Here is a 242,656-nt window from a genome sequence, read left to right as displayed (position 1 = left end):
CGCGGACCCCCAGCCCGTTCCATTCTTCTTGCTCTGCAGTCTGAGATCATCACCTAAGCTGTGGCTGGGCCGCCATGACAGGCCCCACGGTGCCAGGAGGCCAGGGGGCCTTGGGGCAAGGTTGGCCCCAGTCTTCCCTCCTGCCACCCCGCAGCCCAAGGCTGGGGTGGAGGGGTGGGGGGGCCGGGGTGGGAGGAGGGGAGGCAGTAAATACTATCAGTAGAGAAAACTACTGAAGTGTTTGAGAATTCTTAAGAAGGCACAAGTAAACCTGAAGATATCTTAGGAATTAGAAAAATGATTCGTTTTCTTTTAATAAGAACAGCTCTTGTTTAACAAGTTTCCACTCTGCCTTGCCCGATCCCCCCTCACCACCGCCTCATGTTAGGTTTTACAGATAAGGAAACTGGGGCCGAAAGCCATGGAGGAGGACCTTGAGCAACATCGCCCATATAATCGGTGCAGGCAAGCTTCCACGCCAGAAGATTCCGTATCAAAATCCAGACCGTTTGAAACGGCAATTATGTTCACTTTCTGAGCTGCGGCAATTCTACCAGGAAGATCTGGGTGATGCTGTTTCTGCTCCTCCATACGTGCCCCCATCCCCGTGCACCATTGAGGGTTTCCAAATGTTTTACACTATGTTCCTTGACCATATTAGATAACATCTGCCCCTGGCATCTGTTTCCCCGGGTTTTCTTAACCTCTATACCCTCTGTCCCGGGAAAGGCAGATGACACACTGCCTCCTGGGGAAACGGGCCAAACATCCGTGCATTCTGGCCGCCCCCCGCCCCCCCACCACACACACCATCGCACCAACCACTGCTGACACCCAGGGGTCGCTAACTCCCAGCCTTTGAGGAGACTAGGAGAAACTCCATGGAGGCAGAAATCCTTTGAGTGAAAGAGCTTAATAAATCCAAGTTCTTTATTTTCCTGATGTCAAAATGAACACCCGGTAAAGAGCAGTACTGGCCTGGGTCACATGGTGGGTGTGTTCTCTGGGACGCTTTATACAGTGCCATGGCCAAGACAGGACAAAAGGGTAGTTCTCCTGAGGGATAACATTACTACTACTAATAATGAGAGGTCACATGTATAGATGCTGTGTTCCCGGCAAAACCCTCACTCACATCCAATTCCCTAAATTATGGTGTGGATTCTCTGTGGGGTTTTTTAAAGAGTTTAATGTAAAAGCGTACAGACATATTGAGGTCACTCCAGCAAAATGAAAGTTTTTGTATTAGCAGAAAACTTGAACGAAAGTCATAAAGAAAGAAAACTTTCATCGTCATCATCATCATTGCCATCATCCCTATTTTCATCCAAAAGTCTTTCAGGCAGCCGTTTCTCCTCCCCCCAACTCCCTCCCCGCCCCCACCCCCTCACCCCCCCCACCCCCCCACACACACACAGAGGGTAGGCTGGTCTTTTTTGTTAGAGAAAAGGATGGGTGAAAACTGTCTATATCTTTGGAATCCCTGGAAATAGTGATTCCAAATAGTATATTCTGCTCCAATAAGCTGCATAAATTTTTAACCTCAAGAAAGTATTCATTGGTGGAATGAGATTTCAATTGTGTCTCTCCTCTCTGGACATTTTCTTATTTAGTAAAAGTCCAGGGAGTATCCACTTACAAGCTTTATGCTCCACCTCTAACCCCCATGGGTAAACATCGTATTTGTAGTCATCAGGGGCCAAAAAGAAAAGAACCAGTCTCAGAGGAATGAGAACCTAAATAGTTTTGTTTTGTAGATTAGCGTTAAATATGTAATTTATTCCCAGATATCTTGAGGACCTGTACCAAGCATTATTAGTATTAGCTCATTCATATTTCTGAGACAAGCCAACAAAAGAACTAGTTTTTGAGGTTTTACAAAAAATCATTCTCACCCAGCCAGTGTGTCTCACTGGTTGAGCATTGACCTATAAACCAGGAGGTCATGGTTCAATTCCTGGTCAGGGCACATGCCTGAGTTGTGGGCTCCATCCCCAGTGGGGGGCATGCAGAAGGCAGCTGATCAATGCTTCTCTCTCATCATTGATGGTTCTCTCTCTCTCTCTCTCTCCCTCTCCCTTCCTCTCTGAAATAAAAAATAAAAATAAAATTCATTCTTGTTAGTCCTCCAACAGCCCCTCCCACTAACCCAGATTTTCATAATAACCAACTCACAAGTATCCATCCCAAAGAACAATAGAATCTGTTTGTCTGGTATTGACCTGTATATAAATGGAATCATAAGGTATGAATCTTTTGTGCTTGATTTGGCTCCTTTACCATATTATTTTATACTAGAGGCCCAGTGCACAAAATTCTTGCAAGGGTAGGGTCTCTAGGCCTGGCTGGCAATCAGGGCCATCTGTGGGGCGACTGGTGGGGCGATCAGGGGAGCCCCTGCTGGCACCCACCTTGTCCGGCCTGGGGCCTGCAGACTGGGGGCAGCTCCTGCGCTGAGTGTCTGGCCCTGGTGGTCAGTGCACATCATAGCGACCGGTTGTTCCATCCATCCTTCCACCTTTTGGTCAATTTGCATATTAAGCTTTTATTATATAGGACTAGAGGCCCGATGCACGAAATTCGTGCAAGAGTAGGCCTTCCTTCCCCCGCTGCCAGCACCTGCTTCCCTTTGGCACCCGGGACCCAGGCTTCCCTTGCAGCCCTGGCTTTCATCCAGAAGGTCATCCGGAAGGACGTCTGGAAGGAGGTCTGGTCTAATTAGCATATTATGCTTTTATTATTATAGATTCTTCCATGCTTTTACAAGTAGCTGTAGTTTTTTTTCTATTATATGTAAATACCACAATTTATTTATCCATTCTACTACTAATAAACATCAGGAACATTTCCAGCTTTTGGCTATTAATACTGCTACCATGTGTGGGAAACTGTTTATTGCCTTCACTATCTGATAAGCGTAGACAGAGAACCCCCAGAAGGCTGGGTGCTTTTGAAGCCCTAGCAAAGGTCAGAGCTAGGCGTCACCTCTGTTTGTCCAGACAGTGGTAGCTGAAACTACTCCCCCATTTATTATTATGTAAATCCTTGCTGATGGGCTAGTCTGTCTGTTGCCAGGGATCACCTGCCTAAGGGCTATGCTATGGGTGCATCCCAGATTAATAAAAGCTTGGTGAGGCCTGAGCACGAGAGGAAGTCCTTCCCCTTGAGTTGGACTTGCCCGCCTGGTCCCCCAATATTTCAAATTATCTCTTGTCTTTTCATTTTCATTTGTGTGCAGCTCTGCTTCCAGGTCCTGAACCCTGACCCACACGGGGCGTGGGAAGGAAACACTCAATAACCATGAACATTTTGTACAGTTCTCTTGGTACACAAATGCATGCATTTCCATATGGTATATGTGCAGGATTGGCATTGTGAGCTCATGATATGAGTATATTCAGCTTTAGTAGATACTGCCAGTTTCTTAAATTACTTGTACCAATTTTTACCATCACCAGAAATGCATAAGTTTCCCAGGTTCTTTACATCCTTGACAATTGGAGTATTACTAGGATTTTCACAATAGACATTCTGGTGAGTGTATAGCATTATCTCATGGTGAAATTTGACTTTTCTTTATGACTAACTAGAGGCCCGGTGCACAAAAATTTGTGCACTCGGGGGGGAAGAGGGGGTCCCTCAGCCCATCCTGTGCCTCTTGCAGTCTGGGACCCCTCAGGAGATAATGACCTGCTGGCTTAGGCCTGCTCCTAGGTGGCAGAGGGCAGGACCAATCCCTAGGTGCAGACCCTGGTCGGGCTCAGAGCAGGGCCGGTTGGGGAGTTGGGGCGCTTCCCCCTGTCATGCACAGAGCAGGACGGATCAGGAGGTTGCAATGCCACCCCTAGTCACACTCAGGGTACAGCCAATTGGGGGGTTGGGGCACTGCCCCTGTCACACTCAAGGCAGGGTCGATAGGGAAGTTGCAGTGCCACCCCCTGTCACTCACAGAGTAGGGCCAATAGGGGAGTTGGGGCACCTCCCCCTGTCACACACAGAGCAGGGCGGATCAGGGGGTTGGGGCACTGCCCCCTGTCATGCACAGAGCAGGGCCCATCAGGGGTGTTGGGGCGCCGCCCTCTATCACCCACAGAGCAGGGCCGATCAGGGGGTTGGGGCGCTCCACTGTCACACTCAGGGCAGGGCCGATGGGGAGGTTATGGCTCTACCCCGTCACACACAGAGCAGGGCCCTTTGGGGGGGGGAGTTGGGGCGCCGCACCCTGTCACACACAGAGCAGGGCCGATCAGGGGGTTGGGGTGCCACCACTGTCACACTCAGGGCAGGGCCGATGGGGAGGTTATGGCTCTATCCCGTCACACACAGAGCAGGGCCTGTGGGGGGGGGGAGGGCAGGGAGGTTGGGGCACCGCCCTCTATCACCCACAGAACAGGGCCAGTCAGGGGGTTGGGGAGCTCCCCCCTATCAGGCACAGAGCAGGGCTGATCAAGGGGTTGGGGCGCCTTCCCCTGTCATGAACAGAGCAGGGTGGATAGGGAGGTTGTGGCCCCGCCCCCTGTCACACACAGAGCCGCAGGGCGATCAGGGGGTTTGGGCACTGCCCCCTGACACACTGATTCCCAGTGCCGGGAGGCATATTACCCTTTTACTATATAAGATAGAGGTCTGGTGCATGGGTGGGGGCTGGCTGGTTTGCCCTGAAGGGTGTCCTGGATCAGGATGGGGCTCCCCACTGGGGTGCCTGGCATGCCTGGATGAGGGGATGATGGCTGTTTGCAGCTGGTCACACACTCTTCAGGGTGGGGGTCCCCACTGGGGTGCCTGGCCAGTCTGGGTGAGGGGCTAAGGGCTGTTTTCAGGCTGACAGGTGACTGAAGCTCCCAACCGCTCCTTTTTTTCTTTTTTTTCTTTTTTATTCTGGGCCAGCTTTAGCTCTGAGGTCTCGTCTGCTGAAAGCAGGTTTCTGGCCTTTGTTTACTTTCTGTTTTTGATACAATGTTTCGGTCTGGCTGGCTGAAGCCTGGCTGACTAAAGCAGGTTCTGGGGTTTTGTTTAGCTTCTATATTTGCAACATAGTTGCTTAGAGTTGCAGCTGAGAGGCCGGCAAGGCAGGCGGGGAAGCTTGGCTTCCTCTGTCACTGGAGCAAGCAAGCCTCCCTGTTCGCTTCAGTGCATGGCTGCTGGCCGCCATCTTGGCTGGCAGTTAATTTGCATATCGGCCTGATTAGCCAATGGGAAGGGTAGCGGATGTACAGCTAATTACCATGTTTCTCTTTTATTAGATAGGATGAGGTTAAGCACTTTTTCACACGATTATCTGTCATTTGGACAACCTCTTTTGATAAGCACCAGTTCTCCTGCCCATTTTTATGATGAGTTGTTTGTCTTTTTCTTGTTTTTTAATAGTTATTTTTATTTTCTAGTCACCAGCTCTTTGTTAATTATATTTTGTAAGTATATACTCGCATTCTGTGTCTTACATCTTAGAGCTCTTAAAGGTATCTTTTATAAACAGAAGTTCTTAAATATAAGCAAAATTATCTTTTTATAATTGTATTTTTACTAGAGGCCTGGTTATGAATTCATGCACGAGTGGGGTCCTTCAGCCTGGTGGGCAATCAGGGCCAATGGGGCCAGCTGGCCAGGGGGAGGGACTGTGGGAGGTTGGCTGGCCGACCCCAATTGGCCCGGGGAGGTTGGCTGTGGGAGCGCACTGACCACCAGGGGGCAGCTCCTGTGTTGAGTGTATGCCCCCAGTAGTCAGTGTGCATCATAGCAACCAGTTGACCAGTTGTTCAGTTGCCTAGCTTTTGTATATATAGATGTCCTGCTTAGGAATTTGTCCTAAGTATTTATTGTTTTGCCTTTCACATTTAAATCTGCAATTCACCTAAAGACTGATTTGTTTTTCTTATGGTATGAGGGTGGGAAGATGTATGCAGTGACTTTTTTGTCATAATTCAATAGTCCATCTATCCAGGGGTCTTTTCTGGGCTCTCTCTTCTATTGCATTGTTTTATTTGTTAATATTTATACCAATATTACATTGCCTTAATTACTATGACTTATAAAAAGTCATAATATGCCCTAACCGGTTTGGCTCAGTGGATAAAGCATTAGCCTGCGGACTGAAGGGTCCCAGGTTCAATTCCGGCCAAGGGCATGTACCTTGGTTACGGGCACATCCCCAGTAGGGGGTGTGCAGGAGGCAGCTGATCAATGTTTCTCTCTCTCATCGATGTTTCTAACTTTCTATCTCTCTCCCTTCCTCTCTGTAAAAATTCAATAAAACATATTTTTAAAAAGTCATGGTATTCAGTAGAACAATGCTTTTTAATTTTATTCTTCTTCAATTTATTAACTATAGAATTAGTTTTGTAAAGATCTGCTGGGATTTGATTGGATTGCATTAGATCAGTTTTGGGAAAAATAATATTTGGCTTTAGTTTGTTTTGCTACCCTTATTCTTAGCATTGACTTTGACTTCCTTCTGTACATTTATTTTAGTTGTTATTATTTTTATTGTTATATTAGAGGCCCGGTGCACAAAATCCATGCATACGTGGGGTCCCTAGGCCTGGCCAGCAATCAGGGCCGATCGGGGCCAGGCAGATCGGGGCCCAGGCCGGCGGGTTCAGGAGAGAAGGTGACGGTCTCTGGGCCGGGCACAAAAGGAACAGACGCCAGACGCTGATGCCATCATCGTCGGTGCCCCGCCACCACGCAGTTCCCCACCTCACCTTCTCCTTGCCACTGCAGCAGGTGGGCAGCAGGCCTATCAGGGCCTGCCGGCCTCAGGGAGGGACGGGGCATGGGAGGTTGGCCACCAGCCCTGAGGAGGTAGCTGGCCCTTTGTCCCCCTGGGAAAGGGCCATGGCTGCGCCACCCACCCCCAGTTCCTCATCCCAGCCAGGGGCCCTGGCCTTGATCGGGTGATCAGGGCCTGTCTGCTGGGGGGAGGGACTGCAGGAGGTTGGCCAGCTGGGGGGAGAGACCGTGGGAGGTTGGTCGGCCTGGGGAGGTTGGCTGTGGGAGTGCACTGACCACCAGGGGACAGCTCCTGGTGGTCTTTCCAGTCATTCAGTTGGAACGGTTGCTTAGGCTTTTATATATAGATTGCAGCATATTTGCAAACCACCTCAAACAATGACTGAAAAATAAGCCACACATGAGGACCAGATGTCCTTTATAAGGTGGAACTAATGCACCACTACATATGTGTTTTCTCCAAATAATTTTTCAAAGGCATTGTCTTCCTGTTTGTAAGATGGTGGATTCCTCAGAACAGCAACCAGGACAAAAGAAAGAAGAACACATGGACCTGAAGCTACCACCTAGGAACAGGTGAAAAACAAAGGCAGAATGTGTGCAGATATTACTAGAATTGAAAAAAAAAAAAAGGTCCTAACCGCTTTGGCTCAGTAGGTAAAGGGTCAGCCTGCAGACTGCAGGGTCCTGGGTTCAATTCTGGTCAAAGGCATGTACTTCGATTTCAGGCTCAATCCCTACAGGACCACATGCAGGAGGCAACCAATCGACGTGTCTCTCTCACATCGATGTCTCCCTCCCTCTCCCCACCCGACTATATCAAAAAATCTACAGAAAAATATCCTCAAGTGAGGATTAACCAAAAAAAAAAAAAAAAAAGTAATGAAGAGTCCATCCTAAATTAAATTAAAACCCAAATTTCTTCCCATGGCCTCCAGGTCTGAGCCATCCCCTGCTGTCTCGTCTCCTCCCCTCACATCCCTCAGGTCACACCAGCCTTCCTAACAGTTCCTCGCTCTCACTCTATTCTAAGGGCTTTGCTGAGGCGCTCTTTCCAGCATCAGAGTAAAGCTGCTTTCTCCTGTGTCATTTAGGCCTCTGCTTACGTTACCTCCCCAGTCTTTCTTAGTCATCCCTTCCCTCACTACTCTGTTAAACACCCTATTTTATTTTCTTCATAGCGTTTATCACTGTCTGAGCCTGTCTTGATTATTTATTCTTTTATTTACTGTCTCTCACCCCAAATGGAATATAAGCTCCATGGTTACAGAGGGAATGTCTGTCTTCTTCACCTGTAGCTCCTCAGTGCCTAGAACAGTGCCTGGCATTCAAGAAATACTTACTGAATGAGTAAGCTGAGCTAAAGATAACAACTACTTCAGTCCCTCCCTACTTTACTTCCACTCAAGCAGCTCAGTTTATGGCTTTGTCTACCAGGCAACTTCTGTGTTTAGAAATGTCAAATCTAACTCAACACCTAGTTTAATAGAATATATCCAAAGATCACAATCATAATAGGTTACAGGACAGTGTAGTACAATCAGGCAGCTGAGAAAAACCTACTCAATGTCTTAAATATTTGTATTTAATTAAATACAAATTAATTGAATTTAATTAAATACCGGTGGTAATATACTTCACATTAGTATGTACCACAACACTATTAACAAACTAAAACACCTTTGGGCTGTATCTGTAACTTAGGTGACAGTTTGAGTGAAATGACATAATACATACAATGCACTCGTAATCACGTATCTGCTTCTCAAAAGTGAAGGCAATAGCAGAGAATGCAGTGCCTAGTTTTTAAAATGTAAACAGTAGCATTATTAGGCTCCTTTCCCCAGCCATCTGGTGCTGCTCCCAAGCAGGAAAGTGTTTGAAATGCCTCCTTGCCTATTCTCATTCTCTATGGGGCAGTCGGGGGAAGCCTGTGGTCAAATGGACACTAACTGGCAATATTCAGCTTTAAAAAGAATGCGGAAGATGTTTTCAAGTCCCCTCCCCCAGACACTGATTTTTTTACTTCAGTCACAAGTCTGCTGGAACCTCTTCAATTTTCCGTTCTCCCTGATCAAACTGCATTACCCACCCCCACATGCACTCACAAACCAATGAACCATGAAGATTTATGTACTGCTGACGTGCTCACTACAGTGCCAGAGCTTTGAGAATACAGAGTTGAAGTGTAAAAAATTATTCCTGTTCTTGGAGAACTAGTCCAGATAAAAGACAAAATTACCAGGCATAAAAAAGCACTGATATATGTTAACTAGACTTATGATGGTAATCACTGCTCAATGTATACATATATTGAATTATTACGTTATATACCTTAAACTAATATGTTACTAGAGGCCCGGTGAACGACATTTGTGCACTGGGGGGCGGGGTCCCTCAGCCCCGCCTGTACCCTCTCACAGTCCAGGACACTCAGGGGATGTCCGCCAAAGGGTCCGTAGTGCTGCTGTGGAGGCGGGAGAGGCTCCGGCCACCACCACTGCACTAGCCAACCGTGAACCCTGCTTCTGGCTGAGCAGCAGTCCCCCTGTGGGAGTGCACTGACTACCAGGGGGCAGCTCCTACATTGAGCATCTGCCCCTGGTGGTCAGTGCACGTCATAACGACTGGTCATTCTGCTGTTCAGTCGCTTTACATATTAGGGTTTTATTATATAGGATATGTCAATTACATCACTTTTCTTTTAAAGCAAGGGTAAAATCAACAAATTTAAAAAAATATATAAACATTGAATCTTAGAGGACAAAATACAACTATAGGAAGCAGTCTATATATATATATTGACTGCAGAGAGGAAGGGAGAGGGAGAGAGAGATAGAAACATCAATGATGAGCGAGAATCAACCTAGGCACGTGCCCTGACCTGGAATCGAACCGTGACTTCCCAGTTCATAAGTTGATGCTCAACCACTGAGCCACACCAGCTGGGCTACAGGAAGGAGTCGTAAAGCTTATTCCCCAAGTAAGAGAGTGGCATTTCAAGCAAATGGATGAAGACATAAAGAAAGGATGAATATGGCTTATTTATAGACTTTGAGGAGACTTAATTAAAATGGAGTCCACGTCGGACAAAAAAAAAAAAGTAGGAAATGTGGTTAGTTAGCAAATGAGAACATATCATCAAGATGTTTAATGATGCCCTAGCTGATTTGGCTCTGTGGATAGAGTGTTGGCCTGTGGACTAAAGGGTTCCAGGTTCGATTTCAGCCAAGAACATATGCCTGGGTTGTGGGCTCAATCCCACCCCCCAGTAGGGGGCGGGCAGAAGGCAGCCAATCAATGGTTCTCTCTCATCATTGATGTTTCTATCTCTCTATCCCTCTCCCTTCCTCTCTGAAACCAATAAAAATATATTTTTAAAAAGATGTTGAATATTAGGCAGAAGCATTTAGATTTGTTTGAATGGAAAACTTGAAATTAAATTTACTCTCATCTTCTTCCCCATGTCCTGTATTGAAATAAAATATTTCTTTTTGTAAATAATTCTTTCCTGGACGTCTTCTATTTGTAGGAATGGCAGTTAAAATCTTCTAAAGGTATGCTAAGAACAGTGGCTGAAACCTCAAGCTGGGATTTTTAGCATTTATGCTTTTTGGTAAGGTCTTTTTGCTATTTTTAAACTTAAATGATTTGGTTTGGAGGAATGAGAAAAATGATCTTTAATGAGAGATGACATTTTTATGAAAGCAAATAGATATTTTACTTAAGCTGGTCTAGGACATAGTTACTTTCTTAACTCTCATAGTCTGTTCTTGGTTTATCTCAGGATCTGCAGTATAAATATATTCTATGTAGCTGGGTAATACTTGCCCTACATTTTATTTTTTTTTATTTAAAACTTATTTCTATCACCCTGTGACCTAAATTATTGCCAAAGGAATGAAGAAAAATTGTGGAGCATGTATTATGGACCATTGCATTAGTCAGGGTAGACTAAGATAAAATAGGTGTAAAAACTTACTCTCAAATCCCAGTAGTTTAACAAAACATAGATTTATTTCCATCATAGGTTGGCAGGGGTCCTGTTCTGACAGTGGCTCAGAGACCCCAGCTGACAGAAGCTTCGTCATCCACAGCTCCACCATCTAGAACACGTGGTCCTTGCATCAGGAAGCAAGAGCATGGGAATTCACATACTGCCTCTTATGTGCTTTGACACAAAGGCCAGAACCAGTCACATGGCTGCACTGAACTGCTAAGGAGTCTGGGAAAAAGAGTCTTCAAAGGATCCAGGAAGGTAAGAGAACCAGATTCTAGTAGGCACTAGTAAAGTGTGCCATAACCAGGCACTGGACCCATATGCTTCATATGTTTTATTGATTCTTCACAAAAGCTTTAAAGAGGAATATTATCCTCATTTTTGTAGATTAAAAAAATTGCTTGGTGAGGTAAATAAGATTTGGGTCAGGGGTCTGTGTTGGGAATCTCAGTTCATTGATATACTAGTTGTAAGACAAATCAGCTGGTGTGTCACTCCTTCTGTACAATTGAATAGTGTACATCACATTTGGACGTTATTTCTGACCTCCAGCTGGTATTAGGCACCCCTTTTCTCTCTTCCCATACCAATCTCTGCTACTCTCCTGTCATCATGTAATTGCATTATAACTACTGTTATAGTGGTAAATTTCTTGGGGAAAAGAGTTGTTCTTTCATAATTTCATCCCTTGTGCCTAGTCTACTATCTAGCAGCTGCTAAGTGCTTAATATTTATTGAGGGAATACATTCATATACTTAACTTTCTGGCCATTTATTGAGTTAAATCCTCAGATGAAAAGGGAGATGCTGATAGTGACACATAGTAACGTTCCATATTCCAGAAAAGCATAGCCAAAAAGGTGCATTTTTACAAATTCCTGGGTTTTTTCATTTGTGACTAAATTACTTAATATTACTTTTTAGCAAACTATATATAAAACACACAGGCATGTTAATGTCTATTGTATTCCTCTCCTAATGCTGCCGTAACAAAGTGCGACAAGCTGTGTGGTTAAAACATCAGAAATGCACTGCCTCACAGGCTGAAGGCAAGAGGTCAACAAAATTGAGTTCTTCGCAGTGGTTCTCAACCTTCCTAATGCCGTGACCCTTTAATACAGTTCCTCATGTTGTGGTAACCCCCAATTTCATTGTTACAAATTGAACATAATTAAAGCATAGTGATTAATCACAAAAACAATATGTAATTATATATATGTTTTCTGATGGTCTTAGGCAAGCCCCGTGAAAGGGTCGTTCGACACCCAAAGGGGTTGCGACCCACAGGTTGAGAACCGCTGTAAGGGCTGCAAGAAAGAACTTGACCTATGCCCCTCTTCCCAGCTTCTGGTGATGACATAATCCTTGGTTTTCAGATGCATCATTACAGTCTCTGCCTCCTTCACATGGTCTTTCCCTGTGTTTTTCTCTCTTTTCTTATAATGACACCAGCCATATTGTATTAGGGCCCACCTTATTGACCCCATCTTAACTTGATTACATCTGCAAAGACCCTATTTTGAAATAAGGTCACATCCACAGGTACTGGGGGTTAGAACCTCAACATGTCTTTTAGGGACACAGTTTAACCCATAACAACTATGAATAGTCTTTTTTAAATATTTGAGCCAACATTGATAGATCAATAGACTTCAAATAAAAATCTAGGGTCCTACTTCCCTTGAAAAAGTCAGGAGATCTTGAGAGGCTCTGTCTTCCCCCACATGGCACCGATCCCCTGGAACCAATGGCTATTTTCCCCTTTATATGAGGCCTGTGCCTTCCAGGTTGTGCCACTCCCCACTAATCTCTAATGTCTCCTGGTCTCAACTTCAGAACTGAACATTAATTATGACAGCATCAAAATGACAGAATTCTGAAACTCAGCCCACTTCATTCACTACATTACTTCTCTGGCCCTGATGATTTATGATTTTGCAACTCTTATTATTAAAAAAAAATCAGCTCTACAGATAGAGAACAAGTTTACTAAATTCAATTTATTATATGGTCTTTTTCTTTCATATTAACAATATTATTTACTACCCCAAAATGTATTTGTGGCAAATCATTTCAGAATGACTTATTTAGAGTTTAAAATATGATCAGATACAGCCATGAGAAATGAAAAGGTGGTGTTTTCAAAGGAGAAAATGAGGCCAATAATCACTTTTCAACAAAAGTAGCTGAAATGATGCTGGCATTAATTAAGAGGAAGCAACACAGAAAATGAAATGTATTATATGACCCACCCATGAGCAAGACAAAAAGATGCTGTATTCAGAAAAAAAAATTAATACTATTAAAAGGCATAATAGTCAACTTCTAAGGAGTATACAAAGTGAATTTATAAGTAAGAAAAGGAAATCCCTGAAGGGACCCATGAAATGAGGGTAAAATGTGAATTCTTCTCCAAGTTGTTGTCTTATTTATTGCTAATTAGAGAAGTGGTGACTTGATACAGCATTCAAGGACAGTGGATTTAACAAAGGGGAGAAACAACAGAACTTTAGACTTGAGTGGACACGAAGGGGTCCTAACGGAAAAACAACAAAAAACGAAAGAAAGAAATTACAAGTCTAAATGTAATTATCCAATTTGCCAATTTGATGTTTTCTATCTGGCACCATAATTTGTAGTTTGTAGCATTAAGTGTATTTTTCAAAATATGTTCTTATTTATTTGAGAGAGATATATAGAAAGGGAGAGGAAGAGGGAGAGGGAGAGGAAGAGGGAGAGGGAGAGGAAGAGGGAGAGGGAGAGGAAGAGGGAGAGGGAGAGGAAGAGGGAAGAGGGAGAGGAAGAGGGAGAGGGAAAGGGAGAGAGAGAGAGAGAGAGAGAGAGAGAGAGAGAGAGAGCAATCATTGACTCCCATACAGGGCATGTGCCCTGACTGGGAATCGAACCAGTGACTTTTGGGTGCATGGGACAATGCTCAACCAACTGAGCCACACCAGCTAGGGCATTAAGTGTATTTTTTGGTACAGTTAAAAACATGATATATAATGGTTACAAACATTGATTTTGAATAAGACATATTATACTCCAAATGCCACATTTATTGGTGTATTCCCAGATGTTCTTGAATATTTAGGGAAGGAAATAAATAGGATGTTTATATAATTGCTACCAATATGTTTTGCTCCACTTTTGAAATAACAACAGTATTATGCCATAAGCAAACTGTTCATTCAGGAAGGCAACAAGTATTTATTACATGTACACTATGTACTAGGCACTGTCACTGGCTCTGCCCTCAAAAATTCTGCCTTCAGGAATGTTATGGACCAATGGAGGCTAGAGCCCAAGAAGCAAGCTGTTACACTGAGGTTTATGAAGGCAGGTGCACACACAGTACTACAGGGCATCCAGGCAGAAAGAATACCTGGTCCAAGCTTGGGCAACCAGAAAAGTCTTTGCAAAGACGACAACCATGAAGCTAAGTCCCAAAGAATAGAATTTAATCAGGCAAATTATGTGGGGCGGGACTTTTCAGATAGAAGAACAACTGTGTGTGCAAAGGCCCTAATCCAAGACAATTAAAAGTTCCAAATAGCTGCAAATAGCTCAGCGTGGCTACAGCACGGCGCTACTGGGAGGGAATGGCATGTAAAATGATGAAGGTTAATGACAGCAGGAAAGCCAGGGCAAGATCATGAGGGGATGCAGAATGTCCTACAGAGGGATTGGGGTGTCACTTTAAATACTAAAATGTGATACGTTTCCAGTGCTTACTACAGGCTCCACATTGTTCTGAAATTATCTCATTTAGTCTTTATAACTGGTGTAAATTCTAAGTACAGTTATTATTCCTGATTTTATAGTTAATGAAACTGAGGCACACAGACTACAAGTACTTTGCCAGAGATCCCAAGTATGAGGCATGCAGGAGACAGCCAATCAGTGATTCTCTCTCACCATTGATGTTTCTCTCTCTCTCTCCTCTCTTCCTCTCTGAAATCAATAAAACTATATTTTAAAAAATTATTTGCACATATACATGTGTGTGTGTTGTTTTTTCTGGGCTTTCAATTCGGTTCATTGGTCTGTGTGTCTGTTTTCTTCCAATACCAGGCTGTTTTGATTATTATTGCTCTCTAGTATAATTTAAAATTGGATAGTGTGATATCTCTGGCTTCATTCATTTTTTTTTTCTTTAATTTCAGGATTGTTTTGGCTATTCAGGGTCTTCTGTGGTTCCATACAAATCTGATGATTTTTTTTTGTTCTGTTTCTTTAAAAAATGACATTGGGAGATTTTTGTTATTTTTAACCTCCATCTGATTTCACAGTTAATTGCAGGGGTCAGCAAACGATAGCCACAGGCCCACAAAGTAAGAATGTTTTTCACGTTTTTAAATGGTTGGAAAAAATAATAATAATATTTCATGACACAAAAATTAAATGAAATTCAAAATTTAGTGCCCATAAAGTTTAATTGAACATAGCCACACTGTTTCCCTGTTGTCTATGGCTGCTATGTGCTATCATGGCAAGAGACCACATGGCCAGGATAGCCTGAAATAATGAATATCTGGCCCTTTATGGAAAACATTTGCCAACCTCTGATTTTGCGACTAAAATAAGTTTCATCTTATTTGACAAAGACCTTTGAACCACAGTAGTATGGAACTGAAGAAAATAACCCATTTCCTATACATATTATCATGTTGCTTCATTACCAATCTACACAGAATCAGTGATTATTGTAGTTTATGTAACAGTTGAACAATATAGAAAAATTATCTAAAATATTTTACAACTTGTTTATTGACTCCTGTATTCTTCCTTGGATAGTTCTTTTTAAGGGACATCATGAGGTTGGTTTAGGCATGCAATGGAAAATAAAAATCCTAAAAAAATCCTAAAAAGAAACAGAGAATTATGACAAATAAATAAAGAGGTCTACATAAAATGACTGTCATTTTTACAGCACATAAGAATGTCCCTTCACCAGTAGATGAGACCCTTAACAATGACATGTATTTTTGGAGCAAGTTTACCAAGCTATATTGAACTTGGCTCCAGTATGTAAGGACGCTGAAACAGTTCCTTCGGCAAATCTATTGTATTTACATAGGTCATCAATATGCTCTATCTTCATTTAACCTTTTAAGAATGCAAAAATCTTTGTTTTTGTTTACATATTCATAAAACATGGAAATTAAGACAATAAATGGCACAGTGTATACATTTTAGGTAAACACGTGTATAAAAAGTTAACGCAAGGAAGGCCATGTCTATATTAACCAATAGATTTTATTAAAGTGAATCTTAGACACTAATAAAATAACTTAATAAAATTATATAAGAATTAAGAAGAGGTTTAAAAACTGGTATTCCAAGAAGGAGTTATGTGTTCTATCATTTATGTCTTTAATGTACTTATTTTGTTAAAAATATTTATTCAGCCCAGCCTGCATCTATCACAGGCAGTGGTGTGGCCAAGCACATGGGCTTTGGTTGGAAAAGACCTGGGTTCAAACCTCAGTCTCATCTCTAACTGTCAGGGTGTACTTAGGCAATATAACTATCTTAAAAAAATTTTTTTCCTGTATTGATTTTTTTTTTTTTTAAGAGAGAGGAGGGAGAGGGATAGAGAGAGAGAAACAATAATGAAAGAGAAACATCATTGATTGGCTGCCTTCTGCACGCCCCTTCTGGGGACCAAGCCCACAACCTGGACACATGCCCTGATAGGGAAACGAACCAGTGATTGGTTCCTAGGTCAACACTCAACCTCTGAGCCACACCATCTGGGCAACCCTTTTTTTTTTCTGTACCTTAGTTTCTCCCTCCAGAAAATAGATGTGATAATACATATGCCCATGTTATAAAGTTAGCTAACATAAATATTCATTTTGTTATGACCATTTTATGCCAGAATTTTAACACAGTGTGAATATTTCCTATCTTCTTAAATTTTCCCTCCATCAGATCATTAAGCTGATCATTAGTACTGGTCTCTAAATTGTGATTTTTTTTTTGTAATTTTGGTGCAGTATGAGACAACTAAAATGTTGTCACTTATGAAAACTACCCACCATCTGTCTGTATTAAATCTTCAACCTGTAATCTTTAGTTCTGTCTGTTTGATAAACCATTGCCTGCCATGACATAGGGATTTAGTGCAGCTGGTTAAAAGTGACTTGTGGATGCATATTCCTGCTGTGTGAAAATCCCTGTAACCATGGAGTCAGCTCCACAGCAAGACTGTGGGACAGTCTGCTGTAAGCTTCACTGAATGGAACAAGCGCACCCAATGTTCACATCCAAGGCCTCACTGAGAATTTCCCTTTGACACAGGCATAACTCAGGTGCATAAAGAAAACCCCAGATCCTCAGGACTGGGAAGTTCATGTTGCTAGATGAGCAGCCACATCTGAATGTCTTTTCCAATTGCCTGGTTTCTCTGTCATACCCTTGTTTGGGATTTTGGATTCATTGTATACTGAACTGCATAGCAAAATGTGAACATTTTGACAAATAGTCTTTTTGTCCAAAAGGCAAATGTGTTGCTCTGAATTTATAAGACTTTGCTCCATTTTAAAGTTTCATGCCATTCACATAGGAGGACTGTGGGAGCCATTACAAATGAAATCTCTGGAGATTTAGTCTTGATTCGATATTGACTGCCAAAGGATGGATTCAGGGGAATTCCCAGTAAGCTTAAGAAATTCCCCAATTGCCGAAACCAGTTTGGCTTAGTAGATAGAGCGTCGGCCTGCGGACTGGAGGGTCCTGGGTTCGATTCTGGTCAAGGGCATGTACCTGGGCACATCCCCAGTAGGAGATGTGCAGGAGGCAGCTGATCGATGTTTCTCTCTCATCGATGTTTCTAACTCTATCTCTCTCCCTTCCTCTCTGTAAAAAATCAATAAAATATATTTAAAAAAAAAAAGAAATTCCCCAATAAATACACTGTGAGAGGAGAAGCCAGACAACTCTGGAGTGCCATCATCTTTTCTTCTAAAGAATATGTGTTATCTTTCCCAAAGGGGAGAGACAAGATTCTGGGTTATCCTCAAATTGTTGGATCATCCTCAGAGGTGACATTTAGGCCACTGAAAAGATGACTCATGAAATAAATTAAATGGAAAGTCCCAAAGTTTTCTCATGGAGGACTTCGGAACAAAGTCTCTCATGAAGGTTTCTGTACCAAGAACCCACACTCTCTTGATTCCTGAGTTTCCTATTCTCCAGACTATAGGCTATTTTCAGACAATCAAGCTGTGTTGGAGTTCAGAAAATAAAATAAGACTATGCCAAAAAAATCCCCAAATTTCTGCACACACAATGGAAAATTAGATGCATAATCATTACTAGTAAATTTAATCAACTTTGTTCACGAATCTTTTGTTATACCCCGTATAATAAAAGGCTAATAGGCAAATTGTCCCCTTGGGAGTTTGACCCCTCGCTATGACATGCACTGACCACCAGAGGGCGGCGCGGAATGAAGGAAGGCCCCACCCATCAGCCGGCAGCTGGGAAAGGAAGGTCCCAATCGGCCCTGATCACTGGCCAGGCCTAGGGACCCTACATGTGCACGAATTGCATGCACTGGGCCTCTAGTATTAATATACAAACATAAAAGCAATCTGTTGTGAATTTTTAAAACATACTTGGTTTACCACTGTTGGTAGGTATGTAGACTGGTGCAGGCATTGTGGAAAACGGTATGGAGTTTCCCCCAAAAATTAAAAAAGGAACTGCCTTTTGACCCAATGATCCCACTTCTGGGACTATATCCTAAGAATTCCAAAATATCAATCAGAAAGGATATCTGCATCCCTATGTTTAGCAGCATTATTTACAACATCTGGAAACAGCCCAAATGCCCATAAGCAGATGAGTAGATAAAAATAGCTATAGTACATTTATGCAATGGAATACTACACAACTGTAAAAAAGAAGCAACTCTGACCTTTTGAGACAACACAGAAAGACCTGGGGAGTATTATACTAAGTGAAATAAGCCAGTCAGAGAAAGACAATACCATATGAGCACACTAATATGTGGCATCTAATGAAGAAAATAAACTGATGAACAAAATGGAACTACAAACATGAACACATGGAACAGACTGGCCGGAGCTTGAGGGGATGGGGATAGAGTGGGAGTGACTGGATAAAGAAGGTGAAAGGATTCACTAAAGAAGATATATGCATACCTCATGGACACAGACAATAGCGGGGTGAAGGCCAAGGGAGGGGGTGAGTGGATGTGGACAAAGGGAGGAAAAAGAGGGACACCTACAATAATGTCATCCTTAAAAATTTTTAATTAAAAAAACAAAAACCTCTGTTTTTTACCTTTTTTTTGTTTGCTATTTTTTTGTTTGTTTGTTTTGTTTTGTTTCTTAACTAGTACACCCAGCTGGCATGGCTCAGTGGTTGAGCATCGACCTATGAACCAGGAGGTCATGGTTCGATGCCAGGTCATGGCACATGCTCGGGTTGCTGACTTGATCCCCAGTGTGGGGCATGCAGGAGGCAGCCGTTCAATGATCCTCTCTCATTATTGATGTTTCTATCTCTCTTGCCCTCTCCCTTCCTCTCTGAAATCAATAAAAATATATTTATAAATAAATAAACTAGTACAGTGGGGACTGCCAAGTCCTAGGCATATAGCTCCACCATGTGGATGAGCCTCTGCAAATAACACTGAAAATTGTAAAGATAATTATAATGAAACTTGGAGATCAGAGGTCAAACCCTCATTTTATATATGAGAAAATAGAACTAGAAAGGTTAAATGATTTACCCTGACCCATTACAACACCTAGGCTAGATTTTAGGGGACTCTTTTATTAAAATAGTTCCTTGAACTAATTAAATCTTCTTGTCAATTCAACCATTCATTCAGTTTAATTATTAATAATCGGATTAAACATGTTCAGTGGGTATTTGCTTTACTTTTGTCCATGCATCATCTAAGCCCCCTTTCTATTTGGAAGGGATTCTGTTGAGTAAATGTGGTGAGGCAAAGCCCCATTTCCTTCTAGGGAACTAGAAGGAGCATTCATCCCCTCTTCTCACCCAGAGAGCTAAGACGCTGGCATGTCACTTAGGTTTAGCCAGCAGGAAGCTTTATGCAGAAATGTTGGATCTGTAGGAAGTGACAGAATCAGGGGTAGTTAGGGTTTGTTCTGGAGGCCACAGAGTAGTTAAGTCAACTCACAGCGGTGGTAGGTCTTCATGCTAGCAGCAGCAACCTCAAGGATCCAGTGGTGGCACTGCTACTGACAATGTCCTATCCAGGCTGATCCTGAGATATGAGATTATCTACATCCTCTGCTTCCCAGTCTCTAGTTCAGGCCCGTTTCCTGAGTTTGGTTCTTTAGTCCTTCTATGGACTATCTGAGCCAACTCGTATTCTTCCAATGTGGTCCTTTTCTGCTTAGTAGAAACCAGAGTCAGTTTCTGTTGTGCAAGTAAGACCCTGATATAAATGGAAATTAATGCCAGTTGAGAGTTGCAGCACAGAATCTCATTGAAATTGGCAGGATTTGGGGCTTTTATTCGGCCTAGTTGAAGATAAAGGAATTTAAAATCCTACTTAGTCATTTCAGGGATTCTAGTATGCAAAAATAAAACAGCTAATTAAATTAGGTCCTGTGGTCACCCGGAATACAATCCTATTACCTTGTGGTAATCATGCTACGTGGTCATGCTCCAGTCAATAGTCCTGGTCACCGAGGAAACCCAGTCTAGGTACAAGATATGTGAGTGAATTAACCTTCAGATGGTGCCAGCCCATAGTCATTCCCAAGCTTTAAGACTTCTTAGCAAGGCCGACATCATAAACAGACACAAGCCATCCCCACTATGTTCCACTTGATTTTTTTTTTACCTACAGTCTGTGATCATATTAAATTAAAGCTTTAAGCTGCTGAGTTGCGGATTGATTTTTTTAAGCAGCAAAGATAACCAGAACAGGAGCTTACACCAAGTCAGCTGACAGAAAGGCAGTTGGAAAGAGCAGGATTGGAGGATTGTGGAAGATGTTTGGGGAAAAGTTATGTTGGGAATATGACCTCTCAAAATGAGCTCAAAATGTGAGTACATTTCTCAGGAAGTTACATGTTCACCACAAGGCCTCTAGTATTCACCCACTCAGTGGATATAGTCAACTTCCCTTCTCAGCAATACCAGTGGATTCATGAAACCAGTATTTATCATGGAGGGATTAAAGATTATCTATGGTTTCAAAACCATGGAGTCCTCATCACAGCTGTGATGGATGCTACATTTTCTGTTAGCAGAGATGGATCATGAGCTCTTGAAAAGTCAAGGGGGGGAAAAAGAAGGAGACATATGTAATACTCTTTGTAATACTTTAAGCAATAAAAAAAAAGTAAATAAAAAAAATAAAACTACTGAATTTAAAAAGTAAAAAGAAAAAAAAAAAAGAAAGGCATTATATCTAGAGGAACCAAAAAACCATTTGGTGTCAATTTGTCTATGCATGACACCTATCATCTTTTGGGGAATTAGGAGTAAGAAGCAGAATTTTTTCCTTATCACAATAGATATTTATTCTGGTTATTTTTCTTTGTCATTACACTATCTGAAAGATTAATTGGTTCCCTTATGCAAGGCCATGATATCTCATGCAAAATTGATTCAGTTAAAATAACTCATTTAAAAAAAAAAAAAAAAACAAGGCAATGGGCTGGTGTTCAAGGGATTCACTGGTATTATTGCATACCCCATTACTCAGAATGAACTAGTCATTGAAGATTCAGATGAGCTTAACCAAGGCCAGCAACCTGGGATCTGTGGTACTGTGCTTTAGAATACAGTTTATGCTTAAAAAAAAAAAAAAAATGACTACCACATGGAATTAGGATTTTATTTGGCCAGAATCTACAAGTCTGGAGTCCTAGGTTCAAAACTGGGAGGAATTATACTTACCAGCTCACTTTCCAATTGTTTGCTTTCTGGGTTTTTGGTTGTTTTGGACTCTGTATCCTGATAGAATAAGTACCATAAGAATAGGAATTCCAGCTAAAGCTGCACCTAATCAACTTGGGTTCCTTGTGTCCCTTATAAGCAGGCAAAAACAAAAAGACAAAAGACTGTTACTATTGTTATTGTGTTACTATGTTTGCTTGTTCCTATTAAGGGGAACTTGGGATTACTGCCACACTTGTGGGTCAGAAGAAAAGGTCAGTACAGTGCATTTGAAGCAAGGCCACCAGCGGCTCAGATCCCTCACCACAGTGGGTAAAGAATCAGGAACCACTGAGGTTCAAGATGAAGGCAAAGGAAAGTGTAATGGATGAGGGGAGTCACCAAATCCATTTAAGGACTCAGCTGAAGAGCAAGCCCAGTAGCACCCACATTCCCTTCTTGCTGTATTAAGTTGCTTTGTTATTGTTGCTGTTTATCTTGCTTCTTTGCAAACAAGAACTCTGAAACAGTTTTGTAATTTGTTTTTTACTCATTTTTCTGGAAATTGTAATAGTCTAATTTTAGTTTATAACTATTGGAATAATATAAATTTGCATCAATTTTAATTAAATTGCGTTACTTAAAGGAATTATAGCTTTAGAAAGAAGTATTATATTTCAAGTAAATGGGCACATAAGGATTTTTCAAATTAAGAGTTTGATTTAGACATTTCATCAGGTATTGATTTAAGTTTTAGCGGGATTCTCATTCCTAGATTTTACAGTTGTAAAGACTATGGAAAAAGTTTCTTATTTTTAGAGAGTACTTTTATGATTAAAAATATTTATTTCTCATCTTCACATAAACTCTTTCCTGTACTAACCATAAGCATAAATTTTAACTAGTCTCCACTATGAAATTGAACTCCTTTCCTAAATTTATTTTTAATTTTTAATGATTTCAGAGAGGGAGGGAGGGAGAGAGAGAGAGAGAGAGAGAGAGAGAGAGAGAGAGAAACATCAATGATGAGAGAAAATCATCGATTAACTGCTTCCCGCAAGCCCCACATTGGGGATCGAGTCCACAACCTAGGCATGTGCCCTGACCGGGAAACAAACCATGAGCTCCAGTTCATAGGTTGACCCTCAACCATCAAGCCATGCCAGCCAGGCTTAAATATTCTTGCTAATGATTTGAATCTGGAAATAAAGCACTACTACTCTAGTATGTTAAATTAAGTAGCTTATGCCCGGCTGGTGTGGCCCAATGGTTGAATGTTGACCTATGAACCAGGAGGTCAAGATTGGATTCCTGGTCAGGGCACATGCCTGGGTTGCAGGCTCGATCACCCACGTGAGGCATGAGGGAGGCAGCCAATCAATGATGTTTTTCTCTCATCGATGTTTCTATCTCTCCATCCCTCTCCCTTCCTCTCTCTCTAAAAAAAGAAAAATAAAATAAATTAAGTAGCTTATTATTGTGGGGAAAAAACTCAAATTTTAATTCTAAGCATTTTTCATTATTGGAGCGATGATAGCTCACCATGATATGTAATATTTTAATACAACATATACATATTTTGAGTTTTAAAAAATGCCACCCAGCTATGGGATGGAAATAAGAATTATTTGCTACAGACTAGAAAAATAAATTCCAGAAGGATACAAAGAAAATAATATAATAATTTGGGGTCGTTGGAGTCTTTCAAAATAAACTGGTAGTTATGTAAGAATATTATTTCAGTGTTTACAAAGAAATTAATCACAGAAAAATGTTCAATTGAGATTCCCAAATGATTTACCACAGGCATTTAAAGCATATCCAAACATTTCCACATGAATTGAGCATGATGTAATAGTGTTACATTAAGCAACCTACCACTATTGATTCATGTGGAAATCACAGAAGTTTCACTGATTACTATCCTTTCACTGTGTGTGAATGTAGATATCTTTGGTATTTTCATGAGGGTCATGCTGTAAATCAATTTTAATGTAACATTTTAAGGATTAAAGTAGAATTTTCAAATGTCTCAGTCTATGTAGACTCGTATACTCTTTTAGAATTTAATTGAAAAATAAGTACTATAGGATTACTTCAAGGAAAACCATGTATTTAAATAGGTCAGTTTCCCATAATGGCTGTTTGTGTTTGTCAACATATGAGTTATTGTTTGTTAAAAAGTGATGCTTTTTATGGTTATTCATTTCCTATTTTATCATAAACTTAATAGAAGCAATGGTTATTTCAGAATTCTGATCTTTTTGGTTTCCTACTAATCACACAAATTAATTAGCCCTTATCTATTTATTTACTAGTGGCCTGGTGACAAATTCGTGCATATTGAAAGGAAATTAATTAGAAGAAAAATTTTAATATTGCTATATGCCCTTTCTCTATAATAGAAGTGTCAACCAAATTCACAACTGACAATGACAGATCAAACATACACATGCGATTGGCGCCAGCAAGTGCTTTATATGTGTTGTGCATGTGTGAGTCAACTTAGCCTTTTACACATATAGAATAAACTTGCTTAATTAGACCTGCTTTCTGATGTAGTTAAACTTTTTCCAGGGAAGCACCCCAACTTCTCTTCCAGGTAATTGTTAGCAACACAGCAGTAAATATCAATACCAAGCAGATTATTATTGTAGATCACACAGGGAGAACAAAGGGTAAAATATTTAACTGCAGCAGTGTTTGACTATATTCTGCGCAGTGAGAAAACCTGAAGTCATTTTCAAGGTCCACCATTTCTTACTTCTGTTCAGTAAGTTCAAGTTTCTAAGCTTTCTAACTTTTCATTTTCCGGCTAATGAAAAGAAAATAGGATTTCACCGTCTCCTATCTACCTACTCCAGAACTTCTGTGAGGATCAAATGAGATGAGGCATGAGAAAACACTTCACAGACATTTGGTTAAAGTGTGAAATGTTTTCACCTGGCTATAAAGCAAGTTGTGTTCCTGGGCTGAAGAAACTGCAAGAAGGCTAGTCATTGCTAGGGAGAGGAAGCCAGGCATTGCTAAGTGACATCATTACCTGGATGGGCACTTAGCATATTAGCCTTTTATATATAGAGATAGATATCCACATATGCACCAACAACAATTTAAGGAAGATTACTGAAAGTTTGTTTTTGGGGTTTTTTTATAGAGTAATTTTTAAAATTTATTTTAAATTAATAAGTATTTTAAAACAAGGTAAAGGAAAATAAGAGTGGAAAGTTAAATGGAGCCAGAAGTGAAGTTAACATCTAAGAAACATACACTTCCTAGTGAAGCGCCATAAATTTGGCTCCAAGCTCTCTAGCAGCCAGATATTCCTTAAATAGCTTGGGACTGACTTCACACAGAAGCCAAAAGCCAGTCTGAATGACCTTGAGGCTACTCAGCCTTGCTTAGTACAGCACAAGAACATTGCAAGTAGACCATGCTTTACACAATAGATTTACTACTGAGAAATTGTACAGAAATGAAAATTTTGCACATGAAATCACATTATAAATGTACTAGTGGAGAGATCATAAATGGTTACTTTTAAAGAAAACCTACAGAAAAAAAAAAAAAAGAAAACCTACAAATGACTGGTGCAATATGAAACTAATACTTCTGTTATGTATTTAGAATTTTTAATATTGGGTTTTCTGAAGAGTCAGTGTACAATAATATGGGGCCATCCTTTCATCTCAGTATCATGGTAGTAGAAATAGTGTCTGCACTGAATTTTTCAGGGAATGGTTTAGTCTGTATGTAAAAACTTCTAACTCCTGTTGTGTTGTGTTTATCATGTTTCATTGCCTTTGCTCAATTTTCTGAGGGCAAAGGGCAACCAATATTTAAATTTCTCTATGCAATACACATAGTTTCAGAAATATAAATACACACATCTGTAGCCATATTCAAAGGTAACCCAAACATTCACCAGTTAATGTCTACCATGGTAAACTCTAAATATTGAGCCATGCACCATGTAATCTTAAAAACAAATAATAACCCACAGATTTTGTTTTTATTAAATTGTGTAAATTCCTATGATTCTTGAAATAAAAACAATCAGAATTATTTGAGACTTTATATTTAAAAGGGGCCTTAAAGATAAACTATCAGTTTCCCATTTTGCAAGTGAAGAGTGCAGGATATGGAGAGGGTAAAGTTCTGGAGCCTGTTGCACCCCAGGGTCCCAAATTTTGCCTAACACATGGTAGGTTCTCAGTGAGTACTGTTAAATGAAGGCTAAATATTTGCATGTTATTTCATGATGTCGCTGCTCAACTGTTTACCTGTACTGCTTAAATTAGGCCCCAAAAGTGCACTTACATATCAGTTATGAAAACAGAGAAATCTGCCCATGGTGCTACATTCCCATGTAGAGAAGCATGATTTTCTGTACTAATGTCTGGTACTTCCAAGTGCTAAAAGGCCTAATGCAAAGAATAGAGTCAACTTAGTGTCCTTGCCAAATAGCAAGACTTCATGAGAAAATGAAAAGCCCAATTTATACTTACATTTATTAAGTTCAAAGGTGCTTTAGGGCAATGGTCCACTTGGGAAAGAAAATGTTTAATTTGAATAACTCAGAAAGTAAATCACTAGCAACACAAAATGAGGTAGAATTATTGCAGACAGTCAGTAGACACCTACCTAGTTTGCTCCAACAGAAGTGAAAAAATAGAAATACTAATCAACTCTAAGACAAACTATAGAAACTAAGTAACACATTTTTTAAATAATAGATGAAAAAGAAAAGTTAATTTTCCTCATAAGGCATCTATTTATACTGAGTAAATGTAAAGAAATTTAAAGCATTTCCTCTGTTTGCAGTGTTGAATTTGATTCAAAGATAGGAATAATAAGAAGTTCTTAGTGACACAAAGCCATTATCACTTAGTTCTGAAAAATTATTTAACCAAATAAAGAGCGAGAGTTGAGTTAACCTTTGTTTCTACTACTAAAAATGAAATTATAGCCAGTCAGCCAGGGTATCTTTAAAAGTTACACAAAACAGAATGAGAATAGAGTATATTAGAGAATCAACTATAAATAACAAATAGAAATGAAAGGTAAAATAGTCATATTAAGATAGAAGGCAAAAGGGGGGAAAGTGACTGGAAAAGACCATTAAAGCTATATTAATGATCAGGGAAAGCAATACCTTAAGAGTTAGGAGGAGAGAAGCAATATTTCTCAATGCTGTAGTTTGAGGGGGAGGGAGGGAGGCAATAATCTAATTTTTAAAGTGAAATCTTACTGCAAACTGAAGACCCTAGTCCAAAAGTTTATTCAATCTCTTTCTCACTAGAATGGCTATTTCACATGTAAGCTCTAAACACACCAGCTTCCTGAAGGCAAATGTCAAGTTTAGTTTTTGATGTGTTCAGTTGGTTAGTTTCCCTCTCTTTGGGGTAGGAAGAGGAAGATTTACCTGCCTTTCTAATGACAAGGAAGCCTCTTCATCCATTTATTTACTTCCTATTTAAATTCTTTTGCATATTTCAAGCAACATTTAAAGAAATTTAAGAAGAAAAATTATATAGACCTTATTCCTATTTTAACACCGATGCTTCTATTATTTAATGTTACCTTCCAGTTTATCCACATCATCTATAATAATACAAGCATAATATGCAAATCAACCAAATGGCAGCACAGCAGAACAACAGTCCAGACGACCTTCCAGACAAAGCCAGGGCTGTGAGGCCCAAGGCAGCTGGGGCTGCGAAGGACCACTCCTGAATGAATTTTGTGCATCAGGCCTCTAGTATGATATAATTAAGTATACGAATCATTCACTGCTCTGCTTTTAAACTTTTTTCTATTTTATTATATAGTTCATGTTTGTAATTATTTGGGGGAACAAAATATTCCATGGATGTTTACTTATCTATTCTCTGTTATTGAATAATCAGTTGCTCCTTAGTTTTTATTTATAATTACCACCATATTTGAATTCTCTCTACATTCATTTTTTTTCTTTTTAATTATTGCCTTAGGATAAATTCCTGGGAATAAAGGGAACTGTGCCAAATGGTTTGAACATATATAGTACACTTTGTAAGTGTTGCCAAATTATTTTCTAAAAGAAATATACCAATTTACACTTTCATCAGCCATATCTGAATATACAATTTGACCCAAAAGTTAACAGTGATTTTGCTTTTCATGATACTCACCTGTGCTTTGGGGTGCTTTTTCTTTTCTTTTCTTTTTTTTTCCTTACAATCCAAAAGAGATGAGTAGGTAAGCTGGGAGAGCATAGAACTTTTAAGTTATTTTGGAATGACTGAAGAATCTTGTGTTTATTCAATAGCCATTGTTACATTTACTCAATAAATAGTATGCAGAAATAAATAAGGATGCTACCTAGTGACATTTAAAAAACACACATTCTGGAATTCAGTTCAAAGGAAAAGGAAGACTTAAAGGGTTTGGCTTGTCCACTTATGTTTCCAAACCCACACCAGCTGAGAGACAACTGTGTATACTCAGCCTTATTTTATGCCAAAGAATTTCTTGCAACACAGTCTGTTTCCAAGGGCAATACAAATCTCTATTTTTCCAAGAACACTGCTTGCTGTCTAACCATTTCTAGCCACCTACCAAGTTCAGAAGAAATGGATAGAATGTGAGGCCCTGTAACTTTGCTGAATGGACATAATGGGCCAATTGGGAATATTGCAAAAACGTTCTAGCTAAAAGAATAGGACATCCATTTAATTCTTTTCTTGGTATTTATCTATCTGGTTCTTTTCTAATTAATTGAAAATCATGTGCTTTGTAGAACATTTGACTTAAACTGTAATATTTGCAAAAATACCTGCTCAATGTTAAACTCTTCTATATCTGTTTATAAAAATGGACTCTGGAACTAGATTGATTGCATTCAAATGCTAGCTTTGCCCTTTAGCTGTGAGACTTTACTTGTTACTTAACCTGACCTTGACTCAGTTTACTCATGTGTAAAATGGGAATAATAATAATAATACCACTTTGTCTCATGATTGTTGTGAGGATTGAATGAGTCATGATAGCACAATGTCTGGAACCACATAGTAATGCATTCAATAAACTATCCATTATGCTGTTGTTGTTATGTGAGAAATCTCTCTGTACTGCACAGACCCCAAAACCCCAAGTCACAATAGCTTGCTAGTAACCTTTGTTTCCTTTCCTTGAATTATGTAATATTTTTTCATTTAAAATATATAACGAAAAGAATAATAACAATACTGACATAATTGAATGCATAGTATGTACCATATACAATATTGAGTGCTTTAGAGGCATTATTGCATGAATCACACAATAACTCTATGAAGTTGAAGTTGATACCAGTTTACAGCTGCAGTGATAGATGCTTAGAGCAACTGAATAACTTGCCCAAGTCCAACGAATAAGTGACAGAACATATTCTTGCTGTCAGAATATGTGCAGAGGGTGAGGGGTGTGGAGGGATTGAGGAGAGAGAGAGAGAGAATACATGGACAGGGACAACAGTCTGGTGATTTCAGGGTGGGGGGGGTGAAGGAGTGTATAGGAGGGATAAATAGTGATAAACAGAGACTTGACTTGGGGTGGTGAACACGCAATACAGTGTACAGATGATGTGTTGTAGAATTGTACACCTTAAACTTGTACAATTTTTTAAACTAGTGTTGCCCCAATAAATTCAATAAAAATAAAAAATACGTATGAGAAAAAATAAAATAGAACATTTTATTAGTTTAAAAAAATGAATGTATGCAGGAAAAGGTAGGGAGAAAATATACCCCAAATTATCATGGCTGTCTCTGGATCATAAAATTAGGAATGATGTTTTACAATGTCTCTACATTTATCTGTTGTTGTTTTTTTGTGATATGAACATATTTCTTTGAAAATAAGAAGTTGTCTCAATCTATTTCTAATCATGCAGATATTAGCATTCCTACTTCACAATAAATAATAGCTACTTTATTGCTCATTCCTGTGAACTAAAAAGCAGTCTATCTTTGAGTCAGTCTTTTTATCCTTTGCACAAAGCAATTCTATTACAGCTTTCTAAAAATGAATATTGTGTTTTCAAATCTGATTTCCATCTACTTGTTCTAAGTGCAAATGTAGCATCACAGATTTTTTAAAAACTCAAGTTAAAACCCAGCATCAGCTTTAACTTGGCATTAGAAGTTCTCCTTGCCCATGCCTTTAGTCCTCAGGGATATCTCCCATGAGTTTTTGTGGGGATTAGCAACAGAGAAACACAGCCTGGTGACACACTCAGAAGGGGCTGGTTTGTCTCACAATTACTTCTCAGATCTTATAAGGAACGAAGAAAAAGAAAGGCAGTGGGTGACAGATCAGAGTCATGGTCAACTAACATTTATTCTAGTGCCTGCTAGGCCCTAGATACTGTATTATCCCATTTTACCCTCCAAGATCAGTGTGAAATAGATGTTATTAGTGTCACCTGATAGGTGAAGGCAATAAAACTCAGAGACCAAGCAGCTTACTACAAACCATGCAGATGGTAAGTTGTAGACATGGAATTTGAACCTGGTCTCCAAAAATCTCCTACTCTTTTCTATATATAATGCTGCCAACACATTCACAATTTCTAGAAGTTGATACCAGTTTTCAGCGAAAGACAGGCAGTCATTTATTATTAGAAGTATTATATGTAAGAAAGAATCCATAAATTCAGATACTGTAACAAAAAAATAATTGGGAAATAAAGCAGTATGGGCCTGTTTGCATAGCAGTTCTGTACTTTCTTTGCTTTTTTATGTAAGGAACTACTTTTTGGTTCTATGTTTCAGGTCAAGATAGTGTTTGCTAAACCCATGGTCCTTGCTATAACGTGCAAAGCAAAGTTTCATTTAGTGACTCATGACAAACCGGAGATCTTATTTATAAAAACAAACAGTTGGATCCATAATATTACCATAACGGGAACCACAATCCACAGACTTGCTAATTCTTCTCTCCTCTGAGGTCTCCGGAAAGGTGGTGATAATCAATTCTGGGACCCTTGTCTAAGGCTCTCATCATCTTTGACGTTTCTGTCAATTTATTATTCTCTGTATCTGTCAACAGGGAGATTAAACAAAGGAGTGTGTGGACTTCTATTGCTTTCAGAACTTTATGAGGATGAGGACATTTAGACAATGGAATATGTTATAAAGATATTTTTCCCCCTGAGAGGCTGAGCTGTCATTTGCCTGGAATGGTTCAGGACAGTTCTGCCTGGAGGCAGGACTATGGACTCATTAACCTCCTAGCCCTGCAACTCTGTCAATCTCAATTCTCTCCACGGTTTCAATCAACTACAGCTGCCTCCAGTTTCATTCTGGTTGGTTTCGTGGGGCTGTGCACTCTCACAGTTTTCCGTATTGCAGGGCGGGAAAGCATCTTCAATATCTGTCTGTAGCTGTGCACCAGGCAGTGTGCACGGTGGATCGTCCCTCCCTCAAAGGCTCAGCATAAAATATACTGATAGATGAGCACATTGGTATATAGAAAAGTGCCATGTGCCAAATATAGATGATCCTTATCATTTCTCTTTGCATATAGATGAATACACAGCTGGGTGCTCTCGGGAGGCCTACAAGTCGACTTGATCCAAAGGAATGACTGTGCTATTTTTGCACTTTCCCTCACATTATTTCTCAAGGTTTGAGGGAATTTAAATGTGACTTACTTGGCAATGACAAGTCTCTGTCCCCTTGGTGCCTCCCGAATGAGATCATTTACACAAGTCCCTTCTCCATAGCTCATTCTATTTCTTCATAGAGAAACAGTATCACTTCAATAGAATCTAGATTTCCAGAAAGGACAGAGGTTTTTTGCCCTTCACAATGGTTACATTGAAACATGTTACTATTGAATTCACAGCATTGGTGTGATGACTGATTAAAATATGTATGTGTTTTCTGGAAGGACATGGATCATTTAACAGGAGGTTAGTATTACTAATGACAAATGGAAGTTCTGAGAAATTAAGAGACTTAGATAGGACCTCCGGGTAAATTGGTGGCATCTCCAGCCCCAGAGCCCAGCCCTCTGCAAACCCCACTGCCTTACTGGAGACCCTGTGCTCTCCTGAATGAAGCTGATTCTAGCTAAAGTGATATCTCTCCTTGGTTAAGTGTTACTTAACTTTGATCATAAAACAGAATTTTGGAACTAGCAAATGTATTTATTAGTATACATATCTATAACTCTTAGGGAACGTTATTATTTGTGAAATTTGTCTGTTCCTTTGTGGAAATCTATTAAAAATGGAGAAAAGTAATAAACAATCTACCCTCAAAATACACAAGTACAAATCCATAGAAGGAATAATAAAATGCCATGGGGAGAAGTGGGAAATCGGTTACAAGCCACAGTACTTTACAGAGTGGACTCTTAATGCATTTTTTTAAAAACTGATCAATGAATTCATCTGTAGGAATTTCTAAATTTGTGAGCCACCTTTACAAGTGTACTATGAAAGAGGTCTGTGCTTTCTAATGTATTTATATGTATTTATGACAGAATATGTTGACATAGAAGTCAAGACAACTTTGAGAAAATTTAATGTAAATGACCAAAATTCCTTTGATGTCTCTTTAGAAAGGAAATTTTGAATAGTTGTATCAAGATTGAAGCTTGACCACTGTCATATTACTATGCTATCAATACTATTGACTACCAGTGTTTTCTTACAGTCATAGGGAGGTTGATCGATATTTCTAATGAGGAGGTAGAAGAAAAATTTAAATGATCTACTTCTCACTGAGCCAAGCTAAGAAAGAAAGTAATTTGCTTAAATGGCTCATTCCTTTTTTCAACAAGTATTTCTATTGCACACCTAATCTGGCAGGTAATATGGGGAAATGAGGACTGACATCAGAGTACCTGGGTCTCTGTTCTGGTTTTCTATTTACTAGGTATTTCTAGTTACTAGACATGAGATCTTGGGTAATTTGCTCCCTTGTTTCTTTATTTGTAAGATGGAGATAACAACTATTGTTATAGATCAAGTGATTAATATCAATCAAACATTCAGAAGAGCATATGGTAAGGGCAAAATAGATATTAGGTGTTGTTATTATTTATGATGGACTATGAATGGAAAATAAACAAGATAGATATGGTTCTGATCTCATGAAGAATAAAGGTTAGTAGAGGAAAATAGTTGTTAAATAAATAACTGGACAAATAACTTTTAAACTACAATTATGTTAAGAGCTAAGGGAAGTATAGTGTGAACAATATAACAGGGATGTAACATCTCTCTAAATATTCATGTGTCATTTTCTTCTGCTATTGCAACCAAGTGAAACCATACTTCACTTTGTGATCCCACACCCTGGTGACCGAGTCTGGAAATCTTTGGTATTTCTAGGGTAAACCATAGCCTTTCAAGTGAATAGCAAGTGGAATTTCACAACAGGAACATTGTGTTGGGCAGACTCCCTTGGGATAATTTATTTTCACATTTTTTTAAATCTCATTTCTTTATGACCACTTAAAAGTTTCAAGAAAGCAATCCTAATTTTGTTTTGCTACATTCCTTAAAGCCAAAATCTCTGTGATGCTACAGAGACCTTTGTCCTGATAGAACAAGTATTTAGGGAAGAAATAAAAAGACCAACAGCCAGTGTTTGTTGAAGAGGAACTCAGTTGTTCCTCCCATTATGCAACAGATGGCATCAACAGGCTGATGGCTGAGAAGGAAACACACAGGCCCATTTACCCAGCCACTGTGCTCTCCTCCACATCACGTCATAATGATATAGTCGTTTCTTTCTCTTCTGATCCCACCTCTCAGCCTTCTAGAAAGGAGTGGATTTGGATAATCTGCAAATGTATGAACTAGATATCCATAAACACACTTGTTATTTTGGCCCCCACTCAAGTATCAAAGATCTTTAAAGCAGATTTTAAATTCATAGTTAAGTGACTGTCAGTTTGTTCCACAAACAGCTTCTCTAGACAAGGATTTTAAAAAGAAAGCTGTTAAAGAATCCTCAAGAAGTCAAGTATGTCTGATTTTTTTTTCTTTTTAAAAAGTATGTTTTTCATTGATTTCTGAGAGAGGAAGGAGGAAGGAGAGAGAGACAGAAACATCAACAAAGAGAATCAACGATCTGCTGCTTCCTGCCTGCCCGCAAGCTGGGCATGTGCCCTATCCGGCCCTCAACCACTGAGCAACACTGGCCGGTCTGATTTTTTTTTCCTTAAAAAATAAAACAAAACAATTTTCACATTAGAATTTTCAAAACCTTTTTGACAAAGAATCGGTCAAAAGTCTCAGGGTTACTAAAATGATTCACTTTGCCAAACCGGTTTGGCTCAGTGAATAGAGCATCGGCCTGCGGACTGAGGGGTCCCAGGTTCGATTCCGGTCGGGGGCATGTACCTTGGTTGCGGGCACATCCCCAGTGGGAGGTGTGCAGGAGGCGGCTGGTTGATGTTTCTCTCTCATCAATGTTTCTAGCTCTCTGTCCCTCTCCCTTTCTCTCTGTAAAAAAATCAATAAAATATATTTTAAAAAAAATGATTCACTTTATCTTTGGCAATTGTAATTAAATGTTGTATCCCATTTTCAGAAAAGATTTTTTAGGTCTCTTAAAATACAGGGCTAATAAAACTATTTTATGGTTCTTTTTTCTCCTTGCAATCACATGGATATTCTTCATGGTAGGTGAATCGGAAACTTTACACTCACCCGTAAGTGGGAAGACACAGATAGCAGCAGCACAAGCGCCGGCTAGAGGGAAGGTGTGGTCAGGACTGCCGTGGTTCTATAGTGCAGTGTGGAAGCATTTCCGACGTGTGGCACTTGAGTGCACTAAAAATAGGCAACCCTGAACTATATACTGCAGTTGAAGGACAAGTTAAAAATAGGAAATAAACTTGAAAAATAATTGTATAGAGTACTAGGACTAACAACTCAACCCACAGGATTAAATTCACTAATAAGATTTGTTATTTTTATTGAATGCAGAAAATAGGATACCTTTTAAATATTTCAGAGAAATGCTTGGTTATAAAAGTGTATTCAAATTTTAAGAATGATTGACATTCTAGCAGTGACAATTTATGATCTAATTTGAAATAGGGCTTCTTTAACCTTTTTAGCTGGATGATCCTTTATATAACATAACTAACAAAACAAACAAAAATACCAAAAAAAAAAAATAAAGACACAAAAACAGCAAATTTGGACAACAGATGTAGCTAAAACCCACTGTGATTTGGAGTGTCACAGCTCTGCTTTTGTATTCAATTCCCAGTAAATAGTAAGGCTGGGGAGATCCCAAGAAAGGAAGGTATTCAGTACCATTGAATATAAATTTAGTCACTATGAAGATGAAAGGGCGAGGGCTAGGCCCTCCATCTTGCCCCAGGGTAAGGGCTAGGCCCTCCATCTTGCCCCAGGGTAAGGGCTAGGCCCTCCATCTTGCCCCAGGGTAAGGGCTAGGTCCTCCATCTTGCCCCAGGGTAAGGGCTACGCCCTCCATCTTACCTTGGCCACGTGCTTGGCAAGGAGCTTCTTCCCGGAAGTCTAAGCCTCTGCTAGCCACACCCAGGAACAAGACACCGACTTGCTCCTGGCCAATCGGCAGAGCACAGTCCTTTCTCCTCCCCTTACTCCAACCCCCCCTATAAAACCCGTCTCCACACAGAGTTATCTCTCTGCTTCCTGTCGCTGCATCGGCAAGGTGGGGGAGCCGAGCTAGCTCGAATAAAGACTCTTAGGCTTTTGCATCGGACTGGCTGGCTCCCTGATGTGGTTTCTTGGGGATCCTGAAATCTGGGCATAACAGAAGACAGCATCAAATGGTTCAAAACTCTTCATATATCCTTTAAAACTTGTATTTAAATGATAGTTTCAAAAATTCTGTTATGAAAATCTGTCCCCGGTTATTAACTCTTGGCCTCATATTTCAATTCCCTTTTGTTTTTGCCTTTTGTATTTCTACCTGGAATACTGTCAGTTCTTAGCCTTGCTTCTCCTTCCTTCCAATTCTCTTCCGGTGCCACTGTCACGATTCCGGGGCCAGAACTCCATCAGATCACATTGGACTTTGCAAAGGATTTTCTGCTTTTGTCCACTTTGGGCAGATTAACTTAAAAGAATTCTTAGCCTGGAATTCTAAACCTTCTAAATCTGTATTTTATTTTTAACAGTAATCAATTATACATTTGTTTTTATTTAACCAATTTATTAATTTTAACCCTTGAACACACCCTGTAATTTACAACATAGAATAATAAAATATTACCAATAATCTATCCACGTGCTCTTTACCTACCATAATCCTATGCTTCTTCTTTGCTCTCAGAAGTAACCACTGTCCAAAAGTTGATATTTATCGCTCTTCACTTTTTGTAAAAGTTGTAACACATATAGGGGTATAAAAATAATAGATCTTTAATTGTTATAAAAAGGTTATTATGCCATATTTTGCCTTTGATGGGCTGCATCAAAATATTGTTTTTTAACATTTGGTTACTAAGATTCATTTATATTGTTGCATGTGGCTATAATTAATTTTTACTTTTGTACAATATTATGTTGGACAAATATATCACAATTGGCTTTTAGTTTGTTTCTTTGTGTGTGTGTTTTGTTTGTGGGTTGTTGTTTTTGCTATTACCAGAGTGTGCAAAATGTATTGCAAACATTCTTGAACATGTCTCCCGGAAAACATTCCTGCTTTGGTTTCTCTCGGGTATGTGCCTAAGGCTAAAATAGTTGAGTTTCAGGTTTTAGGTTGTACCAATAAGGGTCCTGGCAGAAACAAGGTCAAATTGTGTAATTGGGGAAAGCTTGATAAAGGAACAATGACAGGATAATGAAGCACATTAAGATAACAAGGGTAGGAGCCATCACCTTGCCTCTCCCTGAAGAGAAGGGAGCAAGTACTGGAACCTGCAGGGGGCGGCTGCAGCTGTAGGGGAGGATTACCCAACAGAGCTCAGCTCTCAGTCAAACTCAGTCAATAGCCTGGCGGAGAGAGAGCTCACCTCACTGAAAACCCTGATTTCAATCTTAACCATTCTCCCCAATGTTTTGTCAGGGCCTTTCTCATTGGCTGAGCCTAACCAGAAGCCAGAATGCAAGGGAGATGGTTGATGAAGCTATAGGCTCCCAAGAGCTCAGAGCAGGACAAAGAAGGTTGGAGACTGGATGTAGAGAGATAAAAGAATATATGCAAAAGTTAAACATTACATAATTCCAAACTGTACCAATTTATATACCCACCAGCAGTATATAAGAGATTCTGTTGGTCCACATTCTCTCCAAAACTTAGCATTATTAAACTTCTGAATTTTTGTCAGTGTGTTCAAATGGTATCTCCTTGTGGTCTTGATTCACAATCCCTTGATTGCTAATGAAGCTGAGCCATTCTTCACATTTATTATCCAGAAACATTAACTTGTCTGTAAAATTCCCACACATGTGTTGTGAAACCTTAAAATTTATATAGAAGAGCCAAAACATTTCAAAAGGAGAAGAAAAAAGGAATAACTTCACTTAAATATATAAAGGCTTATTATAAAGTTATAGTAAAGAAGACAGTATGATATTGATGCAGGAATGAATAAATATCTTAACTGATGGAACAGAAAGAAAAAAAAAAGAGCCCTCAAATACTAATTTAAGGAACTTCAAAAATGGTGGAGATGATGTGCCATGTCAGGTCACTGGGGAAAGGCATGGCTTGTACTGCAACCGTCTTGAGGGCAGGGGCCATCCTCTTCATAAGTACCTTGCACTTCATTCTTTTAGTGCCCGATTAATATTTACAGGGGACGAGTTACAACACCTAGTAGAAATTAACATCCATCCTTTATGTTTCAAAATGGTGGAATAACTGGTGTCAGAGAAGTATCAATCACTCATTTTGATTTTTCCCATGTTCATGCAATTGAGATCATGTTTAAAAAGGCTAGGATGTGCCCTATAAGAGATCCTCATTGAAAAAATTAAAAATAAACACCACCCATACCTTTTTTAAGGTTGACTTGTTAAAGTACAAATTTAAGACTGGAAAGCAGAAGCAGAGCATAGTGGAAAAGATGAGGGCCGTGGAATTACACACCTGTCTTCAACCTCAGCACCACTCTCGGTGAGTGCCTTAGGTGCTCGAGTCTCAGGTGTAAAATGGGACGATAAACTTTCCTCAGATGCCACCGCACAGAGTAAATAGTGCATAGGCAGTACTTAAATTTTAGTTTCCTTACTCCTCGCCACCCTCTTACAAATAACTCTGTTCAATTAGATTTTGGAGTTTATTACTTTTAGTTAAGACTGAACCATAAAACCTTTCAATAAACTGCTAACAGCATGTTGCTTTTGCAAATTAATACTTGTATCACACCATCTCCCCTGACTTGCATAGAATTCTTAATTGGTGGAAGGGAAATAAATAACCACAAATTAAGTATCTTTCTCTCCACAGGTTTTTATTCCCCCACTTTATTATAAATAATTTCAAATATGCAGAACAGCTAAAAAAAAACCCATATACTATAACCCATAATAATGTGGAGGTTAATAGGCCAATATCAGAATTTCTTTTTTAAAAAAATATATTTTTATTGATTTCAGAGAAGAAAGAAGAGAGAGAGAGAGAGAGAGAGAGAGAGAGAAACATCAATGATGAGAGAGAATCATTGATCGGCTGCCTCCTGCACGCCCCCCATTGGGGACCAAGCCCACAACCCGGGCATGTGCCCTTGACCGGAATCGAACCTGGGACCCTTCAGTCCGCAGGCTGACGCTCTATCCACCAAGCCAAACCAGCCAGGGCTCAGAATTTCTTAAGTATATTGTTTCCCAATGACTTGTAGGTATCTAAAACCCACAAAAAGAAGTCATCCAAAGGGTTCTTTACTGTGAGCTCTCTAATGAACCTTTTTCCATTCATTACACGAGGGTTTTCCTGTTGATGAACCATCAAAGGTTGAACTAGTCTTTTCCATAATGCCACTTGGTCTCTTGGCTTAGCTGGGCCTGGACCTGCTTTCTTTTTGGCACACATGGTAGGTGCTTCTTTTTCCTTCAATCTATTCCATCCAGATTTTCAATTAATAGTAGAATTGCTAGATTTAGCAAAGAAAAAAAATAAAGGACATGCAGTTAAATTTGAATTTCAGATGAATGATTAAGGTTTTAGCATAGCTATATCCAAATGTTACATGCGACATGCTTATACTAACAAGTAATCCATTGTTTACCTGAAATTCATATTTAAGTGAGAAATCCTATATTTTATCTGGCAACTCTATAAAACAGACAAGAGTCCAAAGAGCTTCTGAGGGGGTCGTGAAGCTCTGAAACCTGAGCTCTCATGCTCCCAAGTTTGAAAATAATGAGAAAGAAGGATAGAGAAAGAAGTATTTTTGCACCACAAATAATAAAGGAATTAATAAGTTAGAATATTTTTGAGCTACTTGGGAGCTAGACAGAGTGTCTGAGGTATATTTGTATTGGTTTTAAGAAGTAGTCTGTGGGACTCTGGGGGGAAGGGGGTAAATGAACCTGAACACATTGAATGAATTTGTGATTAGGGTAGAATCACATGTATACAAGTTTAAGAGGGTATATCACATGTATCGCCACACTAATGATATGTAACAATAGACTATGAAACCTTGGTGGCACAGCTAGGAGGTAAGCATTTATTGCTCACACTTTGGAGTCATCTAGGGGGTGGCTTTGTGGTTCTGCTGATCTTGGCTGAACTTGCTCATGTCTGAGGGTCTGACTATTAAATGCTCTAGGTCAGCTCTGCTCCATCCATTTCTCATCTTCTTCTAAGAACTATTCATTCAACTGGCCCAGAGATGTCTTTCTCACAACAGCATTTCAGGTACAGGGAGAGCAGCAAATGCATGCAGACCTTTGAGGCCTAGTCTAAGAATCGGCCTGGTGTCACTTTCACCTCATTCTATTAATCAAAAATCCTGCTTCTATGAGTGAGGAAATGTGTTCTGTCTCCTTAGTGAAAGAAGGGCAAAGTCACATGGCAAAAGGTGTGAATGCAGGTGAGGTCAAGAATCTGGGCCATCATTATAATCTAGCACAAGGAGTGGGTAAAATAAAAGAATAAATTGGAAATTTAAAAAGTTGCTTAAAAACTATACATTTGTTTGAAATTATAGTACTTTTTCTTCTCCAAGATAAGTAATTTTCGAGAGTTCCAAGTAAATTTCTTCAGTTTGTGAGGCAGAAATGCCAACAGTGCTACACAAATTACCAGAATGTTTCACAATTCTTCTCGAAATACCTGTCAGAAAAGTTCTTTTGAGGGAACACATGGTGGCATTTTTTCTTGCCATCAGCAAAATATATCTATCCATATGAAGAGTCTGAGGTGTTAAGGATGAAAACTTGCAGGAAAGCAGTAACATTTAAAAGATAAAGAAAACCAATTGAAGATTCAGAATAAGTAGGTTACTGTTTTGGTGTCTCGTGAAATCCAGCACCATCTTCATCGTTTGCAAAATCCGGCCATTGGAAAGAGAAGACTGGAAGTGAGGTTTGGGCTTCTGCCACTTACCTGGTTGTGTGACTTTGGCAAAATAGCAATCTCTTTGTGTACTTTTTTGTTCTATATGTGCATCAGATAAAAATTTTGTGTAAACTTTAAAGCACCAAATAAATATGATCTATGTGTACATCAAAAAAATATCTCATGTGCCTGACCAATTTTCCCAGCACCATTTATTGAAGAGACTGTCTTGACTCCATTGTATGCTCTTGTTTCCTTTGTCAAATATTAATTGAGCATAATGGCTTGGTTCTATTTCTGGGTTCTCTGTTCTGTTCCATTGGTCTATATGTTTGTTCTTGTGCCAGTGCCAGGCAGTTTTGAGAACTGTGGCTTTGTAATACAGCTTGATATCTGATATTGTGATCCCTCCAACTTTGTTCTTCTTTCTCAGGATTGCTGTGGCTATTTGAGGTCTTTTTTTATTCCAGATGAATTTTTGGAGAGTTTGTTCTAGGTCTGTGAAATATGCCGTTGGTATCCTAATGGGGATGGCATTGAATCTATAAATTGCTTTGGGTAGTATGGACATTTTAATGAAGTTGATTGTACCAATCCATGAACACGGTATGTTCTTCCATTTGTTTATGTCTTCCTCTATCTCTTTTTTCAATGTCCTGTAGTTTTCTGAGACAGGTCTTTTACCTCCTTGGTTAAGTTTATTCCTAGGTATCTTTTTTTTGTTGTTGTTGCAATGGTAAATGGGATTTTTTTTTATTTTCTGTGAGTTCATTATTGGTATATAAAAAAGCCATAGATTACTGGGTATTAATTTTGTATACTGCTACATTGCCGAGTTCTTTTATTAAGTCTAGTAGTTTTTTGATGGAGTCTTTGGGGTTTTCTATGTATAATATCATGTATTCTGCTAATAATGACAGTTTAACTTCTTTTCCAATTTGGATGCGTTTTATTTCTTCTTCTTGTCTGATCACTTTGACTAGCACTTCCAGGACTATGCCGAACAGGAGTGGTGAAAGTGGGCATTCCTGTCTTGTTCCTGTTCTTAGGTTTTAGTTTTTGCCCATTGAGTATGATGTTGGCTGTAGGTTTGTCATATAAGGCTTTTATTACGTTGAGGTATGATCCCTCTATTCCCACTTTGCTAAGAGTTTTTATCAAGAAACAGTGTTGGATTTTGTCAAATGCTTTTTCTGCATCGATTGATATGATTATGTAATTTTTGTCTTTCAATTTGTTTATGTGATGTATCATATTTATTGATTTGCGGATATTGTACCATCCTTGCATCCCCAGAATAAATCCCATTTGGTCATGGTGTATAATCTTTCTAATGTAAGACTGAATCCCATGCAAAAAAAAGAATGAAACTAGATTACCAACTTACACCAATACACAAAAATAAGCTCAAAATGGATAAAGGACTTAAATGTAAGATGGGAAACCATAAAAATCCTACAAGACTCCATAGGCAGCAAAATATTAGACACATGTCATAGCAATATCTTTACCGATACAGCTCCTAGAGCAATGGAAACTAAGGAGAAAATAAACAAATGGGACTACATCAAAATAAAAAGCTTCTGCACAGCAAAAGAAACCATCAACAAAACAGCAAGAAGGCCCACTACATGGGAGAACATATTTGCCAATGCTATCTCAGATAAGGGTTTAATCTCTAAAATTTACAGGGAACTCATTCAGCTTAATAAAAGGAAGATAAACAATCCAATCAAAAAATGGGCAAAGGACCTAAATAGACACTTTTCGAAAGAGGACATACCAAAGGCCAAGAGACATATGAAAACATGCTCAAAGTCACTAATCATCCGAGAGAGGCAAATCAAAACAACAATGCGGTACCATCTCACACCTGTCAGAATGGCTATCATCAACAAATGACAAGTGCTGGTGAGGATGTGGAGAAAAGGGAACCCTCCTGCACTGCAGGTGGACAGACAGACTGGTGCAGCCACTGTGGAGAACAGTGCATTTAAGTTATAAAGCCTGGGCTTCCATGTAGACCTGGGAACCCTAATAAATGGTAGTATTACTTTACTTGTTTGTTTACTGGCTAATAGAGATGTATGTGTTCATCAGGTGAAGTACACAAATAGGCTGGTTGACACAAACGGCATTAAAAAAAAAGCATCCCAAATATATAACTTGCTTTTATTAAACAGGGGGGGAAAATCAACACATTTTTCAAAGAGACAGGTATCTCAGTAGTTTAGGAAAAACTAACATAACATCAGCTTGTTTGACAAAGCTTTTAAAATAAGTGAGCAATTAAATTCTTAAAGTAGGAACAGAATATTAACAAGGTCTAGACTCCAGAACACTTGTAAGCAAACACATTAGGCACCGTATGGCTTAACAGTTTTAGCTTTAATGTAAATATATATTATTATTTAGAATATTTGCATCTGAACTACATAATTACTTTATTTTTTTCATTTTACTTTAATTAAAACTAAGATTTCTGGAACCCCCAAGTAGTCTTTAAAGTTTTCCAATATGGACATAAACTAACTCCTATTCCTTTCTACATATTAAATGTGAAGTAACTGTTACAATATATCATTCTCACAGGAAGATTTTTAAGGCTTCTGGCACATAAAATGTGTAATATCTGTGTGACAGTAACATAATTATATACAGAAAATATTTAAAATTTACCTTGTGCAATTTAAGTTCTAAAGATTAAAAAACCAAGTGTTTTATGGTAATAAAATATTAAAATATAACGTACTCCCCATAAATTTGACACTGATTTTGTAATTACACAAAGAACACAGAAGAGTTGCACACTAAATGATTTATCACTGAAATTAACCGTTGAACTGAATATACTTATTGAATATCATTCATTTTCTAGATCATACTTTCAGCACAAAATAGGCTTTAATATAACTTATAACATTTGCAATTAAACCATGACACTGAGGCAGCCAATGTCAGCTCTAGGTTTGTCTAGTTATTCACGTATCATACAAATATGTCTATGACTCTTAATTTATCCTTTTGTCTAAGTCACATTGCAGCTAATGTGTCAACAAGTAAGTGGAACAAAAACCAACAACAACATGACTATTTCTCATTTGAAAAAAAATGAAAGTCATTAACACCTCGTCTTAAAGTTCTAAAGTAGCATATTCAGCTCTTAAGGCAAAAAAGGTAAAAAATATTATTATAAATTATAAATTCTGATAATTCTTCTTTTGGCATTAAAAGCCACAGCATAAACTCTTACACTTTTGTAGATAATATATTAGTGTACATCTGAATATATATTTGCTAACATTCCCCATTACGAAGTTGCTCTGTGACGTGGAGGAGGTGAAGGGCAGTAGGTCAGGGCAACCTTTAATGGCCGTCCTGGGCATCAAGGGACATGGAATGACTGAGTCTTGACTTTCCATTCATAGATATTGTATTTGATGGAACAGTAACCTAAGAGAAAGAAACACAGTTTACACCCGTCAATTTAAAATGGGACAGCTATCTAATTTTCAACAATTACTACATTTAACGCCTGTTTAATTGTAAATGCTAACGTTTAGTATTTATTATGTAATAAATGACAAATAAGAATAAATGTTCACTCTACCATGAAATTAAAAATGAAAGGGTTGTTATTTCCACAACAAACAAGTTAAATAACCCAACTAACACATCTTATTCTCTATAAGATTGCCAAATCAACTCAAAAGGACAAGAGCTCAAACTGACTGCAGGCCAAGCTGTTAAAGAGCATTGTTAGCTAGATTAATTCTGGCTCTTCAAAAGTGCCCTGGAGAATGTACAAAAATAAAGGGAATTCCACAAAGCAAAGAATTTTACAATTTTTGTATAGATGGTATATATTAACTTGAAGTTCCCCTCACAAGTATCCCTTATTTATAAGGAAAAAAAAATAAGGGCTTTGGTTTTTAAAATGCTTTCTTAAAAAAGTCAAATTTATGACTGTTATACTAAAACAGTTGCCGGATAAAAAGATTTTGTTTTGCTTTGTTCTTTTTTTAATAAATAAACTCATAAGTTCCAAAATTGTATGCCAAAAGTTTTCTATTTGTAAAGTGTAAGTGAATGAAAAACACTATAACAAGAATTTACGAAATAGTCTGAAATTCCAATATTATTTAGAAAAATGTAAAAAAATCATCTGGATTTTAAATAGTAAATAGGTACACTATTTTGAAATACATCAAATATGGTAGTATTCTAAGAAACATAGTTTATCTCTAGAGTATAAGTTGACTAGTTTAGGTTTATAACCAAACATTATCACCTTCTCACAAGAAGAGATTTGAAGTACAAAAGGCCACCGATTCTGCTAAGTAACAAAATAAGTTAGTGAAAGGGAAAGTAAAATTAGCAAATTTAGTTTGAATTTGGTTTCCTTGTACTTCCTTTGTTGCTTTTCACTAAGTGAAAAAGGATCATCTGAACTAGTCAATTGTCTTGACTCTCTTATGAATCCAGGATGGAGTAGAATGGCTGACATTACCCACCTGAAATAAAAGAGCTAACAAGAAAAGTTGCCGCTAGGGAAGAAAAAATCGTCCGCACCCTGTTTAGTATTCATGTAGGATTTCTTTCCAAGTAGAGCCAACAACCAACACACAGGTAATGACTTGTCATTATGAAACCTTGGTCCAAAAAGTCTCTGTATGTAAAAGTTGTTCTTGTAATTCTTGTTCACATAATTCTTTGTAAAGTACAAGAGAGGAATTTGTCTTAAGCATTAAAACAACATACTGATGGCTCCAAATATCTACAAGTAAAAGGTGTCATTGTTGTACTATTGTTAGTGAAAAACTAGGATCCAGGTTAATGTCCATCAATAAAGAGCAATTAAGCTTATACTCATCCACAAATACTATGTAGTCTTAAAAGAATAACATATATAATATATATATATATATATTATATATATAAATTAAGGTGGAAAGCTTCAAAGAGATATATGTTTTTGAATGCTTTATAGAAGATTTTATTTTTATAAAAAAAATAAATATGTTTATATACTACAAATGTGGTATGACAGATTACACTGTAATCTATCTATCTAGAGCATTTACTTTGGGGAAAGAAACTGTATTCTGTTTATTATTTAAAAATTTGTTTACTGAACTGTCAAACATGAGAAGACATCATTAAAATTCTGTTTTATAAATTCTGTGGGGTCAGAGACCTTTTTTATTTTAATGCTACTTTATACTCATGTTTGTTTTAGTGCCTGGCACAGAATAAAACAATGAATATTTCTTGAATGGAATATGGTAACTTTTTACACGCATTTATAAAGTAAAAAATATTGCTTAATGTTTGAGCAATGAATTTACTGATGAGTATGTACTAGTTGACTGCCTACCCTTGAAGTTTAAAAAAAATTTCAGGAATATTCACATAGCTTTCTTATTCTCATAAAGAGAGTTAATTATGAAACTATCATTTATTTTTACTTGAAAAACATATGAAAAGAACTACCCACCTGAAACCCCTGATAGTTCAAATTCAAACTAAGGAAATATGAATCAAAAGCAAATCAATGAAATAAACAAAACAAGCCAGCATGATTCTGGATGAAGTTTCCATTCTTTTCTTCACTCCAGATTTCTTTCTAGTCAAAGATAAGTTTTACTTACATTCTGAGGAAATACTTAATATCAAGTAATAAGCCTCATTTGTCAGTTTATTTTCAGATTTTATTTTTACAACCCTATTTTCTACCTGGAATAGTAATTCAAGCACTATCAGGATCTGAAAGCTGCCAAAGAAGTTCTGGTGTCAGCTCAAGTCAACAATAATGAATTACCTAATCTGTTTTATTTTCTGAAAACAATCTGCTGATTAACATACAAATCTAAATATCAAACACATTTTATAAAATACTGAGCTAGATTTATTAATGCTGCATCTAAAGAGAAATTTCTGTGGCTGCATGGGGGTCAAGTGGGAGTAAGGCAAAAACCTTAAGAAACAGGAAAAAAAAAAACATGGCATGCTCATGACTACATTCTCACTAGAGCGATCAACGAACAATTGTTCTAATGTGAACCAACCATTATAATGAAGGTTAATTGCTCGGTATGAACCAGAGCCATAAGGCAGGTTGGCACCTGGAATTAAGCAACATTTGGGTGCCAAAAGGAAGGCAAACCCTGAGCCAACTTTCTGATGAACAATCTAAGCCTACTGTCAAAATCACTAGGGACTGTATTTGGCACTAGAACTGCTGCTCTATTTAAAAATGTTAGAATTTAAAACAAACCGGGAGAAACATCTCAGACAGGACAGAAATATGGGACTAAGCAAATATCACAAGAAATTAGAGCCTTCTTGTGCCCACATATACCAACTTTGGCAATTTTTTTGAAATAGAATACATTTACAGAAGAGCCCAATGGGAACAAGCACAAACATGTATCTAACCCACCACCCAGGTCAAGAGAGAGAACACCTCCACCTCCCTGCTAACCCTGTCTTTACTTAACATTCTGACATTTTATTCATCATGGATTTTGCATTAATTTGGACATTTAAAAAATACTGCTTTAAGATAATATTCATCTTGACTACTTAGTTATTTGGTTCCCTCTTAAATTGTGTGCCTGTGCTCCAATGAGCCCCTAACAGCCCCTTGGCTTTCCCTCTGAAATAACCACTATCAGGATTTTTATAATTATTTCCTTGACTTTAAAAATAATTGCCACCTACCATGTATCACTAAAGAACATAATTTAGTGTTGCGTGCTGTCAAACTACAAATTTCATAGGTATCTATACTGTCATATTTAGCTATATTTTGTCCAATTATTGCTATATGATAGTCCGCGCTTTGAATATACTACTATTCATTCTACTATTTCTGGATAGTAAGGCTATATTTCTTGGAAACTTTTACAAACAAAATTCCAAGCATATTCTTATATGAGAGTCCTGGTACACACATAGTTTTAGCATATATAACTAGAAGTGATCATGAAGTGGAAGCTGATTGTGAAGTGTGGATACTGTGAACTTTACTAGACCTGGTGTCCATTCTTAGTAGAATAAAATGGATTATGTAAGACATTTTCATTATACAAAATTTAAGAGCTGGCGTTACGTATGTAGACTCAGAGCTACCCATAATCTACTGAGACAGATAAAATTTAGGCTCAATAGAACTTAATGAGTTATATACAGGAGACAATTATAGATAGCATCATCATTTTGGGCCTGTTCTCTCTGTTGATTCACATCCAGCTCATTCTGGAAGCAATGAGAGTTTTATATGTGAAGAGATTGCCAAATCAGGGCTCATAACACACCAAGCAAACAGCTGCTTGCCTGTGCAATTCTGTTGAGCTAAAAGGCATCTCCACCTTAATGCACTGTTTTCTACACTTAGTTCATTGACACTGATTGATATATCCACTGGCTTAGTGGAAACACACTGCAATTATCTCCTGTGTAGTTACTTGGTTCTCCTGTGGGCCTGATGTATCACTGTTTCTCAGACCCAGGCAGTGAACACCCAGAAGGCAGAGGCTTCATTTGACTCATTTTTGTCTTCCAAGTATCCAGTACAATGTTTGACACCTATGTGCTTAAAACATGCTTGTCAAATTTATTGAATTGAGAAGGCTTTAGATTTGGAAAGGATATATCTGAAATACATTCTTAATTTACAAGATAAAAATGGAAATATTTTCATAAATGAGAATATGTGATTTAATAGGGGTATATGTCCCCACAAAAATTCAAATGTCACCTGGTGAACTACCAATTTTAATATGTAAAGCTCTACCAAATGTTTGCTGTCTGGCACCTAAATTCAGCCTACAAACACTCTAAAAAATTCCACCTTAATTCCCTGATTTACTCCTTCACGTTTCCTCCACTCCTGACAGCACACAACATTTTGCCTTATCTCCAAGTGTGCCCAGATGGGAGCACCAAGCCCTCCAGCCGAATGGCTGTCGCTCACAGCTCCTCTGAAACACACACACTGAGGAAATGGCCAGAGTAGGCAAGGCCTGCCAAGGAGGTGTGCCCAAGATTTCTTCCCTTTTCTCTCCATCTTTGCAGCATTCCTATTGCTTTGCAGATTTCATTTCTATCGAGCTCGGTGTTTTAATCAAGTCTCTTAATCTTCTCTAAATAGCTTCTAAAACGATTAGAGAAGGAATTTACAAAATAAAATGCCTACGGATTCAGTGGAATAATGATTTTTTTCTTGTTTGGGGTGTTGAGGAATTTGCAATCAAGACGATTAAAGAGAGAATAAGAAAGACATTTAGGGAGACTATAGCCTTTGGGAAGTCCAAGTGATGATGCCAGGCTTAGGCTCCTCCATGTCCTTTTTTAAAAATATATATATATATTTTATTGATTTTAGAGAAGAAGGGAGAGGGAGAGATAGAAACATCAAAGATGAAAGAGAATCATAGATTGGCTGCCTCCTGCATGCCCTCTACTCGGGGATAGAGCCCACAACCCAGGCAAGTGCCCTGACCAGGAATCTAACCGTGACCTTCTGGTTCATAGGTCTTCACTCAACCACTGAGCAACACCAGCCGGACATCCATGTCCTCCTTCAGTGGATGAGGGTGACAGAGGGAGTAAACTCACCTGCAGTGATTCCCTGTGACAGTTGTTTGGTATCTGCCCCATTCCCGAAGCTCTCCTACACCTCAGTACAGGGGAGCTGAACAATTCTAGCGGAGCATTATTAGGACTTGAATATCTACATTAGGTCTTATCTCAGTTCTCTAGGTTTTCTCTACATTTTTTGGTTTGACCTATAAAAACTCTCTCCCCCCTTCGGCACTTTCATCTAATCCAGCGGTTCTCAACCTGAGGGTCACGACCCCTTTGGGGGGGTCGAACGACCCTTTCACAGGGGTCGCCTAAGACCATCAGAAAACATATATATAATTACATATTGTTTTTGTGATTAATCACTATGCTTTAATTATGTTCAATTTGTAACAATGAAATTGGGGGTCGCCACAACATGAGGAACTGTATTAAAGGGTCGCAGCATTAGGAAGGTTGAGAACCACTAGATTCGAACCACTGATTAGAACCACTGATTCTAATCCCATATGTGGTACTAACTTGATTACCCTAGTAACCATAACTGAAACTAGTGCAGGTTACTATCACTAGTGCAGATTCTCTGGAATACAGGGGAATCATCTTTCCGAAATAATCTTTCCTGTTGAACTAACAATTTCTTTCTTTTTTAAAAAATATAATTTTATTTATTTCAGAGAGACAGGGAGAGGGAGAGAGAAAAAGAAATGTCAATGATGAGAGAGAATTATTGATCAGCTGCCTCCTGCACGCCCGCTACTGGGGATCGAGCCTGTAACCTGGGCATATGCCCCGACCGGGAATCAAACTGTGACCTCCGGGTTCATAGGTCCATGCTCAACCATTGAGCTGAGCTGGCCAGGCGGGCAAACAATTTCTTAAAATAAGAGTCCAGGTACTTTCTATATCTACTTACATAATAATGAGCAAAAGATATGTTGTGCACCTGGTCCATGTTATGGAAAACAGACTTGACATATTTTAAAGTATGTGTAAGACTCCGGACTCTCTCAGACTTTACTTCAAAAATGACCCCTGACACAAAAGAGTAACTTCTGACATCTTATGTATTCAAGTTTAAATGCAGGAAACAATTTCCCCTATTAGTCTGACAGTGTTGAAAAGAAATCCACTGTCACCCATCTGATAAAGAAAACTTACCCTTTTCAATTTGGCAGCAGCCTCTCCAGAACGGATTGCAGTCAGCAGACTCTGTCGGAACTCTTCGGGGTCAGAGCTTTGGAATGTTAGAGAACTTTGCCTCTTAAGAGTGAACGGTGGGCAGTCAGTTGGAGATGGTATTTGGGAATTCCGCTCACTATGTGCAGAGTTATTTTCCTAAAACAATAAATGCAAAAAATTTATATGAATACCAAGTGAAAAATGGGCAATTTTTCAACATTTTTTTTTTCTTCATCAATAGTGCTTTAGGATTCACCATTTGCCACATTGGTTTCCTAGACATAGCTCTATTTCCTCACCCACTGAATCTTCTCAGCTACCAGAGCTCAGCTGGAAAGAGGGCATTAATTTCCCTTCTCTTGAATAGGGAGGGTGCTAAGGCAGAAAAGTGGTACCTCTCTTTGTTTCACGAACAAAGGGTAATTTTACTGTCCTTGAGACAAATAAGGCTGATTTCTCCAACGAAGTTGCCTAAGAGAGCCAAATGAATTTTAAAAATAAATATTCCACAGACTAAAAAAGAACCCATTTTCACAGTTCCAACATATTAGGTTGTGAAATTATTATTTTTGATGGTTCAAAATAGACAAATATTGGCAAATTCACACTGGTTGAAACTAGCAACATATCATCTAATAATAAAATGTTAATGATTATGCTACCTGTAATGGCATGTTTTGTTTCTGGAAGTTAGAAGGACTAGAGATGGCCATGTTTTCTTTATTTTTCCCATGGGACTAAAACTAAATAATAGGAACTTCTAAGAATTAAAATTTTAATTCAACTTCTTAGAAATGAATATTTAGTAACTAATTCAACTGGCAACTATTATCAAAAAATTTTAAATATGTCTTTTTCAAACTGCCAAATAAATATCTTTACAAATGATGAGTTAAACAGAGCTCAGGCAGTGGCTCAAAGACTGTATTTTCCAAATCAAGCTTCTGTTGTTTAGGAAAGGTATTCCATTCTAAGAAAAAACACAGGCTTTATTCCCAAGTAAAGAATTAATCTCACATCATATATCTCTTCCTGAAATTATATCAAAGTAATAAACATAAATGTGAAATGAAGAAATATTCTTCAAGATAAATACTGCATTGAAATTATGGAAAAATCTTTACTGGGCAATATGGTTAAAGTTCTGTTACTCTCGGAATGTTTGAAAAATTTGTATAAAATACATCTGGAACTGTCACACAAATATGGAAGTATTCTTTAAACATGATCAGAGTAAAAGTACACAAAGTATTTTTTAAAAATTGTGTGGGGAATATCATAACTCATTCTGTGAATTTCATCCTCTCCTTTGACTATATGAATCTGGCAAATTGTAACAGTTGAACAAACACTAAAGTCAACAAATACTCCCTCTTTTTGTAAATTATTAAGGTTACATAGTAGTTGAATGATATTTTGATCAACATACACATAACTGGAAAAGCTGACACTGAATTAACAAGATAGGAAATTAAGAAAATGGCATATTTAAACTCTGGTTTTAAATTATTTATATGTAAAGATATCTAATAAGCTGAGGTTAAGTGTATATTATAGAAAATACATAGCTGAGAGATGCTTGGTTATTTTACCTAGGCTTTGATACTGTTTACTTAAATATATATATTAAATATATTTTTATTGATTTCAGAGAGGAAGGAAGAGGAAGAGAGACAGAAACATCTATGATGAGAGATAATCATGGATCAGCTGCCTCTTGCACGTCCCATACTGGGGATCAGGCTGCAACCTGGGCATGTGCCCTGACCAGGAATCCAACCGTGACTTCCTAGTTCATAGGTCCATGCTCAACCACTGAGCCATGCCCGCCAGGCTATATTTCTATATAATTAAAACTATTTTTGCAATTATGTAGAATTGGAGAAAAAAAATAAAGTAAACCAGAACATCCAGAAAGTTATAAACAAATTAAGATAAGCAAAACCCAGGGAAATAGAGTCAGAACTATAAACTAGCACACTATACAAATGTAGGAGCAAAGAAACTTTAAATTAAAATATTTGCTGAGAATATAATTATATGTTGGCCTTATACCCAATCAAATTATATGAATTACTAGAGGCCCGATGCACGAAATTCATGCAAGAGTAGGCCTTCCTTCCCCCGGCTGCAAGCACCAGCTTTCCTCTGGCACCCGGGACCCGGGCTTCCCTCATGGCCCGGCTTCGTCTGGAAGGTCATGCGGAAGGACAGGACGTCTGGTCTAATTAACATATTATGCTTTTATTATTATAGATAGTAATTCTGAGAGTAAATATCAGATTCTATGTATTAAACTTTTTTTTTTCTACAGCAGGTTGTTTGATAATAGATTAATATGAATTCAGACTTAATACACAAACATATCAACATGCTGTACAAGAACCCCTTCTTTTTAAAAAGGTAAAATTTACCTTATTACTCACAGCGAGTTGTGGGACGTCCACAGGTGTATCCACAGCAGGACTTTTCCCTTCCTCCGCGTCACTGGGAGCTGGCGCAGAGGCACCCTCACTGCAGGACTCGGTGCGTACTTTGCTGAAAGACTGAGACCGTTTCACTACAGCCAGGGCGAAGGGCGAAGGCGCCGAGCTCGAGTAAGGTCGAGGGGCACCGAACGTTGTCAGAGTCTTCAGGTTTAGTGCTGCCAACTGACTTGTGGGAAGAGAAACAGGTTTGGGAGCCACAGGGGGAGGAGGAGAGGTTACAGGAGGCTTCTGACTGCTGAGGCCACCATCAGCGTCTTTAACGTGGGGCTGCGGAGGCGAGCGAGCTGACTTACTGGAGGGAGAAGGAGTTTGCTCTGGAGGAGGCATCGGATCCCTTTCCGCCTCCTTCTTCGGGAGCTCCGGTGGAGCAGGGCTAGGGGCAGCGTGGACACTCTTGGCGGCTGCAGATGTCACGTACTGACCCGAAGCTCTTTTTTGCATTTGCAAAAAAAAGGAACTTGGTTTGGCCTGGGGATTTGAAACCCGAGATTTAAGTCTTGACTCTAATATATTGTTTATATCTTCCAAGTTTGGCGCAAAAGGAGCCGTGCCAGTGTCTCTCGTCATTCTGGGCGTGGGTTTCAGAGGATCTGCCGCGGGGCTGTGGGGCACGCCCGCCACACTGTGCCCCTTATGCTCTGATCTCAGGGCAGGCTTGGGTTTAAGGTCTAGCTGTGGCTCCTTTGGACTTTCAGAAATAACAAAATCTTCTGTCTGCATTGCAGTTTCTTTCACATTCTCATGCATGTGCTTTTTCCCTAAAGAATGTCTGTCTTGATCATCTTCATACCCTAAGGTTTCTGTTTCCCCATCTTTTACTATGTCCAGGGACTTGGGCGGCACTATTTTATAAGTAGTCATCCCAATTTTGGGTATATAGTCTCTTGTAATTTCATTGGAAGGTTTTGGCTTGGGATTGTAGTCTTGTCTGTAGAGTGGATAATTCTTCATATAAGAAGCCGTTGAGTTTTTATTAATCTCATCTACAGGAGCATCATTACCATGTGCATACAGTGGAGCTTTCATGGTGAGCTGATCTTCTGAATGTACAGTGAGAGGGCCCTGTCTCCTGAATTCTCTTGAGGTATCCACGGAACCTTGTGGACTTAAAGACGAATGTTGAGTTGATTTGTTGTTACTTGCAGTTTGCACACTTTCATCAACTTTGAAGTCGGACAAATGATGATGTCGGTGATTCCCATCAAAACTGTTGCAGGAAGGAGTTGCCTGAATTGCTGCATCTTGCATTTTTGTCTTTTCTGCACTGGGTTGATTCGGTGTTGGGCCTGGTTCTGATGAAGCAGCTGGATGATTTTCCTTGTCACGTCTAGCAGTTTCAGTTTTATGTGCCTGAAGTCTGTCAACTTCCATGTCCACATTGTTATTTTTGGCAACACCTCCTCCATTGATTTCTGTTCTCCTCACTCCGTCTTTCATATGATCTTCCGTATTCCTTGAAGTGACAGTTATTTCATTTTGATCTACTGAGAGAAAAAGAAAAAATCATCAAGTATTGGGAAGAAAAAGTAGAAAAACTTCCGTTTGCAATGCTTGCTTCCCCAAACTAAATTAGGTCGGTTTAAAATTGTCAGCTCACTCATTACACAAAATCAGGTAGTTGCATTTAATGAAAACAGCATGGGCTTTGGTGTCATGGAGACCCGAGTCTGGAACCCATCTGTAAGCGGGCTTGACTAATTATAACCTCTGTGATCACAACTTATTACTTAACCCTTTGAGCCTCAGTTTGCTCAGATGTAAAAACGTGAAAGTATGTATTACAGTTGACCCTTGAAGGATACAGGGGGTAGGGACACTGAGTTCTCTACACAATTAAAAATCCAGATATAACTTTTGACTCCCCAGAAACTTAATAGCCTTCTGCTGACTAGAAGCTTTACTGATACCCTAAACAATGGACTAATTCATATTTTGTATGTTATATGCATTATACATGGTATTCTTAAAATAAAGTAGGCTAGAGAAAAGAAAGTGTTATTAAGAAAATCATAAGGAAGGGAATATACTTTGATATATTATTGAAAAAAATATGTATATAAGTGGACCCATGGAGCTCAAACCCATGTTGTTTAGGAGTCAACTATATATTTTCTCTATCATTTATGTAACATGCTTATTAGGATAGGATATTGCCCAGAGCAAGCACTCCATAGGACATTGCTATGTTTCTTCTTATAAGTAAAGATTTCATATCACAGTCATTGTTAAGAATGACAAAAGAAATTGACAAATTCAAAATATATTTTTTATTCTTTATGTTTTTCCATTTCAATTCTCTTCTGTCATTTATTATTTTATACATAACATTAAGGGGAAGCAACCCCAGCAAATGTTATCAGTTTTAAATAAGGCAGACAGCAGAAACATTATCTTTCAGAGTTACAGTAAAAACACAATCAACATTGGCTGAGTTGTTAACTAAGTGTCCTCACTGAAAGGGACTGTATTTTGAGTCATAATACAAGTGATTTCACTACATAAAAATGATCATGTGGTTTTTTTCATTTGGGGGAAAAAACAACCTATTCTTCTCAGAGTTCAAATAGAAAAAACAGCCCCCCTCTCCCCTGTACTACTTTCCCTCTTAATTCTAATTCAGACTTCCTAAAAACAAAAATCATTTGCCAGTGTCTACATCAACAAAGCAACAGTTGTCAGCCAAATACATGATGGCAAAGAGATGGAATGAGACATCTGAAAAGAAACACGGGTTTATGAGTATGCACCATGTGTCTAGTACTGAGCAACATGCTTGAGTTATATACTGTGCTCCTCTATTCAAATGCCCAGAAGAATCACTTCTCCTGAATGACCAACTAGCCCCCATCTTCAAAATCCTCAGAGGCCTCCTCTTTCAGCACAAGTGAAATGTGAGCCTTGGGAGCCAAACTGTGAAAGGATATCAAGTATTTCTCTATAGTTTTATCATCACTCACTTTCATGTATATGGTAAACATCAATTTCACTGCCTAAGGTGTCATGAGATATTTAAACTAGTTCCTCCGTTAAAAAAGAAAAAAGGGAAGAAAAAAAAATGCAGGCAAAAAAATAATGTTGCCAGGTAAATTTGTATACTAACAATTTTTCAAAATATCATGCTTTTAAAGCCTGCCTAACTGTATAATTTGTTGGTCATCGTAGTTACATCTTATATTATGCTGCAAGGTTACCATATTAAATATATAATTTTCATTTTTATTCTCCCCAAATAAAATGCAACTAATTATAAGAATATGTATTTTCTACATGAATGACTTTTCTCAATGATAAATAATTATTAGCTTTTGTGATTTACAAAATTAAGCACATGTGATTAGGAACCATGGAAGAGGCACATATAGGCCTTTGCTCTCATTTATTTGGCTCATAAGTATATTTAATATCTGCATGAAAAGTACTCCTCTCAATGCTGCTATGAGCACCGAAGTATATAAGAAATGGTCCTTGGCACTAGCAAATCTATATAATAAAAGCCTAAGCGACCATTATGGTGGAACAATCAGAACTACCGGTCGCTATGATGCACACTGACTGCCAGGGGGCAGACGCTCAATACAGGAGCTGCCCCCTGGTGGTCAGTGCACTCCCACAGGGGGAGCACCACTCAGCCAGAAGCCAGACTCACGGCTGGTGAGCGCAGTGGCGGTGGCAGGAGCCTCTCCCACCTCCGTGGCAGGGCTAAGGAGCAAGGAGTCCCAGATTGCGAGAGGGATGTCTCACTGCTGGCAGACAGACATCCTCCGGGGGGTCCTGGACTGCAAGAGGGTGCAGGCTGGGCTGAGGGACCCCCCGCCCCTACCCCCAGTGCACAACTTTCATGCACCAGGCCTCTAGTGATATATAAGAAATATATAAGAAATGGTCCTTGGCCTAAATGTATTTCCTTCTCTTATTTCTCATTTTCCACTGAATAGAAATATATCCCAGTTACGCAATAGAAACACTTTCCAAAGGAAGGTACATCAACCTAAAAATATATTTTAAATGAAATCCCTATAACAAACTCTAATTTATTGACTTAGAAATCCAAATTTCTATTTTTCACTTTTTTCTTTTTTGGTGGGTTATACCTACTTTTCCATCGTCTAACTGAATTTCAAACAAAAATTTCATGATTATTCCAAATGATTGTCAGGCCTGGACACTTAGAATCATAACTGAATGTATTGCCCAGTCCATCATAAAAAAAATACCTGATTATGATGCTAACCAAGTGTCAATGAATGGACAGGCCACTTTTTTTCAAGAATAGTCAGTAGAAGGACAATGTTTATTTTGTATTATCCTCCCCTACTAAAAACTGACATCAATATCTATGACCTGATGAAAAGATGATTTATATAAGTATGCAGGATAGGGAAAAAAATAAAAGAGGAAAACAGAATAAAACTACTGTAAGGACAACAGAATTTATTTATTTGAAAAAGCACCTAGAGTAGACAAAGGTCATTGCAAAAAATCAAGTGCAAATACCAGTAAGTATTATTTCAGAAGTGTACCTGTGACCCTACCACTAACTTGATGCCAAAATTTAGCAAAACATATTTAATTTGATTATCATTTTAAGAATAAGGAAGGAGCTTTAAAATCATGATTTCTCAATAGAAATGCTACTACCACATCGCAAAAAACTGAATTGAGTAAAAAAAAAATGGGGACATTATTAAAAAAATACTCAGTATTGTATCTTGGGATGGTAGACCATGAGGAAAATGAATCGGAAACATATATATTTAAATTAACCAACATGTAGGAAAAAAGAGAAATAGATCACAAGTATGCATAGAGTATACATCTTTAAGCTCTAGATCAGGTAGCCTCTAACATTTAACCACAAGGACAAAAGGGGTACACATGGCAGTTAAAAGCAGACTCTGGAGTAATATCACCTGAGTTCAAATCTGAGGCCCACCACTAAATAATTGTGGTACTTCAAGTAAGTTACATAATATCTTTGTGGTTCAATCATCTATAAAATGGGACTAAAGATAATAATGCTCATAAATGAGTTAACATACAAGATTAAATGAGTTAATATATATAAAGAGTTAAGAATGGCCCTTGGCACATAATAAGTGCTATGAAAGTGTTGGCTATTAGTGTTTTTAGAACTCACCATTCCCTTGACTTGGGCCCAATGACTTCAAGTTTCTTACATTGTCAACTACCCTCTCTTCATTTCTTGGATTATATACCATCAAGTGTGGTTCTCTGCAAAAATGATATTGTATGTTATATATCGAAACTATTCAAACACACACACGCACGCACGCACGCACGCACAATGAGAAAACAGGCAATAATTTCCAAAGAAAGATGGACTAAAATAATCATCTTTTTAAGCCAAATACTGAAAATTTAATATCAAAGAAAAAAATGCAACTGAGGAGAAATGCTGCTATGTAAGCAGCATTTGGGGGGCCCTATTACAAAGAAAGATGTAAACACCTTGTAAAATGTATACTTTCCCCCAAAACAATGTCTTTTTGTCATTACTATTTGTTTTTTAAAGAAAAGGGATATAAATGAAACATTTTAATCTTGCATCTGGCATGGTCAAATTTTATTTGTCAATTACAGTTTATATTCAATATTATTTTGTATTATTACTTTCAGGTGTACAACATAGTGGTTAGACAATCCTATACTTTACAAAGTGTTTCCCCTCAATATTTCCAGTTCCCACCTGGCAGCATATGTAGTTACTGCAATCTTATTGACTACTAGAGGCCTGGTGCACAACATTCGTGCACTGGTGGGGGGTTGAGGAGTGACCCTCAGCCTGGTGTGAGTCCTCTTGCAGTCCGGGACCCCTCGACGGACATCCCCCGAGGGGTCCTTAGCATTGCGGAGGGGTCCTTGAGCCCAGCTTCTGGCTGAGCAGCGCTCCCCATGTGGGAATGCACTGACCACCAGGGGGCAGCTCCTGCCTTGAGTGTCTGCCCCCTGGTGGTCAGTATGCATCATAGCAACTGGTCATTCTGCCATTTGGTTGATTTGCATATTAGCCTTTTATTATATAGGATGTTTCCTATGCTATACTTTACATCCCTACAAATTATTTTTTAACTTCCAATCTATACTTCTCAATCCCTTCATCTTTTTTCATCCAGTCCCCCAACACCTTTCCCTCTGACAGCGGTCAGTCTGTCCTCTGTATCAATGAAGCTATTTCTGTTTTGCTTATTTATTTTGTTCTTTAGATTATACATATAAGTGAAATCATATGGCATTTTGTCTTTATCTGACTGACTTTTCACTGAGCATAATATGACATGGTTCACTTCTGGCAAGTCAGAATGTGGACTGACCTCACTGGAGTTTATTGGTGATAGAAGAGTTTTATTTGGAGGTAATCCCATGCAAATTATAGCAAAACTTTAACGAAGATGGTTTATTTTTGTCTAATCAACTTCATCTTTATTCATGGTATGGCATTTTTAACAAAATGAAAGTGAACTGTACTATAGTTTTCAATTCCTAGGATCAAGTGGCAAATGCAATCTTTGTATCATAAAGTTGACTATAAAAATAATATTGGTAATTGATTATCATACTCTAATACGTAGAATTGTTTTATATACCAGTCAGTAAAAATCTTTAAGGAGCATTTCACAAAACTGAAAATTAAATGTTTCATTTAGGTTAAATAGGTAATAGGTAAACTACATACAATACAAATAAATAAAACTTTTATTTTTGAGTCATATAAATTAACTACATGTCATGGGTTTATTTGACACAGAGATACTAGAACTTCTGAATTTGATTTAAGTTACAAACAGTTGCATGTAAGCGATACTTTGCATTTAAAATATCAGATCTATATTCCAGAAGATTAGTATTAATTAAACAAACCACCACCACCTTTCTGGCACATAGACTACTTACTGTCCAACTGTGTTTCTAGTTTCTTGTTTTTCTTCTTTGGAGTTTTGTGAGGACTCTCCAGTATCACTGCCAAGGGCTGAGTCAGGATCACTTTTCAGTGTATTTATTATATCAGTAGGTCCAAAAGGAATATCTTGTGACTTCCCAGAAATATTTTCAGCCTCATCTTTAGGCACTTCACTCAGTTCTTCTTTTTCTTCTATCTCCTCAAGACTGTAATCAGAGCATACTCCAGCTACAAAGAAATGAAGATAGAATCCTAAATATTAATTTGCCTCACTCATGCTATACAATCCTGGCAAAGAAGGAATTTTTAAAACAAAAATTAGCTAGACTCTTAAATTATGGTTCAAAACTAATAGTGGAATACTTTTCTAATGATGAATAATTATGTTAACATATAATCAGATTATCTCAAACATATAATTCTAAATAGTTACTTAGACTTACTTTTATTAAATGTCATAGAAAAGTCTGATTCCTTTTAAAAATTCTAATCCAAAATAGCTTTCACAGTTGGTTGATTAGCTAGTACAAATTTCCTCAAGCTTTAAAAAGTATTAAATCAAGTTTGTTTTTGTATGGGTTAATAGACTTATATGATGGCTATATTTGAGGACTACAAAAAAAATGGGTTAAGGGCTGTGAAAGATGAATAATTTTCACAAACGTTTCATCACAACTATCATATTTCAGCTCCAAAAGTTATAGAGGAAGAATATTCACGTGGAAACAACAGTGCTCAAATTCTTGGTGAAGATTTAAGATTTAACAACATCCAAAATATAAATGTTAAAATACTATAAAAACATAACCTAAAAGTGTGATTATTGACATTTCTTTTTTACTTACTTAGCTTTATATAGTTCAAATAGTTTTTTAAGTTTTCCAATCCTTCTCAATTAGATAACAAAATTGAAAAATAAAATATTTAAAATTATTTAAAACTCACAAAATATAGTACATTAAATGAAATGTAAGTATTAACTTTCAGAAGATGATTTTCTAAGTTTGTAGTATTTTACTTCTAAGTTACTAAAGCTTAAAATTTCTCTAATACTTTTAGGATCCTAGTATGTTTTTCCTGGAGATGATTAAAATGGCAAAGTTATCTGACAAATACCTCTTTTTGATAAAATCTACAATAATAAAAGCATAATATGATAATTAGACCAGCCATCCTTCCAAACATCCTTCTGGACGACCTTCTGGACAAAGCTGGGGCTGAGAGGGAAGCCTGGTCCTGGGTGCTGGAGGGAAGCCGGTGCCGGCAGCTGGGGGAAGGAAGGCCTACTCTTGCATGAATTTCATGCATCGGGCCTCTAGTAGAATTATATTACATTAAATCTAGCCTGGTGAGTTGCTGTTTTAAAATTTACTCATAAAAAAAAGTGCCAACTAGGCCAGACATTATTGTAGTTGTTGCCAGGCAGAGTTGTTTTCTTTTTCATTTTTAAAAACTGAGGTAAAATTTACATTCAGTAAAATTCATCACTTTTGGAGCCCTGGCTCAATGGATGGAGCGTTGGCCTGCAGACTCAAGGGTCCCAGGTGCGATTCCGGTCAAGGGCATGTACCTTGGTTGCGGGCACATACCCAGTACGGAGTGTGCAGGAGGCAGCTGATCGATGTTTCTCTCTCATCAATGTTTCTAACTCTCTATCCCTCACCCTTCCTCTCTGTAAAAAAAACAATAAAACATATTTTTAAAAAATTCACCACTTTTGGAATATATGTTGGAATATCCAGTTTTGATAGAGATATATAGTTGTATGACCACTGGCACAATCAAGATTTAGAACAATTCCATCAACCTCCAAAATCCCCCTGCCTTGAACTTGGTCTGGTGGCTCGGTTGGTTGGCACATCACCCCATACATCAGAAGGTTGCAGGTTCAATTCCTGGTCAGGCACATACCTAGGTTGTGGGTTCAATCCCTGGTTGGGGTGCATATGGGAGGCAACCAATCAATATTTCTCTCTCACATCAATGTTTCTTTCTCTCTTCTTTCCTCTCTCCCTAAAAACCAATAAAAACATATCCTTGGGTGAGGATTAAAAAACCCCACACAAAACAATCCATGTTCTTTGTGATCAACTGCACTCCCTAATCCCAATCCCTGGTAATCATTATTCCTATGTCCAGACAGTATGTCAATGAAACCATACAGCATCTAGCCATTTAATCTGGCTTCCGTCATTTAACATAATACATTTGAGATTCATCCATGTTGTTGCATGAATTAGTTATTAATTCCTATTTACAGATAGGTGTTAGTATTCCGATGTATGGACCAACCAGTTATTTTTATTCATCAGTTTAGGGACACTGAATTGTTTCCTGCTTTTGGCAATCATAAATAAAAATTCTATAATAGTTTACAAGGAAGTTTGTGTGTACACATAAGTTTTCATTTTTCTTGAGAAAATAGCTAGGAGTGCGATTGCTGGGTCATACAGAAAACAAATGCTTAAATTTTATTTAAAACAAACAAACAAAAACTTGCCAAACTATTTTCCAAACTGGCCACACGTCTGTACATTCCTATAAGCAGTGTATGATAATATACTAATTTTAAATAACCAGTTTGAGGTGATAAGGACTCTTTCCGAGTCACTGAAAAATTGAGAAAATATTTATAACATTCAAGTATTACCCAACTATAAAGTTTTGCCACTGGTCACAAAATAATTCCAACATTTTAAAAATAAAAATCCCAATCAAAAGCAATCCTATAGAAAATAAGCCATGCCTAGGTAACAAAAGAGAATTTCAAGAAAGAAAAACATGTATTTTTTATAGTTAAGTAATAAAGTTCAAATAGTTCACCACAGAAGAAGAAAGCCAAATAGAAGAGAAACTGAAATGCTGCAGAACCACTGATTTCATTCATCTTACATCTCAAGAAAGGCCCGGTCACCTACATGTCAGAGATGCTGCGGCTGCCTCGGGCGTTTCAGGGCACTCCAAGAGAGAGATGTCGTCTGCCCCTTTGGGCACAGTGCACTGTTCATGACTGGGGAGCCCAGGGCCAAGTGAGGCTTCTGCCAAAGAAGGAAAATCTGTGGAAATGGCACTTAGACAAGAGTTAAGGCAGGCAGAGACCAAGAAGTATTTCGGAAGGAATCAGATTTGTTAGCTCACAATTACCCATGCATTAAACAAGAAGAGGTAAAAGAAAAAAAAAAAAAAGGAAGAGAAATAGATATCAAGCAAAGTTTGAATAGCAATTATACCTTTTCTTCTAATACTTCCGAATTTTGTTATTTCACTTATATTATGTGATATAATGTAATAAATTTCCTTTTTGAAATAAATGATATCATTAACATCATTTTGGGTAAAAGTTAGGAAAAATCATTATTAGGTATCTAACGGTAATACTTTTAATTAGAGAGGAGAGGAGAATTTTTTTGTGTAAGATGTGTCAAAATTCCAACTCCTATATATCATCTAAATATAAAAGATTTAGGAATATTTGGGTGCTTCTGAGTTCTCCCTATATTTGTGACTATGAATTGTAAAAACTAGGTAAGGTTATATTAAGCAATTTTCATACCTATCAAATTATCCTACTGGCATAATAATATTCTATTTTTGATTATACATCATTAGCTCATCATATGCATTTGTATTTCACTTTAAATTAAGTCTAAGGATAAAGAAATTTTATCATACTCATTTTTATAATAGCTACTAATAAGTAGCTTTTATTAAAAAATATTAGGAAACAGAATCAGCTTGAATTATTTTATTTTTACCTGAATTTCATTTATTGGGAATCTGAAATGAGAACATATAATAAAAATATTTCATAATAACAAGTTTTTACCATTAGATTTGAACACTTTGCATGTTAAATTCATACTTAGGACAGTTGCATGAAGAATGGTGTTTTATCAACAATAAAGAGTAAAAAAATTTTTTTTAAAGAAAAGACTGAACTATGTTTTAACTGAAAATAGATGACCAATTGAATTACAAAAAGAATGGCGCTTTACATCTTCATGTAAGTTTTCTTCTGAACACACCAAGATACGTCATTATTTTTGGAAAGGAGATTGATAACTTATTACCTGACATTACATAGGAAAAATCAGGAGACCTTGTAGGGAACTGACTCAAGGAACCAGACCTAAAATTTTGAGTGTGCTTATTTCATGCCCTAACCCCAGGGAAAAATATTTTCATTTCATAATATAAAATCTGGGAAAAGGAGGCAAAGCATCTGTATCCCTTTCATATACAGAACATTATACCCAATTCATTCCTCAATTGTCATAAAAGATCCTTCACCTTAATTCCATGATATGGAGTAAAGGTGAATACCCACCTGGGCTGGGCAGCCCCTCAGGAGAGCTTGCTTCTGAAACACTGTCCGTAGGAACTGCAGGCACTGACCGCAGGGCTAGAACACAGAAGCAGCACAAATTGGAAACAAGTCACACTCACAAAAGAAACAATTCCTTAGTAGCTTACTTTTATATAATTCCGAAAGAGACAGCCATTTTACTAACCTACTTAGATTTCCATTCCTACATGTAGTCATTCCTGAATGGCTGCATCTTTCTGAACAGATTTACAAATCGTCACATACTCATTAGGATAATGGAGCTGCACAATCCTTTCATTTCATTTTGTCATGTTTCAGATTTTTAAAAGGTAGTTAAGTGAGAATAATCAGGGACTAAGTGTTATTATTAAACTTAACTAAAAGCCTAAGTTTAACTATTATTGTTAATAAAAAGACTTGATTTATAACATACCATTTCTACTGTCTATATTAAACAAAACACAATATAAATGTAATGTTAATGGGAAAAGTAACATTACCAGTCACGTGGCTTTCATCACTTTGATGCAGGGGTATTTGGGAGGGTGGGGAAGGTGCCTTTCGCTTTGTCCTTTTCAAAGATGAGTTCCCAATGGATGTGCTACTGAGCTTCAGAGAGCCCGTCCTCACTATGTCTGCTCCACAGGAACTCTATGGGAAACAAAATGACCAAGCACAATTTCTATTTGGAAATTAATAGCAAACTTTAGGAAGACACTGACTTGACCTCAAACACATCATATGACAATATGGGACATAAAAGTCACTCATTCATTCAAAAAACGTAAATGGAGTGTCCGCCATGTGCCAGGAACTGGGCTATGAGATGGATATGTAAAGAAAAATAGAATATGGGCCTTCTCAAGAAACTTAGGCCAGGACGGGAGACTGACGTGCAAACAAAGAATCATAGTGTAGGAGTCCTGAATGATACAGTTAAAAACTAACTTTCAAAGAAGAATCTGGAGAAAATGTTGGACATAAAATAAGAGCTCAAAAAGGGAAGAATATTTGTATATTAAGGGAGCTGGCTTCATTAATATTTCTCTTTTTAGCATGAATGTATCAATGACAAACATTTCAAAAATCTATATGTCTAGCCTATGCAAGGTCATTTGAGGTCACAACTCTATGCACAGCTAATGCTCATGCTCGTGTGATTGTCAGCAGACCCTACAACAATCCTGCCTCATCAGGCTGGCCAGAGCCATGTCCCCTTTCTTTCTCTTTCTACTTAAAAGAGTTATTAATAGTTTTTGTCTCCAATTTCTTACCTCCCGCTTGAATCTTTCCAATCAGATTACCCCAACCTTTGATCCATTAAAACTGTTTCTATCAAATTCCTTAATGACCTTCACTACAACTAAGTCAGTGGTTACTTTCTAGAACTAATTTGTTTGACCTGTTAGCAGCATTAAACAGAGTTGACCAGTCTCTTAGAATCCTTTCTCTTATACTTCCTGTTTACCACATTTCTCATTCTCACAGATCTGAATTTTTTTTTTTTTTTTGGTTGCTTTTCATCTCAATTCTTGGACACGCATATTCTCTTCAGTATCTGTGCTCACTCTCTTGGTAATCTTCTCTGTCCCCTCAGTATATATATAGATAAGTTCCAATTTTAGGCCTCCATCCTGGGCCTCTATCTCATCTCCACTTAATATCTAAGACCATTTCAAACTTGGCAGGTCTGAAAATGAGATTCTGATAACCCCTCCTCTACCCTCTTCTATCAAAACTAACCCTGCCCTCATAGTTTTCTCTGTTTCAATCAAGAGCAGGTCATTCTTCCATTTGTTCAGGCCAGTGACTTTGGAGTCACCCTCATCTCCTCTCTCTCACACTTCACATTCATAACATCCTATTGCCTCACCCAGCTCCATGGCTACACATAGCCCAAATGGTCATCAACAACCTGCTAATTGGACTCTGCTGCCACATTGCTTTCTTATAGTACTTTCTCAATATAGCAGCAAAAGGATCCTGTTAAAACATAAGCCAGATTAGGTCACTTTGTTCAAAACCTGCTAATAGTTTCCCAATTGACAAAAAATAGCCAAAGTCCTTGTAATGACTTCTAAGGCAATTGACCGCCTGGCCCCTAGCTCCCTCTAACCACCTCCTATTATGTAGTCTCACTCCAGGCAGCTCCTCAGATGTGCCAGAGTGCTCCTGCCTCAGGATGGTTGCATTTGCTGCTCTCTGTGCCTAGAATACTCTTCTAATAACGTAAAGTCTTACTCCCTCATTTTCTTCAGGTCATTTCTCAAATGCCACCTTTTCAATGAGTTCCTCATTGACCCTCCTTCACTTCCTGTCCCTCTTCCCAGATTGATCTTTATGAATAGCATTTAATAGTTTTCTAACATTCCATGTACTTGTCTTATTTACCTTGTTTATCGTCTGCTTCTGCTACGGTTGACCATAAGGGCCAAGATGTTTTTCCTTCCTATTTTGCTCATTGCTTTATCTCCAGAACATTGTCTGGCTCATAGAAGTTTCTCAATAAATATTTGTTGAATGAATGTCATCATGAATGAAATACTGCCCTCTTCACTTGTAAATAAAAGGACTTGATATACTTGGACTTGGAAAATACCTAAAGCTTGGGTCTTTTCGATATTTATGAGACAATGCAAATACTAGGCTACCTAAGAGGAGAAAACTAGTTCATAGGAATTTTTTTTTTCAGTTGTTATGCCTTGCTTCACACCGAGAAAAATGTAGCAAATTTTTGTATGTTGTAATATTGTAATATTTCTGCCAGAGAAGAAAAGGAAGCCTGACCCCAGAGAGAAAAATGTGAGTTAGTTGTCATCCCTGCCAACTGTGTTAGGTCATCTCACAGGAGAAGAAGCAGAGTTAGGTCCAGCAGCAGGCACTTGATGGAACACAACTCTTAGGAAGGTTAGCTCCTCTTAACAAAAGAGGTAGAACAGGGTGGCTCTGGGCTGACCTAGAGTCCAACCATTAAAATCCTTCCATACCAAGTGATAAACAGCTGGAGCCACCACTCTCCTCTCCCCTCATTACTCTGGTCCCTGCTCCAGAACTCTTCAGACCTCTCCATAATAAAACAAGAAAAGACTTGAAGCCTCCCACCCAGATTTTGATTCAGAGTCACTAAAGCTAATTCTGATTAAATCTGAGGTTCGCCTCCATTTCCAGTGGGCATGGAGTAGAGCCTCAAATACTACTTGGGCTTTTAAAACAATTAGGAGAACGACCCTTGGCAATATACTAGCTGAGAAAAAAGTGTAATGATGGATGGGCAGTATTTAAATATCATCTTAAGTAGAATATTACGTTTAAATAAAAACATAATATTCTTACTGATATGTCTCTGTGTCCCACAACTTTGACCTGCTATTTAAAAAAGTAACAAATTTAGCAATCATTTGAGAAAAGGACAAAAATACTCCAAAAACAATGTGCACGTCACTTTTTAAAATATGTGATCTAAACATCAAAGGCAGTAGATGTCATTTCTTTCTTGATGCATTTACTAATGTAAAACCCCATTAAGTCGTGCCATTCCTATCACAGAAGCTTATCAGAAACAGAGTAGGCGAGCCATAAATAATTGCTGAATGCATGCAGTAATGGCAGAATTTGATTTGCTTCCCAGCTCTTTGCTGAAAACTTGTTTTCCATGTTTTGACTGATTACTTTCATGAGTTCTATGCTGAAAACTGGTTTTCCCCTTTAGGTCAGATTCCCAATTACTGTCATTTATTGGTCTTTTCTATTACCTGATAAAAGCAGTCACAACATGAATTTCTCAGACAATTGTATCTGTTTGGAAATTAGAGTGCTTAAATTTGGGTTATAACATAATAAAGCAGACAGCATAGAAATAAAAAAAAAGACACTTACTGGGTGTACCGGTTAATAGTGCGTATTTTTTTTCAATAGATGGAGTTACACATATGTTGATATATATGCGATTTGATATGTATGCTGTTTTGTTGTATTGAAAACAAGCTTCAAAACTGTATATGTCAAATTTCCTGAAGGTGTTAACATCATAGATATTTTTATACTTAAAAATGTCAAATTTCATGCCAAAAAAAAAGAGCAAGAATTTATTTTAAAGAAAAGTGCTGCTGAAAGTTATCGTACACTTCAGGAAGCTTATGGTGAAAATGCTCCATCTCAAGATACTTGTAATCGCTGGATTAAATGCCTTAAAGGTGATGATATCGATGTGAAAGACAAAGAACATCCAGGTCAACCGAAAAAGTTTGAAGACCAACAATTACAAGCATTATTGGATGAAGATGTGTGTCAAACTCAAAAACAACTTGCAGAAAGATTAAACGTTGCTCAGCAAACAATTTCTGGTCATTTACAAGCAATGGGAAAGATTTTAAAGGAAGGAAAATGGGTGCCACATCAACTGAATGAAAGACAAATGGAAAAACAAAAAGTCATCAGTAAAATGTTGTTTCAACAGCACGAAAGAAAGTCTTTTTTTGCATCGAATTGTGACTGGTGATGAAAAGTGGATTTATTTTGAGAATCCCAAACGCACAAAATCATGGTTTGATCCAGGTCAACCATCAACATTGACTCTGTAAGGCCAAATTGTTTCGGAAAGAAGACAAAGTGTTTGGTGGGATCAGGAAGGTGATCTAAAACCAGGTGAAACCATAATACTGATCGCTACCAACAACAAATAATCAATTTGAACCATGCTTTGATCCTGAAATGACCAGAATGGGCCAGAAGACACGGCAAAGTAATTTTGCTTCATGGTGACGCACCACCACACACTTCAAAACCAGTTAAAGACATGTTAAAAGATCTTGCCTGGGAAGTATTAACCCACCCGCTGTATTCACTAGACCTTGCTCCTTCAGGTGACCACTTGTTTGGATTGATGGCACACGCGCTTTCTGAGCAGCACTTCAAAACGTACGAAGTGGAAAATTGGGTCTCTGAATAGTCTGCCTCAAAACAAGAAAAGTTCTGTTGGGACGGTACCCTCAAATTACCTGAAAGATGGGGGAAATGTGTAGCTAGCGATGGACATTACTTTGAATAAAGCACTTTTGATGTTTTTCTTGAAATTATTGTTTCTTTGGATTACAAAATCCGCATTATTAATCGGTTAATAGTTAAACCGCACTATTAACCAGTTAACAGTTAATCCGCATTATCAATCGGTTAATAATTAATCCACACTATCAACCGGTTAACAATTAATTTGCATTATTAATTGGCTAATAATTAATTCACACTATTAACTGGTTAATAATTAATCTGCACTTTTAACCAGTTAACAGCTAATCCGCATTATTAACAGGCTAATAGTTAATCCTCACTATTAACCAGTTAACAGTTAATCTGTATTATTAATCGGTTAATAATTAATCCACACTATTAACCAGCTAGTAGTTAATCGTCACTATTAACTGGTTAATAGTTAATCCGTATTATCAATCGTATTAATTCGGATTTTGTAATCCAAAGAAAACACGATAATTTCAAGAGAAACATCAAAACTGCTTTATTCAAGTAATGTCCATCGCTAGCTCCACATTCCCCCCATCTTTCAGGTAATTTGTGGATACCGTCCCAATAGAATTATTCTTGTTTTGAGGCAAGCCATTCAGAGACCCAATTTTCCACTTCTTCATACGTTTTGGAGTGCTGCTCAGAAAGTGCGTGTGCCATCAATCAGAACAAGTGGTAATCTGAAGGAGCAATACAACAAAATAGCATACATATCAAATCGCATATATATATCAACATATGTGTAACTCCATCTATTGAAAAAAATCCGCATTATTAACCGGTACAAATAGTATATACAAAGACTCACAAATTTATCTAAATCTATCCACAACTCAAAGACAGAAAAAAATAGACTCATGTATTTCATTTATCACCCTAGAGGTTTTAAAATAAGCGATCTTTTTGTGCATGACATTTATATTTCTATGGATAAAGAATTTAAAATTTGTCAAAAACAACAAAACAGATTTCTGTTTCACAAATGCTGAAAAACTTCAATAGCATTTGTGAAGACATTTGACAAAATAATGCATTTTAGAAGGGTAAAGCCCTGAATGTTTTGGTGGAGCACATGTTCTATAACTTGATTCTGTGAAATTTAGACCCTTACCCCTGGAGGAATCCCTGGGCCTTGAGAAAGGGATGTTCTATATCTACAGCGACGACAGACATCCCTTTCCTAGGTAAAAGCCTGCAGAAAAAGAAAGGGAATCTAAGTGAGAAGATCTAAAAGTTTCTGAGTGTATTGTAGCCAAGAAAATGTGTGTGTACTGAGGAATATGAGTAGAATATACTTATCTAGCATACAATATTGGGGAGGCTCCTACCCCAAGAATAACTACTGTCAGAAAGCAGGCTAGCTAAACTACCACAGTTATTTCAATAAATCCATCATGAGTTCTCATAGAAAGTGTAGAAGAAGAAAGAGAAAAGGCAAGGAAGGCCACCGAAGCCTACCCAGCAGCAATTTTAAACCCTATTTGTTTCTCTGTACTCCAGGAGTATGTTCCTCATAGTCCTCCAACAGTTCTATTCTTGCTTCAGTCAGGGTTGACTGGCCCAGTAATTTTGAGTGTGTTTGTCTAACTGGAGCGAGGCTTCCAGGGGGTTTGCAAGTTGGAAGGCAGCCCAGTGTAATGATTACTAAACAAATGAGCTTTGGAGACATTGCCAGGGCTTGGACCAGGGAGCAAGGCATTCATTGCCGCTGCAACCTTCAGCCTCTTCACCTATAAATGTGGAAAAAGTAGAAATACCTACTTCAAAAGCGGCTTCGAAGCTTCAATGAATGAGTGCATAAAAATTTAGCATAGTGCCTAGCATACAGTTCATAATCCGTAAATATTAGCTAATATTATTGTACATAATTCATCTATCTTAAAGTATATGAAAGTGATCTGTAGATAAAATAAGCAAAGTATAGTTATAATATAAAGAATATGGGTAAAGGAGATATTTATTCTAAAATTGCACTTTTGCTTTAGTGACAATGATGGTGGGAGTCCTATTATTAATTTCAGTTACAATAACCCTTAAAACCCCACAGCCTCCAACATTCAGGACCTTGTGACCAGGTCACTGCATAAGCATTTTGTGTAATTCACGTGTAAAAACTCTACTTTTAAGTCACCTTAGGCAGCCTCATCAGACCTTAAAGAAATTTAGCCCAGCCAGAGTGGCTCTGTGGTCGAGTGTCGACTTATGAACCAGGTCACAGTTCAATTCCCAGTCAGGGCACATGCCCGGGTTTCAGGCTCCAACCCCAGTAGGGGGCATACAGAAGGGAGCCAATCAATGATTCTTTCTCATCATTGATGTTTCTATCTCTCTCTCCCTCTCCCTTCCTCTCTGAAGTTATATATATATACACACACACACATACATATATGTATATATGTATGTATATATATATATATACACACATACATATATATATATATATATATATATATATACACACACACACACATATACGAGAATATAAAGAAATTGAATGCCAGTTGGCTAAATTTTTAGAGATGGGTATATGGCTGTATATTGTGGTATATAAATTTGAAATATTTCATAAATTTAATGTGAACAACTAAAATGAAAGAACTGCTTAGAACTATCTTTAGCTTTTCTCACTAAGATACATTTCCTTTGGTCAGATTATGACTGAAATTTTGAAAAGGAGTTGAGATTAAATTATTTTTAAGTCCAAAGAATTTACAAACCAAGAAAACAGAGAGGTGTCTGCTTACTAGGGGAAAAATACTTTGGTTAATAATTCAAGATATTCAATTATTTACTTTAGTTAGAGTCACTAAATCTGCTTGCCACTAGGGAAAACTGCACCGCTAACAAGAATGCTTATCACTGAATTTTATGGCCTGTGAAAAGGAAAATATTGCATAGAGAAAAAGAATACACCAGCAAAAGTGGCAAGGTCAAGTTGAAAAGCATGCCAGATAGTTAATCCTTGAGAATTCACACCCAGATCAGAATTCACTAGTTCAAAATGGAACGAAGTTTAGCTGAATAAAATAGAATTTAATGGCATTCGGCAGATTTACTGAGTAATAGCTCTGTACTAGATATTAGATCATTTATTAATTACAGGTGAATTATAAGATGCGGGCCATTTAAATTAGAATATTCTGGATAGAAGAGTTAAATGAAAGAATGCAAATAGAAAAATAAGAAAAAATTTTGAATTAAAGGATGGAAATACAGAGGCTCAACTTCAATACTGAATATTTCTATTAGAAGCTTTTGGGTTTTTATTTCTATTTATAATATGATTTCCACACGTGGGAAGGGTGTGGTTGAAGGAAAGAACCTAAGCAATCCCTTGAAATTGTCTTAAACTTCATATAGATCTTTTTCTTCTTATGGAACATATCCATGTTATCTTTCTCCAACCTGGACATTCTCAATGGTATAAAACATTTTTAAATATTTTATAGTTGACATTAGCTATATCTCATTGACTATGAATTATATACCAATGACTGAACTTTTATATAATGGAAAGTCAAGCTGTAACTCTCTTAACTCTTGATGGAAGAATTCTTTCTAACATAATTTTAACTTAGATAACAAATCAATTATCTTATACTTCAAAAACAGTTATTATCTATACTAATAAAAGGGTAATATGCTAAATAGGGTGGATGTCTTCCAGACGTCCTTCCAGACATCCTTCCGGACAAAGCCTCAGCGGCTGCCTGAGGCTCAGGCAAGCTGTGGATGGCGGCTGCCGCTGCCAGGGCTGGGCCAACGCTCAGTCAAGCTGCGGTGGCTGTGAGGGCCGAGGCTCAGGCAGCCGCTGCACCCAGCAGTGGCTGCAGCAGAGGCGTGATGGGGGCATTGCCTTCCCCTGATGGGCCAGTTGCCTCCTGCAGAGGGAGGCCAGAGGCAGCAGCAGCGAGTTGGTGATGGGGGCAGGCCTTCCCCTGATCAGCCAGTCACCTCCCACAGAGGGAGGCCAGACTGCGACTTAGGCCCGTTCCCCATGGGGAGTAGGCCTAAGCTGTCAGTAGGACATCCCTTGAAGGCTCCCAGACTGTGAGAGGGGGCAGGCCAGTCTGAGGGACCCCCCCCACCCAGTGCTCAAATTTTCATGAAGTAGGAGGTATTATTTTAAATGAGCAAAATATGTACAGCTGTGAAAGCAAGATTTTTGTCATAATACAATCATTTTTATTATTAATTTGATCATAAAACTAGCATGATATCATATGAAATACAAACAATACATATATTGGGGAGGAAAACAATCACTGTAAATCCGAACAAATCTAGATTGCCTCATAGGAATTTGTGTATCCCACCTTCTATGTATCTTTTACACCTGTTTATACACACACATACATGCATGCATATTTTGACTTGTATTGGATGAAAGCATATGTGCCACTTCCTTTCTTTGTTTATGATTATTTTTTTAAAGAAAATGCTGTATTTTTGTTGGGGCCAGGACAATTTATTTTGCTCCCCTGAATCTTCTTATTCTATATACCCTTTTCCTTTTTGAGTAGTACTTCCTTCTAGCTCCCTCCAAAACTAGAATTTATGTCTTCTATTTTCTTATTCTCTATAATAATATGTTTTAAGATTTTTTCATGGGTAGCACTGAAAGTCTTAGGCTATATAAGCCAACTTAGATGCTACTGTACTACAGGGTTTAAAAATCCTCAGAAGAGTAATACCAGGACTATCTGATTTAACACTGGTCAAACCAAAGGTCTATGCAACAAAGTACATTCATTTCTTAAAGATTAATTTTAAAAAGACAACGAAGAATAAAATCATTTTATAATATTAGAGTTGAAAGAGACTTTTGGAAATTTGGTTACAAATTCCTACTTGGAAGAAACCCAAGCCATAAAGAAGTTCATTGGCTTATTCCAGGTAGAAGACAAAGACGACAATGAGAAAAATAACAATGACAAACAAAAATGTAATAGTCCTATTAGGAGAATCCAAGACTATCTCTGGAGCCAGGCTAGGGCTTCTTCTGCCACAATAAACTTCCTTTCCAGCCTTCTCCATTCATACCAGAAAAAAAAAAAGAACCCCCAAATTTTACAACCCGTGTTATATAACCTTGCAAGGTTTTTACATTTATTTTCCTGAAGCAATCTGTGCTTTCATTTACCAACCCCACAATACTTTAAGATGACATATAACCAAGTCACATTAGTGGAAATCCCTTATGTATACCATTTTTTAGATGCCCAAAGATCCTGAATAAAAAAAGACAAAGTGAGCCAGAGCTCAGGATCAAGTTGAAAGGACAGAGGGCGGTAGTAACCATGGTTCTTTGAGGTCATTGTGATCAAGACAAAGAGGTGTCTAGGGCAGGGTAGGAAAATGCTAAACATTTACAGATGAACTGAGTTTAAGCCCTCTACCAAGTAAAGTAGTGATCACGGGAACAAACTGGGACCAACTCCATTCATCCCAGAAAGGGAGTCAAAGCTGCAGGCCAGGCATTATCCTAATGACCCCACCATTTTTATCATTGTGGCTCCAAAAGCAGGCCTGCTTCTCTCTGCTTTGTCCTCTGTTAATATATGCTGGTTACCAGCAAAAGGCATGTCTCCCCCATGAGATCCCAATGTCACAGGGTAGAAAGACTAAATAAACTCCATACCATGAGATCTTGTAAAGAAAGACTCCTACCACTGATTATTTTCAGTGATGTTGTATTAACTCAGTATGCACCTCAGAGAGGCACAGTCTTGGAATACTAGGATAAAGAAGAAAAATCCACACTCATTTCAAAATTATCCTATTGTGTTTTTTCTAATTATCTTAAGTTTTACATATGTCTCCTTCTCCCCCAAATGACCCCCTCTCCCCCAACCATTCCCACCCTGGGCAAGCCTCCACTGCCCCAGTGTCTGTGTCCATCGGTTATGCTAATATGCATGCATACAAGTCCTTTGGTTGTTTAATATTATTGTTCTTTAAAATTTAACAATTTTATAATGAACACAGTCCTTAACACTTAGGTCAAAGGCAAAGCTGGCAGAAACGTAAAAAGTGATGGCTCAGAAGATTTTTGTGAGCATTGAGTGAGTAATGTGCTTAGAACCTCGTCTGAAACATTGGTGAGTGCTACATAAGCACTAATCATTACTGTCCCTATGAAATGATGAACCTTTGAAAATTTAGTGAAAACTACAATGGCAAAGTTCATCTTCTCTCCTGGAAAGCCTTAAAAGAGGAAGCAGATTAGATACTGTACAGTGTTGCTGCATTTCTCTACTGAATGAAACAAGTCATATTTTTGGAAGAACAGACAGCTGTATCCCATATATCAAACTGAAAATGCCATGGCAACTACTGTTTCTAGGCAATTGTGGAAGTATGTGTGTGGTCCACGTTCTATATAATAAATATAAGTGGAAAGTAGAGGGGGAAACCAAACGTTATGTGGAGGAGAAACTAAAAAGAGGAATATTTCTTAAAGATTACAAATACAGGCTCCATTACAACAACCTTAACGACTCTGTGTAAAACTAGGATTTAAAAGTCATTAAGTGAAACTAAGATAAAAAAAATCTACTGACACATTTCATAAACACATGACAATCTATCATCTGCTTGTAAACCACAGTAAGTGTTAAAAGATAAAATTGGGTAAAAGATGAATAACGTCAAACATTTTTTAAAAAACAATTAAATCAGCTGTCAAAAAAGTAACACTCTGAGTATTAAATTTCACTTGCATAATACTGGATGGCAAAGTATTTCAATTTCTCAATATTTGAGTGTTTGCCGTAGAATGCAAAATGAGACCAAAGGAAAAGCCCAATCAAGATAATTCCTGACTGTGTTTCTAGCCAAAAGCAAATATCCTAAAGAAAACAAGGTGCCAGGCTAGTAACCTGGGGAAAGCTGCTCTCTGATATATACACATGACTCCAAGCCACAAAGTCATACAAAATGTGCAAAAAGGAAGAATTCACCCACAGGTTCTGTGAATTCTATGTGCGACAATTATGCACAACTTCTGTCCAATTTTTTCCTGGTCTTCAAATGTAAAATAGGGTTAAAATGCTAATTTGTCATCCAGGACATTCTTTGAACACTAATTTTATTAAAAGTGCTTCTCACAGACACTTGATTAGCAGATACAGGGCAGATACAGTTCTGGATTTCTGAACTCAGTTTCAATCCCAGAATGATAAGTCATTTTCAATTCCAGTCAATGCCATTGTGTCTGACTTCTGTCATGTGTGAAATAAATAGCGACCTTATGTAAATAACTATATACATACAATCTTACTGTATACAACTATATGGATTTCATACAATAATGCATGTGAGATGACTCATGTAAATAGCAGCAGGAGCCAAGTAGGACATATGCTGGGACACGAATGGCATTTCAAATCTTTAGGCAGAATTATATCCACATAATGCTCAAAAAGTACCAAGAAAAATTGCCGGAAAATTTCTAATTGGATAGTTCTTTCTCAGAGTGAACATTTCTATAGAAGTATATTCACCCTTATAAGGAAAAAGACACAAGGCTTGAAATCATGTGAAAGAGAAGACAGAGAAATTTAGGGACATGAAAAAGGACACTGTAGCCACAACAACTGTCTTTGAAACATATTTTTTAGGTGGATAAAATAATTTTAGATACAGTAATTTAAAAAAAAGGTTAGGATAAATTATTTTACTAACTTGGGTCTTTATTGAATCCTCTTTGGAAACTGCACGATTGTTTGCAAATTTAGCTCAGAAAATCAATAGGCTTTCATGTGAATAGTTTCAGTTTAAGCGACCAAATCACTATCCAAATACCTTAATTTGCCAGTATCGAGAAATGCCTTAGAAGACTGAGGCAAATTCTTAAAAACAGACATCCAAAAAGCATAAAAATAGATGAAATTGACAGGTTTTTTCCAAGCTACAGATAAACTGCCTTATTCATAAGCCTGTCTAAGGCAAACATAATACCAACGACTACTTAAAAGAACACTAAAATGAAATAAAAGCTCAAAATGAATAAAATTGATGCATTACTGTTATTTATCTCTCCAGATCTATTTTTTTTGCACTTCATCCACAAGAGGTAAGCATTTTATATTTCTAATATAATGTAACTTTTTCTAGTATTTTCTTTCTGCTTTATTAAAGGATGCTTTGGGGGAGAGGGGTGGTGAGATTAGAAAAATCAGAATGCTGTAATTCTGTTTAACAGCGCACCCTTGTGGTTTACTTTTTAAACAATAAAAACTACAGGATATGAATGTACCCAATATTCTCCATGGACTTGGAAATTATTTAATCATTTTTTTCTAGTTACTTTTTCCTAGCCTGCCATTATTTTCAATCATCAAATAGGTATAAAATGTCTATAATGATAATGACTATGATTGAATTAAATGTAAAACAAGCAAACAGTAAAATAAATAAAATTCACCCATAAATTTATAGTTCTGCTAAATTTCTTGAATATTTGCATCTGGCTACATAAACAACTTCAATTCAGAGGGCAATGTAATTTATATGCATTAGGTAATATATATCACATTTTAGTTATTGGTCTTTAATCATTCAATACAACCTTGCCAAAATTCTGGCTTTTATGTAAAATCTTAAGAAAAATATTGCCAAGAACTACCTGGGCCAAATTACTATAAAGAAAATATAAGCATTTTTTAAGTTATCCAAGTACTTCTGAAAATTTACCATACATACATATAAAATACTACAATTTAGTGATATTATGTGTGACAGACATTCTCACTGTATATACTATACCCAGCTGTGTGGAAGCAATGCTAAAAGTTTACTTATCGATTTCCTTGAACACATACTATGTTACAGAATTTTGCTGGGGAACACAATTCCTGTCCTCTAGTTGGGAAAGAGGAAAGGAAGAAAATTAACAAAGTTAAAAAGCTTTAAACCATAACATAACCCTAATGTTTATCTTTAGAGGATGGGGTACTTACACCATCCCATATTATGTTATATATATCAATAAAATATTATGTAGCCTTTGAAATGAGGAAACCCTTTATGTACTGATACATATCCAAAATACACCATTCAGTACCAAAAGGTGAGTTATAACATAGTGCATAATATATGAATACATACACAAGGAAATGTTATTCACCCATGAGAAAGCAGGAAATCCTGCCATTGCGACAACATGGATGGAGTTTGAGGACAATATAAAATGAAATAAGCAGACAATGAGAGGCAAATAGTGCATGGGAACATTTATATGTAGAATCTAAAAAAGTCAAACTCATAGGAACAGAGAGTGAAAAAGGTTGCCAGGGGGGTGGAGGATATAGGGAGAGGGTGGGGCAATGGGATAAACTTTCAGCTGTAAAATGAACAAGGTCTGAGGATCTAATGTAAAAATGATGACTATAGTTGAAAAACAATGTTAATAACTGAAATTTGCTAAAAGAGTAGAACTTAAGTACTCTTAGAGAGAGGTGGGGGAGAGAGAGATGTGAGGTGATGAATGTATAACTAGATGGTGGGAATTCTTTCACAATGTATACTTATTTCAAATCACCATGATGCACACTTGAAATATCTTACAATTTTATTTGTCAATTACGGCTCAATAAAGCTGAAAAGAAAAAAAAAAAGAACAAAGGAGAAAGAAAAAACAAAGAAACAAAGAAAGAATAGAACCCCCCCTCAAATTGTGATCAGTTTGTAGAGAACCTTGAATGCCCAGAAAGTAACAGCCAGCTATCCAAAGTCTTAAACTGAGAAGTGCTAATTACAAAATATAAAAGTAGCAACTTGCCACATTCTTTTATTATGAAAACAAGATGTGAAAGACAAGTTAAGTACTGATCTTCTCCTTACCCTCTGCCTGGGTTTCTCTAGGATCAGACTTCAGGAGAGAGAATGAAAATGAGGGACAAGTAGACATGGTGAAGAGAGATGGAGTGAAGGATTGCTCACTAATTGGATATGAAAATAAAAAAAATAATAAACGTCAAAGATGATCTTGAGCTTTTCAATATGGGACAAAAAAGAGTGAGTTTGATTTCCAATATTCTGATTTCCAGGTAGTGATGAGTCAAGAAGCAACCATGAGTTTAAACTGCAACAGGAAAAATGTTGGAATTGGAATTACAAAGTTGATGTATTAGTTTCTTAGGGCTGCCTTAACACATTACCATGACTGGGTGGCTTAAAACAACAAAAATTATTCTTTCACAGTTCTGGAAGCCAGAAGTCTGAAATCACGGTGTTAGCAGGGCCATAACCCTCTGAGAGCATTAAGGGCGACTCCTTCCATGCCTCATCCAGCTTCTGGTGGCTCCTGCCATTGCTTGGTTTGGGGCAGCATAACTCCAATCTCTGCCTCCATCGTCACATGACCTTCTCCTTTGTGTCTCTGTGCCTGTGTCTTCTCTACTTCTCAGGACACCAGTCATTGGATTTGGGCCCAACCTAAATCTAGGATGATCTCATTAATAGAGCTTTAACTTGATTACATCTGCAAACACTATTTCTAAGTAAGGTCACATTCACCGGGCGCTGAAAGCTAGGACTGGGGTATATCTTTTTCGGGGACATTATCCAAACCATTACAGTTAATAACTCAACAAATAACAGATGTTGTCTCTGAAAGAGTACAGTAAATATAGGCTAACACCATGAACTCAGGTACTTCCAAATTTAGAAAATGGGTAAAGAACAAATAAAATAAAAAAGAGCTGAGTTACCAAAAGAGAATCATGACCAAAGAAGAAGAAGAAAAAAAAATCAAGACCTAGGGCTCATCTAGTACATCTAATATGGCCAAGTTAAAAAAAAAAAAAGTGTTGAGATACCTAAATAGGCATGAATTCACATGAACGTAAGTGTCACACAGACACACAACTCACAAATAAAACCACAGCTTAATTGTTAATAATTTATAATGAATAAATTTAAGAACAAGTTAAGTACCGATCTTATTCAGCTTTTCTAGGGAAAAACAAATAATCCTCAGTCTTAGTAACAATGCATAGAAGAACTACCCACATGGCTTGATCAAAAGGGAAAAAAAATTAATTAGAAAATTTATGTATAAAGATGTCTAGTTTGCCAAACACAATATACTAAAAAAGAAAATATTACTCAACATGGGGGCATCAATGGGTCATAGAGCAGAGGGTGTGGATCAAAAGAAATCACTTTTGGTGCAGACACTGGTAGCACAGCCTGGAATTTTAAGAAGCAGACTATTAGAAAGACAATGGAGACCTCTTTGGGATCCAAGCACAAGGGAAGTTTACTGGAATAGATTGGATGAGGACAGCTGGAATAAAGACTTGTGAGGAGTGGCTAAGATTTATTTCTCTATAAAGAAAATGACAGACTTTAGTAGTTACTCCAGGGTATCATAATTTGTACTCCTATAATGTAGTTTTATGGTCATCAAAAATAGAAAGTAATCCTGAAAATGTTGCATTTTAAATGACTTACTATGAAGAAGTGTAAAGGGGTTACAGTTACAAAAGGAGGCTGTTGGCAACCCTGATGTGGACCCTGCTTATCTCACTCAGTTTCTATGTTTCTGGCTCCTGCCCAGATATGCTATAGGCTTCACACTCTGCATCTCTGAATAGGGTTTCTCTTGCCTGACGAATGCACTCCCACACATATCTTAAGACTGAACCCAAGAATCACCTCTTCCGTGACACTTCACCTAACTACCAAGTAGTCACCCTGGAAAGCTTGTTAGTAAATGATTATACCCTTTAAAAAGATAGGTATCCCTCTGATTTGTAAGATGAGATTTTACTATTATACCATAACCATTAGACTAGGTTATCTTAATAGAAATAAAAATAATAGCTTACTAAATGATTTTCCAGGTAACTACTGGGTTTAAGCGTATGTTGTCCTTTTCTATCTATTTGAGTAGCTATTTACTTTCTAAAGACACCTATAATAAATTACAATTAAAACCTCTTTTGTTTTTAAGTTAAGGAAGCACATAAATATTCATTAGTTTGTTGGGAAGAGTAAAATTACCTCAGCATTGAGTTTACTTAGCTTCCAAGGTGGAAATCAAACCCCTCACAGGGAAACTTCTCAGTATCCCAAATATCTCAACATAAAACCTGCTCTTAAATCATTTGTCTGATTCCTAGCAACAAAATATATGGCCTCATGTTCAATCACATTTACTTAAAACCTCATTTATTGTCCACATGAATAAAGCAAGGAAAGTACAGATTTTTATGGGCATGAAAAGTAATTTTGCAAATGGATTTCCACAAAACAGCATACTCCGGGAAAATCTGGGATTAAAGAGGAGCAATAATTAGAAAATTTGGGGGAAAAGTATACCTAGAACAGTGCTTTGAACATCAAAATATATAAAACAAACTGCAATACATTTTATGTAAAGATATTTTTTAAAAACTATAGAGTATCTATGTACCAGGCAGATGCCAGTATATCTCCCTGAGACTCTCTGAGTAAAGTAAAAAATATATATCCAGTTGGAAACTCATGAAAGTGACACAAAGATTGTGTTGCTGTTAAAAGAAAAATGTTCAAAAATGAATATTTCCATTCCTAATAGATACAAGCAAAAGCCTCCAGTTATTCCTTAATAGACTAGCACTTTACGGTTTACAGATGACTGATTTTCTTGAATGTGAAAGCTACTTAAAATATATATATTTACTCTTTGAAAAAATGTTTTTTATTGATTTCAGAAAGGAAGGGAGGAGAGATAGAAACATCAATGATGAGAGAGAATCATTGATCAGCTGCCTCCTGAACACCCCTTACTGAGGATTCAGCCTGGGCATCTGCCCTGACCGTGAATGAACCTTGACCTCCTGTTTCATAGGTCAACACTCAACCACTGAACCATGCCAGCTGGGCAATATATTTATTTTTTTACTGCATCATAGAACTGTACATATCTAGAGAACCTCTTCCCAGCATTAATCTTACTAGTGACTACTTATTCACCTTATTGCATATTAGTAACTGTTACTAACCTTATTAGTAGCCTATGTGGAAAAAGACAGGTAGGTAAGAGGAAAAATAGATGGTCCTGTGCCCAGCCTAAAACAAAACAAAACAAAATTCCGCACCTTATCTGTCTCATCCATACTCATGGATTTCATGACACCATAAGCTGGCCTCTCCTGGACGTGAGCGAGGTTCTGGGGGACGCTCTGAGAGGCTGACATCGGAGGCAATGGAGCCCGCCTCTTCTTAGGTGCGTCCGACGGCAGGGTGTTCGAAATGTATGTCTTGGAAATGGTATTGGACCTTGTAAAAGTTGGGCGATTATTACTCACTAGAGGGGTCGCTGGGGCACTTGCAGTCTAATAAAGAATGAAAAGGCAAGATCTCTATGTAAATTCAAGATAAAAAAGCAAATGTAATTAAAAACAGATTCGAAGAATCTTATAAAATGATAAATAAGGAAATACTTACTTGATCCCGCTTTTTCTTACTGCGCTGAAAAAAGCTGAAAAACTTTTTATTTTCTTTCTCCTTCATAATGTCGAAGTTTTGTGGTATTTGGCAGGACTCTAAAATAGAAAAAGAGGGCCTTTTTGTTCATCATATGTTCATTTCCAAGATTTCTCACAATTACTTGCCTTTGAAAAATGTGTTTTGTTATAAGAGCTACTCTTTATGGTCTACCATGAACCATGTACTCTTCTAGACACCTTATATCTTATTCAATTCTCAAAGTAATGGGTAAATTTAGTATTATTGTTTCTATTTCACAGTGGAGGAAACTAAAGCTTAGAGAAATTAAAATACTTACTCAGGGTGAATAATCAAAAAATTACAGAGCTATGACAAACTCAATTCTTTGTAACTTGAAAGTCTGTGTTCTACAAATAATTACCAACATTTCAAAGTACAAAGTTTCAAATTAAATGAGATATAAAATTGCTATATACAATTTGTCCCTTTGTTTATTTTGAACTATATTTTTGTGTCAGAGCTAAACTATGATAAAATGTTTTATTCTCTAAAACATGATTCATTATAGTTTCTTAGTACTTTATTATATGTTTCATAAATGATATTCCTTTAATCCAATAGTTCTAAACTAGGGGTGATTCCCCTGCACACCCCCAAAGACATTTGAAAATGTTGGGGACAATTTTGGTTGTCACACTGAGGGGTTAGGCGCAGGAGTGGGCAAACTTTTTGACTCGAGGGCCACAATGGGTTCTTAAACTGGACCGGAGGGCCGGAACAAAAGCATGGATGGAGTGTTTGTGTGAACTAATATAAATTCAAAGTAAACATCATTACATAAAAGGGTACGGTCTTCTTTTTTTGGTTTTACTCATTTCAAACGGGCCGGATCCATCCCGCGGGCTGTAGTTTGCCCACGGCTGGGTTAGGGTGAGGAGAATGTGTTATTGGTATCTGCTGGGTAGAGACCAATGATGCAGCTAAACATACTACAATGTCCAAGACAGCCCCTCAACAACATAGAATTACCTGATCCCAAATGTCAATTGTAGCAAGATTAAAAGAAATCACACTTTAATTAGAATGACAAATTTCAAGCCTCAAGGTAACATATGTAATACTTCACTCTCCAAAAAGTCTTTCTGAATGTCAACTGAAAGAGCCTACAAACAAAGACAAGTCCAACAGTGCTGTCACCTGGCCCAGATTGTCTTTCTACCATTTCCCACTAATGGGAACTATGATTGCTTAAGAATGATTGATTATTTGTTGATATCAAAGATGAACCTGTAATATCTAGTCATACCAGAGAGAAAGCAATCAAAGTCAACTGGGGTGGTTTTAAAATAACTCAAGGATAAATCTCATATGGTTTCTACTGGCAAAAGTCCAGACAATTTGGACTTAAGAATAACTCAACACCCTGGCCGGTGTGGTTAAGTTGCTTGAGTGTCGTCTTGTTCATCAAAAGGTTGCCAGTTCGAGCCGAAACTGGTTTGGCTCAGTGGATAGAGCGTCAGCCTGCGGACTGAAAGGTCCCAGGTTCGATTCCGGTCAAGGGCATGTACCTGGGTTGCGGGCACATCCCCAGTAGGAGATGTGCAGGAGGCAGCTGATCGATGTTTCTCTCTCATCGATGTTTCTGACTCTCTATCTCTCTCCCTTCCTCTCTGTAAAAAATCAATAAAATATATTAAAAAAAAAAAAAAAAAAAAAGGTTGCCAGTTCGATTCCTGGTCAGGGCACATGGCCAGGTTTTGGGTTTTGTCACTGGTCTGGGAACATATGGGAGGCAACCAACCGATTGATGTTTCTCTCTCTTCCTCTTGCTTCCCCTCTCTCTCTCAAATCAATAAAAACATATATTTTTTAAAAAAATAACTCAACAAACTGAAACATAACACCTATATTTAATTCCATGCATTCATAGTGATATAAAAAAAGTAATTGGTCCTCATTGTTCATCTTTATAGGTAACCATTATTTTAAAAACTAATGAAGGGAAAGAATCACACTTTCCTGCCTTTTTTGAATGAATTCTACGTAGGTAGACAAATAGCCGACATGGGGAAATTTGCCTTTTTAGAAATATCTCAACTAATAATTAAAGGAATGTTTGCAATAGATAATGACCATTTTTCAAATTTTAATTAACTACAATATAGCAATAATTATATATGGCTAACATAAAAAAAAGATAACTTGTGATTATATGTCTGCAAATGGAACTACACAATACCACCCATGAAATATTCTTGCCAAAAATATCTCAACAAGATTCTAGATTTAACTATCAACTTATAGGAAATAAGATAGGGAAATATGTGAAGTGGCATCATAGGACACAATTAGTAACAGTCTGAATGTGGGGAATTCTGTAAGACAAATGACCTGGTTTACTCAATAAATAAATTGAAAAAATATTTTAATAGAGAGATAAGGAGTGGAGATCTATAAATTTTTAAAAGCATCTCTACTAAGAAACATATGGGCTTTATGGTAAATCACAGTGTAGTCTCAGTGACATAGGAAACAAAGTATTATATCTAGAAACTGGTGGGATATAGGTAAAGTAGCAGTTAGGAGCAAATGTATAGCCTTAATTAAAATCTTATATTTACCTATTATTTAGGGGTAAATGTATAGTATTTTTATTTAAAAAGGAATGTTTAAAAATTAAATTATGACAAAGTAGGGCTATCCCAGGAAAGCAATAACTACTAGTAAATTAACGCAATATGCCCTACTAACATAAGGAGAAATATATTTCACAAAATAAAACTTTATAAATCTGATCCTTCAAATCTTAAATAAGCAATATGCATTTGATAGCATGAGTTTATTGACAATGCTAACAACTAATAGTAATTGATATGTGGTAGCACACCATGGTTAAAGATTTTTTACATGCCTAATTTATTTCTTGGAACAATTTTGTGAGGCAGATATCATAAGTTATCATTCTGAGCCCTTTTTCTAAGTTGTGGGATGTAAAGAATGGAAGCAGATAGTATCACCCCATTACATATCTGAGGACCTAGGTGATCGGAGAGTTTGAATAATGTCCAAAACACATGGACATTAAATGGTACAACTGAAACTGATTTCCATTTAAAGAACATTTTTTAATGACTTTTTTTTAAAGGAATGCTACTAATTCATTTTAAGATAGAATTCTCCACTAATTGAATGTATAAATACACAATGAAATTTAGTTGGAACAGTAGATGGAAAATTCACATACTGGTACAGTGCAATAAATATAACCACATTATTTCTTATAGTTGTAGTTTCCTGTTTCCAGAAGAGAGGCTGTAAGTAATGGCATGCAAAATTCTAAACTTCCCGATCATATCAGATAAAGTTAGGAGATGGGGGCCGGGGGGGGGGGGGGGGAGGTATTTACAGCAATTGAACTAACCCTATAGATTTTGACACTGTCAGAGGAGCTTTCTTAATTTTCCTATTCCAATGTCTTATGGTTATATTCATAACACTTAATACTCTGAATAAACCACATATGTTTTTGGCTGGAAGGGGTATTTGAAATCAATGCATTCAGCATCTTCAAAATGAGGCCAACAAGATTATGGGATTCACTTGAATGGCAAAGGTAGGAGCAAAAGCCAAGTAAAAGTAACAAAATAAATTTTGCGGGAATAGAACCACAAAGACAACTTTTTCCAATCTCTTTATTGTCATAGAAGTAGAAGGTTAAATCCAGACAGATAAAGCTATCTGCCCTATCTACTTGTCAAATGAGCTTGTCAATTCAAATGCCTGCCCTCTGATTAACCAGTATATACTTTACATAGGAAATTTTAATTCCTTTGATTAGACTCCTATTCATTAGACACTAATAATAGATAATCATACTATTATTTATGTGGGCTTAATTCTTGGAATTGGGACGTTCATTGTACCCTGGAAAAATTGAAAATGTGTACATTTTATTGTGCTCTTTTTTTTTTTTTTTTTTTTTTTAGTAGGGTGGTAATTATTACAGTAATCAACTATCTGAGCCTACTCCTTTTTAATGGGTGGAAGACTTCCAGACTTTATTATTATTGGCTATTTTTAATAAAGTTTTCACTATGAAAGGAATACATTTCCATTATAAAATTCTGTAATATAAAGAAAAGGATGAAAAGTCATCCATAGCCCTACCACCCAAAGGTAACCGCTATAAAATTTTTTATGTGTTTTCTTTCAGAAATTTCATGTAAAAGTTTTTTACACCTGCATTAAAAGCTAATTTTAGTATAAGCCATTTTCCAAGTTATTACAAAATATTCACAAACAACTTAATGGTTGCAAAAATTCTTTATGATTAATATACCCTGATTATTATGAAAAATAGTTCAATGAAAATAATCTAAGATTCTTTCAGGGTACAACCAAACTATCAGCATTTGTACCCAATAAAGATCCTAGCAAAATCGTTTTTTGTCTGAGAGTCAAGAATATATTTCTTACATTCTTAGGTTAATATTAATTTTAAAATATAATTATTGTATTAAATTGAGAAATCAAGGAAAACCTTATAAATTATTTTTCAGGAAATAAAACATGAAGATTGTCTCAGTTAAAAAAAATTTTACACATTAGTAATATTAAGAAAGAAAATAAAATTAGAAGCTTACTTTCCATTTACCAATAGAAATAGATATTTCACATTATGTTTTGTTTCTACTGATTCATATGTCTTACCTTGTAAAGATGATTTATTGGAGGCAGTAACAGAAGTGGCTACAGAGGAGGGGGTAAAAGAGGGTAAATTGACTTAAAGATGATGTTTGTTCAAGTATATAACATCACTGAGTTGCAATAGTTGTCTATAGACTTACATAAAGTACAATCTCAGGATCAAGTGTGAAGTTCCCTATGTACAGAAGATATAAGTAATTGCCTCCTTTACTAAACTTTTTCTCTCCTAATAAAACAGATTCATATTGAGTAAATAAGCTTGCATTTTTCTATTAGACATCATGCAAACCAACATTATCTAATTTTAATACACTAAATTTTTCTTTATAGATTAATATTGCAAACTACTGGTATTTCTATTTAGATAAATTTTGGAACTAAACTGATGCATTTTTTAAGCCAGTTAATTTTGGGTGCTGACCTTAGGAAAAAAAAATTAGCAAGAAACTTCCAAATTTGAATGATAATTAGGACTCTGCCAAAATCATGGTGAGTCTACAGTAATTCATGCTTGATTAGAACCATAATGAATTTAAATGTAAATTTTTTATTTTCTACTTAAATCTCCAAGCCACTAAGAATTAAGTTAAATTCCACTAAAAAAAGTATTCATAGGTAGATGGAAAAGTATAAAATGTGATGATAGCTAAAAAAGACGTTCTTATTTCAATTTCAATAATTGAAATCAAAAAGACATTCTTATTTCAATTTCAATAATTGAAATCAAATTAAAATACATTATATTTTGTTTATTCCCAATGCCATGTATTGACTTCTATCTATAGGATCCATTTAAAGTGCCATTATGAACTTGAGAAAAACTATACATAAACACAATACACATATACATTATGAACTTGAGAAAAACTATACATAAACACAATACACATATACATATGTGCACATCCTGTCAAATGAATAAAACAAAAAGTCTTACCTCTGCTGATATCCATGGCATATAATTCTCTTAGTCCCAGGTCATTAAGAGATTTTGTCAAGTCGAGTGGCTCCTGAGACTGATAATCCTTCAACAACAGCGTATGTAACGGATCAAACTCACATTTGCTGCATATAATGGGGGCTAGTTCTTGGAGTGACGCATGTGGGCTAACTCTCACTATTGCCTTCTGCGTTTTCTTAAAGTTGATCACTACTCTCACAGTTTTCTGAAACACAGATTAAAGCCATAGTTATACCATAATATACTGAAATAAACATTCTACAATGATGTCTAGAGTAATGAGAAATCTACAAGTATATATTCATACAATACACAGAATTTTTTATTTTAGTGCAAGATTTTTATTGATTAATATTACTTCCTAATCCAAATCAGATTCTTAGAAACAGTTTGCTTATTAAATATAGATTAAATTCATACCCTTGTATAGTAAAGTATTAAGTAGATTTAAATCCAAAAAGAAATGGATATTTTTGCTTTGTTCCTTAAAATATTTACTCTAAAATTAACAAACAGACATAATAATACAGAATTATGCATGTTTTATTCTATCCTTTATTTGTGGAATATTTACTTTTTTAATAGTTTGTTAGATGTCAAAAAAGGGTTATTTTGTTTAAAACACTAACATTTTTTAACTTCTTTTTGAAATAAGTTAAATGAGACAATCCACGCAAAGAACTTAACATGATTATAATAGAATCAGAGGCATAGAAAGGGAATGGATTGACTATTCTTGGGGCGGGGGGAAGGGGTGTGGGGGATGGGGGAAGAGACTGGACAAAAATCGTGCACCTATGGATGAGGACAGTGGGTGGGGAGTAAGGGCAGAGGGTGGGGTGGGAACTGAGTAGAGGGGAGTTATGGGGGGAAAAAAGAGGAACAAATGTAATAATCTGAATAATAAAGATTTAATTAAAAAAATAATAATAATAAAGCACTTATCATAGTGTCTGGCACACAGTAAATTACAATAAATAAACATTCGCTATTATTACTACCTATTGTCACTATTATTATTACTACTTTGGTTAATTTTAATATATTAGTAACTAGTATTAAAGTGTTCCTTATTTATATAGCTAATGCTTCTAATTCAAAATTATTGAGATTTTAAGCATTTGATCATTTTAATGTAACTGAATTAAATCCTGTATATAAATAGAACTTTGAAACATGTGACCATGCTAAGTGAAATCTAGATTGCAGATCCTCAAACTTAACATGTATTCATAAAACTGAAACACCACATATTATGCCATGCTATCACATAAATAATACTATCTCTATCTAGATAAATAGCATATATATCTAGATATATAGTCTAATAACCTAAATAATATTCAACCACCTTTTATAGAAAGCAAGTATGTTTTAGAATTGTAAAAAAATTACCTTTATTTGTAAAAAAATTTTTTAAGAATATAAAGAGCCCTAACCAGTTTGGCTCAGTGGATAGAGCATCAGCCTGCGGACTGAAGGGTCCCAGGTTCAATTCCAGTCAAGGGCATGTACCTTGGTTGCGGGCACATCCCCAGTAAGGGAGTGTGCAGGAGGCAGCTGATCGATGTTTCTAACTCTCTCTATCCCTCTCCCTTCCTCTCTGTAAAAAATCAATAAAATATATTTTTTAAAAAAAGAATATAAAGAAAATGTGAGAATATGTGTATTCAAGTCATTTGTAAATAAACTATTAATATGTAAACCTTTATATATTTCCTGAAGTTAAAAATGGTTGGTGTTGTTGCTAATGAAAGAATATTTCTTGAAACCCATAAGCTTCTACCTCTATTGCTTATAAAGAACAATTATATAAAGAATTGATAATATTAGAATATTTTGGTTAAAATTTTTGCTTAAAATCCATACATTACAGAAAACTGAGCCATTGTGTAGCTCAAATGAAAAATAATGTATAAGTTAATAAGTTACAACCACCACTTGCCAAGTAAATGAAGCCAAAAATATTTTAATAAATTCTTAAACAAATGTCTTTCCTTTCTTTTAAGTTTATTTAGAGATAGAAGTAATGAGCCATGGAAGAAGTGAGCCCATGCTGGCCAGGAAACAAGTTACAGAATCAAAATAAGGGGAAAGAGAGAGAGATAGAGATAGAGATGAATTTTCATTAAAAAGTTCTAAAACCTTCCTGTACATATAAAATATGTTTTAAAAGAGTAGACTGAAATACAGATGATTCATAATTGTCAGATTCTAATACTGACAAGTGATCAATAGATCACTTTAGAGCATCTAAAATCTAAAGTATTTCCCAAATTCTACTTAACCCAAGGATCAATAACCAACTGAATCCTAAAAAAAAGTGGTCTATGAAAATATGACAGTCATATTCACATCAAATTTGACCAGGAAAGGTGATTATATTTTATTTATAATGAACTAAAGATAATGGCTGGAAAAGCAACTTAGTATTTTAGCCATAAGACATCAAAATATACAGTGAAATTCTTACCTCTGGTATTATAGGTGTAGGTTTCTTCTTATCCAAAACTTTTGGCCTTAAAATTACTTTCTCCACCTCCAACATTCCTATTGGTGTGTTTGGCTTAAATTTAATGGGGTTCTTTTCAGCTGACAGCAGATCGATTGTGTAACTTGATGGATTCAAGTGATACTGGGCACAGAGGAATATCAGCAAGTCCATCATAGGTTTACTGTAAAACAAAAGTAATGCTGATCATAAAACAATTTCAGCAACTGTTAAAGTTGACTGAGGCACTTAAATACTGTGTAAAGGTCCTATTTCCATGGGTTGAGGTACAGGTTGACGAGTTTTACTTGAGGTTAAGCAGGTGGCCACTAATGTTTCCACTAAGATATTTAAATGTCAGTAAAAACAAACAAAAAAACACACAAACTATTCTTCAACCTCATAACTAGAGATATGATTCTGGCTATGGCTTTCAGACAGGAAAATGAGGCTAGGAATCTCCCTACTTATATGCCAATTTTAATTTAGTACATCTGTTTTCATATGCACCTCATGCCCATTCTCCTAAATGGAGTTCCCAGGTTTCTAGCTTCTCTGATTCAGTTTTTTCAGAGGCAGTCTCCCACCAAGGAAGGGTAGTTGTCTGACATTGTGTAGTGTTGGGGTCAAAAATACTTAAAGATTCCCAAACCGTCCCCCATGTTCAGCTCCCTACCTCAACCTCAGCTTTTGGTGGTTGTTGCCCATCCTCAGGCCATTCCAATCTCCATAGGATAAAGAGGTATGCTTTACAATAGTACCCTCACCTCCCTCCTCTCCCCCGCCCCTACATACAAGCGGTACCTTATTATACATATATCAGGGAAAATGAATAAAAGACTTGAAGTCCCTCAGTAAAAAAAAAAAAATGTTCTCGGGAATAAGTTTTCAGTCCTCAAAATATGTTCCCTATGTCTTTATTAGATGCTTTCACAATAATACTTAGAAATTTTATGTCCTTCTCTTGACATAACATGCTCATACATAAATTTGTTTACAGCCCAAATTTTTGCTTTGGATAGTACATACTAAATTTCACCTAGAGGTAGACTAGCATAATGGTATTGTTGAAGTTTATGGTAACAGTACGCTATGTGAGCAAATTGATGTTACATACCAATTCTAAACTTGAAAATGGTGCCTTCTTTTTCTGATAGTAAAAAAGGTTAAGAAGGATTAGGCAATGTCTAGGTAAATACAATCCAATATAATAAAAGCATAGTATGCAAATTGTCCCCTTGACTGGGAGTTTGTCTGGGAGTTTGGCCAGGGGGGCAGGGACGGCTAGGGGAAGGGAGGGAGGCCCTGGCCCACAGCAGGTGGCTAGGGGAAAGGAGGGCATACCCAGCAGGCAGCCAGCAGCTGCCAGGGACCCTACCAGTTCACGAATTTCATGCACTGGGCCTCTAGTATAATTATAAATACAGTTGATCTGGAAGAAGAGAAAGCTTTCACAGCCAACCTAATGGAACACTGTCCACTATTGCCTGAGTAAATGGTGATAAGTTCAGATTATAGCTCTCTTTCTCTCTCTATAGAAACATGTCAAGTAATACATATGAAAACTAAACTTAGATTTTGAAAATCATTTCTTAAAGGTATAGTTCTTTAGAATTTAAAAAACCAAAATGTTCAGTATTTTAGAAATACACAATATAAGTTAATAAGACAAAAGTAGCTATTGATGTAAAGTTTGTTTGTTTGGTTGGTTAATCCCTATTTTTTATCATTTGATACCCTTTTATGTACAAACATATAAACATTTAAGGAAAAACATTTTCCATTTTTAAAAAGTAAGAACAATTTAACACACTATATTTAACCCTTCTGATATGCCTTAATGAATTATTGTTTTAATCTGTGATACATTAATTTTATTATTTAATAGATAGGGCCAAGAATATTATAAAAATGGCCTACTGCCTCAATCAGTTTGGTCATCTATAATCTGTGGGTGAAAAGGGATTCTATGGAATGTTACCTCACAGGGTGATTAGACCATACATTCCTAACTGGGCATATCTTTGTCTTAAGCAAGCCCTGTCCATTGCTTTTATGCATCTAGGTTAATATACCTTTGAAATAAGCATAACCACCTTCAGGAGAGCACATAATCTTAATTATCCTGTAACTCAGTCCCTGCCTTGCTTTCTCCCACCTTCATGTCATCCTCTTTAGGATCCCTCCTTAATTTTATATGCATAAAAGAAACTGAAAAACTGTCAATTCTCCAAAGTATTTGAGATTTTGCTTCCCTGTAATTATCACCAGTTGTAGCTTAAATAAATTTCTATAAAAATTCTCCAAAGGTTTAGATATTTCTTACACTGAGAAGTCATTGCACACTATACCAGATTTCACGGCAAAAAGTTTTCATGCTAACATAGAGCTATATCTTGACCTTTGAACTCAACACTACCTAAATGTTTTCTAATAAAAAATGCCTCTTCAAAAGGCAACTAATAATCACAGAACTCTTTCTGACTTTATTATCTCATTTTATAATTCTAGGTTCAAATCTTTATTCAGTAATTCCAGAAGTCAATTTTGTCTTGAAAATATTCCCACACCCTGAAAGATAAATGCAGTAGACCAGAAAGTTCTGCAACAAACACAAATACAGATGGGGATTTACTACTACATCTAATAATGCTATTTCAAATTTCTGGGAGCATAATTAAATTTTGAACAACTGGTATTGGGAAAACTGACTAGCCATCTGATTGAAAAAAAAAAAAAATGGTATGTATTGGTCTTTCCTCTGCTCAGCTTCCTGTCAGCAGCATCTACAGAGAATAGTCACCACACTCATGGCCAGGATTTTGCACTCAATAAAAAAAGCATTCTCATTAAAATACATTTAAATGCTAAAAAAAAGTTATGTATCTACTTTATTCCTACACTATAGCAAACTCCACGTGGACCAGATATACAAATGTGAGGATACAACCCTGGGGGGAGGGGACAGAAAAGAAATTCATATTCATGTAATGTGTGCCCCAGAACACTGCCCATAGAACTTTCTGCAAGGATGGAAATTTTCTCTATCTGTGCTGTCCAATACAATGGACTCTCACCGCATGTGGCTATTGTGAATGAGAAAGAAACTATGAAGTGAATCTGACAAGCTCAGTGACCAAAGGTAACCTCACAGGGTGACCTGAACATAAATTACTAACTGGGCAGGTCATGGTGGGTAGTCACGCCCCAGGCCTATAACTTCTTTCATAAAAGTTTTATCTTTACCTAGGCAAGTCCTGTCCATTGATCTTGTGCATCTAGATTAACAAACATTTGAAATGCCAGAATAATCCCCTTTCCCAGACCCCTCTAACCATCCTCAAGGGCACACATGATCTTGTTGCCCATATACCATCCCTATTTACAGTAAATGTTCTCTCCATTTTACTTTTATTCAATCAGATTTCTCCCCCCTTAATCTACCACCAGTGAATTTCATGTAGTCTTCCTTACTTTCCCTAATTTGACCCCAAATGCATAAAGAGAACTGCCAAACTGCCATTCTCCAGAGAATTCCTGAGATCTTGCTTCCAAGCATGTCCTCAGTTTGGCTCAAATAAACTCATAAAATGTGTTGTACGTTTGGACATTCTTATGTTGAGCAGTTGAAATACACTGAGCTAGTGGACTAACAAGCTGAATTTTTAAATTTAATTTCATTTCATTTAAATTCAATTTAAATAGCCACATGTGGTGAGTGGTCACTGTATTGGATGGACAAGTGAATTGATTCTCAAAGTGTGATTCATGGACCATAGCATCAGTATCACTGGGAACTTGCTAAAAAAGCAAATTGCCCAGTCCCAGCCCAGATCACTGAATCAGAAAATCTGGGAGTGAGGCATAGCAATATGTGCTTTGACAAGCACTCCTACTAATTCTAATGCATACTACAGTTTTTGAAACAGTGATCTAGAGAGAAAAGGATAAAGGAACAAGCCAAATATACAGAATATCAGATAATGATAAGCAGTATGATGAAAAAATAAAATAAGGAAGGAGGCTAGGAAATGTTCTACATAGAAAGATACCATTAGAACAAAGACCCGAATGGAATGAGATATCTGGGGAATGCATTCAAGGCAGAGCTAACAAATGCAAAGGCCCTGAGGCAGAAATGGACTCTCCGTGTTTAAGGAAAAACAGAAACCAGTTAGCTACAGTGAAGACCTAAGAGCCTGGTGAAGACTAAGAATTTTACTGAGTTAGAAAACCACTGAAGAGTTCTGAGGAGTGATCTGCTTTACATTTTAAGAGGATAATATTCTGATTGTTATACTTAGAATAGCCTAAGGGAACAGTTACAAAGCTATTGCAAAAATGTAGGTGGGAGACGGTGATGACTTAGACTAGTCAGATTCCATGTATATTTTGTAAAGAGCTGATTAAAGCCAATGCAGGATTAAAGCCAATGCAGGAAGAAAAGGGTAAGAAGATGCAAGAGACAGAAGGAGGAACTAGCCAGTGGTAAAAGAACAGGACTGCAGGGACACCACAAAGTGGCAGGGCTGTCCAGCCGGTGCGGCTCAATGGTTGAGCATTGACCTATGAACCACGAGGTCATGATTCGATTCCCTATCAGGGCACATGCCCGTGTTGCGGGCTCAATCCCCAGTGTGGGGTGTGCAGGAGGCAGCCGATCAATGATTTTCTCTCATCATTGATGTTTCTATGTCTCTCCCTCTCCCGTCCTCTCTGAAATCAATAAAAAATATATAATTTCTTTTTTAATGTCAAAGTGGCAGGGTTGCTAAAAGGGCAACAGGAGGCCTGAAATGTTAAGTTACTGGCTATGTGATATACTTACTAACTTCTCCTTGGTGGCCTACAAATCATCACCAATGTCCTGGTAGATTTGGGATGAGTTAAATCAAGGAAAGAAAGATTTAAAAAGTTAAAGACTAAAAAATAAGAATCCAAAAATAATATATATGTAAAGTTAGAGCCAGAGGTGGTTCCAACAACATAAACCCTTGGGAATTTACAATAATATTATACAGGGGATCGAACATTTCACAAAAAGTAGAATAGGGGTTCAGACCAATTATATCAAGTCCTTAAGGAGCAGAGTGACTTCAAGATGTTATCAGGGTTCCATTTATACCTAGATCTGAATTTCTCTTTGGAAGGACCACCTTTTAGCAATCCTTATACCCAGGGCCTAATACAGAGTGAAGTCAATGTAATTGAAGGAGGAATTTATAGGAACCAGTGATTAATTATCTCTAGGTAATTCTGCTTTAGCATCCATGAGTTGAAACACACAGCAGACAATGTATAACTGAGATCTTTGTACAGTATTTGACGCAGAAAAAGGCAAAATTGTTGAAAAGAGGTTCATATGCTTTAAAACACATAGTTGTGAAAGCCGTGTTTTTTGTGTGTTTTTTGTATTTTGGTTTGTTTTTATTTGTGTGTGTTTTTTTAACTAACTTGACTAGTAGCCTTGTTGTGTCTGAAGCCATGACATCTTTACAAAGGCAGGATATTAGTATTAAGTCAGACTAAGATCTTTTCCAAAACCGCCTCGGATCAGTTCAAATGCTTGAAGTATTTAATTGAAACCTCAGCATTTGGCACAAAAATCACAGATGACCCTGACCTCAATGATTTTGAGGGTGGGAATTACTGACTACCTACCTCTGCCATAAAGGAGCCATACCACTATCAAAGTAGGACATTAATATTTAAACTGACCCTGCATTCAACTAGTCACAAAATGCACCCACAGAAAATGAACTCATCTCTTGAAAATAGTTATTTAGAACTATCCACCCAGATGCCAGATTACTTCTACCAAAAACAACGATTTTGGTTTGTGGATAATTATTAGGAGCTGATGTGCCTAACAGAAGTTGGCCAGCAGTTTTGACCACAGGATCACCACAGGAAGGATGCTTGTCTTCCTGTTTGCTAAGGCAGGAGCACAAGCCTGCAATCCACCTGAAACACGAGCCAAAATATTTATAGTTGAAAAGGATTGGCTAAACTAGATCATCACTTCCTCACTGAGCTAAGAAACAGTCTTCTTTCTCTATACTACCACATCATTTTGAATTTTGGTTTACTAGCTTACTTAACAGAGTCTTCTTTGCATTATATTATTTACAGATTTTTTCTAATTTTTAATAATATTTTTTATTGATTTCAGAGAAGAATGGAGAGGGAAAGAGAGATAGAAATATCAATGATGAGAGAATCATTGATCAACTGCCTCCTTCATGCCTCCTAATGGGGATTGAACCTCCAACCTGGGCATGTGCCCTGACCAGGAATCAAACCGTGACCGCCTGGTTCATAGGTCAATGCTCAACCACTAAGCTACACCTGGTGGGCTATATATTTTTTCATTTGTAAAATAATGTTTTCTTGAAAGGCAGATTTTTTAAAGACTCTTTAAAAACTCTTCTTTGAAATGGAGAAATCCCTATGAGATCTCCCACTTCCTTTTAGAAGTTACATGACCAGATGATTAAGATCATATATAGAATTAGGAAGCAGTCAAGATTAGAATGTTCTGTCTCCTAAAACTGTACTCCTTCAGCCACATGGTACCACTAGTCAGGATGCAGGATGGTGCAGAGGGTTTCAACAAGCTATAGGCTATCTGCCACAATTTTACTTCATAGATTGATGACATCACTAAATCACCCCTAAATCTGCTGGTGATGCTTTCTGCATTTGTGACACACATTGAGGGTAATCTTGTCCTAGTTTTGGTACCTGCTACATAAGACAAGAGTTCCACTTTTGTGTTGTAAAGATCCCATGGGGTATCAAAAATACAGGTGATGGTTCACCAAAGAGCTTTCAGATTAGCAAGATGTACAAACAGCTGCCTCCGTGAATTTCCAAAACCTTGGAGGTGTTGAAGCAAAGTCACTTACCAATAGGGTGGCTATGTAATTTATCATTCAGTCTGGGACACCTGAGAGTGAAAGGGCACTATTAGTAATTACTGTGGGATAATAGGTACAAATAGGAACTGTCATAGGAAAATGAGGATGCATGATGATAAGTACTTATCATGAATAGATGAATTTCAAGCATCTGATAACAGGGTAAACTCTATGAATAAAAGTATTCCTTATTATGATTCTTTAAATCTGCCCCAATATTTAATAAAATATTTTACACACTTTCAATAAATCCTCAAAACAATTGAGTTGAATTGGTTTAATCTGTCCCGTATAAATGCATACTGACAACCCAATTATACTTAAAAATGATAGTATGGAGATTTTTAGAACATTCCCTATTGTTACTGATGTTTATCCATCTTATGCTAACCCACCTAATTAGTAATGAGTTCAAGGATGTGTTAAAGAAAAATGACCCACACTGTTTTAATATCACCTTGTAATTTTTCAAAGTCTGCTTTTTTCCAATAGGTGGCACTCTACTCCATGTAAAATGCTCTTCAGCTCATTTGACTCACAGGTGCCAATCAAGACCTTGTAAGTATTAGTCTCAATTTACTATCAAACAGTGCTACTGAACAAGCTAATCAGGTCACGAGTCATGTGCAACATGTCTCCAGGTCATTTTATAGGCAAAGGCCAGAGAGTTAAGGTGACTTGCTTGAAGTCACAGAACAAGATATGGAATCAACCATACCTGCGATTTCTAACTTCAAGTTCTATGCTTTCTTTATTTGTGTTTCATTCGTGGCATTCTCAGATTTGCTCAAAGTGAAGCAAATCCCTCTTCATGGTAGGAGCATAAAAGAGAGAAACCTCCTCCTGTTTTGCACTGTGTTACTTCTACTCCCTCTTGCAGGAGAGAGTGTGCCAGTGTGGCCATAGAATGCTCTCCTGTCGGCTAACAGAGATTAATGTCAATCTTTTATCAAGTTTCCCAAATTGAAATTTATTTAAAATTGTCCCAGAGAAAGAGAAAAGAGGAAAAAGGAATGAATAGTTTTATGCAGTGAGGAATGATCACATACTGGGCAGACTATAAGGTAGGACCTAGGGTGATATAAACATGTACCCACATAGTTCCTTATTCTCTCTAGTGTCTAAAACAGTTTAGCTCCTGAGATCCTTCAACCTAATCACCCTTGATGTCAAGATACATAGAAATGCCCAAGAGTTTTTAGGCTGGCACGGTAGCCACCCTCAATGTAAGCAAAGGATTGCAAAGGCAAGACGGCAGACACAGGGTGACTCTTGGACATTAAAGCAGCAGTATCACTAAGCTCTCGTACCAAAAGATTGGTAAGCCAGCAGAAGACTGACAACCTAATTCAAGATAACAAGTTTTTAATTTTCTCCTAAGCATAAAGTCTATTATCACCTCTAACCTTATTGTGTTCCCTAATCTGAATAAGCTCTTTGGTAAAAAAAAAACCAAAAAACTCAATGTACAAATAAGTGGATTCTCCCAAAGCTAATGCTGGGCATTCACATCTCACAGATGGAACATTCTGAGAACACCTCTGTATGGTTTACATAAAATGACACAGGGACTTTCTAAAAATTTTCCCCAAAAATATATTTTGGAAAAAAAAGTCTAAAACGTTAAATGAAGCATGTATGTTTTCTAAATATTTATTTTAGTGTAATGTTGATACTATTCTTCAAAGGAAATTCATAGGTATACTATCAAAATAAATATAATATGCAAGGAATATTTAAACAAATTCAGAAAAGACGTTCTCAAAAGTTATATTAGAGATCCTTCACAGTGACGGGAGAAACGCTTATCAAAGAAAACCTTATGCGTTTAAACTTATTTAAAATTCCTCTTCCCTAGTCCCTGCCAACCAATTCCTGCATCATACTGTTGAAATGTTTCCTTTTCCATTTATAGTAACAAAGCCAGGAAGAAATTTAAATTATAATCTATGTCATGGGGCTTCATATTAGATAGCTAACATTTTTTTCAGAAATAGACTATATTTATTTTTTGAGCATTTTTTGTTGTCATCACTCAATATTGAGGGTGTTTTTTTTTTCCAAACAATGGGCCAGCAGTAGCTGCAATATTCAAGATACCTCAAATCAAAGTCTTAAAATATCCCAAATCACACTCTAAAGTATCTAGAATACCCCCAAGAAATCCAGAATCAAACTCCTAAAATATTCTAACTCACACAACCACTTGTAATAATAAACAATATTAAAAAATTAGTCATAGCATCTACAAGTTGTCATTCCTAAATTAAGAAACTACTAGAGGCCTGGTGCACAAAATGGACAGTGGTGGGGGGAGTCCTTCAGTCCGACATCCCTCTTACAATCTGGGACCACTGGCTCCTAACCGCTCACCTACTTGCCTGCCTGATCGCCCCTAACCACTCTGCCTTGGTCCCCACCGCTGCGGCTTCATCTGGAAGGACGTCCAGAATGACTTCTGGAAGGTCATTCGGCTGTCCGGTCTAATTAGCATATTACGCTTTTATTATTATAGATTAGGAACAAAGTCTCTAAATCAAACCCCCTCTTAAGAACACTGATATGGTGCTCACTTTGGCAGAACACATACTAAAATTTGAATAATGCAAAGATTAACATGTCTGCTGCACAAGGATGACACGCAAATTCATTGTGTTCCACACTTTTATATAAATGGCTAATCACAGGATTTTACACCTGAAACTAATATAACATTGTATATCAACTGCAATTTAAAAAAATATTCAAAAGAAAACACTGATATGAAACAAATTCTACTCTCAGAAAACGTTTGCAACCTTAAACAAAATTTAAAAAGCAATCAGCATTTGGGGCATTTTCATTTGGGGTATTCTTGCCTTGCTCTCTACTTGGAGAAAATGTCTTTGTGAGAAGAACCTGGGAAAGCAACCAGGGCCCATCTAACTATCTCTTCAAGGCATGCCATTTAAGTTGCTACCTCTGTCTCCATATAAAGGATTAGGGAAACAATAATCATTTTAATGAATTTATTAAATGGCAATTACATTGCATAAATATGTACTAAGCACTATGAAGAAAAGTAATGTTGTCCACATGTATATTATGGTATATTCAAGAAGATATGACACACATATTAATTACAGCATAGAACGATATATGATCACCATCAATAGTATATAAAGTGTCAAAATAGTTTGAAAGTCATAGGTAACAGTTCAATCTGGGGAGATCAGAGAGCCTTTATATAAAAGTTATATAAACTAACTGGAAAAAAATGTGGGTGGTACAGTACTCCATATGAAAAAACTTTCAAAAAGGCGTGCAGGTGGAAAACATAGAGTATCTGTAAAACAAGAGTCATGAGGCTGAAGTTCAAGATATTTAAAGGGGAGTAGTGAAGGAAAAGCCTATTTAATTTTGAAAGAGACATGAGGTTTACGCTTCCTTAATTTGGTATTGAATTGCTATCCCTGCACACTATGTGTGTGTGTGTGTGTGTGTGTGTGTGTGTGTGTGTGTGTGTTTAATATCAAAGATAGTGCCACAGCCCTAACTGGTTTGGCTCAGTGGATAGAGCATTGGCCCGAGGACTGAAGGGTCTCAGGTTCGATTCTGGTCAGTTGCAGGTTAGATCCCTGGCACAGGTTGGGGTGCATGCAGGAGGCAACCAATCAGCAATCGATGTGTCTCTCTCACATTGATGTTTCTCTCTCTGTGTCACTCCCCCTCCCTTTCACTCTCTCTAAAAAATCCATGGAAAATATCCTCAGGTGAGGATTAACAACAAACAACAACGAAGGATAGTGCCACAAACAGAGGGGTGGTTAGAATAATCTGAGGGTGGAGGGTAAATAGAGAGCTCAGGGTTAAGGAAAGAAGTTCTCAATAGAAAATAAAAGAAGCCAGTATGTGCCAGGCACTGATAGTATTTCATTTAATCCTAATGACTCAGTTATAAAACATTTTTATAGATAAGAAAACTGAGGCAATTCAACAAGAGTTGGCAGCCCAGAAATAAAAAGCTGATTGATGGAAAGTACTCAGATTTAGGGACTGGGAAGGCAAACCTGCTGGAAGATGAGAAAAGAGAGGAAAATCTACAGCCCCTGTAAGCACAAAGATAATGGAAATGACTATTGCAGAATCCAAGTTAAATATAAAGAAAATGCAGCAACCTGAAAAGCAGTCATATATTAGACTAAATAAGGAGGATGAAGAACAAATAACTAAGAAAGAGAAGTGGATAAGCTAGATGTCAAAAAGGTTGTGTTCAAAGAGGGACCCTAAGACCTCAGGATTGGGACAGCTTTCCATGTTGAAATACCACCATCCTGGGGGAGGGGTGGTGGACAATGGGTGTAGATACCCAGAATTAAGGAAACAGAAGAAAAGTTGGCTTAGGGTAGCATGTGGAAAAGGCTACAATAATTATAATGGTAGACAGGAGAGAGAGGAAAACCATAATTCTAATACTAAAGTCACTGAACTTTAAAAAAAAAAATCTAAAGAATGCAGAAGACTGATAGCAGAGAAGATGACAAAATAAACACCTGAGAGGTACATCTGGGAAGAAATTTTGGAATGCTGATAATGAAACTATCGTTACCTGTCAGCATCAGTGAAGAACCAAGAAAAATGCTAACTTTTAAAAACTTACTTTAAATTCAGAAGAAAAAAAAAAGAGGAATTGCCTGTATTATCCCCAGCCACATCCATTGTCATTATTTTAAAACCAGGGTAATGGTATTGTTTCAAAGATTGAAGATGATGGCCACTGTCTCTAACTTGCAGGACACCGTCCCATCCAGAAGAGGCTCAATCTGCAGGTGATCACCTGCATCTGAGGTAGAAGTCACAGGTTTTTCAACCTCCTAAATATGGTTCAATGTGTGATCTCCCAAACTGTTTTTAATACAAAATAATTGGCAAAATGCAACTTACTTACATTTAATGAGAATTTAATACTCAACAGAGTATTGTTTGCCAATGCTGAACTTTTCTATTTTCATGTACTTTCATTAATTTGTAAAGTTATGCATAGCCTTGATGATAAATTTTAAGATTAAGGTTCTATTGAATGAGTTTCGTCTAGATAAAACCACATTGTAAGAACGCAATGCCCAATATGTTGCTTACTTATTCTTTTGGTCCACAGACACATACACACACACACACACACTACTAAGATCAAAACTGCTTAAATTTCTAAAACAGGATTCCTGATAACAAACGGTGGTTAAAGGTGAAAGGTGGAACAAGACCAAGCATACAACTCATGTAACTTTCCACTTGAAAATGAAATGGAAAATTACACTTGGTTTTATTCCATTTTTCCAACTATTATATAGGTATTAAAAATGTCAGTTTCCTAAATCACATCTTCACTTCTTGCTGGGTTACAGTTTAGTTTTATATGGCTAGCAAATTTATCCACAGTTTTAGGAAGTTAGTTAGCCATTCAGTGGTATAAAAAATACTTCTTGTTTCACAGATAGATTTATCTGTTTTGATAAATAGGAGATCATTACATTTTAAGAGTAGTTAGTAACTTCTGCAAAATCAAATTCAGGGAAATAGCTTCAAAGAAAAAGCATAATTTGGAGAGGAAGAGAATGGGTTTTTTTATGGGTCACTGGCTTGCTTTTCTAAGTCTGACTTAGAAAATCAATACAACTGAGAACTGTTCCTCTGGGAAAGGCTATATTTTTAAATACATACTAAATGACTAACAAGTATAAAATAGTTGAAAATTTTAAGAGTCAGTTGACTGGGATGGTGGAATTCATAGTACTGATATCAAAACATTGTTAGAAAAAAGATAATACCTTTTAGCATTTTTTAAATAACCAAACTGAGTGATGAAGTATTTTGTCAAAGAAAAAAAATCAAGAAATATACAGCAGAGGGTTTGAATGACAGCAGAAAGGAAGTCCTGGCATTTCGCTAGCTCCAGCATACCTGCCATGAACAGTTGTAGATTTGATAATGTCCCCAGGTAGAACCACTGTGAGTTCAATGTCTTTATCTATCATACTTTCTTTCTGTTCCATGACGAAAGCAAAGGATTCTACAGCATCATCAACTGGAGAGGCATCAAGGTTTTTGGTCTCAGCTGGAGGAAGGGGTGCCTTGGCTTTTGGTTTTCTCCTAAAATAAAAACAATGGCAGAAAATGAAATATATGTATTTTCAAAGTAAATTTCTAATGTGATCTAATTTAATAAAAACACAAAATGTGTGTGCATATATGTTTTTCACATCTAGAAAAAAAAATGCACCAAAATATTAACTGTTAGTTTAATAATAATAATGAAATAAGGATTTTTTTTTTTGCCTTTTTTGTCAGCACTTTTTTTGTTGTTGTTCTCAACAACCTGCCTATATTACTTGGTAATAAAAAGAAACAAAATAATGAGGAGATTGATATTTGCCTCCATTAACTCAATTAATGTGTGCTTACTATAGCAAAGCAAAAGTATACCATTTTCTTTGATGAGATAAAGTATACTGTCTCTGGGTGGAGATCAGTATCTCCATCACATACTCATAATAGCTCTTCACTTTGTGCCTTTCATTCTATTTGTTTCCAATTGTGTCTTCTACCTCTCTATCCAGATAAACCCTACCTACCCTTTGAAGTCCAGCTGAAACCCACTCCCTCCTGCCCCTTACACAGTCTCTCCCTATAGATTGCATATAACGGATTCCATAAGTGTAACATATTTTTCTGGGTACCAGTTTCATTTCTCTACCTACATTTACTTAGAAGAAAAAAAAACATGTTGTATTTCCCACTGCACTTAGCAATAACCAATAAAGTCTGAGTGGTTATTTGATAAATTATATTGCTGTTTCAATGAAAATTATTACAAATAATTATTTGAGTAAATATATTTTAGTGCCACTTACTAGAATAAGCCTTTAACAGATTTACAACAGAAATAATAGGTAGTATACATCATGAAAAAATTCACATGGGCCAATTCAATGATTTGATGGGTTGAAAAAGTGAAATATAAATATAAAATAACTATAAGTAATGACACATATACTTTTTAAAGTACTGCAAGTTAGAGTTTTTAAAAATGTTACCTTTATAAAAGACTGATTGCTTTTGGAAAAACAACTACTACTGCTTTCCATTCAGGAAAAATATAAAATTTTAATTCCTCTCACTCCCCATTTTCTAGGCAACAATACAAATCAAACAAGTAAAAGGGCTTCTTTGTTAGTAACTACATAACATCCAACTCTTCAGTATTTTCAAAATTTAAGGTCTCACAAATACAACCACCTTTACGCACTCAGCATCATGAAAAAAACGCAAGTGAGGTTCCTACATCTATTAATTTTCTAAAATAATAGGCCTTGGAGTATAATTGAAAGATATATTGAACTTTAGAAAAGATTTGAAATAAATATTTTAAAGTGTTACAATAAATAGAATAAGTTCATAAAAATCTATATGAAGAAAAACTTGAACCAATTTCAAAACATTTTTAATCTGCAGACATTGACCATTCACATATTCGCAAACATTTATCTTGTCACAATCATGTGGCAGACTCAGCTAAGCACTGGGGATGTAAAGTCAATATTGAGGCAGGATAGTAACAAGCTAGGAAGATTCCTTGGCATGAGGAATAGGGAAACTGAGACACATAATTCAACAAGCAGTTTGCAGCCACCTAGTAAATCCTATCTTCCCTAACCCCCTGGACATGTCCCAAGGCCCCCTTTTCTCTGACTTCTTAGTGAGCCAAAGCAGCTCAGCCTAAGCTCATTTCCTTGCCTAGTCCCTCTCCTGTTACCCTAGGCCAGCGGTTCTCAACCTGTGGGTCGCGACCTCTTTGGGGGTCGAACGACCCTTTCACAGGGGTCGCCTAAGACCATTGGAAAACATATATATAATTACATATTGTTTTGTGATTAATCACTCTGCTTTAATTATGTTCAATTTGTAAGAATGAAATTGGGGATCACCACATCATGAGGAACTGTATTAAAGGGTCTGGCAGTAGGAAGGTTGAGAACCACTACCCTAGGCCCTTCCTTGTTTCACTGTCCCCAGTGTTCATAAACATCCTCTAAAATTCACCTGGATTTGTGCTGTGAAATTTTTCCTGCACAAAGTCAAGAATCCACATACTACCAGCCTGTCCCTAGGCAGACACACTAAGGACCAGGTCCCCTTTCCAGTAGCAATATGACCCAGATCCTACCCCTAAAGGGTTTGTGATCCGAAAGGACGGTCAGATATGTATAAAATTACAATAAAGTTTGATGTCTGCTCTCATATAAGAAGGTATGCAAATGGTACTGCTAAAGCTCATAGGAAGAGAAACTTTCTTAAGAACCCAGAAATGTTTTACAGATAGGGAACAGTTGAGTTTGGGGGAATGAATAGAAACACAGGAAAAGATAAGAAATAACTGATATTTCAGGCAGAGGAAAGTAAAGGGACTCAGATGACTAATGAGTCTCCAACTTAATTTAACTTCCAATTCCTCTTCCCAGATTCTCCAAACCAAATCTTTTCCGCTCCAAGTCTTCTCATCTCAGTAAGTCACAATGCTTTCAGTTGCTTGAGCCAAAAATAGCCTCTTTCATACACATGCAACAAAATCCATGGATAAATTTCTCCAGTTCTTTACTGTATCATAAATAGATCCAGAATCCACCAACTGCCTTGTTCACCAAACACCTCTGTTCAAGCTGCTAAGCCCTCCTGCTCCCAATGTTGTCACATTGCACTCTGCTCTCCATGTCCCAGCCCAGCAGCTGGAGTGATTCTTTTAAAGTAGAAGTCAGATCACTGCACTTCTCACACCCTCCCAAGTCTTCAGACCCCACCCAGAACAGCATCTAGAGTCCTGTCATGTGTACAGGACTGTCCTCTCCAGTCTTCTCGCTCCCACATTCTCCCTAGGCTCATTGCACTCCAATCTTATGACTCTTACCTTTTCCTTGGAAACACCTAGAACATTCCTGATTCAGGACCCTCTACAAGGTTTCCTCCTGACCTTAAGATAACACCTCTATTTATGGGCTTTACTTTTTGCCTTAGGGCTTATCAGCAAGGAACATCCTGGTTTATCTCCTTCCAATAAAGAGTAAGGACTTGTCTCTACTACCCGGTGTCACATGTTTGCAAACGTGGAACAATGCCTGCCACATAGTAGCCACTCATATTTACTGAATGAATGAACTCAATGAATACTATCCACAAAAGATGAGATACTTAAGCATATAATTGAGAAGGAAAAAGGTTCTTACCACCAAGGAAGGAAATGAATTTTTATATCAGGATTACTTGTGTTGGACTTTTAAAATAATTGATTCTATTTTTTTTTAAGATAAGTATTAAAAAATGTATACTGAGACCACTGGCATGGCTCAGTGATTGAGCGTTGACCTATGCACCAGGAGGTCACAGTTTGATTTCCGGTCAGGGCACATGCCCAGGTTTTAGGCTTGATCCCCAGTAGGGGGCAAGAAGGAGGCAGCTGATCATTGATGTTTCTATCTCTCCCTCTCCCTTCCTCTCTGAAATCAATAAAAATGTATTTTAAAAAATACATACTGGATTTATTGGCATGGGATAACTGGGAAGTTTAGTGCTTTGAAAGAGTTCCTAGCAAAACACAGGAGAGAAGCCCAGCTGCACAGGCAGGGAGGCAGAGCATCAGGAACAACTCTGTCCACAGTGAACTTGGCTTTCAAAAGGATGGCAGTGAAGGAAGGTCTGACAGGTACCTCCTCCTGTCACCATGGCCTTCCTATAGCCTGCTTCCATCATTCCAGGCACCTTCCCAGCTCCAAGTATTGCTCATCCTGGTCTGCACCTGAATGCCCTTCCCATCCTCTCTGCCTTTATAGGTCCAGATTGAGTCACGATTTCTTGGACTGTCTTCCCTTGTCTAAGGCATGCAAAGAACTACTCTGACTCACAGTTTTAATGTTCTGTGTATGTGGGACTGTCTTATTTCCTAAGGTTCTTTGAATCTGTGATGAAAACCCATCTCTAATTACTAAAGTTAAGTCTACTTAAAAAAAAAACACAAAAACACACAGCAGAACAAAGCACTAGTTGAAATATTATTTACATAGAACTTCTGTTAAGAACATCTTTAATTTTCCCTAGCATTACTTGAAATAATAAAACATTTGTTACCCTGGGTCTTAAAAATTAGAAAGCATATTCGAATCAGACCAAGATCCTTCCACAATGAACTAGAAATCATGGGGAAGATGGAATGTGTAAGTAATTAAATAATGAATACAAAGCAAAGAATGGGTAATCCTGAAAATTCAGAGCAATGAGAGCAAGCTCAAACTAGCTCTGTGGGAGTGTGGAGGCAGGTATCAAGGTATATTTCAAAGAGAAGAAATGTATGACTCAGCTCTTGAAAGAAAAGTAGAATTTAGACAAGCAGAGCCCTGTAGGATCAATTATATGTTGGTTCCCAACTGTGATCTATTTATATGAAAGTTAGGAATGTGGCTAGCTAGTTAAAGTTTGCTGACTACATAGCATAGACTAGCAAAAAGAACACCAGGTAGAGGCCTGGATTTGGCCTGAGTCCTAAGTAGCTTTAGACTTTGTTAACTTATTGGAAATATTCACCAATGAGGATTTTAAGATTGATCTACTGACATTTCTTCCAATGTTCTTGATTATACTTTGAAGCAATAACAAAATTAAATGTCACCCAAAGTCAAAGATACACTGAAAGTAATCAAAAGTTATAATCTAACTGTAAGAAAGTAAAAAAAAAACAAAGTAACACATCAACATGCAATAATTCTTAAATAATACTGCTTAAGAATACTTGTTTTCACTAATATTTTAAAGTCACAGTAATGGCCATTAAAGTCCCTGTACTCTTTTAAACAAGAATGTTTGAGCTAGTTCTCTTACCCAAGGGATTTTCACATAAACTCTTCTTCCCCAGTGGCCTAGTCTGACTATCAGTTTCTACTCCTCAGAGGCTCCTATCTTTAACAATAAACAATAGCAAATTTCACACAAGGGTGGGTAGAGAGGTTACACTGAAAAGATACTCAAGACAGAAAATTTCTCTAGGTCAGAACAAAAATTCCTTAATCAAGCCTTAAAAATATTGAAACTATCTCCTAGTTCCAATACATTATCAAGTCCTGTGAATTCTCAACTCTAAATCATATCCATAGTAATTATTGCTTAAGTAAGTCATTGCTTTATTGATTAAAATTATCTCAGTATTACATTCAATTTCCATAATGAAAAATAAGGTACAATTTCGCATTACACAATAATACACTAAAAATATCAAAACTTAATTTCAATGCAGAATTCAATTGGAATCCTGCTATTACTACTGATTGGTCTTTTTATTATTTGATTTACAAACTCTTCAAAAATCATTTGTCCATGGTAATCATTACTCCATCCTGTCAATATTAACATCTTAAATGAAAAGAGGGAATAAAGTAATAGAAATATCTTTAAGTCACCCCTTCTTAGTTTGAGGAAAAAAGTTTTAAATTACATGAGTTATAATTATATCCTTAATAAGCCACTACAGTCCAATGGCATCTCATGTGTTTACTGTATTTATATAGTATTCTTAGAGATTCACTCAGAGAGGTACTATACAAAAATACAGCTTCAATATTAGATACAAAATGTAAGAATGGAATTATAAGTGTTAAAACAATGGGCATTTTGCCCTGGCCAGTATACTCAGTGGTTAGAGCATTGAACTGTGCACCCAAGAGTCTCAGATTCCATTCCTGGTCAACGGTATGTACCTGGGTTGTGGGTTCGCTCCTCACCCCAATCAATGTGTCTTTCACATTGATGTTTTTCTCCCCCCGCCCCACTTCCACTCTTTCTGAAAAGCAATGGAAAAAATATCTTCAGGTAAGGATTAACAAAACAAAACAAAACAAAAATGGACATTTTAAGTATTACATTTTAATGACCAAAAGGAAATCTAACAGCCACCTTCTTTCACTATAGAAGACTATCTAACAGAAGCTGCCTTGTGATAATTGTCCATGAGGCAGTTCTTCTAAATAACTGGCCGTGTTTTGATGGCCCCTAATCTATGCATTTCAACTGTAAAGTAAAGACTAGTTTCTCAAAAACAATTGCTTAGTCTTTATCTCTCTCATTAAACAAAACAAGAGAAAATTTATTAAACAAAATTTGTTCCAATTGTGGGCATAACATTATGCTATGTGCTTGAGGGAATGCAATCAAGAGCCTAAAATCAAACCAGGGTGAATACTAGTATATCCAGTGACTTTAAAAGATAAGCAAAAATGAAAGGCAACAAGGAGAGGCCCAAGGCATTATATGACTCTTGACAGACATTTCTCTTGTCAAGGTCTCCAATCACCTGTGTATCCCAATGTAATAGACGATTATCTGTCTAATCTTGGTCACATTTGAGTAAGTGCCCAAGTTCCAATGACACATTTAACAGCTGCCCAAACCCTCTTCTTGGGATTCTCTTCCCTCTACTTCTTTGTGTGGCAACAGTTTCTTCTTTCTTCACTGCCACTCCTCAGTGTCTAATGCCCTCATACCCCTGCCTGATTTCTAAATGCTGGAGCACCGCAGAGCTCCTTCTCTGCTCCTTTCTCTTCTTCCACAGCCATCACCCCCAGATGATTTCATCAAACTCAATGGCTTCAATTACCATCGACAAGTTGGTGACTCTCAAATTCACATCTCCAACCCTGACCTATTTATTGAGGTCTGTCTTATATGCCCAATAACTGTGGGGAGCCGATATAGGGTTAAGCATAGTGGAAAAATACCATGTAAGGAAAAATATCCTGTAACTAATTTACATCTAGAAAAAAATTTTTTTTTTCATTTTTAATGCTAACAGCAAGACACCCATGAAAAACATACATGGCGTTAAAATAAGCCAAAGGAAAATCATTTGGGCAAATATAAAAAGGATCCCAAGTAAAATTTCCTTTATTAACTTTTGGTCGAGAACATGTTTGTACATTTTCAGAAAACAACTCCAAGACCATGTGGATTCCTGCAACAGAGAGGAATTATCAGGAATGCTCCAATCATGAAGACAAGAGGAAAAACAATCCAGAGATGGAAGACGCTGACGATGCTTTGCCATGCTAGCAGTCAGCAGCTGTGCGTTGCTGCAGGTTGCCCTGGATCAAACCAGAGAGGATTGGACCTGCATTGCCACCATTTGTCCACCTTCCAGAACTGAAATATCTTTGTTGACATGTACACATAAGGAACTGTTGGACATTGAAACTTGGACTCAGAACTGTTGGACATTGAAATTGGGACTTAAACATTTTTGTTCTTGATGCTTAAGTTTTACTTTTATTATGGTAGCTTTTTGTTCTTGATGTTTAAGTTTTATTTTTATTATAGTAGCTTAATAATAAAAGAAGGGTGAGATGTGGGGAGCCGATATAGGGTTAAGCCCCGGACTGACAAACAAGTCCCAGCTTAAAGGGCACTGTCCTCTTAAGCATAATTAGGCTTGACTTTATGGCGCTCCCCAGATCTTATCTGGGAAGCTAATGGGCTGAGTGAAGTGCAGGAAGTGGCCAAAACAAGTGAAACTCACAAGAACAAAAACAAGTGAAACTCACAAGAACTGTGTAACTATGGTAACCACTATCTTGTTTACCTCTGACTATAAAATGGTTGGTGCGGCCTGAGCACCGGTGGAAGTCCTTCCTCTTGAGTTGGACTTACCGCCTGGCCCCCCAACATTCCCAAATTACCTCTTGTCTTTTCTCTTTCATTTGTGTGCGGCTCCTCTTCCAGATCCTGAACCCTGAACCACGTGGGACGTGGAGGGAAACATTTACAACAAATAACCCCATGGTTATCTCCATTTGGATGTCCCATAGGTATCTTAAAACCAAACTCTTGATTCTCCTCTCCACTCCCAATGCCTATTCACATCCAAAACTCCCCCAGTAACCTTCCCACCTCTGCCAATGACACGACATTAAACACCACCGGTTACCTCAAGCAAAAGTCTTAGGCATGATTTGATTCCTCTTTCTCCCTATGTCCTAGTTCCAATAAAGTATGAGGTCCTGTGAATTCTTAACTGTAAAACATATCCTACTCAGTGTACTTTTCATCAGTTCCTCTGCTACCACCCTTTGAGTGCCAACCAATATCCTAGGAACTATGCTAAAATTGCCAAGGAATTTTGAGTTAAGGTTTTTAAATTTTTTTTCCCACATAAAGAGTGAACTAGTAGCATCTAATAGTGACACTGCAGGAGGAGCACGATAGTGCTCCCGGCACTTTTGGCGAAAGACAGGAGGAGCGCACACGCGATCATGCTCCCTGGCACTCTAGGGGTTAAGACAACATCTCTAGTTTAGAGGGCTCCAATAGCCTCCTAACCAGTCTTTCTGATAGCAGTCAGAGTGCTCTTTTAAGTATGTAAATAAGCAATGTGGGGACAGGGGTGTGTGATTGTGGGGACAGGGGTGTGTGGAAGAGGGCATAGAGGGGATAAATGGTGATGGAAAAAAATAAAATAAAAATTAAATTATACACACACACACACACACACACACACATATGTAAAGCAGATAATATCTTTGATCCTTCACTGGCCTCTCATTACATAGAAAATAAAACTCAAATTCCTTTCCTTGGCTTACAGATCAACTAGCCTGGTGTTCTCAAAGTGTGAACAGCACCTGGGAACTTGTTAGAAATGCAACTTCGCAGGCCCTAACCCTGATCTATATAATCACAAACACTGGGAGTAGAGCCCTGCAATCCACATTTGACAAGCCTCCAAGTGATCCTGATGTGTGCTAAAGTCTAAGAAACCACTAGCATCTGCCAACTTCGGAGCTTCCCCTCCTATTTCAACTCCTTGCGTAATTCACACTGGCATTCTTTCCAGTCTTTAAACAGACCCAGTCCTTTCACAGCTGAGGGACTTGCCCAGCTGTTCCCTTTGCCCAAAATGCCTTTAACCACAGATCTTCCAATTGTCTGCTCCTTGAGCTCATTCAGAGTTCAGCTCAAATATCTCTTCCTCATAGAGATATTCTCTAACCACTCAAAAGAGGTGTCACCCCTCTCAGCACACCCTTCATATAACCCTACTTTCCCGATCTCACATTTATCACTATCGGATACCATCCTGGTTGCTTATTTACTTGTTTATTACTTGCCCTTAGCCTCCAGAATGAAGATTCTCTGAGTGCTGGGACCTGGCTTGCCTCATTCTCTGCTAGCACCTGGAACTACAACAGGCACAAGTTAGGGTACTGCATACATGTTTGTTGATTTAATTGAGGGAGGCAGAAAGGGAAGGTTATATCAATTCCATGAATTATACAACTCTGTCCTAACTGGTTTGGCTCAGTGGATAGAGTGTCGGCCTGCAGACTGAAAGGTCCCAGGTTCGATTCTGGTCAAGGGCATGTACCTTGATTGTGGGCACATCCCGAGGGGGGAGGGGGGAGGGGGGGAGGGGGGGAGGGGGGAGGTGCAGGAGGCAGCTGATCAATGTTTCTCTCTTATTGATGTTTCTGACTCTCTATCCTTCTCCCTTCCTCTCTGTAAAAAATCAATAAAATATATTTTTTTAAAAAGAATTATACGACTCTAAGAACTTGGTTGCTGAGTATCAAACACTTTTGTAACACAAGCTATTTTGTGGCCAATGAAAGGAACAATAAGCCCAAAGAGACCCACACGAGTAAAAGTATTCAATCCTCAGGAAGATTCTAAATCCTATGCCTATTTGGGGTTGGGAGTGGGACTGGCGATTAAACTGGGACAGACTGACTTCTTGGGTGGAAAGAAACCTCCTTTGCCCAGATGTTCAGTGAATTCCCCGAGGCCATGTAACCCATTTGAGAGTCAGATGTCCTGGCTGTAGCTTCCCTTGCCCAATGAGGATCATGATTAATGTGAGGAAAGAACAACCTAATTCTGTGTGACATCTTCACTTGTAAAAGTGGAACTCACCTTTCCAGTACATTTGACATAACACACCAAATACAGAGGCAGGGGGCGTTCTTCACATCACACTAAACATGTGTTAAATGCTAGTGCCTTCGAGTTCCAAACTTCCAATAAGGACACTCACAACACAACTGGCTTTTATTCCATTTTACTATTATACTATCAACAACAACAGCTAACACCAGGGATGCTGACTACGTGTTGAAAATTGTCCTAAGTCACAGCATTGTGTGAGGTAAGTGCGACCATGCATCCCCATGTTCCAGGTGAGGGTGCCGAGGCACAGAGAGGTGAAGGGATTTAGCTGTAAGTGATGGAGTGGACATTTCAACCCAAGTTGTCAGATGCTAAAGCTCCTTCACTATTACATACATTGTCCCTTTGGGAGCTGAAACATTCACACGAAATAAACTAACAACCACAACAATGAATGCACAAAGCCAAGTGATAGAGGAGGAAAAAAATAGCAGTTACTGAATCTCCTGCTGAGCACTGTGCTGGTGCTTTCTTTTTCTTTTCTACATTTAATCTCATAAGGCAGTTGCCATTGCATTTAATCAGGGTTTACAAAGAATTTTTTCCCAAAGCACACAGAACATGGCACCAAACCCTCACCATAATCTTGACAAGAACTGTCTAAATAACCCCTGGTAGTATTTTCACAGGAATGTAGGAGCCAAATGTGCACATGCCCACTCACACCAACAGAGGCTTAGCTACCTCCCAGGTGGACTTTTGGAAAAAATGTATTGGGAATCAAAAGGCACGGCAGTGTCCTAACTGGCCATTCAAGTTACCTTAAATCAATCACTTCAGTCCTCCATTCCCTCATTTACAAAATACAGGTATCAGAATAGATGATCCCAGGCCCCTTTCACCTCTGACATACAGAGATTCTGCATAATAATTTTGTTTAGAGCCTGAAAGTGGAGGCCTCAAAATAAGATATTTTAGGACTGGGAGCAGGGCACAGGGGCTGAGCTAATTTACAGATAACATTTGGTTGAAGGGGTGGCATGGATGGGACTTGTTTCCAGGTAGCTCTTCCTATGCTGAGAACACTTCTGGTCAGGAAAGGGTCTCTTCTGGGGCTCGCAGGAAATGGCTCCACTTCCAAGTGCCTTTCCCTCTCTTGGCACACACACTAGGAAAAAATGATGAATAGAGTGACAACTCAAAAGAAAAATTTAAAAAGCTTCTGGTTTCATTCTCCCACACTCAGTTGGTTTGCATTTGAACACCTGGAATAGAAGGTCTCTATCACAAGTCATTCGTCAGTTCAGGTTCATTGCCCCAATTGCACCGCCACTCAAATCTGCCCACTAATCCAAAGCCACATTGATCACACCCTATGTTCCTATCATCTTAGATTTCTTTCCTTCTCCCCAGAACACACACACAAAATGCACAGATTCCTATGATCTTAATTCCCACCTCCCTGCTCCTTCCAAGTCCTGTTTTAACTCACTCCTTTTGCAGCCAAACTTCTAGAACTCTGCTGTCCCATGTGGCAGCCCCGTGGCTACTGAGCACTTGAAACATGACTAGTGTAACTGAGGAACTATATTTTCAGTTTTATTTTACTTTATTATTTCTTCGGGAGAACAAACCCATTTTATTTATTTACTTTTCATTAAGTTTAAATCCTTGAGGGGCAGAGCATTACACAGATTCTGTGTCCAATGGCCTTAGCTGGAAGGTTGCTTTGGAATTTGGCAGAAACCACGCTACTGTTTCCATGAGCATGAGTTACCTTTCCCCAGATGACTCTGGTTTTGTTCAGTTTGCCACCAGGAGTCACCGTGTTGTTTTTTGATTTATACACATAAGCACATCTATTGCCTAGACAGAATTCAGTCTCATCTGGAGGGTAAACACCTTCAATTTTAAGAAGAGCTATGTGCGCCCTCTGGTTTGGGAGACCCCACTTAGAGCAGCAAAAATGGCCTTGGACCACAGCCTTCCAGACATACTTGTCGTTACAGAAGTCATGTTCCCAGCAGGCCTCCACAGGCTCTGAGATGGCAGAAAAAGTACGTTATATTTTTAAACTGATACTTGATTCAATTACTGAATAACATTTAAGTATATTTGGAACTTGGCTTCCAGGAGACTACAGGATCTGAGCAGGACACTGTGGACATGACTCATTCACGGGGTGTCCAGGGGTCAGCACCAACTCAGGGCATATAAAACACACATATTCGGGACAACTTGCGTATGTGGAGCAATTTTCCCATTATGAATTTTATGGCATCTAAATACAGATCAAGTATTTCTAATGAAAATATAGCATCTGAATTGAGATGCACTACAAGTGTAAAATACACCCTGTATTTTGTAGACTTAATAAAATGTTAAAAATCTACTAGTACTTTTTACCTATTAATTATGTATTAAATTATATTTTTATATAGTGGGTTAATAACATATATTTCTGTGGTAGGCCGCCTCTAGGATGGTCCCCAGTGAACCCCACTTCTTGTGTAATCCTCTCCCTTTGAGTGTGGACTGGATTTAGTGAGTCATGTCCAGTGAACAGAATGCAGCAAAGGTAATGGGATGTCAGCTCTGAGATTAGGTTCCCAGAAGACTGTGCTCTCAGTTTTGGACATCCTCTCACCTACTCTAAGGGAAACCAGCAGCAGTGTTATGAAATGCCCTATGTCCAGCCCACAGCCAGTGAGGACCGAAGGGTGCCAATAGCCATACGAGTGAGCTCAGAAGCAGGTTCCACCCCAGTAGTGGCATGAGCCCCAGCTGACCCCTTGATTGCATCCTCACCTCAACCAGCAAGCTAGCGGAGTTGGGTTCTACGTAAACCGGATGCCTCAGTTTCAGCTTCAGGTTCCTGCTATTGTCGCTAGGCTCAAAAGCCCCTCTGCACAGGCCATCACCTGCCCACAGAAGGTATCCTCTCTGTAATACAACAATGAAAACCCTGTCTGGATGCCTCTTCTTTCAAGAACCTTTCCTGTGTACACATCGAAGTCCTTCCACTTTAAAATCTTTCAGTATCTTGTTTATGTTTATAGTGGGACACTTGCACAGATCCTTTTGCTCAGTAACTAACTATGAAGATCTATCACACGCAACACACTGTGTTGGATGAAATGGAGCAAAGCCAAGGACAAGACACAAGCCTTCCCCTCTGGTACTGACAGTGTGGTGGACAGAATTCAGAGGTAGCTGAGTAACTAACAAAGGCAGGAAATAAAGCCCCTTGGGCTACCTTGTGTCTTATGGCATAGTTGTCAGTGTATATCACCTTATCTGCCAGAAAAGTTTTTTGAGGCAGATATTATGAATATAATTTTTTGTATTTCTGATTAGTACATTACCTTCCCTTTTTACTTCTTTTAGGAACCTAGTAATTATGTAGAGTGAGGTCCAGAGACATAACAGAATTTCTTTGAAACACTATCTGTTCCGGGATAGGTTAGCATGAGGACATGAAGCTTTTGTTATGATTTTGTTGTCATTTACCCAAAAAGACATAAGGTGCTCCCTTATATCTTTTAAGCACATATCTATACCAATAGAAGATATAACTACACAATATGTATACCCCATTTTACAAAAGATGATAGGCTAATAGTTTACATCCAAGCCATGTACATCTAAGCATTTCTAAGCCCTTTCTCTCTCTCTCTCTTTCTCTCTCTCTCTCACACACACACACACACACACACACACAGCTTTAGTTAATAAATGCATAATTTGGTTTCCACCTTCTCCTTGTGGGTGGGTGTGGAGGGTGGCAGGGGGAAAACAAAAATTTCCAGCTCACTAGATACGTACAGTATTATCTTCCATGGGCAACATTAAGACATTCCAGAAAGGCACAAAGTGGTAGAAAAATATGTACATATTTGCAATTAAAGAGGAAAAAATAATTTACATGCTAATCACCAAGGTTACTGATATAATTAAAGGTTAGAAAGGAGTCAGAGATCTTGGTTTGCATCTGGGTCTGTACATAATAGTTATTAATCTCTCTGGAACGATTTCTTCAATCACAAAATTAGATAGTATGTCCTGCTTCACAGGGTTACTGAGGTGAAATGGATAATGTATATTCATTGTCCAGCCCAGTGGTTCTCACACTTGGCTACATAGTGAATTCACCTGAGGAGTTTTAGGAAATAGTGAGGCCTAGAACCCACTCCCAGAAATTTGGATTTAATTGGTTTGCAGGGATATTTTAAATCTTCCCAACTGATTCTGAAATGCAGACGAATCTGAAAACCACTGGTCTAGCATAATGCCTGATGCATGCTAGGTATTCAATTAGAGTTAATGATACACTTTCACAGAACTTTGTAAACTCTGAAACTGCCTGAAGGTTGCTACTTACGTCTATCAAGTCATATAAATTCAGGAAGATCTTAGAACCACTAAATATCACAAATCTTAAAAGTAGTCCAAAAGTTTAGTAATAATATTTCCAAATCCCCATTATATTTTGGCTGTCTTTTATCAAAGAAGAAAATCTCTTATGAAAGAAAGGAAAACATAAATTTCCCCTGATATTTTTCACTGAAGTATATTTTACATACAGAAAAATATAAATATATTTTTACATACATATATACACTCAAGGAACCACCACACAGATTAAGATAAAGTAGGAAAATGTATCTATAAATTTAAATTAAATATTAAATTTCTCATATCTGCCCTATAAATGTCCCTGTAATTTCAGCTTGTCTCTGGGTTTTCCTAAATATCTTATAGGCAATGTTTATTTTATGCATAGTTAAGAAAGTTAAACATCAACAAAAGGAAATATAAAGAAAGCCTCCAATAGAAATGGTCATATCAAAGGATGAGATAAAAAAAAAATAATCAAAGCAAATGACAAAGTTGAAAAAACAGACTTGAAAGCAAAATAAACAGTGAGTCACAGGACTGTCAACAACATTTATTGGTCACCCTTGTGTGCTCAGTGCTACAGAAAGAAACTGGGTAGACTGAAAAAATACCTACCATATGAGGTTCTCAGATATCAATAACCTAAAACTGAGATGAGTCTGCCTGGCTGGTGTGGCTCAGTGGTTGAGCATTGACCTATGAACCAAGTGGTCACAGTTCGATTCCCAGTCAGGACACATGCCGAAGTTACGGGCTCGATCCCCAATAGGGGACAAGCAGGAGGCAACCTATCAATGATTCTCTCTCATCAGCAATGTTTCTATCTCTTTCTCCCTCTCCCTTCCTCTCTGAAATTAATAAAAATATATTTAAAAGAAAAAGAAATTTTCACCCATAAAGGTAAGTTGTTTTTTTTTTTTTTAAATATATTTTATTGATTTTTTACAGAGAAGAAGGGAGAGAGATAGAGAGTTAGAAACATTGATGAGAGAGAACCATCGATCAGCCGCCTCCTGCACATCTCCTACGGGGGATGTGCCCGCAACCCAGGCACATGCCCCCGACCGGAATCGAACCTGGGACCCCCCAGTCCACAGGCCGACGCTCTATCCACTGAGCCAAACCAGTTTCGGCGAGTTTTAAAGATCTTAGTTGCAACTAAGGTGTCCTTCAATAAGTAAATGAACAAATAAAATATGGTATATCCAGACAATAGAATATTTTCCAGTGCTAAAAAAGGAATGAGCTGTCAAGCCATATAAATAAATAAATAAATACATAAATACATAAATAAATAAGGAAGTGTAAGTGCATCTTACTATGTGCAAGAAGCCAGTCTGGAGTGGCTACATATTATACAGGGTGGGGCAAAAGTAAGTCTACAGTTGTGAGTACACAAAACACAGAGTATATTCTTGTATTATTATTTATGAATTATTGCATTATTTTCCATATAAACAGCAAACCTATTATTGCCCAACCCTCTATTATTCCAACTATATTAACATTCTGAAAAAGGCAAAACTTCAGAGACCATAAAACGGTTAGTGGTTGCCAGGAGTGGAGGTGGTGGAGAGAGGGATGAATAGGTGGGACACAGAGAATTTTCAGAGCAGTGAATATACTCTATATGGTACTATAATGATTAATACATGTCCTTATATATTTGTCCAAACCCACAGAATGCACAACATCAAGAGTGATCCCTACTACAAACTATGAACTTCAGTTGATTATGATGTATTAATGCAGGTTCAACAACTGTGGCAAATGTACCCTCTGGAGAGGGCTATTGATAATGGTGGAGCCTATACATGTGTGGGGTAGAGTATAAGTGGAAAATCTCTGTACCTTCTGCTTAATTTTGCTGTGCAACTAAAACTGCTCTAAATAAATTAAGTTTTTAAAAATGTTTTTCGTTGAAATGTTTTTTTTTCATTTTTTAAAGCATACTAGGTTAAAAACTGAAAATCATTACATGTGGGTATTATAATTATTAAAACATAAGCATATATTCATAGTAAATCAGCCAAGAAAGCACACTGGTAAATTAACCAGCCATAAAATAAAGGCAAAAGTTGCTTTTAAGTCATGATCTTAATGTACTACTCTCAAATATGTACTTTGGCAAATATTCAACAGCACTGAGTCATTATTCTCTGTTAAAGTTTTAAATCTATGTTGGGGAGTGGTGTATCTTGGAGTAAAAGACATTTAAGCATAATGTTCATTGCATACTCATAAAGAAAAGTCATTGAAATTAATTTTCCAAACTCATTTTCCTAGCTATAGGTGTTGTCAAATACTGGTCTAATAGAACTACTTGGAAATAGTGCCTCTAGTTTAGAAATATTAAAACTAAAGTTGATCATATTGTAAGATATAAACTTATAAAACATTTAGATAAAAATAGGCAAAATCTTTGGGACCAAGACTTATTAGGCAATAGATTCTTATATATGACACCAAAGACACAATCTATAAAATATTTTTTAAAAATACTGAAAAACTGGACTTCATCAAGAATTTAAAACTTTTGCTCTTTGAAACAACCCTGTTAAGAGGATGAAAAGATAACCCACAGACTAGGAGAAAGTATATGTAAGTCACATATACAACAGAGACTTATATCTAGAATACACAGAGAGCCCTCTAAACTGTAAGAAGAAGAAAAAAGAATCCAATTATCAAATGAAAGATTGAATCTTTACCAAAGAGAATATAAGAATGGCAAATAGGCACATGAAATGATGTTCAACATCATTATCCATTAGGGAAATGTAAATTAAAACTATGATGAGAAACCACTACACACCTAAACTGAAAACAACTAATAATATCATATGCAGAGGAGAATGTGGAGCAACTGGACCTCTTGTCTGTGGGTTGTATAATGAGAGTGCAAAATGGTACAGTCACTTTGGGTAACAGTTTGGTAGTATAATATAAAGTTAAACATTCACGTATCTTATGACCCAGCAATCTAATCATGGGTAACTATATGAGAGAAATAAAAACTTATGGTCACAGAAAACCTGTATATGTATGTACTCTTCATAACAACCCCAAACGAAACAACCCACATGTGCTCTCGTGGAAGAATGAAGAAACAAACTGTGGTGCAGCCACGCAATGGAATATTAGCAACAAGAAGCAATGAAGTCTTGATACACTCAGCATCATGGATGATCTCAAGGGCATTATGCTGAGTGCAGATAAAAGCCAGTCTCATTTCAGGCTTAGAGGACTCTGGGCAGGAGGCCTGGTACCTCAGGTTCATGGTCTTGTTTACATTAACTATCTGTGTCACCTTGACTGGGTCATTTCCCCTCTTTGGACCTCATTGTTATTTTCTTCTATAAAAATAGACCAGTGGTTCTCAGATTTACTCATGTGAAGGAGCAATCACAAGTCAATAATCAGAAATAACATATTCTTGTCCTGGCCGGTGCTGCTAAATGGTTGAGCTTTGGTCTGTAATCCAAAGGGTCATGTGTTCCATTCCTGGTCAAGGGCACATACTTAGATTGCAGGTTCGATCCCTGGCCCCTGTCAGGGCATGTGTGGGAGGCAACTAATCGATGTGTCTCTCTCACATAAATGTTTCTCTTTCTCTCTCTCTCTCTCTCTCTCTCTCTCCCCCCCCTTCCCTCCCTCCCTCCTTTTCACTCTCTCTAAAAATTTATGGAAAAATATCCTCTGGTGATAACTAAACAAAAAAAAACAAAACAAAACAAAAGCCAGTCTCAAAGGGTTACATACTATATGATTCTATTTATATAAGAACCCCAAAGTGACAAATCTACAGTCATAGAAAACAGATCACTAGTGGGACTATTAAGGAGTAACACAGGGAGTCTGTGATGACGCAAGAGTTTTATATTCCTATGGGGGGTGCTTTCACACCAATCTGCACATGTAGGAAACCTAAATAAACAATAACAGTAATAAAGAATGCACGTGCCCTAACCGGTTTGGCTCAGTGGATAGAGCGTCGGCCTGCGGACTGAAGGGTCCCAGGTTTGATTCCGGTCAAGGGCATGTACCTTGGTTGCGGGCATATCCCCAGTGAGGGGTGTGCAGGAGGCAGCTGATCGATGTTTCTCTCTCATCAATGTTTCTAACTCTCTATCCCTCTCCCTTCCTCTCTGTAAAAATCCAATAAAGTATATTTTTTTAAAAAAAGAATGCACGTAAAACCTGACGATATCTGAAAAGGTCAAAGTTAACAATATTTTACCAATTCCACTCCAGGAATTAGTAATGTATTATGGTTATCTGAGATATTATTATTGGAGGATGCTTTGGGGAAGGGCACAGGGCAACTCTCTGCACTATTTTTGCAACTTATTCCAAATAAAATTATTTTTTAATTATAATAAAATATATCTAAATAACGATTTTCAAAATTTTGATAGGTATTAGAATCATCTATGGAACTTGTTTCTAATACAGACTTGCATGAGTGCCCCTCCAATGTACCTATTTAAATAGATCTGGATGATATATATTGGTGATCCAGCGCATGACAATTTGAGAACCACTAGACTAAAATAAAGGCAAAGGTATTAGAAAGAAAAAAAATATCCCCATTAATGTGTATTGTTCTATTTAATGACTAATCACTAAGAAGTCCTACTTACAATCACAGACTATATAACTGAGTAAAGAAGCTGTCATTTATAGACAGTGAAAGACGTGCAAATAAAATCAATTCCTGATCTTCTTAAAAATGCAAATACTATTATTCATAACAAAACTTGACATATCAATACAGAAGTAAAAATGCTGATATAACAAAAACCCTATAATATTAAAACAAAGGCTGGTAGGAAAACATACCCTCAATGAGAAACAAGAGTTACATTTTGAAATGTGTATGAAAGGTCCTTACTTGGGCTTCCATGTAAAATAATTATTGTTGACAAATCACACACACACACACACACACACACACACACGCACTTGATTTGAAGATTCTTTTGTTAGGGAAAAAAAAAACATTTGAAAGACCAACCTAGACATTTTTCCATATACAACACAATAAGAGTTAAAATCCCAAGAGTCTACAAAGACTTCCCTCAATTATGCTCTCTTAAGAGGCTGTCACAGGAAGGGGTAAAAGTGGCACATTTAAACCCCCAGACCCATGGCTTTCACATTTACGTTGTGCCTCTGTGCCAAGTGCCTACCATACCTTTTCACCTTTCCTCAGGGAAGAACGAATTGCAGTTTCCCACTGTCTCTGAGCAACCTAAATTACTGGAAGAAATTTAGCAATATAACAGAGTAAATCAAGTCTTAGAGCGCCATTTATAAAAGGTTGCTAATCTCTATTTTAAACAGTTGCTACAAATTCTAATGCTAGGTCACTTGCTCTCCGCTCTATGGAAAAATAAATTCTTCGGGGTAAAAAATTATAATCACTTTCTGATTATGTTCAAATAGTCCCATGGTTTAATATAGCTTCAAGGGAATCCTTGGTCATAAGCTTAATCCTGCCCTCTAGGGCTATCTAACCTGACCATGCTCCTTTTTATTTTTTTAAATTTATTTTTTAATTGATATCAGAGAGGAAGAGATCAGGCCGGCAGGGGAGAGCAGTTGGGGGTAATCAGGTCAGCAGAGTAGCAGTTAGGGGTGATCAGGCAGGCAGACAGAGAGGTTAGGGGCAATCAGGCAGGCAGGCAGAGTGGTTAGGGGTAATCAGGGAGGCAGGCAGGTGAGCGGTTAGGAGCCAGTGGTCCCAGATTGTGAGAGGGATGTCAAATTGGAGAGGGTGCAGGCTGGGCTGAGGGAACCACCCCCCCACCCCCCACCCCCCGCCCCATGCAAGAATTTATTGCACTGGGCCTCTAGCATTTATAGAAGTGGCATAAAGCAGGGGTCAGCTACCTATGCTCTGCAGGCCAAATTCAGCCCATCATTCGTTTTAAAAATAAAGTTTTATTGGAATGCTGGCATGCTCATTTGTTTACAGACTGTCAGTGCATGCTTTCATGCAGCAACTGCAGAGTTAAGCAGCTGTAACACAAACAGTAGGGCCCACATGGTCTAAAGTATTTCCTATATGAGCCTTCACAGGAAAAGCTTCCTGATCACTGACATGAAAGGTCACGTCTCTAATGACAAAATAATTACACAATTCAAAAATCCTCCATATTACAAAGAGATGCACTTTCCACCTACGAGACTTTAAAAAAAAAATCAGTGGTTGACAACTTACTCTATGGGTGAGAAGGGGAAAACAAGCACTCTCATACATTGCTGGTGGGAGGCCAAAAGGGAGGGATTTTCCTAATGGAGAAAAATTTGCTAATATCTGACAAAATGAAATATGCTGTTACCCTGTGACCCAGTAATACTACTAGAAAGCTATTTCAAAGACACCAGCTAAAACTATTAAATGAATTATAGGTAAAATTATCCCTTGCAGCATTATTTTTAATAGCAAAAGACAATAAACAAACCATACTATGGATCAGATCACACATGTCAGAAATGATACTAATAATTCTCTCAGTAGAATGATAATCTAAGTAGTATTAAGCTACATGGATAGCTCTCCAAAAACCGTCATTTTTATTTTATATAGAAATAATCCCTTTTATCTGAGGAAGAAATAATCTGGTACTGTCCCATTCCTATTAATTAATTGTTTTAATGACTATTCTCAATCCCATAGTATGTGCAACAATTAAAAAGTTTAAGATATATTTACAGATCTTATTTGTGCCATCAGCACTGAAACATCACAATGGAATTTAAAAACAAATAATATTTATTGACAAAGAATATTGACAAAGATAAAGATCTCTGTGAAAGAGCTGGCCTTCCTGCTTCCTTAATTATTTATTGGTATTTTTTTAATTGAAAGCACATGATAACATAAGAGCAAAGAAATCCCTATTTATACAGAATATACTTTTCATACAGCAACAATAATGTTCAAATGGCTTACAGTAAATGTTCACAATTCGGATTAGTGATTAGTTCTGATTAGTGAACAGAAGCTTGAGGAGAGACAGAGGTGCTCAGATGCTTTCCCTTTGTATTTTTTTTTTAATTTTTAAATTAATTTTTAGAGAGAGAGGAAGGCAGAGGGAAAGTGAAAGAGAAACATCATCGCTGTGAGAGCAGAACATCCATTGATCAACTGCCTCCTGCATGCCCCCTAACAGGGATGGAGCCCACAAACCCAGCAAGTGCCCAGACTGGAATTGAAACCAGCAACTTTTTGGTGCACAGGATGATGCCCAAGCAACTGAGCAACACCGGCCAGGGCTCCTTTTTATTTCTTAAAAGGGAGTGGAGGGGGGTGGGGAATTGGATAAAAGAAGATGAAAAGATTAGCCAAAGAACATATATTCATAGCCCCTGGACACAGACAACAGTGAGGTGAAGGCCAGGGGAAGGGGGTCCTAGGGGTTGGGTGGAGGGGGGCAAAGGGCAGGAGGAAATGGGGGACATCTGCAATAGTGGCAATAATAAATTTTTAAAAAGAAAAGCAGTCTGGGCTAGGGCATTTTATGCATTTGGTGTGAAATGACAGTTGTTTTTTTTACCATTTGACCCTGATTCTCACAAATAAGAACTTGCACAAGTAATAAATTATTTTCAGTCATTAAAAAAAAAATCTGTTTGTCTATAAGCAATGTTTAAACGAAACCAATCAACCAACCATTAGGTTTTCTAACATCTATATCTCATTAAAAGAGTTTTCTCTTCCTCCTAAATCTATCATAGAGTCATTTACCTTTTACAAATATTTTCTCACGTTGTTTGACAACTCTCCCAAATAAAGTATTTTGTATGTATTCTCTCCCAGTCAACAGCACATAAGAATGTATTTTATATTCGTGTTTGTGAAAAAGGTCAAATTATAGGTGAATTAAAATGAGTTCACTTAATAGAGTAATGCAGAGTTAAAGGTAACGCTATGTGGGAAAGAACACTGAACCAGAAGGTGAAGAAACCTGAGTTTTCCCACCCACACCCTCACACAACAAGCATTTATTAAGCACCCACACTTGCTTTGGGTACAGCAATAAATAGGACAGTTCCTGCACTCAAAAAATTAATACTTATTATTATACAATTTAAGTATACATAAAAGCCCCAAATGTACCTTGTTCTCCCTTTCTGTTTAGATTGCCCTATCAATGAGCACTGGTAAAGCACCCATAACATCAACAGTGTAATTTATTATAAGTTACAAAGGGCAAGAAGCTATGTATGCCTTATACTTATTACAACAACCTGTGAATTGCTCTATCTGTATGTCACAGTATAAAGAACAAATTCCCCAGAGGGAAGGCAGGGGTGGAGCGGGGAGGGAGGGGGTAAGAGAACAACCAAAGGACTTATATGCATGCATATAAGCATAACCCATGGACACAGACAGTACAGGGGTGAGGGCCTGTGCTGGGGGGCAGGAGTGGGGGGGAGAGGTCAATGGGGGGAAAAAGAGACATATGTAATACTTTCAACAATAAAGAATTTTTTAAAAAAGAACAAATCCCCAAGAGGATAATTAACTTGTGTTTAGTCACAGTAAACTGCAGATGGAGGTTTTTAAACCTGGGGTAGTTCATTTCCAAGTTCATTTCCTTTCTCCCATATTGAATTGCCAGCACCGATGAAACAACAATCGAGATCTTAAAATTCTATTTGGAGAGACAGATTGATACTATTTGTTTTTATTTTCCTTGAAACAACAGCTAAAAGAAGTACTGGCTCACCAGAAACAAACAAAAAAACAAACAAAAAACAAAAACAAAAAACAAAACAAGAAGCATTAGACATGTGTATGTTAAAGACTAATTCATCAGAGTCATGCTTTCATGATCTATTAGTCTTTTCAAACAAAGAAAATCACCCATACTCTAAAAAGTAAATTATGTGCCTGGTTTAGACAACCTAAAATATTATTCCCAACCCTCCCAACTACCTTTTTTTTTTCCAGTTTCACAGAAAGGTAGCTAATTTAGTGTACAAATACTGTAAAATCCATGGCAGTTCTTCCTTCCCAAGAAACAGCAGATGGAAATGACAAAGAAATATACAGTAGTCTCATTTCTGCAAACTTTCCCTGAGGAAATAGGTGGACCTACAAACAAAGGCATACATACATGCCAAGTAGCCGTGGCCATGCAGCACGAAGTCTTAGCAGATATTTTGTTCAAAAATAGCTCTTAGAATATCAAAGCCATTACAACAACTTTTTTAGTACAAGAATTCTGGCACAATAGGTGTGGTCCAGTTATTATGAATGCCAAGAAAAAGGAGCTAAAATAATTGCTGACACATTCACTTTTTGATCCTAAAATAAAAACCAATCGGAGATATTTAGTGCAATAATCTCACAAAAAGATCATTGTATTCTACTTTTTGTCCCCACAATTTCATAAACATCATGCACATATCATTCTTACTTTATTTTCTTAATCTCCTTTTACTACTTTTCTTGAGGAAAACTAGAAAGATAAAAACTAGAAAATATAAAGAATTTTATTTATATTTTATCACAAAACTAACCATTTCTTTTTGACCAACAACTTAACCTTTCTCTAATTCACTGTGAAAATCACCTTTATGTGATTCCATAAGATCAATTCTCAAAAACAAACAAAAAACCCCAAATGTAATCAGTCATCAAGTTAACACTGCATCCATTTTTTGTTGTTGTTTAAACAAATTTTTGTTTTCTGGTTTCTCTTTTGAAAAAAAAAAAAAAAAGAACGTAGCTACATTTATTAAAAAAAAAAGTAAAAACTTTTAGCAAACAAGTTACCCCAACAGTCACTGATTAGAATCTTCTGTGGACTATCCATACAACTTAAGAGTTCTGTGACATAATTGACAATAGGCTGAACTTAAAAAAAAAAAAAAAGAAAAAAGAGGGGGTGGGGTTGTGGTCAATACTGGCCACAGCACTGTGGGATGGCTGAAACAGTATGTTTTAGAAAGAATGAGTTTCTAGTTGTACTTCTCCATATATATGGTTTATGAACTAAACACCACATTTGTCTCTGTATAAATAACTGTGATGACAATGGCTTCCAAATACTCCATTTAAAGTTATAGCTACATAACTCCAAGATTCTGTAAAAAACACTCATCCACATTTAATTCTAAAAATTAATGCACAGACAGATTGATACCATTTGGTATTATTTTCTTTGAAACATAAAATATTATTTTCTGTTTCAAACATGAAAATGGAATATAATTATACTCTTAATGTTGAATGTATAACAGGTTAAAGTAATTCTATTACTCACCTTCATTTTTTCCTTATTCCGTCTGCTTTAGTAATTTGTTTTCTAAAGAACATAAGCTTAGTAAGAGTAAACAAGACACCCCAGAGAGACATTCTCCTCTTTTTTATTAATAACATCATTAAATCTGCCTATTTATAGTCTTAACTATCTGACCTCATGACCTACATGGGTAAATGGATTTATTTCATTTTAAATCTGCAGTGTGTGCTTAGTAGCAACAACTAACCAGGGACAAATAATAACTTGATATATATCTTTTTGATCATTAAAATAAAATATGGTGAAACTGCATTTTCTGCTGTTACAATTTATGCGTACCTTAAATGTCACAAGGTTTCTTTGTGAGTTAAATTTGAAACACAACTCATGAATTCATTTCTATGGATAAACTAAATTTGAATTATGCAAGTCAGATTTCTACAAGGTATTTAGAACATTGTCCTTCTTAAAAAAATGTAACCACTCTAATTTTATTGAACTATTTTCCAAGTTTTGGATATATTTTATAATAGCAAGCTGATTTATAATTTGAACACTTAGAATCTTTCTTAGGTACAAACAAATATTAATTCTCCATTCCTTCAGGTTTTTATAATTTTATTACTTCTAAAAGATATCTTTAAATATCAAACAGTTATAAGAAATATTTTCTTGCACTGTTGATAGGAAGGCAAATTGATACATCAACTATAGAAAATAATATAGAAGTTCCTCAAAAAATTAAAAATAGAACTACCATATGATCCAGAAGTTCTGAGTATATGGTCAAATGAAATGAAAAAGGATATGAAATAGGTATTTGCATTACATGTTCATTGTAGCATTATTCACAGTACCCAAGATATGGAAACAACCTAAGTGTCCAAAAATGAATTAATGAATAACAAAGATGTGTTATATCTGAATGATATTCCTATTAGTATTGTATTAGTATTCGAACTGGTATTAGTATAACTATGGAATATATATGGATCATACAAACACACACACACACACAATGAAACATTATTCAGCCATGAGAAAGAGGGCAATCCTGCCATATGTGACAATATGAATGGACCATGAGTGCATTTTACTGAGTGAAAAAATACTATATGATATCACTTACGAGTATATGTGAAATCTAAAAGAGCTGAACACAGAGAGTAGAATGGTGGTTACCAGGGGCTAAAGATGGGGAAAATGGGAGATGTTGGTCAAAGAGTATAGACTTTCAGTTATAAGATGAATAAGTTCTGGTGTATTTAATGTACAGCAGATGATTATAATAAGTATACTGTATTATATACTTGACAGATATTAGGGAAATAGATCTTAAATATTCTCACCATAGAACAAGAAGTGGTAATTATGTGATGTGATGCAGGTGTTAGCTACAGCTATGGTAGTAATCATTTTGCAATACCTAAGAGCATCAAATCAACGTATTTTATACCTTAAACTTACAAAATGTTATATGTCATTTTGCAATAAAGCAGGAGAAATATACTTTCTACCTCAAGACAATTTAGCTTACATTTTTCTTCACTTCATCATTTCTTTTAAGTCACCAAACTGCCAATGAGTTTCAATTAAAGGGACCATTTTTATTATCCACAGACAATCTACCCCCAAATTTTAGCATACACAAAAAGACTCATTTTCGCATGTCATCTAAGATTACATAATGCCAGGCATCTACATACTGGATGAGGTTAGCGTGGTCATTAAAAAGAGAATGAAGTTGTAGAGCACACATTTTTACAAAAGAAGTACAGTACTATAAACAAAATGATGAGTCAGGTTATGCTCTTTGGCTAGTTAAGTAAGCAAAGTCATATGTAATCAAGTACCAGCCAAGCCAGAATTTCCACTCGCAACATTCTATTATGATTCATGCTGACAGTTAATATTACACTCTGGGTCTTCTCTACGAGTACATGTTTAAGGCTGTTTTTTGTTTGTTTGTTTAATTCAGGTAAATTTGACTAAATGCTATTTTTACTCACAACCTAATGAATGGGGTGTTAATATAGAAAGGCCCTATGCCAGAATGATATATGGGAAAGAGCACCAACCTAGGGATAAAAATGCTTAATTCTAGTTTGAATTTCTCTGTTAAGTAACTTAATACCTGTGAATCTCCATTTACTTATTTCTGATAGTGAATGAAGAAAATATCCAAAATCTGCTTTATAGGGTTCTTGTATTATAAAAAATGGTTAGTACATGGTAAAAGTGAAAGCCCTAGATAAATGTAGTTATTACATTGTTTATTAAAATATTCATGATAATCTGAAAGGAATTTCACCATGTCTTAAAACTAAAGAGTAGTAATTAATTTTATATACACACAGTGTTTAATAGATTAAGTATTATTTAACTTTTCTTCTCTAACAAGCACACATTACATCATTGCACATACATTTAATGTGTCAAAGGAAAAAATTTATGTAATTGTCAATCCAAAATATCAATTCACAAAATTTAAGTTCAGCTTCTTCTATAAAAATTCTGACTGAAAGAGTCCTCAAACATATTAAAATGTTTAAGAGTAATAATAGTTCATAAGAAAATATTAGACTATTATAAAAAGCAGATGATTAGAAAATGTTAGATTATTTTAAGTTGATAAATCATATATACTTACGATTCTTTTAAAGAGTCTCTCTAAAATGGTACCACTCCATTGGCTATTCACTCCTAGAGAATGCTAAACCACTGTCCTGTTGTGTTACTAACTCTACTGCTTATCATGTGTTAAGTGCCAGGCACATCCTACCTCAGGCAAATACGTAAAGGAAGGAATTCACAGGTCTTACAAAATCATCCCAAGAATGATCAAGTAACACCTTCACTGGTCATTTTCTGAAGAGAATGTGTTTTATAGTTTTTCACAAGTAGCTCCTAAAATATTAGAGAATTCGATGTTGTTGTTTTTTTTATCTCCTTCATAAAGTTAGAAATGCTTGCAGATTAGATTATTTAGTTAATCATTAGATGCTCATGTTAAAAACATCTGTATAATATCAACATAAAATTTAATATTGCTAGGATGATAGTTTGAAGAAAAGTAGGTATGTAAAAATAAAATTCAGAAAAAAGATCAGGCATTTAATTTTGTTAATAAAATAAAAAGGAAACAGGTAAATCCCCTGCAGATACCCTAAAACTTCTCTTTAAAAGGTGTCTATAACCCGGCAGGTGTGGCTCAGCAGTTAAGCATCCACCTATGAACCCAGAGGTTACAGTTGGTTCCATTCCTGATCAGGGCACATGCCCGGGTTGCAGGCTGGATCCCCAGATGGAGGGCATGCAGGAGGCAGCCAATCAATGATTCTCTCTCATCATTGATTCTTCTATCTTTCTCTCCCTCTCCCTTCCTCTCTGACATCAATAAAAGTATTAAAATAAAATAAAGGTCTATAGTTTCCATCTCTACTTCCTGACCTCATATCCTTACCTAATATCTGCTCCCAAGTCCACTCCTTTCTGGCTGCCACCCCCTAAGCCCACTGAAATTGTCCTAAATTTTTATTATCACCAGTGATCCTCATGTCCCTCTGGATATTGAAAAACAGACCTCTTTGTTATCTCACTCGATTTCTTAGCAGTACTCTAAGCATCTGATATTGACAATCCTGAAATATTTTCCTGGAAACAAACTCCTGCATGCAATACATTCCAGTTTTCCAAGAGAGTCCCAATTACCTCTGTTGTCCCTGCTTTAGCATTTAAAATCCAAATCCCACCACACTTCCATTTTACATTCAAAGTGTTCCAGGTTGCATATCAATTATATAGTCACCCTACCTGGGGGATTAATGCCCATCTTATTTACATCTCCTCTTTGCTATCTATTAGGCATCTCAAACTTGACAATGCCAAAAGTGAGATCTTTATCTCGATTCCCTCAGCCTTACTCATCTCAAAAAGTAGCCTCCCAAAGGCCAAAAATCTAAAAATCAACCTCAATTCCTCTTTCCCCCACTACCCACCTTCACTCCAAAATAGATGGTGAATCCATAAACTTAGTCTCCACTACAACTATCCCAGGTCAACCCACCATCCCCTCCCACCATCACAATCTCCCTGCCTCTGCGCTCATGCTACAATCCAATCTCTTCCCAAAACATCCACAGTGATCATTTTAAAATCCAAATTCTAGCAATTCATTCCCCATTTCAATCTTCCAAAGGCTTCCTACAGGTCTAAGAGGAAATCCCAAAGTCTCAGACTGGTGAATAAAACCAACCAGCTTGGCCCTCTCTGTCTCTCATGCCCCTTTCATTAGCCCATGGTGCTACAGCAACACTGACTCTCTCGTAGGCATGTTATCCATAAGCCCTCCCAGTCTTAGGGGTTTTGTCTTTGCTCATCCCTACACCTGGAATTCTTCTACTCAGTTTAAATGTTACCTTCTCATAAAGACTTTCGGGGATCTTGTCTAAAGAAGCAAACAAGTTGCCATCACATCACCCCATCTTAATTCTCTTCAAAGAATTTAGCACTGTTGTTTTTCTTTTATTTATTTTGTTTGTCTGGCTCCCAGACCCTGCCCTTCCTCAGAATATAAATTCTGAGCAGAGCTACTTTGATGGCCTTTTCATGGGAGGGTCTTCACAGACACTCAAGGCCAGGCAGGGCTGTCCGCCAGAGCAGGAGGGTCCACTGCCAGGCCCCCTACGGAAGCGTGTCAAATTCTCAACCTGAGGGTCGCATGCCTCGTTTATTTGGCCATGTTAGCCTTTGAGTTTGACATGCTTGCTCTACAGCAAGGCCCTTCAGTTCCTACAGCAGAGACCACAGAGACCAGGGTTCTTTCCCCAGCCACTGTCCCAATAATTCAGAGGAGGAAGATAAAAGAGTGAAAGTGATTGAGCTCCACTCATGTAGATGAAATATTGAAGCAAGAGTAAGTGATTGCAAGAAGGAAATATGGGTTAAGCCTGTAGGAAATTTCTCATGTTGCACGCAGGCATGAGATGAGGCCTGCTGAGAGCGACGTTTGCCTCATGCACTTATTATATTTTAAAAAATAAAATATATAATTACTTTTGCAGTTTAGATAAATAATTATAGCATCACTCCCCTAGCCTACAATTTAAGCAACAAATTACTTTTGCTAAATGTGAGGTTGTCCAGCTGACCACCTGGACTGATTCTCAGCTTAGCCATTGACTGGCTGTGTGATCTAGGAAGGTCCTTACCCGCACTCTACCTCAGATCCTCATCTGTGAAATGAGGGAGCCATGATGTGTACTCAAGGGTTTACTGTGAAAATTTAATAAGTTAATATAGAAAAAGTCCCCGGTACAGTGCCTGCCATGTAGAAATATCTAACACTGATTGAATATTCTAATGTCCCCAAAGAGAACATAAGCAGATCTTGGTAGTAAGTATTTTTTGGAAGTGAAATTAATTCTATATAATCTCCCCTTCTAAATAAAAAGATGTCAGTTAAAAATTTAAATAAGTTATTAGTCAACTTAAATTTAAAAATACACACTTTTTTTTAAGGCTTCAGAATGAGTCACATGGAAAACTTTTGAGATTTTTCATGAGGCCTTTTTATAGTGTGGCTTCCTCTTGCTTAAAAAATTATTTATTGATTTTAGAGAGAGAGGGAGAGGAAGGGGAAGAGGGAGAGAGAGAGCAAGAGAGAGAGAAGAGAGAAACATTGATTTGTCGTTCCACTTATTTATGCATTCATTGATTGATTCTTGTACATACCCAGAATCAAACCTATAACCTTGGTGTATCAGGAGAACACTCTAACCAACCAAGTTACTCGGCCAGGGCTAAAGTGGCTTCCTCTTAGAAAATAATGAATAAGTAAATCTTAATTGAAGAGCTAAATATTATTTTCCTTAGCTCCCATGTTATAAAGACATAGACATTATCACCACATAGTATGGACAAGAGCCACCATACTCTTTTACCTTTAGCAAGCACTCCACTTTTGTGTATTTTCAGCTTTGTGCCTTATTTAGAAACCAAGTGATGTTTGCCCTGGGTGGAGCTGCCAGTGTCACTGCCAGGCAAGGTGGAAATCCAAAAGGCAAAGTAAGCACAGACATAGAGGCTGTGTTTTCATGAAGACACGCTGTCGCCTTGTGAGGTCTCTGGGCAAGGAGTAAATAGCATTCTCAGTCACTAATAACTTGCTCTTCCACTTAGTCAAACTCTAGAACACACAGGCTTTAAGAATACCTTGCCTGTGATGTGCATATTTTCCCCTGGCTGTTTCCTTCATCTTGGGAGAATTTTAAATACACACACACACACACACCCCTCCAGAATTTCACCAGCAGTGAGTAGTGTTTCCCTTTGCAATATTCCGGATTTCATAATGTTGCGTGTTAATTATTTAAGTGATTTTCACCACTTAAAGTCAAAAGCACAAAAATAAGATTCAACACCATAGAGATCACAATGAAGGTCACATTGGAACCCTCTGGTCCCCTGTCCTATGTTCACTAAGTACCCAAGGCCGTTCACACGTAATCAGACTGCAAAAGCTCTACATGATACTTGTTCGCATTTATCGCTTTCTCTTCCAACATGGTGGATTTCTTCAGGGCTAGAAATTTGTCATTTTAATTTTTCAATTCCATTGGTACTAGTAGAGTCAATGAATGATTTTTTAAATGAAGACTATAAAGAATAGATATAAAAGGGTATTTGGGCACTCACAAGAGTACTTCTAGAGAATCCCACAAATGAATTGAAGTAGTCAAAGATATAAAGAGTGGATTTTTTTGTTTTGTTTTGTTTTTATTTTTAAGCAAAATAAAAAAATAGGCAAAGCTCTTCATGATGAGTCAGGGAGAGGGTCACAGTTTCCTTCAGGGGTTAGCACGAAAAGTTACACCAAACACTTTCATGTGAACCACAAGCTCCCAAAATGAGAGAGAATGTAACTGCTGGTAGTTGCTATGGTAGCAAAAATAAACCTTATACAGATATCACACACATCATTTAACTATTCTTTCTATCTGCTTGGGGATAGGGGAAGGAGGCTTCTTAAGAAAGTAAACCCTGAAAAATTGTTCCATTTTTATTTTGGACTGCCTTCTCTTATGATTTAGTTTTCTAAATTTCTGTAACCAAACCTGAAATAAATGATTATTTGAAAATGGGAGACCTTTATATTGAATAAAATTATCAGCCACTACAGCAGACTTTTGCCAGTTGCTTCCAAATATCCATCTCATATTTCTTGTATAGTTTAGCAGACCTGGTGACTAGATGAGGTCAACTCCCATAAACTAGCTACATAAGTGGACCTAATTGGCCTAAAACAAGTAGCAAAATCTCCCAACCTTATTACTCTGATTGGCAATAACTCAAGCTCAAAAACAATTAGAGGCTGGCATGACTCTGGCCATAGGAATTGCTATGGAGATTGGCATAAAGCTGGTGCAGAGTGAACCCAGGAGTCTCTTTGACAATCAGGGGGAGAGAGACATTCCTCTCCAAGAAAGATTGCTTTGCAGATGTGACATTTAGAATCCTGCACCTCTTGTGCTGTCATGCATCGGAAAGCCTAGGTTCAAACCCAACTTTGCACTTTCTTCTTTTTCTTTTAAATCTAGAAAAAGGTGATAACAATAGCTTTCATGGAAGTTATAAATATTACATGAGGTACATGCAAATAATCTGCCATCAGGTTATGCAGGCCCACTTTCTCCCTCCAGTTAGCTGGAGAATTAAAATGGTATCATTTAGGCTGATTTAGTTTTATGGTTGGTGGCATGTTGAGCAAAAGTTTGTCTAGGGATACGAGTAAGCTTAAAATTGAACCAGTTATTAAAGACAGTTAAAATGATTGACCCTGAGTTTAGATAGTACAGAAAAATAAGTACATGAAAAGCCAGATATTTAGAAAAATTAAAAGTGTTTAAGAGACATAAAGAGCAGAATAGGTTTAGTAGGAAAGGGAGGAAGATAAGAATCTGTGGAGTGAATGGCATTTCTGAATGTACCATTTCAGAGGTCTGCTAATTTCAGTTAGTACAGCAAAGGGGTTTTGGTGGTGTGTTTGTTTTATTTTTATTTTTTTAAATAAACAATACGAACAGTAAGATAAGAGACTGGATGAGTCAAGTACCCCATATTAATGGAGATCATGATGACAGGTTAGAGAGGACTGAGAAAAAACTGATGGGGGATGGGCAGCTGTAAAGGTAGTAGAGAGTGGCCAGATGGTATCAGTCTCCAAGGTAGTGAGAGTTCCTGGTTGTTTACGTCCTCTCTTGCAAGAATATAGAATACCACGAAGCAAAAATGGGGCAGAGGGGAAAGCCAATATTAATAACACCTCGGTGCTCAGGAGAATATCTTCCAAAGGAAATGCAGTGTTCTTGAAGAACAAGAACAAGGAGGAGCAGAGGGAGGTATGAAGTGAAAGTTATATTTGTCACAGAGGTTCAGAAGATTCAGCTCCATGCATAGCTAATCCATTAATTCTCAAAAGTCTATATTTTTATCATTGTGTTATTTCTATTCAGATTTCAGAATAGGTGAAAATAGGATTAACTTCATTACTACCTAAATATCTACCTGAAAACCTGTAATCAGCAAGCTTCTTTCTTATTTCAAAATCTAGATTGTAATTGCAGATATTCTCTCTGCAAATATCCCCTTTATAGAACATTTTCAAAAGTAATAATTGAGTACTGGATAATTTATCTGCTAAGATTACTACTTATTACCCTGTCCTGAAATTGATGGATTTTTACACCTTTTGAGCTGATTATATAACTGAATACTTCCAAAACAGCAAGCTGGGTGTTTTTTAGCTTACCAGTTGCTTTTCTCCTTATATGTAAATGCATTTAAAGGAAACAGATTAAGGAGATAAAAATGTAAATATCAAGATAAAATTATGAAATACGAATACTCTGGAATTAAACACAAACAGACATCTTATTCATTTTTCCCCTTAACTTATAAACTGGTATCTTATATTTGCTCACTAAATATAAAAGCTTTTAAGAAGATAAGTAAAGAAAAAAAAATGAGAAAAAATACACAAGGAACTGCAGAAAAGAAAACATCTTCTATATATATAAAAGCCAAAACAACTGAACGACCAATCTACGGGTCGCTATGATGTGCACTGACCACCAGGGAATAGTCGTTCAATGCACAGGATTGGGCTCCCTCCTGTCTGGATCAGGCCTGCAGGGATCAGGTCGAAACCAGCTATCCAACATCCCCCGAGGGGTCCCAGATTGCGAAAGGGCACAGGCCATGCACAGGGACCCACCAGTGCATGAATCTGTGCACCAGGCCTCTAGGGGTTTACATAATACATCAATGGATCAATGTGAAAAAGTGCTTTGGAGGACCTCTCCTTCTTTCTAGAAACCAATTAAACTTTTCACAATTTTAGGTACCTGACATAAAAAAAAAAAAAGTCAAAAGACAAAACTTTAACTTAAAAATTACTTCCAACACTTTCACATAACTTGAACTATTGCCTTATAATACACTATCCAAAGGAAGCCCCATCAAAAATTCTAGGAAAACCCATATCTTAATTACTTTCACTTCAGAAAAAATGTAAATAAGGATATATGTATAAATTCATATTGTATGCGCATATTTGATTCCCTGAAGAATACTTACTCTCCCAGAGGTATAATAGATTTAGGGCACTCTCTAGAGTTGTATGTGCTAAGAACTTTTTTCTGCTGTTCTGGAATTAAAAGCCAGAGTTTAGCTCTAACATCCTGGGCCCACTTGTTATACTAGTAAATCCAATATTTCAAAAATTAAAAGAAAAAGTGTAACCGCATCTATTGCTAAAATATTTATTTTGAAGGTATTTATTCATAGATAAAGCGACTAATGGCATAGTTGTTGTTGTTTTTTTAATTGTGTCACCTATATATCTACTCACTCAAAACACTGAAAAGGAAAAGAAAAAAAAATCTTCCACAGGACACATGACCAGAAAGGCCAGAGGCGACATTTTAATGAGGGCTGGGTGAGGAAAGTCAGGAAATGAGGCCATGGAAACAAAGTCAGGTCTCGGCCATTGCTATGATTTTTTAATGGTACAGTGGATAAATAGTGGACTGGTGCTCAGTCTCAATACCCACTTCCTTCTTGTGTGCCTTCCCGTATGACAGAGGCCAAAACCTAAATACTTCTTACTGCAGAGCCCCTTTCAACTAGGGGTCTGCTAATTAAATAAGCCGGTATTAAGATTAGAAGGAAAGCCTGGCTGGTGTGGGTCAGTGGTTGAGCGTCATCCCATGAACCAGGAGGTCACCAGTTCGATTCCCAACAGGGCTTATGCACAGGCTTCAGGCTTATCCCGTGTGGGGCCTGCAGGACGCAACCAATCAATGGTTCTCTCTCATTGATATTTCTATCTCTCTCTCCTTTTCCTTCCTCTCTGAAATCAATACAAATATCTTTTAAAAAAAAATTCGGGAGGAAAAAGTGAGCTAAGCAGTGGCATGAAGACACTGGGTTTATTGCAGCATCACTCCACTGCCCAGGCACTAATCCCGTGGGTTTCAACAAAGCGTGGGACAATCATTTTTCTCCTGGATGAGCCCAAGGTTCACAGGGTGGCATCTGAGCCACCACTTGAGGTGATGGCTTCTGATTCCTGGATCCCAGCTTTGTTCTGAGGGCAGCTTCCCCGCCTTCCTGATGACCTCAGAGGCAGCGGGGCTCCAGGTAGGCAGAGAAAAGGCACTCCTGCCCATGAAGGCCTGGCCTGGGCCTGAGACTCCAAACTGCCAACACTTTCATAAACATCATTCCCTGCATTAAATTCTTCCCTGGTCCAAACAGCTTCTTCTTCTTCTTCTTTTTTTTTTTTTTTTATGTTCTGCAACTAAAAAACTGATAATATACATTTTTTATTAAAATATCAGAAAGGATCAGATCAGTGCTCAATTATTTTATAATTTTAATCCAAATAACCCTTGGATAAACACATCACAGATGCTATTCTAAGAGTAAATACACTTCCGAAACCAATTCCCATATTGGCTCCTGAGAGAGCAGAGTTAGGATCTTGTTATCTCAGAGTTGAGAATGGCTAACTTTAGACAACAGGATCATGATTAAAAAAACATATAACCAAAATTCAAAATACCTAGGGCTAAATTCAAACTTCATTACTCACTATATGACCTTAGGCAAATTATTTAATCTCTGCAAGTCTCTATTTTGTCAACTTTCAAATTGAGCAGTACCAATCACATAGTTTTTTAATAAAATTCTGTAAGTAAACTGCCTTAATAAGCATCGGATATCATGAAGGGGGAAAAATCCTTTTTTAAGTCACTTGAAAGTTTTGGGTTCAATAAGACTTCTAGAAATATTTAAATTGTGAAACATCAATTTTTTTAATTTTTTTTTTTTTTACCAATGCTTTGTATATAGAGAGAACACTTCTGAGCATATACACTTTCTCTTTGGAGAGCTTGCCCCTCAAAAACTACTGCCCTAAATTCAAAATTCAGGCAGATTAAGTGACCTCTATAGCTCCACCCCAGGGTTAATTCCCTTCTAGCCCTACTATATCTTGGAATCTCAAGTTGGAGTAGACATTCCATTGGAGGACACACCCTACCATTTACTGTAAAACTCCACTAAATTTCCAATCTGGGGTCACTACTCAGCCTGGGGAAAAAAGAACCAACAAGCTCTGCTTCTTACTTCCAAAACTCAATCCTGAGATACTAGGCCCCACCAAAAGGCAGAAACTCTTAAATTTACTCTTACAGGCCAGACCCACCCCTGCCTACCACAGTAGAATATGATTGAGGCTTCTGAAACAATTTATTTCTTCTGGGGTGACTTCCACATTATTTAAATTGTAGAAATAAATGAAACTTTTTTTTTCAGCTGGACCAATCTCTGTTATATAACAGTGATTTATAAAACCTTTTAAAGAAAGGTTTCAGCTTTTTCTTTAAAAAATAAATCTAAACAGGGGGATATCATACCATTTTAGATTGCCAGCAATACCACAACTGACCCTTTTACAAATGTGATATATTTCAGTTAACAAAATGTAATTTCAAGTATTTTCACATGTAATTTTGACATACATTTTATTTTGATAGATAGCACTAGAGGAAAAGCAAATGAGATATTTTGATAAGGTTTTGCCTGAAGTTATCTGTGTTCTTGCAAATATCCTTATGACTAAAATCACTAGTGACTTGAAACATACTTTGAGAGACTTTTGTTTTAATAGTTTCCATATTAAATTCTACATGAAATTCCCTCCCAATATTAATGTGACAAGAAATAAGATGAAAACAAAAAAAAGTTAGCATGGCCGGTATGACTCATGGTTGAGCACAGACCTATGAACCAAGAGGTCACTGGTTCAATTCCCACTCAGGGCACATGCCTGGGTTGTGAGCTTGACCCCCATGGGGGTCGTGCAGGAGGCAGCCAATTGATGTTTCTCATTTATGTTTCTATCTCTCTAACCCTCTCCCTCCCTCTCTCTCTAAAATCAATAACAACATATATTTTAGAAAGTATCCTAGTGTGCCCAAGTAAAGAATAAGAAAGACATTTGTATAAGGAACCATTCAAGAATTCAAAACTAAGCATAAAGTATGAAAACCATTAGGGTCATTTATTAGAAAAGCAATTTTCAATTACAGATTTGAAGTGTGTGTGTGTGTGTGTGTGTGTGTGTGTTTTAAAATTCACATTATGGAAAGTTTTGCCAGATGATTACAACAGCTTTTAGTTAAGTTACTTAATTATTTATTCATAATTAGGACCCCTCCCCCTATAAATGATATGGTTTAAGCACAAGGCCATACATATTTATAAGAGGAAGAATGAATCTGAAGGAAGTAACAGCAGAGCTCCCTGTGTTAAGCAAAAAAAACTAAGACAAAAAACCAAAACTGTCAGCCTTTTAAGGTGGCAATCTGCTTGAAAGAAAAAAATCCAGACTTCAAAACTGAAAGGCTGGAAGCTGAGCCACAGCCTTCTCCTCTGTATCCTGGTGATAGCAGTACCTATTCTTACAGGGTTATTGTAAGGCTTAAATTATGCATGCCGTAAATCACCCACAGAAGTAAGATCAAAGAAAACAGAACTTGTCTAAATGCGACCTATGAAGGGCAAAAAGACTGTTCTTGAGTCGGAGAGATATCTAACACCTGGGGGTTGTCCTGAAAAAAGTTTCAGAAGTATACAAATAAAAGTTCATTTCAGGAGATTTGGGGGAGGGGATGGGATGAGGAGGATAGGAAAGACAAAAATCAGGTGAGGGAAAAGGCTAACATCGAAATGAATAATTACACAATGCCATACCTAAAATTCTGAAATTTCAGTGACTCGTTACTAAGCACAGCAACGGCCCAGCAAATTTCATACCATTTGGCAAATTCCACTGTTCAGTCAGGTGCACACATCTGTAAACAATGAAGTGAGAGCAGAAGGGCTAACGGGGGCTCAGCACATGTATGGCACAAGGATTTGAACTCCCCAGGAACCACAGGCAATTTCATCCTCTACTAAGGCTGATGGTGCAAGGACACACACACACACACACACACAAAGTGTTTTCTTATTAAGTCAACACCATTTATACATAAGAGCAAAAGACATTGTTAAACTCACAAATCCTTCCCCCACCCAACAAGTACTAGTTTTTATGACCTAGTATTGTTAAGAAAAGCAAAGAATATGAATTTTTAAGCCTTCTAAATCAATGCCAACAGCAAGAGCCAGCACAAACAAAAGTGAATTGTGAGAAATACTTATCAGAGTTACCAGTCTTCACTCAGCCCACTTCCTTCTAGGACTCTTCTCATCTTCATCTCTAGGGGAAAGTTGCTTCCACGTATCAAGTAATCAAATATGTTTATTTTGAAAGGGAAACTACCCTAGATGTTTCTTTCAAAGTTACTCCTTTATAACATTCTAAAAGGAAAGCCTTTAAACAAATATTTTAAGCAATACAGAATTTTGAAGCACTCAAGAAGCTCAAAAGATATAAACTGCAAACTCTTCAACAGAAGAGGAATGCTATGATATCAACGTGTGTGTATATATAGAGAGAATCAGAGACAGAGACATAGAAAAGAAATTGCAATGGGAAAATGTTACCTGTACTTTTAATAAAAATATGCAATTTCCTCAAGATTTGGAAAATTAATTAAGTGGATCTTAATTTTTTTTCATGGAATTACTACTAATCATTTTCATTTATTCATTATATTTTATTAAACTTATCTTTGCAAATGTCTTCTAAACTTTTCTTGCCCAGGAAGTAGATAGACTGACCAATAACCATCCAGTTAAATTAACTCTCTCCAACAAAAGAATAAGAAAAAAAATGAACACTCTCCAGGATTGTATGCAACATCTTCAACACAGCCTCTTACAGGGCTTTAATTACCAAGTTATGACTTTTTAAAAAATCATATAGAACATACATTTAAAATATCTAAGATGCTTTATTATTTTCTTTTTAAAAATATATTTTATTGATTTTTTTACAGAGAGGAAGGGAGAGGGATAGAGAGTTAGAGACATCGATGAGAGAGAAACATTGATCAGCTGCCTCCCGCACACCCCCTACTGGGGATGTGCCCACAACCAAGGTACATGCCTTTGACCAGAATTGAACCTGGGACCCTTCAGTCCACAGGCCGACACTCTATCCACTGAACCAAACAGGTTAGGGCTATTATTTTCTTGAGACCAAGATCTCTACATTAAGTCTAAAATAATACATGCTTCATCTTTGAGAAAACTCTGATAAGCAAATAGTGTATCAACAACCATATAATGTACATTTTCTTTTAAAAAAATTATTTTAAAGTTTCACTCAAGAAACACTAAAAAAACTTTTACAGGAAATGTATAAGGTTTTTATCAGGCTGAGAAATTATGACTTAAGAAATATAGGTGTGGCAGGCTTAGAAAGAAGCACTGGCATTATGGTCTGAGGAGTGGGCCATATGAGTGCTATTTCCTCTGGATATTGTGCTTCGGACATGACATGCTGTGAAATATACATATGACACCACCTACAATATATCCTAGTCAGAAACCATTTAACTTGAATCCATGTGGCCTAGCTCTAACTTTTCCATATACAGGGATTTAAGAACAAGCTAACAACACCAAAAGAAAGTTAACAGAAAATCTACAAAGTCCAATCTTTTATAGGGCAGCTAGCTTTGTCTTCAAAAAGTCATTGTCATTACTTTAGGAAGAAGTTTACAGGTCATAACCAGATGCAAAGCCAAGTCCCAAATTAGATCCTAATTAGGATAAAGTACCTGTAAATGTTTTAGATGCATTTGAACCAATGTGGGACTGAACTGGTTATTACATAAAGTAAAACTGTATTGACATGGAAAGGAGAAGAGTATTAGCAGAAAAAAGCAGTTGATAAACAAATATGACCAAAATAGAATTTCATTTTGATAAAAATAAATGCATGTGGAAATAAAAGAATCTAGAATTCTACACATTGAAGTGTAAATAGGATAATCTCTAGATAAGAGAATGTTGGTGTATTTTTGCTTATTAATATTTTTTAACATTTTACAGTGAGTATGTGGTGTCTATAATAATGTAATACTAATATAAATTTATTATCATTAATAAAAACTTTACAAATAGGTTGGCTTTCTGTCCAGGCAACCAACCTCTTATAAAATTTTATGGTGCATGATAATGGATAGAAATTGCTGGCCTTCCAAAAAGGAGGCGAGGATTTAGTAATAAAATTGCCTAATGAAAAAAATATATATTATTTCACATAAAGCTTCTAAAAGTCAGTGCTATTCACAGGCGAGAAGTAAAATGAGGCATTGCTTTTAGGACTCTTGTTGATATCATCAGTTATAGGTAAAATGTCAATACTAACTGAAAGCTCTTTCATGGGCAGGCATTGCTAAGCTAGGCTATGCAGGTCCCTGCTGGCTGAAATCTGTCAGGCAAAGAGGGAGATGGGGGTGGGGGTGATAAGGGGTAAAAGAGGTGGAAAGGGAGACCTGCCGCTTTTCCCCTTAAACTACAACCCCACACACCCTCTGCCCCCAAGATGACCATTAACACCTGAGGCCATCCTCTGCAAGCCTAAACAGCTTCCAGAAGATTTAAAGGATACTATGGTCAATGTTGAGTAAGCCTTTCAAATACCATTGGTATGATTTAATTCTCATTAGTTTTGTAAAACAACTAGAGGCCGGGTGCACAAAAATTTGTGCACTCGGGGGTCCCTCAGCCCAGCCTGTGCCCTCTCACAGTCTGGGACCCCTCGAGGGATGTCCACCTGCTGGCTTAGGCCTGCTCCCCGGGGGATTGTGCCTAAGCTGGCAGTGATACATCCCTTGGGGGATGTCCACTTGCCAGCGGGCCGAAGCTGCAGTTGAACATCCATAGAGCTGCTGAGGAGGCAGGAGAGGCTCCCACCATCACCGCTGTGATGCCGTCAGCCTGGCTTGTGGCTGAGCAGAGCTCCCCCTGTGGAGTGCACTGACTACCAGGGGGCAGCTCCTGCATTGAGCATCTGCCCCCTGGTGGTCAGTGTGTGTCATAGTGACCAGTCATTCCCAGTCGTTCTGCTGTTAGGGTCAATTTGCACATTACCGCCCTAACGGGTTTGGCTCAGTGGATAGAGCATCGGCCTGCGGACTGAAGGGTCCCAGGTTCGATTCTCGTCAAGGGCATGTACTCTGGTTGCGTACACATCCCCAGTAGGGGGTGTGCAGGAGGCAGCTGATCGAAGTTTCGCTCTCATTGATGTTTCTAACTCTCTATCCCTCTCCCTTCCTCTCTGTAAAAAATCAATAAAATATATTTGGAAAAAAAAATTGCAAGTGCATATTACCCTTTTATTATATAGGATCATTCTTTCAGAAGATAGAAAGTTATATGCAAGGCAAAATGAATATCAAGTTCCCATTTTGCAGTTTATAGATTTGATAAATTAGCATAATACATCCCTTTTTCAAAATGAAAGATGCAGTGTGAGTTATCAATTTACTGCCTCCCAGTTCCAAATGTACCCTTCAATGCAGGCTCTGTAGTAAAGAATGGAATTCCTTTAAGCAGCTCTCCTGAAAGTGGCCATAAGCTTTTCTACAAAGGGCACTGGAGGGACACTGCAGAGGAAGGGGCTGCCTGAAATGTCAGGTCTGGCCTGGAGTACTGGGGGGATGGCGGTGAAGACATCTGGTAGAGCCAGCACCAAACTTGGGCATGGCACACCATCCCCTGTGACCTCGCAGCCTCCTCCTGGAAATCACCTTTCTGTAGCCCTCCTGACATAGAAGCCAGAACTCCCACAGGCTGGCTGCTCTGAAGGCCCCTTGCCCATGAGTACTCTCTCAGCAAGACCCCTCTTCCTACACACAGTCACATGGGACACATAATGTCACATTCCAAGCAGCAGCTGCTTCTATGACCCCCAAACCTTGACCACCCCACCTTTACTATCCCGGCTGTTCCATTCATTGGGGAGAACTTCTGTCCCCTTCTAGCACTCACACTCCCCCTGTATGTCCACGCCTGCTCCCCCACTCCTGCACTGCAGAGGGTGGAATACTTGCCAGACTCCAGATGAGTTCCAGCCTGTCAAAACCAGCAAGCCTCTCTGCTCTCCTGGGGCTGATGCATACCTCCCCCAAGGGGGTCTGAACACTTACCAGTCTGCCCTTCCTTGTTGACTCAGTCCTAGGTACCATATATTGTCTCCTTATCTATTACAGCTACTCTTTTATCATAGCTAATAATTTATGTAAAATTTTCCATTTAACCTACAGTGTGGTTTCTGTCCCCTTATTGAGCCCTTTATACAGCTAGAGATACTAAATAAGATGACCAGTATCCTCAGGTACATGCCAGTGAGAACTTCATATAACCACCACGAGGCCTAAAACTCTCATATCAGTCTAATACTTCACAAGCTCATCTTAACAACTAAGATGTCTAAATTAATCCTCTGGGGTCTCTAAGCACCATCATGTGACACAGATTAGACAGGAACATTTGTGTTTGTGAGATGGCATTCATGTATCCACGAAAGAGAATGTTAAAGGAAGAAATGTTTGAACACTTTGTGAAGTATATGATTGTCTAACCACCACACTATACAGCTCGAACTAACACAAAATAATACTGCATGTAAACTATAACGGACATTTTAAAAAAATAATAAATACAGAGCCTGCTAACCCACAGAGGAAGGGCTACTACCCTGCCCAAACCTTACTTCAAACCCATTACTGAGTCTCAGCCTTAAGGAATGTAAACAAACCGGGTATTCTGGCCAAAAACCAGGTACCCTTTTTTATAAGCTGATCAATTTCCTTGCTATTCATCAAAGTTAAACATTAGCAACTCAGCTTTCAGGGAGCTCAGAACTTCTAAATGACTGACTTACTCTTTTGCTGTAGCAATTGCACAATAAAGGTGCCATTTCCTATTGAGTATACCACTACATGGCAAGCACAGCTTTGGGTTCCTTTACACATATAATTTTCTGTTTGTTTCTGCCTCCATTCTACTTTAATGTAAAAATATCAATGACAGGAGAAGGCAACTGCACAAATAGAGAACACATTTATTTCTATTAATGTGAACATGCTGTATATGTCTAGCAGAATGATGGGTTCAAGAGGCTAAAGGGAGACTGGTTTATAGCACAAACTCCTACAGACATAGCTAATCATTTGAATAATGTGTTTTCTTTCTTGAGCATTCAAAAGAAAAAGAAAATAATAATGTATTTTCCTGCTTCTTTATAGTTACGCTTGAAGTGAATATGAGAGTTTATTTTAGTTTAGTACCTAGAAAAAGACTTTAGTAACTAAATAAAACTTTTTGCTAAAAAAATGATATAAAATATTTACCAACTTCTTTATTATTTACGGCTAATTCTCAATTATCTAGACAGCAGAATGACATTCACAAATAAGTGCTAGTGACAAAAAAAAAGTATATTTTTGGGGAACTTAAAGTTAAAAATCTGCAGAACAACATAAAAGACTCGTATTCTTGTAGATAGACATCGCAGCATTCGGCATGGCACCTGGCACATGAGAAACACTTACCGTAACTCTATAAGTTATCATATAATAGCATTAAACAGGAATATCCAATGTCAGACCCATAGATCAATCATGTACCCCTATATTAAAAGGTAAGTTTAACAACTCAGACATGCAAACATGTGCATACACCTGCCAGCAATGAATTTTGTGGCAGCGGATGATCTAAATGTGGAAAAACTGAGTTCACTTGGCCCAGTACAGCAGGAAAAAGCAAGGGATGGGGGTTACTGAAGTCAAGAGAGGGTTGTGTGCCCAGCTTTCATTGCGTCATTCACCAGACAGTGTTGACTTACTTTCCAAATAAGGTCCACTGGATGATGAGATGGAGGAAGTCAGAACATAAGTTATGTTCAGGGATGTAGGCTATAGGAAATTTGCAACGAATTAAAGTTGAATTCTGAGATAAGTTTATTTTAATTCCAACAGATTTTATTCTTTGAAACACCAGCAATCCAATTCATAACTTTTTAAAAGTCAAACAATTCTCTGCTAAACATCCAATTAGATTTACTACCAACAAGCGGGAAATATTTTAAAATCAAACTCAAACTTAAAATACAGGGGAGGGAAAAAAAGAAGGAAAAGAAGGAAAGGAAAGAGGGAGGCAAACTGAAATGAATAATGAAGGGAAGACATGGCGGAAAGCTGTCCAAAATAAAACAATCAGGCAATACATACTTAAGTTTCCTCCGTATCTGTTCATGGCAGGTAACTCATTTTTTATTAAATAATATTTTATTGCCTGGGTATACCATGATTTGTTTATCCGTTCACCTATTGAGGGACATTTTGGTTGCTTCAAAGTTTTGGCAATTATGAATAAAGCTGACATAAATAATCTTGTGCAGGTTTTTGTGTGAAAATAAGGTTTCAATTCATCTGGCTATCTTCCAAGGAGTGTGATGGCTGGATTATATGGCTAAGAATGTGTTTGTTTAAACTGATGGTTGCCAGATGGGAGGGGAGTTGGGAGGCTGGGTGAAAATGATGAAAGAATTAAGAAGTACAAATTGGCCATTACAAAACAGTCATGGAGATGTAAAGTATAGCTTAGGGAATATAGGCAATAATATTGTAATAACTATGTATGGTGTCAGGTGGCTGTAACACTTACCTGGGGATTGTTTTGTAAGTTACATAAATGTTTAATCATTATGCTGTGCACCTGAATATAATACAATATTGAATGTTAACTATAATTTAAAAATAAAAAAGAATGTTTGTTTAGTTTTATAAGAAACTAGAGGCCTGGTGCACGAAATTCATGCACAGGTAGAGTCCCTAGGCCTGGCTGGCTATCAGGGCCAATCTGTGGGGCAACTGGTGGGGCGATTGGTCCCCCTCGCTGGTGCCTGCCTTGGCTGACCTGGGGCCTGAGGGCTGGGGGCAACTCTTGTGTTGAGCATTTGGCCCCTGGTTGTCAGCGCACATCATAGCAACCAGTCGTTCCGCTGTTTGTTTGATTTGCATATTAGGCTTTTATTATATAGGATTGCTCAACTGGATTACAAAATGGCTGTACTATTTTGCATTCCTACCAGAAAAGAATGAGAGTTCCTGTTGTTCTAGATCCTTGCCAGCCTTTGATGGTGTCAGTGTTTTGAAATTTAGCCATTCCAATAGGTGTATACACATTAACTTTTATATGCAGACAACTTTCTAAACTCTTTCATTTGTTTTAAATGTTTTCCCTTGATTCTTGTGGGTGTTAGGTAGTTTATTTACCAAAGGAGTGAACAGGTAAAAAGAGAGGGAAGGAGGGAAGGAGGGAGGGGAGAGAGAGGGAGAGAGAAAGAGAGGATGAGAGGGGAAAAATGAATATCTTTAAAATTTGTATCTCATATTGGCATGTATTATCTAATGTCACTAAATTTTTCAGAAAAAAGTTATATAATAATGATGAATGGGAGGCATTTTAGACTCAATTCTGATTTCAATGATAAAGCCGCTCAGAAAACATTCACAGCATGAATGGACAACCATAAAGTCAGGGACTAGATTGGCTCAGAGGCTGTGAGCTCCTTGCCTTGGAATGAGTTCAGCATGACTGAGATGGGCATCTGCTAAACCTCGAAGCTAGGGCAGGGTAGATGACCTCAAAGAAGTCTAGGATAAGAATTTTAATTTGTAAAGAGAAATGAGTGACTTCCCAGGCATGGATAGTGACTGGCTAACTTGGGCATCACAAAACTGAATTTGACACTTATAAACTATATGGCCTTGAGCAAAATTTTTCCTTTAATTTATTCAAATGACATATGAGTAGTTTCCTACTAATAAACCATTTTTAAATTCCTGCAATAATCATATTCAATGGTAGAGTAATATACTGCTGAGCTTAATTTTGTTTTGTATTTTTACAGCTCTACTCATAAAAGAGAATGGCTTCTTTCATTTTGTGCAATTTCTTTGTAAAATGTTAACAAAGATGTGCTCATTATGTAAAATAAACCCAGAAGCTTCCTGACTTTTTCTGTGCTCTGTAAAGCCATACAGAATGTGTTCTCTGTTCCTTAGGAGATGGCCTCCATGACTAATTCCAGAGGCGAGCCCTCAGAGAGCTTTATTCCTATTTTTTCCTATGATTGACCGATTCAACAGCTCTAATTCCTGATTCAAATTTTTAATTTATATATTATCTAGGTAGTCATCCATTTTATCTGGAATTCCTAACCTATTACCATAAGTTGTATCTATTATTCTTGTAACAAAAACTTTGGAATTCATTTTAACATTTTTGTTCTCTTTCTTTTTCATTAAATTTGCAAGAGATCTGTGTTGTCCTCCCCCTCAAAAAAAAAAAAACCACAAAAAACCTACATCATTTTTCAATTCTATATTTGCTAAATCATTAATTCCTGCTTGGACATGCATTATTTACTTCCTCCTCCTTTCATTTGTCTTGTTTTAGCATCATTAGTTGAATTTTTTAGTTCATATTTTCTCATTTCCACTTTGATAATGAAATTACAGTGTATATATACTATGTATTTGCTTCTGAGTATAGGTTATATATGATAAGCATTGTTTTCTTAATGTCTATAATTATTATTTTGATTCCTTCTTTGTTACCCTAACATTTGGGAGAATTTGATTATTTCCATGAGTGCTTTTTGTTTGAACTTTATTTTAAATAAGATCTTTGGGTCAAAAATGTCTCTGTACAAAAACAATGTCTCCGTACAATTCCTACTTTTGGAAATAAACTAGGTTTTCCTCTGGCCCAGTCTATAATTAGTTTTACATCCTTCGTAAAGATATTAATCACATTTTACCTTAGTTTGATGCCTGTGTGCTCTTAACTTGGTAAATATTATTTTTAAGGCTATATCCTTGCTAGATTATATAACACCTTGGGAGTTTACTGATATGTATAGGCTTTATGTGGCATTCTTGAGTCTAGTTCTAATCATTTTTCTGTCTCCTCTCTTTCAGCTACCACTTGCTGTTAGTGTGTCATATTCATAGTAGTTCATCTTCATTTTTTAACCACTACTTCTAGTACCTGGCTTAATTTTGAAGTCAAACAGTCATATTTGATATGGTTAAATGTTAAATGAAATCTGTTAAGGTTTGAGTATGTTCCTGCCTTTGGAGAAAAATGCTTGAATTTTATGATGTCTGCCTTAGCTACTCTTACCATATATTATTGACTTACTTCTTTGTTCTCAGTGTAGATTTAGTAAAGATTAGTAAAATACTTTTACTTAAGTACTTTATTTTAAAATATTTTAAAGTATTTAAGTACATTAAAAAATAAAATTACTACTGTTGTTGTTTTTTAAATGTTTGAAAGTTTGTGCTAAGTATAGAGCACAAATGTCCACAGTATTTTGTGGTTTTTTAATATCACTGCATTTCAGAGACCAGCGCTAAGTAAAGTGAAATTGTTCCAACCAGAAATAACTGGTTTGTTGCCTGACTCACAGTTTTTAAAAGAAAGAACAATGTTTCTTTTTTATAGCTAAACAATGTGGTACTTTCTACAATATTTACTAACTAGTCTCGATGTAAATTAGAGAACAGCATTAAACTACACTTATAATTATTTAATCGTCAGACTATGCCCATCCTCAAAAAATACCAGTACACTAAAGAGCTCAATTATTTCCATTCTTGTGTAAAACAGTATTTTGTTGACTTAGAGGATAAATTCTATCACTTCAATTGAATATGAATAAAATTTATACTTGATGAATTTTAAGAAAATAATTAAACTTCAACAATCTATTCCCCCATTTCTGTAGAAACCACAAAGTTGAAAGACATATGCAGTATATATATTTTAATATTCTGGTAGGTATATTTAATAACATTCATATAAATGATTTGGGGATAAAACCCAAGTACAAAGAAAATAAGTATCCACTATTAAATAACAAGTCTGATGATGAATTATTTCTACACCAGAGGCCCGGTGCATGACATTCGTGCACTCGGCGGGGGGGGTCCCTCAGCCCAGCCTGCAGTCCAGGAGCCCTCAGGGGATGTTTGACTGACAGCTTAGCATGGGGTGCAGGCCTAAGCCAGCAGTAAGACATCCTTAGCACTGCCGCAGAAGCCGGAGAGACTCCCGCCACCACCGCTGGACTTGCCAACTGTGAGCCGGCTTCTGGCTGAGTGGTGCTCCCCCTATGAGAGCACACTGACCACCAGGGGGCAGCTCCTGCATTGAATGTCTGCTCCCTGGTGGTCAGTGTGCATCATAGCGGCCGGTTGTTCTGCCGTTCGGTCAATTTGCATATTAGCCTTTATTATATAAGATTATATAATAAACTTTTCCTAGATAGCAAAATACTTATTTGTGAGAAGGTCATACTGGGGTTCCTACTCTATATCTGTAAGATCAGAAGGTTAATATATTTTGTGGTCTAAAATTCTACAGGATTAGTTCCCTAAGCTAAATGTGTAATAGGTCAAAATTAATGAACTGGTATTTTAAAAACTAATATCCAAGTTTTAGAGTATTAAAAAACCCAAAGATGACAATGACAAGATAACATTTACCTCTAAGTAACTGACTTTATCATTTAGTAAATTTCAGATTTTTTGCTCTAAAGAACATAATTAGTGACAAAACAAACTTTCAATTCTTTCATTTAAAGGTTTGTCATTTATTATCAACTTTAGGTGAAAATGTATTGATGAACCTATAATAGAAGAGGACACAGCATGTTCTTTTGAGGATATGCTTATTGATTTCAGAGAGAGAGAGAGAGAGAGAGAGAGAGAGAGAAGGAGAAACTGCAACTGAGGTATGTTCCCTGACTGGGAATTGAACCCTAAGCCTTTTGGTGTATAGGACAATGCTCCAACCAACTAAACCACCCAGCCAGGGCAACACAGTATATCAGTGATGGCGAACCTATGACACGCGTGTCAGAGGTGACACGCAAACTCATTTTTTTGGTTGATTTTTGTTAAATGGCATTTAAATATATAAAATAAATATAAAAATATAAGCCTTTGTTTTACTATGGTTGCAAATATCAAAAAAATTCTATATGTGACACGGCACCAGAGTTAAGTTAGGGTTTTTCAAAATGCTGACACGCAGAGCTCAAAAGGTTCACCATCACTGCAGTATATTCTCTCACTGCTGTATAACTGAACTTCAGCATTATATACAAATATCATTTTTAAAGTATCTGAATAAATCATCCAATTATAGACTACAATAGTCAGTCATTTTCATTAAATGTGCCACAAATTATTACTTTTGAAGCACCTATTGTAAGCATCTTTCTAGTTTGAGCTGTGCTGATCATGATATGTAATCTTTTAAACAAAAGTACCGTTATACACACTTCAGCTCAAAATGCCATGCAATAAATATATTTACATGACATTGACATCATATAACTGAAATTTTGTATTTAAAGCTTCACACAATTCTATTACTCTTCACTTAAACTCTCTAGTAAACAATTTTAAGGAAAAAAAAAAAGTCAAATCTTTAAAATAAATGCTACCCTGGCTGGTGTTTCTAAGTGGTTAGAGCATCACCCATGTACTAAAGGGTCTTGGGTTCAATTTCCAGTCTAGGGCATGTACCTGGGCTGCAGGTTCATTCCTGGACCTGACCAGGTGCGTGTGGGAGGCAACCAATTGATTTCTCTCTTTCCCTACCCCCCTTTCTCTCTCTAAAAATCAATGGAAAAAATATCCTCAGGTGAGGATTAGCAAAACAAAACAAAAATAATAATAAAATAAATAAATAAATGCCAAGTAGTTTATTAAAAATCATCTATCTCACATTACGAAGAGATGTTTAGAAAATTTACTTATCTCAGAAAAAGTAAAATATCAACCACATATCACTTGATACATTTTCATATGTATGAAAGAGAAAAATATAGTTGGATAATGAATCATTCACTTGTATAGATCTCAACCTGAATCTGCCATTTTATAATCTTAAGATTTTCATTACCTATACTTCTAATGAAAACAAATATATATCTGGGTGCTTGCCTGTGGAATACTTTCATTCTAGTATTTGAAATACATTCAAGATTTTTTATTCTTAGGAAAAGATTTGAAAGTTAGATTGGGGGGTATGTAAAAAAATATAAGTATGTCTTATATGTCATAGTTCTAGAGCAAATACTTATCAGCAAACTTTATTTTTAAAAGAGCTTAATTTTTAAAAATTCAAATTATTAGAAAATAATCTAATAATAGTTATATAATGAAGCATATGCCATATACAGTGGGGCCTTGACTTACGAGTGTCCCGACTAACGAGTTTTTTGAGATACCAGCTGTCTCTCGGCCGATTTTTTGCATTGAGTTGATAGAGTAATTTGAGTTAACCAGCTCCTTAAGGAGGTCCTTAACGAGCTCGGTCTCAGAACGAATTAAACTCGTAAGTCAAGGCCCCACTGTAAAAGTAAATGAGACAGTATCACCAGCAACGTGGTGCAGTGACTCCGATCACTTTATCACCCTTCTAAATGTAAGAAAACTTGTGGGGAGTTTTCCTAGAGCAATTTGGTAAATTATATCCTCATAAGAAAGATTGAAGCATTTATATTTTTCTTCCTCCGTAATCCCTCCAGAATTTGGCAACTCTTAATGAGTTTCACTTTGGAAGCCCATCTGCATCACCGCCTCCTGAAGTGAAACTCAACAATTTAACTGAACTGACTTATGTTTAGGACTAAATAAGAGAGTCAATAAAATATGGAGCAAACTATCAACTTCACTTCTGGAATGATACAACAATTCTCTATCAAGATGATGATGCTTCGGGAATCCAGCCTATCCCTACTTTGGAAGAATCAGCTAACAGCTACTCCGTTCCAGACTCAGATCCCATTCCCTTGTCCCCTAGATCAGGTAGGGAGTTGCTTTGCTTCCATACTCTACGAAGGCAGAACAATGACCCTTGTCAGTAGAAAGCAGTTACTAAGACAGACTGTCCTTCCTCATCACCTCAAAAAGATTTCAGGGATGGAAGTTCTAAAGGGGGAATAAAACCGATAATAAGCAGCGAGGAAAACTCCTTGGCAAGAGGAATAGGAAACTGAGACAGCTGGTTAAACAAGCATTTTGTAGGCATCTAGTAAATCTAGTTGCCAAGCAGTTTGCAGCCAGCTAGTAAATCCTATCTTCCTTAAACCCAGGACACTTATGAGTAAGTGGCTTGCTCTTCTTCTCCCCACCCAGAGGGCAGATAGCTTAAATCACCCTACTCAGAAGATAGCAGAAATCCAATTAGTGCCATTTGTGCCAACCACACCCAAGGACAGATGAAGTTAAAATAAATCTCATTTTGGCACATCAACATAAAACTGATGAGTAATCTAGAGATCCTCCCCTAAACTCCCAGCCTTTATAAACCCTCAAAATGAATGTCCCAGCACAAACTCTCCTTCCAGGGAATGCACCCACAACCTTCCTCTTCCCCTTCTTTTTCTTCCCCCACAGGCACGCATTTCCTAAACTCTAAGGGACCCCACAAAACTTGCAATCGGAGAGGCAATGGGCAATGGCAGCTTGTCCAGGGCTTGCCCCCTGAGCCTGTCTCTAAGGTCCTCTTTCCCCTGACTTCCTAGAGAGCCAAAGTAGCCCCAGCTAGGCTCTCCCATTCCTTCTTTTATCTTAAGCCCTTCCTTGTGTCAGTGTCTCCAACTTTAATAAACATACTCTCAAAATTTAAAAATAAATAAATAAATAAAAGTTAAATAAAATCACTGTAATGATCCTCTGAAGTAGAGTAGCATTACCATCCCATTTCTCAAATGAAAAAAAAAAAAATGAGATGCAGGGAATATAACTAACTCAGAGTCACAAGTTTGTAAGTGCAGAACCAGAATGCATATCTGTCTGAGCACCCGGCCAATATTTTTGCTACCACACCAACCCCCTGTTAAATCAAATACATCTCTCCCAAAGTATTATAAGAAAAACTTCAAACTAGCAGACTAAAAGCCAGTGTCTTTATAACAACCTTGGCTGTTATAACAGCTTTGCTCCCAAAGATATCCATGACCTTAAACCAATCCCTGTGTGTACCTCAGTCTACTCATGCATGAACATGTGCAGTCATGGACAAAATACCATATTTTACCAATCCTAATCCACACTTTTTTCACTTTTTACAAGTGTGAAACCTAGCGTGTCTTACACTCATGGCATTTTACTGTTGCTGTTCGCCAGGTGGTAGTCATGATGTAGGCATGCCCCTGTGCAGCCCCAGGGGTCCATGCTGTTCTCAACCCATGGGAATGACGTACTTTGTTGCTGCTACACATGTTGGTACTGTCAAGCAAGCAAAACAGCAGGAGGCAAAGAAACTGCCAAATCTCTTGGAGAAGATGAAGATATTTCAAAGATGGAGATATTTCAAAGCAGCAAACAAGTGATAAGATCAATGACTTCATGGATCCAGCAAGACTAACATTAAGAATTCAAGCACCAACTTACCAGAAAGTGTCTACTTCAATTAGAACTGCTTAATGTTCAGTGACATGTCACTCATTGAGGAAAAAAATAAAGCCCAGAGAGTCAAATAAGAACATGGTAGCCGGAAGTTGTGTAACAAACATAAAGTCCCTGCAGCAATACTCGAGCCTATTTCCAGAACAGCTGCATCGTCTTCCATGCTCTTGACTGCAGAGGACAAGACTGAGTGGAATAACAGTCACTGACAACTCTGAGCTTGAAAAAAGAGTAAAACTCTGAATATGAAGAGTGTAAGAAAAAATTTAATTTTTTTATATGTTCCTTTTTTGTGATTGCACAAGAATGATACAATGAAAATGTGTCAAATTGAAATCCCTTTCAATTTCATTATATGTAATATGTGTTAATACATTGTGGATGGAATTGTTCTATATATCAATTTGGATATTGGTAACGTATGTTTGTCAAAACTTGCATAACTAGTCCTGGCTGGTTTGGCTCAGTGGATAAAGCATCAGCCTGTGGACTGAAGTCCCAGGTTCGATTCCAGTCAAGGGCACCTGCCTCAATTGTAGGCTTGATCCCCCGTACACTTAATATAGTGCCTGGCATATAGTAAGTACCCCCCCCCCAAAATTAATCTATTACTACTATTAATATTGTAGGTTGAAAGTTCCAACCTCCTACCTATTTACAAGTTCAACTCTTTCAATAAAACTATTATCTGAATATAATCACTAACTTCTAAGACTCAGTGGAGCCTGCATACAATATTTATTGTTAAAAAAATACACAATATCAGACAATGAGGAGGAAGCCTTTGAAAATGCCTAGTTGAATCACAATCAGTTGCATCTACTGACTTGTCCTTTTCATTTTATCATTTGAATATCCTGGTTCATGAAACAAATAGTTGAAGTGGCCTTTGCTTTGGGGACTTAAAATCTTTCCCGAGTACATGGACTTCTTTGCTCTCAGCCCTGCAATTAATTTTGGCCATGTATACTATTGATTTAATAAGCATCTGCTTTTGAAGATTAGGTATTAAAATGGAATGTTTTAATGTGATTTAAAAAATGGCACACCCCAAAAGTACATCCAGGTTTCTCTTATCAAGTTAAGATTAAGAATAAATACTGAACCTGAACAAGAGTTTACAAAAGTTCAGGGGGGGAAAGTGTTCACATATTCTCCAAGGTGAACTCCAGACTCATCAACTATTACTCTAAATTCATAATCATCTGTGGTAGCATTTTTGTCATGCATCACAACTACCTAATGGTATTTTGAGGCTTTTTTTTCACCAACATCCACTACCACAAATAAAAAAGAACAAAATCATTTTATTTATTTTTTTATTTTATTTTATTTTTATTTTTTTATTTTTCGCTTAAAGTATTACAAAGGGTATTACATAAGTGTCCTTTTTTCCCCCCCGCCCTTGACAAACCCCTACCCTCCCTTACCCCCCAGTGTCTTATGTCCACAAAATCATTTTAATTTGACATTCGTTATCTATCTATTTAAAAGCCTAAGTGGTCGTTATGATCAGATGACCAGATGGTAGCTATGACGCACACTGACCACCAGGGGGTAGATGCTCAATGCAGGAGCTGTCCCCTGGTGGTCAGTGAGCTCCCACAGCCAACCTCCCACAGCTGGCCAACCTCCTGCGGTCCCTGACCCCAGCCAGCCAGCCCCGATCGGCCCCAATCAGCCCCAATCAGGACTGGGCAAGACAGCCCCGACTGGCCCCGATCACCAGCCAGGCCAAGGGACCCCACCCATGCACAAATTTGTGCACTGAGCCTCTAGTACGTATATAAAAGCCTGAGCGACCATCCGACCAGATGACCGGTAGCTATAACGCACACTGACCACCAGGGGGCAGACGTTTAACATACAGGCATGGAAACATGGAACAGACTGATGAATCTTAGAAGGAAGGGGGAAGGGAGGAGGGTGGGAAGAGATTAACCAAAGATCTTATATGTGTACTAGGGGCCCAGTGCACAGATTCGTGCACTGGTGGGGTCCCTAGGCCTGGCTTATGGGGATCAGGCTGAAACTGGCAGTCCCCCGAGGGGTCCCAGATTGCGAGATGGTGCGGGCCAGGCTGAGGGCCTCTAGTATTACATAAGAAATTAGATTAGTAAAGTACAGAACCCTTGAATGCCCTTTGATCATGAATGCCTATTTTACAGACAAAATTTAAGTCATTACATGTATGACTTTTTTCACATCACTATCTACCAAAGCACATTTTAAGTGATTCCATTTTTTAAAAAAATGAGTTAACTGGTCTACTGTGTGCTTGCATTTGTCATCTATGTAGAGAAGCAGGTAAGGCATACATCATCTCTATGTTTCTAAAGTTTTATAATCTACTTAGTTTATGTCTATTATCTATTTATATCCTAGAAAAAATATTAAAGGTAAATTTCATTTAAACAGAAAATATCTTTATGAAAAGGTGAACAAACATTTGGTAATAATATAGAGGCACTGATAGACTAGTGGTTAAGTAAATGTGAACAGCTCTACACTGCTGCTCCAACGACCTTCCAAATCCCTCTCTCTGACTTAATTTCTCCAGTTGTAAAACAAGTATCTTAGCCCCCATTTCAGAGTTGCTACAAAAATAAAATACATGTTGCCCAGCTGGCATGGTTCAGTGGTTGAGGGTCAACCTATGGAACAGGGGGTCATGGTTCAATTCCCGGTCAGGGCACATGCCTGGGTTGTGGATCGATCCCCAATGGGGGGCATGCAGGAGGCAGCCTATCAATGATTTTCTCAACTTTGATGTATCTATCTCTCTCTTTCTCTTCCTCTTCCTTCCTCTCTGAAGTCAAGAAAATATATATAAAAAAATAAAAATAAAAAAAATACATGTCAAGCTCAGTGCAGTGCCTGGTTTATAGTAAATACTTGATAACTGTTAGCTGATTTTTACATTAAAAAGCAGGGCTCTAATTTATTCTAATATACAATGGACCTTATATATTTTTTAAAGTCATGGTTTAAGTATTATTATACAGTCGCAACCCATTATATACCAAGATAGAACCAGTCGTTTTTGTATTTTTCCCATAAATATGACATATCCGAATAAAGTTCATTTATGCAAATTCAAAAAAATTAGAGCTTGATTATCCACCTCACCAAATAATGCACCATTAATTCCTTTAAATAGCAACGTCTTTCAGTACATAAAGACCAAAAATTAAATTACATTTTTAAAAACTGACTTTTAACAACTTTTCCAGAATTATATTTTAGAAAATAATGATTCAATAGGTATGTCATCAAATGGATTGATGTATATGAGAATGTTAAGTCAATACAGTATTATACATACTCACTGTAGTCAGCTGCTACATTAAATCTAGTTTTTCAGCACAGCTAAGCAGAGCACTATCCTAAAGAAAGTCCACGCTGTCACATGACATTGTTTAATCAACAATAAAGATCTTGAAGTCATGCACTCACTTTAAAAACTGGATAAATAGACACAGAACTTAGAAACAGAACCTAGTGAGGGAACCTGGCTGAAGAACCTAGAGATGGCAAGAGAACCTGACTAGAACCTGGTGACTGAACCTGGCTGGAGAACCTGGACAGAACCTGGCTGGAGAACCTAGCAAGAGAACATGAACACAGAACCTGGCTGGAGATCCTAACCAGAACTTGGCTAGAGATCCTGGCTAGGCTGCTGATCAACTGAACACTGTCTCCGTGTCATTCCTTCTTCGCCGACTCCGTCCACACCTTTGGGGACCCCTGGACCCGCTGGGGCTGGACCCCAACATCAAGGGAACATTCATGCATCTCCTTGTGAAGTCCAAACTGACTTTGCAACACAAACAGCTCCTGAACTCTCTGCACAACTCTTTGGCCTCTTAGTGACTTCTTTCCTCTGCATAATTGAGATTTATAAAAATAAACACATATTTGGTCTTCATCCCCTTTTATAGCACAAAACTCCTCAAAATGCTTAGAGCTTCCTAAGTTATAAAGGCATAACATTGTCTTTTGTTATGTCAATTAGGTGGCTTTTGGGCCTCGCCTAAGGATTAGGGCCCAGAGCCAGGAGAAGCAACTGTGTGATTAGAGGGTTGGAACTTTCAGTCCCACTCTGATCTGGAGGTCAAATCTATTGCCAATGGGCAATGATTCAATAAATAACATATATGTAAAGAGGCCTCCACAAAGTCCCAAAGGGACAGAGTCTGAGCTTCTGGGTTGGTGAACACATGGAAATTCGGGAGAGTGGTGCACCTGGAGAGAGGATGGAAGCTCTGTGCCCTCTCCCCAATTCCTTGCCCTATGCATCTCTTCCCTCTGGCTGTTCCTGAGTCCTGTCCTTTAACAATAAACCTGCAACTTAGCAAGTAAAATGTTTCTCTGAGTTCTGTGACCTCCTCTAGCAAATTAATGGAAACTAAGCAGGGAGTACAAAAAAAAAAAAAACACACAAAAAAAAAAACTGGATAAATAACCATGCACCTTCAAAAGACCTCATGGGGGTAACCAAATGTTACGAAACTATAAAGTCAAGCTGGGCACTCAAGAAGCTTATCAGAGAGGAAAGATTTTATCTGGAGTCATGACTGTTTAGGTTAGCTAAAGAAGGAGAACCGCACTAATCCAATTATGTAACTGACTCCCATCAACCAAATGGAACATCCAGCATGTTATTTCTCTTTGCCTGACAACAGAGCTGGTAGCTCTTTTAAGCATCAACAAGTTGTAAAAAGTCATGAGCTGATTATTAAATAAAAGCATTTCCATCCCTCTAAAAATAAGAAATAGACAACAAAGTGGCAAACTAAACAGAACTTCCAATTTCAAGTCCAATGTTTACTCGCCAACATCACAACTGAATTTATTGAGCTGCTGGCACTCCTCAAGTTGTTTACAAGAAAACGGTTAGTGGTCAACCTGCAAAATTCAGTACAGTACTCCCTTTTTTATATGACCACATGATTGTTTTGAGTCACTTTATGGAAAAGTAAAAGAGGGAAAGAAATGGGTACTAAGATTTTTGGGGTCCTACTACAGTGTGCTTTATATACTCATGCAAAATGTGTGTTAATCCCCATTTTATGAGCAAGGAAACAGAGGTTCTGAAAGGTTAAGTAATTTGCCCAAGGTTACCCAATAAAAAATTGGCACATCTTTGATTCAGACCCAAGTCTGTGTGGCAAAGTCAGAAGAAGCAGATGAAAAGCTATTTTTTAAAGAAGTTTTAGAAAACTAATCGCTAAAGAAATATATCTTAAAATCATTTAATATACCAAGTAAGGTACCAAATATGATCTTGAAGAAGGTGCTTCATTGTCTCAGGTTTTTGGTGGGGGGGTTTCCATTTGATAAATAAAGACAAAGTAATTCTCACACAAGGTTGTTATAAAGATAAAATGCTCTAATATGTTTAACACACTTAGCATAAGACCTAACATCTAATAATCTATATATACAAGTCAAGTGACATGAACGACGGGTTGCTATGATGCTCACTGGGGCCGGCCAATTGGCCCAATCGGGGGCAGGGCCAGCCAACCAACCTCCCTCAGCCCACACTCCCGGCTGGCCCTGCCCCTGATCGGCCCCCAACACCCCCATCTGGGGCGGGGATGGCCGGCCAACCTCCCGTGTCCCCTCCCCCTGGTCGGCCTGGCCCCAATTGGCCCCGATCAGGGCAGGCCAACTGGACCCCACCCGTGCACAAATTCATGCACTGGGCCTCTAGTGTCTTAATAAATGTTGGTTAATTTTTATATTATTACCCTGTTGTCATATGTAAAATTAAAAGGTCTTTACTCTTGGGTCATTAACTGTGATGTCTCTGAGGAAGTCATTGGGTCTGTCTTATCCTCTGCCATTATAGAGAATCTGGAATATAGAAGTGCTTAACAAATGCTCATAGGATATGTAACATTTAATAATTTTCTATGCACTTTTATCTCTATGTATAAATATTGATGGACAGTAAAATAAGGTATCCCTTTTGCTGATCTATGTTTTTTACACAGTGATACCGTGATTCAAAAGGTGTCTGAACACAAAAGATCCTTCATAGGAAGTCCTACCTAGTTAAAGAAAAAGAAGAAAAAAGAAAACCCAACACTTCCATATATCATGTAAAGAATCATTTTTAGGCAGACAGGCATTAAAAATTATCTCAGTTCACAGCTTTCCTTCACTCGAAAATAAATTACCCCCACCTCTAGGAAACTCTAAACTCTCACCATCCTCTGACATCTCCTACCCCCCTCCAGCAGGCTCTCTTCATTACCAGTCCTATAATCATATAACAAAGAGGAAGCGCCAAAATCAATGAATTCTGTGTGTTCGTTCATTGACTGACTATATATGATATACATGTCTTTAAACCAACATTTACATTTTTACTTCTTCTCTTATTTATAATTCAATTTGATAGGTTAATTTACCTTAACATTTTATGGTTGACACCTTATGCATCTATAAGCTGATAAACACTAGTTTGGAGAAGGGCACATACTGATTTCACTTTCTCTACTGTGAGCTGATTTTGAAGATGAGCTTCATCTATGTAGCAGGAGGATGGGGTCAGAAATGCATACTTTCCAAATGCTCAGGGAAAGCAGAAAACACCATGAAAAAGAATGCAGGCTTTGGAATCAGACAGACTTGACCTGAAAACCTGGTTCTATCTCTTAATCTCAGTTTATAACAAACAACCAAAAACCCTGTATGAGCCTCCTGTATAAAAAGGAGTAAACCATGGGGTTGTTGGGAGGATTAGGTGAGAAAGTGTATATGAAAGGGTTGTCGGTACTTGGTATTAATAATATCAAGAAATAATAAAAATTATGATCTTGTCCAGCAATTTTCAAACAAAACCTTACTAACCAACCCAACGAGTTTAAGGTCCTTGGGGAGTGTTCCTACTCCCAAACCATTCCTTTTCACACAGCCTCAGGCACTCACGACATTCACCCAGATGCTTTTGACATGGACAAGGGGGAGAAAAAAGGAAGGGCTAGAAGAAATAGGCAACTATTTGACAAACATGAATTCCTCCACTGTGCCTCTTTTTGAAAAAAACTCAAGTTTCTTACATGATCAAAATCCTAACATCGCCCTAGCCGGTTTGGCTCAATGGATAGAGCGACGGCCTGTGGACTGAAGGGTCCCAGGTTCGATTCCGGTCAAGGGCACATGCCTGGGTTGTGGGCTCGATCCCCAGTGGGGGGCGTGCAGGAGGCAGCCGATCAGTGATTCTCTCTCATCATTGATGTTTCTAACTCTCTCTCTCTCTTCTTTCCTCTCTAAAATCAATAAAAATATATTTTTTTTAAAAATCCTAACATGGACAAAACAACTATTGAAAACCCATATGGACAAAATATGTGAGCAAGTGCCTCTGTGGATAAAGAGATGAATAAACCCCTCTCTTAAAAAGCTAACAACTTGGGGGGAAGGGGGGGCGACAAGCTTATAAAAAAAAAAAAAGAAGAAGGACAGTAAATGCATGCTCTGACAGAGTTAGAGGCAAAGTACCATGAAAGCAAAAAGAAAGTATATCTGGCTCAAGGATCTACCTACCAAAGGTTCAAGAAGAAAGTGGAATTTGGAACTAGGCCTTGAAAAATGTGTGGATTCCTCTGGGCAGTGAGTTGAGCCAGTAGAATTCCACACTGAAGAAATATTAGTCAAAAGCAAGGAGGCTGAAATTCTCCAGTGCTCAGGAGATGCCACAGTCTGTCTCCCATGCCCAAGGGAAAAAAAATGTAGGTGGAAACAGTCAGTGGGAGATAGGTGAGAAAGGAAAGTTAGGACCAGGCATCATGCATTCCCAATGCCATGTAGAGTCTAGCCTTTACTGAATATGCAGCAAAGACTTTTTGGGGGTGAGCAGGTGAGTTTGATATAAATTGACTCATGGTTTGGAAATATCCCTGTAGTAATTAGACTAAAAAAAAAAAAAAAAAGAAAAAGAAACATAGGGTCATGAAGGGGCTATCAAAATAGCTCAGGCCTAAACTAGAACATTAAGAAATGGAAATTTTTAAAAAGACATTATATTGTAAGATTTCACAGGATTTAACAATGTATAATCCTTATAATATACAAATATTCCTCTCAGAGCAAAAGTCAATAGTGAACTGAATGGGTCTGGGACATGAAGGGCTGAGCAGCATGAGACTAAAAGTTAAAATAACTCCCAAAAGTTGCTAAGTATAGCTATGATATTGGTCATAAGGAGTATTTATACTATAATAAAGTGATGTCATCTGGTGGATGAAACACAGTAGCCAAGGTCTCAAGGCACTTATGGTGTGTGTAGAAATGAGGTTGGGGATGTGGTCAAGGTTGCCAGTCGGTTTCTCTAACTCATAGCAAGCTCAAGGTGGTTACTGACACCACAGAAACTCTGGCCCCAGGAGGAAAAGATTAGCTAGCCAGGGAGTCAGGGCCCAGCCAAGTTACCAGAAGTTGAGGGCAGGACTCCAGTGAGGAATAAGAAAAATCGATGGGCTCAATAGGGAAGACCTGGGTAATAAGAATGAGAAGGGCACACTTAAAAATAGAGCTTCAGGTAGCAAGAATAATTCCAGGCCACACCCACTGGTGGAAGAAGCTTTGTTGGGATTAACTAACCAAATTTTGAACCCAAAGAGTTGAAAGTCTTTAATATTGAGAAAGGTTGAATAAGGCTAAAGCTGTGTTATCTGAACATAAACTTCAACATGAATGTTTTTCTGAACTCCCTAACCTAAATTCCTTATCTGAAATGAGTATAATGACATGGGTTACAAAAACAAGGAGAAAGAGATAAAGACCAACTGACATAAAATACTTTTATATGAAATCAAGACAAAATGCTAAAAAAAAAAAAAAAAAAAAAAAAAAAAAGCCTTCAGTCCACCATAATCTTAGGAGAACTTGCACAATTGGGCACAGCTTCACCTGTAGCCTCACTGGCCGTGCCCAGCCCATATGCTACACTCACATCCAACTAACCCACATTTTCCAGTATTCTGGGCTCTCTGGTGTATTTATGCCTCCATTTATAATATCTGTCTTCCTTTTCTGGCTTGGCAACTCCCACTCATCCTCCAAGTCACCTTCACCGTGAGGTATCTGGTGCCTTCAAGCAGAACTAATCACTGAGTGAGTTCTTACACATTTTCTGCATTCCTCTCCTGGGGTAGGATACTTGTCCTTGAAGGTCAGATCAAGAGTTGTCTCTTTCATGGAGCCTTGGGACTATCACAGCCATCAATTTCTGCCTTTATCCCTTGTCTTGCCATCAACAGTATCACATCACTTGACTGTTTCTACCACCCAACTTTGAACTGCTGCTAAGCCATGTCTACAGCTTATTCATCATTTTACCCACTACTTAGCCCTGTTTCTGGTGCAAAGTAATTCATCAATATGTTGAGTAAATTAACATTTTTCCAGTTTACCAATAACTGATAATGTTTTAGGTATCTACTTTTGCATCATATTAAGACATTCATATTTATTTCACTTGCATATTCTAGTTTATCTTCCCTCAATTCTTAGATATTTGCTATGATAGATATTTTTAAACTAGAGAAATATGAAAAATTTAATTTCATTCAATATAATAATGGAACTTTAATAATTTAATCCTACACATATTGTTGAGGTGGAATTCAGGTTGGAAACAACCCAAGTGTATATAAATATATGAGTTGATAAAAAAAAACTATAGTACATATACACAATGGAATACTACTTGGCCATAAAAAAGAATGAAATCTTACCTTTTGCGACATCATGGATGAACCTAGAGTGTACTGTATTATGCTAAGTAAAATCAATTAGACAGAGAATGAGAAATACCATGTAACTTTACTTACATATGGAATCTAAAGAACCAAATAAACAAACAAAATAGAAACAGACTCAGAGATAGATAACAGACAGCCAGCTGTCAAAGGAAAAGGGGTTGAAGGTCTGGGTGAAAAAGGTGAAGGGATTAAGAAGTACAAATTGACAGTCGTGGAATAGTCACAGAGATGTAAATTACAGCATAGGGAATATAGTCAATAATCTACATATATAAAAGGCTAAACAACCAGCCAACTGACTGACCAGCCAACCGACTGACCAGCCAACCGGCTGAACGGCCAACCGACCAATATGTATGACATGCAATGACCACCAGGGGGCAGATGCTCAACGCAGGAGCTGCCAAACCACAGCAGAGTGCCCTCTCTCACTCCGGGACCCCTTGGGGATGACGAACTGCCGGTTTCGGCCCGATCCCTGCAGGCCAGACCGAGGGACCCACCTGCCGGAGGGACTCCTCAGACACCCTTCGAGCCCCAGTGCCACCTCAGGTGTGGCCGGGGAGGGACAGAGGGAGGTTGGCTCCAGGGCGTGTTCGGCCCATCTCGCCCAGTCCATCCCACCGGCCATCTTCTAATTAATTTCCTGTTAATGTGCATGAATCTGTGCACCAGGCCTTTAGTACCATAATAATTATATATGGGGCCAGGCGGGTAATTGGGACCACTCTGTAAAGTACATGATTTTCTAAGCACTATACTATACCTCTAAAACTAACAGAGAATAATGTTGACTATAAACTGTAATTGGAAAAAAAATAATAAACACAATGCAAGGCTAGCATTAAAAAAAAGATGGAATTCAGAGATTTCAATAATAATAGGCTATTGTATCTGCCCACTTAAAAGGTGCCAATCTGAACAAAACTAAAAGTATTTATCCTTACCATACCAAATGTAGAATTGTATCCCTCAGTGTCACCCAATATCTAGGACCCATCAAACCAGGAACCCCTTACTTTCCACCCTTACTTTGACCCTGCCCTCAATTCCCCGAAACACCACCACTACTATTAGTACTCATATTGTGCACTACTTCAACCCTTGCTTATTAGAAAGCAATCTGAAATATAATAGCTATTCAGCATCTTCATCCTTTGCATTATGATACAAATATTCTCATAACCACCAATTTACAGATGAGAATATCTAGACTTAAATATATAACTAAAATATATTTATATTAAATATATAAATAAAAAATTACATTGGAGTAAAGGGCTAAAGTGGGATTTTATACTGTATCCACCACACCAGTGGTTCTGAGCCTTTCCCATGTACCCGAATCACCTGCAGGCCTTATTTAAACAGAATACTGGGCTCTACCCTCATACTTCCTGAGTAAGTAGGTCTGGATCGAAACTAAGAATCTGCATTTCTATCAAGATCTCAGTTGATGCTATCAGGGAGCACACTTTGAAAATGACTACATTGTACAAAGATAAAGTTACTTAATTGAAGACATCGGGTTAATTCAGTAGCCCTCAATGTATTTTGCTCTTGACACCTACGAAGGCATACTTTTCTAATGGCAAAATCTGGTGTTCAGTGACAGAGAGGTGAGACATCAGGGGAAGAAAAGGCTGCTGGGACATGTTCCTGAATGAACAAATTCAATATAGTAGCAATACCAACTCCTTGAAAACGCATATGGAAAATGAGCTCAAGCAAGCAATCCTCATTCCCAATTCTAAATTCAACATGGAAAAACAAATGCCTGAGAGCAGCCAGGAGACAAAAAAACAAAAACAAAAACAAAAAAAACCACAACACTGACCATTATGACCCCACCAGATCATTAAAATGCTCTATAGAGACACTGCAAGTAAAAATTTTGGATTGATAGAAAAGCAGAAAAATCAGTGGAGCTGAATGGGAAGCCCACTAACAAAATAATCCTATATAATAAGAGAGGAATATGCTAATTAGCCATTACACCCTGAGGCATAACAACCAAGAGCATCACGACCAGATCACGGATCAGCAGGAGGGTGGGCCAGCGAGGTACAAGCGGGCTACAGGAGTGCAGGGCAGCAAGCTATGAGGGCGGGTAGACGGAGAAGGGAGGGGTGCGGGGGGGACCCACAGGAAAGCGGGGCAGCAGGCGGAGAGCTACAGGAGGGCGGCAACGACCTACTGGCGCATGGATTTGTGCGCAAGGGTACTAGTTATGTAATAAAGGTGGCATTTCAAAACTTCAGGAAAAGATTAATTGTTCAATAATGTGAGGCAATTGTGTTTTTAAAAAATTGAGATCCTATCTCATACTACAAAAGAACCAACTTCAGTTTGTTTCTGTCAAATATTGAATCTATCATAAGTTTAAGATAGGGAATATTTCAAAGACCTAAAATGTACTTGCATTTTAAAGCAATACAAAGGAAAACACATGAAATTGTCCCTAAAATAACATGAAACTAAAATTCTAAAAATGACAAACCTGGGGAAATATTTAGAACATGAAGCATAAAAACCTAGGTTTTACATATTAAGAGCAAAGTACATATTAAGAGTATTTTACAAAATCAATAAGATAAAGATGAATATAGAAACAAAGAGCATGAAGTGAATTTTTAAGTGAAGAGAGAATGAAAACTAAACATCTTAAGAGTTTTCTCAAACATCATGAATAATTTAAAAAATATAAACTTAAAGTAATCATAATCATTTTCCCTTATCAACTAAAAAACCATCAGGGTTTGACAATGTAGAAAGTGGTTGTTGTTTTTTTAAATCAAACTGAAAAATGCAATGAAGGTTCAGCAAGGTCAGGCAATGTGCCAAAGTGTCAAACACAAAGTGAATGTTAAGTAGAGAAGGAAACAATTGTTTAGAAACTTGATATGTTTCTCCGGTTTATTATCCAGAGGCCAGGTTTTCGCTGAGTCTCATTAAAAGTGCATCCTTGAAGACAAAAACAAAACAAAACACAAAAACCAAATAGATAAAATAAAATAAAAATAGAGTACATCCTTGACTTTAAAAAATGTTAGATTTTTAAATGTTTTTGTTTAGTTATTTCAGAGGGGGCTGGGTGTGGACAAAGAACAGCTTGCTTTGCCTTGATTTATTTTTTTAACTTCATAAACCTCTTTCTCTATTCAGAGCAGTTTAATGCAAAGAACAAGATGTGTTATTTTACTGTCAGGAAACTCAATGATGCTTGCCCAATCTTTAAAATTGCCACTTCTCTGAAATCACAAAATAGCAATTTGTGATGTGTTCGTACCATTCAAATAACAGCTAGTCAATGACAATACTTACATTTATCAGAAAAACACACCAGTTTGAAATGTGAGCACACTATAGTGGGCTACCTTCTCCATGACTGGACCTTCTTTATCTATGACCTTGATAAATTGGTTCTCACCAATTTTCAACAGTTTATAACTTAGGTGTGATACCTGAATAAGAAAAAAAATAATGCAGCTGTTTGCCTTATAACCAAAGTAATAATTTGCCTTCCTTTCAGAAATGACCCTGACAATTTTTAACTGGATGAGTATCCATGTGGAAATGAATCTGGCATGACATGAAGGTGGTACCAACAAGCTCCATGAGAAAGAGCACCTTCCTGCAGATGTCCCCTCATGCTCCATCCCCAAGAGAAGTTGTGCTGTCAAGAGAACTAACCTCATCAAGGATTCAGAAAGGAAATGCATACCTGCTCAACCGAAACACTTTCAAGACGTGCATTATCAACAAGGATTTGTAAGTGGTTCTCATCTTACATAGTATTTTTAATGCAAAGGGTCTATTTAAAGTTTACAGAGGTGGAAAGCAGGAGACCACGTAGTGAGAGGTCCTCAGTCTGCATTCTGCTACTGCAGTTTCCTGAAAGTGGGATGTACCCGAGCTGTGGATAGGGAAGGTATAAAATAAAAATCCAGTCTTCGTATACGTGAGGGGGCTGTCCCATAGTCTCAAAGATACGGTCTTTTCATTAGGAACCACTGCCACCAGGAAAGTCAGTGAAAGAACATGTTTGGTTAGTTGGTTATTTTCTTTCCTAGAGGAAAAGGTATAAAGGTTGACAATATACACATTGTGTGCTCATTATCTCCACATCTTACCAGGTAGAGCCTTTCTAATGATTGTAAAAGGCCAGGCAACCTGCTTACAGTAAACCACGTTCTATGAACTAATGAGTTATCAAACAGTACTTAGATTTGGGAAACAATGATCCTTAACCAAATGTCAACTACTAATTTACTAAATAGAAACAGAGAGTGGGTGTTTTAAACCCATCTTGTGAATTTTTTTGTATGGCTCATGTTAAAAAAAAAAAACACACTTTAATAAATTAGCTACAGACATTTAATGGTGAAATTAAAATCACAGTCAATGAGTTTTATTACTTCATCAATATGTCATGGTTTTACATATAAATACTTCCAATTAATCCTAGCCATGAGCCTATGAAATGGGTATCTTTATTTTCAGGGAGGTGGGTGTGGGGGGCAGAAATAAACAGATGTACACAACTTAAATAATTTGTCCAAATTTTCTAACTGTTCAATGGCTGAGCCAAAATTCAACACTCAGTCTCCCTGAAATGACACGCCTATGTCCCTTAGTCTATTCCCAGTGTGTCTTAATTGTCACTTCTCATAGATAGGTCACAAGTTTAAGACAATAAAGGTGACTGCTAGAGCCTGGTCACATGAAGAATAACCACCACTGTTGCCCGATGTCAAACTGGCAGCTCTGCCCTGGGCCTGTGGAGCTGGGGTCCTGGGAGCCCCAGGCACCAAAGAAAGAAGTCAGGGCCAACCACCTCTTGCTGCCATAGCAATGACTCTCAAACCTCCTGGGCGGTTGGATATTCCCTTTAGGAATTTTCCCTTTGGCAACTCACCAGGCCTTGCAATCCACTGCCCCAGTGAGGGCAGCATTCTCCAGTCTTGCCATAAATACTCTCAGGCTGAGAAAGACAGTTTTGATACTTTGTTCTGGCTAAGAAAAGCCATTGCTAACAACTTCCCATAGTCCAATGAGAAGAACTAATCCCAGGGAAAAGTTTGACAGGGATAAGGAGAGAGCATATATACATTTACACGTTCTATAATCTTATAAACATTCTGAAAAGGTACATTAAGACATCCAAGGAACCAGACATAATGTTAACCAAGACAAGAAAAAAAGTATTTGAAACTGCATAGTAATTGGCATTTCAGAGATTTGGACTGTCCTTATTTTAAAACAGAGAGAGTATTGTTTACACTGCCTTGGATGTTGTTCAAAGATATGTATTTTTAATAAGATTGAATCATGTTTTCATTCCAGCCAGAGTGATTTTATTCCATGAATATAATTTCCGTGTACTGCATGGTAATATTTTCAATACAATTAGTTGCCAGTGTCCAGCCCAGTACCCGACCCATAGTTAACTTTCAATAAGTATCTATTGAATGAAAAAAAAAAAAAAAGAAAATCAATGAACCGTTGATTCTTTCAGGAAGATTTCTTGTTCTTCTTGTTATCACAATGGGTTTTCTATTAAGTGACTTCAAACCCAACCTCCCCAACTAATCCATGTTTAAAACTCCTCCTTCTCAAATCCAGACCTGTCCACAAGCCCAGTTTCTCCACCCCTCAACAGAGCCTGAGATGCCCAGTGCTCCTGCTCTCCTTGATCACAGCAAAGATTAATAATCACAAATCCCGCGGGTCCAGGCCTTCCCACTGCTTCCGGGAGACCAAGCCTGGCCTGGGGACCGCACAGGCTGCAGCTGAAGAAACGTATACTTCCAAACCAGCAGGTAATTACACACACCAACACCTAACTTCTCAGCTCGTTCCAACAGCTGATTACTATTTCCCCCTAAGAAAGTCCTTTTCTTTGGCATGTCTCTCGCTGATGGCAAGTCAGGGAGCCATCCCACCCAGATTTCTCTGAAACTGGTAACGGCTTTCACAGTTTCTGGCTGTAACAAACCCTGGAGCTGGTTTCCTCACCCCTGCAGACTTTCAATTCTGGAATCACATTCACCTAAACTTAAAACTCACACTCCATTATGGTTAATGTTTTTATTGGAAACAGTCCAAATGTTTAACAACCCAGTAACAAGTAAAAAAAAAGAAAATACAAATACACATATGGTTTGTTATACAACTATTTCATAAAGCATTTTTAAATAAGTTTTAAATAGCTGAAATAGCCTATAATGTAATCCTGGAGAAAGGGATCATAAAAACAGTATACGTAGTTAAAAATCGAAATGGTTATTTAAACATCCAAAGGGATATATTCAATCCACGTATTACCTAAACTATACCTGAAAGAATATTGGTTTTAGAACTGTTCAGATAAATGAATTTGGGAAAATGTTGCTTTCCATATGTCCATTTTGGAGGTCCAAAATGCATATTAGCATATTAAAATCCCTGAGAAGACCTTAAAAGAAAAGAGCTTAATTTTTGTTTAACCCAGACTTTCCCCAAAATTACTTGACCATGGAAGTCGTTTTTACAGAAAATATGTTACTTTGTATCTTATTCAGAATACACTTTAGTAAATGGTAAAATGCAAATCATGTCAACAATTGTTATCCCCAGATAGCCTAGAAAATGATTATTTCTCTTTATAATTCCTATTGCTTTTAAATATTTTGTGATAGGCATATCAATTTTGTAATTAGAAAAAATTTAAATAGAAACAGCAAGAATAATGTTTAGTCCTATGTAATGTCTCTCATATTATTTACTATTATACTGGCTTTGCTACACCTGTCAGATCTGGGAGGGTGGGGAGAAAGGTGAGCAGGATGCAAAGTGGTCAAAGCAAATAGATTTCAAATGACATCTGGGTCCTATTCTCAGATCTGTCACTGCTTGGCCACGTGACCCTGGACAAGTTATGCTCTAAGCCTCCGTTTCCTCTTCTGAACAATCTGGATAACCACTACACCTACTTAATAGAGTGGCCGTTCACTATTAAATGTGGTAGCTTGTGTCACACATTTAACACAGTACCTGGTGAGCAGTCAGTATTCAATAAATGCTCACTGGTTGTATGACCAGTCACACAAGCCACCACCCATTGCTCTTAAATTACTGTGACCCAGATCCTTTTAATTTGGGGAAATTTGATGAATTTTCAAATATTTATTCAACCTCTGAAGCAATTAAGGCTCATATAATTTTACATACTATCTGGTAAAACACATTATTTAAAAGTAAATTTACTGAAAACACCCCAAAGCTTAAAAAATATATATATTACAAGGGCATTGTCTGTATACAGGTGTATCACTCTGAGACATTTTTCATTATACTATTAAGAAAAAGTAGATCTTGCCCTAGCTGGTTTGGCTCAGCAGGTAGAGCCTGTAGACTGAAGGGTCCCAGGTTCGATTCCAGCCAAGGGCATATGCCTGGGTTGCAAGCTCGATCCCCAGTGGTGGGTGTGCAGGAGGCAACCAATCAATGATTCTCTCTCATCACTGATGTTTTTATCCTTCTCTTCCTCTCCCTTCCTCTCTGAATCAATATATATCTATATATATAAAAGCCAAGTGACTGGAACAACAGAACAACCAGTTGCTATAATGCGCACTGCACCAGCCAACCAGACCAATTAGGGAACCCATCGGCCCCGCCCAACCTCCCGTGGCCCCTCCCCCTGGCCGACCCTGCCTCTGATTGGTCCCCTCCATCCTGATCGGGGGTGGGGCTGGCTGGCCAACCGCCCATGGCCCCTCCCTATCCCCACCAGCCTGGCCTGATCGGCCCCCAACAGGGTGGGCCAGCCAGACCCCACCCGTGCATGAGTTTGCGCACGGGGCCTCTAATATATATATATATAAAGTAGATCTTAATTATGTTAAGATATTTTGAATTAGTCTTTCTGTTTTCACACCAAAACATACAGCGCAAGAATATTGACAATATTCCTATATTACAAAAAACTGAATCCAGGAAAACATAAGTAAATAAAATTATTTAACTGTATCGCTCTAATAAAGGCTTTTAGTTATGGGTGGGTACAATTAATTTTCAGACAATGCCATCATGCTGCCACCAGACGAAGAGTTACAGTCTTACACAACCTAAGACAAATGCTGCCCTCTTGCCTCCCCTTAATGATAGAGTCAGGAGTTACAGTTTCCTCTTCCCTTATCAATAACAAAAATTAGGGCTCCAACCATTTTGGCTCATTGGGTAGATAGAGTATGGGCCCTGGTCAGGTTGCATGAGGGAGGCAATCAATTGATGTGTCTCTCTCACATCAATGTTTCTCTTTCTTTGTTTCTCCCCCTCCCTTCCACTCTCTCTAAAATATTCTCGAGTGAGGATTCACAACAACAACAAAAATACAGAAATTAGTTTCTAGATCGCCACTTAATTCTACAGCATTCATGGTAAAATACAATACCTCAATTTCTTATTTATGGGAGGTGGAAGATCTGGTTTATTTTTAATCCTCACCCAAGGATATGTTTTTATTGATGTTAGAGAGAGAGAGGAAGGGAGAAACACGCCCCCAACTGGGAATCAAACCCAAAACTTAGGTATGTGTCCTGACCGGGAATCAAACCCACAACCCACAACCTTTTGGTGTAGGAGCCACTCAGCCGGGGCAGAAGATCTGATTTTAATCTATATGTTTTTTTAAAAAGTTCTCTTCAATATATAATAGCCTAAGATAAGAATAGTGTCTCAAATTCCCACTCCTTCTTTTGAATAATGATGTTCTTGCGTATGACATTACAATTGAAAAATTTCAATCAATATCAGTCCTAACAAAATCAAAGAAATACAGTTAGAGTTACTCTCATTGTACACGGAAGAAAGGCAAAATGTTAAAAGATAAGGCAATTCCCACAAAGGTGAAGTGAGGAAACAGTCAGAATTACAATCACCTTGGTAGCATATTCCCAATCTCAGAGGGGGGCATTTTTCTCCTCTAAAAAGAAATGTGATTTTCATGAAGATTAGCACCCATTTTGTACTCAGCGTTCCAAGAACAACTTCTCTGCACCTGGCACGGGGACTTTCACAAGGGACTAATGAGGAAAACCAACCCCACCTTCCACTTCCGAGGAGAGAAATGAGAAGAGGGCCTGTTCCCTCACTCCTTGGTTTCCAATTAATATAACAATGATGCCAGCATTACAAAAGGCTGTTTTCTAACAAAGTAGGTAATATTTAAAATTTAACCAACATAAACTGGATGCCTGGTATGGGCTAGTGTTACTTCCACACCTTCATTCTGTATAATCATCATCTTCCACCACAGAGGAAACGCAGAGGGAAAGAAAGTGCCTAAGCCAGCGAAGGGCAGAGCAGGTTTTCTGTCTCCAAATCCATTCTGCACCAGCTGCCCGATGAGTGCTGTTCTGACTTCTGGCTGGACCAGTTTTATTTGAAACCAAAGCCAATGCTGCTAAATGCCCGAGAGCCAAGGGCACTGGTTCACCTAAGGTGGACAGCAGAGTTAAATGGAGAGGGTTGGGCTGGCTTAGAGTGCTTGCTGGAATGCTCCGTCACCTGCCCATACATCAAATGCCCCTCTTTGTTTGTTTTTCTGATGAATTCTAGCTTAGAATTTTGGGACAATGTAAAAATCCTAACTTGTTGCCAAAAACATTCTTAGGAAAAAAAAAAAATAGACAAATGTTTACTAGTATTATATTTACAATTTTGTACCCATTTTGAAGTGTAACTTCCCCAAAAAAACTGGAGAGAAGGAACACACATACTGATTTTTTTTTTTAAATGCTTATTGGACAATTAAATCTCTTCCATTAACGTTACTTCTAAATTCTCAATCTTTCCTTTCATGAACTTGGAAAAAATACCCTTTATTATTTGGTCTTATTTTTCAGCCATTATGTTCACATCAAAATGCTAATTTCTTATACCAATGGAAGGATCAAAATGACTCTTTATAATTTAGATTTTAGGGTGTTGACACAAATGAGAATTCTTATGCATAAGTTAATGAATAATTGCTTCATTCTCAAAGCTTATAACGTATTCTATATATGTTACTCTGCTGTCATTATTAAAATAGGAATATTTAGGCTATAAGTAGTAATATAGAACTTATGTCCTGTTAAACAATTCTGCCCATGATGGGGAAATACTTTGTTTTCTCTAAGTTTTAGATGAAAATGACATTAATCAGAACTTTCAGTTGCACTACTAATGAAATGCAAATTTCTTTTACAAAAAGCACTGCAGGGAATAATGCTAAAAGAGAATCTCAACCCAAGAATGAAATTTTGCAATAGAGTGCTGAGATATTTACTACAACCCTTTTAATGGTGCATTTGATGGTGGCTTACAAATTACTTGTGTAATGGCTGCAAAATAAATGTTAAATACTCAGTTCAATACTATGCATAACTGAGCTTCAACCACTCCAGTGGACAAGTATTTTGTAGGTCTCCATCCTCAACACTGACCTCTTGCTCAGGTTCACACAAATTCAAATACCTACCCAATAACTGATCATTACGTATCTAGGTATGTGCAACAAATTAAATTAAATCCACCAGTATACACAGAAGTAGTCAAGAATATAGCCCCTGCTTTTTAGTTTAGTTAATTTAATTAAACATACCAAGGAAGATCATAAGCAGAGTAGATTGTAAACTGCATAAAAGGTGCTAAAATGACCACTTAGCAAGAGCAAAGGTGGGGAAGGGGAAACATATGAATCCAAGAATCCATCAACTGGGGGCTGGTTTTATAAATCATGGTTCATCCCTACAAAGAAAATGCACAGCTAAGGGAAAAATAAAGCCCTTTATGTAATGAAAGGGAATAATTATCAAGTTATATTGTTAAGGAAAACTGCAAAGTACAAAGCAGAACTAATTGTGTGTAAAAGAGGAAAAAGCAATACACATGTAACAGTAATTTGCTCCTGAGTTTAAGGAGATGCACTGTTCAATATGCCAGCCAAGAGCCATCTAAAGACTCTTCATCACAGAGATATGGCTAGTGTAGCTAAGAATTTAAATTTAAATTTTATGTAATGAATTTGGATTTCAAATATGACTCTGTGTAAATATTTTGTTAAAGACAACTTCCTTGTTCTGTAGAACTTGAATCACGTTCACCACTGAATCATTTAGATTGAATTTTTTAATGTAGGACCTAGAAAATTGTAAATTGCATTTGCAGTTCACATTATATCACCATTGGACAGCATGGGTATAAAGAAACCTCCCAGAATTTGTAAGAACTGGTAACACCAATTGTCTCTGAGGAGAAAACCTGGGTAACAGGAACCAAGGGGCTGGGGGAGAGCTCTCACTATTTGGTCATTTTCCTCTTTTGAATTTGGTGCCACTTCTATGTAAAAATGAGGAATCAATGATGTGACCTATAAACACCACTGTAAAGAATTGTTTTTAGCATAATTATCAATTTAATTTTGGATGGAATCCCTCCCCCAAAAAGCAAGTTGGTACTTTTGAAAAGGTTATACATGGTCTTTGGCAGAAAATGATTTCTAATAACCTAAGATCACAGAAGTATTTCACCAACTAAAGGTACCATAGTTACCAAGTGAACATAAGAAATTAAAGCCTTCAAACCTCAAACTGCCAGTTTAGTGCCAACACAGCCTAGCATTTAGCACCACCGCCTTTCCCCCATCAGAGACGGTTCTGTTTTTCATTTTCCATTCATTGAATATATTTTGCCCATTTTCTTGTCCCTTTTTTCATCTACATCCTCATGTAAAATTTTGATTATCTCTACATTTCCATTTAGCACAGCATACTACTTGGCTAACCAAAGAAGGAAAAAATGCCAGGAAAATTCTACCCTTCACAACTCATGAAAAAAAAATTTCCCCCATGAAGCAGCAATGTAAAAATATAAATGGATCACAAAAGGTTCAATGAAAGGGAGTAAATGAGAGTTATATACCCAACTGAGATACACCTCCTGTAATTATATACAAAACAAAAAATCAAATTGTTTATGTACAGTTGGGTATAATATACCCAACTTTTAAGTCAAAGCATCTAGCTGTCCTCTGTGAATAGGTACACTAGGTAGGAAGAAACGATGGGAAGAAACCATTCCCATAATCTGGAAAGACACTTACATAAAATTTAAATGACCCTTCAACACTCTGTGTAGGAGTTTGCTGCCAACTAATAACTGCATCATGAAAACCTGAGAGTAATGGGAACTGCTTCAGACCACAAAATACAGATGCATCCTTAAGACAGTGACTCTGTCTCTTTCTTCATTCTATTAAAGCCATGCTACTTGGCCATAGACATAAAAGAAAAGAGAAACAAAGGATTGCTCCTCTCTCTGACACTTTGTAAATAACTTGCATCCACTTTAGCACAAAGGAGAAGATATATTCAATGGCTCGTATAATTATCTTGACTACTGTTGACTTAATTAAGTCAACTAAGACATTTCCATCAGGCCTGAGAGTGGCATGGTGGTAGCCATTTTCAGATTTAGCAACTCAATTTCCTGATTTTCCAGCACATCTGAACTGATACACAACTGTAGCCACTGGCTCCTGTCACACAACTCCCCTTTGGGTTCAACTAATACTTCCTTACTTCCATTTCTCCAGAAATAATAGCATGTGTTACAGGTTAGAGATGAAAATTCTCAAGGACTGGTGTTAAATGTCCCACTTAGGTTTGACTATCTTAATTCTACTTTTGTACATATATAACGTGGTATAAGTATAGAAGCTGTAACATTAGGCTATAAAGTGAAAACTAAATATTTATTTATTTTTATTGAATTTATTGGCATGCATTGGTTCATAAAATTATATACATTTCAGGAGAACAATTCTATAATACATCACCTGGGGATAGTATTGTGTGTTCACCACCCCAAGTCAAGTCTCCTTCCATCACCATTTAACCGCCTTTACCCTCTTCTACCTCCTGCTACCATCCCTTTCCCTCTGGTAATCACCATACTGTTGTCTATGTCTGCCAAGTTTTGCTTCTTTTTTTCTTTTTTTCTTAATCCCTCCTTTTCTTCACCTTTCTCACCCAGTCCCCCTACCCTCTGATAACTGTCGGTCTGTTCTCTGTATCTATGAGTCTGTTTTATTCTGTTTGTCAGTTGATTTTGTTTATTAGATTCCACATATAAGTGAAATCATATGGTACTTGTCTTTCTTTGACTGGTTTATTTCACTTAGCATAATGGTCTCCAGGTCCATCCATGCACTTTTAGTTTTTGCCCATTGAGTATGATGTTGGCTGTGGATCTGTCATATATGGCCTTTATTACATTCAGGGATATTCCCTCTATTCCCACTTTGCTGAGAGTTTTTATCAAAAATAGTGCTGGATTTTATCAAATGCTTTTTCTACATCTTTTGATATGACCATGTGTTTTTTATCTTTCATTTTGTTTATGTGGTGTATAATATTTATTGATTTGCAGATATTGTACCAACCTTACATCCCCAGAATAAATCCCACTTGATTATGGTGTATGAGCTTTTTAATATTGCTGCATCCAGTTTGCTAATATTTTGCTGAGGATTTTAACATCTATATTCAAGGATATTGGCCTATAATTTTCTTTCTTTTTAATGTCTTTATCTGGTTTTGAAATTAGGATAAAGCTGGCCTTATTAAATGAGCCTGGGAGTCTTCCCCCCTCTTAAATTGTTTTGGAACAGTTTGAGAAGGATAGATGTTAGTTTGAAACAGTATATTTAATTTTAATAAATACAGAAAATCAGAATCATTGATTTATGGCATAACCATATTTTCAACCCAAACTACTATAACTCAGGATCTTTTCCAACCTCATTTCAGAGGTTTACCTCCAAACTTCTTTGACTATTTTCAAAAATCAAGTCCTACAAGTTTTGGCATTTTCACTCTTAATTCTGCCCAAGGTAATTTTTTACAAGTCTGAGGCAATTACAATGAAAAATCTCTGTCCTATTAACACATATTTCTCATACTTCCTTTTTTTTTTTTTTTTTTACTAATTGTTTATATAATTTCTAAAGCTCTGATTTCAATGACGCAGGTGATCCCAATAGGACGGGAACAAGAATTAAAAAAATTCAAACAAGGGATTCAGAGAAAATTCTTCTCCCTATTCACCTAGCATGTGCTCATCTCACACCACAAACCTGAAAGCCTTAATGGGGCTACATTATTATTATTATTATTTTCTAGAGAGCAGGCAGTTAAGAAACTGACCAGATTCTGTGGTGTGCTGTGCTTTCTTCCCAATAAAATTCCTGAAGCCTGCCTCTGAGTTATATCCCTGAGCTATATAGCATGAAAAGACACAGATATAGTCAGGATATTGTCCATTACATGTGTTGGAAACTCAAATACCTTCATGTATTGCTTATGAAACCTGAAAAGTCTGAACTTTGTAAATATTTATAAATATTTAAAATGTGTTAAAAGTTTCAAATAGTAATAAGTTATTAGATTTCTGAGTTGAACTGGAACTATTTTTCTTGCCTTTGCCTTCTTTGGTGTCTTAATATTGATCTCTGACTATCCCAATGAAAGCACTTTCTTTGTCAAACCACTCTACAATTCAATTCTATATCTACTGATAAAGTCAATAAATAATTTTAACTTATTTAAATTTATAAACAGTATTGTGAACTTAAGCTATATGATAATAAACCCAAGTTCACTCTAGCATTTTCTAAAAACTAGTCGGTCTTTGAGAGCCTTTTCCAAGGAATTCATTCCTCAGCTATGAAGTTTGTATGCAAAGCCGAAGATATTTGGTCCTTTATAAATAGTCATGGGAAACTTCTTTCTCCCATACTTTGAGTTTGTTTTTACTGTAACAGATGGGGGGAAAAATTAGCAAAGCAAATTTAAAAAAATAAAAAAAAGTCTTGCAACAACCATCATACTAATGTTAGAACATTAAAAGCTTAAAGATATGTCTTTAACAATAACAAAAACGCTTGCTGAAAATTATAAAGACCATTTGCCTTAATACATAAAATAAATATGGACTCAAAATTTATACAGAACTCCTTCTACCTTTGGTCTAGCTCCTAAGCACATCTGTTTCTAAACATCTTAACCACATAGCAGTCATTTTTCATGACAGTGTCTCTAGCACAGAAGTTTAGATCTTCTCTTTACAATATATTCCAATATCTTATAAATGTTAAAATTCCACAATGCTTGCCAAGGAGCCAAGCCTAAATTTTCAATTACAAAAAACACCACACAACATGTATCAATTACTAATCATAATTCTGCAAAATCTCTTACTATAAGATATATATTGCTTTACACAAGCAGATTATAAATCATTTTGTTCCAATTTATTTTAAGTTCAATATTTAGAGGTCTCCCCTGTAAATAAATTTTAAATTAAATAATCACTATTTCATTTGCCAGTTTCATCAGTTAGACCTGGGAGTCAATAATTTCTTCCGTATATGGGCAGAAGACAAATATTTTCAGCTTTGCAGGCTATATATTCTTTGTATAGACTACTCAATTATAATGTAAAAGCTGGCATACACAATATGCAAATGAGCAGGTATGGCTGAATGCCAATAAAACTATTTACAAAACAGGTAGAGGATTAGAGATTAATATCCAGAATATATAAACTCAAAAACCAAAAAAGCAAACAACAGATTAATAGGCAAAGGACTTAAATAAACATTACTTAAAAGAAGATATATGAATAGACAAAAGCATGAAATGATGCTCAAAATCACTAACCATTTGGGAAATGCAAATCAAAACTACATTCACACTCATTAGGATGGCCACTATAAAAAAAAAAACACAAAAAAAAACAGATAATGATGTGGGTTGGCGAGGATGTAGAAAACCTGAAACCCTTGTGATTGTTGTTGGGATTATAAAAATGCTACAGCTACATGGAAAACAGTATGGTGGGCCTCAAAAAATTAAAAATGAAATGAGCAGATGATCCAGGAATTCTGCTTCTGGATATATACCCAAAATAATTAAAAGCAAGTTCTCAAAGAGATATTTGTACAGCCATGTTCCTAGCAGCATTATTCATAATAGCCAAAATATGGAAGCAACCCAAGTGCCCAATGACAGATGAATGGATAAGCAAAAATGTGATATATACATGCAATGGGATATTATTATTCAGCCTTAACAAGGAAGGAAATTTTGATATATGATACAACAACGTGGATGCATCTTGAGGACAAAATGTTAAGTGAAATAAGCCAATCACAAAAAAGACAAAATCTTTCTGATTCCATTTATATGAGGTACCTAGCGTGGTCAAATTCACAGATACAGAAAGTTAGAATGATGATTTCCAGGGTTGGGGGAAGAGGAACATGGGAGTTTTGTTTAATAGATATAGAGTTTTAGTTTTACAAGATGAAAAGAGTTATGGAGGTAAATGATGGTGATGATTTCACAATAATATGACTGTACTTAATACCACTGTACTGTAGATTTAAAAATGGTTAAGATAGTAAATTTTATGTAATATGTATTTGACCACATTTAAAAAATATTTGAAGAAAAGAAAAAAAAATACATATAGAGGACCCATTTTGACACAATTTGCTGGGCTATAGTTTGCTGACCAGCAACTTAGGCTATTACATTCTAAATATAATGTTTTAAAGTTAGCATCAAAGTACCGTTTCTATACATATATTATGTTCCTTTCTTTCCCTCTGCATTTACAAAAAATTTTAGTATAGCCCTCAATATCAGAAATCAATCTACTAGTACCTAGAAAAACATGTTTTACATAAAATAAGGGCTCACAAGTTATGACTAATTAATTAAATAAAAGCAGTAGTCTCAAAAACATGAAGCTTGTCACTTATTATTATATAAATAAACCTGGCATTTCAATAATAAAGTAAGGTCATAATGTTATTCAATTACCCTCTAACACATTCAGAGGAAATTAGACTTTAAAGAAAAAGTCTAGCATTGTCTTAATAAACATTTTCACTTTTCTTATTTGCCAATCAAAAATCCTACTTTTGAAATTACACTGCAAATGACTTTAGTAGTTGCCTCGTGGCAAAAATATGTACAGATTGTCATATGACAAAAGAAGACTGTCAGTTTACTGAGTTAAATTAAATCATCCCAAGCACACGAAAATGTTAATCATGATCCTGAAGACATAAGCCAAATATTTAAGTTCTTTTTAAATGCTGAGCACTGGATTTCTTTTGCATCAGAATTTTTGGGAGTTTTTAAATAATAAAATATAAACATGATTTAAAGAAATTAAGACAAGGCATTCATAAAACCACTTTACGTTAAAATATTCTTTCTTAAAAATATTTTTTTATTTATTTTATTTTATTTTATTTATTTTTGTTAATCATCACCCTAAGATATTTTAGCAATGACTTTTTTTTTTTAGGGAGAGTGGAAGAGAGGGAAAGACAAAGAGAAACATCGATGTGAGAGAAACACATTGATTGGCTGCCTCCTGCAGGCCGGGGAGAGCTTGCAACCAAGGTATGTGCCTTTGACCAGAATGGAACCCGTGACCATTTGGTCCACAGGCCTACCCTCTATGCACTGAGCCAAACAGGCTAGGGCTATTTTTATTTACTTTTAGAGAGGAAGAGAGAGAGATAGAAACAATAATAATAAGAGAGGATCATTGATGGGCTGCCTCCTGCATGCCTCCTACTGAGGTTCAAGCTGGAAACCTGGGCATGTGCTCTGACCAGGAATTGAATCGTCACCTGCTGGTTCATAGGTTGTCGCTCAACCACTAAGCAACACTGGCCAGGCAATACAAATATTCTTTAGCCATTCGGTATAATCCATGGTAGCAAAAATACTGGGTGACAACAGGCCTAGTGATGAAGAGCATAAGCTTGGGGATCAGACCTTGTTTCTATTACTCTTTCATCCCTTAGAGTTGTGTGGCCTTGAGTATCTTAAGCAATCTGAGCCTCGGTTTCCACAATTGAAACGTGGAGTTAATATACTTCCTCAAAATGGAGTAGCAAATTTTTTAAAAACAGCAATACTATAAAGCACCTAAATGCAGCTTTAATTTTGAAGCTGAAAGGCAAAATAAAGCTGAAATTTGTGATCTTGAGTTCTCCATTCCCTTTTACTAGTATAGCTTCATCTCCATCATGCCTGTTGATATTTACTTCACCAAAGATCCTCAGATGTGGTTGCATATGAGAATCACCTGAGCAGCATTTAAAACCTCTCCATGCCCTTGTCCCAGCCCAGCCAAAATCAGAATAGATAGGATTGTGAGAGTATGGTTATTAGTATTAAAGGTCCTCAGGTAACTCTCATGTTGAAACCTCAGCTAAGGCATTCAACTTCTAAGTAGTCAATAAATGTTAGCTACCAAGAACTCAGTTTACATAATCAGTGAATTTTAGAACCAGTAATATCCTATATAATAAAGAGGTACATGCAAATTAACCCTCACACCCTCACAAGATGGCTGCCTACGACCAGGCCGGCAGGGAGGTTAGTGATGGACTACCAAATGACTGAACAATCAGGCTGCATGGGGCGACCAGGCTGGCAGGGTGTTAGTGAGGGACAACCAAACAACTGAACAGCAGGCTGCGTGGGGCGACCAGGCCAGTGGGGGGGCTGTGAGGGGTGACCAGGCTGGCAGAGGGGGGCGGTTGGGAGTGTCCAGGCTGGCAGGGGGGCAGTTGGGGGTGATTAGGCTAGTAGGGGGGGCAGTGAGGGGTGACTAGGCCGGCAGGGAGGGCAGTTGGGGGCAACCAGGTCGGCGAGGGAGGGGGGGGCAGTTAGGGGCAACCAGGCTGGAAGAGGGAGGCAGTTGGGGGCAACCTGGCTGGCAGTGGGGGGCAGTTAGGGGCGACCAGGCCAGCATGCAGAGGCAGTGAGGGGCGATCAGGCAGGCAAGCAGGTGAGTGATTAGGAGCCAGTGGTCCAGGATTGTGAGAGGGATGTCCGACTGCCGGTTTAGGCCCAACCCAGGGGATGGGGCCTAAACCGTCAGTCAGACATCCGTCAAGGGGTCCCAGATTGGAGAGGATGCAGGCTGGGCTGAGGGGTAAACCCACCACTCCCATGAACGAATTTCATGCAATGGGCTTCTAGTATCCACATAAAAACTAAAGAAAGCATCTGCTGTTAAATCACTCCTTAATGTTTATATCCACCACCTTCAATTAACTGCCTAAGTCCAAAGCTGAAAAATTATAAAGTAGTACACTTTTTTTTCTCACTGACCATTCTTGAGAATTTGTTTCAGAATCAAAACATTAAGGTCCCTTGCCCTGGCTGATGGTGCTCAATGGTTAGAGCGTCAGTCTGTGCAATTGTGCACTGGAGGGTCAATTTCTGGTCAAGGGCACTTACCTGGGTTATAGGTCCAATCCCTTCCTGGTCCAGGCTCCTATGGGAGGCAACCAATTGGTATGTCCCCATCACATAGATTTTTTTTCTCTCTCATCTCTCTTTGTCCCTCTCCCCACTCTATTCCACTCTCTCTAAAATCAATGGAAAAAATATCCTCACTTCTCGGGTATTAAAAAACAAACAAACAAAAAGATACATTAAGGTTCCTCAAAGCAAGGTCAACTACATGTTGACATTTAAATTTCAAAGAGGTTTATTTTATTTTATTATTTTTAAGCATATCTACACGGGCAAGTAAAAAACACAAGCACTAGTAGCTCTAAAGCTAAGGTACCCAAGATGACTTTTTGAAATTTAAATGTATAATATTGTGTTTAGAAAAAGATTAACAGCAATTAATGCAATGAACTAGGCAACTAGTCCTGTTTTCCTTGGTATTGCCACTAATTTGCTAGGAGACTTTTGCAAAGTCACTCAGTGTCTCTGGGCTTCAGATTGTCATTTATAAAATATAGAATTGCATTAAATTTCTTTAAAATGACCTGTTACAACAATGTAAGGCATGGAAAATTACAGAGAAATTCTACAGAGCAGTAATATACATGATTAAGGATTAAACTAGCACTAGTCCTTGTAGGCTATTAGAGTAATGAGTCATGATTTAAGTAGTTTTATAGCAAGGAATTTACTTCTTAAACCTAATGATTTATTATAACATATTGACTGAGCTTGCTCCCTGCCACTTCCAAAATACCTATACCTAGGATATTATTTTTCACAGTTAAAACCTTTTAAATGTCTTGGGTTTTTAAGAAAACAACAAAAGCAATACTGAATGCTGAATGTTCAATAAATACCATGTAACAGGCACTTGGGATATGCCAAGGGACAAGATAGATAAGTAAAAGAAGACAAAGTAGAGAAGTCTTTTTTTGTTAATACTTTTCAGATACTGATAACTTTTCTGAATAGAATAATGTAAGATAAAATGATACAGTGGGGTGCTTTTAGATATATTGAAGCATTATTCCAGATGTCGCTCTTTAAATTAGGAGAGGGCAAAATTCCTTGAAAGTATTTTCTTCATATTTGAGAAATTAGATAAAAGTTTTGTGTATTCTTCTAAACAAAGAACTTATTAATTAAACCTTTAAATTCTCAAAAGTAAAATCTTAAGTATCTTAACTATAGCCATGCTTATCACTAGAAAATTCTTACCATTCCTTCATCTCAGAGCCATCTGATCTCATCTATTTTACTCAAAAGTATTAATTGATTTCTGAACATCCATAAGTATATTTAGTGTAAGTGCATATGCTGGGTTCTTTTTTCAGTACTTTAACCTATCCATTTTCAAATCCACCAGTTTAATTATATCTTATTTTATGGTTCCTTACTACATCTCAGTATTCCTGAAATATGTGTCAGCTTCAATTTATATAACTCTGCAGCTCCATTGAGAGGCTCATGCTATGATTATTAATATCTTTCTATCAATGTATTTCTTTACCCATAGATCCTAATGTGAGAATATGTGGAAGAATACATGATAATATCTAAACAACAGAGAAAAATATGGTGAAAGAATAGAAATGGAAGTCAACAGTAGTACGGCTACTTGCAAAGGGAAGAAGATAAGCCTTTGGAACAAAATAAAAGAATTAATTCATGCACTACGTAAGCATTATGCTAAATATCTTTTCTATTAGTCATGTTGCTTTGAGACTTTCCCATGTTTCCTCTAGACAACTGCCAATGCTCGCACGGTCTCTGATGAATAAACATGCTGTGACTTGCTTCTACGGAAACGTCTGTCATGCCCCAGGGAAAAAATGACTTCTCTACTCTTAAGTCAGGAAAATTGCACACTCTCATTCGCAGGTTACAAAGTCGATTTTTCCTTTCATGTTTCTTTCCTGGGATGTTTCTATTCTTTTTAGGGCATTTCTGCGTTCAGCGTATCAGAACAAAAAAAAAAAATCTGAGTCGGGGGAACACTTGTAGGAAAAAGTTACACCGCATCAGAGGGGTGTCCCACTTCAGAAGCTCGAAGAGCACCCGCGGTAAGCCTTCCCTGCTTACCAAGACGATTGGGTCCCCCCAATCTCTTGCGGAACTACCTGTTCTCATTACTGTTTACCCAAACGCTTAGCAAGGTGATATTAGCATATCTGGCAGGAAGGCATGCTTCATTTAACATTAACTCACCATGTGACAGCCCCTTCACCTCCAATCTCTCCTCAAACACGTGAGGATACGAAGAAAAGTATGGTTGTTTGCAGTCTGACTCCGCGCTAGGCTTTGGCACCAGTAATTGGTCACAGGCACACACACCCCCAATCAGAGGCGCGCACCCCGCCCGGTCCCGGAACTGTCAAGCGGGCTGACAGCTGGCACACCATCCGGGGGCCCTCCAACCGCTCGCAGAGGGCCCCCTCCTTAGTCACCTTGACATGGCTCACCTGCCTGGGCCTCCGCTCCGGTCCAAGGAAACTTTTTCCTCCTTCCCAGGAAGGAGCTCAGTTACAGGTATCGCCCGCCGCCCTCCCAGAGCCCCAACAAGGGGCCCTTTGTTACCATTTGTGCTCCCGGACTCCTCGCCCCGTCCCTGGCATCCAGCTGCTCTTCAGCAGCCCCGAGCAGCCCCGGGAGGAAAGCCATGAAAAACTAGCCGGGCCCCCACCCCGGGCGGCCTCCGAGGAGGCCGGAGGAAGCAGCCTCCCCGGCCGCGTGCGTGTTGGCCGGAGTCAGGCCGCCGGCCGAGCGGCGAGGCGCCGGCCAGGTGAACGCGCGGAGCCCCTCTGCCCTCGCCCTCCCCGCGAGCGGCGGCGCGGCACCCGCTTACCCGGCGGCGGCGGGCGCTGTCGGCACCGCCGGGGCGTCCTGCGCGCTCGGGGCTCGGCCGTCCATCACCCTGCGGACCGCTGCGCGGGCTCCGGCTCCCAGGCGGCGCGTCACGGCTGGAGGGGGAGAGGCCCGCGGTCAGGGCGGGACGCGCGCCTTCCCAGGCCCGAGGGAGGCTGGCGGCGCGTCGGGAGCCCGCCCGAGCCGCCCCTGCCCGGCCCGCCCGCCTCCGAGGGGAGTGCGCTTCCACCTGCGGGCCCGGCTCCCCGCCCGCGGGCGCCCGGAGCCGCGGCGGCGGGAGGAGGTGCTGCAGCCCCCGCCCCTGGGTGGACTAGGGAGCCATTTGGCGCCTCTCGGGGAGGGAGAGCAGCCCGAGGCTGGAAGGAGGAGGAGCGGGGCAAGGGGCAAGGCGCGCGGGCTCGCCGCCACGCCTGCAGCGCACCCCCGGGCGGACAGACTCCACGCCCGGCACGGAGAGAAGTTGGGAGGGCGCTTTTCTCCTTCCCACCCAGGGCTCCTCCTTTCTGTTCCGAAGGAGACCGCGGCTCGCCTATTCTCTCCCGCGGCTCCCGGCCCCGCTCTTCCCTCCCCTGGGCCGGGCGCTGGCAGTTCGGGGCTCCAGCCGGGACTCGAAGGCAGAGAGAGCCGCAGCTTCCAGAGGCTCAGCCCGCGCGGGCCGGGCCGGGCCGGGCCGGGGCAGCGCCTCCCCCAGCCCCGCGGGCGGGTGGCCGGGCGCTCGCTGGGCGCCGCGGAGCCGCTCCCCAAACCGGCTCACTCACCCTGCCCCATGTCCCTGCCCGGAGCCCGGGAGCTCGCCGCCACCTCCGCCGGACGGCCACCCAGAAGTGGCGGCCAGGCTCCCAGGCATCGGAGCGAGAGAGGCAGCGAGCCGGAGCGAGAAACGGGGCGGGGATGGACCGGGACAGAGTTGGAACTTCCTTCTCCCGGGGCTCTGGGGGCTTTGGGGTCCAGCTGGGAAAGGCGAGTGGAAAGGAAGCTCCCAAGCGGGGTGTTCCCATTCCCACCGCTAGGGCGTCGCCTAGGAAAACTCGGCGCGCCCTGGGCGGACAGGTAGGGCGGCAGGGACCGGACCTGCCCGGTGAGGACCCCAGGGGAGGATCCCGGCGACTGCGCAGATTCGTAAACACACAGCACAGGGCCTGCAGCTGGCCCTCCCTGAGGTCTGATCTTCCAAGTCCAGGGTGTTATTTTTGTTGTTTTTCAACCTGACCTCTAAGATTGCTGTCCTGTTGAAAGCATACCTGTGACACTGTGACCTATCTAATGGTGGCAGGATTAAGCTTGCCCAATCTTCAGGGGCATCTTTCTTTCCTCCTTTCTTTTCGCCTGTACCTGCTGTGGCATGAGGATTGGACAATAATATGTCTGAAGACAATCTATAAATTAAGAATCAAATGATAGATCTTATTCACCTCTTGGAAAAGCGGAATAAAGGGACCACAGATGCGGCTGCGCGCTTGTTTGTAAGGTTTAGTTCCCACGTGAATGCTCTTTAGATGACTCTTTACACCTGATAAACAGGTACACTCGCATATCTTTATATGATCGTAAGTGTCCATTGTTGCATTGTGCAAGCCATTTTTGATGGGTCCAAAAACTTGCTTTCAAAAAAATAACGTGAAATTAACTAAGGAATTAACTTTAAACTACAGTTTAAAAATAAACATTTAAACAAATTGCTGTAGAGAGGTTAGGTGAAAGAGTATCCTATAAGAGGCCTCTAATGTGGTATTAGCATCAAGTAACACATCTGTGTCAGCCATTTAACCCCGGGATAACATTTGGTAGGTGGGAAAAATTAAATTAATATTTAAAATCAATGCTGGACTAAATGCTCCTTTAGTTATTCATTATTGTAGCAACAAAAAAAATGGCTGAAACTAAGTAACATATTAAATACCAAGTAATATGCCATTTGTCTATTATAGTCAGTCAGTAATTATTCCTTCCTATGCAGAATATATTCCTTTCAGTGTATCTTTACATAAAATGTGGTTTGTTTAGATTACAATATTAGAACCATAGGGGGGAAAAAGTTGTGTTTTAATAGTTTACCTAATATTGATCAAATCAGTTCATTTCAATGTATGTGGCTTTTAGTCTTCCAAACAAACTCAGGTTAAACAATTTCATGAATCATTTATGACTCTAAATGACTAGTTGCTTGCACAGAAAATAATGCAAACATTGAGTAACAGTGAAACTACTTAACGTCTGTAACTTTCAATCACAAGATCAAGATTAAACTTTAATTGGTTTCAACCTTGATTTATGACATGCTAGTAGTATTGTTGACTGTATTAATTTAATCTGAAACATAATACACTTTCCTAACATTTCATACTACTGAAGGCATTTTCAGCGCTCTCCAATTTTTCCTGTCCTCTTTCTGGTTTTATGGATAGGGGAGGTTTACACTCCTCACCCCACTGAAATTAGCTTTAGCAGTGTAACTTGTTTTTGTAGATAATGTGAGCAGACATGAAATGTTTCATGTCCTGGTGGAATCACTTAAGGGTCAGTGCTTGACTCTATGCTCTTTTCCCTGGCTGCAGCAATCATGGAAGTGCATCTTAAGAAGGAGGCGGCATAGAACTGAAGGATCCCGGAATGCTAAATTATTACCCTGCGCAACTGCCCAGGAGAGTCCCAGGACCTACAACAGAATCTGCATAAGCAAGAAATAAACTTGTGTTGGGTTAAGCTGCTAAAATACTGAAGTGGCTGTTGCCCATCATTGCGTAGCCTACCTCATGAACACAGTATTCCCCCCTTATCCGAGGTTGTGCTTTGTGGTTCCAGTTTCCCATGGCCAATGACAACCAGGAAATGTTAAACAGAAAAATTCTAGAAATAAACAACAAGCTTTAAATTAACTATATTATGAATAGTGTGATGAAATCTCCAGAATCCAGCTCTATCCCACTCAGACATGAATCACCTCCTTGACCAGTGTCTCCACGCTGTATAAGCTCCCCATCCTGTGGTCATGCTGTAGCCATCTCAATCAGAGTGTGGCAGTGGTTGTGTTCAAGTAACCCTTGTTTTACTGAATAATGGCCCCAAAGCATAAGAGAAAAGTATCTTCAAATTCTATTAAAGAAAAGTGATGCTGGCAATTCGTATATGCCAAAGAAAACCAGTAAAGTGTTTCCTTTAAGTGAAAAGGTAAGAAAAAATAGTCTATATAGAGTTTGGTTCTATCTTCAGTTTCAGGCATTCGCTGGGAATTGTGAAATGTATTCCCTATGGATAAGGGGGAACTACAGCACAACCATATCAGTTTTAAACTCTGAATTCCCCAACTCCATAAGAACTATTTATGACAATCAGTGACCCTTTATTTGTAATGTTCTAAAACATGGTTTTCCATCTGGCAAGCATAAGGCTACTTTCCTCTCAATATATTTTGATTTGGATTAAGTATTGCCTCATAGCTCCAGGCATGATTCTTAAGCAGGTTATAAAATTTGCAATCTCAATGCTATAGAACCGGCTGAGCTATTGCTAACACTATTTCAACACCCAAGAGTTTCCTTCCAATTTTTCTGAAAGATCTCACCTTTTTAAACAATGTTACAGGGAGTTGAAGAATTTAAGAAGTTGGTTGAACGTGTTAATGGTAGTTTCAGAATACAATTCTTCCATTAGTGAATTACGTGTTTCATTTGAAGTTGGCTACAGGAGTCTAACAAAAAACAATAAATTGCCTAGTTATTCCAGCATCAACATGTCTTTCAAAGTCAAATCAATTCAGTGAAGTGAGTCATTTTACAATGATCATAGTTTTATTTGTGGGAAATTATAATCCCATATTTGAAGGAAAATTTGGAAAATAATTTTGTAATTTTTAGTTTCATCATCAGTAAGAAGGTGATAAATTAGTATAATATTCTATGGTGCAAGGTTTGAATTATGAATACATATAACAATTGTACTCTATTAAAAAAAATTCTAACTGTAACAGATACTTATTATACAATGTTATCTCTGAGAAACACTTTGGAGGTTGTCTGTTCAAATTATCCATTCCATGTATTAGAAAACTGAGACGTATAAATAGGATTGTCAGATTTAGTAAATAAAACTACATCATACCCAGTTAAATTTGAATCTCAGATAAACAATGAATACTTTTTTGGCATAGGTATGTACCATGTAATGTTTAATTGCCCCCATGGCTGCTTCGCTTCCCACGCCCAGTTCAGATCGGGACCCAGGTAAAGACAGAGACTGGCCGACAGCAGCTGCCCTCTCACTGCAACAGGACTTGTTTCCCATTTCTACCTTGGACCACAGGGAAAGGGCAGCTGAAGGAAAGGGCTGTGTCAGGATGCTGCCTTCTTCCCTTTCTTCTCCCTCTTTTTTCTAAACACTTCCATGCCTTGTAGTTCTTTTGCTTTCTCTTCTTTTTCTCTCTACTACCCTCCATCTCCGCCTCCTCCTCCTCCTCCCCGGTATCATCCATATTGGCATATTGACCGACACAGAGGGCACAGCTGACTCCTCCCCAGACACCTGACACCACCATCAAGCATGGCCCTGCCCTGATGGACCCTTTGATGTAGCCCTTCAACTCGCTGACGCTTCTGCTTCCGGAAGCCCTTCGCCAATGACGCCCGCCCGCTAGCCAGATCAACAAGGACAACCAAACCACCGACTTGAGGACAGCTGAAATCCCTTGACTGAAGAGGCCAGCAACCTTCTACAGGAACAAGGCTCCTTGTGCACTACATCCACTATGTTTATAGCTTTGCTCACTATCATTGCTTGTCAGTCTTCTTCTGAGTCTTAAACAACCCAATCCGAGAGGTGGTCGCTGATTTACATGCGCTATCATTTAAAAAATAAAAAAGGGGGAATTTTCTGGAAGCCGGTCCATCCTTGCTGCTTGACACAGTCGCTGCAGGGAAGAAACATCTGCACAGCATATGTTTCAAGGGACCTGGCGTATATGGCATACTGTTCTTAATATCTTTGCTCCCCTTCTTGGTGCTATGTGTTTTAACCAAGGTCACCTCTCCGAGAAAGGTTGTTTCCCCAGGTAGGGATTTTTCCCTGACTTAGGGAGGGAATAAAACCCCTTAACTAAGTGCCAGGCGGGTAGTTAATCACTTTAACTACGAACAATCACGCTTAAGCTACATAATCTTTACTCCCTGGAATGGAGATAAGAAACGCCCTAACCTTTGGAATAGAAATTGACAGGATTAAAATCAACTGGTATAAATACAGATGTAACAAGACAGTAAGACACAGAACCTGGCTGGAGATCCTGGCTAGAGAACCTGACTAGGCTGCTGATCAACTGAATGCTGTCTCCATGTCATTCCTTCTTCGCCGACTCTGTCCACACCTTTGGGAACCCCTGGACCTGCTGGGGCTGGACCCCAACATTTAATTATACTAAAAATTATTTGTTGTGTATCTGAAATTCAAATTTAACTGGGCATGCTGTATTTTATCTGGCAACTTTACTCACAGAGGATAATTCTTTTTAAAGGGCATGCAGCTAACTATGTGCTGATGCAGGAATAGAATCAGAACAATGTAGTGTTTACAGATCATCCAAGAGATTAAGTCCTATGGTAGCATGTTTTAGAAAAAAATAGCCATATTTCATAACCATCATTTCATAAGAAACTAAAAACAGTCTCATCACTTAAAATAGAAACCTTTGAATCTATTGACTCTAGTTACCAATCTCTGAATTACTTTATTTTCTCGGAATCTGAAAAGTGCTCACATTTAAAAATCAGCTTTGATTTTTAAATTTTCTTTTTTGATTTTTGCTAAAACATGAGTAGCTCAATTGGTCATCACTGTTAGCCAGAACTGAATAGCAGCTGTTCCTCAAGGCACATTTTCTCAAAATTAAAGTAATTTTAAAAATCTTAGCTAAGAAAAAATAAGAATTAGAATCCTTTAGAATCATCTTATAGCTTTATTCTGATCTACACTTGATGTTGTAGATGGTTGTCACTTATTTTATATTTTTATCACCACAGCTACCTTTATTCATTTTTGTGTGTAACTGAAACAAATTCAACACTTTAACCCTGAAGTGCTAGTATATTAACCAGTCTCAGTTCAGGTGTGGGAGACGGGGGTCACTTTGGGTCCTTCCTGGAAACGGAGGCAGGGGCCCTGAGTTGGTCACCAAAGTTCTTAGGCTTCCCCATTTCTCTTTGAGTAAATTTTTTTCCCCACATAAATTTCTAATCTAATTATTTTATGTAAGTTTTCAAAATTATCGACATAAAGTTGATAATAACATTCTATTTGTTTAGTCTCTATAAGAAATTTATACATGGTGTTATTAATTACAAATGCATTTATTTATGTTTTCCCTCCTTTTGATCTGTGAAAGTAGGCCCCGGGAAAAGGTCAAGTTGGGGTTAGAAGTCAATGTATCAAGAAAGTTATAGAGATGATACCTGCCCTGAGGGGGAAGTTGGACGAATGTTTTAGATTCCCTCCAAATCTAACAATCTTTGTTTTTGAAAGCTGCGTTATTTAGCAAGAGTAGTAGTTGTAGCTAACTCCAAATTGTGACTTTCTTTTCTAAAAGTATTCCTTAGAAATATAAAAAAATCCATGATCAAAAATAAAATATCTTAAAGTTCAATAAAATAGATTTTATTAAGAATGCAAACTACAAACCTGGTGCCTTCTGGCAAGCCATAAAGAAAAAGAAGATCTCTTATTAATGTTATAGTAATAATATGTTTGATATTTGTTATATTTACTAGTAAGGTAGTTAGAACTCTATATATTTTAAAGATGTAATTAATTCTTGTGACATGCTCATAACTCAAAGTGAAGGCATAATTATTCTTATTTTAAAGATAAATAAAATGCAGCTCAAATTTATAATGGGATTACCCCAAGGACACACACAATAGTGAAAGGGCAGTGTGAAAGTCTGCACATTCTTTTTTTGTTTTTGTTTTGTTTTAAATCCTCACCTAAGGATATTTTTCCATTGATTTTTAGAGAGAGTGGAAGAGAGAAAGATAGAGAGAAACATCCCTGGGCCAGGGAGGAGCCTGCAATCAGGGTACATGCCCTTGACTAGAATCAACCCAGGACCCTTCAGTCCTTCGCAGGCCTACACTGTATCCACTGAGCCAAACTAGCTAGGGCAAAATCTGCACATTCTTAGTAGAGAATTAGCTTACCTTAATACCAAGGACTATTTTATAATATATATATATTAGAGGCCTGGAGATAGAAACATCAGTGATGAGAGAGGATCATTGATTGGCTGCTTCCTGCATATCCCCTACTGGGGATGAGCCCACAACTGGGATATGTGCCCTGACAGGAATGGAACCAATGACCTCCTGGCTCATAGGTCGATACTCAACTACTGAGCAACACCAGCCAGGCACCATGAACTATTTTTAAATTACTTAAGGAATATAGCATTATCTTCAATTATTTCAATATTGAATTTGAAAGGGCGAGGGCTATGCCCTCCATCTTGCCTGTATCCTCCATGTTGGGGCCACGTGCGGCCTTCTTCCCGGAAGCCCAGGCCTCTGCTGGCCACGCCCGGGATTTTAAACTAACCAATGACAATCAAGGGAAGTGCGCGCCATAGATATGACCACATCCTGTGTAACAGGACCCTGCTTGCGCCTGGCCAATCGGCAGAGCACAGTCCTTTCTCCTCCCCTTACTCCGACCCCCCCCTATATAACCGGTCTCTGGGCGGGGTTGGCTCTCTTGGCCACTTGGCTAGCCGATGTGTCGGTGAGTCTGGTGGATGGAGAGCTCAAGCTAGCTTGAAATACAGATTCTTATGCTTTTGCATCGGATTGGATGGCTCCCTGATGTGGTTTCTTGGGAATCTTGAAATCTGGGCATAACAGAATTAAGATTATTATAATTAATAAGTAATGACTATAAAATAATAAAATAGGGTAAAAATGGATTGAAATATTCTTCAAATTTCTCATAAAAATAATCGACTATACCAGAATGGCATTATTCAAAAGCACTGTTTTATAAGTATAATATGCAAATAGCTTAAAGACCCTTAATTCTTAAAATAGATTCGAAATCAACTATATATTTTGAAATCCTTTCAGAAAGGATAGCTGGATAAATCATTTCTTTAAAAACTTCATCAAAATGCTGTTCATCTTTTGTCATATTATTTGTCTTGATAAGTAAATGTATAAGATTGGGAAGCTCTTAAAACAACAGCTAGCCCTAGCTACTGTGCTCAGTTGGTTGGGCTTATCCCATATTCACTGGTTTGATTCCGGATCAGAGCACATGTCCAGAAACTCATGGATGTTTCTTTCTCCTCTCTCTCTCTCTCTCTCTCTCTCTCTCTCTCTCTCTTTCTCTCTTCCTCCCTCTCCCTCTAAAAATCAATAAAAATGTATTAAAAAACGAAACAAAAAGAGCTGAGTGGTGAATGGGAACACTTATAGGGTCTGATAACTTTTTATGTTAGTAGTAGTATACATTTTGTTTTATTTAACATTTCATTGTGTTTATACATTTAGTTTTATTTATACATTTAGTACTATTATAATCAAATTATATATTTACTATTTCATATTATGCATTTACTATTTACTTATAGTTATTATTTATTTATGTTCACTATTTGTATTTAATAAAAGTATAATAATAAAAATTACTATCCAGACCTAAACAAAATACACTATTTGGTACTTGGTAAATGCCTGCTATAATGATTTAGTCCAATAAATATATCAAGATTCAAATACAATTTTGACAAACATCCTGAAGGGTCACTATTCTAATCTCAATTTTGACTCTTAAAGAGGTAAGATACTATGCCTAAACAGAGAGACAGTGAGAATATTTAAATATAAATACAAATGTTTACTTTGTGATTGGCCACTAATTATGTTAATAAAATCTTGCTTAAAGCAGAGGGTAAAGAAGTATCTGGTTACTGAATTTAATAATTCTGTGACATTTCTAGCATTTGGTTTTTATCAATGGCAGAGGATCTCATTCTTGGCTGGCAGCATAATCGCTTGGTGTTCATGTCAAAAATATTGATTCCTAGTCTTCCTCTCCTCTCCCACTTTGCCCCTTCAGCCTAAGGTAAAGTACAACTCAAATATGAGGACCTCAAGGGTAAGCCATAATAAAAAATATTTAAAAATCTTTTATTGCCCCTCGTTTATCTCTGCTGGTACAGAAATTGGGAGATTCCTAGCTGTAGATAGAATTCTTAACGATGTCAATGTTCCTAGTGCTTAGCTTAGATGTTAGTGTACATAAGGTTCATTGTACGTTTATTGAATTGATTAAGTGTGTGGGGGGGAATAAAATGAAACAAGATTCCTGCCTTCTAGCAGCTTTCTTTCTTTCCTGGGCATAGTGAGAAATACACATAAAACTATAACAGTACACAAATGTATCCTTGAGTGCAGCAGATGCCTCAGAAAGCAAATATTCCAGAAGTTCTGAGTTGGAAGAAATCTGTGGAAACTTTGTTAAAGAGAGAGGCCTCTATGGATATAAATTTGGATCCATAAATTCAGATGCAAAAGCATGCCTGACTGTGGAAGCAGCTGAGCCTATGAGTAGTGATAGAACGAGCTCTCTATCTGAGAGACAACATGGACCCAGTCTAACGGGACTGAGCATTTGTTGTCAGAAAACTGAAGAATGAAATGTCAAAACTGAGATAGAATTTTAAATTCAGGGGTGGGATGTGTATAAAAGGTCAGGTTCATTTCATAAATGATCATTTTAAAAATGTATAACTGAGCAAATATTCAAGAGACAGCCTTGAGAATTTCATCTATACCCAAGAGAGGGCAAAAGGATATTGTTAGCTTTCCAAAGCAGGCTTTTGGAAAGAGAGTGAAATAATGCTGTCCTTTTGACCTGTGTACACTAATGTTTATTTTTTAAATTATTTTTTTAGTTTCAAAAATAGTTGCAATACAGAATCTGGTTGTATTTCTTTGTCTTTTTTAAATTGTTGACACTATTACAAATGTTCCCTATTCTGTCCCCTTTTGTCCCTTCCACTCATCCTCTGCCCCCCTACACTAATGTTTAGAAGTAGTGTGACAAAGTTCAGAATTATGTCATTTCTAATGAATTTTCCCTGCTATGTATGTCTTTGTTGAAATGAAAAGAAGATATTATTTAAAGTGCCTTAAAATAGACATTGATGTGCTCTGTAACGTTCTTGATTTGAAACTCTCTGGGTTTTTCTTCACTCAATATCTCTTCCAGTTTTAACATCCATCATTTTACCTCTCATCTCTGGATCACCCTTGACTGCTACCTAATCAAACTACTCAGTAAGAAGATCCTCAACTTACACAAACTCACATTTGCTCTACCACAGGATGTTAAATCTAGCCATGTAGACTCTACAAAGATTTTATCTTTTGAAATTGAAATGAACTTGAGGATAAGACAGGCAGTAGCCTGCATATATTTGTTTTTGACCCAAGTTATAAATTTATGATTCCATTGGGGAAAAGTATTAAAGAAAAAGAGCAAACCCATTTTCTCAAAATCTTATCATATTTGAAAACCTAAAAAAAGGGAGAATTTTTATTTATGACATTTCCATTTAAGTTCAACTAATTTTGCAAGCTGTGACTCTGTTAAAGAACTCAGACTTAACATCTTTGGCCAGCTCTGTGCTGGAAGATTATGGCTACACTCAGATAACTGCTGGAAGAGAAACACTGGGCACTTCAAAGAGCTGCGTGCAGAAACAGACAGCTCTGATGCAACCACGAACAATACAAATGCATAATGAATTGTAATAGATAGTGTCCAGAGCTGGGGAGGACAAGACTCTAAAAAGGTTATTTAAATTTTCCATCTTGGTTTCTTGGCAGTCACTTTTTAAGCAGTCCTTTGGATTTCTTCAAACAATTTCAAGTCATCTATCTTCTGCAAAGAAGCCAAGAAAATAACAGCATCACCCTTAAAAAATGAAATAGCCAGTTGTTTACCAGCAAAATGAGTTTATTCAGGAACAGTGAAGAACTATAATTCAGAACAAGCAGGCTATAGCAAAAACATAGGCAAGTCTAGAGAACAGAGGAAGGGAGCTTGCTTTTATTCATAAAAGGGGAAAGTTGAGAGAGGCTGTTATAAGCAAAACTAGAAGCCTGGTGCAGGAATTTGTGCATGGGTTGGTTTCTGCTGGTCCACCCTGATTGGAGCCAATCAGGCCAGGCCGGCCAGGGGGAGAGACCATGGGCAATTGGCAGGCTGGCCCCCTGGTTGAACTCCCAGTTGAACTCCTGGTTGAGGGGACAGTTTGCATATTAGCCTTTTATTATATAGGATGTCTTTTAGAGGAAACCTGGAGTTGGAAGTATAGTGGCTTTCCTTTGGTTGAGTTTTGGCTTTTCTTTGGCTGTGTCTGTTGCTAGGCAAGGAGAAAATCTTTTACCTGTTGGAGTCCTCAAGGTTCCCTGAGTCGTAGTGCCTGGGAGCTCCCCATTCAGGGCTTCCCGAACCCATTTTAAATGAGGTTTTCCTTATTCATCTTCACAATAGCAACTATCTACCATGTGATTAAGATTTGCTAGGTTCCAGGCACTGTCTAAAGCACTTTGTAGACATTAATAGTAAGAAAAAAAAAGGTATGGTTAATATTATAAAATAATACTGTTATTTCAATGATGAAAAAACTCATAATTCCTGTTGTAAAAATTACTTCAGAATATTATAGTGTAATAAAAACGAACCAATGTAAGGTGAGTAGCGCAGCACTATAATAGTGCTCTTATTAGAAGATGCTATTTAACTTGGGTAGTACAGCACCATATTAGGCTCTTATGAGAAGATGCTCTTTATTTTCTACATAAAGAGTAATATTGACTCATAGCATGTCATATCTAAGGCAAGAAGGCCACGGCCCAAAACAGCCAAATAAAGAACAGATCCTTCATTATTAGTCTTTTTCATTTCTGTTTAACTCTCATTCAAATGTATTTTTATCAAATATCCATGATGACCTTTATGTAAGATATTTAAATAAAGAAAGTTTTGATCAGACAAAATGGAAACAAATGAGATTTATTCTTTTCCAACTTCCAATTAAGTTAAATATGTAATTGAACTTTTATTGTGTAATTCTGTACTTCAGCACATGAAGTATTTATTCTATCTTGTAACAACAAGAACAACAAACAGCATGAGGAGGTGACTTACAATTTAAATAACTGCTATCTCTTAGGACTGGTTGATTGTAATTGTGCTGTTGTGTATAAAAATGAAATAGTCAACAAATCAATGAAACAAAAAACAGCCAGTGCTTCAGATGAGTTCTATAGCTGTCCATTTTTTACAGGACATACCCCACACTTTTACTCATGGGTAAGTTTAAAGATTATTCAGCCCGCTAGCATGGCTCAGTGGTTGAGCATCAACCTATGAACCAAGAGGTCTCGGTTTGATTTCCAGTCAGGGTACATGCCCAGGTTGTGGGCTCCATCCTCAGTTGGGGGTGTGCAGGAGGCAGCCAATCAATGATTCTCTCTCATCGTTGATGTTTCTACCTCTCTCTCCTTCTCCCTTCCCCTCTTAAATCAATAAAAATATTTTTTAAAAAGATATTCAAGAAATTTCAGAGAAGTCTCTATTTGCATTGATTCATTACCAAAATTATTGATCTTTGTTGGAGAGAGGCCTAGGCCTTTTCAACTACCCTGTAAAATAGGGGTTTGCTGTATTTCTATTACTGAGAAGTCTAAATTTCATTCACCAGTCTCAATATTGGATCTATCTAAATATAGGAAATTGTATTACTTTATTTTATAGCTATGCTTTGAGATTTCTTTCTAAATGTTATTTTTCTCAATAAAAAAGTGTATAATATGAATCATTCTTTCCATTAAAAAGTAACATTCATTCAACAAAAAATATGTAAATGACTGTACTTATACAAATATTTTGTATACACCTGAGACAGGAGTTTGTTTGTTTTTTAAATATATTTTATTGATTTTTTTACAGAGAGGAAGGGAGATGGATAGAAAGTTAGAAACATCGATGAGAAACATCGATCAGCTGCCTCCTGCACACTCCCTACTGGGTATGTGCCTGCAACCAAGGTACATGCCCTTGGCCGGAATTGAACCTGGGACCCTTGAATCCCCAGGCCGACGCTCTATCTACTGAGCCAAACCGGTTAGGGCAGGAGTTTTTCTTTTTTGAGAGAGATTATGATAACTTTTCTTGGTGTAGTACTGCAGCACATGAAGTATTTACCTACTTGAAGGAGCAAAGTTGTGCAAGTATTGTGTTATATTTACTTATTTATTTACTGAATAAATAAGCAAACCTAACTCCCAAGATTCATTATAAAATTAAAAATAAAGTTACTGGTAAATCCAGGTAGATGTTTTTAACTTGAAAGTTTCTTTAAAGATTCTTGCATATGCAGAGTACATGTGAAAATGAGTCACAGTTACACCACTACTGATTTGTGCCTGCCACGTATGATTACTGGTACTTAACATAATTATGAATAATTATGATTCAGAATGTGAAAAGCCACACAAGGAAAATGGGCCAATTCTGTTATGTATCATGTGTAACCAAGACAACCAGTCTTTGTTTACTGGTTATGAAAATGCTTACTCTAATACAGCCAAAGACTACTCCATAATAATTATTCATGTTATTTAGTTATTAACTTACTTCTTGAAGGAATAAAACTGGAGATTCTTTTCAGCCAAAACCAGGTACCTAGCTTATACTCATATGTATTTGCACATAGCATATACAAGGCATATAAGCATACCTGCAACTTTTTAGATCCTTTACCCTGATTTAAGCTCAATTTTTATTCTCTCTTGTAACAACAAGAACAACAAAGAGCATGAGAAAGTGAATTACACTATTACGTTTTTCAGCACTTCCACTCTTGTTTGGCAGACAGTTAAAAGAATTACTGCTAAAGGTGTGAAAATATCTTTGCGAACTTCATTTTTCTCATTTCTGGGCTTAATCTTAATACTGGAACCATGTTTTCAGTTTTAGATACACCTTTTGAGTGAACTCATCCATTTTCATGGCTCACCTAGCATCTATTCTCCCAACTTTACATCTCCATTTACAATAATTTAAATTATTTATATTAATAATATATTAGATATTTAAATTATGAAAGTTCACAAGTTAAAATCTGAGTTCATCACTGTTTGCACACTTTTCTTATTACTAATAAATCACTATCTTTTGAATAACATAGTTATCCAGCATTTACAAGTGATGTCTTCATTTCTCCTTTCAATCTCTTATCAACTTTTGCTGACTCTTCCTAATTCTCAGAAAACTTCAAGCTTTTAGTCCTTAAATCTATTAGTACTTGGTTCATGTCACTTTGCAATGAACAAATGTGATGAACAAATAATTAAAGCTAATCTTTAGCAAACATTTATTATTGTAGTATAGGGTATGCCTCACCAAAATTAATTCAACAATTAGAAAAACATGTTGTCAACTTCTTCATCTGGTGGCAAAAAATAACTTTATAATCATTATAGTGGTCAGGAAACACATTTTAGCATTTTCAGTCCCAATAAGGTAGGAGATCAATAAATATTTTTTGTTTGGCAATTTAACTCCACTAAAAGGATCACTGTGTCTCCTATAAGACAATATAATAATGTTGCTTTGGAAACCATTTCTACATGTTTCCCATAATCTATACTAATAAAAGGGTAATATGCTAATTAGAGCGGACATCTTCCGGACAAAGTCACGGTGGCAGGGCCGAGGCAGAGGCAGTTAGGGGCGATCAGGCCGGCAGGGGAGCAGTTAGGGGAGATCAGGCAGGCAGGCAGACAAGCAGTTAGGAGCCAGCAGTCCCGGCCTATGGGATCAGGCCTAAACTGGCAGTCAGAATCCCCAGAGGGGTCCCGGATTAGAGAGGGTGCAGACCGGACTGAGGGACCACCCCCCCCCCTCCCCCCGTGTACAAATTTTGTGCACCAGGCCTCTAGTAGCATAATAATATTCTAAGGACATTCTATTTTATACTTCTATGCTTCTTCAATGTCCACCCTCTGGGCTCACATGAAAGCTCCATAAGGGTGGCATTTCTAATTGCTTTTTATACTTCTCTATCTATAGCACTTCAAACAGTGCCTGGGAAGAACCTGCGGCTTTGTCCCCTGCCTCACATTGGGGAACCACTGTCCTCTATTTTAGAAGATCCTGACCAGAAAGAAATTACAGAAACATCACTGACCAAAGCAAATCAAGGACCGACCCTTCCCTAATTTTGTGGGTGCTTAATTCCATGTGTTCTGCTCTAACTCATGGGATATGGCACAACAATTGACAGGTGATGAGTGTCCCTCCAGGTGGGCTGGGAAAGGTTGGCAGAAATTCAATTCATTTCATAAAAATTAAAGAAAGGTAAATATGCTTGCAATTCATAGGTGCAATTCAGTATTTGCAAAATGAGTGGTTAACTAGGAGTATAAGTTTCTAGTATATATAATTTAATTTTTGTGGCATATCATTTATTTACTAAATAGTTCCCATTCTCACATAATCTATAACCTCATTCATGTTTTAAAAGGAAAAGAAAGAATCAATTGTATCTCCTCCCCCACAAATATTTGCACTCCGCTTTAAAAAGCAACTGTGTTCCCGAACGCTGGAAACTTTTAAACATCTGTCATGGAAATACTATATTTGGCACAATACACCAATGTATCTTCATGCTTAGTCATTCCAGAACCTGATGAGTCAGCAGCTTGTGTGTTGAGCACATGCCTGATATGTCCAGATCACAGGGTTTCTTCCACCGAGTAGAGAAACACAACACCTACCATTCAGGCTATGCTAACACATTAAGTGTTCCTTGAAGAAAGCAGCTGTGACTAAATTGAATAGCTTTCCAAAGAGGAAGAAGGAGAAAGCAGCTCTTCCAGGGTAGAGAAGCATGGTGACTGATAGAGGCAGGGGAGATGATTAGATCTGTGTGTCCTTATCTCCCTTCTTCAAAGATGGACATTCCAGAAAGAGAAATGTATTCGAAACACTCAGATAAGTATAAGCCTGAGAACACTAAAGCATGTAGCCTGAGTTCTGAGACCTCTGGAAGGAGCCAGCTTGGTGACATACCAATGGGGTGCAATGGCATGGCCTTGTTGCAAGGGATTGGAGAGATAAGTGAGCGCAACACAATGTTCCTTCCTTCTTGCAGTCTTTCTTGGCCTGAAACTCTTAAAAAAAAGGTATTGAGAGAGCCCAGCAGCTAACAGGCTGGCCTGGAGCCAGGACAAAGAGCACTAGTGTATGAGGATGTCTCAAATGCAATAAAATCCTGTTGCATCATAGTGGTAACAAGTACAGGCACCAGTCTGGCCCAGCAGGACCCAGAGGCGAGCGCTCCACTATCCCTTTCCTCCATGAGTTCCCATAACCCCCATGTGCCCAGAGGCCACATTGTTGAGATAAAAACCCGAGAAACTGAACATTTTTTGGAAAAAGACAGAATCATGTACAAGTGATGCAAGGAGCAACCAGATTACTTCATCGGTCCCACCCCACCCCATCCCCCTATCCCTGCCACCATGTCATTCACAGGTGAGACCTCACAGGGATTAGAATGATTCAGCCATCCTTCCATTAAGCACACAGTGACATGAAGAAGAATGTGCTTATTCATGACAAGGCAGAGAAAGGGATGAGCAACCACGGCTTGCTTCAGTCTGGAGAGAGAGAAAAAAAAAAAAGAACGAGGAAGTTGGTACCCAATGTTCTGATTCTGTGCAGCTTTTTCCATCCTCACCCTCCTTTTCAAGCGGCTCCCTTTCCACCTGACAAGGTTTGGCTGGCCACAAACTGTGAGAAAAGTGTGGCTGAGAAGGCCAGGGTGGCTCTCCTGGATCTCTTTGATTGTTGAAGTTTTGTTGTTGTTGTTGTTGTTAAGAAACACCCCAGCAGCTTCCTGCTTCTTATAAAGAACAAACCGCAAAACCAAAATTGCATTTTTCAACAATTGTATGAATCATTCCTTTTTCCTCTTTATTCTAAAACTTTTTCTAAAGCTAGTTACTGATTTATTCCTTTCCTCCCTTCCTTCCTTCTTTCCTTCCTTTCTTCCTTCCCTCCCTCCCTCCCTCCCTCCTTCCTTCCTTCCTTCCTTCCTTCCTTCCTTCCTTCCTTCCTGCCTTCCTGCCTTCCTGCCTTCCTGCCTTCCTGCCTTCCTGCCTTCCTGCCTTCCTTCCTTTCTTTTTTCTTTCAACATGGTACCAATAAGAACTTCACAGGGAAAATAAAAGGATTAAGTATTATATTTAGTTCTAATTAACTAGACAAAAAAAAAAAAAGTAAAGAAATAGATGATCTGTACAACATCAAAACTATTAAGACCTAATTGACATTTATGGCCCAATATATCCCCAAACTTCAGTATTCACATGTTCACATGTACATGTTATGTTCACCAGTATAAACCATATCCTGAGCTATATAATAGTAAACCTTAGTATATTTAAAAGATTTGCAATCATACAGTGTATATTCCCTAACTGCAATGGAATCAAATTAGAAATTAGTAACAATAAGATGTTTAGAGAAAATGTTACATATTTGGAAATTAACACACTTCTAAATAATTCATGGTGAAAAGAGAAATCACAAGGAAAATTACAAAATATTTCAAACTTTATGCTAATAAAATACATCATATGAAAATTTCTTGGATGCAACTAAAACAGTACTTGCAGGAAATTAACATTACAATCACTTGCATATCTTAGGGTGACTGATTTAAATCAGATTTTTCAAAGGTTAGCTACCTTTTCTAATTTAAAGAAAAATATCAGTGGAAATGTAGACAAATCTTGATAATGTATATAGTATGGGTATACAGTATGAGTATAAAGAGGGTCTTTTAAAATAAATGCTAAGAGAGACAGAACCTAGAGACAGAACCTAGCGAGAGAACATGGCAAAAGATCCTAGACAGAACCTGGCTACAGATCTTGGCTGGAGAACCTAGACAGAACATGGCAGGAGAACCTGGTGACCGAACTTGGCTGGAGAACCTGGCTGGAGATCGTGGGTAGAGATCCTGGCTAGGCTGCTGATCAACTGAGTGCTGCCTCCGTGTCATTCCTTCTTCGCTGACTCTGTCCACACCTTGGGGAACCCCTGGACCTGCTGGGGCTGGACCCCAACAATCCTCTTCAAAGAGTAAATGCATTGCCAGCTACAGGACTGAATAAAGAGCTATGCTGCCGCAAAAAAAAAAAAATAAAAAAAAATAAATAAATAAATGCTAGGATTAAATGTGTTGTAACAATATTTGGGATGAACGTTCTTCAGTGTTTAAGTATCTTTGAAATGTTACTAAGTCAGTTAAAAAAAATTTAGTATCATACCCAGAATTTTTTGTGTGTGTCAGCATTTAATGGAATATACCTAACTAGAGGCCCAATGCACAAAAATTCGTGCAAGAGTAGGCCTTCCTTCTCCCGGCTGCCAGCACCGGCTTCCCTCCAGCACCCAGGACCCAGGCTGCTTCCCTCTGGCCACCCACAGGCACCCAGGATCTGGGTTGGCTTTCCTCTGGCCCTGGCTTTGTCAGGAAAGATGTTCGGAGTGACATCCATAAGACATCCAGTTTAATTAGCATATTACCCTTTTATTATTATAGATACCTAAAATAAAGTCAAATGAGCAACATACAAGTGAAAAAACTTATCTATTTACACAGCACCTAGTTTATTATGATTGTTTGGTATAAACATCCCCATATAAATAATGCTATTTATATACTAAATTCATAGCACACATCAAAACACTGGAAATTTATGCAGATAGACACAAACTAAAATTCACTGGTTTAGACACTGAATTGAATTGAATGGAAAAGTGGATGGATTTTTCTGGGTTTAATAATTAGTAAAAACTGGTAGTTTTCTGTGAATATTCAGAAACTTTTCAGGGCTTTTAGGGTGCCTATAGTATTTCTCTTTGTTCCTAGTATTTGAGTTCACAGATCATTAGTGGATAAGTATCATTTGTTAAGAGAATATTTGGACACAGGCTTTTTATGCAACTTCAGTAGCTAAATTATAACTAGAATGTCCTTTTTCAATATTCAATATTGATGCTGTACCCTTCCTGTAAGCCCAGGTCAAATTGTTATCTCTTTCTGGTAGCCTTTCCTAAAATCCACTCCACATCCCCAAACACACAAGCTCTTGCCTTCCCATTAGCTGTATAATCTTAGTTTATTATGTTTTGCATTGTCTTTATTTGTATTGCCCTTGTTCGTTTTTGATATATAAATGCTTGACGCCAGGCACTCAAAGTACCTATCATAGTGACTTGTGCACAGTAAGTGCGAACAGCATTGGAAATGAGCGACAAATAAAAATAATAGTGGCAATTACTAACAATACTGACTTTTTCCTAAAAGAACCTAAGGAATGGAGGTGACAGACTTTCTAGTGTTTATTCTTATCAACCAAAAAAGAGGTTGGTTTCTGTGGCTGCCATGTGCCATGAAACCTCCCCTGCCCCCACAGCCCCGAGGTGCAAGCTTGAAAAGTACTCTTTGAGTTTGCCTAATATATGGTATGGTGGGGGACTCAAACTACAAGCTAAGAAAAGAGTTTACATTTTTTAATGGTTAAAAAGTAGCGAATATAAGAATATTATGTGGAAATTATATGAAATTAAAATTTTAATGTCAATAAAGAAAAAGTTTTTGGAACAAGTATACTCATTTATTTGCCTACTGTCTATGGTTGTGTTTCTGGGACAACAGAATCAAACAGTTGCTACTATGAAAACGGTGTGACTCCTAAAGTCTAGAATATTAAGTTTGCCATTCCTGATATAGTGACTATGTCATGGCAATATGCCACATCAAATTTCCTCCTCTATCCTTTATATTATGTAAATGGGATAAAAATCTCATAGGCACAAAGGTTTACTTTATTTATTTATTATTTTCACAATGGTTTAGAGTCTACATTACTGGGGAAAGACAATGAACAAGTCTAGTGCTACTTATTTTTTTACTAGGCTGCAGTTTCTACCTCACGTATCCACTTTGTTTCATAATCTCTAACATCACAGCAAATTCTGGACAGCAGTCATAAAAATATAGGGTGCAAAACTGTAAGTGGATTTATGTACTTTCATCAGCACTGTTTGAATAATAGTTTACTGTTCACTGTCCTACTGACAGTAATTAATAGCATCATCTTTGAAAAGAAATATGACACACATTTTGAAGCACGTCTTACCTGTGGGCTCTCAATAAATATGAGTATTTTAAACATTTTTAAAAGCCTTAAGAATAATACAATAGTACTTGTTCTATTCTAATGTAGGGCATTTCCTGTCTGTGGATGATGTAGAGGGATAATACTATTGTAAATTAAAAATGAGAGACATGGACAAGAAGAGATCAGAGGGCTAAAAAAAAATAGGAGTTTTCGGGAGCAACATGTCTTCCTTTTAACAAATAAGCTATTCCACAAAAGAAATTGTTATTACCTGGTTGTTTCTTTTTTTAAAAAAAATAATAATGATTTGATGGCACTATAACAGCAAAAACTCAAAGAAAAAGAAAATGCTTTTCTTCCTTTAAAGTCTTTTGTGGAGGTGGCAGAAAAGAGGCTGGAGAAGGAAAACTGTGAATTGTGATAGAGGTTGATGTTCAAATCCAGCAACTACTATGTGATTGAGAGTGCTTTAAGAATAGTATGAAAGATGTGAATCTCCCCCACTAATATTTTTTCATGCCTCTAACTGCTCTGAAAAGGTCATTTATTGATAAGGAGTACTAAGTGTGAAATTAGGACATAGTAATTTCTTTTAACACTCAGAATATTTCTAGGTAGAATTGTCATTCCCACATTGTCCATATATTTTTCTTAAAAGAAACATTGAAAAAATCCATGTGAAATAATTATGCATGACACCCCAATAGAGTTTACTCTTTTTCATTTGATTATTAGTTATTATAATAAAGTAATCTCAAACATTGTCATAGCATTAACATACTGCTTCTCATTTCCTGTCTTCCTTCTCGGAAGGCTCTGCTTTAAACTGTAGTCTAGGAAGAAAGAAAGAACATTGTGAAAAGGATTATGTGGTATACAGAATCCTGAAGTGCTACCCTCCTCAACCCCCAAGATTTCCTTCTTGATCCTGAGGACTACATGAATGTGATGAGCTGTCAGGTCTGTATTTATGTTATGTTACAGGACAAATGGCATTGTGCAGAGGTCGTAAAGGTTAAATCAGTTAAACTAAAGCAGGAAGAATAATATCTAGTTGGATTGAAGTGAATCACAAGTGCTCTTTAAAAGCAAGAAGTTTTCTCTAGCTGGCAGCAGAAAGCAAAACCAGAGATAGTTGAAGTGAGAGAAGGATTCAGCCCACTGTTGCTGCTTTGAAGAAGGAGGGACTAGGTGAGAAAGAATTCAGCCAGCCTCTAGGCCCAGAGTGGGCCCTGGCTGACAGCCAGCAAGGCTTCAGGCCTAACAACTTACATGAGCTTGCAAGAGAATTCTCCCCTGGAGCTTCCAGAGAGCTTCATCCAGCCAAAGCCTTGATCTATCTATCTCAGCACTGAATCTGAGAACATTGAATCCAATTGAGCCCACCAGCATTTTTGACCTACAGAACTATAGGTCTGACTTATAGAACTCGGAATAAGTGGGTGTTGTTTTAAGTTGCTAAGTTTGTGGTGATTTATTATGTAGCAATAGAAATCAAATACTGAACAAGTATTCTTAACTATTGATATTTCAACATGTAGATTTATGGGTGTAGGATATGGATCTGAAAGTGTCAACACTTAGACAACATCAGATGGTACTAAAAGACTGAGTCAGAATTTTCAATACTTTCTGAGTTTTGATGGGGACAGCTGCATGAAAGCAGACTGCTGACCTGATACCTAAGATAGAAATAGGAGGGAAATCTAATTGTGGATAATATTTTTAGTGTTCTTTTTCTGATTGGGAGTGGAAAAATAAACCTGATCTTTTCTTTTTCCCTGATCTTTCCCTAACCCTCAAGTTAGTATACTATGCTTTTGCTAATTAAAATGAACCATTCTTTAAATGGAAACATTCTCCCAGAGGCTTCAGAATTCAAGAACAAATACTTTCCTGAGTCTTTTAGCTTTCTTGTATCTATATAGTTCATTGTACCAGTTCAATAAGAATCTGTCCTCCTTTTTACCAGGACATAATTGGATAAATTGATTGTGCAGCCAATACCATACCTAGATGTGCCTTATATGAGAATAAATCTCATTTCATTAGTTCTGACAAATCCGCCATTAAGGAACAAAGATTGTACATCATAGGTGAAACCAAAGGCCGGTAAACAGTCCCAGAAAATTGGTCTGATAAGTGTTTTAGAGTTTACAGGCTATATATCATGTCACTCTTTGGCAGGCCAGATAGCTCTTTGTATTTTGGGTATCTTGAAAAGAAGAATTTATCCAATTTGTAGATCCTACAGGTGAACTTTGTTGAGATGAATTTTGGAGGTTGGGTTTCTTAGTCTCAGAATAAGAGAGTCAGTAAAAGCAATTAAAATATGTATCTGAAATAATAAAGGCTCTTGAAAATGCAACCTGAGATTTTTTTTTATAAAATTTTCACAGAAGTTAATTTTCTGGCCTGGGTAGTTGTTCAATACCATTTGGTTCTAGGTTGATGACTTTAGCAAGCAGGTATATATGGCTATGAACATATATGCTACTCTACATGTTAAGATGAAATGAAACCAGTTTTGATTACAAGAATAATCTTTGGGGTTATTTGTTTGGTATTTTTTGTTTGTATATTTCTGAGTTTAAATAAATTGATAAACATTTTATTCCCACTGAAAAGAACTAATTTTTGAGGTCAAAACTAGTTATTTTTGCTATTTCTGCTCCTGGAATCGGATTTAATAAAATTTCCTTCACTAATGAACAAAATAAATTGTTGACACATGTCTATTTTATATTCATATTAGAGTTAAGTTTTCAACTTTTTGAAATGATACATTATCAAAAATATAATTGAATCTACTGTAGACTTTATTAACTTTTTATAATTTGTTATAATTGATGATTTTTTTTAAATCATATATCTCTTCAGGATAAAATAGACATTATTGAGTGCCTATTATATCCTATGGAGAACTTCAATTTTAGGTCACAGCATTAAGAGCTCCTGGTTTTAATTAATGATTTTTAATTTTGGGATTTTACTCCAACATAAAGATTGGTTCACTTTTTTTTTTTTTTTTAAACCACTCTTTTTAAAATCTTGAAACATTCTAATTTGATGATTACCTTGCTCTTGGCCTTGGAAACTTTTATAATGTTAAATGAGAGTAAAATCCTATATTTCTCTAAATCTAATGGTTAATTTAGATTATTAGTCAGTTTGAACATAAAACCACCAAATCTATTTCTTGGTAATTTATCATTTCATTACTTGTCTTAAATATGCAACAGTATTTTCCAATAAGGAAATTCATTGATAACTCTAAAATCTGCATTCACATCTAATCATTTTTACATTAAAGAAATCTAAGAGAGTATGATTTGTAGTATGACATGCTACTATTCAGGAGCAACTGTAATTGGGTAAGTGATGGCTGGTATTAGAGAAAAAATGAGAAAATTATCTGATTGAGTGTAGAATGTGGTCAGTAGGAGCAATAGTGTAAACAATTTTTTTTTAATTTATCTTTATTGTTGGAAATATTACAAATGTTCCCTTATTTTCCCCCATTGACCCCCTCCACCCTGCACCCAGTCCTCCCCCCTCCATTCCCTCCCAGGCCTTTACAGAACTGTTGTCTGTATCTATGGGCTATGCATATATGCATATAAGTTCTTTGGTTAATCTCTCCCCACCCCGACCTTCCCTGTCCATGCTTCTGTGTCTCTGGATCTATTTTGGTCATCAGTTTATATGAGTGAGATCATGTGATACTTGTCTTTCTCTGACTGGTTTATTTTGCTTAGCATAATACTCTCCAGGTCCCTCCATGCTGTCTCAGAAGGTAAGAGGTCCTTGTTTAAAACAAAATTTTTAAAAACTTATTTTTTATGGGGCAAAAAGACTAACCATTTTTGGTAAATTGCAGATGGGAAAAACAATATCTATATAATGCACAACTGTTAGGGATATATATACATTACTTTACCTTTGGATTTCTTATAGAATGTGTTTTATTTTGATGTACACATTAAAACTGGTTACAATATTTTAAATGACTTGAATATCTAGATGGAATTTTATTTTGTCAAATATTTAAACTTTCCTTGCCTGTTGTAATCTGTAGAAAGATTTTATTAGAAAGACACAATAGTTTTTCTTGGTTAGTTAGTAATGACTTTGTGACCATCAATTTTCTCTAGTGAGTCTTAGACAACAATCTATAATTTAAGAAATTACTATGGAATTAGCTTAATTACTTAGCCAGGAAACTCCTTTTAATCTAACAAACAAAAACAACAGGCTATAACTCTTTATTTTTATTTTAAAAATAGCAATTACATTCAGCAAATGACAAGTTAAAACACTTCATTACAGGATCAATGCAAAAGCAGAGGTCCTGTTATTGATGACATTGAACTTGTCTTTCTGAGTAAACATAGAGATAATGGAAGAAACTGCCATTAAATGAAAACAATAATTTTACACCGCCTTTAAAGAAAATATTTTTATTTAGAAGTATTGTATTTATTAAGGGATATTTTGATTCATTCTTTTTACCTGAAGTCACCCAACGATATATCTGGTTGGTGTTCTTTTTGGAAACACTTTTGAGGGTCAGTTTCTGCTTTGGATACTGATTAACTGCATGGTTAATGTAAAGGAAAGTATGACCTGAATTTCTATAGAATAATGAGAGAAGAAGAAAGTAGACTAAATTACATGTATATTCTTTTTTGGCGTATGGATTTTATATTTAATACACTGCTGATTATGTTGGAGCCATTATTTCCATCATTATAAAAGCATACTTTTCCTCTCTACATGTCTTTTCTCAGAAGTGTAGACTCTGAACAGGGCTGAAATGCTATCCTGTCCCCATAAAGATCAGTGTGAACTAACACATGAAGAATTAAGTAGGTTGGTTTTACATGGGCCATACTATTTTAATTCAGAGCTTTTAGGGAGGTAAAGGGTGATGTATCTGCTATGGTTGTAGGTAGAAAATTCATTATTACACAGACATGCAAAGAATGTGTGGCTTTTTATTTATCTACTAGAGGCCCGGTGCACAAATTCATGCACCAGTGGGGTCCCTCAGCCTGGCTGGTGACCAGGGCTGATTGGGGCCTTCCTTTTCCCGGCTGCCAGCTGCTGGCGGGGGCCTTTCTTCATTCTGCACCACCCCCTGTTAATCAGTGCACATCATAGCAAGTGGTTGACCTCCTGGTTGCTCAAACTCCCAAGGAGACAATTTGCATATTAGCCTTTTATTATATAGGATAACTGATAAAATTTTCCTGAGCACTCAGTTGAGTCAATGAAGGTACTTGTGGTTAAGGATCAAAACATCAGTTTCCCAAGTAAAGGTATATCTTTTCTTTCAGTTTAGTTTCTTTCTAGTTAAAACAATTTTATTAGGTAAACATTTAGTCAATTCAAAGATCAGCTATTTATCAGAACTATTTGTCCTGTGCCTGCCTAGTTTAAAGAGGGCATTTGAATAAGGGGAAAGTTTAGGATCCTCACTGGAGGGAGTGGAGTGCCCCATGATGGTCTTTGTACTGGTCTGGCTCTTGTATTTGCAACAATTGATATCCTTGAACTCGTGGTCAGTTTGGGCCAGTCCAGGAGTGTCTTGCTGGTATTTATCAATGAAATGTATGTCTAGGAAATTATGGACTGTTTCTCTTGACTAAGTTGGGACCTACTGGGTTTTCCTTATATCCTATGTTGATTCTAGATGGTACCACAAATTCTTCATTTGTTCTGGGTATGTCTCCCACTTGCTCCCTGGTCTGGGTGCCCACCTCGAAATTCTGTACTGTAGGAGTGTTTGGTTTCCTCATTGCAACCACCAGTTTAACCACCTCTCTCCACTTGGCCAACACTGTACAACTCTCTTCTATTTGCCCCAGTATCTGTGTGAGGCTGGCCTCATGGTAACTTATACCCAGGGTACCAAGTGGGAGGTAGGGCCGAAGATCTTCTGCTATTGGCTCTCCCTTCAACCTAACCAGTATCCCACTGGCCATAATCCTGAGAGGTATAGGCAAATCATAATATACATCTGAAGGGCTATTTTTCTGCCTCTCTTTCCTTCCCAATTTCACCTCTCCTGAAAGAGAACAGTTTTCTGTTCTTTCTTCCTTTCCAAAGGAAACTTGTTGATGCCTGATCATGGGTTTCCTCCTCTATGTAATCTATAATAAAACACTGCCACTCAATTTGCTCAACCTTGTTAATACATTAATGGAAAATAAAGAATTTTTTTAAATCCTCACCAGAGGATACCTTTCCCATTGATTTATAGAGAGTGGACAGGAGGGTGGGAGGAGAGAGAGAGATGAAACACATAGATTGGTTGCCTCACGCACTCACTGTGTGACTAGGGCTGGGGATTGAACCTGCAACTGAGGTACATGTCTTTGACCGAGAATCAAACCCGAGACCCTTCAGTCTATGGGCCAACGTTCTAGTCATTGAGCAAAACTGACCAGGGCAAAGCTAAAGAAACTTGGAAAATATTTTGTTTCCCAACAAATTTTGATAGTCAAGCCCATTGAGTAGCTGAAAAGTTGCATTTTGGTTGTTAAAATCTGAGCATTTTCTTTTCCTTTGGATTTATATTGTAATCATCATAACTATCTGGGAGGCAAACAGAAGCCTCTGAAACTGTTTATTCTTTCATTCAGTAAAAGTATTTGGAGCATATGTTATGTTCTTGGCATAGCTTTAGGTGCTTATGTGCTAGTGGCGGAAACAGACAATACATGAGAGAGATAAGAAAGGAAGGAGAACAATAAAGCAGAGAAGGGCAACTGGAGGTTTCGGGGCAGTTGAGCTGTTCTCCATGGAGGGGGCAGGCTCACTGAGCAGGTGACTTTTGAGAAAAATCTGAAGGAACTGAAAGAGTTGGTCATCCAGTATCTGTGAGAAGATCATTGCAGGTAGGAAAAGATAGCAAGCCTAAAGGCTTATGTGCTAAAAGTGGGTTTGCTTGGCTTGGGGAAAGGCATAGACGATGAAGCCAGTTGGTAGTACGGTGTCAGAACATGCAGGGCCTTGCAGGTGAAAGCTGGACTTTGGCTTTTACTCTGGGTGGGTCAGGAAGCCACTGGAGGCTTTTATGAGAGGAATAACATAAGCTGAAATAAATGTTAACAGTCTGTAGGAGCAGAGCCAGGGGGCAATAAGAACATTAGAAGTTATTGTAATATAGATGAGAGCCAAGCCTTTGAGAAAGTGGCTACATTCTGGATATATTTTGAAGTTAGAGACATCAGGATTTAATAACAAACCACAAGTGGAAAGTAAGATAAAAAAAATAATCAAGGAAGGCACCAAGATTTGGGGACTGAACACTTGAAAAATGGAATTGTACTAAACCCAAAAAGTAAAATGAGCGCCTTAGGTGTGGGAGGGACATCAGGACATGGTAAGCTATTAGATGTCCTAGTGGAGATGTTAACTCAGCAACTATATGGGTAGGTTTGGAGTCTAAGGGTGAGGTCTGGGTTGGAAACTTACAGTTTTACATTACTGCCATATTAGTTTTAATTTCTTACCTAAGCCTACTGAATGCTGCCTTATTTGACAGGAAAGAAATGAAAACACAACAAACCAAAAAAAGTTCATGAAATGCCTGAAAACCAAACCTAAAATCTAATTTATAGATTTTAATGAACACTTAAAATCCCTCCCAAACCACAGATGTTGAAGTAAGAAGATTACAGAAGGAAATTATTCAATAGTCCTTAATAATTGATAGCATTCAGGCTATTTTTAAGTTTCAGTTATCTGCATGGCTTGTTCTTTCATGTCCATCAAGTCATTGCTCAAATATTTCCATCTTAATGAGGGCCACCCTGACCAATGCAGTTAAACATCAGCCTACTTCTTTCACCCTCTCCCCTCTCTTTAAACTGCTTTATTTTATTTTTTTGTTACCAACACATTTATCACTCTGTCAAATACGTGATTTGATTATGTTTGTTCATTGCTGCATTGAACACAGCTTGTGCACAGCTTTCAATCCCACTGGCCTCACCTAGGATTCAAGCTTTGACGTTGGTCCCTGGTTCCCTGAGAGCTCTGAGCAGCCTCACGAGGTTGCAAAAAGACAGTGTCTCACCTCAGACCCACATCTTAAATTCCTGCCTTAGCACTTCTTTGCTAGTGCAGACTGCCTTTGGGAACTCGCTGGACACAAAATTAATATAACCCAAAGGTGGGGGAGTTAATCCTTCAGGGCTACCTTTGGCCAACGGGAGATGGACATTTTGTTCTCTCAGGTGTATATTTCTGGATGCTTTTCACAAAGTATCCCATGGGATAGTATACCTACTCAACCAGAGTGGTGACCAACTAATTGCATCCATTAATTAATTCTTCCACTGTTCTTCTTTTATTCCTCCATGCCTAAATCCTACCACTGAGATCATATTCCTAAGTTAACAATTTGTGCTTAATTAAGCCCTGGTCACTGGCAGGTTCTGCTTTATGGAGAATTCAGGCAAGTAATTTTTGTTTGTTTGTTTTCTACTACTTCAGCTGCCCATCTAATATATCAGATGCTAATATATCCTAAGCGTCCAGCAAATGACCTGGTATATGACAAACTTTCAATAAATGTGTTGAATTGAATTGAATATAATTTGGTTTTCTAATTGCTGAATTAGGTAAGGTTTAGGAATTTGGTACTTCAATACCAAAGTGCAACTACCAAAATGGTATATTATTCCAGAGGTCATTGAACTAGACTATAGGGCAGTTCAAACACGTGTGGACAATAGGAAGTAGGAGTTAAAGGCCTATATGCAGGAGGCATACTGCTTGGGTTGCGTGTTAATTGTTACCTGTGTACATTTGAAAAGTTCTTTAACTTATCTGTGCTGCAATTTCCTCATCTCTAAAATGGGGATAATAATAAGCTCTAGCTCAAAAAGTTGTTATGAAGATTAAATGGGCATATATATATATATATATATATATCCTATCTAATAATAGACAAACATGGTAATTAACCATACCTCTGCTACGCTTCCCATTGGCTAATCAGGGTGATATGCAAATTAACTGCCGACCAAGATGGTGGCCGGCAGCCAGGCAGCTGAAGCGAACATGAGGCTTGGTTGCCCTGACAATGGAGGAAGCCAAGGTTCCCCGCCTGCTGCAGCCAAGCTCTAAGCTACACTATAAGCAACAATGTTTCAATTATAGAAGCTAAACAAACCCCAGATACCTGCTTTCAGCCAGCCAGCCTCGGAGCTGGAGCCGCAACAAAGTTTCAGTTACAGAGGTAAATAAATCCCAGAATAAAAAAAAAAGAAAAAAGCAGAGACTGGGAGCTTCAGTTGCAGGCTTGGCCTGCCTGAAAACACCCATCAGTCCCTCACCCAGGCTGGCCAGGCACCCAAGAGGGACCCCCACCCTGATCCAGGACACCATTCAGGGCAAACGAGCTGGCCCCCTCCCATGCACCAGGCCTCTATCCTATATAGTAAAAGGGTAATATGCAAACTGACGCTAACAGCAGAAAGACTGGGAATGACTGGTCACTATGACACACACAAACCATCAGGAGGCAGACACTCAATGCAGGGGCTTCCCTCTGGTGGTCTGTGCGCTCCCACAGGGGGAGCTCTGCTCAGCCACAAGCCAAGCTGATGGCTGCCAGTACAGCTGTGGTGGTGGACGCCTCTCCTGCCTCCTCAGCAGCGCTAAGGATGTCCGACTGCAGTTTAGGTCTCTTCCCTGCTGGCAAGTGGACATCCCCTGAGGGCTGCCGGGCTGCCAGAGGGATGTCTGATTGCCAGCTTAGGCCCAATCCCCTGGGGAGCAGGCCTCAGCCAGCAGATTGTCATCCCCTGAGGGGTCCCAGACCGTGAGAGGGCACAGGCGGAGCTGAAGGACCCCTCCTCCCCCGAGCGCACAAATTTTTGTGCACCAGGCCTCTAGTATATATATATATATATATATATATATATATATATATATATTCATACACACACATATATAACATAGGTGGCATGTAGTAAGTATAATATACATGTTTGCTGCTATTAGTATTATTACTATTGATTCCACCAGATATATTATGGAGACCCAGCATCAAATTAAAATAAGTGGACATTGCCAGATTTTAAAGAAAGCTAACCAAAATTTCCCCATCATTTTCTTATATTTTAAGTTTTTAAAAAAATATATTTTACTGATTTTTTACAGAGAGGATGGGAGAGGGATCGAGAGTTAGAAACATTGATGAGCGAGAAACATCGATCAGCTGCTTCCTACACACCCCTACTGGGGATCAAGCCTGCAACCCAGGCATATGCCCTTGACTGGAATCAAACCTGGGACCCTTCAGTCCACAGGCCAATGCTTTATCCACTGAGCCAAACCGGTTAGGGCAACAGTTTTCACTTACAAATAATATTTACTCTAATAGACATTTAAACAATATAGAAATATATAAAGTTCCACAATCTGTTCCATTGCCACAACCCAGCTGAGGCCTTATTTTATTCAAGTATAAGTTCAATTGTTTGCTAATAATGACAGCCTAATTTAATCAATTGGCTTCAATGCAAGGTGCAAACAACATCAACTTATCTTGTACTCTTAATCTTGTGGATAAAACACCAAACAAGTCCTGAAATTTCATCATTTGTGAAGTGGGGATTGCTAGGCTGACCCCCATGTTTGAGGGAGGATTAAATGTCATAATGATCATGAAGGGGCCTTGCACAGACTCTGGCATAAAGTTAAAGATCAATAGCATTAATTGAAATTGGTGCTAATTGAAATAGCATTAATTGGAATCCCATCCATATCCTACATTCCTCTGAGCTTGGTGCTATGATTTCCTTAAGAAGAATTCAAGTACAAAATTTTAGCCCTACAAATGTTTCATTAGTACTTGGCAAATGGAACTCACTTTTATGTAAATAAATGTTCCAGAGATGACTGTTAGAGATTGAAATTTTTTCTTCTTAGCACCAGTTACAGTTATTTCAGCTGCATTTCAATTTGTAATTTAATTTAGTAGGTCATAATGAGAATTACAAAAAGCAACCTAATCTGAGTTCTTTGAATTCTTTGAACTTGGTGCTGTGTGCTGAGCAAATCGGTTTCTTAAGCAAGCTGCTTGTAAGGCATGATACCTTGGTTCAAAGACTATCGCAAACCTGTGTTTTACAAAGCGTAAACTCATGCTACATGCTAAGTGTCATTTTAAGGTAATAAAGATAAGCTAATGAATGGAACACTAGACTGTATGTTAAAAAAGTAATCTCTAACTGGATGACCTTGACTTAACCCTCATTTTTTAAGTCTATAAAATGTCATGAGAATGTAAGAGGAGATTATAACACATATCTTCTATTTCCTTATTGGTATTTATGTAAAAAGAATTTTACAAGGAAGGTCCTATATACATTCAAGACTTTATTACTTTAGCAGTGGGGGACCTCAGAGTGAGATTCAAAAACATAGCGAGTGCTTTCACTAACACAGAGAAGGCAAGAGGACTGGTTAGTTTTATTCCAGACAGCTGCCAACTTAAGAATGTGTTACAAATCGTCTTTTGCAATTATTAGGTGATTTATGAATATTTTTTATACCCAACTTAGCACTTGTACTACTTCGAGGTTAAGTACTATACACTCATGGGATCTATAACCTCACGTATAATAAAACTCAGAAAGATGAGAAAAAATTATTTCCAATCATTCAGCCCTTTAATATGAATTTATTTACAACCATTTTGACTCTTGAAACCATTTAGTCCTAATCAAGTAAAAGATAATTTAGCATAATAAAATTGTGCCTTTTGATATCAGTGCTAATTAAGTGCCTAAGGTAGAGCAAATTAAATATTGTAGTAAATTCCTGTGACTTTTTTTAGGGAGAAATGATCATTTCCAAGGTAAACCAAAATATTGGAAGAAAACACATATGGCATTTTAAAAGGGGTTTTCTGAAGCTTAAAATGAATTAACATTGAAATAATACTAATAATTACTGAAAAGAATTGTGTCTGTATAAAAAATTTCACTAAAATAATTTTCATAATAATTCTTCAAATACAGTATATGTTTCTAGAATCTAATTATCCCTTTTTTGCCACCTGAGGAATGTATTTAGATAATTTGAGTCTATATACAATGTTAGCATCTAAATGACCAAAAATCCCAGAAATGGAGATAAAAGCACTCTATTAACTCTAAACTGCTTAGGATTATCATTTTTCAAAGGTGTTTCCTGCCCAGTTTTAAATGTCTGGTGATAAAAATGATAAGCAACAATTCCGTCAATAGACTACTTATGTTCCTCACTCCCTTCTTCTCAAAGTGACAAAGTGCCTCAATTCCAGCAGCGATTCTTGTCTGCTTTGGTGTTGGGTTTCCTTTGTGACCGTTAACTGCTGAAACTGAGCCCAGAGCTCATGATCACAGGATCTGAAGGCTGCATGAGATACCAAAGAGGTAAGTTAATTCATCCCTCTGCCTCTAGGAAGGTCACACTGCACCCAAATGTTTCAAAGCAATAATTTTGCATCCTAATGACAGTGCAAAACTAAGGCATGAGAATTTCCTTCAGAAACTTGTTTGCATACTTTTGTAATATTTCTATGCTAACACAGTTAGTGTACAAGGGTGGTATCTCCCTCAACAGCCAGAGTAGCGCATGACTAGGATTAGGCATCTAGCTGTTACAGATTCATTGATTTGCCAGAGGAAATTCCTTTTACGAATTAAACAACCCAATAGAATATAACCATTTTTACACATCTTATTTTACATAAATAAACATTTCTAGTCTCAGTGTTTTTCCATGCCCTCTCCACCTTCAATATCCCTTTCTATCTTCTCCTTTCTCTTTTTATGCAGTGCTCTTTCTCCGTGGCTACACTCAAAGTTTAGCTCACTACCTTGGCAACATCTTTCCCCTGACCTTTAATATTCTATCAGATACCAAATTCTGTAATTAATGCTTCAAAAATGACTCCTGAATCAGTCTAGTTTTCTATCCTGTTGCTATTATCTTATTTCTGTATTTGTTTGTTTTTGTTGTGTTTTTTTTTTTTTTATGTTTTACTTAGATAGACATTAGTCCCCCTACTCTTCTCCTTGCTTTGATTTTTCTCCAGCTCCCAAGTACATCTTATTCACTGCTGCCGAAGTGGTTATCTTAAAGCACAGCTTAGACTTAATCCTACATTGAAAACTTCACTGGTTACACCCTACCTGCCAAGGCATTCCAAACCTCTCTACCTAGCTCCTACCCCTCCCTCTCTCCACTGCTGACACTCCACCCATGCCCAACCTAACATTTCAGCTCTACCACCCACTTTGTCTCAGTCACATGGATGGCAATCTTCCTAAACTATACAGGGTTTCCTGAATACACTTTAAATTTTCTTACATTATTTTTTTTCTTATTTCCATATCTTTGCCATCTTGTTTTCTTAATCTAAAATTTCATTCTTCTAATATTTACCTATTGAAATCTGACTCCTCCTCCAATTCTTAATCAACCAACCAACTAACCAACCTGCCAGACAAACAATAACAGCAGCTCCACTTTACAGTGCACTCATAACATGTCAGGACCGTACTGAACATCCTAAATATAAATATAACCTCTAATCACTACCAAAACACGTACTAGGAAGATATTATTATAACCATGTCATGGGGGAAGAAATCAACATTTTGGAACGTTAGTTATATTCACCATAGGCTGCACAGCTTATAAGTGGTATGTGGCACATTCTGGTAGTTAACAACCTAATACTCTTTCTTTCTTTTCTTTTACAGAACCTTGACTTGTTTTGAGGGGGTTAGTTTAGCAGTGTGACTAGCTAAAACAAAAAGAAAGCAGAAAATATATATCCCAACCTCCCTTGTAGCAGGGAGTGAGCCTTTTGACATAGTTCTGGATAAAAAAGACTTAAATGACAGTCTGCTAAGGGTGTGGATGACTTTTTTTTGTGTGTGTAGTCATCTTTCATGTCTCTTCCTTCCTCCTTCTTTAGGAAACCGGGGAGATGCCTGGGGAAGCAGGAACCTTCTTGAGACTGTCAGGTTGAGAGTATACTGGGCTTTCTGTTACTTGTAGCTGAACACAAATCCTAACTGGTGCATGATGGCAATGGGTTTTATTCCTAGATCTGTGTTGCCTGGATTCTTCTTTAGACTATGTCATCATTGCCTACTTCCTGGAGCAAATGAAACCTTACAGAATCTCAACCTCAGAAATATTTTTTTTTCTTCTGTACTCCCATAAAACTCTGGGAAAACTTTTAAGGCCCTTATGATTTCCTCTTTATATTTGGAATTTTTATTGTGGATTGTAAATGCCTCAAGAACACAGTCTATACATTTCTGCCTTCCCTATACATTAAAAGAATGAATGAATATATACAATGTTGAGTTAAAATTCACTGTATAGTTTTCTATTATCTGAGTCTTCTAAAAATTATTTTTAATCTTCTTTAAATTTGATATGGACATACATGTAACTCACACTGGTTTCACTGAGTCTATCAGAAACCTGTTCCCTCAGCTTTTTCTGAGAGTCTCTAGTTACTGCTTCTGGGGTGCTTAGAAGCAGCCCCTCTGGTTGGTTTTGCTCCTCGGACTCCTTGTTGGCCCCTGAGCTGCTGCACTGAGACTGCCACGCTGCCCAGGAAACGCTGCTCTCACTCCCCCTTTATCCCATGCCCAGGCTCAGATCTTTTTCTAATTACTCATTGCATAACGGAGACTGGGCTATAACTTTAAAGGAAAGAGCAAAAGAGTAGACAATGATGCAATGGAAGGAAAACACAGATTATTTACAATTATGCTGGGCCCAGGCCTTCTTTCCTGGCTTTCTACATGACCAGGGCCGTTCCCCCTCCCCCCACCCCACCAAAATTTCCATAGCTCTCTAAGGCTGAGTTCAAACAAAGCACAGCCCTTGAGAAAGACCAATTTTTTTTTCTTCACTCCATCATAAGTCCTCCTTCCCCTGGGATTCATTTCTTCATTTCCCATGATCGACAGTGGAAATATTAATTTCCTTTAAGGGACACCCAAACCTTACCCATGGTGAGCCTGTGGCTCTGACTAGTCTATTACAAAATAACTCAAATTTGGTTTTATTTGAGTTAATTTAATCATCTGCAGAAACTCTGTTATCCTATATAATAAAAGGCTAATATGCAAATTGACCAAATGGCAGAACCAACGGTCGCTATGATGTGCACTGACCACCAGGGGGCAGATGCTCACTGTAGGAGCTGCCCCTGGTAGTCAATGTGCTTCACAGGGGGAGTGCCACTCAGCCAGAAGACAGGCAAGCTCAGCGGCAGTGGCGGAAGCCTCTCCACCTCTGCAGCAGCCCTAAGGATGTCTGACTGCTGGCTTAGGCCCACTCCCTGCATCAGTTGGACATCCCCCAAGGGCTCCTGCACTGCTAGAGGGTGCAGGCCAGGCTGAGGGACCGCCCCCCCCGAGTGCACGAATTTCATGCACCAGGCCTCTAGTATGAATATAAATATGATTGTAGTCAGAGTATAGTGAATTCATTACATTTTGGATATAGTACATCATAATTAATTTTCAATAGCTGTTGAATTTTTTAATATGTTTTCATTTTATTGATATTTTATAGAGAGAGGAAGGGAGAGGAATAGAGAGATGGAAACATTGATGAGAGAGAAACATTGATCTTCTGCCTCCTCCATGCACCCTACTGGGCAGCGAGCCCACAACCTCGGGCAGATGTCCCTACTGGAATTGAGTCGGTGACCTCTTGGTTCATGGGTTGATGCTCAACCACTGAGCCACACTAGCTGGGCCATTGAATTTTCTTAGTAATACTCTAACATTGTTGTTATTAATTTTGTCAATTTCTCATGATGCTGAGATATTATCACTAATTTCCAAAAATAAGAATTTACATTTTTAAATGTTTTGATTTCAAGTAGTTTAAGGAGATAAGAATCAATGTAAATTGTTAATGTATTTTGTAGAGAAGGAGAGGAATGGGGATCAGGACAGAGTTGAAACCTAAGGGACTGTTAGGGACCAGGTTTATGCTAAATAAACATGAAGAGGAAGGAAGAGGAGGATGGAAAGGCAGAGAACTGGGATGAAAAGGAGAATTAAAAAGAGGAAAAAGAGAAGGGAAAAACAAAACGATAAAAAGAGAAATACCTTTTCAGTAGCAATATTATAATCAATTTTTGGCAAGACTTAATAAAAGTCATATGTGTAATATCCTGGTATTCTAATATGCAGTGTACAAACAGTGCTCTGTGCTCATGGATAGGAAAAGAAAGTTCTAGAGATATGTCTTTAAAGGGAAATTATTTAAGAATTAAGTTGAAAGCATTTAAAATCAAGTATCCTTTCAGGCACAAGAGCTATATAATTAAACCGGGTTCTTTTAAATATGGCCAATACTCTATGCCATATTTATATTTTCTCAATAATATGTTGGCCAGTTTGTTTGTAATGCTTTGTGATATTTTATTATTAAAGTGAGGTAACTTTTGATAACATTATGATTATAAACAACTATAGTAGAAAGCTGTAAAACATTATCATTTTAAATATTTTTTTTAAAATGGGATACTTCACATGTGCTCCACAGGACTAAGGCTGATGCAATAAGAATTTCAGAGCTATTTGGCCTTGGAATTAAGTCATTAAGAGAAAGCTGCCAACTCTGCCTTACCACCAAGGGGTCGGTTTACTTCACTCTCCTCTGGCCTCCAGTACAGAAGGAGGGCTTTCTGTAGTCCCTGTAAAACTTAAGGTAGTTCTTCACTTTGAAAACAAGGTCATCATTTGATATTTGATGCCTTCCTGAAATCTCAAGACACTGACTAACAAGAAAGCAAGTAATAAAAAAGAAATTGAATAATATATTTTAATGAGGATTTTTATAGATGAATTCATAATGATTGTTGGTTTGCATGTAGACTTTCTGGGTTGGCTAAATCATAGATATAATAAACTCTTCACATTCTTTCAAATCCTAGAATATCTTATACTTTTAGGGGTTATTTAAATAACTCCTAAAAGTGAGTGATTCTTAAATATTTAATTTACATTTCTGAGGTCTTTGGAATGCATCAATCCCTATAGATAAAAGAATTGATTTGTAAGGTTGAGTTAAAGTCATGTGAGCACATCCTGGTATTCTTATCTGCAGTGTACAAACTGTGCTCGGTGTTCATGGATAAAAAGAGAAAGCTCTAGAGATATGTCTTTAAAGAGAAATTATTTGGGAATTAAGGTGGAATATGAAGTGGGATGCCTCGGTGTATATAAAGGAATGTACCCATTCTGCCACTGGAAGGAACTATCTTGTTTCTCTCCCTCTGTGCTTTCTTGTTTCATGGCAGCAGAAAGCCCCGGATTACAAAGCCTGCTTGTTCTTCCTTAGTAACTGTCACTGCTTTCTGCTGACCCTTCATTTTGCACATGAGAGGGGTTAAAAGAGTCTTGATTAATAGCCCCTTTTTCCTCTTCTTTCCATCTCTCTGAAGCTCTGCTCTCATAGAATTAATGTTAAATTGGTATCTACCCTATCTTAAATAGCTGGTGTCTTGCTCCCTACCAAAAATATTTATTTTTCTTTTATTATTCCTCACTGGAGGCTATTTTTTCCATTATTTAGAGAGAGAGTGAAGGGAGAGGGAGAGACTGAGAGAAATATCAATGTGAGGGATACATGAATTGGTTGCCTCTGTGGGGATTGAGCCTACAACTGAGATATGTGGCCTAGACCAAAATTGAACCTGGGACCATTCGGTCTGCGGGTCAATGCTCTATCCACTGAGGCAAAGCGGCTAGGGATCCCCTAAAAATATTACTGTGATGTTACACAAGTACAATATAGGAGAAGTATCTCAATAGTAACTAAAAAAAAAGGTTGTATTTTTGGCACTTTTCTGTTTTGTTTTTTTTCTAAAATAAGCAGTTATTATCTTTATAACAAAAGTTTAAGCATTATTTAAAATTATTTTGAAAGCTCATGGTTGATAAAATAGCCTCCCTTCAAATGTTTATGTAATTTAGTAAATAGTTGGCTCTGATCTTAGCCAATGTGAAGTGTTCTGCTTTATCAATTCCACGAATAGCCTTTTTAATCATCATCTAGCCAGGAAAACAGAAACTACGCTCAGTCTTTCAAATAGAGGGAATTAATTCAGGGAATTGATCACCTTGGTGATGGAAAACAGAGAAACTAAACAAGAGTGGGTGAAGGCTACTCATCATGGTTTGAGCTCCAACCTGTGTCCAGCTCCTGATTCCTGCTCACCACACATTCATCTGATGAGAGGTGGACCAGTGATATAGCTGGAGGCAAGTAAGGGCTCTGGGGTAATAGTGCTATCCAGTGAGAGCTGGAGCCATGGAGGAGACACAGGTGCTGTCAGAGATCCCCTAGGACAGTGGTCAGCAAACTCATTAGTCAACAGAGACAAATATCAACAGTACAACCATTGAAATTTCTTTTGAGAGCCAAATTTTTTAAACTTAAACTATATAGGTAGGTACATTGTTATTAACTTAATTAGGGTACTCCTAAGCTGGCCTTTGCTAAAAACGTCCTCAATCTGATTGAGGTACGTTTGCTGAGGTCGACCCCTTCCAACTCTCCCATCCACACTCGTCTTGTATACTTGTTTCGTCTATCTCCTTTCGTTCATCCTCTCTATATGTCTAAACCATCTCAACATACCTTTCTCAATCCTCGACACTACATCTTCTTTCACTCCACAATGTTCCCTAAAATTAACTTAATAAACTTTACCTAAAGTTTTAAGTCAACTTTGCACTGTACGTGCGCGCCCGCGCGTGGTATTTTGTGGAAGAGCCACACTAAAGGAGCCAAAGAGCCGCATGTGGCTCGCAAGCCGTGGTTTGCCGACCACTGCCCTAGGACACAAGGAGGGAAGAAATACGCTAACTTCTCCCTGTAAGGAAACTGTTAGGATAACAAAACATTGCTTGCGTCTTTCAAACACTCCTGAGTTCTGACTCTGAGGGCAGGAATCAGCCATGAGCTAAACTGAATTTCGTTTACTGGGGACTGGCTGGCCCATCATAGATCAGATAATATTTACCAGTGGAACCAAGCAAGGTTGTCTTTTTACCTTCTTTTTGGATTATAACGTAAAATGTAATGATTTAAGGTAAATTCTGAAAGACTTTGATTTATGCTTTCCTATTTTCCACTCTAGCATAGAACACAGATAGCTAATAATAATAGCTGTACTTATACTTTCTATGAGCAAAACTCTAAGAGCTTTACATGTTCCAGTATTAATGCTTTTAACTTTCAAAGCAACCTCGTGAGGTAAGTACTCTGTTAGTCCATTTTCTGGAAGACAAAGTTGAAGCACAGAGAGGTTAGCTACTAGGCACACTGTTACATACAGATGACAGTTGTATTTTGGGGTGTTAGAAGTGGGCTTTGTAATTAACTCTGCTATGTGGTTATTGCCACAAAGAAGGTCCTCAGATAAACTATTCTAAAATGGAACACTGTTGTCCAACCAGTGTGGCTCAGTGGCTGAGCGTTGACCTATGAACCAGGAGGTCAAGGTTTGATTTCCGGTCAGGGCACATGCCTGGGTTTCTGGCTGGGTCCCCAGTGTGGGGCGTGCAGGAGGCAGCAGATCAACGATTCCCTTTCGTCATTGCTGTTTCTATTTTTCTCTCTAAAATCAATAAAAACATTAATGAAATCTTTTTTAAAAAATAAAATAAAATGGAACAGTGTTTTCTTAGAGCCATTGCCCACATGCCAGCATCTTAAACCAAGTGGCCATCTTCTCTTACCTGTAGCTACTACCCGGATTCTGGACTCACCTCCTCACCCCTACTCTTGTCCTCTTCAGTCTATATTCTGCAGAGCTGTCCGTAACCTTTTAAAAAAACAACTCCACTTCTCAAAACCCCCCAGTAGTTTTTCATTGTTAGTGAAGTCCTACATTACTGAAAAATATTACACTGTGGGTTTTTAGTGAATAGGCATAACCCAGTGCATTTGGAGTGCCATCACTTTCCTGGTGTAACTGGGCAGCCATTCATTTACCTACCAGTCTCCCCGTTAAGAAATATAGCCTTTACCTCTCTTAGACTCAGAGGTCGTGGCAAGCTCTGTAGAGTCAGAAAAGTCGTCCTGAAATTATTCTCCCCTCCTGCTTCTGAGAAGAGCCTTGATCCTTGGGCAGTGGAGATCTCCAGAAAGTCTTGTATGTTAGCCTCAACTTACCCCTCGAGACCCCCTGCTGGAGCTTCTGGCAAAGTGACACCCATTTTATAATGTCTGTCAACCGTGTGGTGCTATTTGTTTTGGCTTTTCCTGGGTAAATTTGGTGGGTGGCCAGGGCAATAAAAGGCCCTCCTCAGATGCTAGTTGGGAGAGGCAGCAGGGGTGAATCTCTAAGTAGTAGAGAGGAGTGTAGGGCAAAGGAAATTGGCAAAAGACGTATGTGAGCTAAAAGTCACAGCTTATGAGGTTATATTTGGACAAGCAGCAAAAGCTGAAAGAATGCTCCAGCGGGCCTTAACATGCTGGGAGAAAGGCCTGGTCTCAAGTGCTTTACGTTTCCTCCCTGTGGCCATGCCCCACGCCAATATTTCAACCTACCTGCTGCTCTTAACTAGCAAAAGATTTGGTTGTTTCATATACTAGTAGGTGATCAATACATAAGAGACGGTGTGAAAAGCTTGGCTCTGTCTTTGGCCCATATAAGTGCATTCATATTTCTGAGAAATAAGAATGAAGATTAATTAGTATGTAAACAGAAGGAGTATTCATATTTGCTGATAAATCAAAGGCATGGAAAATATCTTAGGAAAAATTTCATAGACTAGTTATAGCTGATCAAAGTTACTAGGATAACTAAAAAAAGTTTTTATTTTTGTTTTAATTGCTTCACAAAGTTGGTGAAGGTGAGATGTGTATGCTGACTACAACTAGAATAATGTTATTACTAGTTGTCATATTTTAGCCTAAATAAGTTGCCGTAATTCTTCCCAAGACTTCACTTCACTACTTAAGAATGATATTGAGCTCTAACTGGTTTGGCTCAGCGGATAGAGCATCAGCCTGCGGACTAAAGGGTCCCAGGTTCGATTCCGGTCAAGGACATGTACCTTGGTTGCCAGCACATTTCCAGTAGGGAGTGTGCAGGAGGCAGCTGATCAATGTTTCTCTCTCATTGATGTTTCTAACTCTATCCCTCTCCCTTCCTCTCTGTAAAAAATCAATAAAATATATATTTTTTTAAAAAAAGAATGATATTAAGTCTTATGGGTTCTGTAAAACAACTTTGAAACCTCTTTCATTGCTTTAGACTTTATGCAGCCATAATAGTTACTGAAGATATTTCAGACTGACTTTTTTCAATTCAAAGGTCATTCACACTGATTTTTCTTGCTTTGACTTCATGCAAGACATCATTAATTGCATGTGTTATTAAAGTGTTAACTCTCCTTTCAAATACCTCATTCATGTACATGTGCATTTAAATCAAAGAAAAGTACCTCTTAGGTGAAGAAAAACTTACTTGTTTTATTGTACCTTGTATTGCAAGACATCACAGTATAATCAATACCTCACAAATATTTTTCCTTCTTAAATAACTGCCTGGAAAGTACATTTGTCTCACTTTTTCCATGAAGCTGTAGAGGTCTAATTTTGTAGATGGCATGAGAGACTTGCCTCCATGTATAATCACAAGCTCATGCAATTGGAAAGGTCTTCGAGCAAACATCACAGTTTAGCCTGAATCCAGATGGGTCCGCCTCACACTGACAGTTATTCCATTGTTCAGGCCCCCTGACACAGACTATCCAGAACATTGTTCTATGGTAGCCAGGCTCATGTTAAATCATCCTTTTGTTGTCATTGTTTTTCTATGGCTTCAGCTGATGTCTAATTTGTTACTAAGAATTATGCCCATTCTTGCCATAGTTTTGCTTTTGGGAGATCGAACATATAAACAAAAGAAATACTAAGATAGTGAATACTAAGTGAAAATGGAGCAAGAGCTAATGTTTGGTAATATTTTAGATATTTGAGTGCTTTTTTGAGTATCCATAGAGAGATGTCACATGTTTAATTTATTTGAAACGCATTTAAGGGAAGAATAACTGTGGAACCTTTCCTACAAATGACTAAAATTCTTACATCAACACAAAGTCATTATTTATCTGGTGTTGATATGAGAACACAACTCTTCTCAGTAGAAATGCTCTATTTCTTAAATTAGCTCCATAAGTCTCTACTTTCTTTCCAATGAATTAAGACATGTTTGCATTTGAAGAATGAGCCTGGAGTTGAAGTCAAATGTGCTCAGCAGTATGTAAACACTTTCTGGACTAAGTGCTTCCCTTAGGACTGTGATATTAAAAGCAGTGACTAAATATGTAAAACAATAGCCAAATTATGATAATAAGTATACATCTCCAACATAAATCATTACTATATTGGTGTTTGCATTTAGGGAAGACAAATATTAAATTCTCATATCTTCCTTTTGTTTAATGTTCAATCTGCTTATGTTAAACAGATATTCCCTTTGATTGGATTTTGCATATGAATATGAATTTTGAATTTCTACATGTAATATAAATATCAAAAAGCCCTAGCTGGTTTTGCTCAGTGGATAGAGCATCGGCCTGCAGACTGAAGAGTCCTGGGTTTGATTCCAGTCAAGGGCTCCTATCTCAGTTTCAGGCCCGATCCCTGGCCCGGATTGGGACCCCTATGGGAGGTAATCAATTGAAGTGTCCCTCTCACATCAAAGTTTCTCTCTCTCTGTCTCTACCCCTCTCTTCCACTCTCTCTAAAAATCAATGGAAAAATATTCTTGGGTGAGGATTAACAACAATAATATATCAAAAGACCTTCCTCATATCCTAGTGATGCTCATTGTGAAATATCTTGCTTAATCAGTTAATAAACACAAAGTTAAAAAAAGCAATATATATATATATACACACATATATATATATCTCCACAAAATATCATTTATTCAGTATATGTGAATTGTGATTTAGTATTAGGCAATCGACTAGGTGGAAGAAACATGGCTTGTGATTTTCAATATAAATAGCTATAATCTAGAATTTTTTCTAGATGTTTTGAAAAATCTATGAAAATTATGCAAGCTTATATATTTTAGGAAGCTTTGCTTTTTAAACATTTCTCTTGCCTGGCCGGTTTGGCTCAGTCGTTGCGCATCGACCTATGAACTAGGAGGTGACAGTTCAATTCCTGGTTAGGGCTCCTGCCTGGATGGAGGCAGCATATCAATGATTATCTCTCATCCTTGATATTTCTTTCTCTTCCTCTCCCTTCCTCTTTCTGAAATTAATTTAAAAATATATATTTAAAAAATGTTTTTAAAGAAACACTTCTCTTTTCTTTGATGTATTGTTCATATTGTGTTTAAAATGTATCATTATGAAAGTAAAATGTTCTTATAATAATAATCTCAAAAATGTAGACAAGTAGAAAAAACATTCCAACATGAGTATAATATTTTGATGTATTTCTTTCCAGATATTTTATACACAGATTAAAAAATGTTTATAATATTTATATTCATAGATCAAAAACTTGGAAAAATAAAATTTACCATAAAAATGTGTGTCAATTAATATGAAAAAACTTCAAGAATGTAATATTAAGTGAAAAAATTAAAATAGCAAATATTATATAAATATATTTATATATTACATAATACACTTGGAAACATGTTAAAGTTTGACTTAAACCAAAGCCATTTGATCGTATTTCTGAACCATGTGGTATTAAGAAAAATAATCCAGATTATTTGAGAGCAAAGACTCAGGTCAAAAGATTGTATACAGGTTACTACATGTACTAGTAGAAATTATATTCTTCCTTTTTCTTGGCAATTGCTACTAAAAACAAAACTCATACAAGTAAGTTTTGATTCTTAAAAATATGTAATTAGACATTAGTTTTAAAAGAAGCTAACACTTAAGAAAATACAACCTAAAAAATTAGCAAGGGAGAATTTTATCTCTCAATTTTGGGGGCTAGAATGTAGACACAAACTTTCTCCTTCCACATTTCAGTAAATCTAGAATGATCAGTTTTGCAGAATTTGGGGGACTGACTGTACTTTAATGTTGACATTTTAATGGTATGAACTTTTTGATTAAATTCTCCAGAAGATGACCCTGAGATGAGGATTTATGTATAAATATTTGAGATTCATTAAGGACGTGTTCCCGGGAAAAGCAGGTAAGGGAATGGAGAAAGCAGGATTGAAAAGAGGGAGAAAATAAGTGAGGGAGAAATTTCAGCCTCAGACCTAGTCCACCAGGTACTTTAGAACATAAATTACTTCTCAGATTTGTTTCACTTTAAGGCAAAAAATGGGCTGTCAAGCTCCCACACAAGTCAGTACTTGGCTCTGGGTTTTCCCAGGAATGTAGCACCTGCCTCTGGGGCATTTCTGGTTCTCCCTATCTTACCTAATAATAGACAAACATGTAAATTAACCATCCTTCTGCTACTGCTCACCAGCTAATCAGGAGAGTATGTAAATTAACCCAACAAAGATGGCAGTTAATTTGCATACATAGGGGCGAAGGCTCTGTCTGGAGCCGCAAAGACTGACGACTCCCACTGGAGCAGTGAAGGCCTGGGTCCTGGGTGCTGGAGGAAAACTGGTGCTGGCAGCCAGGGGAAGGGAAGGCCTATTGCATGAATCTCTTCCTGTAACGAGCCTCTAGCAAAGAATAAGGATAAATCTTAGCTATGGTGATTTGTGCTGCTGTGAACATAGGGGTGCATATGTCCTTTCTGATGGGTGTTTCTGGTTTCTTGGGATACATTCCTAGAAGTGGGATCACTGGGTCAAATGGGAGTTCCATTTTTAACTTTTTGAGGAAACTCCATACTGTTCTCCATAGTGGCTGCACCAGTCTGCATTCCCACCAGCAGTGCACGAGGGTTCCTTTTTCTCCACATCCTAGCCAGCACTTGTTGTTTGTTGATTTGTTGATGATGGCCATTCTGACAGGTGTGAGATGGTACCGAATTGTTGTTTTGATTTGCATCTCTTGGATGATTAGTGACTTTGAGCATATTTTCATATGTCTCTTGGCCTTCCTTATGTCCTCTTTTGAAAAGTATCCATTTAGGTCTGTTACCCATTTTTTGATTGGATTGTTTATCTTCCTTTTGTTAAGTTGTATGAGTTCCCTGTAAATGTTGGAGATTAAACCCTTATCAGTGATAACATTGGCAAATATGTTCTCCCATGCAGTGGGCTTTCTTGTTTTGTTGATGGTTTCTTTTGGTACAGCCTAAGTGCCCATTAGCAGATGAGTGGATTAAAAAACTGTGGTCCATCTACAAAATGGAATACTACGCTTTGGTAAAAAAGAAGGAATTCTTACCATTTGCAAGAGCATGGATGGAACTGGAGAGCATTATGCTAAGTGAAATAAGCCAGTCAGAGAAAGATAAATATCACATCTCATTCATTTGTGAAATATAATGAGCAACATAAACTGATGAGCAAAAACAGATCCAGAGACAGAGAAGCATTGATCAGACCATCAAACCTCAGAGGGAAGGTAGGGGACGGGAGGGATAAGGGATAGAGATCAAGCAAAGGACTTGTATGCATGCATATAAGCCTAACCAATGGACACAGACACCAGGGGGGTGAGGGCATGAGTGGGGGGATGGGGGACAACGGGGAGATAAGGACACATATGTAATACCTTAATCAATAAAGAAAAAAATAATAAAAATTTTTAAAAGAATAAGGACAAAAGGGGCTCTAGCAGCTTAAAGTCAGTCCTCTGAAGAGAGGATCCAAGGGGATCTGGGTGATCCCTAGGGATGTTTGTTACACAGGACTGTCACAAACCTGCCAAACATGAGCATTTAAGCTGAAAAATGTGATTCTCTGTGTTTTGTTGGGCCAAAGCATCTGTGATAAGTGTTCAATGGTCAGGCAGAGTTTACAAGTCCAAGGATGTATTTTGAGCTTGCCCGTATTCATAGAAACTGTGACTGGAATATGGATAGTGGTGGGGAATCCTTTGCTATATATGATCAATAGTGAAAATAAGAGAATAATACCAATTCTTTAAAAATTTGAAGCATAGGAAGAAGAGAGAAGAAAAGTAAAATAATTAAGAAAACCCCCAAAACATCTGTTATGGGAGGGTGGATAGTTCAGGTAAATTGCTCCATTGCCCAGACTCCAGAGGGAGGTTGGTCAGAAAATTCTCAGCTCACACTTGGAAGTTTCCATGTGAGTGCAGAGAACTTGACTTGCGCCCCAGGCTGGAAAGGAGCCTGAAATCTACAGAAGTCAAAGTCCGAGGAGGCCTGGGATGATGGTAGGCCCAGCACGAAAGGACAGTGACCCTGGGTCAAGACCAAAGGAGGGGCCAGCTGCCTCCAAGGGGAATAAAAGTGAGGCCATCCAAGAACAGACTGTTTAAGGCTTTAAACATGTGCCAAGTTTATTGAGGAATGTGAGACTGTGTCCTTGCAAATTACCTCAAGGCTATATAATTTGTGTCTGGAGTTTTCTCACACAGTAGTAGAGATTCTGAGCCTTTTCAAACGTTTTCATCTATGATCCTGTAATCCTAAGTGAGTGGTGTATGTTAATGCATACTGAAGGCGCTGTGATCCTGTGGACAGCACAACAGTTGGGTATTGCTGGGAGAAGGGGAAAGAGACAATGACCTCCCTGTGTGGTCTTAGGGCCTCCTACATTGTGATTGCCCAGAAACTTGTCCAAAGCAAGTGTGTGTGGGGGAAGCCATCAATGAAAGTCTTTTATTTATGCCTTAAATTGGAGTGCCCCATTTGAAAGCTGTATGCCTTGTAGTCACTATTGGTATAGTGCAGTGATGGCGAACCTATGACACACGTGTCAGAGGTGACACGCAAACAACTCATTTTTTTGGTTGATTTTTCTTTGTTAAATGGCATTTAAATATATAAAATAAATATCAAAAATATAAGTCTTTGTTTTACTATGGTTGCAAATATCAAAAAATTTCTATATGTGACACAGCACCAGAGTTAAGTTAGGGTTTTTCAAAATGCTGACACGCCGAGCTCAAAAGGTTCACCATCACTGGTATAGTGGCAAACTATATTTAAAAAATCACAGCTGATAATAATTATGTCTCTAACATCTATACTAATAATAGGGTAATATGCAAATTCGTTGGGACGCTGATTGATCAGCAGGCTGTATGCACAGCAGGCTTGGGTAGACGGGGGCTTGCAGCGTAGGGGATGGGGAGGGGCCGTGGCAGAGAGGCCTCTCCGCACACCTGCGCCCAAGGTCCACAGGCATGCAGAGAAGCCTCTCTGCCACGGCCCCAGACGGGAGCAGGGCCACGGCTCCGGCCTACCTTTTTGGGGCAATCCATCGAGGAGCCCCAGATGGGTGGGTGGGGCCTACCTCTTTGGGGTGATGGATTGTGGGGCTTCCACACTGTGATAGGGCACAGGCCAGGCTGGGGGACCCCCAGGCCCGATTGCACAAATTTCATGCACCAAGCCACTAGTGGTTAGATAATAAACTTGCTTTACATATATTCTAGCAAACTGCATTTTTAGCATTAAAAAAGAAATAACACTGAACTTGAAACTAACACCTCTGGCCACCAGTCATCTGATTAGTATCCTCTCCCCACTCCCCCACCCGCCTCAAAATACTCTTAATCCAGAGATTCCAAGGGTTTTAGAAGCTCTTATGTCAGGAATTTCAGTCAAAGACCAAATATATTAGAACAAGCAATGATCCTAGCATCCTTATCACTTAAAAAATTCCAAGGATTTTAGGAGCTGTGTCAGGAACTGGAGGCAGAAACCCATTATATAGTTCTTATTATGTCAAATAATAGCATTATCCCCAAAGGAAAATGATTGGAAAGCAATTAACCAAAATATTATCAATGTGGTGATTTTCCTTTTCCTTTTATGCTTTGTCCTTCCATTTTTATTTACAATGTGTACTTTATAATTTTATAATTAAAATACTTTAAAAAGCATGAGTGAATTGTAGTTAATTCAAAACTAGAAGATAGTTTGTGTAAAATAGTTTACCTTGAGTTGACAGCTTTTATTAAAAATATTGAAAAGTATCAAATATATAAAAAGTATTGGCTATATAAAAATGAAAACTTCATTAGATAAAATGATCATTAACAAAATTAAAAGGTAAATGCCAAATTTATTTATTTGTAAAGGCATGATATTTTTTGTTAATTCATCAAGGAAAAAGCAAAAACCCTAATGACAGAAAATAAGTAAATGTAATACAGTACATAATCATTCAAATTATCAACAATTTGGATCTATTTACCATAGGGAAACACTCACAGTAACCTAACATACAATGATTTATTCAGTTAACAGAGGAAGAAAATGAGATCAGAAAGATTAAATCACTTGCTTACATGAATAAGGACCAAGGTGAGATTCATCCTTCTTACTTTGGACGTAGGCTCTGTTACACTAATGACGGGAGGAACCTCAGTGGCCTTCACCTTGATCTGGCTTTTTGTGGCTCACCCTCCTACTTAAGAGTTGTTGAAATTAGAACAAAGAATATTCGGCCTTCTCTGAATACCAGACCCTCACAAAATTTACACTCTATGAGTCAGTTATTGCTTGGTTCTCAATAGAGCATATTTCTTTCATTAGCCTTTTAATGTTAACAATGGAATTACATGTTCCTCTTTATTAAACTAAAATGTATTTTAAGCTGTTCTTTAGTCTAATTGAAGAGTATGTCTTATGATAGTGGATATTTTGTTTAATCAACTACTTACTCAATCTAGAGGCAACATAAAGAATATTTTTGATGCCTTTTATACATTTATCTGTGTTCTCTTGATGCATTTAAAGTAAATACTATGTTCAGGCTTTAAACATTTATTGTAGTGACACTCCTCTCCATCCCCCCCTCCCCCATTTGTTTGATAACAGATATGATAAAAAATTTAAAGTAAATTAATTCTCATGGTAAAAAAATTCTGACTTACTCATTAGGGCTTTTAACATACAAACTAGAAATCAACAGGATGTCTTAAAGGTTCTTTTGTCCTGGCCACTGTAGTTCAGTTGGTTGGATGTTGTCCCAAGTACTGAAAGGTTGCTGGTTTGATTCCTGGTCAGGGCGTATGCCTGGGTTTCAGGTTCGATCCCTGGTAGGGGCCTGTAGGAGGCAGCCAAGCAATGTTTCACTCTCACATTGATGTTTCTCTCTCTCTCTAAATATAAATTTAAAAAATTTTAAAATAAGTTTTCTTCATTTGTAGCATTTTTTTTCTACCATAGTTAAAAAGAAATTGCCATTATGATTTAAAAACAAAGGTAGGCCTAATGTGTTTCAATTTTAGATGATGTTGAAAAAATTTTTTTTTCTTATTGATTTTAGAGTGAGAGGAAGGGAGAGGGAGAGGAAGAGAGAGAAACATTGATGTAAAAGAGAAACGTTAATCAGTGTAAACAGTGACCGGGGATTGAACCCACCACCTTTCGGTCACTAATTGACCCACACAGGCCAGGGTGAAAAAATCATTTTTTGAATGCATGCTCATTCTGGGGGAAAGCCCACAACAAACAGGAATGGGCTTAAGTGCTATAGCCATGAATCAATGATTTATAGTAGTTTTTTCTTCCCAAATCCCCCCGGAAATGTGTTATCTCACATTCTTATTAGTACAGAAGCCCTGGTGTGGACATAATAGACTCTCCAAGAGGTGGTTTCTTATTTAAATGTTTCCTATCTAATTCTAATAAGCTTTCCTCCCAAGGGACAAGGCTCCCTATACATTTGTGTGTTTCTCAAACTTAAGAACAACCTGGGGCTCTTGTTATAATACAGGTTCTGGTTCAGTAGGCTTGGTCTGGGGTCTGATATTCTGCTTGTCCAAAGAGCTCCCAGCTGATGCCAGTGCTGATGGTCCAAGAATCATACTTTTTGGGTCAATATAATCATCTTCCAGCTCATAATCACCAACAGTTGTTACACATCTGTGAACTGATATATGATTTTGATGCATTTGTCTTCATCGTGTCTGTGCTCTTAGGGGATTTTCTCCAATCAAAGGGGACAATTAGAGAGTTATGGATCTATTTGCCACATTATTAAACAGTTTGCCTATGTTTCCTGCAAATATATTTCCCTTAAGTAGAAAATCAGGAATGATGACAACAAGGAAGAGAATGAGAATTGGTCTTGCATGCTGGTCAGCAGTGGCAGCAATAAATTCCTGCACACATCCAATGGTAGTGTTAGCCTAAAAATAACAGTGTTCATTTGAGATAACAAAAGAAAAGCTATTTGGGAAGCACTGGTTAAGGCAGAAACCCAAATATGGTCCCGATTAGGGGTGTGAAGGTATGTGTTTTTTGTGAGAAGGGAATGGGGGAGGAGGGATGACACAAATAGAAGGAAGGCATTTCTGTTGGTGTTAAGGGAGTAATTTCTATAGGTACAAATAAGCTAAGTTATTCCTCAGCTGTACATGATAGTGCTAACCCTAAAGAATGCCTTTAATTTTCAGTCTGGTCGTCAGAATGTCTGCTTTCCTGTTAGCTTTGCGAACAGTTGTTTGGAATACAATGTTGACCCAGTCCAGAGGTTATTTTGCCCAGTTTAAACATTTCAAAGGTTTGAAGAGTAAGATGTGGAAGGCAGTTCCTGGAATGACTGTTCTGACTCCATTTTGAAGTGCCTCTGTTTATATTATTTTTCACAGTAGAATAAGTGCAGTTGTTAAAGGACCCTTCTAACTCTCTGTGAGCTCCCATCTTTTTGTGTGACCTAATCCTAGAAATCTGATGCTTTGTGGTGCTGCTCCATATCTGCCTATTGTCTCCCCCATTTAATATTTATTTAGGAAAAATAAAAAGACACGCAAAAATATATAATGAAGGCATTCCATAATAGCTCTGTATTTTATTTAATCAGAGCACCCAAGGCAGTAGGGAAGCTCAGCATTAGGGGAGACCTTAAAGATCACCAAGTTGAATGTTTATATAGCACATGACTTGATCCTACCACACTGTGGGTATTTGCACAACCTCTAAGTGGTTCCAGGCACAGAGGACTCACTGAGTTCCAGAGTAGCCCATCCCACCATTGGTCATCTCTAACTCTTAGAAAGCTCTTATTTATACTTGAATTCTTCCTTCTATTAATTGTCAGACCCATAGCCTTGCAGAAGAAAAGTTATGGCATACTGGAGAAGACCGGGGAGATCTTTTATGAAAGAAGACATTTGAGCAAAATATTAAGTCTGCTGGGATTTAGGGAAGTGGAGAGAAGTGCAGAAGGTAGTATTCTTATCCTCTTAGAATTACACTTTCTAATTGTTAATTTAGATTCTCTAATTTGTGGCCCAATGTTATGGGATGTCTCTTTTTTTAAATACTGAAGAGCAATAAAAAATGTCAGCTGCCGTGGTAGCATTCCATGAAGGAGATCTGAAAAAAAAATGAGTAAATAGACTTTTCGGATGATTATCCACCCACTATAGCTGGGACTGATCTAATCTAATTCTGAAAGACCAGAGTGCAAAGAAAATAGGCATTATAAAGCTTTTGTTTGGAGAATAGAACAGGTGTTGAGGTAAAAACCTACAATGGCTGAAAATATGCAACAGGGACCCGTGAAAGCACAGATCTAAACCATGTGGGTTCACTATGCTGAGAAACCACAGTGGAAGCTGGTCAACCTTCTGTGACCCATTGGGGTAGAACAGCTTCCTGTTCAAGCTATGAACCCAACTGTTACTTTTATGCATGGCAGATGGCTTCTGGGCTTCTCTTTTAATGGAAAGCAAAGTCACCAGGGGTGTAATTCCAAATGTAAATAAGAAGATACAGATATGTAAGAAAATGAAAAAAAAAAAGTGTGAATGTATCGACAGCTTCCATCTGAATTTTTTTTAGGAACAGAATGACAAAGTGTGGGGTAAAGTGGGAGAGAGTCCTCAAAGGCCTGGAGGTGCTGGCACGTCACTGGAGGAAGTCAGAGGGAAATAATTACTCCTTAATCTGAAGGAGATGGGAAATGAGAGAAGTAAAGGCAAATCTTAGATGGTGAACTCTGAAGATTGGTTGAAGGCTGTGTTCTGGGATGTGACCCTTTCTTGTAACCACTCTAAATCTTCAAAAGATGCAACAGCAAAAGTTACACAATGCTTGATGTGAGCGGACTTGTATGGAAACTGATGACAGGATTGTGTTTTGTATCAGTTCATAAAGTTTTAAGATTCAGAGCAAAAGAACACTAGTTTATGATGGTCCAGAGAAACATGAGAAAGTAAGCCAGATGGATTTGCCAAAATTATGGAATAGGCTCCTGACTGGAATGGGTTTATGATCAAGTTTAACCACATCACTTGGGGGCAAGGCGTCCTCAGCTGGCACTTTGGTTACACATATTGAATCACTTGGTTCCAAAGAAATTTTTCACTGGAAGCTCTTATTTTTAATTTCTTATTTTCTTGTTTAAAATGTCTATTTTTGAAAGGTCAGATTGTCTTCTAGAATAGGGAGCACCTCCTGAATGTTTCCTATGCCTTATGTTTCTAAACACTTAAAGTTAATTACCTTCCCTTGTCTATTCTTACAGCTTTTTAAACACATGAAAATTTATTTTGAAATTCTTTGAGACATGGAGCACTTAAAACCCAAGGTCATATTACTCAACTTCCATTTTGTTGATATCTTGCAGATGGAAGAACAATAGTTAAAAGGTGTCACTTAGAAGAAACAGTTTTCAGCACTTCACCAGAATGCAAAATTGTTTAAGAAAAGTCAGAAGTCACCCAAAGGCTGCCAGTTGGGGATAAAATAATTTTTTTCCTCAGAAGATGCTTTAATATTTCTTCCTCTCGGAACCTAAAGAATTAAAGAAAAATGTTATGAGATGGGAGCTGACTATAAGAAGCCTGGGTTGGATTCATTGTTTTAATACTGGCCTGTTGTCCTCTGGCTAGATAAAGCTTAAACATGATGAATACATAACTGCCATTGTGCCTTTGAAATAAACATTTCCAAAGTCTTTCAAACTTTAAACTGCAAACTGATATGTTGCCTGAAGTGTTTTCTTATATTGTTGTCTGCGTGTTTCTAAACCACCTCTTGTTTTTAGTGCTCGATCAAATTACTGAGCTGTCTGCTGAGATTAAGCAAAGTGATAATTACACCTAAACCATAAATACATTTCAGTTTAAAGTTTTGACACTTTATTTTTAACAAATAATATTAAATAAAGGGTTTAATGTAAGTTTTCTTGGTGAGGTATACATTTAAGTTAAATACCTCTAACTTAGATAAATTCAAGTGATTTAATGTTTATCAGTCATCTTGAATGAGTAAAATGAGTATACAGTGGCAAAAAACACACACACACACAACTAAATATGACATAGTCTTAGATTCTAGGAGCTTAGAATTTAGAAAGATAAAGTAAATGTTTATTTAGCAGTCAAAACAAGTAAAGAGATATGTACAGATTGGTATGTACTTGAAGATCTTTTTAAGAATTTCAAAATATTTCCCTGTAGGCTCTGTGCATAATAAAACAAAAGAAGGAACCCAACTTAGTTATATAAATCAGCTTGTTGGACAAATGCATCACATTAAATTGCTAATGACAATCATTATAGCTGGAATAACCCAATAAAATAATATGTATGGCTCTTGGTACAATTAGCCATTTTATAGCATCAATCTCTCTTCAAATATTTAAGTGCTTACTACATTCAAGGCACCATGCCATCGGCCATAAAGAATAAAAAGAGGCTTTAAAACACATTGTCTGGCCCCACCAGCATGGCTCAGTGGTTGAGCATTGACCTATTAACCAGGAAGTCATGGTTTGATTCGCGGTCAGGACACATGTCTGGGTTGTGGACTCAATCCCCAGTGTGGGGCATGCAGGAGGCCACCAATCAATGATTCTCTCATCTCTCTCTCTCTCTCTCTCTCTCTCTCTCCCTTTCTCTGAAATCAATAAAAATATATTTTAAAAACACACATTGTCTGTCCTCAAGGAACTTTTAATCTGGTTGTTCAGAAAAGGGTACTTCATATAACATAACTATGAGAATGACAGAATTCCAAAGGCGAAAGATCTAAATTGCAGCTAGAGTTGTCAGGCATGGCACAGGGAGAAAGAAGATGAAAGGATTGATAGAATTTTGAAGGGGCAAAGGGGGGGTGAACATTTCAGATGAGAGAATGGCAAGAATTCAGGGGCAAAGGCTAAAGGGGTACAGAGCAGTTTTGGTATAAAGTAATGCTTTAGCTATGTTAGTTAGAATAAGGGTTCTCTTCCTGCAGTCATGGGAGATAAGGTCAGAATGACACATTGAGGTCATATTATGAAAGCCTTGAATATAGGCTATGGAGTTTGTACTTTATCCTGTAAGTGCAAGACTTTCATGGAAAGCTTTGGAGCAAAAAAAAAAAAAAAAAGTGGTATTATCAAAGCATGCATTTAATAAGATAATTCTTGAAGTGATGCACAAAATCATCTTGAAGGGAGAAGAGCCTGAAGGCAGAATGCTTAGGTAAGAGA

The 242,656-nt window shown here is 37.8% G+C and overlaps 1 protein-coding gene, 1 long non-coding RNA gene, 1 other non-coding gene and 1 pseudogene across 7 annotated transcripts; 2 read left to right on the top strand and 2 right to left on the bottom strand.

Moving 5' to 3' along the window:
- Positions 1-42,274: 42,274 nt before the first annotated feature.
- COBLL1 (cordon-bleu WH2 repeat protein like 1) lies at positions 42,275-188,648 on the bottom strand. 5 transcript variants are annotated; one of them, XM_070422846.1, is made up of 16 exons: positions 188,569-188,648; positions 187,791-187,905; positions 103,107-103,295; positions 90,229-90,430; positions 87,732-87,960; positions 86,798-86,836; positions 82,085-82,182; positions 81,736-81,972; positions 64,126-64,276; positions 63,626-63,700; positions 62,217-62,336; positions 59,292-59,526; positions 57,517-57,611; positions 52,305-53,860; positions 49,870-50,046; positions 42,275-43,572 (listed from the first exon to the last, which is right to left on the bottom strand). In XM_070422846.1, the coding sequence occupies exons 1-16, from the start codon at positions 188,576-188,578 to the stop codon at positions 43,486-43,488; spliced, it is 3,615 nt and encodes a 1,204-aa protein (XP_070278947.1). In that variant the 5' UTR covers positions 188,579-188,648; the 3' UTR covers positions 42,275-43,485. The 5 variants fall into 5 exon arrangements, with proteins under 5 accessions (XP_070278947.1, XP_070278949.1, XP_070278948.1 ...); XM_070422848.1 differs by lacking the exon at positions 62,217-62,336 and having other exon boundaries at positions 52,305-53,863; XM_070422847.1 differs by lacking the exon at positions 86,798-86,836 and having other exon boundaries at positions 52,305-53,863.
- On the top strand, positions 99,732-99,835 carry LOC139015872 (U6 spliceosomal RNA). The gene has a single exon (XR_011472523.1). It is a non-coding gene; the product is annotated as a U6 spliceosomal RNA (small nuclear RNA).
- On the bottom strand, positions 114,778-115,109 carry LOC139015664 (large ribosomal subunit protein eL33 pseudogene; annotated as a pseudogene).
- LOC139015276 (uncharacterized) lies at positions 187,199-190,523 on the top strand. The gene is made up of 2 exons (XR_011472429.1): positions 187,199-187,474; positions 190,366-190,523. It is a non-coding gene; the product is annotated as an uncharacterized lncRNA (long non-coding RNA).
- Positions 190,524-242,656: the final 52,133 nt, after the last annotated feature.

Source organism: Myotis yumanensis, unplaced genomic scaffold (genome assembly GCF_028538775.1).
Source record: "Myotis yumanensis isolate MYYU_CA2020_CCGP unplaced genomic scaffold, mMyoYum1.0.hap1 SCAF_8, whole genome shotgun sequence".
NCBI classification, from domain to species: Eukaryota; Metazoa; Chordata; class Mammalia; order Chiroptera; family Vespertilionidae; genus Myotis; species Myotis yumanensis.
The sequence above is the reverse complement of the archived record's forward strand: the minus strand, read 5'-3'. Positions and strand labels throughout refer to the sequence as shown.

Bases quoted from the DNA above. Each gene is read 5' to 3' on its own strand.
- COBLL1 (XM_070422846.1), bottom strand. The intron at 90,431-103,106 runs GTATGCTGGAGC...TTTGTTTTACAG, and splicing joins TCTACAACTGTTCATGGCAG to TAAACCTATGATGGACTTGC. The intron at 64,277-81,735 runs GTGCGGAATTTT...TGTTTCCCATAG, and splicing joins GTATGGATGAGACAGATAAG to AGTTCCTGTGGAGCAGACAT.